Source organism: Sciurus vulgaris (assembly GCF_902686455.1).
Source record: "Sciurus vulgaris genome assembly, chromosome: 4".
NCBI classification, from domain to species: Eukaryota; Metazoa; Chordata; class Mammalia; order Rodentia; family Sciuridae; genus Sciurus; species Sciurus vulgaris.
Window position 1 is genome coordinate 54,847,021 of NC_136464.1, and position 265,884 is coordinate 55,112,904.

The following is a 265,884-nucleotide window of genomic DNA, read 5'->3' on the forward strand; positions in this document are numbered from 1 at the left end:
CTGATTTTAGGGACTTTTTCTGCCATAAGGAAAAAGGGCGATGACCGCTCTTGCTGCTTGGAGCTGAGAGGGGGCAATGTGGGGTGGGGCAAGCAGTAAAAAGTTCATTTCTAGGGGTAAAAGTCTTGTTCTATGAAAGAAACAAAAAACCATGAGTACAAAATAAATAGCATCTAGAACATGTCAATGAATATCATGAAGCTGATAGAAATCAATAATCTCTTACCAGGAGGTGGAAGACCTGAGATGTCGTTCACATTAAAAGGCCTAACAAAGTCTAACAAGACTGGAGAGGATAAGGCCTTAATTGTAAATCTTAACACTGTCAGAGTTATCAGGAATGTAAACACAACATTTAGTTAAGTTACTTACTGTCATCTGAATTTTGTAAAATATCTTTTTATTGGCATGATCTCTTTGTTTAGTAGAGATCCCTTTACTTTTGTTACTTAGGGTTAGAGAATCATACTAGCAAACATTGATTAAGTCTACCCGTATCAGAGGTTAGAAAGATCTGTAGGCTTTAAACTGACTAAAAACTTATAACTCTGGAAGTTTCTCTTGATAGTTATCAGGTATTTTTGTCTAAGAATATTTTTTGCTACCTCTAGTTTTACTTAAAATGTCCAGGAATGACAGTGTTTTGGTTTTAACTGTTTTGCTAGATGTTTAAGACCAAGCTAGTCGAATTGACCTTGTTTCTACCTGTTGTTAAGAGTCAGCTAACTTCCCACAGGGGTCACTCTTGGGGAACTTGAGAGCAGCTTCTTAGCTCCTTTAGTGCCATTCACCTGGTAGGGTCTCATTGATGAGGTGGCTTCCTTTGGAAGCATTAGGGATGGCTCCCTTTCCCAAGGACCCTCCTCTGCAGCAGGTGCACTGATTGGCTTTTCATCCTCTAGTGGTCTCATCAGTCTCCCTGATCAGAAGGTTGTGTGGCCCAGAGTTGCAAAGCTCCTTAGAGAAGTCCTCTTGTTCCTTGGGTTCAGGCTGACTCTGAGAGCAAGAGCCAAATACTGATTTTTTGGCCCATTTATTTTAATCTCAATCTTTAAGTTTTGATCTTAAACATCCAGCAAGTCAGTTTCACCAGTCATACAGTAAGAGTACTGGGTTTTAACTTTAATGTCTATGACTTTATAGTTATTTGACTGATTATCTCAAATTAATTTAGATTGTTCTTGAAGCAGTACCTCTGTAAAACATTAATCAGTCAACAGTTACAGAGTTTACAAGGAAAATACAAAATGAAATTAACAACAGTAAAAACATATTTAGTTGTGTAATAGCTATCTTAAATTTTGGCTAAGCTATATATTATATTCCCTGTTTGAGATCACAGTAATTTTATAACAAAAAATCAATCTCTAGAGTATAACTTATGAGCTGAAGTCTCAGTTTTTTGGAGCCATTGTAACATGTAGTAAGGTAGGAAGCAGAGCCTTATCTCAGGTAAGGCGGGGCTCTTCATAAATCTTAGGTAAAGAAGTCTAGTTCTGAAGCTGATCTTTATCTTTTTTTAAAATATCATTTTATAAAGTTTACATATATTGTTTATTAAGTTTATATAAATGTTACTTAATACAGTATGATATTACACCTAAAATATGAATCAAAGAAAGCTGAGAGAGCTTTTAGCTTTCCTTTTGTGTAGTAAAGTGGCAAAAATGTTTTCCTGTTTCATGATATTAACTTTTAAATAGATCAGACTCTCGTTTCCTTTTAGAAATACATTTACATTTTTATCCCAGTGCAGAAGGTAACATAAGGTTCAGGTCCAGTTACAGAACACTAAATGATATAGATGAATCCCCAATAAAATTTCTTATTTTGATAAGTTTAAAATTACCATTACAACTTTAGGTTGGAGAACACCAACTTGATAAAATGTTCTTTTAAATCTTTTAAAGACTTGTATACCTGGAAGATACGAACACATTTAATAATAGAATCATAATTCAGTACATTAATATTTGACCTTAGGAAAAAACTTTGAATAGTTTCAACTGTTGTGTTACTTATATATACACATAAACCTTTTAAAATTTAACCTTAATTTACACATTTTTAATCTCTTAATTAGACCCTCGTGCTATTTACTTAGATGTATTACAGCTTTATTTTATCACATAGACATTTTTACCTAGAAACATTTTTTACTAAATATAGTTTTATATCTTAAACCTTGTAATGTTTTAATCTATTGATACCCTTTTTAAAATTTATATTCTGAAACAACCCTTATAAATTTCTGAATTCAGATAAATTACTCCATTTTAATCCAATGAAATACTTTGTTACTTACAGAACTCTATTTAAATACAGTTGAAACTTTTGGACCCTTTATATAGAATAATATCTGTTAAGACTTTTAGTAACCATGTTTTCAGTGATAACACAAAGTAAATTTAAACCCTTTTTTTATTTACCAATTTATGAAAACAGCAAACATGTTTTAAGTATGTTACCCTGTGGAATTTAAGGAGTTAAGAGTACTTGATGTTATATTTAACAGTTAGCATTTTAACTTTTTAAACCAATCAGATGTCTCTTACAAACACATCCATGATCAATCCCATATATGTTAAATCTAATTTAGTTATTTTTTTTTAAACCAAGATATCAGAGAACTGTATTGAGCCATATCAGTCATTTCTTTCCTGCTGAAGAAAAACCTAGAAAAAATGGATATTAGACATTTTATAAAATTAACATTTTATTTATTTTTCAACCACCTGGAAACAAAACTGTGTTAGACATATTTTTGTTTACCCAATTTAAAAAAACTTTTAAATCATGTAAATCAAAAGTATTTGGATCCATTTTTTAAAATTTTAATTTATGAGCTCGTATGTCAATTTTGGTACCAAATATATGTAGACATGACAATACACCAGTGTACATATACATAAAATAAACAGATGGACAAAGATCTTATAGCTTCTTTTTTAAAACCCTTTAGATTGAGAGTTAACTCTTGTAAACTGGCCTCTGAATGAAATAGAGCATTAAGAAAACTTTATAATTGGATAAAATAGGTCTGATAAAAAATTAACTTAGGCACACCAGATCGAAATTATGAACTCAAAAAATAGAATTTTTAAAAGTCTTTGGCCTCCATCCTGATGTGGTCCTTCTCGTCAGAGATGAAAAGGAATTAAGAGAATATAGACAAAGGTTATGCCCTATCCCTCCCTGAAGGAGTTTCCCGAAGAGACAGCAAGGAGCTGCTTCCATTGGTCTCCTTGGGAGAGCCCTCTCAGGTTGGGGTCTTGTTCTAAACCAGTTTTTCTGGTCTCCTGGATAGCAGCCATCAAAATTTTAGCCTGGCATTTTCGTGGACCAAATTCAATAGTTGGAAGTTCCTGTTGGCAGAAGTTTACATTTTAATGTAAGCTTCAGCAAACATGGTTAAAAACCCTTTTAACCATTTCCCCCCCAAATTTAACTATAAAACATTTGATCAAGATGTTCAGGCTGCCCAAAGACAATTTGGTGGTCCCCTCAGGGAGCCATCTGACCTTGAAAGTTGGTCATCCTCTCTCACAGAATTTAGAGAGAGAAAAGACATCGCAGCGGGTTCCGTAGTCGCTGGCTCTCTTCTGGAATTCCTGGAAATTAGTTAACATGCACTGGAGGGGAATCCATGACTGACGTGAGGGAGACTGACCCACGCTTACACTTAAGGACAACAAAAAAACAGAAAAGGACAAACAAACAGAACAGATAAAACACCAAAGACACGGACAAGTGGCACTCCAGATTCCAGACCAGAGGAACTGAGCAACGTCTTGCCCGCCCCGGACTCGGGAAGTAATGCTGCGTCCAGCCTTCCTCAGAGTCCCCAGATGCGGATCCTCCAGAAACAGACTTACAGGTCCCCCAGGGGTGCAGAAACAGGTGACTCTCTCGGAGAATTTAGTTCAGTCCTGGGGTGGGGCTCCACAGACCGTGCAGCCTGGGGCTGAGGAACGTCTCAGAGGCCTTCCCCTAGGAGCAATGCTGTGGCCTCTCCCCTCCACAGGAGTTCCCAGGTCAGTGGTGACTGGTGGTTGCCCACCAGGCATGGAGGATCTCGATGGGGCCTCCAAATGTTATGGGGTGCAATTTAAGAACAGACTGATCACCACTGAGAAGTCCAAATTTGAGAGTCTTTATTAAGCCGGCTGGCTGTCTCACACAATGCCCTGAAAAATGACTATTGGGAGAACAGCCCCGACCACAGGGTTGTAGGGGTTCTTATACCAAAAATCACATTAATCATAAGTGTCTGTTGCTATGATTTGAAATTACACATTAACATCATGAGATCATCAACAGAGGGGGAAGTGGGTCAAAATGACCCTTACCTAGGTACAAACTAAAGAATGGTTACTAACATCCACACAATCACTGTTTACATGGTACATTGTTTAGGAGCAATAAGGATCAAAAGAGAGCAATTCTTTACTACATAGGAGTTGCCATTGTATATTATTAAATATGTCACACCAAGTAACTGATGATGGGCACAGAGGTGGGGTGTTCCCATGGGAGAAGCTTATTTCCTACATACTATGGAGTCTCAGAGCAAAATGGAGTTCATGTAGTCATTTCCCTTAGAGTCTGGCTTATAACATTCTCATAGAGTCAGATCTGTCAGCCTATCACAGTGGGCAGCTTTAAACTAAAGAAGAGGATTTTTTAAAAAATTTTAATGCTTCTCAATTAATTTAAGGATATGCATACTTTTGTAATAAAAATGTTTAAGATTATAAGTTAAAAGTTAAAATAGGGAAAAAATTAATAATAATCATTTTACTTTTTATTCTTTGTGGTACTGGAGATTAAACCCAGGGCCTCAGATGTACTAGGCAAATGCTCTACTACCGAGTAAACAGCAAGTATTTTACAGGAAGATTTAGGTGATGCACATAGAAGACTAAAAATCTATTAAAACAAGTATACTAAATTTACTATTTCTCCCTTGTTTAACTCTGATTCATCCAGATAACTGGCCCAATTAGTCGATTTTTTAAAACTTCCAGAATGAAATTTTAGTGGCAAATGTGAAAAATTCCTGAATTGGGACTAGGAAACTTTTGGGCTGTTTGAAAATTCTACTGCTTTTCAACTAACTTAAAAAATCAACTACAATTGTAAAAGAAAACTACTATCTGATTCTAATAATAAAATTGGAAATAAAATGATTAAAAATAATTAAAATAATGATGAATGTTCTCTTCCACTTTAGAATGAAGTGTAAGAGAACTGGGGAACCCTTAACTTTTTTCTTTATAGAAACAAATTTTCAGAAAAATTGCAGTAATATGAATAATACAATAGTCTGAATATAACTTATTCAGATTCACCTTTAACATTTTAATGCATTTGCTTTGTCATTCTCTTCCTTTCTCTTTTGATTTTTTTTAATTTGTTTTGTAACTGGGGATTGAACCTAGGGCACTTTATCGCTGAGATACATCTCCAGTCCTTTTTATCTTCATGTTTAAATTTTTTAAATAATTTTATTGCTGTAGATGGACAAAATACTTTTATTTTATTTATTTTTATATGATGTTGAGGCACAAACCCAACGCCTCACACGCACAAGACAAGTGCACTACTACTGAGCTACAATTTCAGTCCCCTTTTTAGTATTTTGATACAGGGTCTCACTAAGTTACACAGGCTGCAGTCCTCCTGCCTCAGGCTTCTAAATTGCTGGGATTATAGTTATGCACCCTATGCCTGTGCTGGAGCAGGCCCCAAATCGCTATAATTGTTTCCCTTAGGGAGACTTCCGGCCAGTTATGTTACGTTTTTAGTATGTAACCAAGGTCATGAGTTGGCTATGTTATGGTCAGTGTGTAGTCAAGGTCAGAAACACTCCGATTCAGTGTATATACTCAAGGTCATACAACATTTGATTGTGAGCATGTGCTCACTTATGTAACCTATAGGCAGTGCGCCTTTGATGTACTACATATAAAAAGGCCCGTGGAAAAGATTGGGGAAAAATTAAAAACTGTTGGGGGCTAACTGGAACTGGCTGGGGGCTCTAAAGCTGAAGCTGGAGACTGGAGGCTGTGGCCACCTCTGAATAATGCATGTCTACTATCCTAACTGTATCTTACATCTTCTTCAACCTGCAGGAATCCCAAATCTGTTTCCTGGGTCTGATGCCCCGCCCTCAACCAAATAGCCTTAGATGTTTTATTTATTTCTGCTTACCCTTTTGAGAGCAGGTTTCATACATCATGCCCCTTTACCTCTTCATACTTAGTGTTAATTTACTGGGGAAAAAGATGTTCCTTTCATATAATCACTATTCAGTCATCAACTGTAGGAGCTCTTTTTATCTAATCTGTGATCGCTTTTCCAGTTTTGTCAATTGTTCAATTTAATCTTTCTGAGTATATCTCCCTTTGGCATGGGTTTCATTTCAGAATCATAAAGATGTTAGTTATCAAGTCCCCTTAGTTCTTCAGCCTTTTTTTTCTTTCATGAAAATATCCTGCTTCTCATAAAACTTTGTCCCTCTCTGATTTAATATCCATTGATGATGTTTGCTCAATCTTTCCTATGATTGTTGCAAAATGGTGATTTTCTAACTCCACCACTCTCTTTGAACTTACCAGCGGGAATTTTACTTTAAGGAAAATAGCATTTCCCTTTCCCCCCTTGATAACTTTCTCACTTTAGTATATTCTCACTTATTGATCCTTACTTTACTCAGTGGGTTATAATTCATAGATATTCTTATTTCTTATAACTCAATTATCCCAGATTTAGTCAGTGAGAAGTCCTTCAGGCCGGTTCCTTTTGACATGCTTCCTTTTTATTTCCTGGGTGCAGCCTTACTTTCTGGCACAAGATGTTTCAGGTCCTCTTGTAGCGATCTTACTTCTTAAACCAGTCATTCCTCCATGAAGTCCTGGTTAATTTTTGTGGAGAAATGTACATAGAAATCAAAATCTGAGAGGGGAATTCTTTAATTTTGAAGTTAGTTTCAATCACAAAAATTTTTAAAATCAACATTTATATATGATTTAGCAGTTTTCTCCATTTCCTTTGTGATAAAATGAAAGGAAATATTTAAGTTTGAGGTTTTTCTGGGGTTGGTGGTAGTGTTATTTACTTGAATATAATTAATTGTGGTCATAACTATTAGAAATGAATATTTTCTTCAACAGCAACCTTGGATCCTGTGTCTAGATAACTACTGGAATATAAATAACTTTTTTTTTGAGGGAGTGTGTACCAGGGATTGAACCCAGGGTGTTTAACAACTGAGTCACATCCCTAGCCCTTTTTTACATTTTATTTGGAGACATGGTCTTGTTGAGTTGCTTAGGGCTTTGCCAAGATGCTGAGTTTGGATTTGAACTTGTGATCCTCCTGCCTCAGCCTCCTGAGCTGCTGGGATTATAGATGTGCCACTGCATCTAGCCTAATAATATCTTCATAAAAAAATTGTGGGCTGTGGATGTAGCTCAGTTGTAGAGTACTTGTGTAACATGACCAAGGCCTATAGTTCCAACTCCAGCATGACAAAACAAAAAGATATTCTTGATGGAAGATTGTGTAGGTTTTTTGTTTGTTTGTTTGTTTTCTGTACCAGGGATTGAACCCAGGGGCACTTAACCACTGAGTCACACCCCCGGTCCTTTTTATATTTTCTACTTAGAGACAGGGTCTTGCTATATTGCTTAGGGTTTTGCTAAACTGCTGAGGCTGGCTTTGAATTTGTGGTCCTCCTGCCTCAGTCTCCCAAGTCACTGACCTTACAGGCATGAGCCACCATGCCTGGTGGTTGCATAGGTTTTGAAAGTTTATAATCTACAGAATCTTGAAGATAAGTATAAAGTATAATGAAACATGGGACATCTTGTTGAATTCATTTTAAAGAAATTGAATCAAAGCTTTATGAAATTATACTTCATGTAATCAGATGCCTGTTGCAAAAGAGATTTTACTTTTTACAGTAATGTGATTATTGGGAACTGCTGTGTAGCTAACATCTCATAGTATTATTTTTATGTATGTGATAGAGAGAAATCAACTAGAAAATGTTTGAAATAAGTACATTGATTTCTGTTTTAACTGAATGAAATAAAAATACTGTTTCTTGATATCACAGCTCTTTCAACTCAAACAGTTTTCAAATACTGAAGATGAAATTAATACTGGTGGCAAAGACCAAATCCATTTCTTTGTTGCACATATGGTATTTAGTATTTACTCCCAATCCCATCATTGCATGGAAATCACCTGGGACTTAAAAATCCAGATTTCTGCACACCACCCTTGTTCACTGAAACAGTATATCTCATGATCCAGGAATCTATTTAAAAATTTTCCCCAGATAATTCTGAGGCATTTGATCATGAAACTGGTTTGGGAGTTATTAGACTTGGCAGAAAAATACGTTTATTCTTGATGGTAGTCTCCTTACATAGTCATCACACTGTATCTGTGGGTTCCACTTCTGCAGATTCAACCAACCAAGGATCATAAATATTTATAAAAAATTGTGTCTGGGGCTGGGGTTGTGGCTCAGTGGTGGAATGCTTGCCTAGCATGTGTGAGACACTGAGTTTGCTCCTCAGCACCACAGATAAATAAAGGTCCATCAGCAACTAAAAAAATTTTTTAAAAAATTGTCTGTACTGAACATACACACTTTTTTGTCATTATTCCCTAAACAATACAGTATAACAATTATTTATATAGTATTTACATTGTACTAAGTATTTTGGAGATGTTTAAGGCATCTGGGAGGATATTCATCTTATAATAAAATCTGTAGTATTACTTCATGAATATAATAATATATGGATATAATCCATATTTTCTGGATCCCTCTAAGGAATACTGAGAGAAGACCACATACAAGTTGCCCAAGGGCAGGAACTGAGCTCATAAATTTTAACAAATCCAGTACCTGTTATATGAATAGTAGGCACTGAATATGTATTTGTGAAGAGAATTTTGACTTCAATTTTTATTGGTCACCAAAGGAGTCCTATTAGTTGGTTCAGAGGATACAAATCCTAGTTAGTTACATTATACACCCACATGTGAGAAAAACACATTGCGCACAGACTGAAAGACAATACTGAAATAGTGAGTTCGCTAATTTCTAATGTAGAATGTGGTTGTGTTCAAGTCATGACTGAATTCTGCTATCTTCTATGTTCTTGAGTAATGAAGAATACGAACATTTTATGAGATTGGTCTAATCTATAAATTATCTGTTTTGTTTTGCTTTCCCCTAAATGTCCTAAATTACAATAGTAGCTAACATTTGTATAGTTTAAAAAGTGACTCTGAAATTGTGGTTGGAGAACTCCGAGGGAGAGGGTCTCTGAAACCCTTTCTGGTGATCTGAAAGGTCAAGCCTGTTCTAATAAAGCACTGTTATTTGTGTTTATCACTCTCATTTCATCTTGCGAATAATGTGTAAGCGTGCAGCAATTAAAGCAGAAGAGACAATTAACTATATTCTATTAAGCCAGTCATTAAAGAAAGTTGTAAGAGGGTAAAACCATGCTTTTTAAAAAGTTATTTTTCATAAAAATGTTATATCAACATATAACCGACTATTTTAAAATGATCAAACATTAATAATTTTTATTTTAATTTTGAACAGGGTAAATTATAACACATAAACAAAAGTTATTTGGAGTCCTCAATAATTTTTTTTTTTTTTTGGTACTAGGAATTGAACCCAAGGGTGCCACATCCCCAGCCCTTTTTAATTTTTTATCTTGAGACAGGGTCTTACTAAGTAGCTTAGAGCTTTGCTAAATTGCTGTTGCTGGTCTTGAACTTGCAATCCTACTGCCTCAGCTTCTGGAGCTGCTGGGATTACAGGCCTACACTACAACGCATGGCAAGTTCTCAATTTTTAGGAGTGTAAAGACATTCTTGAGAATTTGAGAACTAGTGATTTGTTTTTACATGCTATTTAATAATTAGTTCAACTGGTTACTTAAGTAGTGCCTAAAATTAGTATTGAATTTCACCAATTCTTAAAAATTGCCTTTGTTCAACTTATATTCATGATTTAACTTTCTTTTTTCCTTGCTCTGAGAAAGTTAATTTGGTTACTACTTAAGGTTTCATGAGTCTCCAAAGTGTTCTATAGTAATTTGTGACACAACTTGAAATTCCCATCATCAGCGTTATTGGACATGCTACCTGAGAAGGATATGGTGTGTCTATTAATATATAGGAAGGACTTTATCAGATTTTTCACTTAACAGAGAACAGGTTCTAGATGGAAAGAGACTCAAAGCAAATCACCAAAGATTGTTAACTCCTGTGGAGGGTATATCTAGGGGACAACAGATTGAAGAATACTGAGTCCAGACCTTGGAGTCCTTCAGAACATGGGTGCCTAGTCACAGCACTTAGAGCATTCACTAGGGATCTTAGCTTGCTTCCCCACTTGCAAATGAATAAAAATAGTATCTATGCCTCAGGCTGGTGGTAAACCAACTTTGGGCTGTAGTTGAAGGCCTAGCGCAATGCCATGAACAGGTAAATCGTTCTTAGGTTACTAGGGAGGGAGGGATCTTTGAGGAGAAATGAAGAAAATATGATTTTGCCTACTTTACAAATGAAAACCAGTGATAGTTTTGTCTGTCATCCTCTGTTTCTAGGGTTGTTGCCTTTTCTTTTTCTCTCATCTTTCTTCCTTTCTCCTACTACATTGGGCTCAATGGTTGGTTTTTCTACAGCTCTGCAAAACAGAACAAATTTTTATTGATTTATTTATTTTGGAAACTTAAAGTTCTATGGTAGGATCATAATATTTTCATTTTATTTCCATAGCACAAGAGAGGATTGTTCCTCGTCCCATTTCTAATAGAAACACTTTCTTAGAGAGAAAAACATGTTATTAGAAGAGTAGGGGCTAAATTCTGTAATAAAATTAGTTTGCAAATAAAACACTTGAACAACTCATACAGTAAAGGAAGTGGCGAGGAAATTTCTAAATTCAATAGAAGCTTCAAGATCATGAAATAGGGCACATTTTACCTGAACCTTAAAGGCAGTTCGAAAGAACCAATTTCCACCTCCCTGTGGTCCAGTTTTGTTTTTGTTTTTTTCATGGACTCCTTTTTGCCCACCCAACGCGAAAACGGAAACTCACAACTCACTCCTTATCAGACTCCTAGGCCCCTTGCTGAGGGGAAAACCAGAAGAAATGATCGAGAGCTTCTGGGCGGCCGCGGCCTTCCCGCCTAAAAGATGAGTGGGCGGGGCCCGAGGGCGGGGCGGGGCGAGTTGCTCCCCCGGCCTCTCCTCTCCCCGCCCCTTTCCCGTGTTTTCCCCGCCCACTCATTTCGCCGAGATCCCGACAGGCCCAGCGGCTAAGGGAGTCACGTGAGTGTGGGCGTTGGAGGGAGCGGCTTGTCTCGACTGCTTCTGGGTCTCTATGGTTGCCAGAGGTGGGCGGCTTTGACCCTGGAGCTGCTAAAGCTCGAGCGTGGACAGGTGAGTGCAGGACTCTGAAGAGGGTAAGGAGACACAGCTGTTTAAGGAAGGCGAAGAGGGTAGCCGAACAGCTTTTAGGGACCCGGGCTTCGGGGCCAGCCTTTGGGCTCGGGCGACTTAGGCGGGATAGGTTTCTCGATGCGCTCAGCTCAGGGTGCTGAAAGGAGTCCTTAGTCCTGCCTGCTTCCCCTGCTTCACTTTCCTTCATCCCACCCGGTCCTTTATCGCTGTCCCTGGAGAACTTCTCCCGGTGTCGGTTCCCACACGCAGGCTTCACTTGGGTGTCGGCGCCCCTCTTAGCGGCGCCCAGTAGGCACAGGTAGCCTTGACCGGTTCTCCTGGAATTTGTGGATGTGGTCGGAAGTGGGTGCGGGAGTTTACACTTGGATCTCTGATAGGGAAATATATTAATCACTGAGTCGAAAAAAGAAGTGGAAAGTCATCGTCGCCTTAAGGGAAGAAAACAAAGTATAGTGCTTCTCGCTGTCCAGTTTATCTTTTGCAGCGCCTTTGAGATCTCATTCCGTCTGTGCCCATCTCTGCCCGCCCCCACCCCAGAGCGCTCCAGTGTCTCTCGTTTCCTTCTCACCATCCCATCCTGGTACACCGTACGATTTTTTTTTTTTTTTCTTAAAAAACTATACATTATTTAAAAATTTAAAAAATGAAGTACAGCCTTAATCCATCTCTCACATTTAATAATTTCCATTCTAAATATTTCCATTTAAAAATGGTAGACAATTCAAACGATGTTTTGAGAACGAGCCGGGTGTTACTGACACACTGTGTTGAGACAGGAGCTTCGGACGGACTGTTCTTTAAGTTGTCATCTCTGTAATCTTTACCTCTCATTTAGATATCTGAAACATTGTTAATAGAAGTAGAATAAACATTTTATATCTAAGAGATTTAAATACTCTCCCTGTGATATCTTGGAAAACCCACATTTTCTTCCAGTTCTTTTTGTTTTGTTTTAGTTGTACATGGACGTAATACCTTTATTCATGTGGTGCTGAGGATGGAACCCAGTGCCTCACACATGCTAGGCAAGTGCTCTACCACTGAGCCACTGCCCCAGCCCTCTTTCAGTTCTTTCATAAATAGATGTTTCTATCACGCTTTTTCAGTGGCTTCTTTGATACACTTTTGTTATGTCAAAGCTTCCCTTTGGGTCAAGTGTGGAAGTGATCTAGCAGTTTTAGGCGTTTGCATAAGGTTAAACAGGTTTGGAGTTGATAACTGTAGGAGAGTTTAGGTCTTTGAACCATATGTCAAATTAACCAACCTGCTGGCTGTCTGTGGACAAGGTAATGAGTGTAGAAGAATGCCTTATCCTAAAAATTTCAGAACTTTCTACTACTTGTCTCTGAGAAGTTGTGGCCTCCGGCTTATGTTTGTTCCCACTCTTGATAAATCTTTTATTATCTTTTCCATTTAGAGGATCTCACTCTGCCCACCTCTTTATGTCAAGAAAGTGTTATTGACACCTGAGTGTCCTTACTGAGGATCATAAAACGCCAAATAATATTAACAAAAAGTGAAGATGGCTTCTGTGCCTGGGGAAAATGGGAAAAAGTGATAGAAGCTAACAAAAGCCTTTTTAGCTGTCTTCCTGTATACTCTTTTTTCCTTTTCCTTTTTTTTTTTTTTTTTTTTTTTTTTTTTTTTTAATATAGTTGTTCACTCTGTTGCCCAGGCTGGTCTCCAGCTGTTGGGCTCAAGTGATCCTCTGCCTCAGCCTCCCAAGTAAGACGGATTACTAATGCCTACCACTTCTCCCAGCTTTGTTGAGTGGATTTTTTATATTCCCAAAGGGTTTGTCGTGTGACTCATTTTCCTTTATTTAAGAAAAAACTTAACGGTATGTGATTACTCTCATAATTTGATATTATGTTAAATAATTGTAACAGATACTTAACTGACCAGCTTCTTCAGGTCTTACAGTATTTAGAATTATAGTACTGCAATAATTACGTAGCAAACTGGCAAATACATAATATATTTAAAGTTACAAAACCTGAATATCCCAGAGCAAAGGTACTAGCCCTGTAATGACAATAAATATTTGCAGCAGTGTAATTGGTAAAACCTTATTTAAACGTAATTTTTCAACTTTTAAACTTCAAAGTTAGTTTCACTTCTTGAGCAATTTTTACAGTAGCTGTAGCACTTGCTAAATATTAATGATTGTTCCATACAGAGTTGTTTAATATATTCCTTTTTAACATGAGAGCCATTTTTATTAGTGCATCTTAAGTATACAGAATAATGAGTTTCATTGTGGCACGTTTGTACATGCAACTAACATTCTTTGAGTAGGTGTCCCATGAGAGGGTGGGATACAGGGACTTCACTGTCATGGTGGCTGAAATTAGTCACAAATTTAAAATTCTTTCATTCTTTTTTGAAGTACTAGTTTATTTTTAATTGACTCAGTAATTTTACATATTTATGGGGTACATTGTGATACTTCAGTACACATGTACTTATAAAGTAATATTGGCATCTGATGAAAAATCATAGAAAATTGCAAAAAATAAAATGAAAATAGTTAATAATTTCAAAAACAAATAATTATTGCTAATTTTTGGTGGATTTCCTTCCAGTGTGTTTTAATGCATGTGTGTGTGCATGTGTCTTTTTTCAAATATTTGATATGATGAGCTATGTGACATTTCTATCCTCCACTTAACCTTTCATTAAATCTGGACTAATTTCCCTAATGTCAAAAATTCTTTGAGACTATTATTTTAATAATTCAAATTCTACACCTTAGACTTCCTTATTCTCCCTTTGTAAAAGACTTAATGTTTTCAAATGTTCTCTAGTATAAACATAGTTCAGGATACCTTTGCATAGATAAGCTTATTAGTTTAAATCATATAATAATTTTTAAGGTTCTTGGCAAATGTTACTGAGTTGATTTCTAAGATGCTCTATGCATTGATGAAATGTGACTTATTCATGTCAATGTGCTTTTGCCACAACTTATTTTTATTATTGCTATTAATATTTTAATTTGTCAATTTGATAGGTATGAAGGGGACCTGACTGCTTCTGTTTGCTTTATTTCAGAATATTTTTATTTTCTATTGCCTGATTATATTTCCTCCATAGTAAAATTTTTCTTAATGTAAAAAACAAAACCAAAAGAAAAAAAATTCTTTGATTATATCCCCCCCTCCTCCACTGTTCTCCCCTTCTCTTTCCCAGATCTACTTCCTGTCCTCTAATGGTTTCCCTGGGAACAAATTTTATTATTATTATTATTATTATTATTATTATTTGGTGCTGGGGATTGAACCTAGGGGTGCTCTGCCACTGAACTATATCCCTATCCTTTTTTAAGTTTGAGCCAGGGTCTTGCTAACTTGTTCAGGGCCTCACTGTGTTGCTGAGGCTGTCCTGGAACTCATGATCCTCTTGTTCCAGCCTCCCAAGTCCCTGGGATTGTAGGTGTGCACCACTGCACCTGGCTCAGTGAACCAGGTTTTAAAAAAAGGTTTACCACTCACAACCCTCCACTCCTGTTGAAAATGAAAGTTGCTTTATTTTGTGCCAAAGGGGGGAAAAATATTGTTCTTTCTAGGTACATGTTTTATTTGTTCTGGTAAATTATGAGAAAATTGTTAAAGCTCCCCCTGACCTCTAGAATTGTACCCAGGGGCACTTAACCACTAAGCCACATCCACATCCCCAACCCTTTTTATTTTGAGACAGGGTCTTGCTAATTTGCTTAGAGCCTTGCTGAATTGCTTCGGCTGTCTTTGAATTTTCAATCCTCCTGCCTCACTCCTGAGCTGGTGGGGTTACAGGTGTGTGCCACAGTGTGGCTGTTAATGCTTTTAAGCCATTAATTATAAATATCTGATCATATTTGAGAAGAAAACAGAGGAACGGTGTGCTTTAAGTGTTTTATTTTTCCTATCATAAAAACAAAGTTTGATAAACCTGTCGTGGTTCGTGCGTGCAATCACAGCAACTCAGGAGGCTGAGGCAGGAGAACCTGAATTTGAAGTCAACCTCAGCAATTTAGTGAGACCCTGTCTGAAAATAAAATATAAAAAGAGCTGGGGAGGTAGATCAGTGGTTGAGTGCCCCTGGGTTCAGTACCCAGAACCAAAATAAATAAATGAATAATGTGTGCTTATATTTGAAAAATGAAAACATTATAGAAAATATAACATTTAAACATTGATCTTTTTCCTTAGTAGCAGATCCCTAGTTCCCTTTGTATATTTGGGGATCAAGGTGGAAAAGTAGTTGAGACTGTGGAGTCAGGCTCCCTGAGAAAGATAGTAGTAATAGCACTGGGCTTATACCCTGCAATCTTAGGAACCACAGAAGAAAGAGAACTTACTTTTCTCTGCTGTTCTAGCAAACTGCTGTCTGGTAGTCTTATTGGACCGACTTGTGTCTTCTCACTCATCCTAGAGAGGCCAGTTGGTGTGGCCAGGTGGTATAATGCTTTGTGTGACCAGGTTTCAATTTTATTTCTACTGTGGATTAGGAAAATAGGGAACATAGTTTTAAATCACATCACATGAATTAGAATTGGGGAATATTTCGTTCCCAAGGGTAGATTGAGGTGTTATTTCCCAGAGAAGGAGAATGGTTGCTGGATAGGTAAAAATGAGAGGTATTTGTATTTGGTTTTGTGTGTGTGTGTGTGTGTGTGTGTGTGTGTGTGTGTGTTTTCTCTGTACTGGGGATTGAATTCAGAGTTTTATGCATAATAGGCAAGTGCTGTAGCACTGAGCTACATCCTCATTCCTTTTATTTTTTATTTTGAGACAAAGTCTGATTAAATTGCCCAGGCTGGCCTCTAACTTGCATTTCTCCTGCCTCAGCTTGTTTTACACTTGTATTTAGCTTGTATTTGTATTTTTAAGAGAACCTGCTTTCCTTTTGCAGTTGTATCTATAGTTTGTGCAATGATTTTTTTCCTTTTTAAAATGCCTATGAAGGTCCATAGACCTTGAAATTTCAATGCTTCCAGTGTATATTTGTATTGTTATTATATGTATAGGATCCTTGCAATTTAAATTTTTCTCCTGTGGATATTTATTGTCATCACATGTCTAGTACCTTTGCTGTGGAGTAGTCAGTTTTATAACTTTAAATATATTGTATATTTGACCAGTTGGTAAAATTGATTATTGGGTTTTTTTGTTTTTGGTGCTGGGTGATGAACCCAAGGACTAGTGCGTGCTAAGCACACTTTCTATCACTGAACTACAACCTTAGTTCCATGAATATTGATATTTTTATTACAGTGAGTAAATTTGACTGAGGTACCATGGTTAATGAACAGTAAATATAAATATTTTTGTAGAAACCACTTCATTTTGAGCATTATAATAAAAATCACTGTGCTGACAGTAATTGTCATTACGGGGTATTAACTTTAAAACCATAGTTAATGTTAATGTTAATGTCTGTTTTTTATCATTATGCATTCTTCTGATGGTTCATTGTATTTTAAGAGAAAATATAATTAAAGTAATATTGTTTCCTCCACTGTATTTTTGATGGGAAGAAATGTCAGCATCTCTATATTCAGTGGACATTTGAACTTTAATTGCTAACATTGGCAGCACAGTCTTCAGTTTAGATAGATATATATTCTAAAACATAACTCCATTACTTCTTATATTTATTTTTTATTTATTTTGTCTTTATTTTTGTTGGTTTTTTTATTTTGTTATTTCTTTTTCTATCACTTTTTAACATTGAGGAAGATACTTAATCTCTGTGAATTTGAGGTTGCTCCATTTGCAAAATGGAAATGATGACTGTTTCATAGGGGTCTTGTGAACATTAAGTTAATTTTGTGTACACCAAGTGTCTGGGATGTAGAGGTTCTCCTTAAATGTTTTTGTTAGTAATAACAGAAATAATGCATTAGTAATTTTATTTTCCCAATAAACATTCCCAATTTCAGAATGTTTAGCACCAGTCTTGTTTTGTACTGGCGATTGGGGCCTTATGAATGTTAGGAAAGTACTCTAACCCTGAGCTCCATCTCCTGAGCTCCATCCTCACCCCCCAGTCTTTTTTTTTTTTTTTTTTTTTTTTTTCACTTTTAAGAAATAAAGGTAGTACTTCACTCTCCTACTAATAGGATTGAGTCAGTATTCTGCAATTTGGCATATAAAGAAGTCAGAATGTGTTTGGTGAACAAATGAGTAGACAAAATATTTCATCTGCTTTAAGTAGAATAAGGATACAGTCTAATAGATTAAGTCTGTACTCTGTAACCTTTATCGCTCTTTGGCATTGAGAGAACTTACTGGATAGATTTAGGAAATTCTGTCTCCATATTCTACCACACATTTACAACATGTATCTTAACAGGTACTGGGGCACTGGAGGGAGAGATGAAAAGTAAATTTCATTTTCCGGGGAACTTACAGTCTAGTGGAGGAAACAGATCAATTGATAATTAAATTTAAGCCAGTTTAAATTTTTAAAAAATTGTTTCAATTCACTAGATTTGTTTCTGGTACTCAGTAGTCACATATGGCTACTGACTATAGCATAGATGTAAGATATATTTTCTGTCATTGTAGCATATTCTATTTGACAGCTGTTGTAGAACATTATAAATGAATTTGCATTCTCTAGATCAAGGCAATAGTAAATTTGTATTTCAGCCATATTTGGAAATCATATTTTTAAAAATTGTCCAGTTAGGTGGGACATGGTGATGCATACCCAAAGTCCTTGCACTTAGGAGGCTGAGATAGGAATATTCCTTGAGCCTAGGAATTTGAGGCCTATTGGCAACAAAGTGGGGCCCCCACCTCAGAAACCAAACAAAACAAATTATCAGATGGATTCTATTGTAATGCATTTCAAATAAGAAGTATTGTTAATTTTCTCAATTTTCAGCTATTTCCTGTGTGAAATAGTGAAAAAAGCAGATAAAAATAAGGGACACTAGTGAACACCTCTCGTCCCAACTACTCAGAAGGCTGAGTCAGGAAGATCACAAAATTTGAGCCCAGCTGGGTAACTTAGTGAGATCCTGTCTTAAAATAAAATAAATGATAGGGGTGTGGCTTAGCATCCTGGATCCTGGGTTCAATCCCCCGTACTGTCCAAAACAACAATAAAACCAACCAGAGGAAAGCAGAGGTTTTCTAGACATTGGACATCATACAAAAAGGAGAATGATGCCGGAGAGTTGAGAAACAAACAAGATGAGCTTTGTGATTGCTCTGGCTTGCTGCCTAGAAGAGTGTATCAGCTGCAGAGCAGGAAGGGAGAACCCAGGCAAAGCATGATGGTTTCCCTTAATTGAGGGTGTCTGCTGACTATGTAGTCTCTGAAGGATGTTTGCCTTCGTAGGTATGGTAAATTAGCTATAAACTAAATGCTACTCTGGCCTCGTCTGTAAAGCAAGATCCAAGGGTCAAACTGTCTCCAGGTAACTTAATCATGTCCCAGAAGAAAGCTCAATTATAGTTATAGGAAGACAGAAATGTCCAGCATACAAGGTTAAATTCACATTGCCTGGCATCCAATCAGAAATTACTAGGTGTACAAAGAAGCAGGAAAATATGACATAATGAGGGAAAAAAAAAACAAATTATGAAGTGACAAAGAAGATAAGATTAGTGGAAATGGGCATTAAATAGTTATAGAACATAATAAAATTTACCCACACTCATTAGAATGATTGTTTTTTAAAACAGTGTATTGCATATGCGTAGGTAACCAGGAAAAAGATTAAACATGCTAAGTAGAGACAGAGAAGGTATGAAAAGACCCACACTGGATTTACTGAGATGGAAACTATAGTATTTGTGATGAAAAGTATATTTGATGGAATTAATGGCAGATTAGATATTAGAGAAGAAAACCTAAACCAAGGCTCAAGAAGTATACAAAATACTCTTTGCAGAATTCTAACCAAATCACTTAAACTTTCATGGAACCTTTAGCTGTAACTTTTTATTTTTGATTTTTGGTACCAGGGATTAAACCAAGGGACACTCAACAACTAATTACAACCCCAGTCCTTTTTTTTTCTGGCCACTAAGAGATGATTTTTTAAAAAAAACTTTATTTTTTAGGGTTTTTTTTTTTATTAAAATCTTTTTAATTTTTACAGACTGCATTTTGATTCATTGTACACAAATGGGGTACAACTTTTCATTTCTTTGGTTGTACACAATGTAGATTCACACCATTCATGTAATCATAAATATACATAGGGTAATACTGTCTGTTTCATTCTATCATCTTTCTGTCCCCCACCCCCTCCCACCCCATTTTCTTATATACCATCTAAAGTTCCTTCATTCTTCTCTCCCCCCCACCACCCCCCGTCATTATATATCGTCATCCACTTATCAGAGAAAACATTTGGCTTTCAGTTTATTGGGCTTGGCCCATTTCACTTAGCATGATATTTTCCAACTTCATCCATTTACCAGCAAATGCCATAATTTTATTCTTCTTTATGGCAGAATAATATTCCAGTTTCTTTATCCATTCATCAATAGAAAGGCATCTAGGTTGGTTCCACAATCTAGCTATTGTGAATTGAGCTTCTATGAACATTGATGTGGCTGCATCACTGTAGTATGCTGAAAGTCATTTGGATATAAACTGAGGAGTGGGACAGCTGGGTCAAATGGTGGGTCCATTCCAAGTTTTCTGAGGAATCTCCACACTGCTTTCCAGAGTGGCTGCACCAATTTGCAACTCCACCAGCAATGTATGAGTGTGCCTTTTTCCCCATGTCCATGCCAACACTTATTATTGCTTCTTGATAATAGCTGTTCTAATTGGAGTTAGATGAAATCTTAGGGTGGTTTTAATTTGCATTTCTCTAATTACTAGGGGCAATGAGCACTTTTTCATATATTTGTTGATCACCTGTATATTTTCTTTGTGAAGTATCTGCCCAGTTCCTTAGCCCACTTATTGACTGGGTTCTTTGTATTTTTGGTGTAAAATTTTTTAAGTTCTTCATAAACTTTGGCGATGAGTGCTCTGTCTGAAGTGTGTGTGGAAAAGATTTTCTCCCACTCTGTAGGCTCTCTTTTCACATTATTGATTGTTTCCTGTGTTGAGAAAAAGCTTTTTAGTTTAGATCTATCCCATTTATTGATTCTTGCATTTATTTCTTGCGCTGTGGGGGTCTTGTTAAGGAAGTCTAGTCCCCAGCCCTTTTTGTATTTTATTTAGAGACAGGATTTCTCTGAATTGCTCAGAGCCTCCCTAAATTGTTGAGCTGGCTTGAATTTGCAGTCCTCCTGTCTCCGCCTCCAAGCCGCTGGTATTACAGGTGGGCACCACCACACCCAGTCTATATGTAACTTCTTACTTGCAGAAAGTAAAAGAAACAGAGAAACAATTTTAACTTTACTATAAGGAAGCAATCAGACAAATCCGGAATTCGAGAAAGACTATAGTGTAATCGCCCTCTTCTCTGCAGAACTTAGGGTTGTACTGTTCTTGTGCAACATATAATGCCACTGAATTGTATGCTTAAATGTGGTTAAAATGAGCTGGACATGGTGGTGCATGCCTGTAATCCCAGTGATTTGATTGGCCTAGGCAAGATGATCACAGGTTTGAGCCAACATTGGCAATTTAGCAAGACCCTGTTTTAAAACAAAAAATAAAAGAAAGGATTGGGGATGTAGCTCAGCATTCCTGGGTTCAATCCCCAGTACTGCATGCATATGCAAAGTAGTTAAAATGGTAAATTTTATGCATATTTTACCATAATTTAAAACTTTACCTGTTAAATAATTAATGTACAACGGCATTAAGTACATTCATGCTATCATATAACTATCATTGCCAATAATTTCCAGAAATTTCTTTTTCCCAAACTGAAACTCCAAACTGATTAAACACTAACTCCCCACTTCCCTCTTCTTCCAACCTCTGACAACCTCCAATCTACTTTCTTTCTGTATGATTTGACTACACTTAAGTACTTCATATAAAGGAAACCACACAGTATTTATATTTTTTGTTACTGGCTTTTTTCACTTAGTATAATGTCTTCAGAGTTCATCCATTTTGTAACATAGGCCAGAATTTCCTTCTTTTTAAAGGCTGAATAATATTTAACACACACACACCACATACCACATTTCGCTTATCCCTTTGTTCGTTGAGTTGCCTTTACCTTTTAGCCATTGTAAATAATGCTGCTTTGAGCATGGCTGGTTATGTATCTTTTCTAGTCCCTGTGTTTAATTCCTTTGAATATAAGTGAAATTGGTAGATCATATTGTAGCTGTGTGTTTAATTTTTTTTTTTTTGAGAAATTGCCATACTTTTTCCATAGTGACTGCACCATTGTACATTCCCAGTAGCAATATACAGAGTTTCAGTTTCTCCTCATTCTTGTCAGTGCCTTTTGTTTTTAATAGTAGTTCTTATGGATTGGGTCAATTTATGTTAGATATATTTTAACATACAAAACCCCCTAAGGTTGTGAGGGAAGGTAGAGAAAGGTTGTATATGGAGCAACTGTTACAGATTAAGAGGGACAAAACCAAAGATAATACACAATATTTGTGTAGATTCTGATTTGAAAAATCAGCAGTACACTTTGGGGAGTTTGAATATATCCTGGCATTAGAAGCTTTTAGAAAATTATTGTTAATTTGAATATGTTTGTTAATAGTTCTGCTGTCATACAGGAAAATATAAAAATACTTAGGGACAAGTGGTGTGATATCTGTAACTTACTTTAAAAGGATTCAACATAAAAAGAAGCTTAATAGAGAAATAACTGAAGCAAATAGGTGAAATGTTAATTTGATAATGTGCATTTGGTGTTCATAATAATATTTGTAATTTGTTTAGAAGTTTTAAATTATTTAGCAGTTTTTAAAAATTTGATCATTACCACTGCTAGTTTCTTCTTTTTATAATTTATCTATGGATTTTGTTTTCCTTTTTTTTTTTTTTTTTTTTTTTTTGCGGTGCTGGGGATCGAACCCAGGACCCTGTGCTTGTAAGGCAAGCACTTTACCAACTGAGCTATCTCCCCAGCCCTGATTTTTTAAATTTGTATGTGCATGCGTATTACTGAGTATTGAGCCTAGGGGTGTTCTGCTTCTGGGCTACATCCCAGCTGTTTTTGTTTTGTTTTTTTAATTTTTATTTTGAAACAGGCTCCCACTAAATTGTTCAGACTGGCTTCAAACTTTCCATTCTCCTTACAAAGTTGCCCAAATTACTGGGATTATAGGTGTATACCACCATACCTAGTTTTCTATTCTTTGTATTTAGTTAGATTGCATTTTTTTTTTTTTTTTTTTCAGTGCTGGGGATTGAACCCAGGGCCTTGTGCTTGCAAGGCAAGCACTCTGCCAACTGAGCTATCTCCCCAGCCCTAGATTGCATTTTAAGAAGTGAGTTTTGAGTCAACTTGACCAGTAGAGTGTAGTCTTCATGTGTATCTCAGGTTTTGAAGAAGCAATTTAACTGTCAAAGCTTTGGCAGGACTCCCACTCTTTTAGCCTAGAGGTTTTAATTTCATGCTCTATAGAAAAATGTTTCTAACTCATTAATAATTTCTTTACTGACTGCATATTTTCTTTAGACTCAGATTAAAGTCTCTGGTGAACTCCTGAGTACTATGTATTCTATATTAAGATTAATGAAGTGTTATTATTTTTTGGTTAAGAAGGTAGATGGCAGAATCTTTAGTGTTATTGTGTGAAGTCTGGGATTCTAGCACAAGAAATTAAACATTCTAACTTTATTACTATGGACTGTGGTTTGTAAATTTGTTTAAGCCTATTTACTAGTTGCTTTTCCTAATTAAGCATATCCAAATTTATTTCTGTAGCATAGAATGATAGAACACAATCAAATAAGAAGTTACTAGATGTGGTTTCTCTTTCCCACTTTTCCACTTACCTAGCTTTGTGTTCCTTTCTTCCCCCCTTCTGTGATCTTTGTTTTTTATTAGTGCATTCTAATATACAGAATAATGGCTGAGTGCTTTGACACATGTCTGTAATCCTAGCAACTCTGGAGGCCAAGGTAGGAGAATTGCAAGTTTGAGGCCAGCCCAGGCAACTCTGTGAGAGCCTGTTTCAAAATAAAAAGGACTGGAAGTGTAACTAGTACTACAATTCCTAGTATTGCAAAATAAATAAATACATACACACACACACACACACACACAGGATAATAGGTTTCATCATGCTATATTTGTTGTTGTTTGTTTGATTTTGATCATACTGGGGCTTGAACCCAGTTTCTACCACTGAGTTACATACCTAGCCCAACTTTATCTCTTGGCGAAGTTGCCCAAAATATCATCCTCTCTGACCTGTTTATTTTCATGTTGATATTTTGAAACTTTGAAAATCTCTTTCAGCTCTAGTATACCCTTTTTTCCTTTATATTTTAATCAATGTTTGAAAGTATTTGGGGCACACCATGTACTGAATTCTTTTGACAAAAGTGTTTGGGTTTCTTTTCTTTGTTTTTTTGTTTTTGTTTTTGTTTTTTTAAATTAAAACAATAAACTTTTGTCTTCTTAACCCGGCAACTTCTTTTTTTGTGGCAACGAAAATTTTTCTTTGTGCTGAGAAATATATTTATTATAATTCTTTCTTTGAGTAGTAAAATAGAAAAATTTAAACAGCATGTTGTACTAGATATTCTGTACTTGCCCCACTATATTCTCTCAATTTTCTCTACTTGGCTTTATACCACCATGAGTCCCCCTCCTTTTTTTTTTTCTTTTAGTACTTTTAGTTGTAGGTGGATACAGTACCTTTTTAAAATTTATTTCTATGTGGTGCTAAGGATCAAACCTAGTGCCTCACACATGCTAGGCAAGTGCTCTACCACTGAGCCAAATCCCAGCCCACAAACTCTTTTCCTTCCTTTCTCTATGTCCAGTAGAGTTTGACCAGGAGAGAAGGTGGGAAGAGAGCGAAGTCTGGATATTTATTTACCTGACTCCCTCTTGTTTGGTTGATAATATTTGTATTCCTCTGCTGAAGGTCACATAATGCTTGTCAGGTGGTCCTCTCCGGAAACTATAGCTGTGATTGAGTTTTAATTAACTACACTTTCCCTGACCCATTCAAGCATAGTGACTTCCCACTGGTATTATGTCCAGGGTGCTTCGCTGTCTACTGTTGGTTTTTATTCTGCCAATATCTTTTTTAAAACAGCCCTGTTATTAAATTCTAATTACACTACTTTTGGGCAATTTCTGCCCAATCAATTACTGTATTTCTCATAATAAGTTTTTAGACTAGATTGGATAATCTTTTTTTTTTTTAATTGTAGGTAGACACAAGACATTTATTTATTTATTTATTTATTTATTTATTTATTTTATGTGGTGTTGAGGATTGAACCCAGGGCCTCACATGTGCTAGGCGTTCACTCTACCACTGAGCCACAACTTCAACCCCTGGATTTTCTTTTTTAAATTGCAGTAGAGTGTGCATAATGTAAAATTTATCATCTTGACCACTTAAGTATACAATTCTGTAGCTTTAGTAGTTATTCACCAACCATCGCCACTATCCATTCTTAGAACTTTTTCATCATTCCTAGTAGAACCTCTACCCTTTAAACAGTAACTTCTCATGACCCCTCCTCTTAGTCCTTGGTAATAATAATACTTTCTGTTTCCATGAATTTGACTATTTTAGTTACCTCACATAAGTGGAATCATATAATTGTCCTTTTGTATCTGACTTCACTTAGAATCATGTTCTCAGGGTTCATCCATGTTGTAGCATGTCACAGTTTCCTTCCTTTTTAAGGCTTGATAATATTGTTTTATGTACATGCCACATTTTGTTTATCCATTCTCTTGTTGGTGGATACTTGGGCTGTAACCACTTTTTGGCTGTTGTAATGCTGCTATGAAAATTGATGTACAATTGTCCATTTGAGTCCCTGCTTTTAGTTCTTTTAGGTATGTACCTAGAAGTGGAATTGTAGGATCATATAGTAATTCTATATTCTACTTTTTGTTTTCATTTTTTGTGGCTCCAAGAATTGAACCCAGAGCCTTGTGCATGCGACCGCCTCCTGGCTCTTTTTATTTTGAAACAGTTTCTCACTAAGTTACCCAGGCTGTTCTTGAACTTGTGATCTTTCTGCCTCATCCTCTTAAGTAGCTGGGATTCCAGGTGTGTGCCACCATGTTTGGTTTATGTTCTAGTTCTTAAGGAGCTACCAAACTGTTTTTCACAGTGGTGTACAGTTTAACATTCCCTCCAGCAGTGCTTTATATTTTAATGCATGTTCCCCATTTCCCTTGTCTGGAAACTGAAAATAGTGCAAATTAGAAAGGATTCACAGGAGTACTTAAAAAGTAAAAAGTATAGAGTTCTTACAAATGCAAGGTGGCATTCTTATTGAGTATTGATTTCTTCATTCTGTCTTTACATGTCATTTTTGTACTATAGTAGGATTTGGAGCTTTTAATTGAATTAGATAGCCCATAGGGTATTATAACTCTGTGATCACTAAGCTACATTCCCAGCAGACCGCCCCCCCCAACACACACACCTTTTTAAAAATTAGACAGGGCCTCACTAAGTTGCCCATGCTGACCTCAAATTTACAATCATCCTGCCTCTCAGCCTCTCAAGTAGTTGGGATTTTAGGTGCGTACCACCACACCAGGCTGTAATGCATTATTATTGACCAATATTTTGTATTTTCCTTATTTCTTAAAAACTTATTCTGCCTAGGGTCTTTCTCAGTGTTTTGAAGTGCTTGGTTTTAGTGAGCGCTTTTGCTGTATGTTCCCATGTTAAAGCTTTATGGACACTATCACATTCCAGACATTCCAATGAGTGAATTACCTAATTAACAAATACAAATGAGGATATGGCTGTTGGTATGCATGGGCCATTTAGTTTTGTTGTTAAATGATTAGTTTAGCTCAGTCTAACTATTGGATGGTTGATTGTCATTATATATTGTATATATCATGTGGGACCACTTTTCTTCATGATTGTCTGCTGTTTATCAAACTCAAGCATTAAAAGTACACAAGTTTACCTGGTTTTTTGGTCTTCAGTTTCCTTATGAAATGAAGGAAACGAAACGAAGGTTCCTGTGTCACATAAAACTTATATTAATTATATAAGTTTAAATGCTTTTTTTCCTTATTAATTTCTCTTTTTATTATAGGGGACTTAGCCATGAACCTAGGATTGGTGAGGAAGAGGTATCTTTCTTCCTCCACATATATATGTATAAAAAGAGTCTATATAATCTGGGCATGGTGGCACATGCCTATAGTTCCAGTCAACTTTTTTACTGCTGTGGCCAAAAGACCTGACAAGAACAATTTTAAGGAGAAAAAGTTTATTTGGGGGCTCACTGTTTCAGAGGTCTTAGTCCATAGTTGGCCAACTCCATTCCCTGGGGACTGAGGTGAGTTGAAACATCATGGTGGAAGTGTGTGGTGGAGGAAAGCAGCTGGAGACATGGTACCAGGAAGCAGAGAGAGTACTCTGTTCAACAAGGGCACTATATAAACCCCAAGGGCACACCTACCAATGACCCATCTCCTCCAGCCATACCCTGCCTGCCTGTAGTTATCATTCAGTTAATCCCTATCAGGGGATAAATGCTCTGATTAGTTTAAGGCTTTCATAAACCCATCATTTCACCCCTAAACATGAGCTTTTGTGGGCTACCAATATCTAAACCATAACAATGAAATACACATCATATATTCATCTTCAGAAGTGAAACTGGAATAAAACCATCATCCTGGACCCAAAAGACCATTTCTTTAACCCCAGTAATATAATTCACTTGCATAAAAGTTGTCATTATTTTTGTTTTTACAAATGTAATCGTGTAATCACCAGAATAATCAAGGCGTAGAGTAGATCCTTTACCTCTAGAAAGTCCCTCATGCCCTTTCCTTAACCCCTGGCATTCATTGATCTTATTTTTTTGTTGCCTTTTCTTGTACACAACATAAATGGAATCAGAGTATATAGCCTGACTTTAAAACTGTTTTAAAATGATCAGCGAGTAAAATTGACTTATTTTTTTCTTTTGCTATACAGTTCCATTTATTTTAATACATGCATTTTAATAATTCAGGTTCTTCTTTCTACTATCATAGTTAGGATTCAGAAGAGTTTCTAAATAACTTCCTTATGTTATCTCTTTGTAGTCACACACTCCACCACCACTCTTCTTTGGCAATCACTTAAATATTCTCCATTATTGTAACTTTTTAAGAATGTGGGAACATGGAATCACACAGGTGTAACTTTTGAGACTGACTTTTAAAAAAATTTTTTTTTGGTTGTAGGTGGACACAATACCTTTATTTTATTTTTATGTGGTGCTAAGGATCGAACCCAGAGCCACCGTGCCCAATACGAAGTAGATTTAGAGTACAGAATTTCTGGAACCCTACACAAGGAGAGTTCACACCCATTCACAGGTTCTTTTCAATGCTCCTCAACCAGGAACTCACCAGTGAGATTGGGGATCATTTCACTGTGTGTAAGTGTGCTGAAATATGATGTTACACACCATAAGTATATGTAATTTTAGAAAAGATTGAGGGAAGAGAAGGAAACAAAGCTTTTCTAAAGGAGTCAGCCCATGGGAGGGGAACATCCACCACAATGAGAAAAACAATGAGCTCTTTTCAGAGCTTTCCCTTAAATAACAAAAACCTTAAGTCACTCAGGAAAGATAGAAAACTGTCATCTCAGAGAAAGATGAAGATCCTTTGAGATTAGAAGACAAAAGAAAAATAAATCTTCTACCCCTGGGGGAGAGGCAGGAAGCCCAGATCATCAGAAATCTACATTGCAGGGAGAGGGAGGGCCACTGAGAAAGTGCCATCACCAGAATCAGTGATACGGTGTCCCTGCTAAAAATGAGACTGTACCAGGACAACCCAAAACCCTTCCCACTCCTTACTACCAGGCTAGTATATGCCAAGTAATAAGCACTCAGAGGGAAAATGACATATCACATATAGAGAAATGATTAGATTCAGGACAAAATATGACTGTAGGAGACCAGAATGTCACTTCAAAATATGCCCTTTTGTCATAAGGATTATTTTGAAGAAAAAAGAAACAACAAAAAACCATAGACATACAAGAAGTTCTGAAAATTAAACCTTTAGAAATTTACATTTTGAAAGGAAATCTCCATTTATTAGGGATGCACCAGGAAAACAAAGATGGCTAATTCATTGGAGACTGTTATCAGTGGAGAAAGCATCCAGGGTAAAGTCTGCACTAAACTTTACCCTTGTGTTTTTCCTGACCGTTCCCCCCAGCCTTTGCTTGTTTGTATTTCAGGTGCTGGGAATTGAACCCAGGGCCTCAGCCCTGACTGTCCCATCTTCACTGGATATCTCCCCACAACATTCCTCCTTCTTTGTTCTCCTGAAATCTAAGGCAAATCTTTGAGATTTGCTTTAGAGATTTACTCATCTTTGGGTTATTTACCATGTATACAGGGGTATACATGTTATTAAACTTTTATTTGCTTTTCTGTTGTTCAATCCAAGAATTCTTGAAAGGTAGAGAAAATTATTTTCTTCCCCTAGAGGAACAAAAATTAAAATTATAGCAAAATTCTAAGAATTGATGAAACTCTGTTGCTCTTTCTTTATTTCTGAATTTCCAGGTTTCCCTCCTATGTGGTAATTCGATCTGAAGAACCTTAAACATTTTTTGTTTTCCTTTTTAAAGGACAGGTCCCTGGACAAAGAATTCTCCTAGAATATCATATTTTGACACCGAAGATATTATATAAACCCTAGGAAGTTGTTTTTTTTTTTTTTTTTTTTCCTTCCTTTTTCTATTTAGTAGGCAGTTGACCTAGTTAGGTTCAAGCTGCAAATTCTGACCTACCTTTTATGGATTGTAGATTCAGTGTCAGTTGTTTTTTAATCACAATTAAATTGCTTATTAGAAAAATCATATACAGCTTTACTGAGATAGAATTCACCAAAAGTATATCTCACTAATTTTTAGTAGATTCACAGAGGTGTGTAACCAATCACCAGAATCAATTTTAGAACATTTTCATTACCTCAAAAAGAAACCTAGAACTCATTAGCACTTACTACTCATTTTCTGTTAATTTAACACCTGCCTACCCTATGTAACCATTAATCCACTTTCTGACTGTAAATCTGCCTGTTCTCTACATGTCCAATTTTCTATTTTAAAAAGATTACTCTGACTACTGTAGAGAATGAAAACAAGGAGACCACTTAGGAAGCAATTGCAAGAATCTAAACTTGATTGGATTGTGGTATGGACTTGTTTGTTAAAGTGGAAATAGAGGTTTCTGGATTGACATGCCTATTTGAAAGAGACCCCGAAGTGTTTTCTGATAGATTCTGCTTGAGAGTTTAGGCAGGAAGAAACTCCTAATTTTGGGCTTGAATAACTAGATTGCTGTATGATTTAATGAGATGCATGGAACAGGTATGGATTGATAAAAATCGAAATTTCTGTTTCGGGCTAAGCTAAATTTGAGACTATTGTTGAATATGGAGTTATATATATGTTTAGTTCTGTGTGGAAAGCACAAGTTGGAGATATCTTTTTGGGAATTATTAGCATGTAAATGGCATTTGAAACCGTAGGATATGAGGAGATTGTCTAGGATGAGAGGGTAAAAAGGGAAGATTATAATTCCTGGGACAGTTCTGGGGCATTCTAACATTTGGAGGGTACTCAGGAAAGAATTCCAGAGAAATAGGTATAAAATCAAGAGAATGTAGTTTCATAGCAAGCATATGTAAAAAGTATAATCATGCCTCTCTTAGCTACGCGGATACATTCTGAGATATATGTCATTTGCAATTGTGTGAACACCATAGTATATACTTAAACAAACTAAGAGCTGTGATTTTGTTAAGCCAAGTAGTTTTATGGAAATGGAACTGTTACCATAGTCAATCTCTTTAAAGGCAGAAGGGACCTCTCTCCAACCTTCCAGGCTCTTGACCATGATGTGGAAAATAATTTAAGGATTAGTCAGGTTTTAGCAGAGAAAAGAAGAGCTTTATCAGAAAGTAAAAGGCAAAGATATGCATTGTCAGAATAGAATGTGGGCCGTCTAAGAGTGACATGTTCCTGTCAAGGCTTAAAATTCTACTAGAGTACATAATTAGGTAGAACATATATGATCCAAAGGGGCTATACTTGGGAATTGGAAAATAATGAGCAAAATAGTGTTTCCCCTTTAGGTGGTCTCTTCTGATATGTAGGCTTCATCTTACAACAACATCTCCTATATTGGGGAGATTGATCAGATGATAGAGTCACAGAGTCATGGCTTAGTCAAATGTTGGCTTCTGGCTTCATGAAGTTAATGGTCTTTTTCTACTGAGTTCTTGTTCCTGCTTTGCTTCATTCCTGAAAACGTACAGGGAACTGGAAAGTTACAAAATACTTATGGATTGTTTAAGGCATTCATACATTTTCATTCTTTTTTGTTCCTTAAGCCTCTTTGTCTGACTTGTGAGTAGTTCACAAGCCACCCATTCCACATTCCAACAGGACCATTTTTCTTTTAGAGACTCAGTTTTCTTTCTGTATCTCTAAATATCTCAGAATCACCCTTATGTACCTGGTCAGTCCTTGACCAAATGTTGTTATGCTGTGCATGACTGCATATTGAGGATGAAGGAGTAACTGTTTTTTCATTCTGCTTAAAAGCAGGTAAGGTCAGGATGGAAAACTGACCAGGACCTGGCAATATGAAAATTACTGTGTTTACACCAAGAGTAGATTCAGTAAATTAATGAGGCTGGAAATCTCACTGGAGCTTGTTAAAGAGAATAAAATGTGAAGAGAAACAACTCTCTACCACTGGGGTTGTGGCTCAGCGGTAGAGCACTTGCTTAGCACATGAGAGGCCCTGGGTTCGATCCTCAGCACCACATAAAAAAAATAAAAATAAAGGTATTGTGTCCACCTACAACTAAAAAAATTTTAAAAATATGTATATACACATATATATATATACATACATGCATATATATAAGTTGATATATGGTATTAAAAATCTACAACAACAAAGCAGTGTGGAGATTCCTTAGAAAACCTGGAATGGACCCACCATTTCACCCAGCTATCCCACTCCTTGGCCTATACCCAAAGGATTTAAAATCAGCATACTACATTGATACCACATCAATGTTCATAGCTGCTCAATTCACAATAGCCAGATTGTGGAACCAACCTAGATGTCCTTCAGTTGATGAATGGATAAAGAAACTGTGGTATATATATACAATGGAATATTACTCAGCCATAAAGAATGATAAAATTATGGCATTTGCAGGCAAATGGAGAATTTGCAGGAAATTGGAGAATATCATGCCAAGTGAGATAAGCCAATCTCAAAAAACCAAAGGACGAATGGTATCGCTAATAAGTGGATGATGACACATAATGGGGGGAGGGAGGGGTTAGTGTTAGAGTTAGAGTTAGGGTTAAGGAGGGGGGCAAGAATGGAGGAAGGAAGGACTGTATAGAGGGAAAAGAGGGGTGGGAGGGGTGGGGGGAAGGGAAAAAATAACAGAATGAATCAAACAACATTACCCTATGTAAATTTATGATTACACAAATGGTATACCTTTATGCCATGTACAGAGAAACAACATGAATCCCATTTGTTTACAATTTAAAAAAATTTTTTTTTAGTTGTTGATGGATTTTTATTTATTTACATGTGGTGCCAAGAATTGAACCCAGTGCCTCACACATGCTAGGCAAGCACTCTTCCACTGAACCACAACCCCAGTCCTCAAAAGATATAAATTTTGACATAATCCAATTTGTTAATTTTTTTCTTATTGTTTGTTCTTTTTTTTTTTTTTTTTTTCATTTGTTCTTGTGTCATAGTCAAGGAATACCTGACAAGAGTGAGTTTACTGTTTTTCTTCTGGAAATTTTAAAATGTTAGGTATTACATTTATGTCTGTGTTCCATTTCAAGTAAATTTTTATATGTAGTGTGTGGCCAGGGTCAAGATTCATTATTTGCACATGACTATCCAATTGCTTTTACCTGTGTTGAATGAATAAGTGTTCAATTTTGAGGTCTTTTTCAGCATCTTTGGAGATAATCATGGTTCTCTTCTTAGACCTGTTAATGTGATATGTTATTAACAATGTTCTTATTTTGAAGAATATTCCTGAAAAAAATCCCATTGTGTTAATTAGTTTTAAAATTTTGATGTTAGATTCTGTTTGCAGATATTTTATTTCATATCTTTGCATTAATATTCATGATTGACTTTGTTACATAATTCTTCTCTTTTTCTACTGTGTTTATCAGGGTATGGTGTTAATATTATATTTGCTTTATAGAAGGAATTATGAAGGTCTTTTTTCAGGCGCTTTTAGTTGTATTTCTTCTTTAAAGATTTGTTTGAATTGACTGTGAAACCATAAGGACTTTGTACTTTTTCTTAATGGGGTAATTCTGTAATGACTGTTTATTTTTTCTATGAAAATTTTTCTAGGTTTTTTTTAAACTCTAATGAGGTTAAATTTGTTCATCTTTGTTTTTTCAGGTAATTTCCTTTCATTTGCCTTTTAAATTTTATTTGCATAGAGATATGCAAGGTAGTGTTGGTGATATTTATTTATTTATGAATGAGATGGGGGTCTTATTCTATTGCCCAGCCTGGCTTTGAACTCCTTGGGCTCAAGTGCCTGCCTTAGCCTCCCAAGTAGTTGGAACTAAAAGCGCATGCCACCCATGACTCTTATGGAATTTAAATTTTCTTCTCTTTCAGAGGGTATTCTTCATTCATATGTCTGTGTTGTCTACCCCTCCCTGATAATAGTAGCCTCTCTGAAAGTGTAGCAAGTCTCTTTTCCTAATAAGCAAAGTCTCTCTTCCTCTAAGCTCTAAGCAAAGCCTGTCTTCCTCTATAACTTCCTCTAAAAGCAAGTAAGCCTCTCTCTCTCTATAAACTAATGAACAAGCAAGAAAGTAGCGCACTAAAGAAAAAGATAATAGAAGTAGCTCAATTTCCAGTCCACCTCCAATAAATACCTGTGCAATTGTTGCTGCAGGCGGTAACAAATTACCGCGAGATTGTTGCCGCCAGCGGCGACACTTAATATGTTAAATTAAGCTTACTGCTTTTGTCTTCTTGACCTCATTTATTTCAGCTTTTATCTTCATATTCCTTTCCTTACACCATTTCTTGGTTCTTTCATTGTTCCTTTTTTCTTTTCTCTTTTTTTCCATTTTCTTTTAAGCATGGAATTAAATTCATTAATGTTTAGTATTATTTCAGTTTTACTGTTTCAAGTATTAAGTTCTGTGTATTTTTCTCTGATCATTGCTTCACATGTATTCAGTGGATTCTGATAATTGTCTTCATTACCATTTTAAATATAAATTCTTAAATTTTAGTTTATGTTTCTCCTTTTTCTGTAGTATTGTTAATAGTTGCCCTTTTTATTTCTAGGTGGTGTGGTAGAACACTTTTGTTGTTAATTTCTGGTTTTATTTTATTGTTTTCAGAAAGTGTTGTTTGTAGTTATTTCCTGTGTCCTACTATTTACTCTGTTTTTGTTAATATTCCATGAACACTTGAAAAAGGGTGCATTTTGTATTATCAGGTTTATAGTCATAGGGTATACCTTACCGATTATATTGTTCAGATTTTCTTCCTTAAAAATCGCAACTTTTTAAAGATAGCCTTTTCAAATCACATGTACTTTAAGTATCAGATCCCTTCCTTTGTAGCCTTTGCTCTGATCTATCCACACATACCTTAGAAAATATCAGTCAACAAATTGACTTCATGTTTTGGTTTGGTAATAAAGATCAAGGTTAATATTCTGGGAGAATAAGGTTTAGGAAATCCCATGTGAATAATTAAATGCTGGTTAGCATTAAGTATCCAGTTAGATTGAGCCTATGTTAAGAGTTGTTTAGCTGGGCATGGTGGCACATGCTGTCATCCCAGCAACTTGGAAGGCTGAGGCAGGAGGATTCTGAGTTAGAAGCCAGACTTGACAATTTAGCAAGGCCCTCAGCATCTTAGACCCTGTCTCAAAATAAAAAATAAAAATGCCTGCACGGGTTCAAGCCCTATTAACCTACCCCTGCAAAAAATTATTTGAACAAACATTTTAAATGAAAATTTGTGTTATGAACTAAAATTTTGCTAAACTGCCAATTTTACTACAAAGTATAGCAATGTGATCAGGAAATGTTTGAAGCTTAGGGCTTGAAATTAAAATGTATCTTAATTTTAGATGGAAAATGAACATAAGCCACTGATGTTTGGGAGAGGTAGAAAGCAAAACATGGATTTCTATCAATGCTTCTAGACTTATTCCTCTTCTGTTTCATTTCCATGTAACCTCTGTCTTATACAATCATTACTTTCTTGATGTTAATTTCCTTTGGAGCAGTGTTTAAAATTTCCTTATTTGATACTTGAGGGTTTTTTTTTTTTTTTAATCCCGTATTTTTCTAATGACTCTGAAGTACATTAAAAATATTTTCTAGGTTGGGGTTGTGGCCCAGTGGCAGAGCACTTGCCTAGCATGTGTGAGGCACTGGGTCCCATTCTCAGCACCACATATAAATAAATAAAATAAAGGTCCATTGATGATTAAAAAATTATCAATCATAAAATCTCTAGCTGTCTAATTTCTAAGACGAGTTGAAAAATTGCATTGGAGATCATGTTGATGGGAATTTTAGGTATTGAATGCATACTCATGATCTCAACATATTAGTACCTTCTGGAGGTTTCAGAAAACTTCTAGTGGTCATGATTGTTTTTGTAATTTTCTGGATGCTTGGTTTGTTTTTGTTTTAAATAGACTGCTTCTTTGTTTGATTTATATTTGCTGTTCCATCTTCTCACTTTATCTGTGTAGTTATTTGGAAGGGGAAATTGTCACTCTTTAGTTCTTCCTTTGTCAGACATAGTTCTAAATTTTATTGCAGCAAAAAGGCTCTGTGGTGTGTGTGTGTGTGTGTGTGTGTGTGTGTGTGTGTGTGTGTGTGTGTGTTTGTTTTAAGACAGTGAACCAAGCCAGGTGCGGTGGTACACACCTGTAATCCCAGTGGCTTGGGAAGCTGAGGCATGAAGATTGCAAGTTCAAAGCCAGCCTCAGCAAAAGCAGAGAGCTAAGCAACTCAGTGAGACCCTGTCTCTAAATAAAATACAAAATGGGGCTGGGGGTGTGGCTCAGTGGTTGAGTGCCCCTGAGTTCAATCCCTGGTACCCCACTCCCCCCAAAAATAAAAAGAGAAAAGACAAAGTGAACCGTGGAGGTACTTGATGGATAAAGAACTATTTCAGAGAGTATTGGAAGGTGAAGTGTGCCTTAGAATGTTGACCTAATTTTCAGTAGCATCCTCTTCTAGCAAGAATATGTGCAGAAGTTCTCTATCAGACCTAACATTTCTGTGAGGTGATTCATGTTTCTACAAGTATTGTTTTATACTGTTAGAGACTTTTATGACTTAAATTAACTTTACATTCTCATCCAGATAATTTAAAACAGCTCTTTCTCTGCTGTTGGAAAATACTTCTGAGAAGAGGCACAGCTGAAGTGTGAGCTTTCCTCATTTATTCCGTCAGTATTGTCACTGTGAGGTATGAAAATGCATCTTTTCTTGATGTGAACATTAATCTCTACTATATTTTGGCAGTCATTCTGGTGTCTTCAATGCAGAACTTTCAATCTGATTCATTTTGTCTGAAAGAAATATATGAAGATATTTTAAATATTATTTGGCATGATTAAAGTCTGATATAGTGTTGCATTTTGAGCATCATCATCACTGTGCAGTATATTTATGGTAACTTATTATTCTTCAGATAATTTCATGAGTGCATTATCATCTAGTGATAAAATGAAAGTGGCATCTAGAATAATGCATGCAGCCAAATTCTTTAGTAAAGAATGCTTATCTTGGGCTGGGGTTTGTAACTCAGTGGTGGAGTGTTTGCCTAGCACATGTGAGACACTGTGTTCGATCCTCAGCACCACATAAAAATAAATGAATTAAATAAAGGTATTGTGTCCACCTATAACTAGAAATTTTTTTTAAAAAAGAATGCCTTTTTTTTTTTTTCTACCATATATAATTAAATCTTCTTTCTGGAAGACTTTCTTGAGATCTTTTCACTTCCCAACCTAATGTAATTGAATCCCTGTTAATATGTTCTTGTAACTTTTGCATTTTTTCCTCCCTTATGTGATGGTTATTTTAATAGTTTTTTTTTTTTTTTCTTTATCTCCACTGCCAAATTAGTATTTGGAGGCAGAGACTATGTCTTGCTTGTCTTCGTGCCTCTTGTAGTGTCCTCATAATAGTTTACTCATTATATAGTTAATGACCTGAATGAAAGAATGGCACTTGTACATTTTATTTTAATTAATTAATTAATTAATTAATTTTGCAGTACTGGGAAATGAACCCAGGGGTGATCTGCCACTCAGCTATGTCTCTGGTCCTTTTTATTTTTTATTTTGAAACCATCTTAGGAAGTTGGCAGAGTTGGCTTTGAACTTGGAATCCTCTTCCTTTAGTCTTCTGAGTAACTTGGATTACAAGGGTACATCATTGCACCTAGCACGTTCTTTTTATTTTGTATTTTGAGAAAGGATCCCCCTAATTTGCCCAGGCTGGCCTCTACTTTGCAATCCTTCTGCCTTAGCCCCCTGAGCAGCTACAATTATAGGTATGTGCCACATTGCCTGGCTTTATGAGGTCATTTTATATATACCTGCCAATTTCAAAGGAAACTGCAAATCTGAAGATATGAGGTATGTTTTAAGCTTAAAATATCCCCAGTGTCAGTTGGTGCATTTCAAGTTATATCCCCAACAGTAATAATAAGTAATACTGTTCAATTATAGTAGAGTATACATAAAAAGCTTAGGTTCTCCTTCTAGCTCTACTATTGGCCAGATGTGTGACCAGTAGATTTCTTATTCTTTCTGTAATGGTATTGTGGAAGATGCAGGGCCTTAGTGGTACCTATTTCTAAACCTTTTCTGGTTATGATAGTTTATATCAGAGAAACAAAATGTAAACCTATTTTGTATGTTTTGGAGGAACTGTCCTAAAAGATTATTGTCAACACCCTAAAGCAAATTAGTTGGGGGCAGTGAAACATGCCTGTACTCCCAGCTACTTGAAAGACTGAGGCAGGGAGGTTGGCAAGTTTGAGGCCAGCCTGTGCAACTTGGCAGGATCCTGTCTCAAAATAAAAAATAAAAAGGACTGGGGACATAACTCAGTGACAGAGTGTGCTCAGTTGAATCCCCAGTACAACAAAAAATAAATTCTAAAAAGAAAAGATTTCATAAAAAAGGTACCATAATAGTGGTACAGAATATTAATTGTATAGGAATTCAGAGAAAAAAATCAAAAGTGGTAATGATTTTATATATAACATATAATTATATATACATATAAATATATCGTTTTATGGATGAGGTGGGATTTCAACTCAGCCTTAAGAAAGACTGTTCCTAGGAATAGTATAGAAAAAAAAAGTTTGTTATGTTAAATTTGTTTGTTATGACTAAGTTAGACAACTAGAAACAGTTGTAAAACCAAGCCAGAAACTTGACTATACTAATTTCCAGATTAATAGCCTGTTATATAGTTATATTTAAAATTATTTAGCATTATTCATCTTGCCATATTTCTATTTAAGTCAACAAAGATTTGAATATGTTTAATTGCCTGAAGTATTAAACATTTGAATATGTTTGATGCCTGAAATATATATTTGTGCCTTTCTACAGTACTCATATGTCAGCCTTCTTGCAGTCACAAAGCCTTGTTTAGTGTGCTGGATAGATATGTAAACTGATTATGAAATAATTTATGAAATTACTAGTTAAAATAACTCTTGTAGTCTGCACAAGGAATAACTAGGCTTACTAATCAAAAACTCCTTAATCTGCTCTTATAAGTTTCATAAATCTTGAATATAGCCATAGCAGAAATACATTTTTTTTCTGTCATTTATTCTTCCTAGGTTCATGGCAACTATTGTCTTTATAGGACACACATGTTTGGGAGGTAACACATACCCTCTATGAAGAAGCAGCATTGCAAATATCAGCAAAAGAAATGCACTTGTTTATATTTGGTGTACTACCCTGTGTGTATTTAATAAGTTGTTCTAGGTTGCAACTTTAGGAAAAAACTGTTAAGAAAAAGTGCATCAGTTTGTGTTATGGGAAACACCAAGGTAATTATGTCATGATATGTAAAATGAATTGGGTACTGTAATTTTTAGCAATAGAGGTTGGCACTTTGTTTACCATTATATTTCCTTTACCTTTTCAGATGTCTTTTTTTTTTTCTGTTGTCAAAGGTAAATGTGGCAAAATAATCATGTAATTTTATTTTTTGTTGTGTGTGAAGATGAAATACTTGTGGGATATTTTTGAGAAGTTTTTTGCTATTTACAGTAAATCGTTCTTTTTCCGTAATGTAATGAATGGATAATCTATTTTGAAATACAATCAGCTATTAGAAAACAAAATTTTATATGGAAAAAATTTTCCCTTTTAGCAGTAGTATTGCTTATTCACTTAATCAGATTCATTTGGAAAAGAATTGAAATGGTTTAAGTTGGAAACGTTTTAAACTTTTCTGTCAGGTAGTGTGGGGTTGTTTAATAAAAATAACATTCCACTAAAAGATGGCATGGAGATAGAATAGTGAGTATTACATCATACTTAAAAATATTATTTTATATCTAAAACAAATCTAGATGAAAAGAATGCCCCCCCCTTTTTTTTTGCAGGGGAGAAAAGATGTAACCTCAAGAAGGGTAATAGAATGGAACAAAATGTAGTAAATAATAGCTTAATATTTTAATAGCGCTCAAAATAACAGTGGTCAACTTTTGAAAAATAATGATCATCAAACTCACTTATAGAGAATATATAAATTAATTTAGATGTAATTTTTGACCTTATATAAATGAAAATGATGAATAATATCTCATACAGGAACAGGAATGTTCATACACTGCCAGCTTAACAGGTTAAAAAAATAGCACCTCAGGATAGTTGTAATTTGCTTTCTCCTATAATGAGTAAGATTAAGTATCTTTTCAGAGTTTTTAGAGCCCTTTATACTTCTTTTTCAGCTTTTTTTATGTTTAGCCGAGTCTTCTGTTGGTTTGTTAAGAGATGTTTTAATATTTTATGTTTATCACTTTTTAGTATTTAGATACCATTATGTTATTATATCATTGTTTAACTTTTTATAGTTGGTCATTTGATCTCCTTTTAGAATGTGGTTAGTTATTCTGCCAATGGTAGTTACTAAAAGTTTTTTCTAAGCTGGTCACAGTGGTGAATGCCTGTAATCTCAGTGACTCAGGAGGCTGAGTCAGGAGGATCACAAGATTGAGGCCAGCCTCAGCAACTTAGGACTTGTTTCAAAATAAAAAGAGAATAAGAGCTGTTGATGTAGCTCAGTGGCAGTCAAAAATTCTCAGATCTGTTATTGGTTTTTGTACTAAGTAGCTTTGAGTAAACCATAACCTTACTCAGACATTACTTTCTTTACTTATATTGAATTAAGTTATTTCCAGTTCTGTGCACCTTTAAAATGTACTAAAAACGGTGAATGCATTAGACTTAAAAGTCTTAATGTGATGGATAATGAAAAACAGCAATGACGTAATGTTACAGGTTTCTAACAGTCTTGATCCAGCAGTTTCTTATTGGTTAGACAATGCTTTTCTTTGATAACAAAATTACCTTTCAGTTTTTCCCTTGACATTTCTTGGTTAGAAATACCTCTTCATCTTTTTTCAGTTCACATCAAAGATATTTCTGAAGAGGCATGCCTTTTTTAGCAGTGGGGCAGCAAGGTGTTAGGAAAGAAAAACGTACTGCTTGTACATTTTTACCTCATCATTAAATGTGCATGTTAATCTTCATTACTTTATAACGACTGTGAATTGGCCTATTCAGTTTTCCAGACTCAGTTGGAAAGCTGATATCCTTAAATCTGTTTGTCATCAAAACTTAACACACTAACTAGTCCTGCTTTTTTTTTTTTCTCCACAGAGCTAGGGATTAAATTATAATAGAGCCTCTATTCAGTGAAGTTTTATTTACTTGACATCTATGAAAATTCCACTAGAGAAGATGATTAGATACATCTTTTGATGTATACTTTGGGGAATGAGATTAAAACCAAGCAGTGAAATGAAGTATAGATACCAGCATTTCAATTATAATATCAAAATTTAAGTGGAATGTTAGTAAAACAGAATTTGTGAAGTCTGAAACCCCATAGAGCCATAACACAGAAATGGGTTTTCAAAACTAATAATTTTGAATATATAATATTAAATCCCTCTCCCTGTGAAACAGATTGTTTTGCTATAGTCTTTTTCACCATCAAAAGAACCCCACAGTGTTTTTCATGACAGCATTAAAGCAGTAAAAGGAATCTAAACTCATGTAGGCAATTCTTCAATTGGAACAATGGGTGAATTTTCTCCCAAGGAAGGGAGATGAGCTTTCCTTTGTGTACAGCTGTTTAGTACTATGATTTGAGACTAGATTTAGGTAACTGGATTCCTAGTCTGTTTCAATTGCTCCCATACTGTTTAGTGTTGCCCTTACTTTTTAATCTCTTTTAAAATCTTCCTTGTATATTCCATAGCTCCTATGAAGTTAGATATTAGTTCATGTTAAATAGCGGTATTTATTTTCTCTTTGGAAATTTTTTGTTCAATTCTATTTTTGATTTCTTTACTATCCTTATCTAGGCACACATCATCTAATATCTAGGTTATTAGTTGCCTTCTGACTGTGTTTACCATTTCATAGCTTTCTGCCTTTGGTTCTTTGCAGTTTATTCCCTACACTGCTGGTGGATTGGTTATTTTATTTTATTTTTCAGTGCTGCGCATTAAACTCAGGGCCTCACACCACTGAGCTACACCTCTAATCCCTACATTGATATTCTTTTTAAAAGATATTTTAGTTGTAGATGAACACAATATCTTTATTCATTCTTTTATGTGGAGATACTTTTAGTTGTAGATGAACACAGTATCTTTATTCATTTTTTTTATGTGGCGTTGAGGATCAAACCCAGTGCCTCACATGTGCTTTACCACTGAACTACAGCCCTAGTCCTAATATTCTTTTTTAAATATTTTTTTTTTAGTTGTCAATGGACCTTTATTTATATGTGGTGCTGAGACTCGAACCCAGTGCCTCAAGCATGGTAGGCAAGTGCTCCACTGCTGAGCCACAACTCCAGCCCCCCAATATTCTTTAAATAGTGTTTTGCTGTGTTATTTTCCTGTTTAAGAGCTTGAGTGTCTTCCTATTAGATATGTGATAAAAAAATTTTTCAGTTTGGCATTCAAAGGATCTTCTCTAGTGATCGGGCTTACCTATTTGATCATATGTCCATATCTGATCAGATTTTGTAAACTTTCAGCCTCACATACTACTTTGTTTATTCCAGCTTTTGAATTGGGTTATGTTTTCACAATGAAAACCTCCAAGTGCCTTTTTCTTTCTGTTGTTGGTGATGAATAATGTTTCCTCCAGACATGTATGTTTTAGTTGTGCTCATTTTTGCTGTAGCCAAAAGCAGTGCTATTTATGTGAATGCATGTGTGGATTTGGGAAAAGTTAATTTAAAAATGAACCAGGCAACATGCCCGTAATCCCAGCGACTGGGGAGGCAGAGGTAGGAGGATTGAAAGTTCAAAGCCAACCTTAGCAACTTAGTGAGACCCTAAGCAACTTTGGGAGACCCTGTCTCACAATTAAAAATGAAAGGGCTGGAAATGTGACACAGGGGTTAAGTACCCAGGGTTAAATCTCCAGTGTGGTGGGGGGGAAAGAAGTGAAAAAAATTAGTAAATCAGAAGTCAGATAGGAAGAAAATATAAGGAACAGCCAGCCTCCTTGGTGCTGGATTTTACCAGAGTTTGTGAAATGAAGTGAGATTATTTCTGGGATTGGGGAGGAATGTAAGAATTATATCACAGAGGCCCACACCTGTAATCCCTGTAATTCAGAAGGCTGAGTCAGGAGAATCACAAATTTGAGGCCCATCTGGGCAATTCAGCAAGAGCTTTCAAAATATTTAAAAGGCTAGGAATATAGCTCAGTGGTTAAGTGCTTCTGGATTCAATCCTCAGCACCCCCTCCAACTCTATTGCAAAAGCTTAAATCATAGTAAATAGGAAAAAAATTAATCATTTTTCCACTTTCTTTTTGAGGGCAACTTTGAAATTGAACTAGGTTGGATGATGGTGACTAGGAGCAAGATTTAATTAAGAGGTAATAGATATAGGTACCAAGGAGGAGTCAGTAACCAGATCATTGATAATCAGAAACAGCTAAGTAGTTAAGCCTGACTTGAATCTTAATAAAAGACATAGTTTTCTTAGCAAATTAGGGACTGAGAAGTACATAAATGGCCGTACATGTGTATTTGGACCCAGACCTTTTTCATGTGAAAATAAAATAGTTAAACAGATAATAAGTACCTGTGTTATGGTTTGGATATGACGTGGCCCTCAAAAGCTCACATGTGAGACAATGCAAGAAGGTTCAGAGGAGAAATGATTGGTTTGTGAGAGCCTTAAACTAATCAGAAATTAGTCCCTGATGGAATTGACTGAGAGGTAATTGGAGTGGGGTGTGGCTGGAGGAAGTGGTTAATTGGGGGCGTGGCTATGGAGTGTATATTTTGCATGTGGAGAGTGGAGTCTCTGTTTTCTGATCATCGTTGGAGCTGTTTCCCTCTGCCACACTCTTACGCCGTGTTGTTCCTGTCTCACCTGGAGCCTGGAGGAATGGAACTGGCTGTCTGTGGATTGAAACTCTGAAACAGCCCTCAGATGAACTTTTCCTCCTCAGCAATTGTTCTGATGGAGTGCTTTAATCAGAGTAGCAAAATAGTTGACTAAAACAACCTATAATGTAATAAGCCCTGTGCTTGACTATGTGTTTACAAAGAAGAAAAAAATTAGTTTTAAGGAAGTTCAAAGACAAGTATGAGGGCTGGGGATATAGCTCAGTTGGTAGAGTGCTTGCCTTGCAAGCACAAGGCCCTGGGTTCATCCCCAGCACCACCAAAAAAAAAAAAGAAAAAAAAAAAGGCAAATGTGAGAGAAAAACTTATGTCTGAACAAATATTTTGTCAGGAAGATAGATACCAAGGTGATTTAAAATAGGAAGCAATACACTACTACTGTACTTTGAGAAAAATGAAAGTGTGGGAGGTCATAGATACTTTGTATAGTTTGAATAAATTATTTCTACAAAAAGATTATGGAACCAGAAAAAAAAAAAAAAATGCCCCTTTCTTCTTTAGTCTACCTGGTGGAATATAAGAATGAAAGACCATACTGTAGCCTCAAGGTAATTGTCTAGGGGAAAAAAAAATCATTTTCCATTAACTCTCTGGATGATCCTAAGGCTTTGGGGGAGTACTCCTGATGTTTATGTCACTTGATCACGTTTTATATACTATTCTAGGGGTTGGGTGGGAGAGCACTTACGTAGCACATGCGAGGTCCTGGGTTTGATCCCTAGCACCGCAAATGAAGAAAATCTTGCTGGAAGTGGTGGTGGCCTGCTCCTGCAGTTCCACACTTTCCCAATAGGAAAAAAGTCTGCCTATGAGATGGTGGATGGGAGAGTAAATGTTTATTGAATAATAGGAACTAATGCAGACTTTTTTTAATGATGAAAAAAGTGGATATTGTGAATTAGTCAGCTGTATTCATTTTAGATGATCCCAATTTTGTTGGCAACATCCAAAGCAACATATTCAGGAGCCAGCTGAATATATGCCTTTGTGCCATCACAGTGTTGGTCTTGGCCACATCAGTATCATAGAACTTCTGCCACTCGTTGACCTTGACATCCACAGTAAGCACAAGTTGTAATATCTTCTGTCTTCTTCTTGAAAGACCCACTAGTCAGGGAGAACAGGAGGATGGCATAGTAATCAAGCTTGAGTGCTTCTCCTAGAGGTGTTCCTCAGAGAACATCTGGGCTGCCTCAGAGGATGTGGCGTCTTGGGCTGCCAAAAGGCAGCTGACCTGTGGATTTGTGTTTGTATGTGGCCATGGACAGCACTGCCTTCTTGGCCTTTAAAACCCTTGATTTGTCTTTGTCTTTGGAAGGGGTAGGAGCTTCCTTCACTTAAAAATTTTTTTTAAAAAAATTTGTTGTTCTTTACAGCACCAAAAGTAGTAGAAGACAGGAAATTGTTAAACTCAGAGCTGAAATCAATGAAATTGAAACAAAAGAAACAATACAAAAAATTGACAAAATAAATAGTTGGTTCTTCGAAAAAATAAACAAAATTGATAAACCTTTAGCCACACTAACAAAGAGAAGACGAGAGAAAACCCAAATCACTAAAATTCGGAATGAACAAGGAAATATCACTACAGACAGGATGGAAATACAAAACATAATTAGAAGCTATTTTGAAAATCTATACTCCAACAAAATAGAAAATTTCGAATACATCAACAGGTTTCTAGAGACATATGAATTGCCTAAACTGAATGAGGAGGACATAAACAATTTAAATAGACCAATTTCAAGTACTGAAATAGAAGAAGTCATCAAAAGCCTACCAACAAAGAAAAGTCCGGGACCAGATGGGTTCTCAGCCGAGTTCTACAAAACCTTTAAGGAAGAGCTCATTCCAATACTTCTCAAAGTATTCCATAAAATAGAAGAGGAGGGAACCCTCCCAAACTCATTCTATGAAGCCAATATCACACTGATACCTAAACCAGACAGAGACTCATCAAGGAAAGAAAATTTCAGACCAATATCCTTAATGAACATCGACGCAAAAATTCTCAACAAAATTTTAGCAAATCGCATACAAAAACATATTAAAAAGATAGTGCACCATGATCAAGTGGGTTTCATCCCAGGGATGCAAGGTTGGTTCAACATCAGGAAATCAATAAACGTAATTCACCATATTAATAGACTTAAAGTCAAGAATCACATGATTATTTCAATAGATGCAGAAAAAGCATTTGATAAAATACAGCACCCCTTCATGCTCAAAACACTAGAAAAAATAGGGATTGTGGGAACATTCCTTAATATTGTAAAGGCCATTTATGCTAAGCCCATGGCTAATATCATTCTAAATGGTGAAAAACTGAAAGCATTCCCCCTAAAAACTGGAACAAGGCAGGGATGCCCTCTTTCACCACTTCTATTCAACATCGTTCTTGAGACTCTGGCCAGAGCAATTAGACAAACCAAAGAAATTAAAGGGATACGAATTGGAAAAGAAGAACTCAAACTATCCCTGTTCGCTGATGACATGATTATATATTTAGAGGAACCTGGAAATTCCGCCAGAAAACTCTTAGAACTCATAAGTGATTTCAGTAAAGTAGCAGGTTACAAGATCAATGCCCATAAATCCAACGCATTTTTATACATAAGTGATGAATCTTCAGAAAGAGAAATTAGGAAAACTACCCCATTCACAATAGCCTCGAAAAAAATAAAATACTTGGGAATCAATCTCACAAAAGAGGTGAAAGACCTCTACAATGAGAACTATACAACACTAAAGAAAGAAATTAAAGAACACCTTAGAAGATGGAAAGATCTTCCATGTTCTTGGATAGGAAGAATTAATATTGTCAAAATGGCCATACTACCTAAAGTGCTATACAAATTCAGTGCAATTCCAATTAAAATCCCAATGACGTACCTTACAGAAATAGAGCAGGCAATTATGAAATTCATCTGGAAGAATAAGAAACCCAGAATAGCTAAAGCAATCCTTAGCAGGAAGAGTGAAACAGGGGGTATTGCAATACCAGATCTTCAACTCTACTACAAAGCAATAGTAACAAAAACGGCATGGTATTGGTACCAAAATAGAAAGGTAGATCAATGGTACAGAATAGAGGACACGGACACAAACCCAAATAAATACAATTTTCTCATACTAGACAAAGGTGCCAAAAATATGCAATGGAGAAAAGATAGCCTCTTCAACAAATGGTGCTGGGAGAATTGGAAATCCATATGCAACAGAATGAAACTAAACCCATATCTCTCACCATGCACGAAACTAAACTCAAAATGGATTAAGGACCTCGGAATCAGACCAGAGACCCTGCAGATTATAGAAGAAAAAGTAGGCCCAAATCTTCATCTTGTTGGTCTAGGACCAGACTTCCTTAACAGGACTCCCATAGCACAAGAAATAAAAGCTAGAATCAACCACTGGGATAGATTCAAACTAAAAAGCTTTCTCTCAGCAAAGGAAACTATCAGCAACGCGAAGAAAGAGCCTACAGAGTGGGAGAAAATCTTTGCCAATCATACTTCAGATAGAGCACTAATCTCCAGAATCTATAAAGAACTCAAAAAACTCTACTCCAAGAATTCAAACAGTCCAGTCAACAAATGGGCTAAGGAAATGAATAGACACTTCACAGAAGAAGATCTACAAGCAATCAACAAACATATGGAAAAATGTTCAACATCTCTAGTAATAAGAGAAATGCAAATCAAAACCACCCTAAGGTTCCATCTCACCCCAATTAGAATGGCGATTATCAAGAATACGAGCAACAACAGGTGTTGGCGAGGATGTGGGGAGAAAGGTACACTCATACACTGCTGGTGGGGCTGCAAATTAGTGCAGCCGCTATGGAAAGCAGTGTGGAGATTCCTTAGAAAACTTGGAATGGAACCACCATTTGACCCAGCTATCCCACTCCTTGGCCTATACCCAAAGGACTTAAAATCTGCATACTACAGAAATACAGCCACATCAATGTTCATAGCTGCTCAATTCACAATAGCCAGATTGTGGAACCAACCTAGATGCCCTTCAATTGATGAGTGGATAAAGAAACTGTGGTATATATATACTATGGAATATTACTCAGCCATAAAGAATGATAAAATTATGACATTTGCAGGCAAATGGATGAAATTGGAGAATATCATGCTAAGTGAGATAAGCCAATCTCAAAAAGCCAAAGGACGAATGATATCGCTAATAAGTGGAGGTTGACACACAATGGGGGGGAGGGAAGGGTTAGAGTTTCGGTTAGGGAGGGGGGCAAGTATGGAGGAAGGAACTACTGTATAGAGGGTAAAGAGGGGTGGGAGGGGTGGGGGGAAGGGGAAAAAATAACAGAATGAATCAAACAACATTGCTCTATGTAAATTTATGATTACACAAATGGTATGCCTTTACGCCATGTACAAACAGAGAAACAACATGTATCCCATTTGTTTACAATAAAAAAAAAAAAAAAAAAAAAAATTTGTTGTTCTTTGATATACATGCCAGTAGAGTGTATTTTGACAAACACATATAACTTACTCTAAGTAGGACCCCATTCTTGTGGTTGTACATGATGTGGAGTTTTACTAGTTGTATATTCATACATGAACATAGGAAAATTATGTCAGATTCATTCTACTGTCTTTCCTATTCCCATTTCCCTCCCTCCCTTGACTTTTGTTGCCATCTTGGGGAAACATCTCAGTTGTTTCTGATATAAAACAAAATACTAAAGGATTTTTTCTTTTACTGAAATTTTAAATATGAAATGAAAGAATCTGGTGGAGGAGGGCTTCCAAAGGCCTGGAAATGAGAAAGATTTAATTAAAAATTCCTTTTAACAAAAGCAATATCAGCATTATAAAAGTAAAGTTCATTAAAAACTGGGACTCTGGAGCCAGTCCATTTTAGATTCAAATTGTGGATCCACCGCTTCCTAGCTACATACTTTCAAGCATTCTTTGTGGCTGCTTGCTCCTGTGGCATGCAAGCACTAGTGGAACATTCAGTGAGAGTTTTAGTGGCATCATTTCCATGTGCAGTTTTCCAGTGATTACGTATTGTAGCATCTCCCCATGGCTTCCCCCAAACCCAAAAGGAACCTTCCCAACACATCCTGCTGACATGAGTTCTCCCAGTAGGTCTTGTTCCAGTATCATAGAGAGTAACTTTCTAGTGAATTCTGTTGGCCCGGTGTCTTAGTAAATTTCTCAAACATCCATGATTGTGTCCTCTCCACAAGATGATGATCTCACCCTTGGTAGGAGTGGCCCTTTTGCAGAGTTATTTTTTTTCTTGGTTCTGTGTGTCAGCCCTAAAAGTAGGGGCTGCTTACTTTCTCTGCTCCTGAGAAGTTAATCTCCTATTATAATTAACAGTGTTTTATATTAAACTTTTCACTGTCAAATTATTGTATGATTTCTGCCTTCTAATTATACTTTGATATTTGGGTTTTTTTTCCTGTAAGATTGGCCTGAAGATTAACCAGATAATACATGCAAAGTGTTTAGAATAGTGTCTACCATAGAATAAGTACTTAACCACTGTTTTTTGGTGTGTTGATACTATCATTATCATCTACTAAGAGCAACATTTCTACTTTTTGTTTATAGGATGTTTCGTCTTAACTCACTTTCTGCATTGGCAGAACTGGCTGTGGGGTCCCGATGGTATCATGGAGCATCACAGCCCACACAGACAAGGCGAAGACTAATGATGGTGGCTTTCCTGGGAGCATCTGCAGTAACTGCAAGTACTGGTCTCTTGTGGAAAAGGTAAATGATATTCGACTATCTTGTTCCTACATGAACTTTTATTTTTCCACATGTCTCTGTTAGCAGAATGAAGTTAATTTCTGAATTAACTTTATATCAAAAGTTATTGCCCAAATCATTTGGCATTAATAGTATTTGTCTATGAAATAAGATGTTTTAAAGAATGGAGCCATAAAGACATGGCAGTGAGGAATGGGGTTGTGGCTCAGTGGTACAGCGCTTGCCTAGCATGTGGAGGCATTGGGTTCAGTCCTCAACACCACATAAAAATAAAAACAAATAAAATAAATGTCCATTGGCAACTAAATATGTTAAAAAAAGAGACATGCAATAAACAGAAAACATAATGCTTTCAGATCTGTTTGTCTCCCGTGCCGAACATGTTTCATAATGGTGTAGGGATGTCAGAAGTTGCTGTAGAAAATGAATGCTTTCAGAGCCTTCAAAATCTAGTGACCATATGAAATTAATAATGAACCTCAGTATTTGTGTCACCTGATACATTTCCTTTCTAGTTATTGAAACTTCACTGGAGGAAAGAGAAAATATAGTACAGTTTTCTCTTAAAATATATAGGTACTATTTTTCTGTCTCTACCAACTCCTGTTTTTTATCTTTTATCCACTTTACCCTGTCTTAAAGTTGCTATAATTATGATTAGCTTCCTCAAAAAGATTACATTTTATTATTTTTTATTAACTCTATTGAATGAAAATGTATGCTTTCTCAAAAAGATTTCATTTTTATTATTTTTTATTAACTCTGTTGAATGAAAATGTATACAATAAAATCTACTCATTTTAGATACACAGTTCAGTAATGTGTGAGTGTGGTACTAAGGATAAACTCAGGGTCTCATACATGCTAAGGAAGCACTCTTACCATTGAGCTACATCCCCAGTCCTTTTTTTGAGAGAGTTTTGCTATGTTGCCCAGACTACCCTTGAACTTAATATTCTTCTGCTTTAGCCTCCTAAGAACTGAGATAACAGGTGTGTACCACCATGTCTAGCCAGTTAAATAAATTTTCTTTTAAAGTTAGAGACAGGGTCTTAGTAAGTTGCTTAGGACCTCACTAAGTTGCTGAGACTGGCTTTGAACTCACAGTCCTCCTACCTCAGCCTTCCAAACCACTGGGATTATAGGTGTGCACCACCACACCAGGCTCAGTTCAGTAATTTTTGACAAATGCATACACTTGTGTAACTACCCCCAAATCAGGATATAAAACATTTCTAGGGATTGGGGATGTAGTTCAGTGGTAGAGTGCTTGTTTTAGCATGCACAAGGCCCTGGGTTTCATCCCTAGCAACACACACGTACTCTCAAATACAAAGAAAACATTTCTATTAACCCATAACTTCCTCTCATGCCTTTTCCTAGTCTCACACTATGCACGATTTTAAGTAACTTCTTATCTGATTTTTATAGATCAGTTCTGCATTTCTAGAACTTAATATGGGTAAAATCATAAAAAAATGTATCTTTTGGGTCTGACTTCTTTCACTTAACCTAATGTTTTTGAAATTTATCCATATGTATCAGAAATTTGAATCTTCATTATAATTGAACACTGTTTCTTTGTGCTACCACTTGTTATCCATTTACCAGTTGAAGGCTGTTTGGGTTGTTTCCAGCATTTTGCTCTCATTAGTAAAATAGTATTGAAACTCATTTATAAGTCTTCATTTCTTTTAATTAAATACTTATGAGTCAAATTGCTAGGTCATATGGCAAATATATATTGAACTTCATTCAAAACTGCTGTTGGTTTGGTACTTTTATACACTGCTTACCAGCAATTCATGAGAAAAATTTGTTCACCAGCCTTTGGTGTTATCTGTCTTTTAACCCTTCTAGAGAGAGAATGTTGTAGCAATTCATCATGGTTTGAATTTATTTTCCCCAGTGGCTAATGATGCTGAGCATCTTTTCTTGGAATTACTCGTCATTTCTGTTGTCCTCTTTTGTAAAGTGTCTTTTTAAATTGCCCACTAAAAAATTAAATGGTTTTCCTTTTTATTGAGCTCTAAAATCTTTATATAGTTTGGACACTATGCTTGGCAGATAGGTATTTATTATAAACATGTTCTTATAGTGAATGGTTTGCATTTTCATTTCCTTCATGATGACTTTCAAAGAGCAGAAGCTTTTAATTTTAACTAAGACCAGTTTATAATTATTTTCTTATGTGGTTCGTTCTTTTTGTTTCCTGTCTAGAAAATCTTTGCTTGTCCCCAGCTATGAAGACTTTCTTCTGTGTTTCCTGAGTTTTATAGTTTTAGCTTTCATGTTTAGATCAACTTCTATTTTGTGTTTGGTGTGTTCGGTGAGGTAGAGATTAAGGGTGTTTTGGTTTTTTTTTTTTTTTTTTTTTCCCTCTTTTTCACATAAAGCATATCTAGTTATTCTCACATTTATTGGAAGAACATCCTCTTACCACTGGATTATGTTGGTCCTTTTATGGCCAAATAATATTCCACTGTATTTATAATCATATTTTATTTACCCATTTATATGTTGATGGATGTGTTGCTTCTACTTTTGATCTTTTAATAATACTTTCATGAACATTCATGTGCAAGTTTTTTGGGGAAATATGTTTTATTTTTCATGGGTATATACCTAGCTGGATCAAGGTAACCCTGTGTTTAACTTTTTTTTTTTTTTTTTGTGTGGTGCTGGGGATAGAAACCAGGACTTTGTGCTTGACAGGCAAGCACTCTACCAACTGAGCTATCTCCCCAGCCCTGTTTAACATTTTGAGGAACTACCAATCTGTTTTTCATTGCCATCAATTGTGTGTGTGTGTGTGTGTGTGTGTGTGTGCGTGCACACACACACACACACACACACACACACACACATGCATGCCATGCTTAGTTTTCCTTATCTGTATAATTGGATAATAAAATCTGTCTCACAGTGATAAAGATTAAATGAGTTATTATTTCTTAAATGCTTAGAATAGTGCCTGATACACCACTTTGTGATATACATGTCTTTTGTAGAAAGGGTTTGGCACTTAATAACCTAACAATGTATGTTACTATTATTGAATGTAAATGAGGGTGGGTGATGTTAAGGAAAGGAGACTGTTGGCAGAAATGACTAGCTTTCCAAAAATTTTGGAGCCAAGATATAAAATATTTTCTGTACTGCTAGAGTTGAGATACTTTTTTTAAGGAGGCACTTTTTTATTGTTTATTTTTTTTCAAGAGTTGAGATTTTAATCTCTAGGTAGTTGTGACCCAAGAGGTTTTGAAGCGATAGATGATAGCCAAGTTTTAAGAGAGATCCCATAGCAACAACAGTGGGAATAGCTAAAGTGGGGAGAAACTACTGAATGACCCTAATACCAATTGGAAATAATGCCGTGTCTACAGGATCCTTAGAAGGGAGTTGAATGGGTTTTAGAAAATTTCCTAGATAAAATTCACAGGAAGACATACAGACTGATGGACAAAGAAGAGAAAGTAGTGAAGTAAAGAGGAGGAAAGTAGAAGCAGGAAATGCATTTTTGCCTTTTAACTGTCATAAATGGCAAACATTTTGAAATTTCTTCAGGGATGCTTTCTTATAGTGGAAATATAGGGCCCTGTGCAGGTAATGCATTTAGAATTGCCTTTCATCCTACTTTAGTAAAGAAGATGACAAACTGCTTGAAGAAGTTGGGAAATTTTTTGATGGTTTCAATGTTGAAAAGTTCATGCTCTTCCCCTTTCTCTCACCCTGATTTTGTGCTAAATGCTGATGAACAGATTGTTTTATTTTTCCTAATTTGTGTTTTTGAAAAAGTTTTTGAAATACTGCCTCCAGAAAAAAAAAAAGTAGTTTGTAATGTTACATAAAGGAAACAAATTCATGTTTTTGTTAGTACAGTATTTGTAATTTCTGATTTTAAAATATCCCAAAGCAAAACATGTGCATGTTGACAATGTATTGCCAGTATTAGAACTTTTCTAATACCTATGTCTTTGTTACAGATTGTAACTTTATAAATGTTTCAAAATCATAAATATATCTAGTGCCAACATTTTATTACTGTAAGATTGTTAGTCTTGTGCCTCTGTTATGCCATATAGATACTAAGGGTAGGAATTATTTTTTTCCCTAAGAAGTTAGATTCAAAGTTCTTTTTTTAAAAGAGTACTATATCGGAACTAGGGTTGTTGCTCAATGGTAGAACGCTTGCCTCGCATGTGTGAGGCACTGGGTTTGATTCTTAGCACCTCATATAAATAAAATAAAGGTCCACTGACAACTAAAAAAAAAAATTTAAATAAATAAAAATAAAAGTGTACCATGTAATTTTTTACTTTTTAAACTTATAATTTAAATTACAAAAGAGCAAGATGTTTGATCTAAAAATGTCTAATGTACAGTAAAGAATAAAAATCTCCCATCTTCAATCCTGTTATTTAACAATAAATATGTATTTTGTGTGTGTTGATATAGACAGCTTCAAATATATGGTTGAATAACCAAGCATACAGTTTGGAATGTTTGCATGCAACAAATGAATGTGTTCTAGGTTAGACAATTTAAAGATGTGTCATGAATTGGCATAAATATGATTGTTGGAAATCATATCAGTACTTTTAGTGAAGCCACATGTTCTACATTTTTGCTTTGTTTTTACTCAATCTCTAAAAAGATACTTTGACGTAGTTAGGATTCAGGGTTTGGAGTCTGAATATCTGGGTTCGAACCCTCACTGTATGAAGTTGGGTAAACTATTATCTGAGAGTTTTGGAATTTCTTGTTTCTAAAGTGAATGTTTTAATACTTCAAAAAGCTAATACTGTTGATAATTTGTATGTGTGCTCTCTTTACTGTGCAAAGAAATTTATCTAACTTTTTAAGGATCAAGTTTTTTGATTCATTGATCTTTCTCTATTTAATGTTGTTTATAGTGGGTTTTACTCAATTTTTAGTACTTTGAGGTAGAGTATGACATCATTAAATAGAGAATTTTCTTCTTTTCTAATATAGGCATTTAATGCTACAAATTTTCCTCTAGAAATGCTTTAACTCTAGGGCCTAACTTTAATAAGTTGTGCTTGTTTTTACTCAATTTAAATTATTTCCTAGTTTCTCTTGTGGTCTTTATTTCATTAATTAGTTATTTAGCAAAAGACTTTTTGCTAAATTTTCAAATATTTGATGATTTCCCAAATGTCTGTTTTTTATTTATAGTTTAACTCAGTTGAATTCAGATAAATGGTTTATATGATTTCCTTTCTCTTAAATTTGAGATTTGTCTTATGTGTCCAAATGTTTTATATCTTGATGAATGTTCTGTGTGCATTTGAAACAAATGTGTTCTGCTATTAGGTGGAGTATACTATAAATGTAATTAGGTTAAGTTCATTAACAGTGTTCATGTTTTCTTTATTCTTACTGATTATCTAACTTGTTCTATCAATTACTGAGAGAAGAGGGTTGAAATCTTTAATTATAACTGTTGATTTGTCCATTTATCCTTTTAGTACTATAACTTTATCCCCACCCCCACCTCAACCCAAGTAAACAAAAGCAGTTGTGTGCTAGCTGAGAGAGATCATTTCAGGTACAATGGAAAATAAATAATAAAAACTGTTACATAGCCAAGTAAGAAGACCCTAAGTTTATTTTATTTTAAAATTTGATTCAGTCTGGTATTTTAACTTAATATGAAACATGAGCTGAATCTGTTCAGAGGGGCAAACTTTTGAAGGAAAGATGGCTTATATACCAAAATATGTAATCAAGATTAAACGATTTTGTTTAACAAAAATCATGTTTGATTATTTTCATCAGAATTATTCCTCATTATCTGTTTCAGCCCCATTATGATAATTGTGGGTCTCAACTTCACTGAATTGAGAAATGGAAAAGTAGCACTTCTGGTTGTGTGAAGGTATTTTCAGATAAGATTGGCATGTGGGTCAGTGAACCAAGTGGGGAAGACTTGTCCTCAGTGTGGTCAGGCACCAAACTTATGGAACAGAACAGAAGAAAGTAAAAAACTCTCTGGTTCTTTCTCCTTGAACTGGGTGCATTTTCTCCTGCTGTCACTCGAACCTCAGACTACAGGTTCTTACACCATTAGATTTTAGGACCTGCATTAGTGGCCCCTCAGAGGTTCTTTGGCCTTCAGCCTTGGACTGGAGGCTGTACTAGCATTCCCCCTGATCCTGAGGCTTCTAGCTTCTTAGTCTGAGCCATTGTTGCTGTCATCTGTTGTTCTCCTGTTGCAGTTGGTTATATGGAACTTTTCAGCTTCTGTTAATCGTATGAGCCAATTTTCTAGTAAGTAGTCATTTAAAAAAATTTTGTGTATATATAATTTTACTACTTCTATTGATTTTGATTCTCTGGAGGACTCTGACTCATACAATCCCTAATAAATTTTGGAACTTTATTCTGTTTCTGTAATTTTTTTGTAAGTAGAACAATTTCAAATTTTTCTTGCTTACTGGCTTGGTATAGAAGGAGGCTTTCCCTCAATATCAGTTGCTACTCAAAGAGTCTAGCACTCAAAGACTCTAGCACCAGTGCTATTAAAAATAACATGTTCAGTTTGCTCTGTTTCCTTTCTTTGAATCAAGAAAGACTCAAATGCATCTATCTAAAAGATGATCCCTTCATCCTTGTCTATCTTTTGGCTCCTGGACTTCAGCATTTCATCTTAATTCTTCTTGTAATGCAGTGTGACTTTTGGATTTTACTGCAGTTCTTCCCAAGATTTCTGGAAGTGAAAAGTCTACCACTATAGGGAGTGGCTTAAATTGTAGGGTTATGCAATAAATACTTCAGCAGTTTGTGATCTCCTTCTGACTTGAGAGAGCCTTATTCCACATGCTTTCTCTAATTTTGTGGATGAGAGAACTTATGAGCCTTCTAATATAGTTTTCATAAATTTTTACTTCACTTCTTTTGAAGCTCTGTTATTATGTATATTTCCGTTTAAGGTTGTTGTGTTTCCTTGAAGAATTGACCCAATTAGCATTATGAAATGTTTCATTTTGTTTCTGGTAATATTCTTTTTTCTGAAATCTACTTTGTCTCATATTAATCCAACCACTCCAGATTTCTTTTGATTTGGGCTTGTATGGTATATCTCATTTCTGTCTTTGTGTTTAAACTTTCTCAAAAACAGCTTAAAATGGGTCTTATTTTTTGGGTCTGTCTTTTACTTGAAGTATTTAGACCATTTTCATGTAATGTAATTAATGAAATGGTTTTGTTTAAATCTACCATCCTGGGTTTTGTTTTTTATTTGTTGCATCTACTCTTCATTTCTTTTGCTTAATTTTTTATGGCTAATGGATTTTAAGATATACCTCTTTTATTTTTTATTTATCTCTCCTTTTTTGGAAAAATCTTTTATTCATTTTATTTATTTGTTTATTTGTTTATTTATTTATTGAGACAGTGTCTCACTCTATTGCCTAGGCTGATTTTGAATTCATAGTCTTCTGCCTCAATCTCCTGAAAAACTGGGATTATAAGGGTACACCACTAGACCCAGTTTATTATTTCCATACATGTATACAGTATGCCCTTATCATTCTTTTTTCTTCTCCCCCCCTTATACCCTCTCCCTTGCTGCCCTTCCTTATGATTATTCTAAAGCAAGCTAGGCAAATACTTTCCATAGGGATCAAATAGTGAATGTTTTAGATGGCACAGTTTATAAAGTCTCTGTTGCCACAGCTATAATGGTGCAAAAGCAGCCAGAGACAACACAGAAATGAATGAGCCAGATGTGGTGGTGTGTGCCTGTAGTCAGCTCCTTAGAAGGCTAAGGCAGGAGAATGGTACATTCAAGGCCAGCCTGGGCAATTATTTCACAATAGCTAAGCTATGGAACCAACAAATGAGTGTACAAGAAAATGTGGTATATATACACACTGGAGTATCATTTAGCCACAAAGAAGAATGAAATTATGGCATTTGCTGGTAAATGGATGGAACTGGAGACTAGCCAGTCCCAAAAAAACAAAGGCCGAATGTTCTTTCTGATATGCAGTTGCTAACATACAATAAGGGAGTAGGGAGAATAGAAGTTTATTAGATAAGACAAAGGGTAATGGAGGGAATGCAGGGGGCATGGCAATAGGACAGAGAGTAGAATGAATCAGACATAACTTTCCTATGTTCATATATAAATAATACACCACCAGTATAACTCCATATCATGTAGAACCACAAGTCTGAAATCCTAATTAGAATAGGTTATACTCCATGTATGTATATGTCAAAATACACTCTACTGTCATGCATATCTAAAAACAACAAATTTTGAAAGTTACAACTTCCCATATATGTAAGCTCAATAATATAATTTTTATTTTCTTTCTGTGTTCCATTATCGTTGTAAATGTTATAACTGTATTTTCTATATACTTCATAGTACATTGTTGTTGTTGTTACTTTTGCTTTAAAGAGTGAGTTGTATCTTAAAGAAATTCTAAGAAGAGAAAAAATTTTCTTATATTTACCCACACGTTTCATTTCTGGTGCTCTTTGTTTCAGTCCAAGTGTTTTCCTCTGTTTCCTTCTTCCTTCCTCCCTCCTACACTTCTTCCCTCCCTTCCTTTTATTTATTTATTTTTTATTGTAAACACATGGGATACATGTTGTTTCTCTGTTTGTACATGGAGTAAAGGTGTACCATTTGTGTAATCATAAATTTACATAGGGTAATGTTGGATTCATTCTGTTACTTTTCCCTTCCCCCCCCTCCCACCCCTCTTTTCCCTCTATACAGTCCTTCCTTTCTCCATTCTTGCCCCCCTCCCTAACCCTAACTCTAACCCTAACACTAACCCCTCCCACCCCCCATTACGTGTCATCATCCACTTAACAGCGAGATCATTCGTCCTTTGGTTTTTTGGAATTGGCTTATGTCACTTAGCATGATATTCTCCAATTTCATCCATTTGCCTGCAAATGCCATAATTTTATCACTTTTTTTTTTTAGGACTTATCAATTTTATTTATTTTTTTCAAAGAAATGCATATTTTATATGCATTTATCTAATAGTTTTTTATTGTAAACAAATGGGATACATGTTGTTTCTGTTTGTACATGGAGTAACAGCATACCATTTGCATATTCATACATTTACATAGAGTAATGATGTTTGATTCATTCTATTATTTTTTTCCTTCCCCCCATCCCTCCCGCCTCTCTTTTCCCTCTATAAAATCCCTCCTTCCTCCATTCTTGCCCCCTCCCACCCCCATTATGTGTCATCATCCACTTATCAGTGAGATCATTCGTCTTTTGGTTTTTTGAGATTGGCTTATCTCACTTAGCATGATATTCTCCAATTTCATCCATTTGCCTGCAAATGCCATAATTTTATTATTCTTTATGGCTGAGTAACATTCCATTGTATATATATATATATACCACAGTTTCTTTATCCATTCATCAATTGAAGGGCATCTAGGTTGGTTCCATAGTCTGCCTATTTTGAATTGAGCAATTATGAACATTGATGTGGCTGGATCTCTGTAGTAGGCTGATTTTAAGACCTTTGGGTATAGGCCGAGGAGTGGGATAGCTGGGTCAAATGGTAGGTCCATTCCAAGTTTTCTAAGGAATCTCCACACTGCTTTCCAGAGTAGCTGCACTAATTTGCATCCCCACCAGCAATGTATGAGTGTACCTTTTTCCCCACATCCTCTCCAACACCTATTGTTGCTTGTATTCTTGATAATCACCATTCTAATTGGAGTGAGATGGAATCTTGGTGTAGTTTTGATTTGCATTTCTCTTATTACTAAAGATGGTGAACATTTTTTCATATGTTTGTTGATTGCTTGTAGATCTTCTTTGGTGAAGTGTCTGTTCATTTCCTTAGCCCATTTTTCGATTGGGTTATTTGTATTCTTGGTGTAGAGTTTTTTGAGTTCTTTATATATTCTGGAAATTAGCGCTCTATCTGAAGTATGAGTGGCAAAGATATTCTCCCACTCTGTAGGCTCTCTCTTCACATTGCTGATAGTTTCCTTCACTGAGAGAAAGCTATTTAGTTTGAATCTATCCCAGTGGTTGATTCTAGCTTTTATTTCTTGTGCTATGGGAGTCCTGTTGAGGAAGTCTGATCCTAAGCCAACAAGGTGAAGATTTGGACCTACTTTTTCTTCTATAAGATGCAGGGTCTCTGGTCTGATTCCGAGGTCCTTGATCCATTGTGAGTTGAGTTTTGTGCAGGGTGAGAAATAGGGATTTAGTTTGATTCTGTTGGATTTCCAATTTTCCCAGCACCATTTGTTGAAGAGGCTATCTTTTCTCCATTGCATATTTTTGGCACCTTTGTCTAGTATGAGAAAATTGTATTTATTTGGGTTTGTGTCCGTGTCCTCTATTCTGTACCATTGATCTACCTGTCTATTTTTGGTGCCAATACCATGCTTTTTTTTTTTTTACTATTGCTTTGTAGTATAGTTGAAGTTCTGGTATTGCAATACCCCTGTTTCATTCTTCCTGCTAAGGATTGCTTTAGCTATTCTGGGTTTCTTATTCTTCCAGATGAATTTCATGACTGCTTGCTCTATTTCTGTAAGGTACATCATTGGGATTTTAATCGGAATTGCATTGAATAGCACTTTTGGTAGTATGGCCATTTTGACAATATTAATTCTACCTATCCAAGAACATGGGAGATCTTTCCATCTTCTAAGGTCTTCCTTAATTTCTTTCTTCAATGTTTTGTAGTTTTCATCGTAGAGATCTTTTACCTCTTTGGTTAGATGGATGCCCAAGTATTTTATTTTTTTTTTTGGAGGCTATTGCAAATGCAGTTTTTTTCTCATTTGCCTTTCAGCTGTTTCATCGCTTACATATAAAAATGCTTTAGATTTATGTGTGTTGACTTTATAGCCTGCTGTTTTGCTGAATTCATTGATGAGGTCTAGAAGTTTTCTGGAGAAGGTTTTTGGATCCTCTAAATATAGAATCATGTCATCAGCAAATAGTGACAGCTTAAGTTCCTCTTTTCCTATTCGTATCCCTTTAATTTCTTTAGTCTGCCTAATTGCTCTGGCTAGAGTTTGGAGGACAGTGTTGAATAGAAATGGTGAAAGAAGACATCCCTGTCTTGTTCCTGTTTTTAAAGGGAATGGTTTCAGTTTTTCTCCATTAAGAATGATGTTGGCCATGGGCTTAGCATAAATAGCCTTTACAATGTTCAGGTATGTTCCTACTATCCCTATTTTTTCTAGTGTTTTGAGCATGAAAGGATGTTGTATTTTGTCAAACGCTTTTTCTGTGTCAATTGAAATAACCATATGATTCTTATCCTTAAGTCTATTGACATGATGGATTACGTTTATTGATTTACGAATGTTGAACCATCCTTGCATTCCAGGGATGAACCCCACTTGATCGTGGTGCACAATTTTCTTAATATGTTTTTGGATAACGGTTTGCCAATATTTTGTTAAGGATCTTTGCATCTATATTCATCAAGGATATTGGTCTAAAATTTTCCTTCCTTGATGTCTCTTTTCCTGGTTTGGGTATGATGGTGATATTAGCTTCATAGAATGAGTTCGGTAGGGTACCCTCCTTTTCTATTTCCTGGAATACTTTGAGAAGTATCGGAACGAGTTCTTCTTTGAAGGTCTTGTAGAACTCGGCTGAGAATCCGTCTGGTCCTGGGCTTTTCTTGGATGGTAGATTTTTAATGGCTTCTTCTATTTCATTGCTTGATATTGATCTGTTTAAATCGTGTATGTCCTCCTGGTTCAGTTTGGGAGGAGCATATGTCTCTAGAAATTTGTCAATGTCTTCAGTACTTTGTATTTTGTTGGAATACAGATTTTCAAAGTAGCTTCTCATTATGTTCTGTATCTCAGTGGTGTCTGTCGTGATATTTCCTTTTGCATCATGAATTTTAGTAATTTGAGTCTTCTCTTTCTCTTTGTTAGTGTGGCTAAAGACTTGTCTATTTTGTTCACTTTCTCAAAGAACCAACTTTTTGTTATGTCAATTTTTTGAATAGTTTCTTTTGTTTCAATTTTATTGATTTCAGCTCTGATTTTAATTATTTCCTGTCTTCTACTACTTTTGCTGTTATTCTGTTCTTCTTTTTCCAGGGCTTTGAGCTGTAATGTTAGGTCATTTAGTTGTTGACTTTTCATTCTTTTCTGGAATGCACTCCATGCAATGAATTTTCCTCTTAGTACCACTTTCATAGTGTCCCAGAGATTTTGATATGTTGTATCATCATTCTCATTGACGTCTAGGAATTTTTTAATCTCCTCCCTGATGTTTTTTGTTATCCATGTTTCATTCAATAGCATATTATTTAGTCGCCAAGTGTTGGAGTAATTTCCCTTTTTTATTTTGTCATTGATTTGTACTCTCAGTCCATTATGATCTGATAGAACACAAGGCAGTATCTCTATTTTTTTGCATTTCCTAAGGCTGTTTTGTTGCATAACATATGGTCCATTTTTGAGAAGGTCCCATGTGCTGCTGAGAAGAAAGTGTATCCGCTCGTTGATGGATGGAATATTCTATATATGTCTATTAAGTCTACGTTATTGATTGTGTTATTGAGTTCTATGGTTTCTTTGGTTGGATTTTGTTTGGAGGATCTATCTAGTGGTGACAGCGGTGCGTTAAAGTCGCCCTGAATTATTGTGTTGTGGTCTATGTGATTCTTGAAATTGAGAAGGATTTGTTTGATGTACAGGGATGCACCATTGTTTGGGGCATAAATATTTACTATCATTATGTCTTCCTGATTTATGGTTCCCTTAAGCAGTATGAAATGTCCTTCTTTATCCCTTCTGACTAACTTTGGCTTGAAGACCACTTTATCTGATATAAGGATGGAAACCCCCGCTTTTTTACTGAGTCCATGTGTGTGGTAGGTTTTTTCCCATTCTTTCACCTTTAGTCTGTGGATGTCTTTTTTCTATGAGATGAATCTCTTGCAGGCAGCATATTGTTGGGTCTTTCTTTTGAATCCATTCTGCCAGTCTATGTTTTTTAATTGATGAGTTCAGCCCATTAACGTTCAGGGTTATTATTTTGAAATAATTTGTATTCCCAGTCATTTGGCTTATTTTTGGTTTTTAAGTTGGCTTGGTTTCTCCTTTGAGTGCTTTTTCTTTAAGGTAGTTCCTCCCTTTGCTGACCTCCATTGTTGTTTTTCATTTCCTCCTCATGGAATATTTTGTTGAGAACATTCTGTAGCGCAGGCTTTTTATTTGTAAATTCTTTTAACTTTTGTTTATCATGGAAGGATTTTATTTCATCTTCAAATCTGAAGGTTAGTTTTGCTGGGTATAGAATTCTTGGTTGGCAACCATGTTCGTTCAGACCTTGAAATATGTTGATCCAGGCCCTTTTAATTTTAGAGTCTGGGTTGAGAAGTCAGCTACTATCCGTATTGGTCTCCCCCGATATGTAATCTGATGCTTTTCTTTTGCGGCCTTCAAAATCCTATATTTATTTTGAATGTTAGGCACTTTCATTATAATGTGTCTTGGTGTGGATCTGTTGTGATTTTGTGCATTTGGTGTTCTGTAAGCCTCTTGTATTTCATTTTCCATTTCATTCTTCAAGTTTGGGAAATTTTCTGATATTATTTCATTGAATAGGTTGTTCATTCCTTTGGTTTGTATCTCTGTGCCTTCCTCAATCCCAATAATTCTTAAATTTGGTCTTTTCATGATGTTCCATAGTTCTTGGAGATTCTGTTCATGATTTCTTACTATCTTTTCTGTTTGGGCAGCTTTATTTTCAGGATTATTTTGTCTTCGTTTCTGAGGTTCTGTCTTCCAAGTGGTCTAGTCTGTTGGTGATGCTTTCCATTGAGTTTTTTATGTGGTTTATTGTCTCCTTCATTTCAAGGATTTCCATTTGGTTTTGTTTTAGAATCTCTATATCTTTGTTAATGATCTTTTGCTTCCTGCAGGTGCTCTTTCAGCTTATTGGTATTATCATTCATTTCCTGCATCTGGTCTCTTATCTCATCCTTTGCTTCGCGAATCATCTTAATCATGTATAATCTGAAGTCCTTTTCTGACATTTCTTCTAACATACTGTCATTGGATTCTATTACTATAGAATCTAGATTTGTTTGGATCGTTTTCTTCCCTTGTTTTTTCATGTTGTTCATGTATCTTCCCCTCTGGCAGTGCAGATCTGGGGTATTGCAGATTTCCCCCTATAGGCTTATATTGGCCCTATAGGTTTCCAAAACCCTTTCTCTAAGGGGAGATCAATATTAGCAGTGCCCAAATCAGACACTATGCCATCCTAGACCAAATAGCCCCTATGAGGACAATAACAAAATTGTCATAATAAACAAAATGAGTTCAAATATTATCTTCGGTAAAACAAACAGGTTTGTAATAAGGTCTGCAGTTTCTAATGGAGGACAAAGAAGATGCAGAGGGATGTAGAATGTGGCTGTTAATGGGATCAGAAAAGAATATACAGAAGTTCTAGAAAATGGAAAGGGTGAGAGTGTAATCAAAAGAAATCAGATGTTAGCATGCAAAAAAGGGAGAAAGAGACTCTGAGGGAACAGGTAAACAAAAGGAAAATAGAGCAAGAAAAATAAAGAAATAAAAACTTAAATTTTTTTAAAAAGGAGAAAAAAAAATCTACTGTATAGCAGTCATATACTAATGAAACCTCCCAGTGTTCAGTAGCCTGATGCATGAGAGGTACCTGACAATGAGCTTCAAGCCTCCAGCAGGCATCAGGATGGGATTTGCCCCACCCAAAGATCGGAGCTACGGCTTCCAGGATTATCCAAGATGGCCGCTCTGGCTTCGAAATGTGTTGGCAAATGGGGAGCAGCAGCTCAGGGGTGGACGTGCTCAGCTGGAGGTCCTGGAGATGGGATGCAGTTGGTCCGGCAGGGGTCCTAGAGGTCCTGTGTGTTTGGTGTGGTTGTGGGATCCTGGAGGCCGGGTGCAATCAGTTGGTCTGGGGTCCCAGTGATAGGGCGCAGTCCTTTGGTCTGGGGGTCCTGGCAGTAGGGAGGAGTCAGACGATGTGAGGGCCCCAGAGGCAGCGAGTGATCGGATGGGCTGAGGGATCCTGGAGATGGGGCTCAGTCAGTCCAGCCAAGGGTCCTATGGGGCCTGGCTGTTGTCTCAAAATTGCGGCAGCCACGTGTAATCAAACCTTCAGGTACTGTGACAGTGAACTTCCAGGCAGCAGCAGGCAGCTGATCCTCCACTGGCGGTTGGTGATCAGTTTGCTGACTGTTGTCGGACGATTGGGAGGTGAACTTCAAGTGTTGGGTGATGGATAGGAGTAAGGCAGGCGATGGACCAATTTTATCATTCTTTATGGCTGAGTCATATTCCATTGTGTATATATACCACAGTTTCTTTATCCATTCATCAATTGAAGGACATCTAGGTTGGTTCCACATTCTGGCTATTGTAAATTGAGCAGCTATGAACATTGATGTGGCTGGATCTCTGTAGTATGCTAATTTTAAGTCCTTTGGGTATAGGCCAAGGAGTGGGATAGCTGGGTCAAATGGTGGCTCCATTCCAAGTTTTCTAAGGAATCTCCACACTGCTTTCCAGAGTGGCTGCACTAATTTGCATCCCCACCAGCAATGTATGAGTGTACCTTTCTCCGCACATCATCACCAACACCTATTGTTGCTTGTATTCTTGATAATCGCCATTCTAATTGGGATGAGATGGACTCTTAGGGTGGTTTTGATTTGCATTTCTCTCATTAGTAGAGATGTTGAACGTTTTTTTCATATGTTTGTTGATTGCTTGTAGATCTTCTTCTGTGAAGTGTCTGTTCATTTCCTTAGCCCATTTTTCGATTGGGTTATTCATATTCTTGGTGTAGAGTTTTTTGAGTTCTTTATATATTCTGGAGATTAGTGCTCTATCTGAAGTATGATTGGCAAAGATTTTCTCCCACTCTGTAGGCTCTTTCTTCACATTGCTGATAGTTTCCTTTGCTGAGAGAAAGCTTTTTAGTTTGAATCTATCCCAGTTATTGATTCTTGCTTTTATTTCTTGTGCTATGGGAGTCCTGTTGAGGAAGTCTGATCCTAAGCCAACAAGGTGAAGGTTTGAACCTACTTTTTCTTCTATAAGATGCAGGGTCTCTGGTTTGCTTCCAAGGTCCTAATCCATTTTGAGTTGAGTTTCGTGCAGGGTGAGAGATAAGGATTTAGTTTCATTCTGTTGCATATGGATTTCCAATTTTCCTAGCACCATTTGTTGAAGAGGCTATCTTTTCTCCATTGCATATTTTTGGCACCTTTGTCTAGTATGAGAAAATTGTATTTATTTGGTTTTGTGTCCATGTCCTCTATTCTGTACCATTGATCTACCTGTCTATTTTGGTGCCAATATCATGCTGTTTTTGTTACTATTGCTGTGTAGTATAGTTGAAGTTCTGACATTGCGATACCCCCTGTTTCATTCTTCCCTCTAAGGATTGCTTTAGCTATTCTGGGTTTCTTATTCTGCCAGATGAATTTCATGATTGCTTGCTCTATTTGTGTAAGTTATGTCATGGGATTTTAATTGGAATTGCATTGAATCTGTATAGCACTTTTGGTAGTATGGCCATTTTGACAATATTAATTCTGCCTATCCAACAACATGGGAGATCTTTCCATCTTCTAAGGTGTTCTTTAATTTCCTTCTTTAGTGTTCTGTAGTTCTCATTGTAGAGGTCTTTCACCTCTTTTGTTAGATTGATTCCCAAGTATTTTATTTTTTTCAACGCTATTGTGAATGGGGTAGTTTTCCTAATTTTTCTTTCCAAAGAGTCATAACTTATGTATAAAAATGCATTAGATTTATGAGCATTGATCTTATGTCCTGCTCTTTACTGTTTTCACTTATGAGTTCTAAAAGTTTTCTGGTGGAATTTCCTGGTTCCTCTAAGTATATAATCATATCATCAGCAAATAGGGATAGTTTGAGTTCTTCTTTTCCTATTGGTATCCCTTTAATTTCTTTGGTTTGTCTAATTGCTCTGGCTAGAGTTTCAAGGATGATATTCAATAGAAGTGGTGAAAGGGGGCATCTCTGCCTTGTTCCAGTTTTTAGAGGGAATGCTTTCAGTTTTTCACCATTTAGAATGATAATAGCCATGGGCTTAGCCATAGATAGCCTGTACAATGTTAAGGAGTGTTCCCACTATCCCTATTTTTTCTAGTGTTTTGAGCATGAAGGGGTGCTGTATTTTATCGAATTCTTTTTCTGCATCTATTGAAATAATCCTGTGATTCTTGACTTTAAGTCTTTTGATATGGTAAATTACATTTATTGATTTCCAGATGTTGAACCAACCTTGCATCCCTGGGATGAAACCCACTTGATCATGGTGCACTATCTTTTTAATATGTTTTTGTATGCGATTTGCTAAAATTTTGTTGAGAATTTTTGCATCAATGTTCATTAAGGATATTGGTCTGAAATTTTCTTTCCTCGATGTGTCTCTGTCTGGTTTAGGTATCAGGGTGATATTGGCTTCATAGAATGAGTTTGGGAGGGTTCCCTCCTCTTCTATTTTATGGAATACTTTGAGAAGTATTGGAATGAGCTCTTCTTTAAAGGTTTTGTAGAACTCGGCTGAGAACCCATCTGGTCCCAGACTTTTCTTTTTTGGTAGGCTTTTGATGACTTCTTCTATTTCAGTACTTGAAATTGGTCTATTTAAATTGTTTATGTCCTCCTCGTTCGGTTTAGGCAATTCATATGTCTCTAGAAACCTGTTGATGTCGTCGAGGTTTTCTGTTTCGATGGAGTATAGATTTTCAAAATAGCTTCTAATTATGTTTTGTATTTCACTCGTGTCTGTTGTGATATTTCCTTGTTCATTCCGAATTTTAGTAATTTGAGTTTTCTCCCTTTTTCTCTTTGTTAGCGTGGCTAAGGGTTTATCAATTTTGTTTATTTTTTCAAAGAACCAACTATTTATTTTGTTAATTCAGTGCCTGCATTTGCTCTTTCATCTCATCATTCAGTGAGTGCATTTGCTCTTTCATCTCATCGTTTGCTTCCCTGATCATTTTAATTATTTACATTCTGAAGTCCCTTTCTGTCATTTCTTCTGCCATGCTGTCATTGGATTTTATTGATGTAACATCTAGATTTGTTTGGGGCATTTTTTCCCCTTGTTTTCTCATATTGTTCAGGTATCAGTGGACTGCTGAGATAGTGCAGATTTTCTCTATTGACTTATAATGTCCCTGAAGATTTCTAGTATATCCCCTCTTAGCCTTCAGTAGGCTGAAGTCTTGGAGGAAGTTGATAATGCGGTGCTCCACGAGGAAGCTGCCTCTCTAGGGGTGGTGGCCTTCAGGTGGGGCATATTCCCTGCTAGTGGGCAGAGGTGCCTCCACTTGTTGACCAATGGTCATCCAAAGGGGAACTAGGCTGCGGGCTGAGGCAAGGCCTGTTTGGGCCTGTGTCTCTGGTTTTACTGTCCTTGTGGGAAAACCTCACCCGGCAGAGAAGACTCACCCGGTGGGAAGGTCTCAGTGGTCAGTTTCCCTCCTAGAGGTTCCACTCAATCCACAACTACTACCTGGGCTGGGCAGCCTTCCTCTGCAACGTTCCCAGGGGCCCGGACCTACCTCCTGGGCCTGGGAGTCTCACCGTTCGCAGACGAGTCTCCTTAGGCTGCCTCTCCTCAGAGAAGCTGCCCGCAGTCCTGGAACCTTTGTTCCGCCCCTCAGCTTGTCTCTGTGTGGCTCTTCCTCCATGAAGCCTCCTAGGTCCTGGGACCGTGCTCTGCACCTAATCGCCTGGCTATGCGGCCCCTCCTCTGAGCAGCCACCTGGAGCCCCGTACAGTCGCTCCGAATCCCAGCGACCCACCATACGCCTCTTCCTCCCGGCAGCCACCCTGAGTTTCAGTGCAGTCGCTACGAGTCCAAGAAACTCACTGCCTTCCCCCCCAACAGCCGCCCTTAGCCCTGGTGCAGTCCCTCCGAGTCCAAGTGACCCGCCACGTTCCTTCTCCTCCTCCAGGCAGTCGCCTGGAGTTGAGGAGCAGTTGCTCTGAGTCCAAGTGACCCGCCGTACGCCGCCTCCTCCTCTGGGCAGCTGCCCGGAGCCCCTGTGGGTTGCTCCGAGTCCAAGCATTGTGCTGAGTGGCCTCCTCTCCAGTGCTCCCAGTTGTCCGAGTTCACTGCTCCAGCAGGGGGAGGGGTGTCTCGTTGGGCAACTCTACTTCACAATGTTCCCTGCGTTCCGGGACTACCACCCCATCTGGGACGCCTCCCAAACGGGAGAGACTCACCTGGCCACTTTGAGTTGGTCCCACGTCTCTCAATATCTCCTCTTCTTAAATCCTGAGTCCTAGAGCAACATGAAATGCAGCCACCCTCTAGTCCACCATCTTGAAAACCCCCTCCCTTCCTTTTTTTGCATTTGTTTACACCTTATTTTTTATGGTAGATTGTATTTATTTATAATAGTAGAATTCACTGATACATGTTCATACATGCACAAATATAACAATATAATTTGTCAGTTTCGTTCTCCATTTCCTCCTCTTTCTTCTTTGCCTCCCTCTGGTTCCCTTCCCCTTTTCTACTGGTCTCCCTTGTATTTTCATGAGGTGCCACCCCACCTTCCCCCTCTTTTTTTTCTCTCTAGCTTCTATATATGAAACACAAGACCCTTGATCTTCTGAGTTTGACTTATTACATTTAACATAATGGTCATAAACTCTATTCATTTTTCTACAAACGATGTAATTTTGTTCTTTTTTAAAAAGTTTTCGTTGTAGATGGATACATATCTTTATTTTATTAATTACAGTGCCTCACACCTGCCAAGCAAGTACTCTACCACTGAGCTGCAGCCCCAGCCCCTATAGTTTCATTCTTTATGGCTGGATAAAACTGTACTGTGTATTTATGTATTCATCCACTGATGGACAGCTAGGCTGGTTCCATAATTTGGCTATTATAAATTTGCTGTTTATAAACATGGATGTACATATATTGCTATAGTATGTTGACTTTAATTCTTTAGGATACACACTGAGGGAATGGTATAGCTGGGTCATATGATGGATCCACTTCTAGAGTTGTGAGGAACCTCCATACTGATTTCCATAGTGGTTGTACTAATCTGTTTTCTCCACCTCCCTTCCATATAGCTTATTCCTGTAGCTTACTTCTGTAGTGCAGTATAGTACCTGTGCTGTGACTATGACTGTTAATGCTTTTATATTTCTATTTTAGTATGACTTTGCTTAAAAAAAAAATTGATGCTGGCATGCTGTAAGAAGTTGTTTTGATATATGGTGGGAACTTTCCACAGCTTTATGTCATAAATCAATAGAAAATAAAGATTCACAAATAAATCATAAACAATATAGTGAAGTGTAATCATGTTTCACAGTGTTTGCAGGAAGCTGATTAAAATAAATCACACCTTCATGGTTTTTTTGTTTGTTTTTTTAGTACTGGGGATTGAACTCAGGGGCCCTTGACCACTGAGCCACATCCCCAGCTCTATTTTGTATTTTTTATTTAGAGACAGGGTCTCACTGAGTTGCTTAGTACCTTGCTTTTGCTGAGGCTGGTTTTGAACTCGTGATCCTCCTGCCTCAGCCTCCTGAGACACTAGGATTACAGGCATGCACCGACTGCACCCAGCTCCCACCTTCATTCTTAGATTATTTTACTTGAAATAGTTTGTAAATTGGAATCTAGCTTGTGCAGTCACAAGTGTAAATTTACTGACTTTAGTGTACTAATTTATTAAATCAGTTTTGCTTGCTTACAAATAGCTAGCTTTTCTGAAAATATCTGTTAAAACGTATAGGAAAGGCCTTTATTGAATCTAAAAGTGCCTAAAGATAAAATATATCATGTTATAATCAAAATTAATTATAACACTTCAGGCTGGTTTTGAGTAAAAGCAGTTTCTGATCTTTGACCTCTATATCAATTCAGCTTTCTAAACTTTTAGAGATAATCTTTCTGAAGCTGAAAAGTTATTTTTATATTTCAAAGCTCTTTTGGCAATCAGTGATTGATTTATCATGCAAGGAAATGAGATCTCACCATCGAAGAACAAGGACATGGAGACACAGGTTACCATCTTTCTGTAGGAACAGCGGATATCAACCAGGGCCAATGGGGTTTCATTGATGGAACCCATCTTCCTTCTAGTCCAGTCCTAAGTTGCTCTCAGTTGAAAAGGAGCAGACTGAAGATTTGCCTTCTGCAAGCTGAACGCCTTCTTGGAGATTGGGAAATATCCCCTGCACTGGGTGGCAGCTCTGGCCTTTCTGCTGACTCTGCCCCATGAATTCAGGGCTGAGATCTTTATGCAGTTCACCTCCCTAAATTTCTGTCTAGTGTCTTCCTCATCCTGAAGTACTTCCTTTAGTATTTCTAGGAATGTTTGCTGGTGAAGGATTCTGTCAGCTTTTGTCTGAACATATCTTTATTTGCTTTTGCTTTTGAAGGATATTTTTACTAGATACAGAATTTTAGGTTGACCCCTTCTTTTTGTCACTTAAGTTGTCATCAACTTTTTCTTTCAGTTTTGTTTCCTCATTATATTCAAGTACTATATTTTTTATTATGTTAGAATATACATTACATATAATTTATCATTTTAACTATGTCTGTCTCAGTGACATTAAGTACGTTCGCGTTGCTGTGTAGCCATTACAACTATCCATGTCCTGGTTTTTTTTTTTTTTTTTTTTAATAATCCCAAATTGAAACTCTGTACCCATGAAACAATAATTCTTTAGTCCCTCTCCCTGCTGGTATTCTATGTTCTGTCTATTCTAGGTATCTGTGTTGTATTCAACTACTCTAGGTACCTATCTATGTAACGTCTATTCAATATTTATTCTTTTTTTGTCTGTTTTATTTCGTTTAGCATGTTTTCACAGTTTAGCCATGGTTATAGCATGTGAGAAGATTTTCTTCCTTATCGTATTCCATTGTATGTGCGTGCCACATTTTGTTTATCCATTCATCTGGCCAGAAGCAAAGGCTTTCTTTTTATACACCATTGCATTTTATCAGTTCTGTAATACTTATTTTATTTTTTTATCAGTATAGCAGTGACTTCAACTATTGGGAATAATTCTGGGGGTGAAAATGACTCTTGTAAGCATTCATTCCTAAGGTGGGAAGAATTGCATGGGTAACATTAACTTTCAGGGTGGCTTGGACATTAGATTGTAAGTTTTTCAGAAGATATTATTAAGACTGGTTAATTAACTGAAGTGATTAAAGCCATTGCGATTAGGAGATTCTATTATACTAGATTATTTTTTTTTTTTTTTTTTTTTTTTTTTTTTTTTTTTTTTTTTTGTGCTACTGGGGATTGAACTCAGGGCCTTGTGCTTGCAAGGCAAGCACCCTACCAGCTGAGGTATCTCCCCAGCCCCAGATGATTTTTAAATTTTTTATTTGTTCTTATTAGTTATACATGACAGTAGAATGCATGTATGTATTTTGATAAAGCATACATATATGGAGTATAATTTCTCATTTTCCAGATGATTTTTAATAGCCATTGCCTCCCAACTTTTTGGTAGAATTTAAATTTTCTTTAGAAGGCATTTAATGAATCACTCATTCCAAGAAGTTTTTCTTTACCCTCTTTTCTGTCCCTACATGTTCCTTTATTGGTTTACTTGTCTGTTTTCTCTGACAGTAAACTTCTTGAGGACAAAGACAGTCTTATAACTTTAGCAAATAGTGTAGCTCTTAATCTCTTGAAGGATAAATTGAATGAGTGCATCTCTTGCCTCCATGTATAAATAGCTTGGTTCTCTGCTTTAATGGCCTATCCATCAACTTTTAGTTACAGGAGTCTCTTCAGAGGGAAATAAAACAGTTATATGACCCAGCATCACTTGGTCAAGGTTGAAAAGAAATTTAAAGTTCAAAAGGTTGCCTTAGAACCATGTTTGAAAGAAGCTTAAGTAAATGTGGTAGTTTATTGTGACTTCTTAAAAATTTGCTTCTCTTTAGCCTTTGGCTAAATTTTTAAAAATCAATGATTGTTTTTGCTTGGGAATTCAAATAATCCTTTGTCTTTGTTAGTGTTTAGAAAATATTATTTGGAAGTAAATAAAATAAGAATTGTTAATTTAAACCTTCTCTGAATAATACAGTAAGAATTTTCTTCTGTTCCAGTACTTTATTCCCAGTTTACTGTTCTTCACCTCCCTTTCTGGTCTTCATACTGAGGACTTAAATTGGTATTCCTTAATCAGTCACTCACATTGCCTGCTTTCTTTGTGTAAAGCACTGGGCAACTAAAAAGAAAAAGATAGCTAGTCTCTTATTAATGATGTTATCTGTTAGGGTGAACCATATCAAATTGCTGATACTTGACAATTTTTGATTTGTAAAACCAGTGTCTTTCGATTTCACCTAATAGTTGAAGAGCAAGATAGAGTCTAAAAAAACATAAGTAACTATATATAACACTAGTTTATATGTTATTCAAACATTAAGAAGAGTATGAGTTTGAAGGAATAAAGGCATCATTACCTTGGCTAAGGTTGTCTGGAAAAGCTTTATAAGCTATGATGGTGGTTTTTGTTTGCTGTTGATGATTGAATGAATCTGGAAAACCCAGCAGATCTTCATATAGAATTGTGTGTGCGTGTGTGTGTGTGTGTGTGTGAGAGAGAGAGAGAGAGAGAGAGAGAGAGAGAGAGAGAGGGAGGGAGGGAAGGAATACATGCTTTTCATTCTTGTGGGTTTCTGTTTCTTCTTTATTTATGTACTTTTATAATTATAGTAAGAGACAGATTAACATAAAATATACCATCACAGAACCATTTTTAAGTGTGTACTTTGATTATAAGTTTGTTCATTGTGAAACAGGTCTCTAGAACCTGTTTTTCATCTTGCAAAAAGTAAACATTGTACTCATTAAAAAATCTTTCCTGGGGCTGGGGCTGGGGCTCAGTGGTAGAGTACCCACCTAGCATGAGTGAGGCCCTGGGTTCAATACTCAGCACTACATAAAAATAAAATAAAGGTATTGTATCCACCTACAACTAAAAAAAAAAAAGTGTATATATATATATATATATATATATATATAAAATGTTTAAAAAAAAAAAACTTTCCTATTCTCCCTCAGCCCCTGTAACCACCATTCTACTTTCCATTTCTATGAATTTAACTACTCTAAGTAACTCTTATAAAAGTGGATGTACATTGTCTTTTTGTTTTTCTTTTTAAGACTGAATAATAGTCCATTACACACACACACACACATTTTATTTATCCATTCATCTAGTAGTAGACAGTTGGGTTGTTGCCATGTTTTAACTACTCTGAGTAGTGCTGCTGTGAACCGGGGTGTACAAATATTGCTTGAGATCCTGCTTTTGGTTGTTTTGGATATATAACCAGAAATAGAATTGCTGGGTCGTGTGGTAGCTCTACTGTTAGTTTCTTGAGTCTCTTCTTCATATAGAATTTTTGACAAATTTCATTGCTGTTATTCCTGCTGAATTGTATCTGTGAGTGCCTGTTGTGCTAATAAACAGACCTTCATGATTAATCTGGATTTCTCTTTTGCACATTCAGGGCCCATGCAGAATCTCCATCATTTGTAAACAACTTAAAGAATGACGTTGGTGATAAAGGAAAGAATAAAGATGAAGGGGAAGTTGGTAACCATGAAAAAAAGTCTGCTGATAATTGTCTTGAGCCTTATCCAGAAGACAAAAAGAAGAAACGGTCTGGATTCAGAGACAGAAAAGTATGAAACAAAATCTTATAAGTTAATTAGATCCTTATCTTAAAGTAATGTAGTTTTATTGTATATTTTAAATGGTTTATATTCACTTCTGAGCTATTTACCTCTTTACTATTTTCCATATGTTCTAAGCCAAAGGTACTTATGAATGTGAAGTTAAAGGAGTAATAAGGATAGTATATCCTTCCTTAGTTCTTTCAATTAAACTACCTAAAGTGATTCTTGCTTTCTGTTCAGTGCGTATCTTATCATATGTTCTTTGTAGTATTTCTGATTTATGATATCAAGTTGTAAAGGGAGAATAAATTCTCTTTAGAAAAATAACTTCCAAAAATCAAGTAACTTTGAGGATGGCATAAACTTCAAATTGCTGTCAAGATTTTGTGTAATTAACACAACCTACTATTATATAGCTTTTCCCCCCCAAAATTTCAGTTCCATTATAATAATACCTATGATATTAGGCATTTGAGTTCAGCATACACTCTTGATGAACAATCAGTAAGATGAATTTCTGAGACATTTAGCTTAAAATTCAGGTAGTTGGCTTCAGTTGTTGAACTATAGCTACTAATATGACAAGAATAATCTTGGGTTATTTCTTTCCTGTGTTACATGTATTTGCAAGAATATCCTTGGGGAAATTTAGAGCTTCTTTTCTAATTTTTTTTCATTTAGATAAAATTATTTAATATGTCTTGTCAATTCCCACCAATTTTGGGGGTGTTGGGAAGTGCTGGTGATTAAAAACCCAGGGCCTTACTAATGCTAGGCAAGCATTTTATCACTAAGCTATGCCTCTAGCCCCCAAAGCCATTTCTGATTGAGGTGAATTTGAACAAGTGATTCTTGGTTTCTGAATCTTCTCAGTGCTTTATGTTATCATATATACTCTTTGTAATACTTTTTATTTCAACTTTACTGCTTTCCTATAAAGATAAATTTATGTATTCTTTTGCCCTGAGTGAATTCAAAGAAAGCTCAACTCGACCTTGTGCTAGCAGTTTCATTTACAGCCATACTTTACGTTTTACAAAGCAGAGTTAAAATAACTCAGATTTTTTTTTTTTCATTTTATGACAAAGGCAGGCAGGAAGACAACCGGCTCAATGGGATCCACATCATGTACAGTAACTTGGGTCCTTGTTCTCTATCAAGGTGGTAATAGTGTTAACCCCTGCTCAAAGGACAGGCCTTCTCTTAGTGGGAACATCTGCCCTTCCAGCAGCTCTTTTTATCAGTCCAGGCCAATATTTTCTGCTCTTTCTCTTACTTTGCCTTTGGTCTGTATCTGTGGGCCTGCTTAAACTGCTGGGTACCTGTTTGGCAGTGCAAGACCTGGGTGACCTGGTTAATTTTAGGAGCAACTTTCAGCTAAGTATAGAGGAGGGCCCCTTGCTGTTGTAGTCAGATGGAATGGGACCATTTGACAAAGCAAATGTGGTCCATTTTGGATATCCTGACCTGTGCCAAAATTGTTAGGCCCTTTCTTAAAGGATTTTCCACCTTCTTGGCCTTCTACTTCTTCATAACAGCCCTCGCTTCTTCCCCTTGGCCTTCTTTCCTTTGGACATCTTGAACAGCTAGAAAACAGACTTTTCATTATTACAGTTTTATCACCCAAATGTTCATCCTTGAACTTACAAAGTAATCTTGCCTTTCTTTAAAAAAAATATATATATTTATTTTTTTAGTTGCAGATGGGACACAAGCCTTTATTTATTATTTTTATGTGGTGCTGAGGATCAAACCCAGTGCCTCATGCATGCTAGGCAAGCACTCTACCACTGAGCCATAACCCCAACCAAGCGCATTTTGTTTTGATGGTATGTCTTTTACATGTCTTTTAATTCTCTTAATCTACAAGTGAACTGAGCATGTTGGTGCACACCTGTAATCCCAGTGAATCAGAGGCTGAGGCAGGTGGATTGCAAGTTTGAGGCTAGCCTCAGCAATTAATCAAGGCTCCAGGCAACTTAGTGAGACCTCTTAAAATAAAAAAGGGTTGCAGGTGTAGCTCAGTTTTAACGCTGAGTTCAATAAAAATCTCCAAGTGACAGAATCCAGATCATTTAACCTATAAAATTCCCTGAGGTCTAGATTTTACTGATGCTTATTACTTCATTTCAGCGTGTTGCTCTATTCTCTGTTGTACGTGAGTATTAGTAATTAGATTTTGCAGCTCAGTCAGACACGTTTGATACATGTAGCAATATCAGCAGATTTTGCAGCTCAGTCAGACACATTTTATACATGTAGCAATATCAGTGGTGATTTTTTTTTTAATCAGGAGACAACTAATATCTCATTAGTTTTCATTTTGTGATATTAGCAGCTATTGATGTTTAATGTTAGATCTGTTAATTCATTGTGGTTACAAATGGTGATATTCTAATGTTATCAAATATTTTTCATATATTAATTGAAATATTTTTCTAAAAAGACTGTCCATGTGGGGGGGTGGGGTTGTAGCTCAGTGGTAGAGCACTTGACTGGCATGTGTGAGGCACTGGGTTCAGTTCTCAGCACCACATGTAAGTAAGTAAAATAAAGATCCAGCCTTTCTGCACAGAACCAAGCTTCAAGTCCCTGAACCAGGGCGGCAAGTTCCTGTCTGCGGGTTGCTTCAGGGACCAGGACATGGCAGCCAGGGACTTCCCCAAGCAGCCCGCAGCCCGGCCCCATCCGGCGGGAAGCGCCTTTCCAGGCTAGCTTCTCGGAGCAGACTGCCCAGTGAGAGCCTCTACACAGAGCCAGCCACAAGTCCCCAAGCCAGCGGTGACCTCCGGCCCACAAGCAGCCTTTGGGACCAGGGCAAGGCAGCCAGAGACCTCTCCAGGCGGACCTGCCCCCTGCCCTCCCCCCCACCCCCCCACCACAGTCTTTTTCCACGGGGCGATCCAAGATGGCGGACTAGAGGGTGACTGCATCTCCAGTCGCTCCAGAACACAGGATTCGAGAAGGGGAGGCATTGAGAGACTCGGACTAAAACAGAGCCACAGGGTGAGACTCCCCCACCCAGTGAAGCGCTGCCTGGGTGGCAGGCCCAGATTCGGGTGGCTTACTAGAGTAGGGCAGGGCAGCTAGAGTCTTCCCCAGGCAGCTGTGTGCACTTCGGCCGTGGGCTTCTCCCACAGGGCCAGATTCTCCAGCATCTCGGAGCAGGCCCCCCAGTGAGAGCCTTTCTGCACAGAACCAAGCTTCAAGTCCCTGAACCAGGGTGGTGAGTTCCTGCCTGCAGGTTGCTTCAGGGACCAGGACAGGGCAGCCAGGGTCTTCCACAAGCAGCCCGCAGCCCGGCCCCATCCCGCGGGAAGCGCCTTTCCAGGCTAGCTTCTCGGAGCAGGCCCCCCAGTGAGAGCCTTTCCACACAGAGCCAGCTCCAAGTCCTGGAACCAGTAGCGGGCTAGGGGCAGCTTTCCTTGGAAGCACTGCATTATCAAGTTACTCCAAGACTTCAGGCTACTGAAGGCAGGAAGGTGAGACACTGGAAATCTACAGGGACACTATAAACCAATGGAAGAATTCTGCAATATCACAAAGTCCCACTGACATCTGACCAATATGAGAAAACAAGGGAAGAAAATGTCCCAAACAAACCTAGATACTACATCAATAAAACCCAATGACAGCACAGCAGAAGAAATGTCAGAAAGGGAGTTTAGAATGTACATAATTAAAACAATCAGGGAAGCAAACGAGGAGATGAAAGAACAAATGCAGGCATTAAATGATCGCACCAATCAACAGTTAAAGGAGCAAATACGGGAAACAAGATATCATTTCAATAAAGAGTTAGAGATATTGAAGAAAAACCAAACAGAAATCCTTGAAATGAAGGAAACAATAAACCAAGTTAAAAACTCCATAGAAAGCATACCCAATAGGATAGAACACCTGGAAGACAGAACCTCACATATTGAAGACAAAATATTTACTCTTGAAAACAAGGTTGACCAAACAGAAAAGATGGTAAGAAATCTTGAACAGAATCTACAAGAATTATGGGATATCATGAAAAGGCCAAATTTAAGAATTATTGGGATTGAGGAAGGCTTAGAGAAACAAACCAAAGGAATGAACAATCTATTCAATGAAGTAATATCAGAAAATTTCCCAGATCTGAAGAATTAAATGGAAAACCAAGTACAGGAGGCTTATAGGACTCCAAATATACAAAATTACAACAGACCCACACCAAGGCACATTATTATGAAGATACCTAACATACAAAATAAAGACAGAATTTTAAAGGCCGCGAGAGAAAAGAATCAAATTACATTCAGGGGGAAACCAATAAGAATATCAGCAGGTTTTTCAATCCAGACCCTAAAAGCTAGAAGGGCCTGGAACAACATTTTGCAAGCCCTGAAAGAAAATGGATGCCAACCAAGAATCTTATACCCAGCAAAACTTACTTTCAGATTTGACGATGAAATAAGATCCTTCCATGATAAACAAAAGCTAAAGGAATTTACAAAAAGAAAGCCAGCATTGCAGAACATTCTCAGCAAAATATTCCATGAGGAAGAGAAGAAAAACAACAATGCAAATCAGCAACGGGAGGAACTAGTCTAAAGGAATAGCCAAATAAAGGGGAAACCAAATCATGTCAAAAAAACAAAAATGAGTCAAATGACTGGGAATACAAATCATATCACAATAATAACCCTGAATGTTAATGGCCTGAACTCATCAATCAAAAGACATAGACTGGCAGAATGGATTAAAAAGAAAAATCCAACAGTTTGCTGCCTGCAAGAGACTCATCTCATAGAAAGAGATACCATAGACTAAGGTGAAAGGATGGGAAAAAACATACCATGCACACGGACACAGCAAAAAAGCTGGAGTATCCATCCTCATTTCAGATAATGTGGACTTTAAGCCAAAACTAGTCAGAAGGGATAAAGAAGGACATTACATACTGCTTAAGGGAAGCATAAATCAGCAAGACATAACAATCATAAATATCTATGCCCCGAACATTGGCTCATCCATGTACATCAAACAAATCCTTCTCAATTCCAGAAATCAAATAGACCACAACACAATAATACTAGGTGATTTTAACACACCTCTCTCACCACTGGATAGATCGTCCAAACAAAACTTGAATAAAGAAACCATAGATCTCAATAACAAAATCAACAATTTAGACTTAACCGACTTATATAGAATATACCATCCAACAAAGAAAGAATACACTTTCTTCTCAGCAGCACATGGATCCTTCTCTAAAATAGACCATGTCTTATGCCACAAAGCTACTGTTAGCAAATACAAGAAGATAGAGATACTACCTTGTACTCTATCAGATCATAATGGATTGAAATTAGAAATAAATGACAGAATAAAAAACAGAAACTTCTCCAATAACTGGAGATTAAATAATTCACTATTATATGGTGAATGGATAACAGAAGACATCAGGAGGGAAATAAAAACATTCTTAGAAGTAAACGAGAACAAAGACACATCATATCAAAATCTCTGGGACACTGTGAAAGCAGTACTTAGAGGAAGATTTATTTCATGGGGCGCATTCAACAAAAGAAGTAGAAATCAACAAATAAACAACTTAACACTACAGCTCAAAACCCTAGAAAAAGAAGAGCAGACTAACACCAAAAGTACTAGAAGACAGGAAATAGTTAAAATCAGAGCCGAAATCAACGAAATTGAAACAAAAGAAACAATTGGAAAAATTAACAAAATAAATAGTTGGTTCTTTGAAAAAATAAACAAAATTGATAAACCCTTAGCCACACTAACAAAGAGAAAGAGGGAGAAAACTCAAATTACTAAAATTCAGAATGAACAAGGAAATATCACAACAGACACGAGTGAAATACAAAACATAATTAGAAGCTATTTTGAAAATCTATACTCCCAACAGAACAGAAAACCTTGAAGACATCAAGAAGTTTCTAGAGACATATGAATTACCTAAACTGAACGAGGAGGACATACACAACTTAAATAAATCAATTTCAAGCAATGAAATAGAAGAGGTCATCAAAAGCCTACCAACAAAGAAAAGTCCGGGACCAGATGGGTTCTCAGCCGAGTTCTACAAAACCTTTAAAGAAGAGCTCATTCCAATACTTCTCAAAGTATTCCATAAAATAGAAGAGGAGGGAACCCTCCCAAACTCATTCTATGAAGCCAATATCACCCTGATACCTAAACCAGACAGAGACACATCGAGGAAAGAAAATTTCAGACCAATATCCTTAATGAATATCGATGCAAAAATTCTCAACAAAATTTTAGCAAATCGCATACAAAAATATATTAAAAAGATAGTGCACCATGATCAAGTGGGTTTCATCCCAGGGATGCAAGGTTGGTTCAACATCTGGAAATCAATAAATGTCATTCACCATATCAACAGACTAAAAGTTAAGAATCACATGATTATTTCAATAGATGCAGAAAAAGCATTCGATAAAATACAGCATCCCTTCATGCTCAAAACACTAGAGAAAATTGGGGTAGTGGGAACATTCCTTAACATTGTAAAGGCCATCTACGCTAAGACCATGGCCAATATCATTCTAAATGGTGAAAAACTGAAAGCATTCCCCCTAAAAACTGGAACAAGGCAGGGATGCCCTCTTTCACCACTTCTATTCAATATTGTTCTTGAGACTCTAGCCAGAGCAATTAGACAAACCAAAGAAATTAAAGGGATACGAATTGGAAAAGAGGAACTCAAACTATCCCTGTTCGCTGATGACATGATTATATATTTAGAGGAACCTGGAAATTCCACCAGAAAACTCTTAGAACTCATAAATGAATTCAGTAAAGTAGCAGGTTACAAGATCAATGCTCATAAATCCAATGCATTCTTATACATAAGTGATGAATCTTCAGAAAGAGAAATTAGGAAAACTACCCCATTCACAATAGCATCGAAAAAAATAAAATACTTGGGAATCAATCTAACAAAAGAGGTGAAAGACCTCTACAATGAGAACTACAGAACAATTAAGAAAGAAATTAAAGAAAACCTTAGGAGATGGAAAGATCTCTCATGTTCTTGGATAGGCAGAATAAATATTGTCAAAATGGTCATACTACCAAAAGTGCTATACAGATTCAATGCAATTCCAATTAAAATCCCAATGATGTACCTTACAGAAATAGAGCAAGCAATTATGAAATTCATCTGGAAGAATAAGAAACCCAGAATAGCTAAAGCAATCCTCAGTAGAAAGAGCGAAGCAGGGGGTATCGCAATACTAGATCTTCTACTCTATTACAAAGCAATAGTAACAAAAACAGCATGGTATTGGTACCAAAATAGGTAGATCAATGGTACAGAATAGAGGACATGGACACAAAACCAAATAAATACAATTTTCTCATTCTAGACAAAGGGGCCAAAAATATGCAATGGAGAAAAGATAGCCTCTTCAACAAATGGTGCTGGGAAAACTGGAAATCCATATGCAACAGAATGAAACTAAATCCCTATCTCTCACCCTGCACGAAACTCAACTCAAAATGGATTAGGACCTTGGAAGCAAATGAGAGACCCTGCATCTTATAGAAGAAAAAGGAGGTTCAAACCTTCAACTTGTTGGCTTAGGATCAGACTTCCTTAACAGGACTCCCATAGCACAAGAAATAAAAGCTAGAATCAACCACTGGGATAGATTCGAACTAAAAAGCTTTCTCTCAGCAAAGAAAACTATCAGTAATGTGAACAGAGAGCCTACAGAGTGGGAGAATATCTTTGCCACTCATACTTCAGATAGAGCGCTAATTTCCACAATCTATAAAGAACTCAAAAACTCTACACCAAGAATACAAACAATCCAATCAACAAATGGGCTAAGGAAATGAACAGACACTTCATAGAAGAAGATGTATAAGCAATCAACATATATATGAAAAAATGTTCACCATCTTTAATAATAAGAGAAATGCAAATCAAAACTACCCTAAGATTTCATCTCACACCAATTAGAATGGCGATTATCAAGAACACAAGCAACAATAGGTGTTGGCGAGGATGTGGGGAAAAAGGTACACTCATACATTGCTGGTGGGGTTGCAAATTAGTGCAGCCACTCTGGAAAGCAGTGTGGAGATTCCTCAGAAAGCTTGGAATGGAACCGCCATTTGACCCAGCTATCCCACTCCTTGGCTTATACCCAAAGGACTTAAAATTAGCATACTACAGAGATACAGCCACATCAATGTTCATAGCTGCTCAATTCCCTATAGCCAGATTGTGGAACCAACCTGGATGCCCTTCAGTTGATGAATGGATAAAGAAAATGTGGCATATATATACAATGGAATATTGCTCAGCCATGAAGAATGATAAAATCATGGCATTTGCAGGCAAATGGATGAAATTGGAGGATATCATGCTAAGTGAGATAAGCCAATCTCAAAAAACTAAAGGACGAATGATCTCGCTGATAAGCGGATGAGGACATATAAGGGGGGGTAGGAGGGATTAGTGTTAGGGTTAGGGTTAGTTTTAGGGTTAGGGATAAGTTGGGTGGTAAGAATGGAGTAAGGAAGGACTGTATAGAGGGAAAAGAGGGGTGGTAGGGGTGGGGATGAAGGGAAAAAATAACAGAATGAATCAAACAATATTGCCCTATGTAAATTTATGATTTTCAATTAAAATTAAAAAATAAAGATCCATTGACAACTACAAAATATTTTTTAAAAAAACTGTCCATCACCTATTGTTTGGTTGTAATTACTATCTGGCTACTCTTGAATATAGTTCATATAAAAAAATAATGCCCAAATTTTGATCTAAGTTGGGCAATTTTATTAAAGATGTGTGTCTTGATATAATGATACTCAAGAAAATTTGGTAAATGATTGAAAGAACTATCATGATTCCCTTATCTTTTCTCTAGATCGAATGTTCCAAAATCCCTCAATAGTTTACTTTTGGTTCTAAGCCTTTGTTATTTCATTTTACATGCTGTATTCTGAAATATTTTTTTTATATTTTTTTAGTTGTAGATGGACATAGTACCTCTATCTTATTTATTTATTTTTTATGTGGTGCTGAGGATCGAACCCAGTGTCTCATATATACTAGGTGTTCACTCAACTGCTGAGCCACAACCCAAGCTCCTGTATCGTGAAATGTTTATTAGTTTTAGTATTCCATCTAACTTAGTCACTTAAAGGAGGCAGCTCCACATAACTTGATATGAAACAATCTCCAAGATAAAACGCTAAGTACACACCAACACATACACACATACACACACTGTATAGTATGTCTATACTTCATTTTACCAGTATGGGAGTACATTAGATCTCTTACTTTCTTTGACCTATTTTTTTAAAATAAAACTTACAACCATTGGTTTATATTAATGATATAGCAAAATGTGCATGTAATAGCACAAATTGTGATCAAATTAATAATTTTCAACAACATAATTTAGTGACTTTTATAATAAGGAATCTGGATTGTTCAATTTTAAGATCCTTAACTTACATGTTATCTTTCTACCTTGTATATGATTGACTTAATATTTTAGTTCACAAAGTCCTCTTTGGCAATAGTTACAGCTTATATAACATAAAACATTTCAGACTTTCTCCTTGTTATTTTTGCTGTTCAGAGGAAGAAATATGAATGGCCTAGAGAAAGGTATTTCTTCTGTAGTCAGTATTACCAGCATATAGTTGTAGTTTAATATAAAATGCTTTTTATATGACATGTGACTAAGTCCTTAAACTTCTAAGGAGTTGAAAAGTTCCTTATTGTTTGCCAGTGTTCAGTCTTTTGATAAAGTCTTCTCTGAAATCTATTCAGATTTTAATGCAGGTTAGCAGTGAGCAGGCTGGCGTTGTGACTCAGTGGTGGAGCACTTGCCTGGCATATATGAGGCACTGGGTTTGATTTTCAGCACTACATATAAACAAGTAAATAAAATAAAGGTCCATCAACAACTAAAAAATATATTTTAAAAAGCACTGAATTTTTGTGACATTTAGTTATAAATTAGCAGTCTTGCCTCAATTGCTAAAAGGACATCTGGTAGTGATATTGAAACAATTGTTAAACAGTTACTCCCAGTGACCCCAAAGTGACATCTAATCAGGGCTGATCTGTACAGAACTTGCTGTGTTGATGTGACAAATTACAGAACATTAATGTTTTTATTAATATTAGTGAATTGATGGGTTTTTTAGGTTTTATTGCCTTGATACATTCTGTACCCCATGTATAAAATAGTATTATTTTTGGCCACCTCAGCGTTCAAAATTCACCAAAGTAGTATGTGATTCAGTATAGTATTTTATATGCTCCATGCTTAGAATAGGGGCTTGTATGCCACATAAGGGAACGAAATATCATCGTAACATGACACACTGTTAGTTAAATGTATGACATATTTGATTTAAAAAAAAAATTTAGTTGTAGATGAACACAATACCTTTATTTTATTTATTTATTTTTTATGTGGTGCTGAGGATCGAACCCAGTGCCTCACACTTGCTAGGCAAGCGCTTTACCACTGAGCTACAACCCCAGCCCTGACATACTTGATTTTGTTGCCAAATATTTGCTTGTGTGCATCCCAACTCTATTCCTTTCTAAATAACACTGTATGATCACTAGCGGTTTGCTTAATCTTGTAGTAAAAAGTAAAGCCTCTTGTTTCCGACCTGTTAAAATTTTGAGTTTCCATGATATGTGATTTTATTTTTCTATGCCATCATTTAATGTACTTTGTCTCTTAAGGCCTGATAATTATTCACAGCCATGAACTTTCAAGTCTGTTTTCTTTTAGAATTCAGGAAATTACATAAAAGTTAGAACAGTAAACTCAATCCCTTTTTCAAAAACTTGGTATTTAAGAACCTGTAGAAGAGCACATCTGGTGTTAGAAGAACTGGTAGGCTCCTGAGTGGTGAGTTAAGAAGAGCAGAGGCTGTGTCACACAGATTCTAGAACCATGAACATATTTGATCAGATCAAGTTTTGTGCACTTTAAAAATTTTCACATATAACCCCCTCGACACAGAAGCACTTGAAGAAGGTCGATGCCAGTTTTGCTCTTTGTATGTTTCTGGCATCTGCAGGAGCCTGTGTCCATGTGGTCACTCATTTCATTCAGGCTGGTCTGCTCTCTGCCTTGGGCTCCCTGGGGTTAATGATATGACTGATGGCAACACCTCATAGCCGTGAAACTGAGCAGAAAAGACTGGGACTTCTTGCCGGATTTGCTTTCCTTATGACTTGGCCTGGGCCCTGCTCTGGAGTTGTGCATTGCTGTCAATCCTAGCATCCTTCCCACTGCTTTCATGGGCACAGCAATGATCTTCACCTGCTTTACCCTGAGTGCACTGTGCCAGGCGCCAAAGCTACCTCTTCCTGGGAGGTATCTTGATGTCAGCCATGAGCCTGATGCTCTTGTCTTCCTTGGGGAATCTTTTCTTTGGATCCATTTGGCTCTTCCAGGCAAACCTTATTTGGAACTGGTGGTCATGTGTGGCTTTGTCCTTTTTGATATTCAATTCATTATTGAAAAGACTGAAAATGGCGATAAGGATTATATCTGGCACTACATTGATCTCTTCTTAGATTTCATTACTCTCTTCAGAAAACTCATGATGATCCTGGCTATGAATGAGAAGGACAAAAAGAAAGAGAAGAAGTGAAATGACCATCCAGCTTTTCCTACTTTGACTTCCTCTCCCTCCACCCCTCCTGTCCTTTTTGCACACATTACAGGTGGCATGTTCTGTGATAATAAAAAGCGTCAGAAAAAAAAAAGAAACTATAGACTATCATATATATGGCGTTGTACCATATTACCTTTTGAATTCTTACGGTGTTTTAAATTTTTGCTAGTTTTCAATTATTTAAAAAATTAAACAATTCTTGAAAAAAAGTTCTAAACAAAAGTTACATGAGCATGGCTTCAACTGGGTTATGAATGATATGTTACAAGAAAAATTTTAAAAATTTCAAATCAGGCTTATTTGTAATATAAAAAAATCCCATTGCAGAAAGAGAAGTAACAAAAGTTTCCCCAAAATAAGATATGTATGAAAATTAATGAGCATTAAATATGAGAGTATACGAATATTGCTTAAATATAGTAACACTTTATATTTCTAATTTTAGGTGATGGAATATGAAAATAGGATTCGAGCCTACTCCACACCAGACAAAATCTTCCGATATTTTGCCACCTTGAAAGTAATCAATGAGCCTGGTGAAGCAGAAGTGTTCATGACTCCACAAGATTTTGTGCGATCCATAACACCCAATGAAAAACAGCCAGAACGTAAGATGCTACAGTGAAAAATAAGATTGTGATACTTATTTTGTTATAGGATATTTTGCATCTGTGTTGCACAAAATTTTATAGTTCCATGACATAATTATGTTCACTGTGAAATTATTGAATGTCAGGTATTGTACTGGACTTTAGAAGTACAAAACAGGGGAGCCTATAGTTCAGTCTGGTAAGGAGTAGGAACTAAGGAGATTGTGCCTTTCTGGCTGAAATTTATTACCTGTAATGAGAACGTCCCTGAGGTCAGTGTAATATACATGTGACTACTATTAATTTATTTTTTAGTGAGGGAAATAAAGACAGCAATAGGTAATTTCAAGAATTTGTAGAAGAATATTATATAGAAGTCCTGTGGCAGTAGAAAGAAGAGCCACTTAGCTCAATGTGGAAGTTTGGAGGATGCTCTTTAGAGAAATTTTGTAGGTTTGAATAAAAGACAAGTAAACAATAGGGGAAAGGATGTCTTATTTAGAGGAAACAATCTGAATAAAGAAGGTGTGTGGAAAGAAAATAAAAATTTAAGAATGTATCTGGGAGACACTGTAGGAAAAAGGATCAAGTAGGTTGCTTCTACTGAAACAAACAGTAAGCTGGAAAACAGACAAAAATCAACATTTTTGGAATTCTGCCAGCTAATTAGTATATAATCGGGGGAGTTGTCACTGAGGAAAGAACCTGCTAAATTTTAGTGACAAAGCTTTGTGGCATTTTTGCCTCCCATCCTATTTCTCAGTTCATCAGCAGCCATAGGAACAGCAATTCTGTTCCCAGTGTGGCTTAACTTTGGGAGGAAGGGAGGTGAGCAATACAAGTTGTTCTCAAAAAGTTTTGATTATACATTTTGACTTGTTCAGAAGTTCCCTGAGATACTAACTAGCACAAAAGCTTGCCCTTTGTTTCTCTCATCCAGGACTTCAGTGGCTTCCTATTAAAGATATGCAGTATTCTGCCCATAGCCAACTATGCCAAGCAGCATATATACTAAACATCCTGGAAAGGATGAACTTTTGAAGGGTTATATGCTGAAGAATTTGGAGTTCAGCATGCATGCTCTGGTACAGAAGTAATTGGAAAAGATTTTAGTGGGTTTGTGTCTTTTACTTATATTTGACTCGATGCAAGGAAAAGGTAAAATTCAAGTCAGAGTTATAGGTAGCCTAACTAAATGTTACACCTGAGCTAAGAGCCAGTCGGCAAATACTGGTTGAGATTTTTTTTTTTTGTTTTCCATTCTTTTTTGCTACAGTATTTAAGGAAATCTTTATAAGTCCACCTTCCCACTTCTTAGATAATAGAACAGAAACTGCAGAATGATATATTACAAAGAATACTGTCTTTATAAGAATACTTTGGAAAAGTCACTATAAAGACTTCATGATTGGAGTCTTCAACAAGTAACACACCAAACTGTGGAGAATGGAGAGACCCTGGTTTCCAGAGTTATCTCAGTATAATGTTCAAAATACACACATCATATCAATAAAGAAGAAAGTTTGACCCATTAACAGGAACAAAATAACTTGACAGAAACCATCCTTGAGGAAGCCCAGGTAGGACACCATGCTGTGTACCAGCACATGTACAGTAGGAGTTCCAGGAGGAGAAATTCTGATATTTCCAAATAAACAGTTAGTTGCTAATAGAGCTCACCTACTAAAAATGCTTAAAAAATATTACAGGGAGTACTTTAGGTTGAAGTAAAAGGACATTAGACAGTAAAAACCAAAAAAAGAAATAAAACATATTAAACACCAGTAAAGGTAACTTCATAGGTAAATATAAAAGCCAGTGCAGGTTAAGCATCCCGAATCTAAAATCTCCAAAATGCTCCAAAATGTTTTGAGTGCCAACATCATGTCACAAGTAGAAAATTCCAAATTTGACCTTGTATGGTGGGTTACAGTCAAAACACAGATGTACTACAAATGTCATATAAAATTACCTTCAGGCTCTGTGTACAAGGTGTATATGAAACATAAATATATTTGATGCTCATACTGTACTCTCTTCTCCATTGTGTTGAGTGATCAATTCTGATATAAAAACTACTTGGATTCTCAGGCCCAGGGGAATGGAACTCAGTTTGTCTATAGTGATAATCAGCTCATAACACACCCAGCAGTTTACTTTTCTTTCTCCTCTGTTTTACTTTTCCTAGTCCTTCCACATGATTCCCTGCCTTTTAAAAACTAGACTCTGTTATTGTGAAAGAACAGAGGTCATTTGTATTACAGAATTTCCCATGTTCTGGATTTTACTTATCATATTCTTGTGGTAGTGTTGAACATTCCCTCTATCCTTTGTATTTCACCCATGTAGAAAATACATTGAGAGCATCTGAAAAGGAAGCTACCAAAGTGATAACTCTCTAGATGTTGACATAAGAAAGTATTTTATTATTCTTTGTATGTTCCTTTATTTTCTAATAGACTTCACATATATTAATTCTACAAGTGTTGCTGGGTACAGTGGCACACGACTGTAATCCCAGTGGCTTTGGAGGCTGAGGCAGGTGGATCAAGAGTTCAAAGCCAGCCTCAGCAAAAATGAGGTACTAAGCAACTCAGTGAGACCCTGTCTCTAAATAAAATACAGAATAAGGCTGGGGATGTGGCTCAGTGATTGAGTGCCCCTGAGTTCAATCCCTGGTACCCAAAAAATAAAAATAAAAATAAATAATTCTACAAGTGTTGGTTGACTAACCATCTGCTATGGATTCCAGGATGCAGTAATTAATTCTTGGTGTCATAGAGTAACCAGTCTTTTAAAATAAACATTAAACTTTAGGTTTAGATTCTTTAAATTTATTTCAGGGCCTTGTTTTGTGAGATGTGGAAGAGAGTTAAGTAGAGAAAAGAATTGGAAGATATTTCCTGGTTTTTATGATAGTAAAATATTTTTGTTTCTATAAAAATCAACTGTTTAGATAAAATCTCATTTGTATCAGTAACTTTTAAAGACGAATGTGTTTCTGTTGAGACAATGAAAAAAAGACATTTTAGACAGACCACTAAAGTTAATTTATCATAAGGAGTATTATTTTTATCCCTTTAGAAATCATTATGTATTATGCATGTCTTCAATATATTCTTGCATTTTGTTTGTTTGACTGTTTTTGTGGTGTTAGGAATTAAACCTAGGGCTTGTGCATGCTTGGCAAGTGCTTTACACTAAGCTGCATCCCCAGTTGCATTTTGTAATTGTAATTGTTGCTAAATATCTCAGATGCCAAGTACATTTTTCTTTTTCATAAAAAGCCAGAATAAGAAATAATTTCTTCTTCTAAGGTTATAATCATGAGGGAAAATTCTGATACATTAAAATGAAATTCAGAGTTGGAGTTGTAACTGAGGCAAGTGGGGTTGTCACACTTACCTGGCGTGTGCAACGCACTGGGTTCGATTCTCAGCACCACATATAAATAAGTAAAATAAAGGTTCATTGACAACTAAAAAATATTTTTAAAAATGAAATTCATTGAAAAATTGATTTTCTTTTCATTTGTTTATGACCTGGAATTCTCACAAATGTTGATGTAGCAGAAGTAAAGTATATTATTCTTACGAGTTGAAATAAAGAACAGTGAGTCTATAGGTTTTTTTATGGTTCGTATTTCTATCATATGGCTGGACTGTAGCCAACAGCTCATATTTCAATTTTGTTTTGTCATGACTTCACACATACTGTATCCTAGGATACCCATGAGATCTAAATTTGTAAGTTTTAGTTTTAGAACTGTTCAAAAATAATTATGAAGCACAGACTACATGAAGCCCTAAAATTAAGCTGTTTTGAAATGAGTATAGAGCTGATGAATTTTAGTGAAATGTTGAGTGAGAATACTTCTGTACTGAATATAAAAAAAATTGAGTAGCCATAGTTAAGCAGGAAGCACATTGAAAGGGAAATTTTTTTCTGTGACTTGAACGCATTTCATTTCTCTTTCCTTAAAGTCTATATGACATCACCATCCCTGAGGGTAGTGAATTGGGTGGTTGCTTGAAGCGCTAGGTTTTGAGTGACTCTGGCTGTTGTTTTTGTAACCAGTTCTGCATAGCTAGGCAAATGTGACCCATAAACCTGAAGTCTTGTAACCTGTGGCATGGGGAGAGATTTAAATGTTCCTTATAGAAAACTTGAGCTTTGGTCAGAGCAAAGTGTACCCTATTGTAAAAAGGATCCTTGTTTCTCTTTGCTCACCTCCAACTGCCAGATCCTATGCATCTTCTTTATGAGAGATGAAAAAGAGTAACAGATCTTACTGTGATTTAGTTATCCTGTACCCTATAGTCTCCCTAGGATGATCCTTAATGACTTTAATGATTTTCTTACCTAGAGTACTTTTAGTTAGTGACACATTATTTTACACTTGATTACATAGTACAATAAATATATTTTAAAACATTTTTGCAGTAATATTTTCTCCACTTATCTACTATGTGTTGTACTTTTGTTTTTACTCCCCTGGAGAATTTACTTTCCCTGCAGTAAGAGATAACTAACTACAACCACCTGCTGTTTCTATATGGCCCATGGCACAGAATGGTTGGTACATTTTTAAATGAATCACAAGAATATTTTGTGACACCTGAAAATTATATGAAATTTAAATTTCAGTGTTTGCAAGAAATTTTATAAACATAGCCATGGTCACTTATTTATGTATGCCAACTTTTGAGCTATAATAACTGAGTTCAGTAGTTGCAACATAGACCAAATGTGGCCCATAAACCTGAAATATTTACTTTCCATCCTTTTGCAGAAAAATTGGATAACTTCTGGTGTAGAGTTAACAATGAACTGTATTTATATAGACTATGGTATTCTTTTTCCAAAAATTAATGTGTCATGTCATCTTGAGCTTCTAGAACAAAAGTTCTGAAGTCTAAGCACATTGAAAACAGTTTTGACTTGCCAGGCACTGTGGTTCATACCTGTAGTTCCAATTGCTCAGGAGGTCGAGGCAGGAGGATCTTTAATTCCAGGCCAGCCTGGGCAATTTAGTGAAACCCTGTTTCAAAATTTAAAAAAAAAAAAAAAAAAAAAAAGGTCAGGGTATGGCTCAATGGTAGAGCACCCCAGGGTTCAATCTCTAGTACTGCAAAAATAAAACAAACAGAAATAGTGCTAACTTTTAAATTCATGGCATCAGACACCAGCTGATATACCCTTGGAGAACAGCAGGCTTTATCTTAAAAGACCAAACAGTAAATATCTAAGGCTTGGCAGGCCAAAAGGCAAAATGGTAAACACATCTTAGCTATTGGAAAAAAAAGAAAAAGTAGATTGCCTGGATTTGACCTAAGGACAATAGTTCGTCAACTCCTGTTCCATATACTTGTAAGGAAGATTGAATGAAATAATAATGTATGTCAAGAACAGTATCTAAAATAAAGCAAGTGCTCCTATTACTTTTGTATTTGGATTACACTGCTGATACAAATGACTTCAAACATTTGATGAAAATGAGCCCCTGGGGGGAAATCATATAAGTTGAAGTCAAACAGGAAGATCACACTAAATTACTCCTTGGTTCTGTTCTATCTATAGAAATAACTGATCAGTCATCAAAGTTTTATCTAAAGAAAAGTACTAGACTTAAATTTCTGATAGCCAGTGTGGCCTGGATTCATCAACCATCATAATTTTCTTGATCTTTGTATACCCATTCAGAGTATTAAACTACACCCAAAAGTTAAATATATATGAGATGTTGCTGAAATCTGAAACTGAGCCATCGTTGATTATATGAAGATTAACTCTTGAAAAGGCTAAGAAATGAATGGTTATAGACTATAAATTTTATTTAAAACAAGTTAAAATTTTTGTATAAAAACAAACATGTTTTAACACTTAAGACTAAGATATACCCTTAGTCATCTGAATATCTTATTATTTGATACATTATAATTTAATTGTGTAGAACATGTTCCATAACAAAGATATTTTATATGAGCCACAGAAAAGGGGCCTCATCCAATTATGAAATGCCTTGGGGTTTATCATTCATTAATTATATATTCTGAATTCATTGAACAGCTATGTACAACAGTTGGAGTTTTGTTTAATGTTTTGAATAAAACTGAAATGGTTTAATTTGCTGAATATGTCTGGAAAGACCTCTTTCTGCCATGTAGTTGCCGCAGCATGAACCGGATTCACATTTAGGTAGAAGTGGCATGTTCACTGATTTAAGTTGCTCAGTTGTTTTCTCATTAAAATGGTTTATTTTAATTACTGGGATGGCTTGAGTTCAAGTGGTTTTAATTGTCTAAGCAGATCACAGAAGGTAGAGATTTGAAATGAGGAAGGCATAATATTTTGAAAGAGGGAATGGGGGAGACCATTATGTCAGCATGTTGCTCATGTCCTTTTTAAAAAATTGTCATAAGCACATAAAATTTACCATTTTAACCATTTTTAAGTGTACAAGTAGTTTTAACTAAAAACATATGCTTTATGAACAATTTTTCTTCCCTTTTTGCTTTCCCTCTTCTATCTTTCTATATAGAGCTGGAACCAGCTTTAAATTGGACTTTTATTGAATTTTTTTCCAAAATATACAAGGAGTAAAACACAATAGAAAATACTCTTGTAGCCATTATTCAAGTTTTCTCTGCTATGTTCCAGATAGATGCTCTGCCCTGTTACCCTGGGTCCCAGATTACATACCATGTGCAGTAGAGCTACAGACAATCTGTGAATAGTTGTGAATATCAGTTGTATAAATTTGTATAAATATGCCATATTTATTCATGTTCTTGTAGATGGAAGTTGAACTTGTTTCTAATTTTATCAGTAAGCTGTTGCTATACAATAACAACAAAATTTCAGTGACATAAAAGCATTTATTTGGCTCATGAATCAGCATGACATTAACTGTGCTTTTTTGATCTCAGCTGTCTTTGCTCTGTAGAATGCTAGAGGTTCACAGATGTAGGCTGGGTAGCTTTGCTTCATGGTTTTGTTAGCAGATATGTCAAATTTGCTCTGTATGTTTTATCATTTTTTTAAGACCACAAGTCTGACCAGGATTTGTCCTCGTAGGGGTGGCAGAGAAGCAAGAAAACAAACCAACTTGAGAAAACCCATTTTAGGGTGCTTGTATCCAAACTGCTAACATTGCAGTGGCCAGGGCAAGTCACATAACAAGGCCTTAAGTCAACATGGAGGTTACTGGAAAGGAAGTGAATATTCAAAGATAATAGTCAAATCTATTATGCCTATTTTCCCTATGATAAACCATACAGTAATGAGCCTTCTATAAGTCTTCTTGTATACTTGATAAAAGTTATTTTCAAAATACACCCAGAAATGAACTTGCTGGCCCCTAGGGAACTTTCCTTTTCACATTTGCCAGACGTCAAATTTTTTTCTAGAAGTACATATAATAATTTCTATTCTTTCCCAGAATATATGAGAGTTTCATTCTCTGCCTTCCTGTCAGCACTTAATACTGTCAGACTTAAATGTTTAGCAGACTGATGGGAATAAATTATTATATTTTTATGGTTTTATTTCACATTTTACTAGCAACAAGTGAGGCTTATCATTTCTGCATGTTATTGACTACTCACATTATCATTTCTATGAATTGCCTGTTTGTATTCTCTCCTCATTTTTTATTTGATTTTCTTTTTGATTAGTAAAAATATTTTATATATTCTCTTGGAATCTGTTACTTGCATTGCAGATATATTTTACTCTGGAAATTTTTTATTTTATGGTAATTTTTACTTACAAAAATTGTCAGTATTAGTACTTTCATGTATATCTGTCTTCTCCTTGATGGTTTATACTATCTCTTTTTAACTGCTTTATTGAATTATAATTAACATAAAATAAACATCACATATTTACAAATGGATGAATTTTTATATATTACACATACACATTAAAGTGAAACTATCACCACAACCAATATAATTAACGAATTTTCCCTACTTGTGAATGGGAAAAGGCACTGTATGATATTAAACCTCTTCTTCATTCCCATTTGTAATTCTTCTTTTCCTCTCTTCCCTGCTCTTCAAGTCTCAGGCATTCACTGATCTGCTTTCTCTTTTCTATAGCTTCACTGATTGTCAGTTTACTTTCTCTATGAACTGTTGGGAGAAGACTGTTAATTTCTACTTAAATTGTGCATTTGTCTACTTATCCTTTCAGTTCCATCAGTTTTTTGGTTTGTGTATTTTGAAACTTTCTTATTAGGTATATCATGTTTAGAACTACTACATTGTTTGGTAGATTACACATGCTAAACAAGTACTCTACCACTGAGCTACACCCCCAGCCCTTTTAAAATTTTATTTTGAGACAGTGTCTCCCTAGTTTGCCCAGGCTGGCCTCAAACATGCAGTCCAGCTGCCTCAGCCTCTCAAGAAGCTGAGATTACTGGAATGTGCTTTCATGCCCACTCTTTTAACATCTTTTAAAAAATAGCTGTTAGAAAAACTTAAATTATACTTGATTTATATTTATTATTGATCTTATGTTTCTATTGGACAGTGCTGCTCCAGTTATAAGCATTATCACCCTTTTTTGAGAAATCTAATTCTAGTCTAATACTTATTTCTTTTAAAAGTATCTAGGAAGTTTCTTTTCCTGAAATCCTATTGAGAGTTTCCTTTTTTTGGTGAGGGGTGGTACTGGGAATTCAGCCCAGGGGTGTTTTACCACTGAGCTCCATTCACATCTCTTTTTATTTTTTATTTTAAGACAGCTCTCACTAAATTGTGTAGGGCCTAAGTTGCTGAGGCTGGCCTCAAAACTTGCGATCCTCCTACCTTAGCCTTCTGAGCCTCCGAGATTACAGGCATGCACCATTATGCCTGGCTCACAGAGTTATCCTTACTATTCTAAAATTTCACAAGTGTCCACTGAATGTAGGTAGGTTTTTGTTCATTCTGCTTAGAACCCTTGGTAAAGTATTAGCTTGTGTCTCTGCAGTTCTGAGAGCGTTTCTGCTAATATTTTATAAATTATTCCATTTATGAAGTGGGAAAAGGTCCTGTAGGATATAATTTTCTCATATTTTCTACTTTCCGTCCTGCTTTTTGTCAGTAGTCTAGGAAGTTACCTTATCCTCCTCTTTTGACAGTATATTCAAAAAATAGGGTGATATCAGCAGAATTGTAACTCTTTCTTGATCTGTTTTATAATAGAAGCTTATTTTGTCTTTTTTACTAATATCTTCTGAATATCTCTGAAGTTTTGAATTTGAATTATTTTAAAATTTCCTTCTGTTTCCTAAATTATCTGTTTCTTTTATAATCATTGGTTCATTTTCTTCAGGGCAGGCTTCTAGAAGATGAAGCGCATTTCCTGTAAGGAGAATGTGTAACCAAATTTGTGAAGTAGAAATGCAAAAATCTGCTGGGAGCAGTGGTATTGGTTGTAACACTGTGAACACTATTCATATCTAAACTAGCATGAATATGATGAAATATGAAAGAAAAGAACTGAGTATACAAGAAAATAATTATACTTGGGAACTGATTACTTTCAAAACTCCTATGAAGTACCCTTTTATTGAACTAACCATGCTCCCTTTTAATATTAATTATCATATCCATATGTCTTTCTAACAATTAGAACTCTTCAAGGAAGGGACTGTATGTTACTCATTCATTCTTTTGTAGCAGTTATTGATCTAGTATTGTTCCAAATGTGGGGAATAAAGCATTGTGTAAAGACAAAAACATACCTGTCCTTCAAACACTTTTAACGTATTTACTTATGTCTTTCACAGTGCTCAGAATTCAAACCTACGTATTCCTTATTCCCCCTAATTCCCTGTATTAAGATGGTTTATTGGTGTCTGTTGATCTTTGTTGCGAAAGTTCTTTTGGTATTGAACTCTTTCTTTAAATTGATGCAGAAATATTATACATTCTGATTAAACAATATCCTTCACCTTAATTATAGGTAATGTAATAGAAACAACATCACCCTTGGAGGAGTCAGGAATTCTGATTTGACTCTATTGTTAAATAAGTTTGCACATGCAACTTTTACACTGTCTCACTTTTCTGATATGTAAAATAAAAGGTTGGTATGTTTTAGCACTTTTGAATCTGGAAGTGGGACAGAATATTCATTCTCATGGCCTTTGAGTAAATGTTGTAGCTAAATTGTCTAGTACATTTAATTGAGTTCTTGGAAATGAAACTGAGATTTGTCCTTTTATATGTTTCAGTTGAGTTATAATCAGTGGCTTTTTTTTTTTTTTTTTCTTTTTCAGACTTGGGCCTCGATCAATATATAATAAAACGCTTTGATGGAAAGGTGAGCAAATTGTGACACTTTGATATGTATGCTGTTGTTTACCAAGAAGATTTTCAAGTTCCTCTAGAATCATGTGTGAGAGATCCCTGAATACCTGGTTATTTTATCAGAAAGCATGTTTAAGTTAGCAGGTCTGTACCTTCAAATGCTTCTACAGAAAGAATCAAGCAGTAGGTTCTTTTCTATTTTTCCATGTGAGGTAACTCTTCATGGGTTGGCTGCCCTATATATTAAGGGGCTAATTCAGAGTTTGTTGACTTTTAAATATTAACTCAGTCGTCATCATAAACATTAATAGGCAACTCCACACAAGGATGCTCACACAATGATGAAATCATTTGATGCATTTCTCAGAATGTAGCTCCATCATTAATTGATGTACAATTGTACGTACATGGAAATGAAAAAACAGTCTGGATTACAAATAGCAGCTGCCTCTGAGCAAGGGGAGGAAGCTGATATAACTGGAGATGGGAATGCCAACAAAGGGGACCAGCCTCCTGCAAGGTCAGAGCAGAAGTGGGTGCTGAAAGCCCCAGTGCTTCAGCAGTCTTCCATAGCCATCCAGCTTCTCTAGTTTCATCTCCTCACCTCTCAGCCATCCCTACCCACCACTACTAAAGTATACTTCCAGGAGGGCCCCATCCTAAGCCCTTTGCTCCACAGACATCTATCCAGCCTGGCATTCACCCTGGGCAGCAACCAGAATATACTAGACAGATGTCTGCCTGAGGTGCAGAACTAGGACAGAGGTCAGCCATCTTCTAATCAGAGGGTTATACCTCTGGGAGTACAGGAAGACATTTTAGGAACTAGTGGGCAAAGACAGTTTTAAAAGGAATTCATTTCCAGACCCTCAACTTGAATGGGTTAGACTTGGGGTTGAGTTATAAGGAGGTCAGAGCAGAGGTCATACATGTGACTTCAGGTATGTTCACTTTCCTGGGGTGATACAGTCTCTGGGACTTGGGGGCAGGAAGAGATGGATTAAAAAAAAAAAAAAAAGCCATTATTAGCCAGGCACATGATTTACGCCTGTAATCTCAACTGGAGGCTGGAAGTGGGGTGGAGGGTTGCAAGTTCAAGGCCAACCTTGGCAGTTTAGCAAGACCCTGTCTTGAAATAATAAATAAATAAATAAATAAATGAATGAATGAGTAAATAAATAAATAAATAGGATTGGGAGATAGCTTAGCAATAGAATGCCCCTGATTTCAATCCCCAGAAGATAGATAAATATTTAGCCCCCCAATGTTACATTTGTATTTCTTACAACACACCTAATTTGACCTTCCTTAAACTTTCTGATAGTATATAGCAATTATTCTAACTATAAAATTCTGAAGGTCCTTATAGTACTTGAGTAGTAATTATAAGGAATATTCCAAATTTTCATGTTTGCTTATATTTACTTTCAATTATTTTATACCTGAATAAATTTTACATTATTCTTAGGTATAGAAAGGTTCAGTTTTTTAATCTCATAAAGTAGTCAGTTAAATATGTTTTTCCCTTCCAGGGTAAATTTTCCAAAGAGAAAAAGAAAGCCCTACCCAGGGTCACACAAAAAAGTAAACTGTCGCTTTTAAAGAGGTGGAAGAAAGCACTTCAGAAAGGAGGAGGAACCAGGCGTGGCCTTACAAATCCTAAAAGAAAAGAAATGAGAAGGAAAATCATGGAGTGGATGGCAAAGGCAGGATCACAAAAGAGGGTCTAGATGGGTGGAGTCAGGGTTAGTAAAAACTAATTTTGCAGGGATGTGCCATTTATTTTATCTTTAATGTAGAACTCCAAACCCCGGTAAGGGAAGCATAAATGTTTAGCTCTTTTGCACAAGTGCAAAGAATAAGTGGCTGTAAAGATTGGAGAAATCTTAGCTAAGGCTACCTAACTCAAAAGTGTCTTTCCCATTGAGTGGCACAGTGCCTAAAATGCCTCCATTGTGGTATCTTCTTATTAGCCTGTTTTGTTCAGTTGTCCCAGGTATGGACATCTATAAAAACATAAATATAGTATATAATATATAATTTTATGGCATAGTTATATAATTAATTATATATTCATTAAATTATGTATTTATATTCTGGATTATAATTTCCAATCTATTTCAATGTACCTGTGTCAGTTTTATTGTAATATTCACAGAACTGAAAACTTGGGACTTAATAAGTTAAAGTCACATATTAATGATCAAAAAGAAAGGGCACTGAACTAGATATTAGGAGACCTAGGTTGAATCCCGATTGTTCTTATGGACAGCCACATCTTTTCTTTGATTCTTGGTGCTTCTGCTTTGTGTACAATAAAGTACCATATTCATGTGAGAGGTTACTGCAGATACTGACATCAGGGTCTGATTTCAGAGTCTCCAGCAGGTCTTTTCTCTGCCCTACCTGCCTTTGTGTCCCTCAGAGTCCAGCATAGGCCTGTCTACCAATAGATGTTGGATAACTCGCAAAAAATCAACTAGTCTGCCATGTTTCTTGAATGCATGACTCATTAAGTCAATAGTAAAACAAAGTCAATTTAACAAATAACTTTTTTAGCCACCGAAGGAATACAGAGTAGCGTGAGAATTTTTTATTCTTTGCATTTGCCTATGTAAACCTGAATACATGTAAAGAAGTTGAAAGTGTACAAGTTAAACAACAGATTGGCAGGCTATGAGGGGAATTTTCATTCCTAGAGAATTCCCAAATATGAAATCCTTAATGATAACTCATGTTGCATATGTGTTCTTTAATTTTTTTTTCCTGTTGTAGTCCAGTAACTACTTAATTCACTTGATGTTAAACATTTGCAGCTTTTGGCCGGGTGTGGTGGTGCACACCTGTAATCCCAGATGCTCAGGAGGCTGAGGCAGGAAGGTTGCAAGTGCAAAGCCGGCCTCAACAAAAGCAAGGCACTAAGCAACTCAGTGAGACCCTGTTTCTAAATAAAATACAAAATAGGGCTGGGGGTGTGGCTTGGGGCACTTGGCCACTGAGCCTGAGTTCAATCCCCCCTCAAATTGCAGCTTTTGGCATGACTGATGAATATCATGTTTTTTTCAACTGTGTTAATTGATAAGTTCTACTTTTCTTGCCATTTAAATTTTATAATTTCCACTGATTTTTTTTATAAAATTGCAAAAGTAAAATGTAATAAAGCATTAAAAATATTTGAGTACTACCTTGCTGTGGAAACAAAAATGGTAGTGCTTCTGTGTTTGGAAGGCAGACTTTACAGGTTCTGGTTGCAAATGTTTATTTTATTTGTTCACTGAAGAATAAAATTCTGAAATTGGAGTAAAACAGGCAAGATTTAGGAATAGCTATTTGAAAGTGTGACTTGTATAAAAGTCAGGCATATGAAATTTCTCTTTATGGTACCAGAATAACAGGTTCTGAATAAGAAAAGAGAAATGGGAGACTCACATTTGGAAGTGTAGAAGTCAGCTAGTGACCCTGAGCCAGCTTGCTCATTGCCTACCAATCAGTGAACAATCCAGAGTTCCTTTTCAGCCACCTTACAATATGCACGTTAAATCTTTTGCCAGGTTATTCATTAAATTCCTTTATTCATTTCCATCAAACACATTCTTGAGGTGGTATTGTAAAGGATAGACTTCTTAAATGGATTTTTTACTGAATTTACCTCTGATTTCCATCTTTACAAATTATTTTATTTATTTCATGTGAAATTACAGAAAGTAGTTTCTATCATACTTTAAAATATAAAGATGAGTACAAAATTCATTCAGCATTTGATCAGTTTAGAAGTTTTTCCAGGGCTTTTTGTTATGTATGAACTCCTTTATTTGATGGTTATGATAAAGGTCAATGCTTGAATTCAGCCATTGCTTATGACTTTTTTTGTTCTCTCAATTAGAAAATATTAGTTCTTAAATAGCACCTTCTAGAATACATACATCCTACAACACGTTCCTCCTGAAAATGCCGGGTTTGTATGGTAATTATTGTAAATTTTGTGTATTATGGGCTGGGGTTGTGGCTTAGTGGTGGAGCCCTTGCATAGCATGTATGAGGTACTGGGTTCAATTCTTAGCACCACATATAAATAAATGAATAAAATAAAGGTCTATCAACAAACATCTAAAAATTTAAAAAAAGAAAATTTGTGCATTATGGCCAGAAACATAGTTAGAAAGCTAAATGCCCTGGAAGAATTTCCTTTTAGACTTGCTTTGATTTTGAAATGTGCAAATGTCTTTTCCTTTTCCTTCTCCTCCTATGGAACTTGGATGAGAATCTTCCAGAGCCCATTACTATCTTACGTTAATGAACATTTATTCTTTACTCTAAGGATATTAACAATTTCCTTTGTAAAAAAGTAAAACCTACATTATCACTGGCACTTAAATCATCTATTGCATTTTAGAACTTTCTAACATAGACCTTTTGTCTAAAGAAAGATAACAGCTACAGGTACCATTGTTTTAAGACTGTTTTGTCACCTAATGGTACAATTTTTAAAAATTATTAAGTCTAGGTTTAAACATTTTTAAAACTTCAAAGCTTGAGAGAGTTCATATTTTTTCTTAGAATATTTGAAAATCATTATAGTATTCCTTCCCCCCTAGCACTGGGGATTGAACCCAGGACCTCCCACATGCTAAAAAAGTGTTCTACCACTAACTGCACCTCTAGTCCTAAAAATCATTATGAATAGCTTATTGATGCTATTTTTGAGATTGTAGTGCAAAATATAGTCTGGCATTTGTTTTAATGTAATATATCATGAATTTTTAAAAATGCACCCCATAATATCCACAGTCTATGTACAATTTGTTAACACAGTTATTTCATGTGCTTTAGATTAGTTTTTAAATGAAAACTGTTAGTTTTTCTTCATTTAATTTTTTTAATATCTACTAATTGGCCCATAAAACAAAGCAATTATTTCTAAGTGGAGAAAAAATTTTACATTATTTTCAAATATTTATTTCATTTGATCATTTAGTTGCTGTCTTTTATTGATATGGCTTATTTCAAGTGGTTTATATCCTTTATTTTCCCATTTTCTCTTACTTTTTTCATTCATCAAACCAAATATAAAAATTATGTTTTGTATTTTCTACTTTTATTACATCTAATAGCAACTTAATCTAAATGAAACACCACCATATTTTCTTTAAAAACCACAGTAGAAAACTGTGTGGTTCAGATAAAATTGTTTCTTAAATAGAGAATACCAGTTATAGAGCCTTGATGTAATCATCTTATGTTTTCTAAAAATTAATTTCACATTCTATTTTAAGTATATTTATAACAAATTGCCCATTGAAACTAATTGTCCATTATTATCATTCCACCATATTTCTTTCTTTCTGGTTTGGTGCTGGGGATTGGGATTGAACCAAGGTCCTCAGGCATGCTAAACATGTTCTCTATCACAAACACCTCCCCACCCTTAATGTTCTTTATGAAATATTGATAAATGAACTTAGAAATATTCCTTTGGGGATAAATTTTTGGTTCCTTTAAGGATAATATGAGCATTTTTTTCCTATAATATAATAATACTATTAGTGCTTTGTTTGAACTGTGATTATTTACTTCACATCACAGATAAACTAAGATTCTGGAATAAGGTCAAGTATAGTATTTCTCCTTGAAAAGTAAGTTATTAAAGAATTTCTTGTCTTCTAAGAGTGAAGTGTATCAAAGATCCAGGAAATGTAAGTGAGCAAATGTGGGAACTGAAAGTCGCATGGGGCAGAGTTTGACGAATCTCCACATTTAGTTGAACTGCTTAAATTTTGGTCTGATTTAGGTAGTTTATAATGCAGATAAGATAGGTAATTCTGCATTGTTAAATAGCCATGTCCCGTCCGTACCCCCATTATTCTCTCTTGCCTTTGAGGGACTTGAAACCAGACAAGTACAAATTCTTATTGAGTTAATATATTTATTCAGGTTTTTTAGTTGCTCAATATGAATATATAGATAGAATTTTATTGTTTTTGCTTGTGATTCAAGTTTTCATTTGCCCTATCAATTCCATCTTTAAAGCAGGGTATATCACTTATTTTTTCTTTTTTTTCTAGTAAAAGAGAAATCCTTGCTTTAAAAAAAATAAAGCAGATTCTAAGAGATTACATATATTCATTCCTTGAAGCCAAAAGTTCCTCACGAATATTTCATATTCACATGTTTTTTGGGAGATGTTGATTTAGTACTTTTTAAACCCTTCCCAATAGCCAAGTGCAGTTGGCACATGCCTGTACTCCCAGGAACTAGGAAGCCTGAGACAGGAGGATCATGAGTTCGAGGCCAGCCTTGTCTTGTAGCTCAGTGGTGGAGTGCCCCTGGATTCAATACTCAATATAAATCAATCAGCCAGTCAATTAATTGATTGTCAATGGTTTATTTTTCCAGCTTAAAGTGAAATCTGTAAATGGAAAATGCTTGACTCTTTACCTCAGGAGGGAATTAACACCAATATTAATAATATGAAAAAGAAAATAGTGGAAGCCTGGCTCCAAAGTCTACCCTCCTAAGTACTAAGTTAACACCACTTCTCATATATCTAAGCTATTTGTCTTTATGACCTGTTTTGCAAATTTAAAAAATTCTCTTATTTAAGTAGTTCCTTTTTTTTTTTTTTTTTTTTTTTTTTTTTTTTTTTTTTTTGCAGTATTGGGGATCGAACACAGGGCCTTGTACTTGCAAGGCAAGCACTCTACCGACTGAGCTATCTCCCCAGCCTTTTAAGTAGTTCTTGTATTTGTACTGCCTTATGTGATGCTGTTTGCTAAAAAACAAAAGACACCCTTGATAATTTCACTTTATTTTCAATGAGTTGTTGAAATTGTCTGTTTTTATCTTAATTTTTAATTTTTTTTCATTTTTTGAGATGGAGTTTTGCTGTGTTGCCTAGACTGGTCTGAACCTTGGGTGCTGAAGTGATTGTCCTGCCTCAGCGGCCTGTGTAACTGGTACTCTAGGTGTGTACCAGCACACCCAGCTCCCAATTTTTTTCTGTTTTGGTAAAGTACAGATGGAAACCCATAATAAATGAAAAGCATAACATGTCATTTTAAAGAAAGAAATAAGAGATATACATATTTTAATACCTGAATTTAGAGATAAGAATGTCAACTTCTCTGTTATTTGTTCCATTATTTTTTCACATACCATGAGCCTCAACTGGTGTTTTGAAAAGTGCTGTGCTATTTTAATTGAAGCCATCACTCTTTTTGTTTATTTATTTGATAGTGCTGGGGATTCAAGCATGTTAGGCAAGCAGTCTGCCACTGAGCTACATCCTCACCCAAAAGCCTTCACTCTTCAAGTGAGCAGTGCCTTCTATACTTGAAAAATGGGATCTCTGCTGATTGTAAGCAGACAAATAGAAAATGTCATGTTCCTGTTGTAAACAAGACCACATATTTACTCTTTCAGATACATTAAACATGGTGCTGCTCATTATAGTCAGTCTTTATGGGAGCAAAAGTTTAGAATATAATGAGATTACCATAGTAAATTTGGGTCTGATTCAACATTTCGGTAAGTTCTTTGAGCTGGGAGTGTAACTCAGTGGTAGAGCTCATGCTTAGCACTGAGGTCCTGAGTTCAGTCCCCAACAGAAAAAAATTAGTCCTTCAACAGCCTACTGGAATTTTATGTTTTACTATTAATCATAGATTTTCCCATTTTCTTTCTCACCCAGTTCTTTGAAGTACTTTTAAAACATTTTCTCAGTTTTCTCTCTTCTGACAAATTAACAACTTTAGTTCTTTTTTCCACACAGTAGCCCCAAAATCTAGCTTTGGCATCTGGAATATTTTCCAAGGCATTTCATTTTGAGCATCTCAGTATTTGACAGCCATGTGTGAATGATTAGTAGATATTATAAAGCATGCTGAATTGGGTGTGAAAAATACAACCTTGTGCATTGCTGTAGTACTTATTGTTTAGTAGAGCAGTATGAAAAGTGTGGACTTTAGATAATCATGTATTCATTCAAATATGGGCCTTCCTGCATAGCTGATGAGTAATCTTGGGCAAGAAAGAGACCAGTTAACCTTTGAATGTCAGTTACACCTTGTAAAATTGGGACAGTATGTAAAGCATCTAGCTCTACAAATTGTAGCTGTTTTGTATGATTTTGAACCCTTTACTCACTTTATGAAAGGAATTATCTGCTAACATGTGAACTGTCTTCTTTCTTGGTTTATATGAAATGCTACAGAACATCATACCCAATGCACAATTGTTCTCTTCCTGGTTTTTTCCTTCCAATTTCAATCAGCTATAAAAATCTCTTTGTGCTATGTCCGTAGTGACTGATTTGCCTGCTTAAACAGCTAGTCCATTAACCAAAGAGAGACCTCTGGTTTGATTTCTTGTATCTGAGCTGTCCTGTGTTCACAGCAATTCATCTCACTCACATGTTATAAAATCCTTTGGGTCTCTGTCACGTCAATACCAGCTGATGACTTGTAAATTGATAAAAGCATCTATTTTTCTTTGTCAAGAACTTAATAAGGCTACTAAGCTTGGTTTGAAAATTATGGTAAGTTCTGGGAAAATTTTATTTCATAGCCAGTGGAATTATTTATTGAAAAAATTCTTTAAAACCATGTGCTATTTGAAGATATATTGGAGTGGTACTCTACTAAATTAGCTAAGCTAAACTGTTCTCTCAAATGCCAGCCTCCATGATGACTGGTCTTTTTTTACCTTGTAGATAGTAGTTATTTAAAACATCATAATTTTGGAGGATACCTGTTTCTAAGTAGTAATTCTGATTTCATTCAAATTTGGTTTATATGGGTGGCAAAGCAATTAGTTTGTCATGAGGTGAAAAAAAATTAACATCCATGAAATGTGAGACACCTTATAGAAAACTTAGGGTTCTTTTTATAGAAATGGGAAGCTTTTCTACAACAATATGTTTCTTATTGGAAAGGTTAGTAATTGAGTTGTTGCAGTAATTTGTTTTATTATGCCTAACTAGTAATATCTACAACATTTTTGTTTTCCTCGTTTTTATTTCCAGGTGTTCAGCAATATTTGTATAGATTTTAATTGCTCTTTTATATGTTATGATTTGTGATATATACATATATGTTTGATTTGGGAGTATTTATTCATATAATTAAACAATGTTAATTTTTTTTCTTTTTCTCATCTTCTGATCAGGATTTCTGGCAGGTACTGACTCAGCAGCATGTGCTTTAAATTAATTAATGCTCCAGAATCCATAGTAATGCTTCAGAGATAAAGGTTTAGTGCATGCCCATGTCCTTCCCCTGCTCCTTTCAGATGATTCCGTTCCTGTCGCTTTAAATTAACATACTTTAATATGACAATTCAAATGCTGCACAAGTCCTTGAGAATATAGTACCCAGCATAATTTAAAGGGAAAGCTTTACACAAGGTGAAGGTGTGTTTCTCGACAAAAGGTCTCACTCACAAAAGGTCGAGAAACATTACTTTTAGTGACTGTATTGTTTCAGGAATTCATTAATTGGAGCATTTACATAGTCTTATTTGGGATGTTGTATTCCTACTTGAAATGTAATAGCAATTAAAGACAACAGTAACAAGTTAAAAATTGATAGATTTTTTTTCTTTTGAAATTTCTTACATAGTAAATGCAGATAAGCAGTTGCTTCGTTGCACTTTGCTCAGTAAAGTGACTTAAGAGGAAACACATGGGATATTTAGAAAGACAATTATTTTGCTCTTTTGAGTTAATCAGTGACTTTAACTTGGAAAAGCCAGCAAACACATGGAGAAAATGATAGAAAGAATCATATTGGTAGGCTGGCAAAGGAGATTTTCAAAGATACTACAAACAAGTTCTTTTTAAATCAATCTTCAGAGGCTTGGGCTCTTTAATTGTAGTTTATAAATTATTAAAGTTTATTCATTAAAGAAATTACCCTTTCATTTTTATTGGTTAGCAGTCTTTTAAAATTTTTTTAAATTTAATTTAATTTAATTTTTTTGGTACCAGGGATTGAATCCAGAGGCACTTAACCACTGAGCCACATTCCTGGCCTGTTTTTTATTTTTTATTTTATTTTGAGACAGGGTCTCATTGCTTAGGGTCTTCTAAGTTGCTGAGGCTGGCTTTGGATTTATGATCCTCCTTTCTCAGTCTCCTGAGCCACTGGGACTACAGGCATGTGCCACTCTGCCTGGCTGGTTGGCCGTCTTAATAAAAACGTAAATTAAATTGAATTATAAACCTCTTTGGGCTCAAATAAGGATATAACTAAGACCACAGGTGCTCTTTCTTTTTATAGTAAACTTTTTCAATGCTCTATTTTTAGTACTTCCAATGCCAAGTCCCCAGACCAGTCATCCTGTTATTGGTGCAATGCCTTTTAACTCTATTCTGAAACAAACTAGCAAATACCTTAAAAATTATGTCAAAATAATTTATTGATTTCACTATCAATGTTTCTAATCCTGTGAAGACTATTTTAGAACGCTATGTTATAAACATTATACTGAGTGCTGAGGAGAGTTAAATCAGATGAGATACTAACACCTGTCACTGAGGATAGCCCCTTCCAACTTTCTAATTATGGTAGGACAATTTGTAGAAGTCAGCTTTTAAAAACTCACTTTTCTTTAGTGATTGTATGGATTAAGACTGGAAGATTTAAAGTAACTTGCTTCAGAGCGGAGTCATACTAGAGAGGAATAGAGAAGAGAGATGGTAATTGTTAAGTGCTTGAAAGTCTGAAATCTGCATTGAGTAATCAACTACCGTAGATGATAAAGCACCAGTCTTTTTTAAGCTTTCACTATTGAAGGTAATGTTCTTAAAGTTGATGAATGATTGAAATTCAAGTTTTATGGTGTTTGCTTCAGTAGCACATACACTAAAACTGGATACAGAGAAGATCAGCATAGTCCCTTGCAAGGAGGACAAACATTCATGAAGCACTTATATTTTTGTATCATCAGTCTTTTCCTATACCTGTTACAGTTTTTACAGTCATTTAATAAAAAGTAACCTAAGGGGCTGTACATACAGCTCAGTGGTTGGGCATTTGCCTAGCATTTGGAAGGCCCTGAGTTCAATCCTCAGCACCTGTAGTCCCACATACTTGGGAGACTGAAGCAGAAGGATCACTTGAACCCACAAATTCTAGACCAGTCTTTGCAATATAGTGAGACTGCCTTAAAAAGAGAGAGAGAAAAGAAATCAATACATAGAATGCTGGGTTTGGTGGCACACACACGTAATCCCAGCTACTCAGGAGGCTGAGGCAGGAGGATTGAAAGTTTGAGGTGAGCCTCAGCAACTTAGCGAGAACCAGTCCCAAAATCAAAAGGACTGGAATGTAGCTCAATGGTAGAGTACCCCAGCTTTCAGTCTCCAGTACACTAAAAAAAAATTAAATAAAAATAATAAACTTAAGTGATTAAGTTTGAGATATTTTTAAAAATCAGATTCTGTATTCTTAAGGGTATCTTGTGAATATTTTTTTTCTTGGAATGGTGAGGGAATCTGTATGGGGTTCTGTAAATATCACTCATTCTAGTGACACTAGTGTGAATTGTTTAACCTCCCAAAGGCCAATAAACCTTATAGAAGAGGCCTCTCTTGCTTGCTTCCTTGCAGAGATTTGTTCTTTGCATGCCAAGTTTCTGTTGCCTGTGGAAAGGCCAGAATCAAAGGCCTGATAGCATAGAGTGCTGTTCTTCAGATGCATCTGATTAATGGTTTCAAATACTTACTGTATTGCTGTGAGGAGTATCAATGTCTCTTTCCAGTCTCTCAAGTTCCACCATGTATTTGATTATTTACGCTGACTAAAGAAATGATAATATATTAAGTACTCCAAAAGAAGATGTCATATCTTGGTTGATAGATTCCTATTAAGATGTCTTTAAGTACATTTTTATTTTAGATTATGTTTGAGTTTGAGTTCAGCTGAACCCATTTAATTTATCATTGTTGATTTGAAAGCATAACATTTCAAACACCTTCCTGTTTAGCTTTTTCATCATAAAACAATATTTGAAATTGACTTTGACAAAATAGAACTTTATTCCAGACCTACTTGATTTTTCATATTACTTTAACAGAAACACTAGTAGTAAGTTTTAAGATTACACAGATAAATTTCTAAAAACTACTCTGAACAAGTAGCTTCTTTTTTGGCAAAACAGGTTTTCAACTTAGTGTAAACATTTGTTGATGATCTTTAGTTGTTGAGAATGTGTGAGAAATATTCTTGCTTTGTGTATTTGTCTTTGGCATGATGCATTTTCAGAAATTGGAAACTTGAATAAAAAGTTTTTCCATTTACAGATTAATATATACTAAGAGTATAAATGACCACTATGTTCTTGAGGTGATGAATATTTCAAAAAAGATTTAAAAGTACATTGAAGGTAATTTGAATAAAGGAAGGCATTATAAAAATATTATATACCTAACAATCATTGGCTCAGACTTTCCTCTTAAAGATAGCAGGTACAAGTTATGCCCCAAGGTTAGTGTTTTACAAGTGAACTAAGTTTTGCTTCAAAATATTCAGCCCTCATTGATATTTTCAGAAGTTGAAAACAAGACAGATATCCTGTTTGTTTCTGTGGGGTTGATACAGTGTAACATGTGGTTCATGGCTTGGGCTGTGGAGTCAAACCGTGGACTATCTTTCTACTTTATAATATCATCACTAGAGTTACTTATTTAACTTCCCTAAACATGAATTTTCTTATCTGTGACCTCTCCGATAATAGGATCACTTGCCTCATAGAGTTACAATGAGGAATTAGAGAATTCAAGTGTAAAAGTTCTTAGCATAGTGTCTGGCATAGAATCTGCAAAGTATAATTCTTAAATTCTTGACATATCTTTAATGGTCAGAGGTATTCAAAGAATACCTTTAAATGTTTGATTTCAAAATTAATTTAAAATTTTTTCATCCAAAGAGTTTCCTGAGAGATGATAGTTACTAGAACAATGTAAATTGAGTGTGTAAACAGTGATCCTCAGTGAACCTCTTTTTTTTTTCTTGTAATATTTTTTCCCAATGGAAGAAAGTGAAATTACTATATTGTTTTGTTTTTAAAACTTGTACTTGAGATCATTTTTATATTAAGTGATGGGGAAGCCTTTTATAACCCTTGTGACTAAAACCAAGGCTGCTGCTGAGCTATTAATGTTCTTTTTAGTACTGATCTATTTGACCAAAGTTCAAAGTTAATTTCTTAGATTTAGATAGCAGATAATCAATAATGATGAAACATGGATTCTCACACTTAGAGCTTATCTGAAGCAAGTATATAGGCATAACAAGGTAGAACATAATAGAATTGATTTTTCTCCTAGAGTTTTGATAATACCTCATCAGATACTGTATATTAAAATAAATTGTTTCAAGCTGGTGTGGTGGCATATGCCTATAATCCCAGCAACTCAGGAAGGTGAGGAAGGAGAATAGAGAATTCAAAGCCAGCCTGAGCAACTTAGTGAGACCCTGCCTCAAAATAAAAAATAAGAAGACTGGGGATATACCTCAGTGGTCAATCCCCAGTACCTAAATGAATAAATATTGAACAAATAAATCCTTTCAATAAAGATGTGTCATTTCCTCAAAGTTAATGTCATTCTAGTGTTTTTTTAAAATTTTTATTATCGCTTTAATCAAATCATCTGACAATTTTAATTTTTAAGCATCTTCATTTTTATCATTTCCTCTGAAGCCATCTAGTTAGTGAAATAAGAAAACATTTGCATTCTAGATATTTGGAATTGTTCTCAGAGCTCAGGTGGTTAGAATTGGGACTGAAAAGAGAATTGCTTTCTGGCAGAGTGAAGTTTACACTATCTTAAGCATTCATCTTCCTCAGTTTATTGCACAGTAATTTATGTTTGCCTCAAATACAGTATACCTTTGAAAGTCTTGGAAGAAAGTCTTAAGTCAGAAGGGGAAACCATAAACTACTCAGTTAAAAGTATTTCAATTTCATTTTTATCTGACATATACCCAAATTTTGCATTCCTATAAGTTCATGTATGGGATGGGTAACAAGAAAAACATATTTTAGCTGTGCAAAATTTTGTTTGGGAGTAATATGATTGCTTAAGATTGATATCTTACCAAGGCTTTGGCATCTATATGCACCAATAAGATAATGAAGTATGAGCAATAATTGCATGGGAAAATTGCTGAATTTTCTCTTCCTAACACTCTCCCCTTTCCTGGTTAACCCCAGCCTTAGGTAGAAATACTGCTTTGGAATTTGGAAATGGTATGCCAAAATTGCATTTTCCAGAAGCAGCATATTATTATCATTAATTTGTTTTAGAAGTACAACCTCAGATATTACTTGAGAGATTTGAAATGTATTTCAGCAATATAGACAAATGTTAATATTAAAATAATTAGTAATAAATGTTAATGTTAAGCTAATATGAAGATTTTAGCTTCATAAATGGTGGCATCTTAATTCAGTAGTAAAGCTGTGCTCTTTACCAGATTTTCTATACACCAGAGATAATTTGAGTCTAGATAACATATAAGCACTTATTTGGCAAACATAGTCCATCAACTTATATTAGATTGAAATGTTTATTTCTAACTATAGAACTTGAAGAGTGGGTCTTAACTAGAAGAAATGATATTAAATTCTAGATATATTTTTTTCTCTTTGGCTTCATCTAGTTGAGTTCGAGAAGGCAAAATTATTGTCCCTATTTTGATCAACCCTGTAACTAGCTAGATTCATTATTTGAGCACATGTAGTACTTCTGAGTTGGAATCTTATCAGAAAATCCAAGTTTTAGCCTTTATTAGAAGGGTATAAATGGTATTTACCTATGGGGAAAACTGATCTAAAATTTAGCCCAACATTAAGGATTTATGTCATGTCAAGGGGCATGTTACTGACACTTTCAATTTGCAAAATTGAACATTAATAAGACTTGTGTAAGAAAAACTAACCAAAACTTTATCTTTTAGTCTTGATTTGCCCCTCGTGCCACCTGCAACTTCAGCCGTAGATTTATAAGTCAGAAACCAACATGTGGGTACTTCAGCACAAAGTCATCCAGTAAACAATTCAGGTTTTAGACTCACTGAACTGTAGCATTTACACTGATATGGAGGATGATTTACTATGTAGTAAACTTACTCCCTGAGTCTGCTTATTAAAAAAGAATTCAGGATACAGTATAATTGAGCTCAGTACCAGACCCCTTATGAGGGTATATATCTATTTGCCTTTACTTGAGATTGGTCATTTGAATGTCTGTAGCTACGTTTTAAATTTTGAATTAAGACTAGGTTGTAAGTGAATGAGAAAATAGTTGTATTTTGTTCATGTAAGTCAGTGAGTTCATTGTTTTGGTGAAATATTTTGCATAATTTTGTTCTCCAGAATAAAATAATATTTCTTAATAAATTGAACAAAAATGCTATTCTGATATTTGACCTGCATTCTGCTTTCACATCCTTAATTTCAGAAATTCAAGTAATTGGAATAGAATTTCATATGAAATGTCTGTGGTGCATGAAGTAATGTAATGCTTTGTAACTTATCTATACTTAGAATCTCTTTTTAAAATACTCAGTTCTGGGACTGGGGTTGTTGCACAGTGGTAGCATGCTTGTCTAGCATGTGTGGACCCTGGGTTCCATCCTTAGCACCACATAAAAAATAAAATAAAGGTATTATGTCCACCTACAATTAAAATACACACACAGAGAGATATACACACACACACAAATATTTAAAAAAATAAAATAGTTCTGTTTAATTTTCACCGTATATTTTCAAGTATTATAAGAATCTTTTTAATTTTTTATTCTTTTTAGTTATACATGACAGTGGAATGTATTTTGACATATCATACATACATGGAGTATCACTTCCTATTCTTGGTTGAACATGATGAGTGTCATTGGTTTATATTCATATATGAACATAGTAAAGTTATGTCTGATTCATTCTACTATCTTTTCCATTCCCACCCACTGCCCTCAATCCAATCTAGTGAACCTCCACTCTTCTTTCCCCACCACCTATTATGAGAGAGCATCTACATATCAGAGATAACATTCAGCCTTTCCTTTTGGGGGATTGGCTTATTTCACTTACCATGATCTTTTCCAATTCCATCCACTTACCAGCAAATGCCATAATTTTATTCTTCTTTACAACTGGTAATAGTCCATTGTATATATACATATCACATTTTCTTTATCCATTCATCTGTTAAAGGGCACCTAGGTTGGTTCCATAGCTTAGCTATTGTGAATTGAGCTGCTATGAACATTGTTGTGGCCATGTCACTATAGTATCCTGATAAGTATTTTGGGTATATATCAAGGTGTGGGATAATTGGGTCAAAGGTGGTTCCACTTCAAGTTTTCTGAGGAATCTCCATATTGCTTTCCAGAGTAATTCACCAGTTTGCAGTCCCATCAGCAGTGTATGAGTGTATTACAAGAATCTTAACTCAGAAACTTAAGAATGAAATAAGTTTCTCATAGGCCCTTACCAAAAAATGTTTTTAACTGAATTGATACCATAAGACATTATCTAATCTCACATCATATGCTCTTATAATTGATTTGAAATGTATTCTATTTCTTTGGACCTTTATACACAAAATTTTCTTTCTTGAAGTGTGTTATATTCTATATTTTATGTTTACTATTTGTATTAAACTTATTAATATTGAATTAAATGCAAATCCATAGGTTCGATTGTCTTAGTAAAACTTGCATATTAATATAAATGTTTATTGATAGTAAAAATATAAATAACTTACCTGAGGCAGTGAGAGAAAATGAACATTATTAACAGTCTGATAAGGAACATTATGTTTTCCTTAGAATATGCCTCCATTTAGCACCTGAAGTATATAAATAGTATTTGCTTAGGAGAAAAAAATGGCTTAAAATTTAGCTCAACTTTAAACATTTTTCAAAAGATTAAGCAAAGCAGCATTTTACTGGCATTTTTAATTTGCAAAATTGGACACTGATAAGATTTTTTGAATAAGAAAAGCTAACCCAAACCACCTTTTTACTGGCCTTTATTCAGTCATGATTTTCCATTTTTACTATACTTTTGGGCTTTTAAAAAGTCATTCAATTTCATTGGAGCAAATTATGTTATATGCATTTATGAATATGTCAGAACAAACCCCACAATCTTGTGTAATTATAATGCACTAATTTTTAAAAAAGAAATGCAAATTAAGACCTTCCTGAAATATTTCTCTCACTAAGCAGATTTATGAAAAAATAAGACCACACTGCAAAGCAATCGGTAACCAGACCCTGTCATACATTGGATGGGTGCAACCCTTAATTGACTGCCACATGTTAAATGTAGTAATATTAAAAGAAGCAAGTGAAATAAAATGTTTACATTTGGGGAATCTGAGTGAAGAACCTAAGGTGACTCTGTACTATTACAACTTTTCTGTATCAAAATACAAAAAATTAAAGGAGGAAAAAAAAGTCATTCATTTCAAACTCATATGACTATTTTTATAGCTTCCCATTAGTATCATAGCTAAAGTAGATTCAGGTCTTCAATAGAAGAAAACCACCTAAGCAGCAACCATAGTCTAACAATGAATTTAATAAGTCATTTCCTCCCAAATTTTGACCTTGATGCTCCTTTCTCTTTTAAATAATTTAAGAGATCAGACTTGATAAGTTTTATGATAATTTTGTATCTGTGATCAACATGTTAGGAATTTTAGAATTTTTGGAGTTTTGGATACTCATAAATCTACTTACAAATTCTTAGGACTGATAAATGTATAATCTTAAATGAACCACTCCTTAACAAGTGGATGCCTGAGAAAACATACAAATGACTTCTCTCCCTCTGTCCTTCTCCTACCCCAGCTCCAGAAATGGAAAATCGATATAAACCTTTACTAAAGAGTTGCAAGATTCTCATTCATAGCACTTCACAAAGCATGAGTAATTTGTAAATCCTCTTTAAGCTTCTTTTTCATTTTTAAGGAGCTTCTGCAAAACTCATTCTCTGTTATCTCCCTTTCCCCTACTTTTCTGGACTTTTTTTTTTTTTTTTTTTCCAGATATCTTTTCTGACTTTTCTTGTAGAGCAATTTAACCTTCTTTTTGTCATTCCTGCTCCCTAAAGGTCATTCATTATAGTAGAGGTTTCACGCCTATCTACACAAACAAAAATCTTCCCTCCTCTAGGGAACAGAAGGTGTTAAGCACGGATGTGGGGGGTTCTCCTGCCACATCCCGCATGGGTGAGGAAGAGTTTTCTGTCAGAGGATGGTGCCGGCTATTGATTAATTACCAAGAACTTTATCTAATCAAATAAACACAAGAGCCAATAATCTTTTCAAATAGAAGGGGGTGTGGCGAATTGGGCCATGCCAAGATCTGGCCTCCAACAAGATGAAGAAGCCCACCTTCACCTTTATTTATAGTCCCACACAGGTAAAGGGGCCTGGACCAGAAGGGGCTTCTTCTGTGAGGAACAGGATGGAGTGGAGTTAGGGAAGCCATTAGCTTTGAAAATTAGCATTTCCTCAGATGGTGAGCCAACTCTGCACAGGGCCACCTACCCCTGGCTGTCTGAAACAGTCTCTCATGACTGCTAGTTCCTGGGAGTAAGACCTCTATACCCCATGGTTCAACCAAGCCTGATTCTGCTAATCATGGATGGTTCCCCACACGTGGACATGTTCTGTTTAATGTGGTAATGGCAAGGATGCCTTCCTGCAAGAAAGGCACTTGAACCAGATTAGCACTCTGAGGTGTTATAGATCCTGTGGAGAAATGTTCTGATAGTAATTCATTATTCATAATCAATATACTATTGAAGGTGTGATTAGTGAATTTTTACTATCTTGGTAGACTTTAAAGTTGTCCTCTTGGTGAGGTGAATGATGCTTAGTCCCTCAGGCTGCCTTTTTAGCCTTTCAAGTGATTCCATGTTTATTTTTTCTTTGGAAGACATTCATATACTCTGCTAGGAATCAGAGGACCTTTAAAAGGAAAATGGCCTACTAAAAGCAGAAAATAACATAAAAGAGTAATCTGGACTTATACAACCAATTGATTTTTAACAAAGGTGCCCAAATAATTCATTGGGAAAGGATTCTCAAGAAGTGGTTGAGGAACACCTGTATATCCATTTTTTAGAAAATGACCCTAACTCCTCCCTTGTCTCGCTATATATAGAATTTACTTAAAATGTATCATAGACATAAATTGTGTATGTGTGACTAGATTTCTAAGAGAAAATATTGGCAAAAATTGTTTTAGCATGCAGAAAACAATCACAAATTTTTTGATAAATTTAGACTTCATGAAAATTAAAAACTTTTGATTGTCAAAATACAAATTACAAGCCATAGACTGGCAAAAAATATTTTTAATACATTTACTTTTTTTTCCCGTTGCTTAGTAACAATGAATAAATCCATAGCTTAGTATGTTAAATTGATAATAGTCATTTCTTATTTCTCATGCTTGTAAATCAGAAATTAGAGAGCAATTTGGGTAGATGGTTCTGGCTCAGGCTGTTTCATGAGGTTGTAGTCAGATGTTGCTTGGGGCTTTGGTAATCTACCTAGACTGAGAATGAGGATTTGTTTCCAAGGTGGCTCACTCAAATATCTAGTAAGGTAGTACCGCCTGTTGAATGGCCTCAGGTCTTCTCCCTGTAGTCCTTTCCACAAGCCAGTTTAAGGGTAATGTTCAGATGGAAAACTGGCTTCCCTTAAACAAAGCAAGGTGCCTTTTATACCATTTATTACCAAGCTTCAGAAGTCACATATACAAACCAACCCAGATTCAATATAGGAGGATGTGGATACCAGGAGACAGAATTCACTGGAGTCGTCTTGGAATCTGGTTGCCACACTGACAGAGGTTTCATATTTGGAATATATGATGATCTGCTGAATGTTAGTAATAAAATAATGAACAGCCCAATTAAAAAGATGGGTGAAAATCATCACTGGGGAAAAGGCAGACTTTTAAACAAATGATGCTGAATGAGCTTAGATCCTTATCCTGAACAAAAGTCAAGTCAGAATGGATTAAAGACCTAGGAATTAGATCAGAAACTAAGCATTCCTAAAAGAAACATAAGATCAACACTCCAGCATATAGGTGTAGGCAATGACTTCCTCAGTAGTACTGCTAAAACTCAGGAAATAGTACTAACAATTAACAATGGATGGCATCAAATTAAAAAGCTTCTGCACATCGAAATAATGTGAAGAGAGAACCTACAGAAGGAGAAAACCTTTACTAGCTACTCTTCTGACAGAAAATTAATATCCAGAATATATAAAGAACTTAAAAAAATAAGCAAATGAAGTAAAGAGGCAGTTCTCAAAAGAAGAAATACAGATGACCAACAAGTATATGAAAAGGGGTTAGACATTTTTAATAATTATGGAAATGCAAATAAAAAATACACTAGATTTCATCTCACTATTGTTAGAATGGCAACCATCAAGAATACAAACTAATAAAAGCTGAAGCAGATGTGGAGAAAAAGGAACACTTTTACCTTTGGTGGGATGGTAAGTTAGTACAACCACTATGAAACTCAGTATAGAAGTTCCTCAAAAGACTAGGAGTGGAACTACCATATGACCCACCGTATGATACCATTCCTCAGTATTTATCCTAAAGAATTAGCATACTATAGCAATACATGCAGGCCCATGTTTTATAACAGCACAATTCACAATAGGCAAACTCTGGAACTAGCCTAGGTGTCCCTCAATGGATGAGTGGATAAAGAAAATATGATACTCAAAATGGAGTTTTATTCAGCCATAAAGAAGAATGAAATTATGTCATTCCATGTGGATAGAACTTGAGAACATTGTTGAGTGAAATAAGCCAAATTCAAAAAGTTAAGAGTCGTATGTCTCCTTTAATGTGGAAGCTAGAGAGGGGGGAAAAAAAGAGGGTTCCCAGATCTTATGAAAATCAAAGGACGATCAGAGTAGAGGAAAGGAACTAGTGGGGGAAATAATGGTGAATTATATTGGGGAAATATTTATCACGTGCATGTACAGAAATGTAACAACCAATACCATTAGTAGGTCTATTATAATGCACCTATAAAAAATGGGTGAAAAATACAGTCACCAATAAACAAAAATTAAAAGTATTCAACAACATTGGTCACTGGGGAAATATGCAATAAACTATAATGAAATATCACCATATACCCACTTGAATGACTAGTAAAGAGTTTGACAGCACAAATGTTAGCAGTGATTTGGAGCACCTGGGACTCTCATGCATTGATGGTGCAAGTGAAAAAGGTACAACATCCTGAGGAAATGCATAATATTCAAAAATTGCAAAAAGACCAAATGTTTGTCAGTGAGGAGCAAATAACTTGTACTTATGTATATTTGCATCTTACATGGTATTGTACAAAAAATTATTGCAATAGCTAATATTTTTATTATATTACTGAGCAGTATAAAATACTACTTAACAATAAGATTGAAGTACTGATTATTACAGTATGGATGAATCTCCCAAACACTATGTTGAGCCAAAGAAGCTGAACACCAAGGTATATACTCGTGATTCCATTTATATGAAGTTCTGAAATAATCCATGGCTAAAAACAAAACATTTAGGGGGCATAAAGGAACCACCAGCAGTGATTAAAACATTCTGTATCTTGATAAGGATATAGATCTATATAGAGATGTATTTCAGAATTCTTGTACATTAACTTGTACAAGAATTAACTTGTATTATGCCACATACAAATTTTATTTATGATGGTAACATCCTGAACTCTAGATTAAATGTTTGTTTGCTGCATAAATATTATAGTGGAGTTATTTTTTTGTGTATTCTAAACTTGAGCAAACAAGTAAATATACTGAAGACAATGGGGAACCAGCATTCTCATCGTTGGACAGGAGAGAACAAGGGGTAAGATTAAATAATACCCTAGAGTGGAACTGTGTATCAATATGAATTCATGGTTTGTGATAGCTAGATGTGAATCCAGTCACGAGGAGACATCAGCCTTTTTCAAAATGAGGAATATTCTGCAGTATAACACACCAGAACTTTTTATATTGTGAAGATCAAGAAGTACAAAGGGAGCAAAAATGGCAGAGTAGGGAACTCTAAAACTACATCTCTCCATCGAGCTGGTGATTAAACTAACAAAAAATGTCAGTCAACTGTTTCAATCTTAGAAATCTAATCAAAGTCTTAAAACAACCAGAGGGATATTTAAAGAATAAGCTTCTTCAGTCTGATGGCAGCCATATAGATAGATAGTGGCCCATATTTCTGACGTAGCTTGTTCATGCCAGAAAGAGCAGTACAGATTTTGTTCTTGGAATGCTGTGAATGTGGGCTTTGACCTGTCTGGTGGCTCCCTAAGGAAACAGCCATGGTGCTTATCTTTGTTTTGCCTGCCTGAGAGCTTTTTCGGAGCTGAAGCACCTTTGTCCAAACCATTTAAAGGTAAATATACTAGCTGTGTAGCAGCATGTTATAAGTAATATATGAGCTAACAGCCTTGGAGGTAAAGGCTGTGTAAAGGAGATGCCCGGGAGAACAGGGCTTTGAAATGTTATACTGTATACTGCAGAAATGGGAAGGCACCGAGGAGCTGAAATGGGCTCAGTGGTGGAGTAGTGGCCTAGCATGTACCCTGAGGTCAAACTCACAACTAGGGGGCGGGCAAAAAGGCCCAGGTGTGAATGCTCAGAAGAAATCCTAGTAGACCCTATGCACTCACGTGTGGCTGTTTTGTAGGCCCCATGCAAGCAGGAATCTAAGGCTAAGGCAAAATTGTAAACATTCTGGTCAAGGATTGAAGAAATTCCCAATAACCAAACTGCCAAGATCTGGAGAGTACATTTCCCCATTTGACTCCAGGCTGATCAATAACGTTAAGAGAACAGAGACTTGTGCATACCAAAGAATACAGTCTTTACAAAAAGAGTTTAGAAAAGTCACTAGAACAACTTCAACCCATAATAAACAGCAACGGTAAGAAAGGGGAAATCCGATTTCTGGAGTCACTAAATAATAACGTAATAAATGTCCAGTATTCATCAGGAAGTTATTCTTACATGAAAACAGTAAAGTATGGCACACAGGAAAATAAAAAAGGAAGTATCCTTGAGAAAGCAGACATACTATTCAGAGACTTTAATCAACCATCCTTAGTATAGTCAAATAGCCAGAAGAAACAAGGAGAATTCTGTATGAACTAAAAGAGAATATTGGTAAAGAATAGAAATTATTTTTTTAAAGGTACTAAATAAAAACTCTGGAACTTTAAAGTACAATAACTGAGGTGGAAAATTCCCTGGAGATGTGAAACCAGCAGATTTGAATAAGCAATGAAAAGTATAAGTGATCTTGAAAATTCATCAGTTGATATTATCCAACCTGAAGCTGAGAGAAGAAAGAATGAAGAACAGAGATTAAGACACATAAACTTGAAAATGGTTATAGTGGTAAATTTAAGTTGCATGCATTTTCCCCAAATTTTTTATTATAAAAAACTAATTGTGGTATAAAGATAGATATATACAATGGGATAAAAGTGAGAATCCAGAAATAACCCCATGTAATGGGTGGCTTTCTTCTTTTTCTTCCATTTTCCCCCATATTTTTATTGGTGCATTATAATTATATGTAATAGTGGGATTGATTGTTAACGTATTCGTTCATGCACGCAATTTAACAAATTGTTCCTCGATATTTCGCCTTTCCTCCCCTCCTTCCTCTCGAGGTCCCTTTCCTGCACTCTACTGGTCTTCCTTCAGGTATCATGAGATCTTCTCTCACACCTTTCTTTTCCTTTTTTCCTCTCTAATTTCCACATGAGAGAAAACATACCACCCTTGACTTTCTGATTTTGGCTTCTTTCACTTAACATATTGTTCTCAAGTTCCAGATGTATTGACTTTCTGTGACTGTACCAAGACCATTCAGTGGTAAAAGCATAGTCTTTTGTGGGTCCACTGGATATCCATGTATGAAAGAATGAAGTTGAATGCCTACCTCTTATATATAAAAGTAAAATGGATCAACAACCTAAAAAAAAAAAGTTAAAACTATAGAACTCTTAGAAAACAGGAGTAAAGGTTCATGACCTTGAGTTTAGTGATGGAACATTAGACAAAAGTTGAAAAACATGACAGTAAAAGAAAAAATAGTTAAATTAGACTTCACCAATATTAAACACTTTCAATCATAAGACATCTTGGTTTTCAAGAGAGTGAAAGTCAACACAAAGAATGGGAGAAAATATTTGCAAATCCCACATATGAGAAGGGTGTAATATCCAGAAATACCAAGATACAAGTCAACAGTAAAATGACAACCAATTCAAAAATAGGAGGAGGACTTGAATAGATGTTTCACGTGGGCATCAAGCTCATGAAAAGATGCTCAACCTCATTAGGTACAAGGGAGATGCAAATAAAAACCACTATGAGATATCATTTCACACCCATGAACATGGCTATAATTTTAAAATGAAAAAAATACCAGATGTTGGTAAGGATGTGGAGAAATTGAAACCCTCTTGTGTTGCTCAAGGGAATATAAATGGTGCAGCCTCAGAGGAAAATTGTTTGGCTAATCCTCACTTAATATATAGAGCTGCCATATGATAGAGCAGTTCACTCCTAGGTATATACTGAAAAGAATTGACAACAGATATTCAAAAAGTTACTTTTATAAATAGCCAAAAGGTAGAAATAACCTAAATGTGCTACAACATTTGAATGGTTAAACAAATTGTGGTATGTGCATAAAATGGAATATTATTTGGTAGTAAAAAGGAATTAGTACTGATTCATGCTAAAACATGGGTGAACTTAGCCCTAAGTGTTAGAAGCCAAACACATATTGTATGGCTAAATAGTTAAAATGGTGACTTCTATGTGACTTTTACCACAATTATACATAATAAACCTCAAAAGGAAAATATAATTATAAGGAAATGCTGTTTCAGATTAGTGGTGACTAAGCAGATATAACAACTAAATGCAGTTTATTTAATACATCTCGAACTGGGGGGATATGACTATAAAAGCAATAATTGGGGTAGTTTACTGAATGTGAAAATGGACTGGATTAGATATGTGTATATTTTGTTTCCTGGTTTTATTGAATTTTTGCTGTGGTGAAAACATCTTAACAGGAAATACATGTTGAAATATTTAAGTGTAAAAAAGCACAATGTCTCCAATTTATTTTCAAAGTGATAAAAAAAAGTGTATTTCTACATAATGATAAAGTGAATGGGGTAAAGTGTTGGTGAATCTGGGTAAAGAGTGTTTGCTAGTTCCTTATAGTAGTCTTTCAGCTTTTCTGTGAGTTTGAAATTATATCAAAATTTTAAATTACCAACAAGATTAGACTTGTCTTTAATATTCAGAGCAGCCCTGTGATCCAGGTATTGTTAGGAAAATAATGTTAGGTATGGATATTTGGCTCTTTAAAATTTTCTCAACTTGTAGCTCTGATGTATGATTTCTTTTGATTGATTATAGAAATCTCTTCATGACATTATTACATTATTAATTACTCAACTTCTATATGCATTTATTGTTCTGGCTAGTAATGGTTTACTTTGGGGGACCTATTCTCATTTTGTGTATTTTTTCCTATTCACATACTTTATTTTGCAGCATCTTGGGTAATATAAAAAATTCTTTTACTTTGAGAAATTTAAACATTAACTTACCAGTGAATGACTTTGCTGCCCTCATGTTCCTCCAGCAGCTCTTTTTGGTTTGAAATTTGTGTTTAATCTCTTGGTAGAAAATCAAGTGTGGTATAAGATCTAACCTTAATTAAAATATATTGGATTCTATGCTCATTTTTGTTGTCAGGTCAAAGGAGTAATCTGTAAATTCTGTCATGCAGGATCATATCTTCTGCCAGCCACAAAGGAAGTCAGAGAATCCTTTTCTTAAACAGCATCTGCCATCAAAACCTAGTACTGTTTTGTTGGTATTTACCTGTGGAGTTTTACCTTGTCCGTGGTGACCATTTCTTGTGAACAGGCATCTATCCAGTAGAGGCTATTTTGAATGAGTTTATTAAGAAGATCTTGCAAACTGATTTCATGATAATTCATGTGGTGCTTGTGTTGTTCAATTAGTTAACCAGTTTTCTTTCTTTTGTGGTGTATGATGGGATCTTCACTAGACAGAGGTAACCCATTGGGTAGTTATGTACCTGGATGCTGGTGTGGTGGTGCTCGTTGGTTTAGTTTTCATGATACTCCTTCTGAAGTTATGCCTGCAATGCTGCCTCGTCTTTTGTGCTTGCATGAGATTATTACTTTGATTGCGCTTTGTTGGTTTGAGTTCCTAAAATTTCTTCTTCTTTTTTTTTTTTGGTACTCTGAATAATTTCTTAAATATTCGTTGGTCCAGAACCTATGGAAATCTGTTCAAAGTGTAATTTATTTGGTGGATCCTTTTCAGTTTTTGAAAACATCTTCAGTTTCACCACTAAGTTTATGCTTTAAGAATTCAGAAAACATGATAGCTTTGGTTAAACACTCAGGAAGAGTCTATTTGCCAGATAGGTCATTACTGAAGCTAAGAATTCACTTTCTTTCTGATTTATAGATTGAATAAAAGGACTATATATATGTAAAGTAAAGGTTAAGCTTTAGGAGACAGTTTTATCAAGTAGCTGAAATTTATAAGCCTCCACTAAGGTAACAGTAAATATGATTAAATCAAATTTGTTCTAAACCTTGGTTTTCATGTCTAATCTGGCATAATATTTCAGATGTCATTTACTCAGGATACTACTGTATTCCAAAACTAAGATTCTTGCAGTCATAAAGTAAAAATTTAAAATTAATATTTCAGAAATTAGTTTTCTGAGCATTTGTATGGGTCTTGAAAATAGTTGCATACCTCTTCATTGCTGACCACTAGTAGTTTAGTTTTTCTTGGGCAGCTAGAACTAAGTTCCTTTTAGTTTGTTTGTTTTTCTTCCATGTTTTTGATTTTTTTGTGTGTGTACTATCTTTTATACCTCAATAAAAGAAGGTGGATTGTTTTTAAAACTAAAAAATCAATTCCGAAGTGGGTCTGTGTTTGTTCAATGACAGAGGTTTATAAAACTGAAAAATTATTTTCTAATAGTCATATTAACCCAGTGTTTAAATGATAAAGTCATCTTTTGTCTTGGAATTTTTATCATCTTAAAAACTGTAAAGGATCCACTGATTTTTAGTGACCCTCAGAGAAAATGCTTAGGATAAATAGTATAAAACCATGAGTTAAATGGTGTTTCATTTTTTTATTATTTAGGTTCTAATTCATTTATATCTTTTTTTTATCTTTTGGTGGGATCCATATATTTAATAGAAAATTTCCCAGGAACGAGAAAAATTTGCTGATGAAGGCAGTATATTTTACACCCTTGGAGAATGTGGACTCATATCCTTTTCAGATTACATTTTCCTTACAACTGTTCTTTCCAGTAAGTAAAAACTTTTCCTTTTATTTATTTATAGGGAACATACAGGTCTATAAAATGAGTTAAGTTAAATTACAAATCACATAAAATTTGTTTTGAATTGTTGGTAATTTGTGTATGGAGTCACCTGAAAGAAAAACTTAAAATATCCTGTAAAGTTTTTTTTTTAAAGACTCTAAAGTTACATCTACTTTTTAAAAATAATTTATTTTCATTTATTCTAATTAGTTATATATGACAGCAGAATGCATTTCGATTCTTTGTACACAAATGGAGCACAACTGTTCATTTTTCTGGTTGTACATAATGTAAAGTTATATCATTCGTGTAATTATACAAGTAATGATGTCAATCTCATTCCACCATCTTTCCCACTCCCCTGCTCCCTCACCTCCCTTTCTTCCCCTCTGCCCAATCCAGAGTTTCTCCTTTTATTCCCCACCCCCAATTTGGATCAGCATCCACATATCAGAGAAAACATTTGGCCTTTGGTTTTTTGGGATTGGCTTATCTCACTTAGCATGATAGTTTCCAACTCCATCCATTTACCTGCAAATGCCATAATTTTATTCTTCTTTATGGCTGAATAATATTCCATTGTGTATATATACCACAGTTTCTTTATCCGTTCATGTGTTAAAGGGCATCTAAGTTGGTTCCATAGCTTAGCTATTGTAAATTGAGCTGCTATAAACATTGATGTGACTGCATCACCACAGCATGCTGATTTTAAGTCCCTTGGGTATATGCTGAGGAGTGAGATAGCTGGGTCAAATGGTGGTTCCATTCCAAGTTTTCTAAGAAACCTCCATACTGTTTTCCAGAGTGGTTCCACTAATTTGCAGTTCCACCCGCAACGTATGAGTGTTCCTTTTTCCCCCACATTCTTGACAACATTTATTGTTACTTGTATTCTTCATCATTGCCATTCTAACTGGAGTGAGATGAAATCTTAAAGTACTTTTGATTTGCATTTCTCTAATTACTAGAGATTTTGAACATTTTTTCATATATTTGTTGATCAACTATATATCTTCTTCTGTGAAGTTTCTGTTCAGTTCCTTAGCCCATTTATTGACTGGGTTATTTGTCTTTTTGGTGTTAAGTTTTTTGAGTTCTTTGTATATCCTGGAGACTGGTGCTCTATCTGTTGTATGTGTGGTAAAGATTTTCTCCCACTCCATAGGCTCTTTCTTCACATTATTGTTTCCTTTGCTGAGAAGAAGCTTTTTAGTTTGAATCCATCCCACTTATTGATTCTTGATTTTATTTCTTGTGCTTTAGGAGTCTTGTTAAGGAAGTCAGACCCTAAGCCAACATGATGAAGATTTGGGCCTGCTTTTTCTTCTGTTAGGCACAGGGTCTCTCATCTAATTTGTAGGTCCTTGATCCATTTTAAGGAGTTGAGTTTTGTGCAGGGTGAGAGATAGGAATTTAATTTCATTTTACTGCATATGGATTTCCAGTTTTCCCAGCACCATTTGTTGAAGAGGCTATCTTTTCTCCAATGTATATTTTTGGCACCTCTGTCTAGTGTGAGATAACTATACTTACGTGGGTTTGTCTCCGTGTCATCTCTTGTGTACTGTTGGTCTACCTGTCCACTTTGGTGCCAATATCATCCTGTTTCTGTTACTATAGCTCTGTAGTATACTTTAGATCTAGTATTGTGATGCCTCCTGCTTCACTCTTCTTGCTAAGGATTGCTTTGGCTATTCTGGGTCTCTTATTTTTCCAAATGAATTTCATAATTTGTTTCTCTGTTTCCATGAGGAAAGGCATTGGGATTTTAATCAGAATTGCATTGAAACTGTATAACACTTTGGGTAGTGTGGCCATTTTGACAATATTAATTCTGCCTATCCAAGAACATGGGAGGTCTTTCCATTTTCTAAGGTCTTTCATTTCTTTCTTTAGTATTCTGTAGTTTTCATTGTAGAGGTCTTTCACCTCTTTTTTAAAATTGATTCCCAAGTTTTTTTGATTTTGAGACTATTGTGAATTGGGGTAGTTTTCCTAATTTCTCTTTCAGAGGATTCATCACTGATAGATAGAAATACATTAGATTTATGGGTGTGGATTTTATATCCTGCTACTTTGCTGAATTCATTCATTAATTCTAGAAGTTTTTTGGTGAATTTTTTTTTGGATCCTGTAAATAAAGAATCATGTCATCAGCAAATAGTGATAAATTGAGTTCTTTTCCTGTTCATATCTTTTTAATTTCTTTCATCTGTTTAATTGCTCTGGCTAGAGTTTCAAGGACTATGTTGAATAGAAGTGGTGAAAGAGGCATCCCTGTCTTGTTCCAGTTTTTAGATGGAATACTTTCAGTTTTTCTCCATTTAGAATAATGTTGGCCTTAGGCTTAGCATAGATAGCTTTTACAATGTTGAGCCCCATTTTTTCTAGTGTTTTGAACATGAAGGGGTGCTGTATTTTGTCAAATGCCTTTTCTGCATCTATTGAGAGCTACATCTTCTTTTAACTGTTTATAGTATATGTCAGTGCAGTTCCCCAAGTTCTTCAGCTAGAACAGTGCAAAGGATCACCCAGATGATGCAGGACTTTCATATTTCTTATTAGCTATTTTCATTCAAAGTTAATGGACTCAGTGGTATTCAAGAAATTACCATCAATTTTTTTATTTTGTATTTTTTTGGTACTGGGTATTGAGATCAGGGGCACTCAACCACTGAGCCACATCCCCAGCCCTATTTTGTATTTTATTTAGAGACAGGGTCTCACTGAGTTGCTTAGCGCCTTGCCATTACTGCAACCAGCTTTGAACTTGGGATCCTCCTGTCGCAGACTCCCAAGCCAATGGGATTACAGGCGTATGCCACCACACCCGACCAAGAAGTTACCATCGTTTTGAGTAATATGAACACTTTGACCTAATGGATTGAAATTGGGAACCTGAGTACTTTAGAAACATTACTATGTTGTCTAAAATAAACTACACATAGCAAATTTGTTTTCTTTCCCAATTAAATTTAGAAAGCTGCTTTTCTAAAGAAGACATGGTATTCTGTACAATTTTCTCCAATTAAATCGAGTTAACTCTTATTGAAATTTTTTGGAAGATTTACTTTTCTAAGTAGGAGTTTCTTGGATACACATCCAGAATAACAATGAATTTAGTAGAAATATTTTGTGTTTATAATAACTGGTAGGAATTTCTCTTCTTCTCCATACCTTATTTGCATAATGAGCCTTCCTTGGACAACCTAAACATTTAAACACTTTTTTATCCCATCTCATAACATACATTACACATAACACACCTCCTAAATGCTTTTCTTGCTTTATTTTTTTCGCCTTGGCACTTATTACTATTTAACCTTCTATGCAACTTATTTCTCTGTCTTATTTATTGTCCATTTTCCAATGTAAATGTAAATTGCATAATAGTGTTCACAGGTTTAAACAAACATTTACTATATGTAAAGTATTGTGGCAAGGGAACAGAACAAGAACATGAAATATATTGGGTTTTTTTCATCTCATCAAAAAAAAGTATTGCAAACTAAAAATTTGTGCTGGGGACATAGCTCAGTAATAGAGCCCTTATCTAGCATGCATGAGGCCCTGGGTTTAATCCCCAATACCACCCAAAAAGGAAAAAAAAAAAAAAGACTTGATTTTGCTGTTGATTTCCTAAATTGAGAATAGTCCTTCAGTCTGCAACTGGTACTAGTAGAATGAAGGAAATGTGTTTTTTAATTAATGTATTTCAAAACAAGCTTTGTTTCTTATGATAATTCAGAGTTCAAGTATTTGTATTCCCCAAGTTCTAATTCACAAATTCTGTTGTTTATACTTAATTTCTCTGATCAGCTTTAGTAGATGAACCTGAATAATTTTCAGCATGAGCATCTGTATTAAGTAAAATATTAAATATTCACTAGATAACTAGTCATTAACAAAATAAGTTTAGGTTCATTTTAGGCAAGATAAAATTAATAATTATTATTAAATAATTATTAATAATTATTATTAATTATTAATATTATTAATTAATATTAATAATTATTATTAAATAATTTCCAAAGAGCCTCTGATCCTTCAAGTAGGTTAATAAGAATTGAGTGAGAATATACATACATGGTTATTAATAGCTTTATTCTCTGGCACTAACCAACCATAACATTAGCTGATGATATTAAATCTTATAATAGAAGTCAGAGATTTTCCCTCATATCTAGGTATAGAAAAAGGCCATCAGGATTTATCTGGAATGATAAATATTATTTATTGATTTGGATCATTTTTACTAATGCTAAAATTCACTAGATTTTGATAATTTAACAATCTAGATCTTATCTATTGACAGTTATGAAGTATTTATTTTGTGTTCTTATCTTCATCTTTGTTCTAATTAAAATTAACCCATAAGCCAGTAACATGAAAACAATTTTTGATGGGGAGATAAGAAGGTAATAATAAAACATTTGTAAAAATTAATTGTTAAGCATCTTTCTTACTGTTTACTCTTAATCTTTGAAAAGCCACCAGAAAAATCAACAGCAAAAAATGCTATGGCATGTTCAATACCCAGAACTTTAAAATTTCAGGGTAGATCTAATGAAAACCAGGCATAATTCAGATGATTCTGACTTTGACTCCTTTAAATTTAGAGAATCTGTGGAGAAATTGAATTAGGTGTATTTTTACTATAGCTAGATTTGGTTTAAAAATTAAACCATGTCCTCATTGTACTGCATTTTTCTCACAAATATACAAACCTTTTGATAAATTATAAGGACATTCAAATGAAATTATATTTTATTTTTCTTGCCATACTGAAGTCAAGAGCAGACCACAAAGTGAATGTGACTTGGAAAGAATGGTGCTGACCAGTGCCATACCATCTGATGAAAATGAAGTTTTCAATTTGAGTGATCTGTTGCAAAATATGGGCAAGGCCTAATAGATATAAGGCAGTTTCAAATTGTTTTTACTGTTACATCAGAGTTGGGAAAGTTTTGGTTAAGCTATGATCTTCACATTTTTTTGTCTTAGAATTATCTGCCATTGCTACATTGAAATTATGACGAGTAAGACAAAATGAAAGGCCAGTATTTTCTTCAGTGTTGGTCTAACCTATAGGAGGTGCTCAGAATTTCAGAAACATTCATTTGCATGTTGTAATGCCAAAAGTATCTTGGCATATTCTTTACAAGTAACTTCCCTCTCTAATATAAGCTATTTTTTGTTTAATTCATTGACTTTATTATGATACAACCTCTGTTACAACAATAAAATAACACCTTTAAAAATACCAAGTATTTATAGATGATATGAAATTAATTTTGAACCAGATATATTTGAGAATAGTGTGCCATTTCAGTAGCCCCAGCTGATGCAGAAAGTTGAAGTATTTACATCTTTCCTCAACAACCACAGGATATTTAGTTCATATGAGCAAGAAATTACAGTTCTTCTGGATAGAAAGGAGACCTAGCCATCTATCCAACTACATAGCTTTGATCACAGTGTCAAATCTGCCTCAGTGTTCCTTTTTGCCATACATAGTTGCCTGTTCATTACCCTAAAGCACATTGAAGAAACTTGCCCTGATCCCAATCCCTTAGGACACTTGTAATTTCTGTTCCATCCTCCTCCATCCCTACCCTGTCCTGATTTTGTTCTGTTGCTGCTTGGGATAGCTTTGTAGGAATTTAGCTCTCAATGACTGATAACGCTTAAAGACCTTTGCCTATGATCTTTGAGTCCCATTTTTTTCAAATTGTTTGCCTCTTTGAAGCTGAACTGGAATCAGATACATTAGTCCTTCTATATAGCTGAATGTTTCCCTAAAACTCTCACCTTAATAGTCTTTGGGAACAAGGTTTTAAAATGCTTATTCACTGTGCTGTGTAATTTCAAGGATGCACAGAGAAAATCAAGGCAAGATATAGTGGTTGTCATTAAATGGTTTGCCTAATTACAGCCTGCTCTGGAAAGGATATCAAGCACAATGTATAATACATAGAAGTACTTCATATATATTTATTGGCTAATAAAAATCTAATAATTTTTCTGAACAGTTACTTAGTATACATACTAAAATTTTATATCTTTTCAAGTAATAGTTACTTTATATATTTAGTTATTCTCTCTATATAAATGCTAGGAAACTAAAATAGCTGAATATTTCTATTTGAAAACCAGATAGAAACACTAAATTGAACAACAAATAGTTTTGAGTGAATGCCAAACCAATCACATATAAAGAAGGTCCTACAAATTAGCATAGGTTAACTAACAAAAATCCAGTTTCTTTATTAAAGCAATTTCTTTGAGCATCATTTGATAAATTGCAACTTAGCATAGGCTGTTGTTTTTACTGATATTGATCACCTAGGCTGGAATGCAACCATATAGAATGAAAAGAAAGTCACGCAGATAGTAATTTTTTAGAACTCTGAAGTTAGGGAGGTCCTGTCACATAGGCATATGTAGTTTGGGCATAAAATAGTAATAAACTTGAAGAAATCGTATTGCAAATTGTAAAGCAGAACGTGACCTTAATGCAAGGGTACATCCCTGGCTTGCCTTTTAGAATCTGTCTCCCAGGAACTCTTGAGAAATCCAAGCTTTTTGACATCTTTGTTATTGAATACTCTTCCTGTAGCACAACAGTCAGGTAACAGGAAGACCAATTTAAATGAAAGCCTGTTTTCTGACAGCTCTCTGAAAGTCTTCTAGTAAGTGAGACTGAGATAAAGTTCATAATAGGCTATGAACTGTGAACTAGAAACATCAACTGTTTTGTTTTTTTCAGGCATATAATTATGTCTTTTTTTATTTAAACAAGAATCAAGGCTGAAGTCAGGTATGGTAGCACATGTCTATAATCCCAGCTACTCCAGAGGCTAAAGCAGGAGCATTGCAAGTTCAAGGCCAGCCTGGACTACTTGGCAAGATCCTGTCTCAAAATAAAAAAGACTGGAGATGCATCTCAGTGGTAAAGCACCCTTGGGTTCAAGCCCCAGTACTGTGGTGGAGAAATCAGGGATAAGACATATTTTCTATAGAAAATGTAAATAGAAGAATTGCTGTTGTTAGGATTAAGTCTTATACAGCTGAAGCCTTGGTGAAGAAATTACAAAAAAAATCTCTTAGTCTTTTTATGAGTTGTTTTTTGTTTTTTGTTTTTTGTTTTCTCATGATACACTAAACTTAGGGCTGTATACATGTTGGGCAGGGACTGTTCCACTAAGCTACACATCCAGCCATTTTATTTTATTTTATTTTAATTATTTCAGGTCTCACTAAGTTGCCCAGGCGAGTAGATGGAATTACAGACATGTGCCAGCACACCTAGTCTGACACTTTAAAACTCATGTTTTAATGTGCAGTGTTTCATATTATTTTAAAAATCTTGCCAGTTACCATTAAATAAATTAATCACACCAAGATGCAGTAAAGAATAAAGAACTCTTTCTCTTATGATTTTCAAATATAAACAAGACAATTGATATGAATTTTAAGTCTGTTCTGAGAATACATTAAATTTTTAAGTGTTTTTTCTTTATGTTTAGAATTTGGTAGAACAGAAACATGGGTCTTCTGACTAGAATGTCCCAATAAGTGCTGCTAGGAATGGCAACTTAATTGCCCCCCACCAATTTTAAGGAGGTCCTGGATATCATGTGACTGACTATAGACCAGTACATTTCAGGGCATGGGTTTGTCTGGAAGCTATCCCAAATATAGGCATTATGTCTGTACCATGCATGTTGGGCAGCTTTCCCCCAAATCTGCCCCAAGGTTAAACTTGCCTAGAGCTGAATTCAGTCCCCTAAACTACATATAAGGTGAAATCTTTCCTGAATTTTGATTATTCCCAGAGGTCAAAAGGACTCCAAGAAACTGAGGTAAAGATTAGGATCAGTTAACTCTTTGAGGAAGCAATTTGTTATACCTCCTATTTGACTACCACATTCATAGTGTGCCCTAAACCCTTTTATACCAGAATGAACTATTTGATTGACACTTAATTGATTCTGTAGCATTGGTGAAAGCATAATTTATTGGCACAACTTTTTTTGAATCTTGACAGATTCTATCAAACACCTTCATAATACTTACCTTTTGGCCCAGCAATTTCTTTTCTACAAGTTTAGGCTAATAAAATAACCAAGTGTATAATAATGTTGATGGGCTAAAGGTAAATTTGAAAGCACTCAAATATCAAACAGATGGCAGAACCAATTATAGTAAATCTATATAATGAAATCCAACATAATTCTTACTGTATGTAACACAGAGGTCTATTAGTAGAGAAACATGTTCATATATTGTTGAGTCAAAAACATACCTGTTATATGATTCCATTTTGGGAAAAATGTCTGAGTGTATATACACACTTGAACATACATACATATACATTTAACAAATTGTCTGAATATTCGTATTTCTAAACTGTTGGCAAATCCTATCAATTCTATCTGAAAGTGGTCCAGGACCTGATCATTTTTTACTGTACACACTGATTTTAGCGTACATACTGCCTTTATCCAAGACCTTCTCACATCTTACCTAGATTATTTCAATACCTTCCTAATTAGTAAGTGTTCTTAACCACAATGAAAAATGGTGACTGTTTTAAGTACTGCTAATTCACAGCAGTAGTGAAAGATGTTGGGAGTGACAAGCATAGTTTATTAAACTTCTGTTTTTTGAAACTTTTCCTTTTATAACATCTCATAAAATTTATTTTTAGTGGTTGCAAAGCCTATCTGTTAGTTGTGTTTTAGTTTATTGGCACTGTTGAATCCAGTAAGTCCATTTTATTGGTAAACAGTCCATTTTACTAGTATACAAAAATTTTTAAAAGGAAAAGATGTTAGATTCTTATGGCAAAAAAACTAAAAGACATAGAGTTGTGGATAAATGAATTTATGTACCTAGAATACCTTCATAGGCCAAATACTTTGGATATCTAATATGATATGTGGGACCAGATTAGATAAACTAGTTCTATGAGGCCTCTGACCATTCATTAACTTCAGCAGTCCTTTACTTACTCATCTTTCACAGAGTTTCTTTTAAGCTGGATAAATATGAATCCACGAGAGATGCCTCATGTTAAGAAAATGGTCTGAAATTTAGATTTAGGAATCACATAAGTTAAAGGGTAATTATTTTATCCATGGAATGAATCACTGTAGTACTTGCTCAAATGGATTGTTTTTTTTTTCTCCCAAGTCTAGACTAAATATAAAGTAATATTTAATTGTTTTTGGTTCTAATGAAAAGAAATTGTCTTATAGATTTAAGAGAATAATTATGTTGGTGCTTATTGTAAAAAACATAAATAATCCAGCTGGTTTCATCTCCAGAGAGGAAAACATTTGAAACAGAGCATTGTTTTATCCTAACAACATTATTCTTGCAGATGGGGTCATTTCTCTTCTTGCTGTATAAATTCATTCAGGAAACCCATCTTCAGCCTTTTATAGGACTAACCCTGTTCATAATTTTGTTTTGTGCATGGCTTGCTGGGCTTTCCAGTGATCGAATACTAGTCAGACACATGGGGTTTACTTCTTCCATGGGCTCTTTTCCCTAATGGGAGGAAGCCCTTAGATCTGGACTAAGACAAATTAAAGGGAAAAGACTGGTCCTTGGTGAAATGCAAAGTAGACTAAATTCTTTGCCTTCCAGGAAATTTTTCATCCAACGAAATTACTTTTTCCCCTTTGTTGTGCAGAAGGAACATGGACACACTGATACTATACAGTATAAAAGTAATCTAAAATAATGTCTAGTGAAGATAGGCATAAAAACAGCAAAATTCCTAGTCCTAGTCCTCTTGTCATTGAGCAGCAAAGTGTGCTTAGTTGGGTCATGCACAGCTGGAACAGATCATGAGAAGGGTGCCCTGTAACTCTCCCTGGAATTATGGGGATGGGAGGCATTCAGAGGCTGTGTAGCAGTGGGAGCTTCCTGGTTTATGCAGTGGTCTGCGTATAAAAAAGGCGCCTCTTATAAGCCAATCTCAAAAATCCAAAAGAGGAATGATCTCACTGATAAGCGGATGATGACACTTAATGGGGGGTGGGAGGGGGACAAGAATGGAGGAAGGAGGGACTGTATAGAGGGAAAAGAGAGGTGGGAGGGGTGGGGAGGAAGGAAAAAATAACGGAATGAATAAAACATCATTACTCTATGTAAATATATGAATATGCAAATGGTATGCTGTTACTCCATGTACAAACTGAAACAACATGTATCCCATTTGTTTACAATAAAAATAAATTAAAAAAAAAAAAAAAGCGCCTCTTGGCTCCTTAGGTAGAGGAGCCTCTTCTCTCATTCAGCTAATTCAGATCCACAGACAGCTTTTTGCTAAGCTATCAAAGGTCATCTATATTTGTCTCCTCTCACACTCCCCTCCAGATAGTTTCCCTAGCGATATTCTCTATTTGACATGAAAATCATGAGTCCAAATAGAAAAATTTGGACTAAAACTGATTTGTCTTTCCTTTAGTTCTTTCACTTAACATCTTGGTCGGCAAATAAGATACACATATGTTCAGAGACAAGAATACATTTAGAGCAGCTGCAGTCTAATGGAGGGGTAAGCATATGAAAATAATGATCAGTATATTTAAAAATTACATCTTAACCCCCATATGTAACTATTGTTCCCCTCAAAATACTTTTCCTCCCTCTTTCTGCTTTTTCCTCCCTGCGTACACACATCATTTAATAAAGGACTAAAAAGCAACTTTGTATACCAAGTCAGTATTCTTCAACTTCCAGAATTGTTCCAACCAATCATTGGTTTAATGAGGGTTTTTATGTTTTTTTAAATATATTTTTTTTGTTTTCTCAATAGATTTAAGAAAGAGGCTATCTCAGTTGTGTTTATTTACTCTACATCTTCCAAATATGACTGAAATTTCCCATTTATTTTCTTGTTCCTCAAACTAGTCACTTGAACCTGTCTTTTTATCTTGTTTGTAGTCATAGTGATAATCATTAACAATTTCTGCCTTTTTCCTATTAAAAACTTCACATTTAATTCAGATTATTAGAAAAAGGTTCAAGGAGGGGACTGGATGAAGGCTCTTCAAAATGTACCTGAAAGTAGAACTAGAAATGAGGGAAGGGGGCTGGTGGTAAAGTCACTGTTTTAGTGCTTTCTTAGCATGCAGGGAACCCTGGATTCAATCTCCAGGACTGTTAAGAAAGAAAAGGGAAAAAAAAGTTGAAGCTAGGTGCACCAGCACATGGCTGTAATCCCAGTGGCTCAGGAGGCTGAGGCAGGAGGATCAAGAGTTCAAAGCCAGCCTCAGCAATGGCAAGGCACTAAGCAACTCAGTGAGACCCTGTCTCTAAATAAAATACAAAATAGGGCTGGGGATGTGGCTCAGTGGTCAAGTGCCCCTAATTCAATAATTCAATCCCTGGTACCTCCCCCCCCCCCCCAAAAAAAAAAGAAATGGCCTCAGGCTGAGGAAAGAGAAGCACAAGTTCAAGGCCAGCCTTGGCAACTTGTTGAGACCCTGTCTCAAAATAAAAAATAAAAAGAGTGTGGGGTGTAGCTAAGTGGTAAAGCACCCCTGTGTTCAGTAACCATTACAAAAAAAATAAAAAAACATTTACAAATATCTTAGTCTTATGGGCCATAACTTCTCTGTTGCAACTATTTAATTGCTTTTATATCTGAAATGTAACCATAGAATTATATATAAACAAACAGTTAGCTAGTAAGTCTGTGTTTACTGACACTTGCTTCAGACTTGTTTTTGTTTCTTGAGAAATTTTATTAGGAATGGTATGTAGATTACCCAGTTTCAATGTCCTTGAATGTCTGAGAATATCTTCATTACTAATATAGGTAAATAATGATTTCATTCTTGTGAAATTCTTAGAATACAAATTATTCCCCTCAAAACTCTAGAACTTGCTCTGTGGTTTTCAAGTATGATGGAAAATTATGATATAATCCAATACTTTCCTCTTTCTGATAACTAATTATGTTTTTCTCCTGGATGTTTGATGATTGTTTTTTTCTTTATGTTTAGGATTTATCATTTTACCAGGGGAATTTTTTTCTATGTTAAAAGAGCAAAGCTAAGAAAAACTAGATGAGTACATTTGCATACCAGGAACTTTATTTCAAATTATTGTCTTATTTCCTCCCTAAGGAAATTTCCAGAGACTATAGTCTCAAAGTTAGCAATGAAAATGTCTGATCACTTTACCATTTCAAATTGCATATCACATGGGAAACCAGATTTTTAAAAATCATCTCCGCCCCCCCCCCCCCCCCCCCCGTACTGGGGAGTGAACTCGGAGATGCTGTACCACTGAGCTACATCCTTGGCCCTTTTCATTTTTAATTTTGAGGCGTGGTCTTGCTAAGTTGCTGAGGCTGGCTTTGAACTTGGGATTCTCCTGCCTCAGCCTCCAAGTAGCTTGAATTACAGGGTGTACCACAAGAAGACACTTTCAGTTATATAATTTGGTCCCTGTTTGATATAGTTTAATGAGAGTATATAGTCATACAGCTGCAAAATACACATTCAGGAAATAGTTTGATTAATTTACCTGTGTTTGAGTCACTCACTAAATAGTAAGAAACTGAAACTTGTGGCATAGTCAAGTTGTTATAGTGTTTTTAGTTGTAATTCTAGCACAACCCAAAGAGAGAAACTTAATTTAAATTTTATTTCATGACACAGTGTCTCCTGTAACCAATTATAATCTAGATGGGTGTTTTGTTTTACATTTTCTCTCTTTTTTTTCCCTGTGCCTTAAAGTTATCAAACAGCACCCAAAAAGACCTGATTGTAACCAGTCTTAGTGGCACATACCTATAAACCCAGCAACAAGGGAGGCTCAGGCAGGAGGAACACAAGTTTGAAGCTAGCCTCTACAACTTAGCAAGATCCTATCTACAAAATAAAAAAATAAAAATGGCTAGGAATGTGTCTTGGTGCTAAAGCACCCCTGGGTTTAATCTCCAGTACTGGGGGAAAAAAAAAAAAAAGACCCAATTATTAAAGGAAAGACAGTGGCAGGTTTTTCTGAGTAATATTTCAAGATTGATCAAGCTGTGAATCTAGAGTTAATTTAAACTCCTCACACCACCTTATGGCCACAAGTGAAAATATGAAAATTTATTTTTTAAGCTTAAACTAGATAAGGCTCCAGAGCAAAGCTTTCAGTGGTGAATGACTGCCTTAGATACAATGTAATCAGTGCTGAATGGATAAAACCCATAACTTCTGGAGCTGACTTGGGGAGCATAGAACCTCAATGCTACATTCTCTCCCTCCATTCTTCTCCACAAACCAAAATGCAACCAAACTCTTACATCAGGGTGACTGAGTGTGAAAAACAAGCAAGCAGGCCCAAACTATGGAAACTCCTGAACTTTCTCCTTCAGATGGGTCTGTAGAGTCAAGAACTGTCAGTAACAGCAGTTCACAGCCTGGTAGGCCCACTGCTACAGGCCACTGCAACTGTCAGCATCAGGGCCTCTCCGTGACATAAAACACTGTATGAACAGAATCCAGAAGCTTTACATCAGGTGGTAAAGGTGACATGAATGGCAACAGGACCATCTGGAATGTTCAGGGCTCAAAGCGAAAGGTGGGAGGGCCAGTTGGGAAAGAGGAAAGCAGAATCTGTGGCAGACTAGGCTCAAGGGAGCTCACACTATTGGTGAAATCCTTTAAGCATGAAGGTCCTTTCTCGCCTGTCAAGCAAAACCATAAGAAAGGGGACATTTCCTTTCTCTGTCTCCTTGTCTGCTGTATCAATCCAGATCTCTGGGCTGGAGCAGTTCAGCATGAAGACTAGGAGGTCTGTCTCTGTGTCTGTCACTGGACCCTCCTCAGCTCTGCTCCCACAGTTCCTTCAGATCCCTCACCATCCTTAAGCACCTGAGCCTGGGAACCTTATAGAACATACAGGTCATCTGCATCCTGTCCCAAGGGGAATTGCCTGGGGTCATGAGCATAAAGGTTTATTTGTATAATTAAGATAGTGGAGACTTCAACTCTTGAGTCTTCACATAAGAAAAGGGAGCCTCAAATATCTGGCTGTAGGAAATGTGATGAGTTGTTTCCTACTTTTTTTTTTTTCAAGCATCCCACCCAAAACTGTATGTCTTTCATCAGCTTCTGGGGAGAGATCTGAAAGTCCTCCAGCTCACCACAGTTTAGGAACACAAAGGTTGCAACTGGAGAACAGGCTCTTCCTTCTGGCAGACTTTCTTCCTTAACAATCAGTGGCAGAGAAGATATGAGCCCAGAGCACTGACTGGGCAGGGTGGTTTAGCCAGTTGTACTGGGTCATTTCTGGCCTTGGAAAAGATACCCATAAGTACAAGGTGTGGATCCAGTCAGGATCTGACAGCTTGCTGGTCAGTGGTAAGACTGCTTTGCAAGTAATGAACTCAGTCAATACATGGTGTCCAATCCATGTCTCCAAATGGGACTTGAGTACTAACCTTGAAATAATGAATCCATAATAGGTGACCTGAGCACTGGCACTGTGCACAGCAGGATGTGCAGCCATGGTCCAGCAATTAGCCTCGCCTGACTAGAAGTACTCAACTAGCCCCATCTGTTTCCCTGTAGTGACCTCCTTCACTTGACAACTATAGAATCAGAACACTAGGCAAGAGCGTGACTGTCCACCATGTCCATCCTCCTCAGAAGCTCCTGGACCAACACTTTCATGGCCTCCATCTCTTCCTTAGAGGCTGGCTCCTGGCTTCTAAGCAATATCAGTATAATATAATATATAATATATATTTTTTGAGAGCAGGTACTGCTTTATTGACAGTATAATTATAATTGCTATGGTTTGAATGTGAGGTGTCCCCCAAAATCTCACGGGTGAGACAATGTGAGAGGGTTCAGAGGGAAAATGATTAGGTTGTGAGAGCCTAAAACTGATCAGTAAATTAATCCCCAATGGGATTAACAGAGTGATAGGTGGAGGAAGGTCAGGTATGGCTGGAGGAAGTGGTGAATTAGAGGTGTGGCTATGGAGTACGTTTTTTATCTGGAGAGTGGAGTGTCCTTCTCTGCTTTTTGATCATTATGTGAGCTGCTTCCCTTTGCCACACTCTTCCGCCATGATGTTCTGCCTCACCTCGAGGCCCAAGGAATAGAACCTGCCTTCTATGGACTATGTCCTCTGAAACCATGAGCCTTCAAATAAACTTTTTCTCCTCTCCAGTTGTTCTGGTTGGATCCTTTAGTCACAGCAGTGAAAATGCTGACTAAAACAATAATGTATAGTTATAATATAGTATAAGTCCTGAATAACCATCTGGATGGTTTGGTTAATATCCTCTTTCAACTTCCTTTCTGCCTCAGGCCTCAGGGCAGGTGACCATTGGGATGAGGCATTCTTAGGTGTAGTTTATCTATAGCCCCTGCAGTGGTGTTGGAGCCCAAACTTCCTCTCAGCACCACTAGCAATGTAGACAGAAGGTACAGAAGCAAACCTTGACCAAAAGGTGACTGACAAAGAGCCAACCAACAAGATCCCCTAGCCACCAGCTTCTGGCCACTCAGCAAGTTATTGAGGCTACAGCTGGACCCAGCTGAGTTTAAGAATGAGGGCACTTTCTTTGCCTTCATGGCTGAAAGGACCTGGAGGCTCCCCCAGATGACTGCCCTCTTTCTGTTTTACTTCAGAATTAGGGAAGAGTACATGAACTGTGTCCTGGATATGAGTAAATCTGAAGCGCTGTTCAGAGAACCAGACAGGGTTCTAGGCCTTTGAAGTCCTACAAGCTCTGCAAAGCAAAGGCAGCAATCCTGCTTCTCCCACCAACAGATCCCTCCCACTGGCCACTTCCAGCAGAGATGCTGCTTTTGAAAGTTCAGAAAAGCCTAATAGATTATCAGAGTATCTATGAAATAGTTAGTACCAGGAATGAAATCAGATATCAACAGGCAATCTAGGTCAGTGAAAAGAAAATCAGTCTGCTATTGCTTGAGTGCTTAGGATATTTTCATTATTCTGCAGCTAAGTCATCTTAAGGAAATGCTGTACCACAACACATTGGACCATGGGAACTTTCTCCCAACTCTGTGTGAAGGAAAGAAAAATTTCCTCCAGATGCACGTAACTGTCATATCTTGAAGCATTCAGAAAAATTGAGGAAGGGACATTTTTAAAAATCAAATCTTAAAGGGTTTTCTCTCCCAACCCCTGACCTGAATGTTATGTAGAAAGCAGGACACGAGGACATTATATATTAATGCCAGTTCATTATTCTGCAAAAATGCAATCCTGTTCTAGAAAGCACATCATGTCCAGAGTTAACTAGGATATTACACTTAGAGAAGACATTGGCCATTTAAAGTGCCCCAGAGGGTAAAACACTTGCCTAGCATGTACTCGGTCCTGAGTTCAATCTCCAGTGCCAAATAAATAAGTAAATATATAAATATACCCCTAAGGAGGGCTGTTAGCATGTTGATCTGAAAGCAGATTCTGAGAAGACTTAGTCATAGAGACATGATAATAGTTTGTATTTATTCAGTGGGCCATCATATAGGGAACAAAACAAATGTGGTTTTTTTTCCCCCTCTTTAGAAAATTAGACTACAACAATTTGTAGGCACTACAAAGAGTAGGTTTAGGCTCTGCTTGTTTAATATCATCAACAGTCCTTAAGTCTCCAAAGTGGTGACTTATTTGTGAAATAATCAGAAGCTGTGTGATCACCCATATAAAATCAGTAGAAAGGTAAATCACCAAATGGAGGATCATAATCTAAAGTTTTTCCTAATGCAGAATTCTCCATTGCTACCTATTAATTACCTCATTTATCCAACAGGATATTTTAAAATAGGAGTGAATACAAGTAAGAATTTTTGGTTAAAGAATCAAACCAACAGAAAGAAAAACATAATCAGAACATAATCTGAATGTTTTTCAGAACGTAATCTATCCATTTTTTCATCATTCTGTCAGTACTTCCAAAAAGAATTTATAGCAGCAAATGACTCATTGTATTGTTGGAAGAGCAAGATTAGAGTTCTAGCCCTGTGCATTTTCTAGTAAAGGACAGCCAGTAAAACAGACTTGAAAGTTTCAGAACAATTTGTGTTGTTGCTGTCTGATTATTTGACTTACTACACATAGAAAAATATGCTCTTTTTTTTCTTATTACTAAAGCAAAGTAGAAAAATTGTGCTTCAGTAAAGTCCAGAGATATTGTTAGTGGTTGAATAATATAAAAAAGGACTCTTAACAGACCTAATGTAGCTCTGCATCCTAGTAGCAAAAATTATCATGTAAATTTTAATCATTTCCAAATTATGGTAAGACCATTGGAAATTGTGTGGAAAGTAGATTATTACTGTTTTTAGTAGGGGGAAGCCGCACTGTTCACTCTGTAAGAACCTCAGAATTCAGAAGGATTTCTCAGAACTTTTATGAGTTCACATAAACCAATGATACTCTCAACTTTCCAGAATAACTAGATTTAAAAATTATCCTGAAACCTACATTTAGAGGGAAACAAGGACACTTAACAAGAGAATTATCCAAAAGCATATTCTGTATAGTGTATTGCACTTCAGACAAGCTGGTTTTGGTCTTGTCTGTCTCATCTGCTTTGACGTGATCAGGAAGTGAAGAGTGAATATGTTAAGTGAGCACTTTCTGGAGGACCTTCCTTCACAGACTGGTGACACCTTAATGAGAATGTTCAAGGTTGCCATTCAACTTGCCTTAGCAGAGACCAGAGCACAGGAGACAGCTTCTAGACTGTCCTCACATTACATTAATAAGCATGTAAGAGTAGCTCCTCATACAGCACGCAATCTGAAAGAAGCAAAAAAGATAGAAATGTTGGGCAGTACAGGGTATGCTTTGTTCAGTAAAATTCATTTAACCTTAGCTATAGAAGGAGATATTAACTATGACTTGCTAGAATGACCAAGTAATTTAAATGATCAGGGCACATGCCTTGTAGAACTCACAGGACCCTAGACATAAAAGATTATGATAAGCTCAAATTTTACTTATTTTTGTTTTTGTTTTTGGTATTGGGGATTGAACCCAGGGGCATTTAACCACTGAGCCACATCCCCAGCCTTTTTTACTTTTTGAGACAGGATCTCTTGCTAAATTGCTGAAGCTGGCTTTGAACTTGTGATGCTCCTGCCTCAGCCTCTGGAGCTGCTGGGATTATAGGCCTGGGCCACCACACCCAGCTTACATCAAATTTTAAACACCCTGCATAACCTGTGTCATCGGTGGGCTTAAGATATGGGAATGCTGCTCTGATTCCTGTGTGGGAAACATTTTGACTTGGTTCTCAGTAATTTTTTTTTTTTTTTTCTGTTTCTGTTAACTTGAACTGTATGCCTCCTGGTGTTGTAATGCTATATCACTGCTTTTCCTTTTCCCTGCACCTTAAATGTTGCCTTCTTCCTGCACATTACCCTTTCCTAACCCCTCAGTTCTCTTTGGGTAACTTCATTTCACGTTATTCACAGCTTGCTATATATATGTCAGTAACTTCCAGCTTTATCCTCTTTCTTCTAACCTTCGATTCGTATTTCTTTCATATGCTGTGGACCCCTTGAATTCAGCATATCCCATCTGAACTATTATGTTTTTCAGACATTTTACCTCTATTTATTTCTTGGTAAATGACATGCAAGCTACCCAGGATCTCAGCCAGTTATGCTGTCATCCCTTTTCACTCTCAACCCATCACAGCTAACTAATCATTAGGTTATATAACTTCTGTCTTCTTAAGACATTTCAAATTTGTTTTGAAATTCCTCTTCATTACCACCACCACCATCATCTCAGTTCACATTTCAGTATTTACAAGAGCTTCTATAATCTCCACTGAAGCTGGCTTTTCTTTTGCAACTTACCCTTCACATGTACCAAGAGAAGTCCTTTATATAAAGGCCTCATTATGGCACTGTCCCATCTAAAATCTTCAGTGGCTTCATATTTTCTGCTGTTACTAGCTCAGGTATCTGCAGAGACTAGGCAAATAATATATGAGTGAAGTGAGCCAAGTGTCAGACTGGAGGAAAGAATAGGAGAGTATACACTGATAAAGAGATTCATATTTGGAATTTTGAAAGACATGACAAACCTATTTGAGAGTCTAATGTTGTCTATGGGTCTCCAATTAGTATGGCCAATTAATTAGTGAACATTATATGCTGTGCCTTTGATATCAATTATCTCCTTGCAAGGAACAACTTGAAACTCTCAGCTTTTGCAACCACTTACTCATGTTTTGTTGTTGTCTTTTTAAGTCAAAAAATGTCTACATCAAGAGTGTTTATTATGATAAGATTTCTGTATTCATATCACACAGAGGTCCTGAAGCATAATGAGATGTTTTTGTAGACTTTGCAGTCAGTGTTGTTCTAAGTTCTGTTCCCATTTTTTCCACATATTAGCTGCGTGATTTTGAGCCTTGAGCTTCACTTTCCCCCTGCTTAAAAAATAAAGAAATAAAAACTTCCAGGATTGAGAGTACAAAATCACATGATAGACAACTTGAAATTATCTAGCTCAATGCTTGGCACATAGTAACTTTTGATTAACAGGTTACATTTATAAAGGTAGGAAAAACATGAGAAGTGGCAATAAATAGACAAAAATTTAATTCTCTCAGCTATATCCTTCCTAGCAATTGTGGTTGTGGCCCAATGAAGAGCAAATCTGTTGGAAGTCAACAGGAAATAAAGCTGACAGACACGTTTCACTTAGGCAACCAAAACCCAGGAACTTACCAGCTTAGCTGGCTGGCTATATGAAAATGGAATTTAAATCCAGAAGATGCTATTGACAAATTCATGAGCAAGATAGTTTTATGGATGCTGTATAGTTATGCATAATGTACAAAGCTCATTCATCTTTTTTTTAGTCTACATCTTTACAGTTTTTAGTAAAAATAATATTAACTGAAAATTTAATTTAATGGTATTAAGATATATAGGGTATTCATTTTGGCTTATTCTCTAAAGCTATATAAACTGGAAGTACCAAAGTAAGGAAGTCAACAACTTAGTCCTGTTTACCAGAACATTTAGCATGGTAAAGGGAGGAAGACTGTTAAAGTTGTATTATTGCAGTATGTAAAGTATATTTATTTTACTTTGATTGATCCAGAACATTAAATAAGTATTGAAAAGTTTTCATCATTCATGTAATGGAAAGAAAATATGTTCTATCTTGTCAGGCTTTGCATGTTTGTATTTTGTGTTTTTAACTTCAGGTTAATTTTAACATTTAAAGATACTTTACTCAGTAATTTGTGTATACACTGACATGATTGAAATAGCTTACAGTATGTTGTTCTGCCCTATCACAGACTATAGTGGCAGTGAGTAAAGTACTATAAGAACTTGAAATTCCTGTTGTCCAAATAACATGTCCACAACTCCTGGTTGTACTTACAGTGGATAGACTAGAAAGAACAACAGAGGGGCTGGGACTATAGCTCAGTTGCTAGAGTGCTTGCCTTGAAAGCACAAGACCCTGGGTTCAATACCCCAGCTCTGGGAAAAAAAAAAAAAAAAAAAGGGAGAAAGTTAGCTTGTTTTAAAGGCAAAACAAAGACCTAGACTTTTCACCTTGTTGCTTTGCAGCAGTTTGTGTCACCCTAGACAGACTTTCTTGCACAAATAAATAAATTCTCAATTTAAGCAACTAAGCAATAACACCATACAGCTTCAGTAGTAGTAGAATATATGCGTAGCATGCCTGAAGATCTGATTTCAACTCCCAGCATCCAAAAGAAAAAAATTGGAAGATTGTACAGCTAAGAGGATGGTGTCTAAAAAGCAAAGATGAAATATTTAAGAAAAAGCTTTGAAACACAAAGATTAACAATTACTATCTTTACTGGGTGCAGTGATTCTTAGTTTTAAGGGGTTTTACTGGAAGGTTCATCTAGATAAACTCTGGTCAATCTCCTTTTTTTCCCCAGTACTGGGGATTGAACCCGGGGGCACTTAACCACTGAGCCATATCTCCAGCCCGTTTTTTTATTTATTTTATTTTATTAAGAGACAGGGTCTCACTGAGTTGCTTAGGGTCTTGCTAAGTTGCTGAGGCTGGCTTCAAACTTGTGATCCTCCTGCCTCAGCCTCACAAGCCTCTGTGTTACTTTCTGACATGGATATTATATTTCAGTGTTTAACCATTTATTTTTCTTAAATGATTTATTATTTTTTTATCAGTACCTTCTAAATATTTTTTCCTCCTTCTCTGCCTTCCTTTCTGCTTTTCTACTTGCAGCTCCTCAGAGAAATTTTGAAATTGCCTTCAAGATGTTTGACTTGAATGGAGATGGAGAAGTAGACATGGAGGAGTTTGAGCAGGCAAGTTATTCTGGGTAGCTCCTTGAAGTACATTATTATTTGGTACTGGGAATTGTAGTTCAGTGGTAGAGTACTAGCCTAGCATGTGCAAAGCCCTTGGTTTGATCCCCAGCACCACAAAAAAGAAAAAAAAAAAATAGACAATAAGTAATTAATATTTAAAACACGTTTTCATGTGCATTTGTCTTTTGGTTTTTGTTTTGTTTTGTTTTGTTGTTATTAATGAACATTAACTTTATTCATTTATTTATACATGGTGCTGAGAATCAAACCCAGTACCTCACACATGCTAGGCAAGCGCTGAGCCACAACCCCGGCCCTCATGTACATTAGGTTTAATAAAGAATTTAACAAAGTAATCTCAGCTTTAATTATTTTTTAAATCCAAAAGTAGTGATGGATTTATGTTTAAATCTGTATATTATGATTAAATGTCTAATCAAAATGGTAATAATGGCTGTTGTTTGTTGAATGAGTTTTCTTTGGAAAACTGTTTAGGAACACCTACATACTTTATCTCTCATCCTTACAGTAGTCCTGTAAGTATAAGAAATATTGTCCACTTTCTAAAGACATTACTGTTATCTACATGTATATTTGTTGAATTAGGTTTGTTTGAAATTAAATGACTAATGTTCCTACTCAAAACATTCATCAGATGCCTTCTATATGTACTTTTGTCTGAAACAAAAAATTCTCTAAATTCTTGAGTTTTATTAATGCTCTACCATTGAGCTATATTTCAAGCCCTTTTCAATTTTTATTTTGAGACAGTGTCTCTTCAAGTTGCTGAGGCTGGCCTCTGACTTGGAATCCCCCTGCCTCAGCCTCCAAAATTTCTGGGATTATAGTTGTGTGCCACTGCATGGGCCTATAGACTTGCTTTAAAAATTTATTTACATAGGTAAGCCGCTTTTGCTGGTTCCAAAATTAATCTTTCTCAAAGATTGAACGAATTTCCATTATCTTCTTAGCGTATTATTTCATATCACCTTTCTGTTTCATGTGTCATTGTAATAAGTGTTTTCTTGGATGTTCAGAATTTGCCAGGCACCGTGGCTCACACCTGTAATCTCAGCAACTTGGGAAGCTGAGGCGGGGGACCCCAGGTTCAAGGCTAGCCTCAGCAACTTAGCAAGACCCTGTCTCAAAATAAAAAATAATAATAATAATAAAAAGGGCTAGGGCTGTGACTCAGTGGTAGAGCACCCCTGGGTCCTAATCCCCAGTAGGAAAGAAGAAGGAATGGGAAGGAAAGGAGAAGGAAGAGGAGGAAAAGTCTCCTGAGATATGGAAGGTATAGTTGTAAAGTTTATGATGTCCTGTTTGTGCGAGTGAGCCCCCCAAAAACCAAATGCTCTTTTATGGAGGAAAATTTTTCTGAGAAATGTCCAAATTATTAAGGTGTCAGGCTGCCTGTGTTAGAATTCTGGTTCTGCTACTTGTTAGCCACTTGACATTGAACAAGTTATTTAACTCTCTGTGTCTCGATTTCCTCATCTACAAAAGAAAGATGATAATAGGAGTCACCTCACAAGATTGTTGTATACATTAAAAGTGGTTGAATGGTTCAGGCACATAGTAAACAAAATTGTTCTTTTCTATACTTTTCCACTTTCATAAAGTTTCTCTGGATGGGGATTTGATTCTGCTTTAGGTTCAGAGCATCATTCGCTCTCAAACCAGCATGGGTATGCGTCACAGAGATCGTCCTACTACTGGTAACACTCTCAAGTCTGGCTTATGTTCGGCACTCACAACCTATTTTTTTGGAGCTGATCTCAAGGGGAAACTGACCATCAAAAACTTCCTTGAATTTCAGCGTAAACTTCAGCATGATGTTTTGAAGCTAGAGGTAGGTATTTCTTGGACTTTAGGATAGATCCCTCCCATATCCATGTAGAGCCACTGGGTTAGGGGGGCCTGTATTATAGGTATTCTTTCAGTCTGTCTCCAGCTGATTGATTTGAACCTAATCAGTGAGCTACAGACCAACAGCCAATAGGAAAGTACGTATTCTTTGAAAATATCATGGAGTAATGTGGTTCTAGAACTGAAAATCAAAAAGTCTAAATCATTGTCTTTGGATACCCTGCTTGAGGAAAAAGGCACTGAGGGGTCAAAGGGAGTCTCACCCTGAGCATGTATCTCCAGTTTTGTTTATTCTGTGGAAGGCACCAGAAGGTAGAGATGGGGCGGGGATGATAAATAGATCTATGAAAGTTTGCAAAGGTAATTAACAGCTAGAACCACAGAGTATAGAATAAAAATATATGTGATCAAAGTTGCAAACTGTCTTACTGTGGTGATTTACAAGCTTACTTTTCCACTCAGAGTTTAAACAGTCATACTCTTCCGTTTCTAGGCACCACATTCTAAGGGCATTGCCATTATCTACATGTATAGTTGTTGAATTAGGTATGTTTGAGATTAAATGGCTAATGTTTCCACTGAAAATATTCATCAAATGCCATCGATATGTACTTTTGTCTGGAGACAAAATTCTCTAAATTCTTGAGTTTTATTAAAATTATATTACATTATTGTTTTTCAACCTTTTTTGAGCATATGCCTTACTTTAATAGTATTTGGAATTTCAAAACATTAAATACTATAACTAAAAGCACATGAAAATATGCTACTTCAGTTTTAAACATGTTTATACTTCATGTTTATACTTCTCTGCTCACTCACTACCCTCCCAAATTCTGATATACTATTCCATGTTTCCATGCACTTGATTCAGTTGAGACAGTTTGAAAAAATATTGCAAGTGAATTTCAATTATCCATAAGAATGCTATTTGATATTCATAATCTAGGAGAAAAGCAGGATGAATAATGTTAAAAATCAGATCAAACTTTGAAATATGCTTTTGTACTTTTTAAAATGATGTAATTAATATTCATAGAATTTACCTCAGAAAACAAAGTAATGGATTTCTGCAATTTATGCCAAGCTTCTGGTGGAGGCTCTTGAAACCCCTATAATAATTGGCAAGAACTGTACATATAGTAAAAGGTCAATAAATTTTTACCACACTGAAAAAGTGTTATAGCTTTCCTATTCAAACTCCCTTAGCACTGCTAGCACAAAGCACAAGGCCAAGTAAGCATTAGCAAAAGTGGCTAGTGTTTGAATTTCAGAAACTTTTCTCTCCTGCATTCAGAGATTTCAGCAGTAATTGAAGCAAAGTTATTGTCTAGTCAGCTCTCAGTTAACCAGAAATTTAATCATAATACCCTCCATTACAAGTTAGTTATATTTTGCTTTTTTTAGTTGTACATAAAATAAAACCACAGTATAATGTTTCTGGCTAATTATCTTGCCACCATAAACAGTTGCAGATGATGGAGTTCAAAATAGAACCTCACAGAATGGAGAATGATGCATTTAATGAAGATTGGTATTCTAGAACTTTATTTGTAAATGTTAAGGTTAGCACAGGTTGAGTATCCCTTATTGAAAATGTTTAGGACCAAACATATTTTAGATTTTGAATTTGTTTTTATTTATTTGTTATTTTTGCATTTGAGAATATTTGCATATGTAAATATTGAGATATCTAGGGGAAGGAACCCAGTCTACACAAGAAATTCGTATGTTTTATATCCATCTCATATACATGACCCGAAGGTAATTTTATACAGTTTTCTTAGTGCACCTGTGTTTTAACTACAGCTCATCAAATAAGATCAGGTGTGGAATTTTCCACTTGTGCTTATAAAAGCTTCAGATTTTGGAACACTCTGGATTTTTGATTTTTGGATTAGGGATGCTCAACATATTTTCATTCTAGGGAAAATGGATACTTCTTAGGCAGTGAATTTGATTTTGTTCACTGTTTTATATTGAATTTGGGATGTTTTATATATAAAATATACTAAAGATGATAAAACAAAACTACATTTATTACATATTTGTATTACGTTATGTAATACATATATATGCCTTGTGCTCACCTTTGTGATGTTTGCATTCTTAACAGGAATATTCCAATATACTTCTTAGAGTGTAGAAGAAAGAAGTAGGCCTCATCCAATAACTATTGTGTAAGAGTTGTATGTACTAGTGCCTGGGTCCCTACTATGCATACCCAGACTTGTCTTCTTTGGAAACATCAGTGTAATCTGGAAACATAAATTTTTAAAAAAATTATATAGTTACAGTTTAACACAGAATATGGATCCATAAAATGAGAGTAAAGCACAAAGTAAGAAGGTACTTTTAACAACTTTAAAGAACAATACATGGTCATCCTAGAACTGAGCAGGTGCCAGCCTGACCATAGCCTAACCTAGTACTCATTCCTGGAAGTACAAGTGGAACTCCAAAGACAGACTTGGGACTTTCATCCAAAGCTATAGAGAAGAAAGTCTACCTACATGTTGTGTAGATTGCCAGTGGGGCAAAAAATTATAAAGCAGATTAAGGACTTCATGCATATGTCCCTGCATATAACCCACACCCAAATGCAGAAGAAAAGAAACATAAAAGTAGTCCTATCTAAGATACTTATTCTAAAAAGCTCTCTTGCATTTGACATTGATTTAGGATTATTTATACACTTTGGGCCAAGATGTACCAAGATTGGTCCTGTTGACAAGTCAGCAGCTCCTCACGTGTGGTGACAGTAGACATTTTTGTGAAAGAACCCAATGTAACATATAGTAAATGTTCTACAAATGGTCATTAATACTGAATCCCTCTTTTCAATATAATGACACAGGTCCAGTGAGTAAGTGCCTCTGTTTTAAAATGTCTTATTAGCCCTCTTATTTAAAATGTCTTCAATCAGCACTGAGTCTTCCCAACTAGCTTTGTATTCCTTTGAAGAAGTGTGAATAGAAGAAAGAGCATCAGTTTTGGTGCTAATAAGGTCTTGGTTAAATTTTTGCCTCAATCACTTACTGGCTATGTGACATTTGATGCATTATTTTTTTCTCTCAGAGCCTCACTATTTCATAAAACTGCAATGGTTAAATTAGGAGATATTTTATCATGGGCTGAACTGTATCCCTCCAAAATACATATATTAAAACCCTAACCACTGGTATCTCAAAATATCACTGTTTGAGATAGGGCGTGATAGTTAAAAGGAGGACATTAGGTGGGCCCTAATCCAATCTCCCTGGTGTCTTTGTTAAGAAGAGACAATTCGGACCCTCAAAGAGAACAGGTGACAAGTGCATGGAAAGGCTGTCATGTGGAGAAGCACTCAGGAACCATTTGTAAGTCAAGAAAAAAGCCTCAGAGGAAACTAACCTTGCGGGCGCATAGTTCTTAGACTTACACCCTCTAGCACTGTGAGAAAACTAATTTCTGTTGTTTAAGCCACTGTGTGTGTTGAATTTTGCTATGGCAGCCCTGTCACATTAATGCACCATCTGGTATGTAATATACCTTTCCCCCTTTTTTTTTGGTATGCTCCCTCTGCCATGGCATTAGACATATAGTAGACACCTAAATAGGTCATGATTTTGAAAGTGTTTTCTGAATTAAAAAAAAAAAATCCGGAAATGGCAGCAATTTTCATTTTTATAAAACACTTTTAACTTCACTTTACAGAGTTTGAGTGGTTTATTCCTTCACTGAGTGTGAAATTTAATCTCATCCTCACAGCTAAGAGGAAAATGGGAATGATTAATAAGTGATCTTGTATCTTTTATATGAATTTTATAAGCTGTTGTTTTTATATCTTTACTTTTTTTTTTTTTTTTTTTTTTTTTTTTGCTGTGCTGGGGATCGAAACCAGGGCCTTGTGCTTGCAAGGCAAGCACTCTACCAACTGAGCTATCTCCCCAGCCCTCTCTTTACTATTTTTATTTCATTACTTATCTACTTTAAAATTTCAGATCAAGAAGATTTATTGTTCCATTTAGTGTTTCTTGTTCTCAGCAAGTAGCTTTGAGAGTGAAGAGAATGCTGTTTATCAAATATAATCCAGAGGCAACAAGGAAGAAGGAAGAGTCTGTTAACATTTATTGAGTGCCTACTATAATCCAGGCACTTTACATATCTTACATACCTTCTTCATTTTATCATCAATCCTATCATGTTTAATGGTATTGTACCCATGATCCAGATGTAGAAACTGAAGCTCAAAGAGGTGAAAGTCACAGAACAAGTATATGGTAGAGCCATGATTCCAACTCACATGTGTTCCACACTGCCTTTTAGATTGAACTATTTCTTCTCTTTATAGTTAGGAGCATTAAAACATTTTTTAAAATAAGCTAAGGATTCCCATGATTAAAAGTAATTAAGCAGCTAGTTTGGGTAACATCTTACAAACACAAAAGAACAGTATATTTTTTCTTGGTCATATGAGTGGCAAAGGAACTGGGAAAAGACAGACTATAGGTATCCAAGAAATTTGGTCTTCTTCTGTCCCTGAAGATCAAGCATTTTATTTTTTTGAGTCCCAAAAAAATCAGCCATAGAAACCTTCATCTCAGACTAAAAGTAAAAAACTTAGTTCAGATCATATTTGTCTTTTTCTACCAAATATGAGAACTCAAAATAACATGAACGTGAAGGAATGATTGAAGAATCCAAGACAAGGGACTGGGGGCTATAGCTCTGTGGTAGAGCACTTGCCTAGCATGTGTGAGGCCCTGGATTTGATACTCGGCACTGCATATAAATAAATAAATTAAATAAAGGTATTGTGTTCATGTACAACTAACAAAAATATTTTTTAAAAAATAATACAAGATTAATTTTTAAAACACTTGAGGTTAAGAATTCCATCTAAGTCTATGAAGAACTACTGAATTGAGTGCCTCGGAGACAGGTACCAAGTCTAATTCCAGTTAATATATTCATTGGTTTCTTTAAGATTATAGCAAGTAAGATGTCAATCAAAAATGAAAGATAATAGAAAGATTATGGTTAATTTTAATTTGCAGCAAGAAGGGGGAAAAGGAACTGTCATGTCAAAGGAAAGTAAAAACTAATTTATACCAAAAAAATCTAATTCTAGAATATACAACAAAGAAACTAAAAAATAAGTTGGGGTCCATAAGCTGACTGCATAACCAAATTGCCACATTTTAAGAAGGCATTAAGGATTAATTATCTGAAAGTAAATTATATATGATTCAAAGAATAATGATTGTCCTATATTCCCAGTCTTAAAAAAAAAAAATATTGAAGTTAACTGAATTTGTTCAATCAGGATGAACAATAAAAGGGAGCTATAAAGAACTGTGCTAATTTTTCTCATCTGTCAATAAGAGCAGAGCAAAAATAAGAGGGTCGATTTAATTCTTTACTTTTTTTGCGATGATGGGGATTGAACCCAGGGCCTCATGCATGCTAACCAGCTGCTTTACCAATGAGTTGCATCCACAGCCTAAGAAGGTTAATTTAAGTTAAATATTAAGGAGCTTTTTAAAAACTTGTAACTATAACTAGATGATTTCAAAGGGCCCAAGGAGATTCTAGAATCCCCTACTTTTTAAATTATCAAGTGGACATCTTTGTACCCATCTCCTTAAATTTAGTGCTGAAGCAGAATTAAATCTGCCTTGCCCTGATGTAGAGACCCACAGTAAAGAACAGACCTCAACTCCTGTGCTAACCAAAAGGTTATGGTAAAGGAGCCAAGAAGGCACAGAAGCCTTTTAACCAAATACCTGCTTGGAACTGGAACACTCTGGGAGTCCTCATAGCCCAGTTTTGTCATTTGTTTTCTGGGAAAAGGACTCCATTATGTGAACTCAGTGCTGAGAGTTCACTCAATTAATTAAATACAAGGAGTAAAACAGAATTTGCTTTTGTTTGATTCTTCTACTTTTGCCTCTACAAAGCAGAATGTAGACAGCAATAAATTTAGTTTCTTGTTCCATCCTAAGATGTTTTTAGCTAGAATTTTCCAGAAATTAATAGAAGGGTTTACTAAATGGTGCGTGTCTCTTTTAGGTATTTTTAACTTTAACAAACCAAGTATATGTTTAAAGGTTTTTTTAAAGAAAAAACCTATTAAGATAATAATAATAACCTTCACTGTAGTAAACTGCAACTTTTATATTTGATTACAAAAACAAATTGATTTTACTAGTACATTTTTTCCTATAAACTGCTTTGCCCTTATAAAACTGGTGGAGGAAATACCATAAACAGTTATTTTCCTAAATATAAAAAAGGGGAGAGAAAAAAAGGCATCAATTGCTTTTACCAGAAATTTAGATAGTTAAAATAGTATTACAAGTAATGGGGAAACAGGAAAATTAGAACTCTGATATAGCTACTCCCATTTCCCCCAGGAAACTCTTACCTCCTCAGCTGTGTCATTATTCCAAATATATGGAAAGTATTTTTAATTCTTACTTATTTAAAATAATCTATTTTTGTGCCTAAGTTTACTAAAAATTAAGAAAACAGATCAGTAACATGATCCATACAACCTTATAGTCTTTTTAAAGAACGGATCATTATTTTTATAAAAAATAAGTATGTACATATAAAGATAATAGAATAAGAATGTTATTTTCTTTTTTGAGATAGGCTCTTGCTATGTTGCACAGGTTGACCTTGAACTCCTAAGCTCAAGTGGTCCTTCTGACCTAATCTCTTGAGTAACTGGACTACAGGTGTGCCTAGTGTGGCCATGATTCTCAAGAGATCTTAGTGCTTCTGAATCTGGCCTTTCAGATTGATAATTAAAGTACATAAAACTGGGTAGGGATGATAATTTTCTTTGATTTTCAGATAACTTTGCAAATCCAAAGTCAATGACACACTAGTGATAACTTTGTAATACTTGGGAGTTTCCAGGATTTTCCTCTCATCAATTATCTTAATGTTACATTCTAAGTTCATTTTAAACTGGCCACAGGGAAAAAAAAAAACTTATAAATGAATCATGAGGATTTGATCTTTCTCTAGGGGAAACTTTTCCCCAGTCTATCAATCAAATATTCTTAGCAACCATTTTTTAGAACACAGGAGCTTTCAATGAATGAGCTCTGTGCCAGTTTTTTAATATTTATAGGTGGTTTATTTGGAATTCAGAATGCAGCGATAGTTGACTTTCTAGTCTCACATACAGCAGGATATATAGTTTTCAATAAAGTTAAAATGCAATACAGTAAAATGGAAAGTAATATAAAGGAAGATTATTGCAGATTTACAGACCAGTATTTAATCTGAACATATTATTGTACCTGCAGCAAATAGACACAGATGTGTAGCAGTCTCAAGCATTTGAACAAATTTGAGTACATACTGCATAATAAAAATACCAGCTAACATTTCTTGAGAATTTACTGTGAACCAGGTATAGTTCAGGTGCTAGATGTACATTGTTTCATTTTATCCCCAACACTACAAGAATGGTAGTTTCATTACCCACATTTAACAAACAAACTGAGGCACACAGAGGTTAAGTAATTTGCCCAAGTCACACATACTAAACATGGACTGGGACTTGATTCATCTCAGTCTGGCTCTTAACTACTAACTTACTAGGAACTGTGCTACATGGTCAAGATAACAAAGATGAACAAAACATTGCTGCGCCCCAGGAAACTTTTAACAGTAAGACAATGAACCAGAAATTCTTGCACAGTATTATACATAATGCACAGTGGTAGAGATACATGTGTAATACAGTGAAAGTATAAACTGGAACATATACACCAGTCTCTGAAGTAAAAGGACAGGGGACAACTCAGGGGCCTTGTCCCAGAAGTGGCATTATGTGAGTCAACCCCAACTATGAAATTCATTCTATCTAAAGAATAGTATGGCTAATTTTCATTTGTTCCTTGCTCCAGTGTAGAGAAGATGAGAATAGGCCAGGGAGCACTGAGAAACTCTGGGACTGAAGCCAGGAGAGAATGATAGAGAAAAATGACCCTTCTTATCAAGTTTGTCCTAGAGCAGGCTTGAATTGATGTATCCTTTAGGTATTCTCATGTTGGTAAAGGGACCCTGTGCCCTCAAAGTCAGCTCTACAGAAATCATTAAAAAAACAGATGAAAATTAGTGGGGAAATCAAAGAAAAGAAACTTTCTCTAGGTTTCTGTAAGACTTGGCTGGGCAAATAAGCAGAACTATAGGTCTCTCAATCAAACTCAGAATGAGGAAGTTTGTAAAAACTAATGTTGAGGGTATCTGAGTAGGTCTTTTTTATTTTTATCCCTCTTACAGCCATCTTTATCTGCATTTGCCTTTCAGAATTAGTCTTTAGATTTTCAAGGATTTTTAAAGAATAGCTTTAGCCTCTGGTCTGTTCTAGAGCTTTAGAGGAGCCTGGGGAGTCTAGACTGTGTGTTAGCAACCAGAGCCAGCTTGGCAATAATTTGTGAATAAATAATGCATTACATACTGCCTGTTGAGTTCACACTCTGAACAAATGCCACTTTAGAGGGTCATATATTACATCAGGTTATTATCTTCTGAATTCACTTAATGGCACAGAAATGATTATCCATTAAGTCTCTTTGATTTCTCATTGTTTATGTTATTGAATGGTTTTTCTCCCTCTCTACCCACACTTCCCTTATTTGTTTTACATCAGTCTACCACAGCATTAGCATGAATGTTTTTTCTTATTAAGGTTTGGACTAATGAAATAAGAACTACTTCGGTCATTTCTTAGCATGAGAGAGATCTGTGCAGAATAGAAGGAAAATCTGCATTCTAGGGGGAAAAATAGGCTCAAAGAAGGGAGGAAAGAAAACAAAAACAGAAGGCAGCAGCCAGGTCTGAAGTGCTTTGTATGTTACACTAGAGAGTGTAGACACTTGATCCTAAAACCTAGATAGAGAACCATTAAAAGGTTTAAAGAAGGAAGTAATACGCTCAGATTGGGGTATTTAGAACGATCACTCTAGCAACACTAGATCAGCAAAGAGGGAAAACCTATTAGATAGATATTGGGTTTGTACAAGGAGAAAATAGTAAGGTAGGCTTAGGGAAAAGGAGAGAGAAAGAGAGAGAGGGATTGGTTTGAGACATAGTAAATGAAAGGTTCTTCAAGATTTGGCAGTTGGTACGAGAGAGATGATGTCATTCACTGAGATAGAGAACATAGAAGAAGTGGGTTTTTAAAAAGAGTTCTGTTTGGGATGTTTTGAGTTTAAGGTATTTATGAGACGTCTCCTGGAAGCAGTTGGATATATGGATTTGGCATTCAGACTAGTAATACAATTGAAAATACAGATGTGGGATTACAGCATAAGGGTGTCTGTGGATGCAAAGTGGTAAGCTCACTCAATGACCATATTTACCTGAAGAAAAGAAAGCCCGGGACAGAATGTGGGCCTTGTATTTAATACTGTATAGAAGAGAGTAAGAGGAGCTTCTGGATGGGTGTCAGCCAGATCACCCTCGTGTCCAACTGGAGAGGTGTAACACAAGAAAAGGAACAAGGAAACTGATGGTACTGGCATGAGAGAAAGCTTTAAAGAGGCTATAGGAAGTATTTTCTGCTTCGATGTCACGTTCTTAAAGCAACCCTCACTGGACACTCTATTTAAAATCAATCCTTTCCTCTATCAAAAGGTTCATGAGACTGAACTGTCTGGTTTGTTCACCTTGGACAAGGTGAACCATGGACCATGTTTAACATAGAGTAGGTGCACAACAAATATTTGTTCAAAAGTATAATCAGTATACGATAATGTTATTTCTATTTTTAAATGGATCTGAATGCATTTTACCTCTGTGACCTTGGGATTCTTAATGGTTATATAGAATTGAGATAATCCCATCCTCACACATTGGTAAAGAGGTCTTCTCAGATAAGAAAGTACCCAGGGCAGTAGCTGACACATATCAGAGCATTTGCTCACTTGCTCATTCATGGTGGCCACTCATTTGTCATTTTGGTGTGGACTATTGCACTGGTCCACAGAGCGTCTTCCCAGAGACTGGTGGTATCTCCTGTGCTTCTCTCATTATTAGAAGAAGTGAAGGAGGAATCAGTGACCCGTACTTCCTGCCATCTCTGTCCATTCTTGATAGCTTTGCAGATTTGTAACTGCTAAAGTTTGAAAGACCTCTAGAAAATTGCCAACTTCACAGTCATTATGTTGATTAGATTTTTTTAATCCCAAGTTTCCCAAGTTTGAACAGAATCCAAATGAGGTATATTGAATTAAATGTGCTGGAAGGTATCAGTCAGAGGGATGTTTTGATAAAATATTTTTCAAATTTCCATGTAGCTGTATTATGGAGCATGATATCAGAAATAAAAGAAGAGCTAGGCATAATGGTGTGTGCCTGTGTTTCCATCTCCTGGGGAAGCTGAAGCAGGAGGATTGCTTGAGCCCAGGAGTTCAAGGCCAACCTGAGCACAAAGCAACATCTCTCTCTAAAGTAAATAATAAATACATAAGATATTAAGGAAGAAACTGAAGTTGTTTCCTTGAGTACAGGAGTAGAATTGGTTACTTTATTGAACATCACATATAGAATCATTAATGTAAGATGTTGCTCTTATCACTACTATGGATATTAATATGCTACTGTTCTTTTAGTAGTGAATGGCTTTCATTAATTTTCTGTGCTATTAAAGTTGGCCAGAAGCAAACCAAGAAGTTTTGGAGCCAGGTGCAGTGGCACATGCCTGTAATCCCAGTGGCTCAGGAGGTTGAGGCAGGAGGATCGAAAGTTCAAAGCCAGCCTAAACAACTTAGGCCCTAAGCAATTTAGCAAGAGAGACCTTGTCTCAAAATTTTTTAAAAAAATTGTAGAGGCCTGGGGTTTTGCTCAGTGATTAAGTCCCCCTTGATTCAATTTCTGGTAACCAAAAAAAGTAGTTTTGGAAGTATCACCATTATCTATTTGGTGATTTTGTGATAGTGGTGGTTATTTCTCTCTCTCTCTCTCTCTCTCTCTCTCTCTCTCTCTCTCTCATAAAATGCTGTGTGGGATAAATTAAAATTAGTAGGTTTAATTTAAAATTTAACAGCTCCTCCTATCCAAGGTAATGTGGCTGATGCTATGACTCCAGCTCTGATATTGATGTCACCACTAGTGGACATTGCTGTTCTGTCTCTAGTGGTTCTTCATGTAGAAAGCATGGCAATTTTTAACATCTTTTTCTCTGAAACTGGAGCACTACAACTCTGTATTAGTTAAATGTTACTGTTTAAGAAATTACTCTAGGGGCTGGGGTTGTAGCTCAGTGATCGAGTGTTTGCCTAGCACTCATGAGGTCCTGGGTTTGATCCTCAGCACCACATAAAGATAAATAAATAAAATAAAGGTATTGTGTCCATCTACAACTACAAAAAAAATCTTTTAAAAAGAAACTAAAACTTAATAACTTCAAACAAACATAATTTCTAATCTAGAAGCAACATTAGCTAGATTATTCTGTCTCTCCTAATCAAGAGATCAGCCAGAACTGCAGTTCACTCAAAACTTGGCTAAGCTAGAAGATCCTCTTCCAAGCTTGCTCACATGGCTCAAGGCAAGAGACTTCAGTTCTTCACTCTGTGGAGGTCTTTATCAGGCTCTTGTGACATAGCAGCTAACTTTTCTCAGAGCAGAGAAAGCGTGTGGCCCCCGTGAAGCACCTTCTCGTATAACCTAATCTCAGATGTGACATGTTTCACTACCTTCCCCAGGGTGTAAATGTGGCCTTAGGGGGGCTGTGCCAAGACCATTGTGTTGGCATCCTAGCTCCAGTACTGCTATCTCATGCACCTGTACCATCCCTCCCTTGCCCAATGGTTACTCTTTCTACCCAATGGTGGTTTTCATTTGGATGCGTCATTGCCTTTCTGTACTAGCTGGTACTGTTCAGGCTCACTGCTGTCCTCCCCCATGTTTCATTACCTTTGAATGGTGACTCTGCCTCCCCTTCCCTCCCAGAAGGAAGGGGACACTTGCTTCTTGGTAGGATTTTAGCACTATATGTCACTAGTTTCCCTTTGCATCATCAGACATACCCAGCTACATTTCTTAGGATCCAGACTTTCCAAGTGCTTGTTATAGTCCAGGCCCAGCCCCTTCCATCTTGAGAAATGGTCCTCCCAGGTAGCTTCTGAATTGACGAGGAAGGTTCCCTTAAATCCCCAGTGTTCCTGGTTCCCACCCTAGTGGGTAGAGGTTTAGTCACTATTATGCTGTACACCATGGTTTATTGCTGCTCTTAGTGTCAGCAAATTTGGGCATTTTAAACTAATGTCACTTTATGGTGTTTTAGTTTCTGTGCTTATAATTTATTCCCTCGATTTGAGGAAAATGTCAAGATCATTTTGAAATTTAGTATTCATTTGTGAAAGTACCTTGTAGTTTATTTTTTCTGTAATATTTTGTATCCAATTTGAGAAATTCCCACTGTGAACATTGACAGTGTATTTAAAAGCCAACAGATTCCTTTTTTACTTCAGATGTGATTGTACTCTCATGATATGTGGAATATGACAGAAAACACTTGAATAATTTATCTTTTAGTGACAGCTCTATGGAATTTTTTTATTTCTAATGAACCCTGAACTTTTAAGCAGAAACTAGTACTATTTGGTTATGCTCTTACCTATTTCCAGTTATTCCTTTAGATATAAACTCTTATCCATCTGGGATACTAACCAAGAAAATAGTAACAAAGTCTGTTGTCCATCGGGAATGCCCCTGTCCATTTACACTGAACTTGATTTTTCATGAAACTCCTAGCGTTCTTCATTGTGACAGTTTATATCAGGTCGAACTTGACTGAGACTAGTTCTTAAATTGGAATCTAAAGTAATGCTGGGATTTTCCAGTACTTGGGAAATTGTACTGGTTTGTCCCTAGTCTTACATTGACTCCAGGGAGCTCAAGCATGTTTTCTTGTTTTGTTTTGTTTATTTTTCCTTTCTCTACAGAGAAGAGAATTTGCCTCTACAACTTGTCTTAAAGGATACGGTGGTATATTCTTGTGCTATCTGTGGATCTAAATTAAGTTTTATGGTTAACTTTTAATACATATCTTTATGATCTGACAAGGTTATGATAGCTGGGGGAGCAATCTCTGGTTTTCCTCAATTGTGAGTATGTATAACCTCAAATGTGATGTTAAATGTGTTTTGCATTCAGTTTCTGTCAGAGCAATAGTAAATTGTGGAGCTGCTTGATTTGGTAAGTATACTAAGTCCATTTCTTTGAACATACAGTCATTAACTCATCAAAGCAAATCAGATTTTACATATACTTTGTCAACCATGCCCAGTAACCAACTCTGCCTGTTGAAATGTATTTAATTTCAAGCTGGCATAATGGGACATAGCCTTCTAGTCCCCTCTAATCCTGCTTTATAGAGGTCATCCAAAAAGACTCACCTTCCCAGCCAGGTTTTTCAGTAGTCACTGGGTCCATCTGTTAGAGATTCTGAGAGCATAGTAAAAATTATTTGATTTTAGTAAATGAATAGTTAGGCTATAATTAGTATATGTCAAACCAAAGTTACAAAATAGCTTCAAATATTTGAAATACCTGCCTCTGTCTGCCAGTGTTAGCTGGCAAATACATGACAGAAGAACATACGTTTTCCTCACTGTAACCATGGTGGCATAATTTTTGGTGTATTTAATTGGTTGACTCTGATGTAAAATACTGATTAACTTCCTCTCTGCCTTGAAACTGAAAACATTTGTGATATAATCTCAGCCTCTTGTCTCTGTGACCATCTTCTCTGGTATTGCAAGGCCATGGATAGCTTGTACACTCCCTAGGTAATTTGAGATTACTTATTGCCTGCTAGCTGCATGGGGAAGGTGGATATTTGAATTGTAGTAAAGTGATGGAATGAAGAATGACGAGTATTAGTATCTTCATCTGTGTTATGTCTAGCTCAAATACCCTGGAAAGCAGGGGACCTCTGCTATCTTTGAGAACTCCAAGAGATAATGGAAGCAATGTATTTAATAGCTGCCACTGCCCATGTTACCTTGTACTGGTTACTCACATGGATGTGTCAGCTGTTGCAAGTCTAGTAGGACTCCAAGAAGAGAAGACTTTAAAAACAATTTAAGGGCCAGTTGTGGTGGCTCTAATCCTGGCTTCTCGGGAGGTTGAGGCAGGAAGACACCAAGTTTGAGGCCAGCCTGGGCAACTTAGTGAGACCCTGTCTTAAAATAAATTTTTGTTTAAAAAAGGTTGGTAATCCCCACAACTTGGGAGGCTGAAGCAGGAGGATCCTAAGTTCAAAGTCAGCCTCAGCAATATAGCGAGGCCCTATGCACCTTAGTGAGACTGTGTCTCAAAATTAAAAATAACAAAAACAACAACAACAACAACAAAACGGTGAGAGTGGGCTGGGGATGTAGTTCAGTGTTAAAGTGCCCCTGGGTTCAAACCCTAGTGCCAAAAAGGGGTGGGGTGGAAGCTGAGTGCAGTGGTGCACACCTGTAATCCCAGCAACTCAGGAGGCTGAGGCAGGGAGAAGCGCAAGTTTGAGGCCAGCCTTGGCAACTTTATGTCTCAAAATAAAAAGGACTAGGGATGTAGTTCAGTAGTAGAACTTTTGTCCAATATGCATGAGACTGTGGTTTTAATCCCTAATACACACACACACACACACACACACACACACACACACACACACACACACGCATGCCACGAGGTTTCCAGGAAGTATGATTTCAAACACGGAAACATTTTGCTGCACGAGCAAGAGAAAGATCTGTGAGGCAGCAATGATTTTATCTGATTTTCTTTGAGTAAAGGCTTAGAGTTAGCAGTAAGAAAATGAAGCAACCACAGTCTTTGCAGGTAATTAGAATCACAATCTGAGATTCATACAGAAGCCGAAAAGAACCTATTACCTCCAGTCACACCCACTCCCACAATCACTGGCAGGACCTTCATGTCTGATCGCTTATTTCCACATCCACCACTTTTCTAGTCCAAGCTGAACTACTTCAGGTCCCTCCTAGTAGGTCTTAACAATAGCCCCTCTTGCCTCCCCCATTATTCTTAGAATGGAGGACTTCAATCCAAGGTCCATAAGCTTTGCATAACTTAACCTCTTCCTTCTCCAAGTTCATCTCATACCAATTATTCTTCCACCTAAGAGCCTTGCACCACTGTTGATTTGTCCGGAGTATCTTTCCCTCCTCGCCATCTTGTGTATTAGTGCAGACTAATAATTCCCTCTTCAAGGATATGTCCTTTCCATTTTCCAAGCATAGCTGTGGGTTTCTGTAAGCCAGGTTTGTGCTTTGTGACTCACCCTGATGCCCCCTACCTTGGTTAAATGGACCGGGAGTGGACACCTAATCTAGTTTGAACCAATCAGAATTCTCCAGAGCAAATTTGAAATTGGAACTAAGAACAGTTGGTCTCTTCTGGTTGTGATACTATAAAACATTAACTCTGAAGCTCCAGAGTAACTATCTTTTGTGCTCTGTGCAGCCCTAGGAAGCACAGCTTTTCTGTAAGAAAAGCTGACAGAGGACTAGGGCTATACCTCAGTTAGTAGAGTGCTTGCCTCTCATGAGCAAGGCCCTGGGTTCAATCCCCAGCACCCCCCAAAAAAAGGCTGACAGTCAGAATTAAAGCAGCTACACAGAAATGAGAGCCCTGCCTTCTTTCTCATCCTGCTTTTCAGTCCTTTCTCACCAATGATCTACTTTTATCTCCTGGAATTCTCATATTTCCTTTTTGTTAATGTTAGTTCATGTAGGTTTTTATTATGTGCAACCAAAAAGAAGCTTTAATGCAACTAGAAAAACTAAAAAGTGGTCACTGAACCTAGGTAGACTAGGTAACTTCAGGTGCCTTTCAAAATTTTTTAAAAATCTTAATTAGCTTGACAACATAAGAATTTTAAAAATTACAAAGACAAAGACAAAAATGCACTTCAGAGTGAGTGAGGAATTTAGCACTTGATGGTTTCTGTGGTACTCTGAACAACTTAATAGACCAACCAGGAATAGTTGAACCCAGAGTTAATCAATAGATTACAAATACACAAAAGAAATCCTGCACATTCTCTTTCTGGCTGTTTTTCACTATTGTTATCATAAAAGGACTTAATGACTTTTCTTACATTTTCCTATTTTCAGTGGGGTTGGGAATTTTTTTTTTTTTCCTTGATGAAAGACGAATGACTCCAATTCCATCTGACCCACTAGACACTTTGCTTTTTACCCACCTTTATTTGGACTATTTCTTCCTATTTTATGTATTAAAGCTTGAGTAAGCTACTTATTTCTCAGCTACAGAGTTCTAGTCTTTCTTGCATTTGCCTGTATGCTTTTCATTCAACTTAATCTGAATCCTAATTTCTGTATTTTGTGTTTCACTCTTTAGCTGTCCATTTTCTATTATAAAAAAATTGGTACTTTCCAATGAAACATTGAGTGTTGAAAAATATTAACTGTTTCCATAGTAACTGAGACTGGCCTCCTTACAATGGCTTCCTGAATGGCCACAATTAAATGGGTGATAAGATTAAACCACCTCTAGGTTATTGGAATAACTCAGTGATAGAGTGTCTTCTTTGCATGCAAGAGGCTCTAGGTTCAATCCCTAGCACAGTAAAACAAAAACAAAAAAAGATGACATCAATCAAAAAAGGGATCAGTCATATAGCAAGAAATGAGCTCAACTGAGGTTTGAGATCCAGAGACCAAATAGACTGTGTTGCTAATTTTACAGATAGTGTCCTCAAACTGGAGTTTTTTAGTGTAGGTAGAACAAGCAGATTAATATTTAGCTAAGTTTGCATGTGTAAAAACAGTTATAACAACTTTTATTGTTCTAATGTAATAGACCTGTATTTCTCTCTGTTAAACTATCCATCTTTTATAGAGCATTGAGTTGTCATGATGGATTCTTTGAACATGACCATTTTTCTAAAGGCGTAACAATTGATTTTTTCAAGTCTTAGATTTTTTTCATGTCTGAAATTATTCCTATAGAAAACTTCAAGCAGTAACTACTTTTAACGATGCAGAGTCCCTCTAGGTACAAACTAGCTGTTTAACTTACAATTTATTACCCAAATTTTCTTTTTTTTATTTATTGGAAACATACCTACATGATCTTACAGGCAGCCTCTAATCATGGGCTTGTTGAAACAATGTTATATGATTTTGTCATGGCTCTAATCATGCCAGTAATATATATCCATATAGAATAATTTTAAAATTAATTATTAATTAAATTATTAAATTTAAAATTACTACTGTGTTGTAGGCATTGTCCTATTAACTCTTCAAATCTCAGTCCCTCTATTTTGAAAGTTATCATGAAACTTAAATAAGAGTGAATAGGGGGACTGGAATTATGGCTTAGTGGTAAAATGCTTGCCTAGCATGTGTGAGGCACTGGGTTCAATTCTCAGCACCACATAAAAGTAAATAAATAAAATAAAGGTATTGTGCCCATCTACAACTAAAAAAAAAAAAAAAAAAAAAATATATATATATATATATATATATATATAAAAGAGTGAGTAGGAAACATTTTATGTTATTATCTCTCACCCTGTTACTTCGGGCCCCATATATAGTAAATTCAAGATTTACAAAGTTTATTCTTTTTTTGTGTGTGTGTGGCAGGGTTTGAACCCAGAGGTACTTAACCACTGAGCCACATCCCCAACCTTTTTTTTTTTTTTTTTTTTTTTGAGACGGGTGCCTAATTTATTTAGGGCCTTTACTAAGTTGCTGAGACTGGCTTTGAACTTGCCATCCTCCTGCCTCAACCTCTCATCCTGGAATTATAGGTGTGCGCTACTATACCTGAACTTAGAAATATTTTTATAAGAAAAGTGAGTTTATAATTCAACTTCCATGCCCAAATATAGTTCTGCTCTTGCCTGTCTATTTTTCTTCTCATAAATGTGCAAAATGTTCATGTGAAGAGTGGAAAGGAGAGAATTAAAAGAATTACTTTGTTGTAGTTTTTCTTTCCTCTCTCAATCTTATACTATGTTGCCTTTGTAGATGACAGATTTTTTTTCTCTTTAAATGAAACTGAAGTTAACAGAAGCAAGTGTCATTCCAAACTTCTTGTTATTTGTAGCTAACATTCAATTTTATTAATAACATTAATAGCAGTTAACATGTACTGAGTTCTTAGTATATACAAGGCTGTGTACATTTTATTGAGTCTAAAACAAAAACAATGGTAAGATACACCATTATTTTATCACTAAGACAAAAATTGCTGCTGAGTAAACTATAACAAAAGTGGAATAAAAATATTCAGTTACCATCTATTGAAGTACTTCTTTAAGCTTAGATTTTTTTTATTATGTGTTATTCTTGTACATCCATAAAAGAAAAATACAAGTGAGATAAATTAGTCATGTAGTTCAGTGGTAAAATGCTTGCCTAGCTTACCAAAAGAAAGAAGAACATTGGTAATATGGCATTTTTTAAAAGAATACTCCACTGCTCACTGTTATCTGGGATTTTCTTCCTAGTCACTGACACCCATTCTGCAGGCTTTGTCATGCTTCTACAAGCAATGACAAAGTCACAACTGCAGCCCAGCCAACAGCAATTGTAAGAAGCATATTTATGACTTTAGAGATGTCAAAATGTAGAAAATATGTAAGTAAATACACCTTAGAAAATGTGTTTCTAACTTAAATTTCACAGTAATCCCAAGAGGAAGGTTCTGTTATTATACCCATTTTAAAAATGGTGTAAGAAAGGCTTGGAAAGGTTAAATAGATTGCCCAGAAGTACACAGTTGGTGTGTGGTCAACTCAAGTCTGTCTGGCTGCAAACTCTACATTCTCCATTTATATTCCCCAAATAATTAACATCTTTAATATGGATGCAGAAAGAATATCCTAATCATTCCAGAGAGCCAAAACAGTGTATATTGCTACAGAAAGTATTTCCCAGAGATTCCCAAGCTAAAATTTTAGTGACTGAAGACTTAAAGGACTCCCACGAAGATCTTTAGCTGAGTATAGATCCTACAATTTAGATTTCTAATTTAGATGAGTGAGTCCCTCTGCATTTTGATCAAAAGATTCTCATTTTCCTAATGAGCTATAGTGACTCTAATGATTTTCATATATCTACCCCAGCTTGAATTTTATAAAAATTAATGACATGGTAAAGTTTTCTATTATCTAGTGACAGAAAACAGAACTTTACTGATGGATTTTTTCTTCCCTTGAATGAATAAATGTACCTGCCATTCCCACCTAATTTTTCATTCCAGAATGGTTTCAGACTTTTGAGTACAAATCATTCTGACCTACCAAGTCTGGCATTGCCTGTCTTGCCTGCCACCTCCTGTATGCTTGTTGATTTACTTAGATGCTTTTTGTTATTTCTTTTAGTCTTGTTAGATGTAAGATGAATACTATTGAGAAATTTTATTTATAACTGTACATAGCAAAAGAAAATGACACTTCATAGCAAGCAGAGCCCACAGTCATCTCCTTGGAACTTGAGGGTTTTTTCCCCCTGGCAATAAATATCAATACTAAAAAAGGGTGCAGTTTCTTCTTAGGTATTCAAGAGTGTGGGCTAGAAAGTGTATCTTATGTTCCTGTCAGACGATAAATAATTAGTTGGGAAATTTATAAATGAGACAGAGATTTGGCCAGTCAACCAAAATTATTCACTGAGCACATGCTATGCAGCCTTGTTCTCTGTCTGACACAGAATACAAACAAGCCATAGATTCTTCTTTTGAGAAGTATATAATGTTGTGAAAGGTAGAGACACTTAAAAAGATAAAGCATAATATAATACACAGCATATTCTTCTCATACGTTCAGACCTTACCTGCTGTAAGAGCTTAGAAAACTCAGGAAAGTTGAAGGTGTTTTGGAATAGTCAGCAGGGCCATAAAAAGAAGTTCAGAGGACAGGACTTGTACAAGTAGATGAAGGGGGACAACATCCCAGGCAGGGAAAATGACATGAATAAAAATGACCCTAGTGCTTAGCATAAAACAAGTCTCTCCCTAGAGTCACAAGTTATTCAATGTCCTGTCACAGTTGATGAAAGCCTCCTTTGGAACACAGATTGCATTCCAAATTGATTGGATTCTCCTTGCTGTAGAAGGCTTTTATGTTTGTATTTTGTTGCTATGAAAAAGTATTAGGCACAGCCTGGCACTGTGGTGTAGGCCTGTAATCCCAGTGACTCTGAAGGCTGCGGCTGGAGGATCACAAATATGAGGCCAGACTCAGCAATTTAGTAAGACCCTGTCTCAAAAATGAAAAGAAAAGAAAAAAGCATTAGGCACAGCTTAGAGGAATTTATATTGTATGCTTTAGTGAGGTGATGGCTAATTTGCATTATGCTGGAGCTCCCTGAAAACATAAACCCTCCTTGCTTATATTAGACAGATTTTGACGTTTTGATCATTTAGACTTCTGAGTTAGTTTTCTCCCTGTATCAATATGGGAGCAGGGGTAACGTTGCCTCCATCTCCATCTCCAATACTTTTTTTTTTTTTTTTTTTTTTTTTTTTTTGGTGGTGCTGGGGATCGAACCCAGGGCCTTGTGCATGCAAGGCAAGCACTCTACTGACTGAGCTATCTCCCCAACCCTCCAATACTTTTTAAAAAGTATTTGATTTGTAGTTTTTATCCTTCTTTTTTTTTTTTTTTTTTTTTTTTTTTTTTTTTTTTTTTTTGGTGCTGGAGATCAAACACAGGGCCTCACCCATGCTAAGCAAACACAATTGAACTACACTCCTAACCTTTATTTTCTCATTTTTATTTTTCTTAATCCAGTCATTCATTATGATGAGGAAGCAATTATGAGTCACCAAGCTCAATGTAAATTCTGCGTCTTAATTATTATTATTTCTTAACATCTTTTGTATCAGCTACTGCCTTCCAGTTTACCACACCTTTAGGAAATGTCATTACATCAAACCGGGTACTAGGGTTATTGAACAAGCTAAATCTCTGACATGAATGTTGACAAGCCGTCAGCAATGCTAGGGCATAGGGAGTGTGGAAACAGGTTGTGTTTTCACCTAGGGGTAGATCCCAGAGCACTCTCTACAGAAATGACGAGTCAGAGGAAAGCAAACCCATATTCAGGGTAAGAGAAAATAGCAGTTTGCTTTCCTACTGCAATTAGTCCTTGGTTCTTATCTCCTCAAATTGAAGCTTTTATGCTTTTTTCCCCTGTAGTCTTTCTGTTTCCAAAACTCCTGTGATCTCACATAAAAAGAAAAGTGTCCTTGAACTCTGAATAATGGTGAGCCTCTCAAATCTCACAGGAATACATAATGCAAGGCTAGAGGTTTTCATATTACTGAAAGCAGAACTTGTATATAATAAGATCTACTGCTTACTGAAAGAGTTATCTTAAAGGAAAAGTAGCTTTAAATCTTTAACAATATCATGTGAAAACATTTACTTCAAAGAGTGGAATATTAAAAAGCAGTTAATTTTGTCAGAGTTAAAGGCTTCATATTGATTAAGATCTTAAAGAAAATTAACCAATATATTTTATATGATTCAAAATGCCATTTGAGCTAATGTCTGGAAAGCACTTAAATAGGATCTGGCATGTAAATGCTGTGTCAGTGTGGTTACAGATGATGGACTATGGGTGATTTCTTAACCTAGGGAGTTTTTCTAAGTAAGTGTAATATCCCTTTTAGGGCTTATTTTCTTAGAAACTGAACTATTTTTTCTGGCTTCTTTTTGTAACCCTGTAGCTAATGATACACATTTAAACTGAGAAGAAGAAAGTTAACTGGACTGTGAATTTTTCTTGAGATTATTATTCCCTTTATAGACGGAATCTGATTAATTAGGCTTAAATGATCCCATTCTAATTTAAATTCCCAAACATTCAGAGTAGTTAAAAAATCAGCAAACTGGAGGACTTTTTAAAACAAACATAGCTGATGATCTGCCCTTGTGTTCTGAGGATTTAACTATTGCCACTGTTTGGTGGTGAGGAATATATGTTTACATAGTTTGGGGCTTTTTTGTTTGTTTGTTTTCTGGTGGTGGTGGTATTTTGGGATGTTACTGTTTTTGGTTTTGTTTAGTGCAATGTTGGGAATGAAACCTAGGACTGCATCATGCTAGGCACGTTCTCTACTACTGAGCTATGTTCCCAGTCTGTACATCTTAGTATTTTAAATTGTTTCCCTGTTTAAAATATAGGAACTTGCCAGGCACAGTGGTGGAGTGCACCTGCAATCCCAGAGACTCAGAAGGCTGAGGCAAAAGGATCACAAATGTGAGGCCAGCCTGGGCAACTCAGTGAGACCTTGTCTCAAAATAAAAAATAAAGAGAGCTGGGGATGTAGCTCAGTGGTAGAGCACCCCTGGGTTCAATCCCCGGTACCACAAAAAATAATAATAGTAAAAACTGTAGATCAGTATTTAATTACCTTCTTATCTAACCAGGAAGGAGTTCTTAGATATAAACCAGTGAAAGAAGATCTATACATCTGGTTATAATAAAGATTTTGAACTTCCATATGTAAAACAGATTTAAAAAAGATTAGAAGATGAGCAGACAAGGCAAAATGATTTGTAGCATTAACAAAGAGAAAATATTTTTAATTTTATAAGTTAAGATAAATATCAGCCTTCCTGTTTTTTAAAATAGGCAAATAACCTAAGCCAAAAATTCAGAGAAATATAAATGACCAATACACACGTTAGAGAAATGATCACTCTAGTTATCGAAGATAGCATAATTAAAATGAATTACTTTTTTTCCTGTCATAAAGTTGTTTTTAATTATCAAGCTTGATGTTATTAAGGGTACTAAGATTGTAAAGTGACACATCTTTCTGGAAGTTAATTTGGAAAAATGACATTAAGAGCATTAAAGAGATTATATCTACTATTTTTACATCCAGGAGATTATTAAAAAAATAAAAGATCTGACAATACCAAGTACTGGTAAAAATGTAAAGCAGCAAGAACTCTTTCTTATACATGACTGATAAAAATATTGATGTGATTGGCGAAGTGATTGAGTTTGATCTTGAAAAGCTAGCAGTTCTTCTAGATTGATACCCTAGACTCAGAACTCTTGTTCCCTTTTCACCAGGACACTTATGCAAGAATGTTCCTAGTAGGGCTGGGGTCGTAGTTCAGTGGTAGAGTGTGTGCTTAGCTTATGCAGAGCTCTGGGTTCAGTCTCCAGCACCACCAAGAAGAACATTCATGACAGCATTTTTTAAAATTTTATTTTAGTTTGTAAATGGACACAATACCTTTATTTCGTTTGTTTTTATGTGGTGCTGAAGATCAAACCCAGTGCCTCACACATGCTAGGCAAGTGCTTTACCACTAAGCTACCACCCCAGCCCTCATAACAGCATTTTTCTAATAGCAAGTATCTGATGATAATTCAGATATCCATATAGGGAAACTGATAAATAGTGGTATTTTCCAAACGATTGAAATCTGTAATAGAGTAAAAATGAAAGCAGCACAGTTAAGTGTGTCAGTATGGATGAATCATAAAAATATGCTGATTAAATAAAGCAAATTATAGAAGAATACATCTAGGATGCCATTTGTAAAAGAAAGCAAAAGTAGACAGTTAAAAGAAGGAAAAAAGTAAGAGAAAGCCAGGAGTAAGTTTAGTATGAAAAATAAAAAGTAGAGTAAAAATTCCTATTCTTATTAGAAGTGGACTACAGACTTGACTCTAAAGCTTTCCAATAACTGGTATTAAAAAAGAAACATGATTCATGATACCTTTAAAATAAGAATAAATCAACTACTCTGATACTGAGACCTGAAATTTCTCCCCAGATTATCCATGTGGGCAAGTTATTTAATTCTTTCTACTTAACATTACCTTTTCTATAAAATAGATTAATCATAGTACCTGTTATGTATTGTTCTGAGAATTATATAAGGTAAGTTCCTAGGACAGCACCTGACAGGTAATCTGTACTCGGGCACCTACTCATTAGCCATAAGAAATAGCATTCTCAAGACTGTCCTTACAGAAGTCAATATGGAGTAGATATTATTAAGGGATAAGTGGTAAAATATTCCCCCCCTCAGATAGGGAATGTTACCAACAATAGGCCAGAAGTGTTGTGAGTAAATGTTCTAGTGTTTTGTCTGTGTTGATTCAATACATATACACTGACCTCCTGTTATACCAAGTTTTCTGTCTGGTAACTATGGGACGAGTACAGGACTTACTAAGTTGGTGTCATGTACCATCCAACTCTAAGTAGTTTAATCCTGGAATCATTCATGTGTTGAATAATGAATAAAAGTTTTGTATGTACTTTTTCTACTCTTCAAATATGAAAGTGGTATTCTATAAGACTGAATAAAGACTGAGAAAAAGCAATTTTGAAAGGAAGGGGTGCAGTAATAGTAACTGAACTTAATAGTCATGGTAACAAAAACAGCTGAGGCTGTTACCTTCCTGAGAAGTAATAAAAATATTAATTGCAAAATAAGGGAAATATTAATTGCTACATTTTATGCATAATGACTAGATATCAAATCATGCTAATGTCTATACATATATTATCTCATTTAATCCATATGCAACAGTATTTCAAGATCACAAATATCTCTAAGGAAATTTTGAAGATTTGCAGGGGTGGGATGGGGGTAAGCAACTTGCCTGAAGTTACAGCCAGCAAGTATGGGTTCAAGCCAGAATTTGAACCCAAGCCTAAGCACATATTTTTAGTCACTTCAGTGTATTCATTCTTCCGTGGAATAAAACCAAAACTTATCAAACTTTGAAAACCTTTTTCTAGATCTGAAATATTTCCCCTAATACAGTCAGCAAATATATTGATTTTTTTATTATCAGTAATAAATTCATGCATCAGTTTTATTGTCTTCCTATTTGGGACTGTCAGACAGACAAGTTAACTTTTTCTGGGTCTTACCATATGATTGGGACTTATATCATTTAGTCAATTAATTTCATCACCAGTCTGAACTTTATTTAAAAACAGTTTTTTTTAGACAAGGTCTCAGTTTGTAGCTCACGTTAGTCTCAAACTTTTAGGCTCAAGTAATCCTCCTAAGTCAGCCTCTCAAATAGCTGGGACTTACAGGCATATGCCACCACACCCAGTTAAAACAGTTTTTTTAAATGGAAGCAATCTTTGGATTTCAAGTAAAAAAGTCTAGAGTTTAGGCTTGAAGTGTAGCTCAGTGGTAGAGTGCTTGTGTGGCATGCATATCAATCCCCTGTATCATAAAAAAAGAAAAGGAAAAGAAGCTAGTTTGATAGTCTTTAATCCCGTGGTCCAAGTCTCCAATGTTTGTTTTGGCCCTTGCTGAGGACACTGAACTATATCCAAATTGTCTAAGGCAAATTGTAGGCCATCTTCTTCAGCTCGCCAAGGCAACAATATTGGTTTTGACTGTGAAGAAGCCTCTTACATTTAAAGATCAAGAAAATTTAGGTTCCTGGCAATCTGGCTTAGGGATCTCTGATATACCCATCCAATTGCAGAAACACAGATTTCGATTCCAACTCTGAAATATGTACATCATGCTCACTGGGTTAGGTTTACAGTAGAGAGCATTGCCTAATCATTTTTCCTTTTGATGGATCAACATCAGTATCAACAGTATCAACAGTAGCATGGTTAAAATCTCAAAAGCCACATACTGTCAGAGTGAAAAACAGACATGTTCAGCTCAGTGGCCTGAGATCACTATGCAGTCTTGCATCATACAGGTCAGAATCTAGAAAAAGCCTGTCAAGAAATTTATCATTCTGAAATATTTGTATAAGGGAAGAATTTACTCTAGGAGATAGATGAAGTCTCCTGAAAGGTAATTGTATGAAAGAAAGAAGACATGATTGAAGTTCACAATTCTTTTTCCTTTTACTATTTTTTAACCTTAATTTTGGACTTTGTTCATCAGATGTTTTCTTTTCTTCCTGACTTCCCATCTTCCTCAGCTCATTTCATATAGATACGTGTAGACCATCTGTCCTTCCAAAAGGCTATTCCTTCTCTCAACAAGGGGCAGGGATGGGAATGGAGAGACATAGTGTGGATAGAAAGCCAGGAAAAATCTTACAGACAGTTTTTTGGCTTCTCTTTTCTGGCCCTTCTTTGCCTGCTCTGCAGCCCCCTGGGCATCAACAGGGAGACGACAGCTTGTATTCATTTGAGAAAGTGGCAGTGGCACAAAAGGGAAAGTGCTAGGTTGTTCAGCTTTCCTTTAAACACAAAAAAGGGACACAGATGGTGGGCGATGTGCTGGAATGCACACGTTCTGTGCCACAGGAGCAAATAGAATGGAAATTCTTAATTGTCATTGAAGTGGAACATAGGAGGTTCCAACATAAGTGGAACATATGTTTGGCTAAGGAAAATGCAAGCCAATGATTCAGATTGCTTCCAAATATACAACTAGAAGTTTTCTACATTGTGATAATTTTGTCATACCCTGTGTCCTTCTCCAAGGGCTCTCCCTTACCTTGGAGATTGATTGCATGCGAGTGTGCCCACAGGATTGTCAAGGCTTGTGTACTTGGCCCATAGGGCCATGTTATACCTAGCTTGCTGCCCTTGAAAATTTAATCCCAATGAAGGTCCTTGAGATATTACCTTCAGAAATCTCGGTAGGTCTTCAGTTAAAAAACGTTGAATTAATAGGACATTAGTTCATGTCTGTTCCCACACGCAGTTTTGTGGAGAGAAAAAAATTCCCATGGCTCCCTCCAGCCAGGTTGAGAAGCTCAGAAATAGGCTTGGCTATAGCTCAACGTTAGAGTTCTTGCCTAGTATGCACAAGACTCTGAGTTCAATCTGCACCACTGGAAAGAAAAAGAAAAAAAAAAAAAAAAAAACTCAGAAATAAGGCAGCCCTGCCTCAGAAGACCCTACAGATATAAACAGAGGTGCTGCCCAAAATCAAATTTTAGAGCTGAAGTAGTAAGTTTCAAAGTGAGCCATACTACATGGATGAACTGAATTTTATAGTTTTTAAGTCTTTCAGTTCCAACTTCATAATAACAGAATCCATTATCAAAAGCCAAGTCTGAATTTTCAAAAGAACAGTGCTAAAAATGCTAATTTAAACATCAGAATTGTTACTTGGGAATCTCTGCTGGAAATTGTCATTTTTTGCCTTTGAAATATAATAGAGGGGTATCTTTGTCCCTGTGGAGAATAAAGGCCTTTCTATGAGCCTTGAGCAAGCCGCAGCTACCGCCTATATTACAAACGAGAAACATTTCAACGTTAAATCTATCTTGTGGTATAAAGCTGAAAACTCATCTAGTGCAAACAGGGATGTCCCACATCTATGAAACCCTCCAGACAAGGGGAGAATGAAGGCCCTAAATTGTTAAAGCCTAGTCCCAAGATCAGGGGCCTCTGCTTTGTTTCAGAAGGAGTCCAAAGATGCACCCCCAGCTTTTACCCAGGTATCAGACTTCCCTGAAAATCTGATCTCAACATTGCAGAAACTGTCCATTTACAATATTTCGTCAGCCTTCCATTTTGTTTCAGGATGGCAAATTGAACTATAAATCAAACTTAAATTAAATCCTGAAAACTTTTAGTATTGTCAGAAATTAATCAGCTCTGTGGAAGTGATGGTGTGACAAACATGATATATTGAGTGTTTGAGCTGAAAGGGAGGCCTTCACTTAATATTGATGATGTTGATTTCTTTACAAATAGTTTTGCTTCTTACTTAAATGTGATTTAAAAGCCCCATGGCTGTCTTTGTTAATCTAAAACAGCTAGTGCTGTCCTACAAGTTGCATGGGTACTACTGCTTCCAAGCAGGAAACAGTATGGCATTGAGATAGTCTTTGGACCTAGCAGGACTGGGTTTGAATCCCAGCCATGTCACATGTAGCTGCACATTGCCTCAGTTTTCTCATCTGCAATGTGAAATTAATAATAGCTGTTTCATAGAACTATTGGTGATTAAATGAAAGAATGTATAGGTGAATTACCTGGCACATAGTGCATGCTCAGTAAATGGTGATATTATTAAGATACAGTTTTGTGCCGCCTTTATTGCTATAGTCTCATCAATGGGCAAGTAAGATGTGTATCGACTTACCAAATCAGCTAAGAAAATGAGAATTGAAAAAGAATTCACTTTTGACTGTTTACTTCTTTATTTCACGTTTCACGTGTAAATCTCATCTCCCTTCTAGATTCAGGTGAGGTTCCTGAGGACAGAAGCATAATTTTTTCCTTCTTTCCTGTACCCCATAATGATAAGTACAAGTGTTAAACAACTAGAAGACGTTGAGGAAATGCTTGTTGATGTGAACTTACCTAGTGACATCTCAGATCTATGTGTGCTCCTCTCATGAGAACAGATTAGGCTCTGCTGTGTAGAAGTCCAAAAGTTTCCCTGTGACTGCTATTTTCCAATAAAACCATGGAGAAATTTTGCCATCTTCAAATCATTTCTGTCTGATTATTGGACCATATCTAGTCATTTTATTATTTGTTTATAAGTATCATTAACATTGCAGCTGCAACTGAGATAGCTTTCTTGTCTCCACTTTAAATGAAAATTTTATTTTCTGATTATCATTTAGATTAGCTCGAGGTCTTTTATATTTAACATTTTCATCTGCATATTTAAATATATTTAAGAACTGGAGATGTAGCTTAATAGTAAAGTGCTTGCCTACCATGCCCAAGGCCCTGAATTCCATCCCCAGCACTGAAATAAATAAATATATATAATTCATTTATTTTTCAGCAGCTTTTGTGGCAAACAAGTCTGAAGAAAGCATCCTACATTTTATGTATTTTTTTTCCTGAGCTCTATTGATATCCTAACATTCAGTTAACCGTTTTAGGGAAAACTTGAAAATACATTACTTTTATCTGAAATCCTCAAAAATCTGAGTGTACAATAATATAGAATACATATTGAGGAACTGACTTAACTTTACATACATGTCACTGACCAAATTTGTAATAATTAGCTTTTAAGTTCTGAGAAGCAAGGACACAGATAATCTTAATTATTACTAATTATTACTTGTTACTAATAATGGCATTGGTTTGTATAGAGCTTTAAAATCGTGTTTATCCCCACTAGGATGTTCCTGACCTCTGGAAAGTATGAGAGACTGTTGAGTTCTACTTTATCCTTGAGAAAACTGAGGCCCAGGATAAGTCGGGCAACTTCCCTTAAGTCATAGTTAATGACAGTCTGAGCTAAAAACCTGAATCTTCTGTTTCTTAGTAGTTTTTTCAGTTCTTGCAAGCTTTATGCAACTATGTCCCGCTATCTTAACACAATTGATTATTCTACATTCCACATCAAAACACTCACCATTTGACTCCAAGAACATTCTTTCTGTTTCTCTCTCAGTTTGAGCGCCATGATCCTGTGGATGGGAGAATTACTGAGAGGCAATTTGGTGGCATGCTGTTGGCCTACAGTGGGGTGCAGTCCAAAAAGCTGACTGCCATGCAGAAGCAGCTCAAGAAGCATTTCAAAGAAGGAAAGGTAGGTCACTTTGACTGGAGAAAGAAAAGAGGCCATGGGAATACCTGGTTATTGCAAAGATAGCAACATAATAGTGAGAAGATGTCATGAACTAAGGATTACAACTAATTCATCTTTCATACCAAAGATCCAAAGGGAGGGAAGGAGAACCCAAATCTTATTCCCAGTCCCATGATTTCCCACTGGACAGTGATCACCATCTGGCCATGACCAGAAAACTGACCTGGCAATAAAAATGTTCCATGAGAGATTACCAAGGTAATGTGGTATGATAGACATGAAATTTCTTATCACTTTAAAAATTCAATAACAAGGGCTTGAGGTGTGGCTCAGTGGTAGAGTGCTTACCTAGCATGCACATGGTGGAGATCAATCCCCAGTACCACCAAAAAAAAAGAAGAAGAAGAAGAAGAAAGCGCAGCTAAATATTTATTCATTGAGCATAAGAAATAGTATAGCTAGTGCTTGTCCCAGTTTTCTTAGTCTTTTTGTCTTTGTGGAAGAAATCTTGCAAAGTAGCATTGCCTCAAGTTGGTGGAAAGCACTTCTTCTCAGCCAGATTTTTCCTTCTTGTTTTGGATGTTGAAAAACTGAAAGGATCCCTGAACCAGGCTGTGAACTACAACTGAGGACAGGACAGGCCCTGAGGGAAAGCACAAGCTCCTCCAAACTCAGTCCAGCCTGTTGCCACAGCAGGTATTCTTTTAGCTCTGGGTAAACTGATCATTAATGAAAAGTGAGATAGGAAAGTATCTCTCCCAGAGAGTTCTACACTACCTAGTACCTGGCTCATGTCTATAGGAAGTTTTGACTTCAGAAAATTGATTATTTTAAGTGTTCAGATGGATCTTTTAGTCCCTTGCTAAAAGCATAGTGTTTGCATTAGGAAACATTCCCTTTCTTCCAACCAGACTTATTTTCAAAGGTTGATCCACACATCGATTTGATCTTAATTATCTATTGTGATAGGCTAATTCATATTTTATTATGAACTTACATTTTAAAAAGCAATAAATTAGGTGTTGGAGATATCCTTGTAGAAAGAGTATTTTAGCTTTGGCAGGAGTTAATTTAAGACCTGAAGACCTTGCAAAAGAGTTCCAAAATGGAAGGACAAATTTTGTCAAATGATGAAAATCTGGAGTACTAAATTACTTCTGGCCAGAATTTCTAGCCTGTTTTAGAAAAGAGATTAAGATTGATTGTCCTCTTGTGTTGATTAGTTTGTGAACATAGCAATTGACTAAAATGAGAGTTAATGAAGGGCCTTTGCTCCTGAGGTTACCAGGCCATCTCTCTAGCTCCTGAGGTTACCAGGCCATCTCTCTAGGACTATTTCTCATTGAAGGGAAATCACCATCTGCTTTCTAATTGCTTATTTTATTCCATTTTGGATTTGTTAACATGAAAATATAAGTTTTCATTTAACTCACGTTAATCAGTTTCTGTATTGTATGGGATTCTATGTCACCATATCAAACCAGACTAAAAAGACTTAATATTCTAAATGGTGGTGCTCAATAAACATTTGCATGCAACTTTATGACCATGCAATGCTTCACAACCATTTCTCTCTCTCTTCCTCTCTCTCTCTCTCTCTCTCTCTCTCTCTCTCTCTCTGTTTCTCCCCCCCCCAACCCCCCCACCACCTTTCTGGGAATTGAACCCAAGGGCACTTTACTGCTGAGCTACATCCCCAGCCCTTTTTATTTTTTATTTTGACACAGGCTCTCACTAAGTTGCTGAGGCTGGCCTTGAACTTGCAATCCTCCTGCTTCAGCCTCCTAAGCCTCTGGGCTATCTAACTACCTTGTTAGATATCATTGTGCCTTTGAGAATACAGAGGCATAGAAAGAGAAATTAATAACAAACCATCCAGAGTCTTGACTAAAATACAGGGCTTCCTAATCCAGGTCTTGTCCTTTCCATAGCAACATGCTGTTTCTCCTAATCATATTCCTCCTCTTATGCAGTGCTTCTCAACAATAGGATCATCTGGGGATTTTGTAAGAAATGTGGTTGTCAGGACCTTCTTCAATCCTATTAAGTCAAAATCTCAGTGGGTAGTTCCAGGCATCTGTTTCTTAAAGGCTCCCCTAGTTTCATTTATCTTAACCTTTCTCTTCTTTCCTAACCCTCAAGGTCCTGCTCATACCAGAGAAAAGAGTTTATTTCAGAGTTTAATAGAATAAATTATTATCACCAGTTTTGTAGTGATGAGCATGCTGACTTCTAAGGACTTCTCCCCCCCCCCGCCCCTTTTTTTTTTTTGGGGGGGGGGGGGCAGGGGATTGAACCCAGGGCCTTGTGCTTGCAAGGCAAGCACTCTACCAACTGAGCTATATTCCCAGCCCCCAAGTACTTTCTTTCTTCCCATTTATCATAACAATCCTGCTTGGGAAATGAATCCTCATTTTTCAGATGAAAAGTTCTCAACCTTATTTGCCAGAAATCACACACTATCTGAAGAGGTATACAGGATACAAGACCAAGGACTGTCCATAATCATCCTACTAATGATTCTGTTTGTTGCCACTTCCTATTCTCTATGGTTTGAATAAGCACAAGGTTTTAGGGAAGTTAAAAACTGGTGTCAGCAGGCTCCAACCTAAAGCTCTTAGGGAGATAGTTAGAAAAGAAAGTTATGGAAGCAGATGGTGAAGGACCTTAAATCCTAGGCTAAGAAGTTTAAGAGTTTATTCAGTTACCCTGGGAAATCACTGAGATTTTGTGATCAGGAGAGATGAAGATATTAAGAAAATGATGTTTCAGAAAGATTAGATACTTGCAGAAATATGAGCAACAGAAATGGTATAATTTCCCCTGCTGCTAGGCCACAGTTGAAGAGAAGTCTAGTGTTTACAGTAGGGACATGCTTTAGGAAGCAGGAGATTGAACAAAGGTTAGATGATAAGATTGGTGGAGGTATGTTATATAAGGAGGAAGGAAGGAGACTATTTTATCTTTTCAGTGGGCCATAAAGGAAACTTGGGCAATTGCATTGACTCCTAGTGGATGGATTTGCTATAACTGATTTAAAAGACAGAGCCAGGGAATCATCTATTACAGCATGTCCTCCATGGCCTGTCAGCACTGGATAGATACCTAGCTTTACAGTTGACTTCACATGACCAAATTTTCCTTCCCCCTTTTCTCATCTATTCCAACTATATTTTAGTTTTTAAAACAACTTTATTGAGATATAATTTATATACCATAAAAGTCATCTATTTTAGGTGTACAGTTGAGTGGTTCTTAGCAAATGCAGAGTTACGCAGTCATCACTGCCATCCAGTTTCAGAACATTTCCATCACCCCAGAAAGATCCCTCATGCTAGTTTTCAGTCAGTCCTCATTTCTGTCCTAGCCTTAGGCAAACGGAAGTGAGCTTTCAACCTCTGTAGGTTTGCCTGTTATGGACATTTCATATAAATGCAGTCATGCAGTAATGTCGTCTTTTTCCATCTGGCTTCTTTTACTTAGCATAATGTTTCAAGGTTTATCCATGTTGATGTTTATACTAATAGTTTATCTTTTTATTGCTGAGTAGTAAATATAGATATATTGTGCATAGGTATACTACATTTTGTTAATCCATACCAGCTGGTGAACAATTGAATTGTTTCCATTGAAGGACTTTTGTGAATAATGCTGCTATGAACATTTACATACAATGCTTTGCCACTGAGCCACAACCCCAGCCCTATTTATGTTTAACTTTTTAAACTGCCAAACTGTTTTCAAAAATGATTCTACCATTTTACTTTTCCACCTGAATGTATGAAAATTCCAGTTTCTCCACATCCTCAGCAACACTTGTTATTGTCCCTTTTTTGGCGGGGGGAGGTGCAGGGGGTACCGGGGATTGAACTCAGGGGCACTCAGTCACTGAGCCACATCTCTAGCCCTGTTCTATATTTTATTTAGAGATAGGGTCTCACTGAGTTGCTTAGTACCTTGGCTGTTGCTGAGGCTGACTTTGAACTCATGATCCTCCTGCCTTAGCCTCCTGAGCCTTAGGGATCACAGGCATGTGCCGCTGCTCCTGGCTTGTCTCTCTTTTTCATTACCATCATTCTAATAGGTGTGGTATATCATTGTGGTTTTAATTTGCATTTTCCCAGTGACCAATGATGTTGAGAATCATTTCATGTCCTAATCAGCCATATCAGCCATTCATCTATCTTGTCTAGTAAAATATCTATTCAAAACTTTTTTTTCTCCTTTTTTGCCATGCTGGGGATAGAACTCTGGGCCTTGCCCTTGCTAGGTAAGTGCTCTACCACTGAGCTACACCCCTAGTCTCAAATCTTCTTTTAAATCAAGTTATTGGTCTTCTCATTAGGTTGTAAGAATTCTGTTTTTATTATTTTTAAAAATGTGTTCTAATCAGTTATACATGACAGTAGAATGTGTTTTAATACCTTGTACACAATGGAGCACAACTCCTCATTCCTCTGGCTGTACATGGTGCAAAGGCAATTAGTCATGTAATCATACTTGTATATAGGGTGATAATGTCCATCTCATTCCACCATTGTTCCCATCTCACACCCCTCCCCTCCCCTCACTCTCCTCTGTCCAATTCAAAGTTCCCCCGTTCTTCCCTACTCCCACAGCACACACACCAATTATGGAGCACCATCTAACCATCAAGGAAAACATTTGGCCTTTGGATTTGGGGGTTTGGCTTATTTTGCTTAGCGTGATATTCTAGGTATAAGTCTATAAAATGAGTGATTTGCAAATATTTTCTCCCAGTCTGTGATTTGTCTGTTTTCTCAGTATTTTGAAGCACAAATTTTTAAAATTTTGATGAAGTCTAATTTATCAATTTTTTTTCTTTTATGGATTGTACTGTAGGTGTGTTATGTAAGAGTTCTTGGTTCATTCAATATTGTGAAGATTTTCTCCTGTTTTCTTCTAAAATTTTGTCAACTGCTTTTAGTTTTGAAAGAGTTCACTTAACAACTTCTTAATGTTAAGTTCATTTTTATACAACTTAAAGAAGTGCCTCTACTATCTGCAAACTGCCATTAATCTCATCTTTTTAAATCACTAGAGCCCAGTTTCATCTAAGTCCATCTTTCCAAAGGTAGATAGATAATTATTTGTTGAGCAGTTGCCCACAGGAGAAGATAACTCTTTCATTGCTTATATCCCCTACCTTCCTCGTGTCAGTAAAAACCCTCTGTTGCCAAACCTAAGAGGATAGTTCCTTTTAACTACTATGTCTGCAGTTTACATCACCTGCCAGCAAATTATACATAAGCTATAGTAGCCTTGTAGTCTGAACAACCCAACTTGCAGCAAGCATGTCCTTTCAATTTTCATTTTAACATCCAAAAAGCTCACGTTATAGTCTTACCCTAGTTTTTTTTCTAATGGTCCTCTGGATTTTTACTAAAATAGTTACCAAGAAATAAGAATTTTGAAACTGGCATCATCTTTTCTTTAAGGAGGCCTATCTATTTAAATTATAAGCACCATAAAATCAAAGCCCATATCCAATGCAATTTTATTTCTCTCACTGTTCTTGGCATAGTGCTGAGTGGTTAGTAAATGCTCAATAAATATTTTTTATTATATCTATATAATAAAGTTCAAGTATTATATATTTAGATTTAATAGTGACATAATGTGATTTGTATTCCACTGTTTTTCTTAGTCATCAAATGATAGCCACTCAATTCAGATTGTTCTCTCTGTTCCCAAATAATTCTCAGCATAAGTAGTCTAGTCAGGAACTATAGTATTTAATGTTTCACAAAAAAAATGGCTAGCAAACATTAGAAGTTGTTTTTCAAAGTGAGAAATACTTCCTCTACCATGTCTTTTCTGTTTTAGGAATTTGGGGGCAGTGGGCACGGGGTACTGGGATTGAACCTAGAGGTATTTAATCACTGAGCCACATCCTCAGCCTTTGTTTTTTGTTTTTTTTTTTTTTTTTTGAGACAGGGTCTTGCTTAGTTGCTTAGGGCCACTCTAAATTACTGAGGCTAGCCTCAAACTTGTGATCCTCCTGCCTCAACCTCCTAGATTGCTGGGATTACAGGCATGCACCACCATGCCTGGTGAGTTATTGTTTAATGGGTAAGGAGTTCCCGTTTGGAAAGTTCCAGTTTCTGGAGATGGATGGTGGTGATGGCTGCCCACTACTGTGAATATACTTAATGCCACTGAATTGTACACTTAAAATGGTTTAAGTGGTAACTTTTGCTTATCTTAACACATACACAAGACATGCTAAACCTTCTTTACTATTCTTATTCAAGTATGGATTTATTTAGGGGATGACATAGAGGACAGAGTTATTAAAAGGATTTTTGAAGTTAAAAAGGCTAATATAAAATTCCTTAAACAGGCTGGGCATGGTGGCACACTCCTGTAATCCCAGTGATTCGGGAGGTTGAGGCAGGAGTTTCACAAGGTCAAGGCCAGCCTCAGCAATTTAGTGAGGCTCTAAGCAACTAAATGAGAACCTGTCTCAAAATAAAAAATATGAAGAGCCAGGCACAATGGTACACGCCTGTAATCCCAGCAGCTCAGGAGACTGAGGCAGGAAGATTAAGAGTTCAAAGCCAGCCCCAGCAAAATCAAGGTGCTAAGCAATTCAGTGAGACCCTGTCTCTAAATAAAATACAAAATAGGGCTGGCGATGTGGCTCAGTGGTTATGGGTTCAATTCCTGGTGCCAAAAAATAAAAACAATAACTCCCCATTCGCTGTCTCACCAGCCCCTAGCAACCACCATTCTACTTTCTGTCTCTATGAATTCTAGGTACTTCATGTAAGTATAACCATGGTATTTTACCCTTTGGTGACTGGCTTATTTCACTTGGCATAATGTCTTCAAGGCCCATCCACGTTGTAGCATGTGATACACACACACACACACAGGATGTTGTTTATCCGTTTATCACCAGTGGACACTTGGGTTGCTTTCATTTGTGTGCATATCTTTTGGTGGAGGGGAAAGGATAATGGTGCCGATGTACCCCTCTGTAAGCAGTGATGATTGTAGAACCTGTGCTCTAGTGACCTCCTCTGTGGGGTTCATTCTAGCCAAGTGCTTACATTGAGTACCATAATACAGCATCCATAAAAGCAGTGTGTCCTAGCTCTGGGCACTACACATCACAGTCAGGAAATGATCTCAAGGTATAAAATGTAGACCTTGCATTTCACTGTCAAAAATTGTGGCATTTGGTACATAGTAGGTACTCCATAAATATTTGAATGCATGAATACAGATGCACTATTGCCAGAGTGCGTACTATATAATTTCATTCATAAAGTTCAAAAGTAGATAAAATTAAACTGTTTCTGTTTAAGGATGCATAAATAGGTGGCATGCTATTTAGAGGGGGGAAAAAAGGTAAGGAAATGAATCTTCTAAAAGTCATAATAGGGTTGTACTGGGCATGCAAGATAGGGGTAGAACTTATGATTGGGAAGGGGCACTTTGTAGGGAGGGAAAGAGGCTTCCAGAATACTGACAACAATTGTCTTTTCCTTGACCTGAATGGAAATTCTTTGAGTGTTCATTTTACAACAATTTGTTAAGTTGTAATTTTGTATTTTATGCACTTTTCAATATGGTCATCATGTTTTACAATAATAATTTTAAGTTCTCTGATTCTCAGGATGAAAAATTATAAAAGTTCATGTAACATAATTGTATTTACCATATTTTAGCTCTCTATTTGATAAAATGAAAGATATAGCCATCCTAGTTTGGAGAGTACCAGGAAAGAACTATGGATTGTGTGCATTAAGGTTACCTTCTTACTGAGTTCCTGATGCGGTTTCCTGGCCTCTATGGTTTAGGGAAATGGAAATTCAAAGAGAAGCAGCATTAAGTAGAAGCTAGTCAACATCTGCCATCCATTAAAGACCTGAGGCTTCATTAAAAATGTCTTCAACATTCCCCAGTGTTTCCACTTCTTGGAACTGTTTTCATTTCCATCACAGCTTGGTATGTGAGAAATGAGGAAAAGGCAAATGGGACAGTTCTTCCTCCTGTAAAGGAACTCCCAGTAGCTATTTATACAACTACTTTCACCTGAGCCATCATAGAAAGGAGAATTAAGAGGCTGGGGATGTTGCTCAGTGGCAGAGCACCGGCCTACCATGTTCAATCCCCAGCACTACAAGGGGAAAAAAAAATAGAGTTAAGATGAGCAAACTTTGAACAGATTTTGAAAAGAATTATATTTCATTAGTAGCTTCTAAATTGAAATAATGAACAGCTTCCCCAGTGCTTGGGTTTTGCTAAATACTGAAATCATCCCTTATACATTGCTAACTTTGGTGATTCTTTAATTAGCTTAAGCCTCAGAAAGCTTAGCTGGCTTGCGAGCAACTATTCAAATGAAAGTCCTGGCTCTGATATTACTTCTTAAGATGTATAACAGATCAAGTGGCTACAGCCCACTTAGGAAGTGTCATAATAGATAGTGTGACTAACTGGAAAGCATAGTTAGAAATATTTTAATTAAAGATACCCAGCCAACACCGCAAGCAGCTTTATGTCACATTTTATGTGAGGGGAAGCAATTAGCTAGTTGACTTTTTTCAGGGTTAGAGTCTAAAATTTTGTTCCCCTATTATGTACAAATTTGACATTTCTTGACTAATAATTTATTCAGTCTCTGATGACATGAGCACAGATGTCTGCCTTAAAGCCATGAATAGCTGCCTAGCTTTCTGCTATGTGCTGCTTTTTACTTCAGGTCCTGTCTTACCTTGCTGTCTCTCCTTGTAGGGTCTGACGTTTCAAGAGGTGGAGAACTTCTTTACTTTCCTAAAGAATATTAATGATGTGGACACTGCATTGAGCTTTTACCATATGGCTGGAGCATCTCTTGATAAAGGTAATTAAACCCAAAAGTTTTCTCTTGAAAGTATAATTGTCGAATCTGCAATCTACTAGGTGACTGCCCCTCCTTAGCAATAAAATGCCAGATTTTCTTAACATTGTCTTTTGATTCATTTTGTTTTGTTGGCACTATATAAGCCTTGCATTTCACCTTGAGATGCCAAGCTCAGCAAATACATTTCATTGTGTGGAATGCTGTAGTCAGGGCAGATGCCCATCTTTAAATGATTAGCCTTGAAAATAGGCATTTAAGCAGAAGCACAATGCATGAAACTGCAGAACTTCTCTCATCTGAGCTGGAGTCACAGCATACATAATGAGAAGCTAAAGTCATTCTGCAATTCAGTTTATGTCTTTGATGAGAAGGAGTGATTGGTTTATTTCTTATATTAAAGATTCTAAAGATAAAATCATGACTCAAAATAGGACCCCCTGTTGGCTTATTTCATATAGATTCAGTTACAATTTATACAGGCAGTGTGAAAGAGTAGAGAAATTGAAATCACAATTTTTCCTTTTATATTTTATTGTGACATTTTTCAAACTTTCAGAGCAGTCAGGATAATTATTTAAAGAATATCCTTATATCCAGTTCGATTAACATTTTATTCTATTGGCTTGATCATGTATCCATGCATATCTTCATCCCTCTAGATATGCATCAGTCTTTTATTTTTTGATACAAAGTAGGTATAAGAATGCTTCACTCCTATTAACGCAGGTTCAGTGCTTGTTAAAATTCCTTCTTGCCCCTTCACAGTCAGTTCTGCCCTCACTTACCAAGAGGCAACCTTTATTCTATGTATTTTCCCACCATAGATTAATATTGCTTGTTCTAGAACGTCATACAGTATACACTCCTGCAATTTCTCTCAATGTTTTTAAGCTCCATCTATGTCATTGTACATATCAGTAGTTAAATCCTTTTTTTATGAGGGGTAGTAATCCATTAACCACAGTTCATCGTTCTTCTCTCTCTGGACACTTTGACTGTTCCTGTGTTTTTTTTTGTTTTGTTTTGTTTTGTTTTTTTGTTTTTTTGTTTTGCAGTGCTGGGGTTTGAACCCAGGGCCTTGTGCTTCCAAGGCAAGCACTCTACCAACTGAGCTACGCCCCCCGCCCATTCCCAGTTTTTGACGATATTCATTATATAAAGCTGTTTTGAGCATTCTTGCACAGGTTTTTTTGAGAACATGTATTTTCATTTGTCCTGGGTAAATACCTGCCTATAAGTGGAATTGCTGGGTACAAGGGCAGGTAACTATTTAGTCTGTATAAAATGAAAACATGGCTGTCTAGTTCACCTTCACCATTGATTGAAAAGGTGCTCCATTGGTTTTCTTTGACAGATTTCACAAAAATCAAATGACCATTTAAATGTGAATCTATGTCAGGACTCTATATTCTCCAACATTTATCCATGTGTCTCTCGGTACATCCACTTGATTACTGTAACTTTATAGAAAGTGTTGAGGTGTCTTGTAAACACTCTCAACCTCATTCTTCCTTTTCCAGATTGCTGTGGGTATTCTAGGTTCCTTTGTATTACCATATAAATTTAAAAATCAGCTGGTCACTTTCTGTGATATGAAAAGTTTTTAGTCTTTAGTTTTAGTTTTTAGTTTTTTAGTATTTTCTCAAATTTTATGTATACTGAAATGAATAGCTCAATGTATAGCTCAATGGTAGAGCACTTGCCTAGCATGCATGGAGGCCCTGGGTTTGATTCCCACCACCACAAAAATAAAAGAAAGAAAGAAAAGAACTTGTGTAAGATTCACGTTCTTTCTTTCTGAATTATTTGGTAGAATTCACCAGTGAAACTATCGGTGCCTAAAGTTTTTCTTCTGGGAAGGTTTTATCATTTAATTCTTTTTTTAAATATTCTTTTTAGTTATAGATGGACAAAATACCTTTATTTTATTTGTTTTTATGTGGTGCTGAGGATGGAATCCAGTTCCTCACATGCTCCAGGCAAGCCACCACTGAACTACAACCCTAGGCCCTTAATTCTTTAATAAATATGTAGGTCTTCAGAGTTTGTATTTTATCTTGTGTGAATGTTTCAAGTTGTGGTTTTGGGGTTTTTTGTTACTTGTTTGTTTGTTTGTTTGTTTGGTGTAGGGGTGGAGGGGAGGATACTTGAAATTGAACCTAGGGATGCTTTACCACTAACTGCATCCCCAGTCTTAGTGAGAAAGGGTCTCACTAAGTTGCTTTGGTCCTCACTAAGTTGCTAAGGCTCACCTCAAACTTGAGATCCTTCTGCTTCAACCTCCTGACTTGCTGGAATTACAGGGATGTACCACCGTGCCTGGATGTGTCTTTTTTGTTTGTTTGTTTTTGCAAAGCTGGGAATTTCCTTCCTTCTGCTTTATTTCAGCATGAATTATTTTGTTTTCCTTTTTATAGCTGTTTAAGATAGAACCTTAACCTACATTTTCTAAGATAAGCCTTAAAGGTATAAATTTCTCTCCCTCCTAAACACTGTTTTTATCTATATCCCACAAACTTGGATGTGTTTATATTTTTATCATCCTATTTAAAATATCTTCTGATTTTCCTTGTAATTTCTCTGGTGTACTCATGATTATCTAAAGGTATGTTAACTTGCAAATATTTGGGGGATTTTTTTCCCCAGATACATTGTAATTTAATTTCATTGTGGCCAGAGAACATATTCTGTAAAATTTCATTTCCTTAAGGTTTATTGAGATTTGTTTAATGGCTCAGAATATGGTCAGGTTTTTTTTTTTTTTTTTTTTTTTATTAAGAATGTTCTCCCTTTATCTTTCATGATACAGCTGCTGAAGTCTGTTTTGCCTGACATAATAGCATAATTACCTTAAGTGCAGATTGTTTGCATAATATATATTTTTCTATTTAAGTTCAGCCTATCTTTAAAGTATATCTCTTCTAGATGGCATATAGTTGGGTCTAGTGGCCTTTAGCACTTAATATTTTAGTGGCTTCTCCAGAAATTATATTATAACTTTTCATGGTTTACTTAGAGTTAATATTGGGAACCACTCCAAGTAAAATATAAGAATCCTGAAGTCTTACAGTTCTACTTATCACACTCTTTTATGCTGTAGCTGTCATTTATATTTTATCTGTGTATATTATAATCTCTAATACAATGTGAGGGCTTTTGCTTTCAACAGTTTTATATATATATATATATATATATATTTTTTTTTTTTTTTTTTTTTTTGGTGGTGCTAGGGATTGAACCCAGGGCCTTGTGCTTGCACGGCTAGCACTCTACCAACTGAGCTATCTCCCCACCCCAATAGTTATATTTTTAAGAAATTAAGAGAAAAGATTGTCTTTAATATTTATGCACGTATTTACCATTTTGAGTGCTTTTCATTTATTACTGAATATTCAAATTTTTAATCTGTTCTGAAGAAAGCCTGAAGAACTTTATCATTTGGGGCAGTGCAGATCTATTAGCAATAAATTCTCTTCATTTTTGGTTTATATGAATATGTCTTTATTTCAGCATTAGGTACTGAGTAAATATTTTTAAATCTCTCCAAAGCACTGACAGGTTTTTTAAGCATAGTCTTCCCTATTCAGCATTTTTAAATGAATTCCTTAAGATTTTCTGATAGAAGATCATGGCTTTTAATTATATGTGAAATCTAAAAGAAGTCCAGTTTGCCAGGCGCGGTGGCACACGCCTATAATCCCAGTGGCTCAGGAGGCTGAGGCAGGAGGATCATGAGTTCAAAGCCAGCCTCAGCAAAAGCGAGGTGCGACCCTGTCTCTAAATAAAATACAAAATATTTTGGGTTGTGGCTCAGTGGTTGAGTGCTCCTGAGTTCAATCCCCGGTACTACCCTCCCCCCACCAAAAAAAATGTCCCACTCACAAAAGCAATGTTAGAATGATGGTTGCCTGGGGCTTCAGGAGTGTTGTAAATGGGGAGACACTGATCAAAGGGTACAAAGTTTTAGTGATTCCGGATTAATTAATTGTAGAGAGCTAATGTATTAAATCATTACTAAAATTAGTAATATTGTATTATATACTTGGAGTTTACCAAGAGAGTCAATCTTAAGTGTTTCTTACCACATGTGTACACAAAAAGGTAAACATGTGAAGTGATGGAAATGTTCATTAGCTTGACTGGTAATTATTTCACAGTTTATACATATTAAAACATGTTGGAACTGGGGATATAGCTCAGTGGTACAGTACTTGCCTAGTATGCCTGAAGCCCTGAATTCAATCTGCAGTACTGCATAAAATCAAAATTACATTCTATACCTTAAATATAATTTTTATTTATTAATTATGCCTCTATGAAGCTGGAGAAAATTAAGATTATTCCATCCTCAGTATAATTTCACTTTGTACTTTCTAACCCAGATGGCTTTAATTTCATTTTATTGATTCACAAACATTTTTAAAATAGCATTTGTTTAAAATACTATCTCCTCTGAACATTGTAGAATCTTTTAGAGAAAAAAAGTGATGTGTAGATTAAGGGGGAGGCATTACCAGGTCCTTTCTCCACAATAGCCTGATTATGCTCTGTTTCACAAAACAGGATTAGACAGCATCTTCAGATTCAAAAATTTAAGAATTGAAGTCATCCATTTCTATTAAAATAGAATTAATAAGCTTTTCTTTACTTTTTATACTTTTTTTTTTTTTTTGGAAGAGCCCAACTAAAGCCAACAGCACTACTTTAAAGAACAGCTATATAGGATGAATCACTATTTGTGTTAAAATTATAGGGTGTACAAAATAGAATGATTCAGGGTAGTGGTAGCAAAGAGAAATGCAACCTAGTGATTAAAAAAAAAAAAAAAAAAGGGAAAGTGTTTCTGAATTAGGCCATTTACTGAAACATTTAGTTTCCACATACTCCTTATATACTCTGTGCCTCATTATCTTCACTAACAGAGGCAGTAGTGAAGGAGTGAAGTAGGTACAAATTGCAGAAATACCTGACATGCAAAAGTACATTTGGCTATGAGATATATGATGTTTTGCCATTTGCTTGGACTCCTTTTTAATCTGTCTAACACTGACTTCCCTGTGTGTATAACGATAGATATCTAGGGGAAGCTGGCTTGCTAAGTGAGAGGGAGAATCCGTGTGTATTTGTTTCCTAGGACTGCTATGACAGATGGCCACAAACTCAGGATTTACCTTTTTGTGTGTTTGTATGTGCGTGTGTGTGTGTGTGTGTGTGTGTGTAGTATTGAACCCAGAGCCTCTCACATGCTAGGCAAGTGCTCTACCACTGAGATACATCCCCAGCCACAAACTCAGTGACTTAAAATAATGCACATTTGTTTTCTCACAGTTCGTAGTTCTAAAGGCAGAAAATCTGAAATTAAGATGTGGCAGGGCCACACTCCCTCCAAGACTGTAAGGGAGCAACCTTCCTTGTCTCTTCCAAGTTTCGGCTGGCTCTAGATGTTCCTTGGCTTGCAGCTGCATGTCTCTAATCCCTGCTTCTCTCTTCATGGTTTCCCTTCTTCTTTAAAAGTCTTTCTTCTGTGTATCTTATAAGGACACTTGTCACTGGATTTAGAGCCCAGCTGGGTAATCCAGGATGATCTCATCTCAAAATCCTTAATTATATCTGCAAAGATTCTATTTCTGAACAAGTCATATCCACAGGTTCCAGGGGCTCAAATATATCCATCTCTTTGTGGGGGCTACCATTCAATCCAGTGTAACAACCAGGAATTTAAAATTACCCATAGAGGGCTGGTGAGATAGCTCAGTTGGTAGAGTGCTTGCCTTGCAAGCACAAGACCCTGGGTTCGATCCCCAGCACCGCAAAAAAAATAAATAAATAAATAAATAAATAAAATTACCCATAGATAGTCTACAAAAAAATGTGAATTTAATTTGCATGAAATATTTGTATGTATCTTGTTTAAAAAGCTTAAGTTTTTTAGAAACCTAATTATTACAAACTTTTTTTTGTAGTGCTGGTACTTGAACCGTATTGAGCCACATTGGTCTTCCTTTTATATTCCAAATTTACCAAGTGCATTCCCTCCTTAAGACCTTTGTTCTGGATGTTCCTTGTACCTCAAGTGTTCTTTCTCAAGTTCTACGTGTGTTTGGCTTCTTGTTAATTCAGGTCTTGCATAAATCACTTCCTCATAAAGACGTTCCCACTCCAAAGTAACTTTATCATCCTGTATCATAACATACTGTTTTTCTTTATCATAGCATTTATCACTCATATACTTATGTGTTTAATCTGTCCCTTATAAGAATGCTTATCTGTCTTGCTCATGGCAATATTCTGTTTGCCTGGAACATCCCCTAGGATATAGTAGGCACTAAAGAAATAAATGGTCAGTGAGTGAATGAGTGAACATGTTGATATCTTAAATGCTAATAACCCCCCCCCCATAGTAGATCCATAGAACAAACTCATGCTGTGAATCCATTGTGTCCTTCTTTAATCCCTCTCTTTAGACTTGACATCTATCTCACTTCTTCCATGTGAAATAGATGCTACTATCAGTGATGTTAACTGTTCATGTGCTGACTGTGCCTGGGAAGACAAGTGCGTGTTCAGTCCTTTCCAAGTCCTTTCCCTCTGCCAGATATGCTTCCTCCCAACCTCGAATGATGGGTGTTGAACTCAAGGGCGCCCTACCAGTGACCCACATCCTCAGCCCCTTTTATTTTTAAGACAGGGTTTCATTAAGTTACACAGGCTGGCCTTTAACTTATGATCCTCCTGCTTTACCCTCGAAAGTGACTGGAATTACAAGCATGCACCACCATGCCCAGCCCAGATGTGCCTTTTACAGGCTCTCCCTGAACTCTGCCCTAGTTCTTTGCTTTTAGGCCTCCCTGATTCTGATAGCCATACTAGTGTTTTGTCCACTGGTTTGAACTCCATATGAATTACAGGCATCTCTTTCTTTCTCCAAAGAAGTATAGAATTTGACTGCTGAGATGAATCTTAGGTGAGAGAAAGAAAAGTGTAGTGGTTATAGAATGCAGGCTCAGAACCAGGTGCAGTGGAGCACACTTGTAACCCCAGCTACTCAGGAGGCGGAGGCAGGAGGATTGCACTGTAGAGACTAGCTTGGGCAATAGAGCAAGACCTTGTTTCAAAATATTCTTTAAAAAGATTGGGGTGGTTACTTCAGTGGTATACACTTGCCTATTGAGATCTTGGGTTCAATTCCCAGGAATTGTCACAGGAAAAGAAAAAAAAAGAGAATGCAGGCTCTGAGATCACGTTACCTGGATTTAAGTCTTGGCTCCATCAGTCAGGTAGCTTTGGCATTTTCTGAATTTAGATTCTGTGTTTTTAAAATAAGGATAAAAATACCCACCTCTTAGAGTTGTGAGAATAAATCCATATAAAGAACTTAACCTTGTGCCCCTCGGTCAGTGAACATTTAATAAAAGTCAGCTGTTACCATTTAAGTTGATAACATAAACAAAACTAAGTATGGCTTCTCCAGTTATTCAGCAGCAGCTGTGCTAGGCACAGGGTTCTGCCCTCAAGAAACTCACAGTCTAATTGGGGGGGAAAGAGGGAGAAGTGTTCCGATTGGTGTGGTAAGTACTGATTAGCCATAGGAGGATCTAGAAACTGAGAAGTGGAGCCCTGGCACAAGGCAGGGGTGGAGACCGGAGTACTTTTTGTCTGGCTTCTGCTCTCAGTCTAGTTGCTCTCAGACTCAGCTGTCTTCATTTTTTCCCAAAAGGTTAAGACCTTCAAAAAATGGCACCTCTTTGAGGCTCTGGTACTGTCTTTTCCTTGACTAGTTGAGAGCTTATAAACCAGTCTTTAAACATAAGATAGCACAGAATATCCCAAACAGCATTATGAAGAACACCATCTACTGCAATGTGTTAATGGTTCTGTAGTTTTTAAAAGAAAAGAGTTCCTTGGTTCGAATAAGCTTGGAAAGTGCCAGAATTATACAGAATTTCTTCCTGCAGCAATACTCCCACAAGCTTTAAATATGCATTATTAATCTCCAAAAGAAGGATATAGTTTCCAAACTTGATTTGCTCTAAAATATTTTTAACACCTTCCCAAGTTAATGTTCCTCTGAACAATGAGAGATCCAGACAGGTAGCTGCTGCATGTTTACCATAATGGAGCATGATCCAGTCCCTAAAATTGGAAATTTCACTGAGGCAGTTTCTTAGTTCTGCATGGCCCCTGTGATAATGGCTTCTTAGTTAAGAAGGAATTGACCTTGGTGAATCCTGACCTCTTAAAGAGAGAACCTTTCTCCGTGAAATATTGTGTTTCCACTGTAGGTCATCTCTTTTGTTTAGCACTCAAGAGGAACCAATTCTATTGCTCATTCGTACACATACTAGGCATAAAATTAGATATATTACCTCTCACAGGCTGTCTAAATTATCTGTCTGCTAAAGAAGGTAATGGGAAATTGAACACGACTCTTTCCCCAACAGCTTCCTATGATGAAGTAGTTAAAAATTATTTGAGCTGGAGCTTGAGAGTGAGCTATGGCCTGTAAATCTCAGAGCATTCCTATTTCTGCCAAGAGAGTAAAAGGTTTCCAGGTACAGTAATGCCCCAGTGTAAAGCATCTCAGACTATTATAGATTCAGTAAACTTGTGGGTCTCGTTTTGTCCCCTGTGTACTTTGAACTAAATAAAACAAGTAAAGTCCTTGCCTTTGCTGTCCATGCCCCAGCATGATTCTGCTTAGGTTGGAATTTGTAATTTATAACTTAGCTGTCCTTAATTCTTTACATTCTATATGCACAGTTTACCTTGTTGTCTAATAAGCCAAAGAAATAAGCAATAGCAGAATGCTCTCTGAAACCCCAATGTTTGTTTGGGTTTTTTTTGTTTTGTTTTGTTTTGTTTTAAGTATCAGTCTCACTATTAAATGATTCCAGTTCTTTTCTCTCTGAGGTAACTTGGATCACATGGATGACTTCTAAGAACCTTTGTGGCTTTCCATTTCTTTGAATCTTATAATTTAATGAGTTAAACCTTTTTTTCCCCTAGTGCTGGGGGTCTAACCCAGGGCCTCATACATGCTAGGCAAGTGCTCTACACTGAACTACACCCCCATCCTAAAGTAAAAGCCTCAGTCTCTTGGCAGATAGGTTCCTGCAGCTGGTTGGAGGAGTCAGAAATTACTGATAGAGTAGCAGTTTTGAACACATGGCAAACTCCTATATTCTGGACATCCATCTTCAACAGACAAGCTGACACCCCTCCAGAGCACTAAGTATTATGTAACATTCGTCTTTAGAAGCCACTGCACATCTGGAACATAATAACTATCATTTTGAAGTAGCTTCCATGTACCCGCACAATGCTAAGCACTTTATATATAGTATCTCTCTTAATTCTTAAAACCTGAAAGGTTGGTGATATTATCCCTATTTTATGGTGTGTAAATAGAAAAGCAGTGGTAGAGCCAGGATTCAAGCTCAAGTCTCCTTAATCCCAAGTGTGTACATTTCCCACGCCATCATGTTGTCTCACAGTATGTTCCAAGATCCTGTTGGAGTTTGAAAATCTTTGCTGAAGCATGATCCAGGAGACAGTGCAGGTTCACCATTTTGAACTGTACTTCTCAGTATCCTAGAGAAGAAAGACACTAAGCTATTTCTCCCCAGTTGCCTTGGGCTAAGAGTTGACCATTGTTAGGGTAAGAAGGAATGTTTTGGAGACAGAGCCCTTCTCCTCAGTCTGGAATATGACATTTTCCCCTGGAGCTGTCCTGTTTGGGAGTATGTTCTCCAGCTCAGACCACCTCTGGCATCTGTAGTGCTTACCTCAAGTGACAGACCTTTGGAGTGGTTAATCTCACTTTATATTTCATGTGGGAATATCTTAATAGCCACATCTGTGTTCTTAACCTTTCTAACCTCAATACTTTTCCACTGAGAAGCCAAAACACAAAAGCCTAAAGTCACTTAAATGAAGTCATGCTTCAAGGAAAGTTGGTGTCTCTTTAAAGGATGCCAGAGTATCATTTAAAGGACGTATGTGTATGCTAAGCTGTTCATTTCTCAACATCAAAAAAACAGGATACAACAGCAAATATCTCAGCTTCTAATAATCCAGATGTTCGTCACCACCTCTACTCATAGTGTGTTGGTGGTTTATTACACTTAGACATTGCTCTAGAATCTAGCATTTATTGAGAGTTAACTATATGCCAGAAATTGTACTAAGCATAATTTTTAATTTTTTCATTGATGCATATTAACTATACAGAATGGTGGGTTTCATCGTGGCATATATGTTCACGCCCATGACATCATTTGATCAATTTCACAACCCGCTACTTCCCCTCGCCTTCCCTCTGCCCTCCCCCAATGCCATAATGGTTTCCCTACCCTAATAGTCTCCCTTCTACTTTCATGAGATCCCTTTTTTCCCCTTTTTTCTCTCTAGTTTCTTTATATGACACTCGCCTTTCTGAGACTGGTATAGTTCACTTAACATGAAGCTCTCCATCCAGTTCCATCCATTTACCTAAAAATGACATTATTTCATGATCTTTATGACTAAATAAAACTTCAATTTGTATATATGTCCCATTTTCTATATTCATTCATCTGTTGATGGCACAAAGGTTAGTTCCATAACTTGACTACTAGGAATTAATTATGCTGCTATAAACATGGGAATGCATGTATCTCTACAGTGTGCTATTTTCTAATTCTTTTGGATAAATTCTAAGGAGTGGTATAACTCGATCATACAGTAGTTCCATTTTTAGTTTTTTGAGGACCTCCATACTGATTTCCATAGTGACTATACTAACTTACCTTTTCACTGACATTGTATAAGTTTATTTTTCCCTGCACCATCACCAACATTTATTGTTATTTGTATTATTTAAGGTTCCCATTCTGATTAGAATAAGATGGACTTTCAATGTAGGTTTAATTTGCATTTCCCTGATGGTAAAAATTTTGGACATTTTTTCATATAATTGTTGGCCATTTGTATTTCTTTCAAGAATTGTAACTTAATTTATTTAGGTTTTTTGGGTTGTTTTTGATGTAGAAGGTTTGTTTGATTTGTTTGTTTGTTTGTTTTGGTGGGGGGTGGAATTACTGGGGATTGAACCCAAGGGTGCATTAGCACTGACTACATTCCCAGCCTGTTTTTTAATTTCGAGGCAGGGTCTCACTAAGTTACTGAGCATCTCACTAAGTTGCCCAGGCTGGCCTCATACTTGTGATTCTCCTGCGTCAGCCTCCCAAATTGCTGGAATTACAACAAGCATGTGCCACCATGCCCAGCTAAGTTTTAGTCTAATTCGTAGGTCTTTGATCCATTTTTTAGTTGACTTTTGTGCAGGGTCAGCAATAGGGATCTAGTTTCATAATCTTCTACATATGAATATCCAGTTCTCCCAGCACCATTTCTTTTCTCCTACATTTGTTTTTGACACTCTTGTGTTCTATTCTATTCTGTTGGTCTACGTGTCTGTTTTTATGCCAGTACCATGCTGCTTTTGCAGCCTGTAGTATAATTTAAAATCGGGTTTTGTGATACCTCCAGCGTTGGGGTTTTTTGTTTGGTTGTTTGGTTGGTTGGTTTTGTTTTTTTGGGGGGGTCAGAATTGCTTTGGCTACTCTGGGTCTATTGTTCTTCCATATAAATTGTAAGACTTTTTTTCTCATTCGGTGAAGAATCACTGGTATTTTGATGGGGATTGCTCTGGAGCTATAACTCCCTCTTGGTAACATGGTCTTTTTAACAGTATTAATTCTGCCTATCCATAAACATGGGAGGTGATAAGCATAAATTTTGGCTTTATGCTCAAACCTGAGGATGAATTCATACTACTCACTAGTGACCTTGAACAAATCCCTTAAGGTCTCAAAGTCTCCAGAATGGTGATATTACAATACTTGTTTCAGGGCTATTGCGAAAAATTAAGAAATAATACTATATGAATATATTAGATTGACATTGTAACTATACCCAGCCACCTATACTGGTTTTCAAGCGCTAGGTACTTTCTTCTGCCTACTTATATGGCAACTTCACAGAAAGTTACTTTAAAAAAAAAAGTGTCCAAGCGGGGTAGCACACACCTATAATCCTAGCAGTTTAGGAGGCTGAGGCAGGAGGATCACAAATTCAAGGCCAGCCTTAGCAAGACTCTAAGCACCTTGGAAAGACCCTGTCTCAAAATAAAAAATAAAAAGGGCTGAGGGTGTGATTCAGTGGTTAAGTACTCCTGGGTTCAGTCCCTGGTACCAAAAAAAAAAAAAAAAAAAAAAAAATGTGGAGGGGCCTGGAGTTGTGACCCAGAGGCAGAGTTCTTCTTAACATGCCAAAGGCCCTGGGTTCCATCCTCAACACCACAAAAATAAAATGTTTTAAAGCTCACCCTAGGGCCAGATAAGGCCTACTTTTGAGGAAATAGTATCTGCAGTCATTTTTTAGATTCTTACAACTTGGAAGTTCTAAGTTTGTAATTATCAATAAGGATTAAAGCTTTTATCTTCTCTTGTATTTCATCATTATGTAGATATGAACCATGTTTTCTACATCTTTGTGTCCTACTCACACCTAGGTGGTTCTTTCTATACAGTAGATGTTCAATGAAACAAACAAGTGAATTAATTTTAAACATGATCAGATCCCAGAAAGGATGGTGAACTGCTCTAATAGGAGCTTGGAGTGAGGGAGAGAATGGTGGGATTGTAGCACCTTCTCATGTCACTAACTTCCTGTGACACCTTGAACAAGTCACAACTTCCCTAATCTTTTTTTGTTGTTGTTCTAAACAAACGGGATACATGTTGTTTCTGTTTGTACATGGAGTAATCATAAATTCACATAGGGTATTGTTGTTTGATTCATTCTGCCATTTTTCCCTTCCCCCCCACCCCTCCCACCCCTCTTTTCCCTCTATACAGTCCTTCCTTCCTCCATTCTTGCCACCCTCCCTAACCCTAACCCTAACACTAACCCCTCCCACCCCCCATTATGTGTCATCATCCACTTATCAGAGAGATCATTTGTCCTTTGGTTTTTTGAGATTGGCTTATCTCACTTAGCATGATATTCTCCAATTTCATCCATTTGCCTGCAATTGCCATAATTTTATCATTCTTTATGGCTGAGTAATATTCCATTGTATATATATATATCACAGTTTCTTTATCCATTCATCAATTGAAGGACATCTAGGTTGGTTCCACAGTCTGGCTATTGTGAATTGAGCAGCTATGAACATTGATGTGGCTGTATCTCAGTAGTATGCTGATTTTAAATCTTTTGGGTATAGGCCAAGGAGTGGGATACCTGGGGTCAAATGGTGGTTCTATTCCAAGTTTTCTAAGGAATCTCCACACTGCTTTCCAGAGTGGCTGCACTAATTTGCAGCCCCACCAGCAATGTATGAGTGTACCTTTCTCCCCACATCCTTGCCAACACCTGTTGTTGCTTGTATTCTTGATAATCACCATTCTAATTGGGGTGAGATGGACTCTTAGGGTGGTTTTGATTTGCATTTCTCTTATTACTAGAGATGTGGAACATTTTTTCATATGTTTGTTGATTGCTTGTAGATCTTCTGTGAAGTGTCTGTTCATTTCCTTAGCCCATTTGTCCATTGGGTTATTTGTATTCTTGGTGTAGAGTTTTTTGAGTTCTTTATAGATTCTGGAGATTAGTGCTCTATCTGAAGTATGAGAGGCAAAGATATTCTCCCACTCTGTAGGCTCTCTCTTCGCATTGCTGATAGTTTCCTTTGCTGAGAGAAAGCTTTTTAGTTTGAATCTATCCCAGTTATTGATTCTTGCTTTTATTTCTTGTGCTATGGGAGTCCTGTTAAGGAAGTCTGGTCCTAAGCCGACATGTTGAAGATCTGGACCTACTTTTTCTTCTATAAGATGCAGGGTCTCTGGTTTGATTCTGAGGTTCTTAATCCATTTTGAGTTGAGTTTCGTGCACAGTGAGAGACATGGGTTTAGTTTCATTCTGTTGCATATGGATTTCCAATTTTCCCAGCACCATTTGTTAAAGAGGCTATCTTTTCTCCATTGCATATTTTTGGCACCTTTGTCTAGTATGAGAAAATTGTATTTATTTGGGTTTGTGTCCGTGCCCTCTATTCTGTACCATTGATCTACCTTTCTATTTTGGTGCCAATACCATGCTGTTTTTGTTACTATTGCTTTGTAGTATAGTTGAAATTCTGGTATTGCAATTCCCCCAGCTCCATTTTTCCTGCGAAGGATTGCTCTAGCTATTCTGAGTTTCTTATTCATCCAGATGAATTTCATGATTGCTTGCTCTATTTCTGTAAGGTATGTCATTGGAATTTTAATTGGAATTGCATTGAATCTGTATAGCACTTTTGGTAGTATGGCCATTTGACAATATTAATTCTGCCTATCGAAGAACATGGGAGATCTTTCCATATTCTAAGGTTTTCTTTAATTTCTTTCTTTAGTGTTCTTTAGTTCTTATTATAGAGGTCTTTCACCTCTTTTGTTAGACTGAGTCCCAAGTATTTTATTTTTTTCGAGGCTATTGTGAATGGGGTAGTTTTCCTAATTTTTCTTTCCAAAGAGTCATCACTTATGTATAAAAATGCATTAGATTTATGAGCATTGTTCTTATATCCTGCTACATTACTGAATTCACTTATGAGTTCTAAAAGTTTTCTGGTAGAATTTCCTGGTTCCTCTTAAGTATATAATCATATCATCAGCAAATAGGGATAGTTTGAGTTTTTCTTTTCCTGTTCATATCCCTTTAATTTCTTTGGTCTGTCTAATTGCTCTGGCTAGAGTTTCAAGGACAATGTTGAATAGAAGTGGTGAAAGGGGGCATCCCTGCCTTGTTCCAGTTTTTAGGGGGAATGCTTTCAGTTTTTCACCATTTAGAATGATATTAGCCATGGGCTTAGCACAGATAGCCTTTACAATGTTAAGGAATGTTTTTTTTTTTCTAGTGTTTTGAGCATGAAGGGGTGCTGTATTTTATCAAATGCTTTTTCTGCATCTATTGAAATAATCCTGTGATTCTTGACTTTAAGTCTGTTGATATGGTGAATGACATTTATTGATTTCCGGATGTTGAACCAACCTTGCATCCGTGGGATGAAACCCACTTGATCATGGTGCACTATCTTTTTAATATGTTTTTGTATGTGATTTGCTAAAATTTTGTTGAAGATTTTTGCATCAATGTTCATTAAGTATATTGGTCTGAAATTTTCTTTCCTCGATGTGTCTCTGTCTGGTTTAGATATCAGGGTAATATTGGCTTCATAGAATGAGTTTGGGAGGGTTCCCTCCTCTTCTATTTCATGGAATACTTTGAGAAGTATTGGAATGAGCTCTTCTGTAAAAGTTTCGTAGAACTTGGCTGAGAACCCATCTGGTCCTGGACTTTTCTTTGTTGGTAGGCTTTTGATGACCTCTTCTATTTCATTACTTGAAATTGATCTATTTAAATGTGTATGTCCTCCTCGTTCAGTTTAGGCAATTCATACGTCTCTAGAAACCTGTTGATGTGTTCGAAATTTTCTATTTTGTTTGAGTATAGATTTTCAAAATAGCTTCTAATTATGTTTTGTATTTCAGTCACGTCTGTTGTGATATTTCCTTGTTCATTCCGAATTTTAGTAATTTGGGTTTTCTCTCTTCTTCTCTTTGTTAGTGTGGCTAAGGGTTTATCAATTTTGTTTATTTTTTCAAAGAAGCAACTATTTATTTTGTCAATTTTTTTCTATTGTTTCTTTTGTTTCAATTTCATTGATTTCAGCTCTGATTTTTAACTATTTCCTGTCTTCTACTACTTTTGGTGTTGGTCTGTTCTTTTTCTAGGGTTTTGAGCTGTAGTGTTAGGTCGTTTATTTGTTGATTTTTTTCTTCTTTTATTGAATGTGCTCCATGAAATAAATTTTCCTCTAAGTACTGCTTTCATAGTGTCCCAGAGATTTTGATATTATATTTCTTTATTCTCATTTCTTTATTCTGAAAATTTTTTAATTTCCTTCCTGGTATCTTCTGTTCATCATATAATAGCATATTGTTTAATCTCCAGGTGTTGGAGTACTTTCTCTTTTTTACTCTGTCATTTATTTCTAATTTCAATCTATTATGATCTGATAGAATACAAGGTAGTGTCTCTATCTTCTTGTATTTGCTAACATTAGCTTTGTGGCATAAGACATGGTCTGTTTTAGAGAAGGATCCATGTGCTGCTGAGAAGAAAGTGTATTCGCTCTTGGTTGGATGGTATATTCTATAAATGTCCGTTAAGTCTAAATTATTGATTGTGTTATTGAGATCTATGGTTTCTTTGTTCAATTTTTGTTTGGAAGATCTGTCCAGTGGTGAGAGAGGCATGTTAAAATCACCTAGTATTATTGTGTTATGGCCTATTTGGTTTCTGAAATTGAGAAGGATTTGTTTGACATACATGGATGAGCCACTGTTTGGGGCATAGATATTTATGATCATTATGTCTTGCTGATTTATGCTTCCCTTAAGCAGTATGAAATGTCCTTCTTTATGCCTTCTGACTAGTTTTGGCTTGAAGTCCACATTATCTGAAATGAGGATGGATACCCCAGCTTTTTTGCTGAGTCCATGTGCATGGTATGTTTTTCCCCATCCTTTCACCTGTCGTCTGTGGGTATCTCTTTCTATGAGGTGAGTCTCTTGCAGGCAACATATTGTTGGATCTTTCTTTTTAATCCAATCTGCCAGTCTATATCTTTTGATTGATGAGTTCAGGTCATTAATATTCAGGATTATTATTGAGACATGATTTGTATTCCCGGTCATTTGGCTCATTTTTTTTGACACGACTTGGTTTCTCCTTTATTTGACAATTCCTTTAGGATAGTTCCTCCCTTTGCTGATTTGCATCTTTGTTTTTCATCTCTTCCTCATGGAATATTTTGCTGAGAATGTTCTGTAATGCTGGCTTTCTTTTTGTAAATTCTTTTAGCTTTTGTTTATTTCATCGTCAAATCTGAAGGTAAGTTTTGCTGGGTATAAGATTCTTGGTTGGCATCCATTTTCTTTCAGGGCTTGAAAAATGTCGTTCCAGGCCCTTCTAAGCTTTTAGGGTCTGGATTGAAAAATCTGCTGATATATGTATTGGTTTCCCCCTGAATGTAATTTGGTTCTTTTCTCTCACAGCATTTAAAACTCTGTCTTTATTTTGTATGTTATGTATTTTCATTATAATGTGCCTTGGTGTGGGTCTGTTGTAATTTTGTGTATTTGGAGTCCTATAAGCCTCTTGTACTTGATTTTCCATTTCATTCTTCAGATTTGGGAAATTTTCTGATATTATTTCATTGAATAGATTGTTCATTCCTTTGGTTTGTTTCTCTAAGCCTTCCTCAATCCCAATAATTCTTAAATTTGGCCTTTTCTTGACATCCAATGATTCTTGTAAATTCTGTTCATGGTTTCTTACCATCTTCTCTGTTTGGTCAACTTTGTTTTCAAGGTTAAATATTTTGTCTTCAATATCTGAGGTTCTGTCTTCCAGGTGTTCTATCCTATTGGTTATGCTTTCTATGGAGTGCTTAATTCTGTTTATTGTTTCCTTCATTTCAAGGATTTCTGTTTGTTTTTTTTTCAGTATCTCTAACTCTTTATTGAAATGATCTTTTGCTTCCTGTATTTCCTCTTTTAACTGTCGATTGGTGTGATCATTCAGTGCCTGCATTTGCTCTTTCATCTCATCATTCAATGCCTGCATTTGAAAAAAAAAAAAAAAAAGCCTGCATTTGCTCTTTCATCTCATCGTTTGCTTCCCTGATCATTTTAATTATGTACATTCTGAAGTCCCTTTCTGTCATTTCTTCTGCCATGCTGTCAGTAGATTTTATTGATGTAACATCTAGATTTGTTTGGGGTATTTTCTTCCTTTGTTTTCTCATATAGTTCAGGTATCAGTGGATAGCTGAGATATTGCAGATTTCCTCTATTGACTTATAGTGTCCCTGAAGATTTCTAGTATATCCCCTCTTAGCCTTCAGTAGCCTGAAGTCTTGGAGGAAGTTGATAGTGTGGTGCTCCACAAAGAAGCTGCCTCTCTAGAGGTGGTGGCCTTCAGGTGGGGTATATTCCCTGCTAGTGGGCAGAGGTGCCTCCACTTGTTGACCAATGGTCATCCAAAGGGGAATAGGCTGCGGGCTGAGGCAAGGCCTGTGTCTCTGGTTTTACTGTCCTTGTGGGAAAACCTCACCTGGCAGGGAAGACTCACCCGGTGGGGAGGTCTCGCTGGTCAGTTCCCCTCCTAGAGGTTCCCCTCAATCCACAACTACTACCTGGGCTGGGCAGCCTTCCTCTGCAACGTTCCCAGGGGCCCGGACCTACCTCCTGGGCCTGGGAGCCTCACCCTTCGCAGACGAGTCTTCTTAGGCTGCCTCTCCTCAGAGAAGCTGCCCGCAGTCCTGGAACCTTTACTCCGCCCCTCAGCTTGTCTCTGTGCGGCTCTTCCACCATGAAGCCTCCTAGGTCCTGGGACCATGCTCTGTACCTAATCGCCTGGCTGTGCGGCCCCTCCTCTGAGCAGCCACCTGGAGCCCCATGCACTCACTCTGAGTCCAAGTGACCCGCCGCATGCCTCCTCCTCTGGGCAGCCGCCCAGAGCCCCAGTGGGTTGCTCCGAGTCCCAGCGCTGTGCTGAGCAGCCTCCTGTATGATGCTCCCAGTTCTCTGAGTTCACTGCTCCAGCGGGGGAAGGGATGTCTTATTGGGCAACTCTACTTCACAAAGTTCCCTGCGTTCCGGGACTACCGCCCCACCCGGGATGCCTCCCCAACAGGAGAGACTCACCCAGCCACTTTGAGTTGGTCCCAAGTCTCTCAATATCTCCTCTTTTTGAATCCTGAGTCCTGGAGCAACATGAAATGCAGCCACCCTCTAGTCCGCCATCTTGAAACCCCCCTAATCTTCTAATGGGGGTTATATTAAATATCTCCAAGAGGGGCTGGGGTTGTGGCTCAGTGGTAGAGCACTTGCCTAGCATGTGTGAGGCACTGGGTTTGATTCTCGGCACTACATATAAATAAATGAATAAAAATAAAGGTCTATCAAAATCTAAAAAGAAATTTTAAAAAATCTCCAAGGGTTCATCTAGATTTTCACTTCTGTAACTTAACAAAGTCAACATTTTACTGAATGTAGTAATGTTTTAAGGGATATGTTGTAGTTTGAAGTTATGTTCAAATCTATGAAAATAAACTAACCTGTAATTATCCAGATATATTTGAAGTCAGAGCAAAAGCTATTAAATTCCCAAAAGAAAGATGGCAGTTTTAATTTATATTCTCACTAGGAAACTTAAAACTTAGACCTTGTCTTGTGCCTCTCTTAGATCCAAGTTGTACAGTTCAGAATTTAGTTTCAGAAGAGTGTACTTGCACCTAAAAAATAAGGACAGCTCTGTATACAGTATGGCTTGAGCCCCAAAAGGACATTCCCAACCATAAACATAAACACTGGCCAGCTCTGTTGGCTTTCTATTGTACCACTCCCGTTATCTCAGAGTAAGTCAAGACTTTGGACGCAGCACCACTGGGCTCTCTGCTCAGGGTCTTAACAAGGCTGATCAAGATGGCATTAAGACTGCATTTTCATCTGGAGTTCAGGGTCTTCCAAGCTCATCCAGGTTGGTGGCATGATTCAGTTCCTTTCAGTGGTTGGATTGGGGTCTCCTTTTCCTTGTTGGTTGTTGGCTGTCCACAGGCCACAACAGGTCCTCATCGTGTGGCCTTCTCACAGCATGGCAGCACACTTCTTCAAAGCCAGCAGGAGGCTCCTCTCCCCAGCCTGCTAACGTGGGTTCTTACATAACATAATTATGGGAGTGACGCCATCACCTCTTCTACATAAAGCAACTTAAGTACCAGAGTGATATTCTGTCACATTCACAGACCCTGCCCACACTTGAGGGGAGGGAATTATACAGGCTGTATGGACCACAAGGTGGGAATATGGGGGGCCACCCCAGAATTCTGTCGACCACACCAGCCATAATTCCAGAAATCCCCACTTTTTAATTTTATTCTTTGAGGGCTTCTGAAGATAAGGACATTTTAACAATTTAAGCTCTTTTGCAATGTTATCTAAAAATAATAACATGGCAGTCATAAAGTTTTCAACTGGAAGGGAGCTTAGAAATCATTTTGTTTAAACTTGTAATTACTTTATTGTTTTTAACCTACATGAGGGAAAATGACTTGCTCACATCACAGATCATATGACAAAAGTAGAGCAGAAATTCAGGTTCAGTAACTTCCACATAGTGTTCTCTTTAGAACATGGTGCCCACGCTGCTGGAAGAACCTAGAGTAACATGAAGGAGACTGGAATCTTTAATGTGATGGCAGAAATAGAGGGAAACAAGAATCCTTCTGTTCAAAATAAGAATCCCCCAGACAGCCAAGACTGAGAGCATGAAGGCAGGAGGTGGGAATACCTCAGAGATGTGTGGGGAAGAGATGATGAAAGGAAAAGATTCTGTTTTATGAATTCTTTAAAAATTGGTGGGAGGCAGGCCCCTACGCTTCAGTTCATCGTTGCATTTTATAAAAACATTTATATGTGAAGAGGAGTGATGGCCAGGATTCCATTCATTTAAAACAAAGCCATCAGTTTTTAAAGTGATATTATTCATGATGTAGGCAAGGAGGCTGAAAATCTGAAATAAATGTTTGCTTTATGAGGCATTTTTTCTACAGAGACCTGGTTCATTTTCCCAAATTTGAAGTCACTTAGCATTCTAAAGGTTGATTCTGGCTTAATTATATCACTTTGAATATATTACAGTTTAGTAAAATTATATAAGCACCCCAAAGAGTTGGACTGTATTTGGTACACCAACATGTCTGTGGGAAAGGAAAAGGGTGAAGAATACTTGGTTTTCTGTCCCTATATTTCTAGAGGAACTGGCGATACTGTTTGCCTCTGGACAACAAAGTGATGTGGGGGATAAGGTTGGAATGGAGACTTCTACCTTTTTATATTATTTGAATCTGAAACAGGTGAATGTATTGCCTAATCAAAAATAATTTTCTGAAAGTTAAGAGAATGGATACTTAAAGATTGAGAAAGAGAAAAGCAAATTAGGTTAGTATGGTAAGTTGGTCTCTCCTGATAAGAACTTGCTTATTATCAAAGTTCACTTGCAATACAGGTGCCTCTACTCAGGCACAGTCCCCTTTGCATCTGCTGTTTAAGCTCCCAAGTTGGGCTTTAGTGCTCTTCTTTTCTTCTCATACCTTATTCAAACAGACACTCTTCCAAAACCACCCTACATCACACTAATCTAGAACAGTCTGTCTTTTTACTTCTTTAGAATTCAAATCCAAAGTGTATCTCCTACTAAATCTATAATATTACATACTAAACCATTTGTATGTGCTAATAAATCAGATATTTCTCATGCATTTCTCAGTCTCAGTGGAATATACTAAATTGGGCTTGTTCTCTCATGTGTCACCCAAAATTATTGACTATCCTTTGGTATTGTAGAAATACTTGCCCAAAGCCAGATGTAGTGATGCACTTGTAGTCCCAGTACTACAAGTACTGGGATGCTGAGATGGGAGGATCACTTGATCCCAGGAGTTCGAGACCAGCCTGAGCAACTTAGCAAGACCCTATCCCCTCCACCCACCCACCCCAGAGAAAAAGGAGGAGAAACTCTTTTCCCTTTGCAAACAAGATGTAATAAGGATTTTTAATGAAGCTCAATATAATACTGAATGATAGAATAAATCTCACTGCTAAACTAGATTTACCAAATTAAGCATGTAAGCCCACTGAAGCAATCATTTGGGATGATGAAGCTTTGAGGTTCAGAAAACTTGACTACAAGTTTTCTCTGGTGTGTGCCATAAATTAGAAGCCAGGACTGGCAGTACCACCTCTGATGGGCAGGCAGTCTGAGCACACAGAGGAAACGAACCTGCCTGGGATTCAAAAGGACCATGCAGAAAAAGGGATTGTGTCATTATCAGTACCATTGCTTTTTTTTTTTTTTTTTTTTTCACGGAGAGTGGTACAAGGCAAACCTTTACTTCTGGCAGAAGGGCATGCTACCAGAACCTGGCTAGCAAGTGCCACCCTTGCTCTGGCTCCTTAAATTGCTGGTTCTCCTAAGTGCTGTCCTTTCTTCTCATCTCACTCCAAAATCAGGTTAAAATGCATGTGTCATATTTGCCAAAGTATCTTAGAAGAAGATACAAAGAAAAGACCAATGCTCTTCACGGAAAAATCCTCCCCCATGTTCCAGTCAAAGCTATCTAGAAACTAAGACATCTATCACAAGCCTTCCAGGGCTGAGGCAGAATGTCTCCCCTTACTTCACCTCTGCAGTCACAAGCTGGCTTTTGATTTTCTCTGCTGTAGTCCATTGAGGCAGGAATAATCACATGGCCACACAGCTAGAGCCTGTCAACCCAACATGTTGGATCACTTTTCCAGACAACTTTATGCTGGGGAGAGACAGGCACTCCTGAGTGGTCACACTGTACCAAGCTGTACCTATGCATCAGAGGCAGCTTTGGGGAAAAGCTCCTGGGGCCACATTTATTATATGTGCTTTTCATTGGGTCGCTGCTTAAATTGTCTCTGAAATTGTCAGTACGAGTTCCCAAGGGAATGCTGGTGTCTGCATTTATGGAGTGTTCAGATCTGTGGCCAGTCTCGAATGCTGGCCCCTCTCAACTCCCAGCTATTCAGTTATTCATCTTTGACCAAAAGCACTGAGTAGTCCCCAATTTGGCTTTTCTTTCATCTGAACTCTTTCTCTTTAGGGTGGTGGACAGACTCATGGAGGAATTGGTGTTGTCCATATAAGGGATTGAGTGGACCCAGTGTGAATAGGGAATGCATATTGGACTTAATTCTAGACCCATCTCCATTACCTATCGCTTTGTGACCTTGGGCATCTTATTAACAACTCTGGATTTCTCTGAGTTCTCTTTGGTTCTAAGATTCTCTGATTCCAAGTGGACATATGAGCTCCTGTCCCTCCAGAACTCTCTTGCTCAACTATTGTGGTGACTAGTTATATGTAACATAGTTTCTGATATATCACACAAGCACAGGTTTCTTTCTACTGTTTGAATTATACAGTCATGGATCATACCGGAGAGTAAATTGGGGACCTGGCACAACTCAGATTCTGCATGAGCTTTTCAGAAAACCAGGTGGTGCTGGCCACAGTGGCCCATTCCTATAATCCCAGGTAATCAGGAGGCTTACAAGTGTGAGTCCATCCCGGGCAACTTGGTGAGACATTGTCTCAAAGTGAAAAATAAAAAGGGCTGGGGATGTAGCTTAGCGGTAGAATACTCCTGGGTTCAATCCCCAGTACCACAAAAAAAAAAAAAAAAGCCAGTGCTGGGTGTGGTGGCACATGCCTTTAATCCCAGTGGCTTAGGAAGCTGAGGCAGGAGGATTGAAAGTTCAAAGCCAGCCTCAGCATCTTAGCAAGACCCTGTCTCTATATAAAATATAAAAAAGTTGGGGATGTGGCTCAGTGGTTAAGCACCTATGGGTTCAATCCCCTAGTACAAAAAAAAAAAAAAAGCCAGATGGTACCAGAATTTTGAGTGCCAAATGAGCCTGCTTCTACAAACCCTGCCCCTTAATCCCAATCTAATAGAAATCACCAAATCTCATGCCATGCCTATTGTTCAGGCACCTGGGCATATTTATACAAGAAGAATACATAGTCTTTGGAAACCTAGGATTTCTCTTTTTCACCGTGCCTTCATTCTCCGTGTGGACATCTTTCATATTAGGAACTAGACTCCCAACCATCAGTTAGCTACATTCTGTAGGAAAAACAGTGCTTCCTCTGCTCTGACACCACAATAATCAATGCAGAAGACTCTTGTGACCTCAGACTGTGAGGATTTCTCCCCACCAGAAAGTAAGCAACCCGTTTTATAGCAGACAGCAGCTAATTTAATTCTGATGCTGTCCATCTAGAGATAGCATCAGATGCCACAGGTTGAGGGCTCAGACTTCCAGGACTGTCCCCTGCTTTCAGATGTCAGTTGCAAGCCCCAGATGTGTTTTACCTATGCTTTTACCTACCAGTTTTACCTACCAGTTTTACCTACCAGTTATAAATCAGAGTTCCCACATCCATCTCTTCAGGGCTAATTTTGTAAGAGCAGCTCACAGGACCTGGGGAAACATGTTTACTGCTTTATCAGAAAGGATATTTCAAATGATACAGATGAAGAGATGTACAGGAGAGGCCTGGGAGAAGGAGCACAGAGCTGCCATGACCTTTCTAGGGGTGCCACCCTCCATGAACCTGCCCATGTTCTGCAATTGGAAATGCTTTGAACCCTGGGCTTCGGGGATTTTTAACTTCATTGCATCAGCATGACTGATTGAATAATGGCTCATTGGTGATCACCTCAACCTTCAGCCCTCTCTCCTCTCCAGAGGTTGGAGAGTGGAGCGGAAAGTTCCCAACCTCCTAATTAGGCCTTGATCTTTCCTGTGACCAACTGTACCATGCTGAAGCCACCTAGGGGCTGTCAACCACCAGTCATCTCATTACTATACAAAAAGATACACCACTTTGGAGATTCCAAGACTTTTCAGAGTTTTCTGCCAGGAAATGGGGAAGAATACCAAATATGTAATTCACAGTATCACAGCCACGAGTAGGGAAGGCCAAAAATTCCAAGACCTACAACCGGTCTGCACGGGGAAGTTAAGATCTGAGGAAGGGATTGTTCTGCTTGCTGTGATTTAATTATGGCTTTGTGATTCAGAGATGTTGGAAGCAGTATGAATGAGCCAATTCTCAGGACCAGCTGTCAAGCACTTGCCTTGTAATCTGCTGTCGTCCCACTTGTCCCAAGTGCTCCCAGTTTGACAGCTCACCAGCTAGCTAGTTTGTTTCCTCCTGCCGATTCACACCCTGGGGGCCTATCCAAGGATCTTGGACTGTGAAAGGGCACCCCAGCTGGGCTGTTCCCTGGCCAGTTCCATCCTGTGGTTTGAGTCACAGTGACTTGGCAGCCCTGGTTTTTCCTCCTAGAGGACAAAGGACACCAGCGCCCTCTCTGTCTGAGATGGAACATCACCTGTAGCTGTTCTGTGAAGACAGGTCGTTTGTAATGAGGCGTTCTTGCTGCAGCCTCCAGAGGTCCCTGTTCTACAGCCACTTAATGCCACTTTAATGAATTTTTCACTAAATACTATCAAGTGCTTTCACGGATATCCTTGAATATTATTTAATAGCTTATTTATAGGAATGAGCTCCATGTTTGTGAGGAGGAGTCTTGCAGTGCCGTGCCAGCACCATTAGGCACTCTGCCCTGAGAGGTGGAGAAGTGGCTAGGAGAAAAAGAAGGTCGCTGCTGGTTACGGCAGCTAAACATGTGAGGCTGATCCAGATGTGGTGGCACCTGTAATCCCAGTGACTCAGGAGGCTGAGGCAGGATAATCACAAGTTCAAGGCCAGCCTGGGCATTAGTGAGACCTTATCTCAAAATAAAATAAAAAAGGACTGGGGGTGTAGTTCATGAAGGTGTTCCTGGTTTAAAACTCCAATACCACCAAAAGAAAAAAAGTGAGAGGTGAGACATGCAGAAAGAGAAATGGTTAACAAAAAGCACTTGTCCAGCACAGAACCGGTTCTGATCCCCCTCTCAGGGCACATTTGTGTGGCAGTGGAGCGTGATTCAGCTGGGGACTCAGTTTGAAGTCACTGAGCAGTCTTCTGAGGTGAACTAAGTTTCCTTAGTTGATCTTTCCACTGAGAAGTGTAATGACCAGCTGTCATCATTTTAACTCTCTGAACAATTGCTATTCTCATCTATTTGCTTTCTGATGTCTCTAGGCAGTGCAGTTAGCAAGGATCATTTCTTCCTGAGCCAAATCAAGTATCTAGAATTGCAGAGCTAAATTTCTAAACCTTAGATCTCTGTGGTCTTGTTGATTCCCCAGCATACATCTCATGAAAATCCATCGTAGTCTCTGCCACCTGTCTTTTAGTTCCAGGGCTACGAACTCTTCCTACACTTTAACCTGCATCAGCAGAGGAATGGTGAACCCAAAGCTACAGAAAGAGGAAACGAGCTCCTCCTGCCCTCCTGAACAGCCAAGTGTCCTTTTCTCTGCCATTTGCCAGTACAAGATCTTCAGCTCTTTCTGGATACCTCCACCACGTCCTCACCCTCACACTCCGGAAAACACAGTAAACTCTTCTCTGTGTTACTAAGCCACCCCAGCAGTTATCTTGTGGCATTCCTTATTTGAATATAAGAAAATTAAATCTTAAGAGATCAAAGTGACTCCACCAGGGTCACATAGCAAGTTGGCAGTGGAACCAGGCCTTGCTCCTCCCCGTTGCTCTGCTGACCCTGGGGGCACTGTGGTGAATGTATGGAGGTGATGGATGTGAAGAGAGAGAGAAATGCAGAAAAAAGGCAAGACAGGCTGGCAATGGGAACCAAAATTATAGGAATGAAATAAGCAAAGAAGGCACCCTGACCTCATTTAGGTTCATATTGCTTCTGGATTAGTGTAATCTGATGCTTATAGAGAGCACTTCATTGCTAGTTGACTGAAAGAAATCAGTCCTTTTCTTTCTGGCAAGCATTACTTCACTTAAGAATATGTCTGGGACTGGGGCTGTAGCTCAGTGGTAGACTGCTTGCCTAGCATAAGGTTCGATCCTTAGCACCACATAAAAATTGTGTCCATCTACAACTGTAAAAAAAAAAATGTTTTTAAAGAGTATGTCTGTAAGGCTGGGAGTGTAGCTTAGTGGTGGAAAGCTTCCGTAGCATGTGCAAAACCCTAAGTTCCATCCCCAGCACTACAGGAAAGACAGAAAAGGAATGTGTCTGTAAGCAAGAACATCATTTGTATGTGTAGCTAGACCAAGTTTGAGGATAATGAGAGAGAAGACAGTGGAAATTACCTAGTTCTTCCAGACTTGTGTTTCATGAGAACCCCATTCTTGCATGATTGCTAGTATTTTAACAGTAAATGTCAAAGAAAAAATATAAAGAGAAAAGAGATTTTCTACCCAAGCCAAAAAAAAAAAAAAGTTGTGTGTATTTTTTTAAGCTGCATACTGATCTAGTGAGACAGGGGCCACTGCTTCCCCCAAGAGGCACTGTTGGAATTCGACAGTGACTGATGCAGAGCCAGTAGGGAAGAGGGACCTAGTAGGGCAAGGAGCTCACTCTGCTGTCTGTTAGGAACCGAAGTGTGAAGCTTTCTCATGCTCATATTGCAGATCAGCCTCCTTGTTCCCGCCTCCCCTTCCTCTTGCTGCCTGGTTACGTACTTGACTTTTTGCTGTCATGTTTTTTTCCAGTAGGAGGGAAATGCAAGGAGACTATTACAATATCAGGTGTTGCTTTAAAAAACTCTTCTGATGATAATTTATTAGAAAAGTTGCCATGGCCTGCTCTAGGCTATCAGAATCCCATCTCTAAATATTAATGTGAATTTTCACTTTTTTTTCAAGTTGATGTTTAGGTGATGTATATAATAGCATTTTTAAACATACAAGTCAATGGCATTCATCACATTCACAGTGTCATACAACCGTCACCACTACTTCCAAAATGTTTCCATCATCCCAAACAAAATCTGTGCCCGCTAAGCACAGTTTAACCCCTCTAACCTCCTTAGCCCCTGGTAATCTACTTTCTGTCTCTGTGAATTTAATATCAGGCATTCTTAATTTACCTCCTAAAGTGCAGGAGCAGTAGAAAATAATAGAACCTGAGGTGAAAAGGGAGTTATGGGTTAAAAGGCAAATTCTCATTTCTTTAAATATGACTTAAATACAATCAAAATTTTTTGACTGAGCAGTTTATCAGAGAAGCAAAACGGAAGTCCCTCTGCTGTGCTAATTCAACATCTTTCCTCTTTCAGTGACCATGCAACAGGTGGCCAGGACAGTGGCTAAAGTGGAACTCTCAGACCATGTGTGCGATGTGGTGTTTGCACTCTTTGACTGTGATGGTGAGTGGGGTTCTCTGGAGTCAGGAGCAGTGAGCGTCACTGCCCTCTGGACATTGTGAACCCATACCTCTTAGCTCACCCCTCAGTGTCATCAGATCAAGAAATATAACCCCTGGCCCTGAGTTGTATTTTCCATGACTTCCTATAATTCCAGTTTGCCTGCAGGCCTCAATTTATGACCATCGGATCTTAAACAGGGAGCACATTTTCAAGATTGCTTGAATCTGCTTTCCTGGATTGCACTCCTAATAAATGTAATTTTCTTAACAAAAAAAGAGCCACAAACCTGTAATCCCAGCTACTCAGGCTTGTGAAGGATTGAAAATTCAAGGCCAGCCTCAGCCTTAGCAAGACCCTGTCTCAAAATAAAAATAAAAAGGGCCTGGGATATAGTTCAGTGGTAGAGGACCCCTGAGTTAAGTACCACACACACACACACACACACACACACACAAATACAAATGAAAACAAAAATATTAGACCCAACTTGCTACATGGTAGATAAGGAGCACTCAAATATTTCAGTGTCTCTAGAAAGAAGATGGTACAGACAGACATTCCACACAGAATATGGTATATGTCAGGTCCCGTGCCAGGTGTTGAGAATAAAGAGAAACAGAGGAAGAATATCTAGGCCTGCTGTGGGCAGTGCAAACACAGATCAGTAAAGTGTCCCCTGAGTGAAATCACAAAGGATGAACAGGAATTGGCCAGGTAGAGAAGAGTGAGATGCAGAAGCATTCCAGCTGGAGAATTACCCTGAGCAAAGACAGAGGCAAGAATACAGACCCCGGGGACCTGTCTCCTGCCTGCCTCTTGAGTCTACTTGCCATCCCCCTCCTCTGTCCAGCAGTATCTCACTACTGTGGTCCTCCGGCAGCCACACTGCTTCCCCTGTGCCCTGTAGTCCTCTGTTTACTTCACAATAGCATTTACCACACAGTTGATGTTTATTTGTCTCTCCTACAACTTGGGAGTATTTCAAGGGGACAAACACCAGCTTATTACCTGGCAGATAAAAGCTCCTTCAGCTTTTGTCACACTACACTAAACTGTCACTGAATTGTAGTAGGAAACATCAAGGAAGGAGCAAACTAGTTCATCCTAAGCCCCGAGAACTGAGTTTGGCTGTGGGATGCACTGGGCTTTGGAACCCACATGTTATGTGAATGGTGGAATTTTCTCAGTGGCTTTGTTCCAAGGCCTCCACTCTGACTGTTGTGTTTGCTTCTTCCTCTAGGCAATGGGGAGCTGAGCAATAAGGAATTTGTTTCCATCATGAAGCAGAGGCTGATGAGAGGCCTGGAGAAGCCCAAGGACATGGGCTTCACCCGTCTTATGCAGGCCATGTGGAAATGTGCACAGGAAACTGCCTGGGACTTCGCTTTGCCCAAATAGTAACCCAGAACCACAAGAGGGGCCACCTTCTGCACCCCAAGCACCCTGGGCCCCTGGAGCCAAGCCTCAACATAGCCCTTCGTGCTGCTGCTTCTGGGAGTAGTGCTCCCTCCCTCCTGCAAGTGACCTCAGGATGCGGCCAGCTTCCTCTCCTCGCCCTCCTCTGTCCCAGTATTCTTCTAGGCTCTGAGTCTTTCCAGTGATTATTCCTGTCAGTTCTCAGAAACATGAACAAGTCTTAAAGGCTCAGACCTCAGCTTCTTCAGCAGTACCCATACAAGCACCCTGTGGATAAAGAAAGCAGGGAACCATCCACACACCTGCCAACCCTGGGAAGCATCCAGTTCTTGATTTTTGCTGTGGGATTATATTAGCAAGAACATTTGTAGTTCTTCCTCCTGTTGGTGTTTTTAAGATGCAGGTTAAGAAAAATCTCTGGCAGGCAAAAGGAAGTCTGTGATGCATGATAATGAAGATGACCTAGGCATCCTGAGCTGGCACGTAGCCCAGGCCAAAGGAAGGATCTGTGTCAGACAGAGTGGCTCTGAGACCTGTCCAGGAAGTCCATGTGCTGAGTGGCAGCACAGCAGGATTCTGAATTTAAAGTAATTGCTTTATGACACTCTCCACTCCCTCCTTTTCCTCTCAGGATCCCTAAGATGCCTCCACCATGACTCCTTGCTTTATGAATAGCAGGATCGAGTTCCTGTTCCCTGTAAGCCATCTCCCCTCCAGGATGGGCCTCCAAAGCCAGGGCCTGCTCCAAAGCCTGTCTGCCCTCTGTCTTAAACACTCATAAAATATCACCTTAATTATAACAGTTTGCAATAACCACCCCCAACATATCCTGTCTCCTTTCTTCTAAGATCCTCTGGGCCCTTTTCGTTTTTCATTTCCACTAGTCAGATCCCACTAGCAACAGATCTGCTTTCTTCCTACCAGAGTCTCATACAAGGCAACTTGAGGCACAAACAAAAAGCAAGGATGTCCCAGCCCAGTTTGGCTACCGTTTCATTTTGAGCCAAAGCCCTTGATTATTCATCCTCCATAATGAAAAACTGAGAGAGGGTGGTGGAGCTTGTGAGGAGTCATCTGATATGGTGGCCCTATGTTTTAAGATCCGTAGCAACCAGTGTTGTATGATGAACCCAACTCCGCCACTCAGTGTGGCGTTGAGCAAATCATTTCCCCTCTATTCCCTCATCTGTTAAATGATAGGTAGGCTAAACTAAATGTGCTCTAAGGTTCCTTCAGAGTTGGAAAGCCTCTGCTTCAGCTCTCCAGAATTATCACAGCCCCCAGGTAGTGCTTCCTAAATGGCCGACCCAATAGAATCGCCACACCAGAAGCCCAGTGCTCTGGCTCTGAGTGTAGGCGGTGAGTGCCCACCAGCCAGCGCAGGGTAGAGGCTTCCGTCTGTACCTGTGACTCCACAAGGAATTACCGGGCCTGGCACTTGGCCCAGAATAATTTAGCAGCCTCGTTTCTAACATCCTTTCTGGGAGATTAGATTCTTTCTCCAAGGAGTCTGCTGTTCTCCTGCCTCATCTGTCTTCCACCTTCGCCTCTCATGGGCTGTCCCTGGTGTCCACACTTAAGCTTCACCTTGCTCATTGCCCTGGGCCTGAGGCATCAGCAAAATACGAGCATTTCTTAAAATTTGTCCCAGAATCTCAAAATCACTTTCCCCCATCCTCCCTTCTCCAGTCTGAAAGGGAAGCCCTATTCACAGCTTCCATGGGACACTCGTTCTCCTACCAGAAGAGACCTGCTGCTTGGTCTGGGTGCTCTGAAGCTGAAAGCCAAAGCATGGCAGGCAAAGTAAAGGTCTTACCTGCAACATCTCGAGAACCAGGGTCAAGGGCATCACCTATTGGGTGTATGCAATTCCAGCTGAATCCATCACTCCTAAGATTGCCTGAGGAAGAGATGGGGTAGCCAGGAAGAGGTGAAAACCACACGGGTTAAATATGCAGGGGAACTGGGCACAGTGATGTACACTTGTAATCCTAGCAATTTAGGAGACTGAGGCAGGAGGATCCCCCAAGTTGAAGTCCAGCCTCAGCAATTTAGCAAGACCCTATCTCAAAAAATAAGAGGCTGGGGACGTAGCTCACTGATAAAGTGCCCCTAGGTTCTTTGATTTCCCAGAACCAAAACAAAACAAAAGCACAGGGAGAGGCATAAGCTAAGTACCCAAAAGTCAGTGCTCCACGGAAGCTCTTAGGCAAGGTGGCATGCGGCACACTCAGGAGCATTTGGGGACACACAAAGCTGATTTTGTGCTTTTTATTCAAATTGTTTTTTATACTTATTTAAAATGAACTTTCCCCTCCTCCAAGACTTAGTTCAAGCTGTCCCCTCCTTGAAGAAGCCCTCCTTGGTTCTGTCATTTTTGTGAGATTGTCACCCACAAAGTACAGATCCAAATAACTCTTGGATAGAATGATACTCAGTGCCTCAAATTCCTCTCACCCACAGGCATCTTTGACTTGAGTTGAAGTTGCTGTTCACCTCTCTAGAAAACAAAGCTCAGTCCAGGTCTGTCTGGAAGGCTTCAGGAGGGAAGCAACTCAGCAAGGACCCAGTCTGCTGGGCCTCCTCGTCCTTGGGCCCAGCATCCACCAAGACAAGCGGAGAGAATATGCAAGATTGCTACTAAGAAAAGAGAGGCTTAAGGATGTGCGTGGTCTTTAAAATAATTATCTTAATAGCCTTTAGTGCCCTGGTTTTAGCTCTAGTTGAAACATATATACCCTGGAATTGTTTGGGACTCTTATGAAAAAGGAGAGGTCCAGGCAATAAGTGGACTTGCAGACAAGGAAGATTGTTGGGAGCTGGGAGCCAGCTCCATGGCTCCGGCACTTCTGCAAGCCAGTGCAGCCCACGCCTGTGGGTGTCTGGGCTCCACAGCAACTCAAAGGAAAGAAAGCGAGCAAAGTGGTTTAGTTTACAGGCTTCAAGTGCCACCTGCTGGCAAGAAGGCTCAGTGCAGGGACTCACTGGACCACGGGGAAGGGAGGCTTAGATTTTTTTGTTTGTTTTTTTGTGTGTGTGGTACTGGGGATTGAATCTAGGAGCACTCTACCACTGAGCCCCTTTTTATGTTGATTTTGATAAAAGGTCTCCCTAAGTTGCCCAGGCCGACCTCGAACTTGCTATTCTGCCTTAGCCTCCCCAGTAGCTGGGATTACAGGCTTGCACCACCACATCTAGCTAGTAATTCATACTCTTGGTGAATTATTTTCATCATCCTTGATGTGAAGTTTAGGTTTGCTTTGTGGTTGTTTTAATGGGTAAAGACTCACATGGTTCCAAAATGATACTTACATTAAAAAGGTATATACACTGAAATCTCATTCTCATGGTTGCATGGTATTCCATTTAGAGGGCGGCTCAGTGGATCTGGAAGAAAAACCAACTCAAACTCACTTTCTCCTACTATACTTTCACAAAACAGAAAACTTCTGTTCCTCAAAAGACACTGGGGATTTCTCCCACCAGCAGTGGAAGCCATCAGTTCTGCAGAGGATACCAGCTGGGTGTCCTCTAATTCAGTTCAGTTCCAACATTATCTACCTGGAGATGATGTCAGATGCCAGAGGCTTAGGGCTCAACAAGACAGTCCCCTACCCTTCAAATGCCAATCAGAAGTCCCAGATTGTTCTACCTGTGTTTCTATGACCCACCCTGGAAAAGAGAAATTCTAGTCTCTGGCTTGCCTTTGGGAAGGAGTTATAAGGCTGGAACCATGGGGGAGGCCTTGTGGGGGATATCACACCATTACATAGCATAGTCGTTTGTTGTTGTTGTTGTTGTTGTTGTTTTCTTCCCCCAGTACTGAGAATTGAACCCAGGGGCATTCTACTGCTGAGCCATGTCCCCAGTTCTTTTAATTTTTTTTTTTTTTTTTTTTTTGAGACAGAGTCTCAGTCAGCTGGCCTCAAACTTGCCATCCTCCTATCTCAGCCTCCTGAGTTGGAATTATAGATGGGTACCACCACATCTGGTTTGTTTTGTTTTTTATGAGATATTCTGGGCAATTTCTGTTCTTGCAGTCACACAACCCAGGAACCACTACCGCTTGAGAGAAAGTAGAACACCCAGGTCCATGCAGGGCCCAGACTTATACCCCACGTCCACAGGTGACACATGCACCATCCCCTTTCTTCCACTGTCTTCTAGCATATACCATTATTTAATATAAGGGTGTTGAGGGAAATATTTCGGAGCCTGGAGTTTTCTGAAAAGAGGCCTTAGTGGTGGGTCACATTTGGAAGCAGCAGTGGGCACTGAGGAGCTAGTGAGCATTGGAGCAAAGGACATGAAATGGGGGATGTTCCACTGCCTTGACAATTCTGCCCAAAGCTGCAGAAGGAACATATCCCCCTGGCTAGCCCAGGGCAGGCATGCATAAAAGTTTTGGGGGAGAAAAATCTGCCTCTACGGTTCACTGATTATACTGGTTCACAAGTCTTGAGCCCTGTGAGGTGTCAGGCCCTGTGCTGAGGAGCTCCCTCGTTTTAGCTGGACACGGGGTGTAACAGACACACAAGCAAAGGACACGGACTGCACGGAGCAGTGAAGGTGAGCGTCCTTGGCAGGTCGGGCTTAAATGCTATGGGAACTGAAAACTGGGCATGTTTCTGGAGAAGGCCCTTTCTTTTTTCTTTCTTGCACTGGGGATTAAACCCAAGGACGCCTAATCAGTGAGCCACATCCTCAGCCCCTGTTTATATTTTTATTTAGAGACAGGGTCTCGCTAAGTTGCTGAGGCTGGCTTTGAACTTATCATCCTCCTGCCTCAGCCTCCCAAGTCACTGAGATTACAGGCACGTGCCACAGTGCGCGGCTGGCGAAGGCCCTTTCACACCTTGGCTCAGCTGTCAGCTCCTGCTGAAAGCCTTCCAATCATGCACACACAACTAATAACTCCCGCTTCTAGCCGCCTAGAGTTTACACACAATCCCATCGTTGTACTTACCACACTGTCCTGTTATTCTTTTAATTCCTATCTCCCCTATTAGACTGAGCTTGAGATCTAGAAGCTGTCTGATTCTGTCCTTGTTTGTGGTGTGTCTCTGAATCCCTAAAGTTCTGCACAGGGTCTGGCTTCCAGTATAGACATATGTACTATTAAATTAATCCTCTCTCACAGAGAATTTAAGCTGAGCCCTAGAGAATGAGTTGGATTTGAACAGATGGAAAAGATAATTAAGGAGGACAGGAAGACAGGGGTGAGGTGAGATGCATCTTGGCAGAGATGGGGAAAGTACTGTGGGGGAGAGAAGCACATTACCATGAGACTGTGAATTCTAAGTATCCCCAGAGGACAGAAATCTGAAGGCTGATGGTCACCTACTACAAGGGTGTGTTCAGGCTTAGGGGCAAAATGAAGAGATACTGAGATTCTTTGTTAAGATTCACTTTTCCAATGCATTCTAGATATCTGTGAAGGTGGAAACTAAGGACTTACTAAGCTTCCTCCTCCCACAAATGCTATGATTCCAGATGACCAGGATAGAAGTTGCCAGTTTTCCCCTTACATCAAAGTCATGATATCTTGATTTCAACAACCATTAGAAGAAAGTATGATTTCAGGTCACCCCTGGCATACCAGCTTCATTTTTAAACAAAATCTACAGAACAAGCCAGACATGGTGGCACACCCCTGAAATCCAAGTTACTAAGGAGGCTGAGGTGGCTTCCCACCTCACAAGTTGGAGGTCAGCATGGGCAACTTAGCGAACCCATGTCTTAAAATAAAAATGTTGAAAAGGGCTGGGGGTAGTGTAGTGGTAGAGCACCCCTGGGTTCAATCCCTAGTACCGGAGAGTGGGAGGTAAAAAATCTACTGACTGAGGCCCAGAAGCAACTCAGGTTATAAGCCCAGCAGAGGAAGGAAGAAGAATGGAAAAGAATGTACACAATGGGGACTGGGGTTGTGGCTCAGTGGTAGAGCACCTGCCTAGCATGTATGAGGCACTGGGTTCAATTCTCAGCACCACATTAAAAAAATAAAGAATGTACACAACACTCCCACACTCAGCCACTGCTGATTACAGACCCCTGCCCAACTAAGCCAAAGAACTGACTACAGATTTGAAATTTAAACAAGACTTTCCTGCTTTATATGCTTTGCAGGGAAAGTGGGGAGGGCTCACCAGCCAGAAGCTGTGTAATCACAATCTAGTTCCTTAACACACTGAAATTACAGACTTCTTTTTTCCACTTGAGTACCCTCTTCACAGACTGAAGTACTTTGTGATCAACAGAAGTGGGCCTCATGGCACTCAGTAGAAAATAGAAGAGGGGACCTCATGATACTCAGCAGGAAAGGACAGGATGGACTCTATAATCCTAGGTCAACAAACCTCAAAGAGGCTGTTTGAAAGGGGTCCCAGTATTTATCCATTAACACATTAGGGACCTATCAATTTATAGAGACCTTAGCTTTCTGTCTGTAAGAACTGGGCTGTCTTTTTAAGGAGAGGTGTATTTCTTTATCACCAGGAGTCATAAGAGTTTGCAATCTTGAAATGTTTGCTTCAGTTGGCTTCTGAGATAACTCACATTCTTACTCCACAAGTCACTTTTTCACGTTCTCATTTCCTGCAGTCTCCTGTTCCAGACCTCTAAATACTGGGGTGTTACAGGGCTCAGAAATTGGACTCAACTTTTCCCTATCCTGATTCACTTCCTTGATGCATCTAGTCCTATAGCTTTAAACTATATTTCTAGCTTCACAACTCACCCACTCTTCTTGTGGTACTGGGGACCAAAACCAGGACCTCATATATGTTAAGCATGGAAGGGTTTTACCACTGGGCTTCACTCCAGACCCTAAATTTTTACTCCCACAACCCCATCACTGGGAATGGAACCCAGAGTCTTACGCATGCTCTCAACTACAGAGCTACACCCTCAGCCCTACAACTTTTCTCCTAAACTATACATATGTACAAGTTTTCTTTGGTCGGGGGAGGCACCAGGGATTGACCTCAGGGATGCTTAACCACTGAGCCATATTCCTAGTCCATTTTATTTTTTAAATTTTGAGACAGGGTCTCACTAGATTGCTTACAGTTTTGTTAAATTGCTGAGGCTGGCTTTGAACCTGTGATCCTCTACCTCAGACTCCCAAGTCACTGGGATTACAAGCATGGACCACCATACCTGGCTTACAACTTCTAATCTACATGTCCACTTGATTCTAAAAGGCATCACGAATTTAACATGCCCTAAATCAAATATACATTATTCTTCCTAACAAACTACTCCTTTCATAGTCTGCCCTGTTTCCCCAGTCTTAGTACACGGAAATCAGTTCTTCCAGTTCCTCAAGCCAAAAATGCTGGAATGATTTTTGAGTCCTCTCTTTCTCTCACATTCTATATCTACTGCATCAGCAAAAATCATTTCGATTGTGTCTTCAAAATTTATCTAGAATTTGATGACTTCTCACCACTTCCACCATCATACTTAACCAAGTTCCCATTAATTCTCCTCTGGATTATAATAGTAGCCTTCTCATTCTCATCTGGCTTATTGTAGTAGCCTCTTGACAAATCCTCTGTGAAAAGTCCACTTAATGTAAGGGCTAAGAAATGACCAATGGATTTGGCAATGTGGAGACCACTGGTAACCTTGACAACATTGCTTTCACTGGAGTGCTAGCCTGGAAAGAACTGGATCCTGATAGATGTGGATTCCACTCTGTAGTGGCCTCCCTTATGCTCCCTGTAGTGTTATTCTCTTTCTTGACCCTGGAATAAGTCACCATGAAAATTTCCATTTGCAAGCTTTTGCATCTGCTTGTTACTTCTGCCTGGACCACCTTCCTCTAGATAAACACATCTACCTGTTTCTCCTGGATTCAGATACTTGTGAAAAAGAGCTTCTGAGATTTCTTTTATCAAGCTATTTAAAATAAGATTCCTTACCCTCTATTTTCCTTCTTGGTGTTTTATCACTATCTGAATGTATCTGTTTACTAGATGTCTTCCCATTCCCTACACATTCTAGAATGTAAGCTCCATGAGGGCAGGGCCTTTGTTTAGTTCGCCATTGTATCCCCATCATATAACCGTGCCTGACAAATTGTGGATACTCAGTAAATATTTATTCGTCTCATACGCATAGAGTTTCCACCAACAACGTGCAAGCACACTAAACATTAAGACCTCTGGAACAACACCTCTAGGGCTATAGCATGCGCCGTTTACACCTAAAACAAACGTCCCTCTCTTAGATGACATACGGTAGCCCTTCGCCCTCGCTCGACTCTCACTCAAATCTTCGGAAAGGAGGGGCGGAGGGTTTATGTCATCATTCTGCGCCGGCCTGCCCCGCGACGCGCCGGCGGCTGGCGCAGCCCTTCGCTCGCCGGGCCTCCCCCTCCCTGGTTCCGCGCTCTGGTTCCGCCATGGAATCCAACAAGGATGAAGCCGAGCGCTGTATCAGCATCGCCCTCAAGGCCATCCAGAGCAACCAGCCCGATCGGGCACTCCGCTTCCTGGAGAAGGCGCAGCGGCTGTACCCGACACCCCGAGTTCGCGGTGAGTGTGAGGTGCTGGAGAGGCAGAGGGGGACATTAGAACTGATGGGGGGAATACGGGAACGGACCGACGGGAGCAGTTGGTGGAGGGGGAGGGGTGGCGAGGCGCGGCTACGCCTGCGCAGTGAGGCGCGCAGTGGCTGCTGGGAGCTGTAGTCTTTCCGGCTCGCGCTTCTGCGGGATGCTGGACTCCAGAAGACAGAGGCGATCGGGACTTCACCTTTCGGGGTGCTTGCGGGTCCGTCTGAGATATGAGGTTTCCTAGTGTGAGATGGCACTGGCAGTGCTAGCGAAGGGAACTCACCTGGCAGCGAAATCGAACTACTTTTCCCAAGGGGCCGTTCGGTGGCTCAAGGCCAGTTACCGGCCTGGGAAATAACATAGTTCAGGAAAATAAACATAACTGCTGAGAAAGGGAATGGGATCTGGAGAGCGGAAGACTTCCTCTCTCCGGGCGCCCTGGAAAGGCGCCTACATACCTTCACTCCCTCCCATGTCTCCAGTCAAGGGCCAGCGACCACCTTCCGAAACAGAGCCTGCCTGTTACCACCCACTCCACTCCACCTCGCGGGGCCTGCCCCGAGGCCCAGCTCCTCTCTGCCTCTTGCAGCCTCTTCACCCGCCGATGAGATTTGGGGTGGATGACTTGTTGGAGATGCTAGCCTCAGCCACCTCACAACCCACCTTCACTCCCAGCAGGCCAGCATGGCCGGTCATATGGACTGCCAAGGCTGCTAAGCGGCCCAGGACTGGGAATACTAAGGTTGTCTCTACTTCTCGCCACCTCCTGTTACCCAGGAGCCGCTTCCACTTCTGTTTCTTTAAGTTTTCATAGAGGTTTTTCATAATACAAACTGGAAAGTAGAAAGGCCTGGGGTTTTGTGCCTGTGAATACCAGTTGGTAAACTATCCAGTGTGTAACTGGCACTCAGAATTAGAAGACCTATCGTGACTGCTACTGTAGGACCTCTCTGAGCTTGGGCTTCCTCTCCTAGAAGATTAGAGAATTAGCTGAGATAATGTGAATACTACCTATAGAGTACTACCTATAGAGCTTTTCAGTGTAGAAAGTTCTTCCACTTGTGTTTTTGCCACTGGAACCTCTCCGCTGTCAGGCAGAGCGAGATCATTATCTTTGTTCTGTAGATAAGGAAACATCCCAGAGGTGAGGGACTTGCTTAAGATTACAGCAGCTAGAAATTGAAAAGCTGTGCAACTCTGTAGATGTTAATTAAAGGAATGGAATGAAATTGAAGGAGCAGCATTTAGCCTCAGCTTCCCTGCCTGCATTGCGAATTAAAGAAAGAGGAAGGCTGGCAGAAGAGACAGCCAGAAGCTCCTGAACTTTCCTCCCTTCTGGCTTTCTAGGTTGATCTTTGGTCTGTTTGCTTCCTCTTGGAGAGGGCTTCAAGTCTATTTGCCAGGACTCCTGAGGTAACCTGCTCAAGGAGCTTCCCTGTGAAATAAGTTACTCTCTATAAGTGGAGCATGTTGGGGCAGAATCCCAGCTGTCAGAATTCTTTGCACTGCTGCTGGGGGCTCAGGAGCAGGCAATTAAGAGAGGATGTTAAAAACAGGGCCAGTGGGGCATGTCAGCAGCAGGTTTCCTGTGCCAGTTCAGGAGCTCCGATGAGTGTCCTTCCTGGGGCTCAGGTGCTGGAATTTGCTCAGGCACAAGTCACCTGCTACATATTTGTGTTGTTTGTGCTCTTCTAGAAAGAGTATATGCCTTGTGAATCTGCATAACCTTCACTTTGTACCACCTGCAGCCATGCACTGAGTTAGCAAAGACCTGGGGTTAGTTTAGGCTGGCAGTGAGGAAATCCTAGTTAAAAAATATTAGGTGGTTGTTTGTATTGGATGTTTGAGTTTAAGCTCATTCCAAATATTCATTCAGTATAACAGGTTTTTGTCGAGGATCTTTTTGTTTTATTTGTGAAGTCCTGTGCTTGGTGCCAAGTGGACAAACTTACAGAAAAATAATTTTTTTCAAGGCAAAAGATAATAGCTCTGTCTTGACAAAAATTAAGCATGGCATTAGATGCTGAGGACTTAAGAATGGTTATGAAAACCAGGCACAATGGCACATACCTGTAATCCCAGTGACTCAGGAGGCTGAGGCAGAAGGATCGCAAGTTCAAAACCAGCCTCAGCAACTTAGTGAAGCCCTGAGCAGCTTAGTGAGATCCTGTCTCAAAATAAAAAATAAAACAGAGCAGGGTGTGACTTAATAGTTAGCACCCCTGGGTTTAATCCCTGGTACCAAAAAAAAAAAAAAAAAGAATAGTCATGAAAAATCCAGTCCCTGCAGTCCAAGGGCTCACAGTTTGGTGTAGAGGACAGTCTCCTGAACATTAAATTATAAGCACTGTAGTGAGTGCTGTGGCAAGGGCATACAAATACTGTTAACTGACAGGGGAACAGGGGAACAAACAGCTTTACGGAATAAGACAGGCAGCATTTGAATTCCTTTTTTTTTTTTTTTTTGCAGTGCTGGGGATTGAACTCAGGGGCCTTGTGCTTGAGAGGCAAGCACTCTACCGACTGAGCTATCTCCCCAGCCTTTGAACTGCATTTTGAAAGAAGGTTTATATCTGGGGAACTTGGGGTAAGGCGTGTTGGCAAGAGTCATGGAGGCCAAAAGTTGCAAGAGGTTTGGGGAAGAAAATGGGACATAGCAAGATTCAGAGGCAGTGGAGGTTGTATTTGTATATGAGAAGATGTAGTTTAGAAGGTAAAATGGAACCAGATTGTAGAACTCCTTTTCACCAGGCCAAGATATTTTCACCTCATTTTGTAGTTAGTGAGGAAACCATTGAAGTTTTTGTTGTGGTTGGTATTTTTGATTGTTTATTTTATGGGGGAGTATACCACAGCTGGACTTGGGATGTAGCTCAGTGCTGGAGAAGTATTCTACCTTTGAGTTACACCCCCAGCTGCGCCATTGAAGTTTTTGATGACAGGAATAAGGGTAAGGTACTGTTCTTAAGAGAGAACTGCATAAAGGGTTATGAGAGGGAAGAAAGCCAAAGAAAACTGATTGGGAAGCAATGGCTTTGATTAGGTTAGAAGATCTGAAGGCCTGAAATAAGGCAGTATGGGTAAGGATAAGGTCATTAGAGAAGCCATGGCAAACCTTCGTATGAGAGAGAGGTCCTGAGGAGAATTAGATGGAATGCTGGGAACCAAAATTGAAACCTGAGTGACTAGGGAGAAACCCAAGCTGAAGAAAGAGGTGAGAGAAGGGGAGGTGCCAGTGGGATATCACAAAGGAGCCATCATCTTGGTTCCGGATGAAACTCTGGTATCACCAGTTTGATGGAGCACATTGCTGAGGTCACTGAGGGAAAGGGTAGAACATGGAGAAGCAGTTACTTCATGCCCAGTCGGGGCTGCACCTGCCTTTAGCCAGTAAGCTATAGAGTAAGATGGAGCAACCACAGGAGGAGGCCGTCCTGGGAGAGGACACACCGTAGTCATTGAGAGGGTGTCAAAGAAGTGGTGAGCAGTGCTGTCAGAGCTGCTGTGGGAAAAGGTCAAGTTGAGAAACGGGAAGGATCGAGAGCATGAGTAGAGGCTGGTCTTAAAGAAGTAGGGCAGATGGAGGGATCAGTGTGGAAGGGAGACTCAGCACCTTGAAGGGTAAAGGGACCTCACAGAGTTGGCTTTCTCAGTGAAGAGGATTTGAGGGGACTTAACTCCTGCTGTGGGAGGTGGGAGAGGGAGGCACTAAGGACTGGACAGTTGCATTGTTCACCACTAGCCAGGCCATAAGATAGGAGGTCACGGAGCAGGGGTGATAGAGCCAGTTACTCCTCCTCTGGGAGTTTCTATCTAGCATCTGGCTGCCTGGTTAAATTGGCTTTGCTTGCGGCTTAACAAATATAATGGAAGGTCCCAAGTTTTCCAGGGTATTTTTGAAAACATCTGTAGGCCTCAGTTTCCCCTGCATACAAAGGGAAAGTCGATGTGGATAATCTGATAATCTCTACGGGTCCCTGCAGCTCAGGTCGCCTGAGATTCTATGAAATAGCCAACTCTGGGGTTCCAGCCAAGTCAGGAAGACCAGCTCACCAAGACTGGAGGATGGGTTGCTGAGGGATTTGGGAATTCAGGTCAAGGTGTGAGAGAATTGTACTACTGCTGAGATCCAGGGTGGGCTTGTCATTTACATCAGTCAGCCTTCACCAGATCCCGTGCACTCAGCCCTTCCCTTCGCTTTATTCTACTGAATATTATCTTCTCCTCAGAGAAGCCCTATGAGGGCAGGCCTTGTGTCTTCACTGAGGAATTAGACAACTTGGCAAAGTCACACAGCTGAATAGCAAAGGACCCAGATCTGTCGTAACCAGTCCCAAGCTCCTTCCCCACTCTCACCTCTTTCTGACTCACCTTGAGCACTGTAGATGCATGGATCTGGAAACTCAGCTACTTACCTCAATGAACAGGTAACGCTGAGTATTTGCCAGGTGTCATGGTGACCCTTGCGCATGCCTCTGCTCTTTTACTCTGAGCCTTGTGAGAAAGGTATAACTCTGCCTGGAGAAGCCAAGTTAACTTGTCCAGGATGACCCTGCTAGTGAGTGACAGAGCCAGATCTGATCCAGCCAGGCATTCTGACTCTCCAGCCTGATTTGAGAAGGGCCAGCCTCTGGTAGCTTTGGCTGTAGACACCCTCCCACCTCCACCTCAGCTGCCACCTCTCCCACCCAGCTTTATCATCTTCCTCTGGTGTCCCATGGTTTTACTGGGAAGGGGCAGAGCCAGGGTTAATGTTAAGCTGTCTCGTCTCTTAACTCTGTGACATTTCCTATCAGCCACTGTGTTGATGTTACAGTGAGTCGGAGTGAGAAAGCCACTTCTCAGAGGCCTGGCAGAGGGGGTGTTCAGGCCACAGGAGAGACCTGCTTGCCATCAGCCAAAAATATTTAGTTTCCAACTCAAGTGGGAACCTCCTGCATGGGCTGGAGCACATCCATTCCCCTTTAGGCTTTCTGCAGTGTAGGGAAGTTAGAGTGGCTGGCTCCAGGTAACTGCCTGAAACCATTTTCTAGTATCTTCCTGAGAGGTGCTGGAGAGAGCCCATCCCATCTCTGACTGATGTCCCTGGATGTCATTGTGCTTGGATGGCTGGTTTGTGTTGCCAGACTCATGTCAGACTCACTCTGGACCATTGAAACTTCTAGAGAAACCAAAATAAGAAACTTCTGTAAAAGCTCTAGGAGACCAGCAAATCACTCTTCCCTCTGTCCCATCTGGACTGGCATCCCTTCATCTGTTAGTTTCTCCCTTCACCATCCCCTGGCAGGGAGCCTGGTATCTGGGACAGCCTGACATCTTGTGGCACAGAGCCTGCTGAGTGCTGAGACTTAGCTCTCTAAGCCTTGCTGCTGCCCCAACCTGTGGGTCCCCTCCCCCATCTGACCAGCCTGCTCTCATGGCCAGTGAATCAGCCCAGGTCATGATGTTAGTAGCTACTGCTTTTGCACTTAACTCTGTGCCAGTCTCTGCGTACACTTTATCTTTTTTCCACTTCATTCACCTTAGGCGGAAGCTGAGGTTCAGACAGAACTCTGAGATCAGCCAGGGTCACACAGCTAGTAAGTGGCAGAGCCACAAGTTGAATCAGGACCTTTCCCTGTAGGTGGAATGCCTTTGCTAGAGGTGGCACCCCATCAGACACGTGATCCAGGATAGCTGAAGAGCGGGGATCCTGGGGTTTACATGCACCTTTGCCACTTAGCTTAGATTCTTCCTACAGTGGGGTGCCAGTAGGTAGTATGACCTACCTTCTGAGGCTGTTGTGACAATTAAATGAGCTACTATATGTAGAGCACTCTGGCAGCACCAGACATCCAGTGAGCACTCAGTGATAAAAGGGATTTTTAGTATTGCTCCTCTCTTGAGCACCTTCTCAGGGTCCGCTGTGGGAGCCCCCAGTCCCCCACGCTGCCGTGCAGTGGCAGCGGCTCAGTACACAGTGAGCCGTGCTCTGAGGCCCAGGTGCATTGTAGTAGAGGGCATCTGACACCCAGCACACGCCGTCAGCCCGGCAACACCTGGAAGGAAGCAGGGCCCCAGTCTGGACTGCACCCCCAGCCTTCCTCAGCACAGAAGTGTCCCTGTGTCCTGATGCATCCAGGGTCCTGGTTTCCTAGGAGCCTGTTAAAGGCTTCGGATTTACTACCCAGGACACTGTGGCCTGACATGACTGGGGGTTTCTGAGAACTGGCTTTGTGACATAATAAATGGATATGGGGAACTTTCGTCAGAAATTTGGGACCCTCCTCATTGAGTCAGCAGGAACCAAGGACTTGGAGCTGCATAACCATGACCCTGTCTGAGGTTAACAGTAAATCCCCTGTATAGACCCCCAAACATGGAGTGGACATTTGACAAAGCCAGCCATTTGAGAAAGCAAGTCAGGAACACAGGTATTTTTCCTGCATTTCGCATTCCTATCCCTCTGAGCAAACTTACTTCGCCGCCCCCCTCCCCCCCTTCACTGCTAAGTGATGGTCTCCAGGAATTGGCCTTCCTACCCGGTCCCAATGAATCAGACAGGTCTGCTAAGTAGTGTCCCCACTGCAGAAGCCTCACCTTCTTGGCACTCAAAAGAATATGTCTGTTGGCAGACTGCTTTGGGATTTAAAAAACCTGAAGGGCTAATGGTTTTGGGTTTTTTTGGTGAGTTAAAAATTACCTAGGACTGGGGATGCAGCTCAAGGTAAAGTACTTGCCTCACTTGCATGGGAGGCCCTGAGCTCAGTCCCCAACACTGCAGAAAATAAACTTATGTAAATCAAAGTGTCCTATATTCTGTTATTACAACTGTACCCTTAAAAAGAGTTAAGATGATAAATTTGGGAGCTGGGGTTGTGCCTCAGCGGTAGAGTGCTCCCCTAGCACACGTGAAGCCCTGGGTTCGATCCTCAGCACTGCATAAAAATAAAATAAAGGTATTGTTTCCACCTACAACTAAAGTACATACACACACACAAAGGATAATTTTTTTAAAAAATTTTTAGTTGTAGATGGACACAATATCTTTATTTTATTTATTTTTTTATGTGGTGCTGAGGATTGAACCCAGTGCCTCACATGTGTGAGGCAAGTGCTCTACCACTGAGCCACACCCCAGCCCAAGATGATAAATTTTATGTTTTTTACCACAGTAGGAAAAAATAAAAAACTCTTATCATATCTTAAACTAAAAGGAAATAAGACTTATGAATCTAAACCAGAAACCTGACTGGGAGGTGGTTCATGCCTGTAATCCCAGTAATTCCTGAGGCCTAGGCAGGAGGATTGCAATTGGAGGACAGTCTCAGTAACTTAGTATGACCCTGACTCGAAATAAAAGGACTGGGAAGTAGCTCAGTGTTAAAGTGCCCCTTGGTTCCATCCCAGTACCATGCAGCCAATCAGTCAATCAAGCCAGGAGCCTTGCACAGTGGCACAATCTGTAATCCCACCTACTCAGGAGCCTGAGGCAAAAGAATCACAAATTCAAGACCTGTCTCAAAATTAAGAAAAAAAAAAAAAAATTTAAGGGCTGAATATTCAGCTCAATGATAGAGCGCTTGTCCACCGTGTGCGGGGCCCTGGGTTCAATCTCCAGTACCATCCACACACACACACACACACACACCACACACACACACACACACACACACACACACACACACACACACACAAACCCAGAAACATTAAAACAGTTTATAATTCTGATGTACTATGTTAATAATTAATGACATTAAATAGCCTATTTAAAAAAATACTAGGAAACATTAAAATTAACTTTCAACTTAGTTTTGTACTGATGGTATTAATTTAATATTAAAGCATTTTAGAGACCAAGGATAAAAATAGAAAACAACAGAGGGTAGTGCAAAGGACTGAATATTTTTGATATTCAAAATGTGGTACAGTGCAGAGAGACAAGTATATAGGCTGGGTGTGGTGATGCACTTCTATAATCCCAGTGACTCAGGAGACTGAGGCAGGAGGATAGCCAGTTTGAGGCCAGCCTTAGCACTTTAGCAAGATCCTGAGAAGCTTAGTGAGACCCTGCCAGGGATATAAGCACCTCTAGATTTAATCCCTAGTACTCCCCTCCCAAAAAAGTATACAGAATTGAATGAGTTTAGTAAGAAAAAGTGTGCATTAAAGAACAAGTGCAGAGAAAAACCGAGAAATACATTGAAAGAAATAGAGTTAAATGAACTCCTAAACCAAATATTGAAGGGTTTATTGATAATGCTCAGTGTTTTATTTTTTTTCTTTTTTTTTTTTTTTTTTTTTTTTTTTTTGTTTTTCAGTACTGGGGCTTAAAACCAGGGCTGCTGAACTACATTCCTCAGCTCTTTATTTTATTTTGAGACAGGGTCTCTGTAAGTTGCCAAGGCCAGCCTCAAACTTTGATCCTGCTGCCTCAGCGTCCCAAGTACCTTTGATTACAGGCCACTGTGTCTGACCCAAGTATTTGTTTTAGAAAGACTATCAGAATATCAAAATTTCTGCTTACATTTATTAAGAAAAGGAATATAAGCTGGGTCCCTATAACTCTAATGATTCAGGAGGCTGAGGCAGGAGGATCCTAAGTTTGAGGCCAGCATGAGTAACTTAGGGAGACCCTGTCTAAAAATGAAGTAAAAACAGAAAGACTGGGGTTGTTACTCAGTGCTAGAGTGCCTATAGAAAGGCATGTTGGAGGCCCTGGGTTCAATCCCTAGTACTACAGAAAAAAAGAGGAGATGTGTAAATGCACACACAGAATATCTGAAAAATAAGGCAAGTCAGATTTATCTGTGAATTATGTAGATTTCATTGTTAGTTTTATTAATGAAATCAATACTGTTCATGTGAGGGCTGGGGAAATGGTGTGGTGTAGAGTATGTGCCTGGCATGTGTGAAGCCTGGTCTTGGTCCCCAGCACCACCAAAAAGAAAATATATATACAAAAACATTAACGCTCTCTATGTATTCCTATTCCTGAGGACTGCAGGCACCCCCAGGCCAGGGAAGGGAAAGAGTGAGTAGCTTTGCTGGGAGAGCAGGCAGTTGGGATGCGGGGCCTCATCTCTCTCCCGAGCCAAGGCAGGCTACAGCCCTGCTGAGCAGGAGCCCTCAATGGTTTCTTTTCCTTGCACAGCTCTGATCGAGTCCCTGAACCAAAAACCACAGTCTGCCAGTGACCAACCCCAACCCACAGAAGCAACCCAAACGACCCACAGGAAAGCAGGGGGGACTGACGCCCCCTCGGCCAACGGTGAAGCTGGAGGAGGAGAGAGCAGCAAAGGCTACACTGCAGAGCAGGTGGCGGCTGTGAGAAGGTAGAGGCCTGGGCGCCAGCCTGCGGTACTGGGGACACCTCGAGAAGGCTTCCTCCAGCCACCCCTCACTTCTGCCCGGGGCCTGGGAGGGGCCTGGAGGATGGAGGAGGTCCAGCCTTATTTCCAACAAGGCCCTAGAATGTCTGGAAGCCAGGGCCCCACTGTCTGCCCCTCACCAAGACAGCCCACAGCAGAGGCTGGAAATGCTGTCACCTTCCCCTGCCACTGGTCAGGCAGGCCTGGGTCTCTCTACACAGCTGTTTGTCACACAGAGATGACGAAGCCTGGTCTCACCCTCCAGATTCTCCCCAACCCACACCCCCATCCCCAACAAAGGCCTTCTCAGACTAGATCCTGTGGGGGTAGAGTGAAGGCAGGAAGCAGAGTTATGCCTCCAAGGGGCAGGCTCTGCACAGAGCAGCTCACTGCCAGGCCAGAAACCACTCAGCAAGCCGCCAGCCCTCGCTCTCCCCACCAGGTTGCCTCAGGTGGGGTCATGCACCCACCTCCTGGCAAGCTTTGGGACAGGGGTTCAGCATGTGTGTGACCAAGCATGACTGTAGTTTACCATAAACCAGGCAAAGGTTTAAGCAAACAAGCCTAATAATCCTGAGTGATAGAGACTAATATATGAGGAATTGGGAGTGCTCAGAGAAAGCCAAGAACCAGGGAACCTTCAGGGGCCCAGAGAGTAAGAATTGACAGGAGAGAAATAGGGTTTCTTCAGTGCCACTTCCTGGGGTAAATGGGCCCTTGCCATTTCTGGCCTTTATGTTCCCACTCCAGAATTCTAATTGCCAGGAGAGAGTACAGTTGGCTGAGCTCAGGACATGCCTGCCCTGGGATGACAGACAATGACAATCCTTCCAAGGGTGCCTCCAGCAAGGGAGTTGTTAGCAGATGGATGCTGGCCTGACCAAAAACAGCAGCTGCCCCTCCTAAGTCCTAAGTGTATTCTTGGTGTTTCCAGAGGGCCCTGCCCAGCTCCCCATCCCAGCTGGAACTCCCTTGTCCCTGAAATCAGACGGCTGACCCAGAGGAACTACTGACCATGCCCTGCTTCCCTCCCGGGGAGGGGCGCTCAGATTTGTTTGCATTGCTGCCTGTTCGCCTCCCACCTTACCTCATGGCTCTGAGCCACACAGGGCACTCACTACCGCGCTCTTCTCCCTCCCCCAGGGTTAAGCAGTGTAAGGATTATTATGAGATCCTGGGGGTGAGCCGAGGAGCCTCTGATGAGGACCTGAAGAAGGCCTACCGCAAGTTGGCCCTCAAATTCCACCCCGACAAGAACCATGCGCCTGGTGCCACTGAAGCCTTCAAAGGTGAGCCAGCCCTGGTATCCTGGTGTTTTGGTATTTGTTCTCCTGTCTTTGGAATACAGGGCCAAGACAGCATTCCCAGGAAGAGGGGGGCAGAATGAAGTGGTCTCGGCTTCCTTCACAAGCTCAGGAGCGGCTGCCTGTGGTTGCAGTAGCCAGCTCTAGCCGTGTAGTCTTTCAGAACTCAAATAGTTACGCTCTGCCTCCCCTTTGTCATCCCACATTTTGCAGGGTGGGGAACTGAGGTGAGAGAGTTCTAGTAGTTTCTCCAAGATTACACATTGACTGAGGTAGGAGAACCTCCTACAGTAACAGTTTCCCTGTGCTGAGAGGCAGGGCAGCCCCACATCAGGGCCTCCAGCTTGGTGACCTCAGTACCATCAACCACGGCCAACTCCACACACACACGTCCTGAGGGCCTCCATGGGGGCATGACAGCCTCTCTTTCCTCAGAGCCCATTGAATTCCAGAGTGGGTGTGTCACTTCTGGCCAGAATCATAAGCTGCCCTTTATTCATTTAGATTTTCACTTAACCTATGAAGCACACGTGTGCGCTGACTCCAGGCCAGCCCTGTGTTGAACATCATTCCCCTGATGTTCCTTCTCTCGTTCCCACCTTGGTCTCCCTCTGGGGAACGTGATGACCAGCCTCAACCGGAACTGTGCTGTCAGTACTGGGGCCAAACCAGGCTTGGTGGTGCACTCCTGTAATCGCAGCAACTCTGGAGACTGAAGCAGGAAGAATGCAAGTTCGAGACCAGCCTCAACAACTTAACAAGGCCCTAAGCAATTCAATGAGACCTTGTCTCAAAAGAAAAAAGGACTGGGGATGTGGCTTGGCAGTTAAGTGCCCCTGGGTTCAATTCCTGGTACAGAAGAGAAGACAAAGTAATTACTGGGCCATCTCCCAGGGCCTGTCCCAGAGGAAGGAGGAGAGTGGGAGTTGGGAGGCAAGGTACCATGGGTAATGTCTCTCTGGCCCTGAGTGCTCCTGCAGCCTGCCCAGTCGGGGACTGAGAGGCCAGATCTGGTGCTGGTGCCTTGTCAGATGGTAGGAGGGGAGAGAGGAAGACTCCACCCTCCTCCTTCCCAGGGGTTGCAGGCTGTGAAGCAGATGCAGCTGTGGCCAGTGTTCTTAGCAACTGAGCAGTTATGTGAGGAGGAAGAGGAGGATGAGGCAGTGGCAGAGGCTGGGGAGGGCCCAGAGTTGTGGGTCTAGCGAGCATAGGCTTCTCACCCAGGGAACTCTGCTAAGGAGGCCTCAGGGCCAGGAAGGAAACAGTAGCTGGAGTCTGGACCCCAGGGAGCAAGGGCCAACCCCTCTGCCACACCACCAATGGCAGAGGAGTCTCAACCAGACCCCAAGGATTTGGCCCTTCCCAGCAGTCCCCACTGCTTTCCAGTTTACAAGGACTTCCTGTGTCTGTTTGGTCTGTGTCACATTATGACTTCAAAAATACATTACCACCACAAAGGGATGCCCTGCCCCTTGGGCACCTCAGGAGAGAAGGAGGAGGAGAGGGACTTTGGTAGATTCATAAGGTCAGTGAGAATCCTAATTAGAGTAAGTTATACTCCATGTATGTATAATATGTCAAAACACACTCTACCGTCATGTATATCTAAAAAGAACAAATGGGGGAAAAAATGAGGGGCTGGGGCTTAGGGATGGAGCTCTCGCCTAGCACATGTGAGGCCCTGGGTTTCACCCTCAGCACCACATAAAAATAAAATAAAGGTACTGTGTCCACCTACAACTAAAAAACAAATATAAAAAATAATAATAAGGTCAGTGCAAAAGCTTGAAGCAAGAAACTTGGCTTTGACTCCTGGCTGAGTTCTCAGAGTTGCCTAAACCTGGGCAAGTCGCTTCACTTCCCTGAGCCTCCGTTTTCTCATTGGTAAAATTAGGCAGGGTCACTATTCAGTCATTGAGACGACACCCGTGGAGGACCTAGCTCCACCAGTGTCTCAAGGCGGAAAGCCAGGAGTCCAAGTGTTCACCCTCCAGGCAGTCCAGCCTGCCCAGACTCGCAGGGGTCTTCTCCCACACCCCTTCCCACCAGTGCCCGACTGGCAGACTTCCTGCAGCCCCACGACTGTTCTCTTAAGCGAGCACCGGGTTGCGCGGCTCCCCCCCACACGCACCTCCACGCCGGCCGGCCTGTTCCCTCTGCAGCCATTGGCACGGCATACGCGGTACTCAGCAACCCGGAGAAGAGGAAGCAGTACGACCAGTTTGGCGATGATAAGAACCAAGCAGCCCGACACGGCCACGGGCATGGGGACTTCCACCGTGGCTTTGAGGCTGACATCTCCCCTGAAGACCTCTTCAACATGTTCTTTGGTGGTGGCTTCCCTTCTAGTAAGTTCCCTTCCCTTCCCACAGCCAGGTCTCCCTGGGAGTGATGGCGGGAGGCTGGATCCACCCCTCCCTTTTCCAGCAGCCCCAGCTTCTGACTCAGTTCCTCTGACCTCAGGTAACGTCCATGTGTACAGCAATGGCCGCATGCGCTACACCTACCAGCAGAGGCAGGACCGCAGGGAGAACCAGGGTGATGTGAGTGACCAGGGGCCGGGAGACAGGAGGCTCCCACCCCAGGGCATGGGGCCTGGAGGATGGAGTTAACCGCCCACACTGGCCATTCCGGGAGTGTGGGGACACTGTGGAGTGCCCCACAATGCTCAGCTAAGGAGCCATCTCGGCACCTCTTGCTATTCTGCTGAGGGAAACCAGAGGGAGCCACACTCCACATTGCCCACCGGAGTGGCGATTTGATAGCCTCCCTTGGGGAGTGTAATGCAGAAACTTCTCCCCCTGCAGACAGGATCAAGTGTGTATAGCTTTTGTGCAGTCCATTTGTTCATAAGGCCAAAGTAACATTTTCCAAGGAATGGAGAGCTAAACTTTGAAAGAGAATTATAATGGAAGCCAACATAGGTGCTTTTCAGCACTCTCAAAATGTTCATAAAAACTAAGTGTAATCCCAGCTATGCCAGAGCCTGGGGCAGGAGGATTGCAAGTCGAAGGCCAGCCTCAGAAGCTTAGTGAGGCCCTGACCACTTAGCAAGGCCTTGTCTCAGAGTTAAAAAGGGCTGGGAATGTGACTCAGTTGTAAATTACCCCTGGGCTAAATCCCCAGTACCTGCCCCCTTCCCCCGCCAAAAAAAAAAAAAAAATGAAAGAAAAATTTCAGAAAACAGTACATGGTGAAGTCTCCCCCAGTGCTGCCTCCAAGAAGAGGAGTGGAGGCAGCCCCTTGTGCTGATTTGTTGGAATTCTCTCACAAGCCCTCGCATGTTACCTTGCTCCCTCTGATGGCTGTTTTGTTTTTATCTGGGAAAGCTGGCAGGTGGAGGAGCTTCTGTATTTGGGACCTTTGGAAGGGAGGAGGAGAATATGGTGTCATAACCCCCCAGGGTTCATTGTGTTAGAGGAGCTCGTAGTGATTGTAGCCAACAGTGTAATGGTTGACTCTTCCCTCCAGGGCGGGCTAGGGGTCTTCGTTCAGCTGATGCCCATCCTCATCCTGATCCTCGTGTCAGCTCTCAGCCAGCTCATGGTCTCCAGTCCACCCTACAGTCTGAGCCCAAGACCGTGAGTACTGGATTCAGGCTAGGGCAATAGGCACACAGGGGCTTTGGGGGTCTCAACCCTCACTAGGGGCCTTCTTCCCATCCTGATGAGAACCAGCAAGTTCTCTGTCATAACACGCACACACACACACACACACACACACACACAAATGGTTCAGAATCAAGAAAATAGACTGTCTCTGTTGAGCTGAGCTTCTTAATTTTTTTAGGCTCATAGCCCCCTAAGAAAATGCTGTGAAAGCTGAGCATGGTGACCCAAACCTGTAATCCCCACGACTCAGGAGGCTAAGGCAGTAGGATCCCAAGTTCAAGGCCAGACTCAGCAACTTGGCTAGACTTTCAGCAATGTAGTGAGATCTTGCCTCAAATTTAAAAAAAAAAAAAAAGGATTGGGGATGTAGTACAGTGGTAAAGCACCCCTGCGTTCTATCCCTAATACCAAAAAAGGAAAATGCAACAAAAGCTTCAGAACCTTTCCATCAGTGCACACATGCATTTTTACATGTGATTTCAGAGGGTTTGTGGCTCCTTCCTCCCCCATCTTATCTGCTGACCCTGAAATAACCTCTGCTCTTAAATTCTGGTTGCGGCCCTAATGACCATGGAAAGGACAGGCACCCTAGATTCAGAGGAAGGGTGTCTTCGAACCCCATCTTGTCTACTAAGAAGCTGTGAACCTGGGTGCATGACCATGGTTTCCTCATCCATAAAATGGGAATAACGTCCACCCACTTGTGAAAATTAATGAGTAATACATATCAAATACCTGGCTCACTAGAAATGCTTAATGTTTTTGAATGAACACTTGTTCTAGTGAGCTTGGTGAGTTAGTTGACCTTTTAAGATGCCAGCTCCCCTCTTTATTCTCAGTGCCTGGCCCAGTGTCTCATACATAGTGGACGCTTAGCTTCTGTTCCTTGAAGCCCTCTGCTCCTACCCAGAGCCTCCCTCTGGCCTGAAGGCAGGGGTTGCAGGCTCCATCACAGCCAGCAGAGGGCGATATTTGCCCAGTGAACCCATAGCAGCTGGCTCAGGCTCTAGGTGGCCAGATGCCAGCCCTTATCCTGCAGCTGGAAAGACGAGAGGCTTCTGTGGGGTAAGCAGGGGCTGTCCTCCCTGCAGCCTATGGAGCGCATGATTGGAGCTGGAAGGATACAACTCCTTGGAACCTTTCCTATCATACCTTGTTCCTGTGAGTTTTTGTTTATTTGTTTTGGTACTGGGAATTGAGCCTTGTGCCTCTCACACATTAAGCACACATTCTACCACTGTGCACTACCCCTGTCCCTGATATTTTTGTCCCTAAGAATCTTAACCTTAGACGGGCAGCTCCTGTAGAGGCAGGCAGACCCTGGGCATGGGTGAGCAGGTAGATGGGAAAGTGGAAGCCTAGGAGGCAGAGCCCCCACTACTTCTCAAGTTCCCAACTTCCCAGATCAGGGCTTCTCAGAAAGGGCTTTCCCCAAAGGCCACAGGTCAGTGGCGTGTTTAGAGGAAAAGCTTGCCATGTGCTGGGTGTATGTGTGGCAGGGACACTGTCTTTGCTGGAGACCTTGTTTGGGGGAGCATATGAGTTCTTGTTACAGAGTGGAAGGGAATCAGCTACTCCTGTGGCTGGGTGGTACCTCACAAATAGGCTTCATCATCCCTTGAGCTGCCCTGGGCCTGTCCCCTAGATCCACTTTGTTCTGGTGTATTTCTGGCCAGGTCAGTGGGCCATGTCCACAGGCGAGTCACAGAACACCTGAGCGTCGTCTACTATGTGGCAGACACCTTCTCTGAGGAGTACACAGGCTCCAGCCTCAAAACAGTTGAACGGAATGTGGAAGATGATTATATCGCCAACCTCCGAAATAACTGTTGGAAAGAAAAGCAGCAAAGTGAGTGTGTGTGATTGTGTGTGAGTGTGTGTGTGTGTGTGTGCGCGCGCGCGCGCTATCTGGGAGGGTGGCCAAGGACAAAGCTTGAGAGTGGGGAAAGGGGTAAAACCCTACTCACCCATCTTCGTGGGCCTGGGCACCTGGTACTACCCTGTGCCAAGACCTGGATTCCACTCGTGTGTTCCCCTGGGGCTGAGAGCCCAGGCCACCTAGTGATTTTCACTGGGTTCTTATAAATCACTGCAATCAGCTTGTCATTCTGGCTGCCAGGGATGTGTATGTAGAAACAGATTAGAGATCTCCTGACCTCCCACTGATTGTGCACCCAGATCTATCTGTGGGACCCTGGGGAAATCTGACCAGGTTAACAGGCTTTCACCTTGAGTGGCCTCACCCATGTTCTAAGGGAAGGGGTTTCTATCATCACTCTCCAAGGGGGGATCAGAGTCTGTTCCTCTAGGGTCTTCCCCCAGGGGAAGCTAGCTCTGCCTAAGCTGGGCCTGTACCAACCTTCCCCCAACAGGCCCAGGCAGGCCTTCTGGCAGACTCCAGCAGGTACTGGGTGCACCCTAACCCTTCCCCATTGCCTTGCAGAGGAAGGCTTGCTATACCGGGCCCGCTACTTTGGTGACACAGATATGTACCACAGAGCACAGAAGATGGGAACCCCGAGCTGCAGCCGGCTGTCAGAGGTGCAGGCCTCCCTGCATGGATAGTCCTGGGCCAGCCACATCACCCAGGTCCAAGTATGAGCCAGGGCTGCCTCTGCCTTGCAACTCCTGGCAGCTCTGGCCTTGGTCATGAGGCAGAGGAGGTGGGGAGGGAGGAAGCCTGGTGATGATGGCAAAGACCCTTGTCCCCAACCTGACCTCCATATCCCAGAGACAGGACAGCTCTGGGCCCAGCTTGCAAGCTGAGGTCTTTTTCAACCGTCCAGTCTTTCTCCACCCAACCCCACTCCCTTCTCTCATTTGGGGGCTGCGTGGTGGAGCCAATGCTATTGCTCCTTTGTCCATTCCAACCATCACCCCGACTCTTTCCCAAGCACAGCTGGCTATTGCCTGTGCCCTGGTATTCAGGGCACCCAATAGTACAGGACCCAGGACAGCCCCACACCCATTGCTTGCCTGAGGCCAGGAAGAACCATGTAGTGGGTGGGCCTAGAACCCTCCCTAAGATGAGTGGGCAGCCTCATAGTGGGCAGGAGGGGCCTGTGCGCCCTGACCACGCCCCACTCCAGTGGGATTTGAGGCCCTTTCTCTCCAATGCTACTGCACCTGGCAGCCTGGAAGCCACAGGCATCCGGCCCCGCCCAGGCATCTTGCCTGTGGTCTGAGGAAGGGAACAGAAGGTCATGAGTTCATGGTCAAATGCATCCACTCAGTACAGAAGGGGTGGGGAGAAAATGAAAGTTGCTGGTAGTAGGCAGCACCTCCTCCACCTCTGCACTTGGGTGGTGGGCTTTGTTCCCAGCGCCCCGGAACAGACAGCTTGTACCAGGCCCGGAGAAATGCGGGCAGAGCCGAAGACTCTTCTCAGTACTGGGACCTTGCTTGTCCCCTCCTTTACCTGTGTCCCCTCCACACAGATTCAGCTGTAGACTCTATTTTGTGGCCATTTGCTAGTGACTCCAGGAGTGTAGCCCACTGCAGCGGGGGCTGAGCCAGGCAGGGGCACTGCAAAGGGTGGGCTGCTTATTTGCAGGGGCTGAGGTAACTGTTAACCAGCTGACTGTTAACCACTCTCCTCCCCAGACTATGAAATCCCTGGAGAACTTTTGGTGACACGCACTGAGCCAAGGTGATGGACTGTGTATTTAAGGAAAGACATACAAAGAAAAAATTAAAATGGAATTGGAGGCCGAACGCTGCACAACTGCCCTCTCTCTCACCCAGTAAATGCAGAAAGCTCTTAGGACAGACAGAAAACCTGCCAGGGGCTGCTTCCTTCCCTCCCAGGGCTGGCAGAGGCTCTGCATCAGCTCGCTCCTAGGATACAGAAACCATGGCAACGAAAGTAGAATGTAAAACTTGCAGCAAATGTCTGTGGGAAGGACTGGGGGAGGGGGCGCCTAACTGCCTCTCCTCCCCCTCCCAGGAGCCACCACCAGTCACCTCACAGGAGAAGCCAGGCAGAGGCATTAGCCAAGAATAGAGAGGAAGAAAGAAGGAAAAAACTCCATAGAATGTAACTTACAGATGCATGTATATGTATATATATCTATTTATATGTAAATAGGCATATATACAGATATATATATATATATATATATATATATATATATATATATATATATATACACACACACACACACACACATAGAGAGTCTACTTTTAAACTATGCAGGGATTGAGTTAAGTTGTCAGATGATTTCTTCTGTGTTTCAGAAAACGAGGCCTTTTGGGGAAGGCAGCCTGGTCTTTCAAAAGCTAGATATTAGACACAGCTGACAGCATAAGGAAAGTTGGGTCATAATGCTTTTAATGTCCCCTGCCCCCCAGCCCCAGCCTGTTTTAGATGGCAGCAGTAATCATGATGGTATAAATCCATAGAAATCTTCTGAAGGTCACCAGGTTTTCGGTTAAGCTGGAGAGGAACAGGCTGTGGGGAAGAAGGTACCCCTAAGGGCGGGTACCAGGTCAGTATTGACCCATGGTAGAGGCCCAGACAGCCTGCTGGGGTGAGGCCACCCACCCCTGCCTTTGGCCAGCTCAGGTGGGTCTTTGTCCTTGTGCCCGGGAGCCCCTCAGCCAGTCCCCTGCCCATAGAACTGCAGGGCTTAGAGAGCGGCCAGGTTCTCCCAACTACTTCCCCACCTGGGTCCCTACATGGGTTTTGCCTTATAGGTGCCACAGGGCACAGCTCCATCGTTGCCACTGGTTTTTTCCTAAGTCGTGCACCAAGAACTCCAGAAGACTCTTCCTCCAAGAGTCAGCCCAGGACCCCAGGGCAGCAGCCTTGACTCGTGAAGAAAAGTCAGTGCCTGTGGGCACCTCTGTCTTCACCCTCTGTGGACGTGGCTGTACCAGGCTTCCTCTTGCACACTGGATGAAGGACACACCTGAACCAGAATGTTTTTCTTACCCTCCCCCTTCATATGAGGATTTTTCTCAAAACAGTTGCTGCCAGAGGAAGGAGGGAGGTTTTATTTATTTCCACATTTATACTGGGCCTTTTGGAATTGCCGTTTTTCCCGAGCTTTCCTGTGGCGGTGGGCATGGTGTTGCGCCTGCCATCTTCCAAAGCCTTACTTCCCCAAGCTGCCAGCCATGAGGTGGCAACTGCCCTCCCCGAGTTTATCTTGGCTCCTTTTTTAAAAGTACCCCCACAAATAGGATTCCTGCTGGGAAAGGAAGTTTGGTAAGGAAATGTCAAATCTGGTTTTTAAACAAGTTCGCACCCTGCAATGAAGTGGCCACCCGGCCCAGAGAGATCATAAGAACTGGACGCAGGCCAGAGTGCCCCACCCGAGGTGGCCTTGGTGCTCTGCCCCCACCACCCCGACCGTCTGGTCTTGGTAGCTGTACCTAGACGGGCTGAGCCATGTGCAATAAGAACAGATCCTAAAGGATCCCCTGAGAAGCTGTATTTCTTGAATTAGAATTCTGAAATTGTACATCTATAAATATATGTTTATTATGTGATTGGCCGTGGTGGGTCTGCGTGGAATAAGGGGGCTGAGGTGGGGGGAACAGGCCCCTGTTGCTACTGGTAACTGTCCAGCCCATGCAACACAGGAGTTCTTGGTGACAAATCTGACTCTCCCTCTCACCCCTGGCCCAGGCTGACAGCCACTTGGGTCACAAATGCTGTTCCAGGACTGGCTCCATCTAGGCAAAGGGTAAGGGACTCAGCTAACTGTTGGGGTGCAGACCCTGGGGTACCTGACCGGTCCTGGGTGGGCACCTGGGTCTTGACCCCCACCCTCTGCTTTTCCCCCTTTCCCCACCCCCCACCCCTCCAGTTCTCTCTGGCCAACTGCAAACCTGAGCAAAACCCCCCAGTCTCCCCTCTCCCCAGCCCACTCGGATCCAGAACATGGGCAAAGTTCCCCAAGTTTTCTCAGCCATCCTGAGGAGGTTGGAAAAGTTAAAACTGAGGCAGCCCGAGTAGGCTCCCTGTGAGTGAGTCGCAGATCTGCCCCGGCCTCCCGGAGACGGCCGGCTGCCCTGACTGGCGGACCCAGGCCCCTCCCGCTGCTGCACCAGCCAAAGACGGGCGGGCTGCCCGGTGGTGCCACCGCAGCCTGGGAGCTCATTGGCTGTCCCCACCCGGGGTCACCGCAGCCTGCCCTGGCCTGCTAGCTGCCACTTGTTAACTACAGCTGACAGAGGCATTGCCAGGGCCACCCCCACGCACCCACCCATCCCCTGCCCTCACTGGGCAGCTTAGTGAGCCAGAAGGGGTGGGACACTGCAGCAAAAAGAGGCTTTGACAAGTGTGTCCTACCCACTGTCAGGTGGCAAAACAAGCCACAGAGCCAGCCAGGCTCCAGGGAGGCTCTAGGGGCCTGCCAGTTCATCTTGTCCCTTCCCACTCAGGTTTAGGGAAAGAGCTGCTCCCAGGGACGCGGAGCATGCACCTGACTTGGCCGGTGCCCGACAGGCCCGACAGGTGCGCCACGCTGACCGTTGACAGTGTCAGTTCTAGAGCAGTCAGAATGCCACCAGACCCATATCAAGTGATGTGAGTACGCCCACTTCCCGAGCAGGAAATTGAGGCTTGGGGGAGCGAAGATGACCCCAAGCATCTTAAGAAGCTGCGCATGTCCTGAGGATCTGTGTAGCAAATGACCATTCTCTCCCAAGTGGAGTGGGTGGGGGACTGCACCCCAAAGGGTGGACAAGGGCGAAAAGGCCACAGGAGAGTGGGCATTAGCCTGGGGGTGTGCTGTCCGTTCAGGCAGATGTCCCTCCTATCAATGACAGGTGTCCATCCTGCTCTACAGGGCAGCATCCCTGGGTCACCCCTGGAGGCAGCAGAGCAGATCCCCATTGTTGGGGCCAAGCAGCCCTCCCAGAGCCAGGAGTTGGAGTTGTGCCTGTGGAAGTGAGGTCTGACTGCCACACCTGTCCCCCCCACCCCCCAGTCCCTAGGGAGGGCAGGACAGCCCAGCTGCCCTGGCTCCATCCTGCTCAGCCATTTCCTCGGTGAACTTGAGCATGTCACTTAACCTCCCTCTACTTCAGTGTCTCATCTGCAAAAAATGGCCAACCTCCTGGTGTGGCTGTGAGAGTCAGCCTTCCATAAAGCACTTACACAGTCGAGTGCAGTCAGCTCTTTTCAAGTGTTACTTGCCGACAAAGATTAGGGTGTCGAGACCCATCCCAGGGGCTGGGGCCTCAGCTCACTGGCAGAGTGCCGCCTAGCATGTGTGAGGCACTGGGTTCCATCCTTAGCGTCACATAAAAATAAACATAAAACAAAGGCATGCTGTCCATCTACAACTACAGGAAAACTTAGAAAAAGACCCATTCCAGGCTATGAGACCACAAAGGTGGCAGAGGAGCCCTGCCTTATGGATGTGGAGCAGGAGAAATGGGACAGACTTCAGGGAACAGAAGACAGGTGGCACCTGGGGGTGTGTGGCAGTGCCAGGGCTCTGGCTGGGGGCTCTGGTTAAAGAAGCGTTGGTGGAGGAGGAGGCCCCTGCAGTGCTGGGGCTGAGGGCAGTCAGCCAGGGGACAGTGTGAACAGAGGCCTGGAGGTGGGGGAGGAGGGAGGGTGTGTGGGAACAACGAAATAAAAGGAGACACCCCAGCTCGCTGACCCCTGGCTGTCTCCTGTCCACTCTCATTCATTCCAGAAGCATCTCCGAGCTGTCCCTGCCCCCAGGGAGGCCATAGGGGAAGGGGAGGGAGTGGAGCAAACTGAACTGTCACTCCCTACAGACCCTCATCAATGGATCTTCCCCCAAGGACAAGGCCAGGCCTTGTCACTTCCACAGCCATCTGGGTAGGAAATAAAGGGCAGGAGAGGAGGCTGTCTGGGATTCCCGGACCAAGCAGCCCTCCCAGAGCCCCAGGAGTTGGAGTTGTGCCTGTGGAAGTGAGGTCCGACTGCCACACCTGTCCCCCGCCACCCCCCAGTCCCTAGGGAGGGCAGGACAGCCTGTCGCAGCTCAGACTGCCTGGCCTTTTCTCTGGGAGGCCAGAAGGCAGTTCCCAGTGGAGTGGTAAAGGACTCAGGTGGCAGCCACTACCTTACCTGGATTTTCTCATCTTCCCGATGGACGCAGATGAGGAGGCCCAAGAGCCAGGTGCCTGAGCCACACAGGATGCCGGCAGTCTCTTTACAGGTGGGGCTGTCATGCCCGAGAAAAGCCTGCTCAGGCAGCCCACTGCCCCTGCTGACACAGCCACCCAAAATGCCCCCGACGTGTGACCCCTATGAGGTCCCTTCCTGGCTACACGTAGTCTTCAGAGCCTCCTGCTTTGACTCCTCTCCCTTCTCCCCCCCCCCCCCCCCCCACCAAGCTCCTCCACCAGCATGCTTGGGCCCAGTGCTGTAACTAAGTCCTGTGGCCTTGGGGCCAGCCCTCTGGGCCTCTCACAGGCGAGTCTGGAGGTGTTTGTGCAGTTCACCACGACTTCCCCTCTGGAGAGGCCGAGGGTCAGTCTCATTCAGGGTTGCAGCCCAGGGCCTGGGCACAGTGGGGCCTCCAGGAAGGAGGCTGAGGAAGGAACAAGGGAAAGACAGAAGGGGCCTCTGGGCACCAACACGCTTGTCTGGATGGCCACTGGTGGCTGTCCCTGCTTTTCTCAGCCTCAACGACTCCTCCGCAAGTGTTGCCCTGAAGGCCGTTTCGCATTCATCAGCCTGTGCACTGGACCAGACCCAAGAGGGCTCATTCAGACCTAGTCCATCAGACCAAGGTGTACCTGTCAGGGTCGAGGGGACAGCTGGACGGTGGTGGGAGGTAACCAGTGTCATGGGACAAGCACCAAGTGGGACCTTTTCCTTTTCCCCACCTCCTGGCGGAAGCGGAGTTGTACCCAAAGTGTCTCACAACTCCTGTTGCAGGTGCCCTGACAGGGACACCACCCCGTCATCCCAGCATCTCGGGAGGCTGAGGCAGGAGGATCGTGAATTCAAAGCCAGCCTCCACAACTTAGCAAGGCTTGGAGCTGCTTAGCAAGACCCTGTCTCAAAATAAAAAATAAAAAGGGCTGGGGATGTGGCTCAGCAGTTGAGCGCCCCTCGGTTCAATCCCCAGGACCTAACAGCAAACAAGCAAAGGAGAAAGCAAGCACGGGTACCCCAGGGGCCAGTGTGAGAGGCTCGAGCAGTGGTCACGGCAGGGGTCGCAGAGAGGGCAGCGGAGGAAGCCGCCTCTAGCATTCAGTCCTGTGCCAGGCGGCACCACCCTCCCTGTGTGGAGTCAGACACAGTTCTGCCCCCGGTTGCCCCAGTGCTGCCCTGGCTGCAAGCCTCAGGGTCACCTCCAGCAGGCTTTGCCACCTACTGGCTGCCAACCCATGGCCAGGCATACTAAGAATGGCATCCTGGACACCAAATTCTGCTGCCAGTCATATGCATCGGATAACCCCCATCGCCAGTGCAAGTACCACACAGGCGACAATTGTGCACACGGTGCTCAAGCTGCAGACTCAGGCCATGTTTGGCTGCTGCCGGTGCTCAGGCCTGGCACAGACCTCGTCTCCCCTGGTCGCTTCTTGGCACTACTGAAGCACTGAGCACAAGGAATGGATATCAGGGTTCCACCCTCATCCATAATAGAAAGCACTTTTCACTTTTATTATTTTATTTTATTTTTTTATTTTATAATAATCGTTATCTTCATCCCACAGACCTCAGGGTTCAGTCATTAAGGCTCAGTCCGTCAACCACCTGAGTTTATGTTTCTAGGCTGCCCACATTCTGGGCCACTAGCCTGGCCTAGGTCAACCCTGGGGTCTGTCCAGACCTCGCCTCATCCCAGGACGCAGGACCTGAGCTCAGCCTGTGCCCGTCACACACTGCCCGCTGGGAGTTCACGTGGTGGGGTGGAAGCCCAGCCCGTAGGATCGAGTTGCGAGATGTGTGACCTACATCTGCCAATATTATTAGCTCTGGAGCCCAGCAGGGCAGCCTGGCTGGAACACAATTCGAGGAACTGTTGACTTGGCTTTGTTTCCAGTCCAGTAGCTGGGAAGGACTCATGGAGGTGGCAGCAGGGCCCACTGGCTCCTCCCAGCCCCAACGCCTGTCATCATGAGAACCAGAGAGGTTTGCTTGTTCCTCCAGGGTGCTGGTGATGTCAGGGCAGGCGCAATGTCCTCCTGTGGCCTTTGTGCAACCCTGGGTCAGCTGCCTGGCTGCTGGCTTCCTCCTGTACCCATTTCTGCTGCCCTAACTTCAGAGACCAGGTCTCCCCTCCTCCCTTGTCCTCCAGCCAACATCCCCCAACCCCCAGCCCTGTCCTGCCCCAGGCCGGCTAAAGCCGAGATGGTGGGGGAGTAGGTAGCCCATTCCTCACTCCTCTTTCAACAGTGGGGGGGTGGGGTGCCAGCACCCTGGGGAGACGCCAGGGAAACCAGGACCTCAGCCAGACACCCCAGAAAGGGCCCAGGCCTCCTGACAAGGTGCCCAGCTCTGTGCCCACAGGCAGCAGGGAAACATTGAGCCAGTCTCCCAAGATTCCCGAACCTCTTCCCTCATCTGTTAAATAGGAATCTCACACCTGTCCTGCAGGTGGCCAGGGGATGAGATGACTCTGAGGAAGTCCTCCCCAAGCCTGGAAAAACCCTGCAAGGTTAGCTGTTGCTTAGAGTGTTTTGGTCCTATGATTGCCCTGAGAAGGGACAGGAGGCTGATGGCCTCATGGAACTTTGCATAATGAGGGTTGGGACAGATCTCCGTGTCAGCAGGAACTAGGCATTAAAGCATGTGAAGATTTCAGCATTGGACAAACAGTCCCAGAAAGTGCTGGGCTTGGGATCTATGACTGGGCTGCAGGGAAACAAAGACCAGAACAGCTTTGCCCTCAAGCTCTGAAGGCACAAGTTATAGAGCATTTTGGATGCAGACCCTGTCTGAGAGCCCAGGGCCCCAGGGCTGGGGCCAGAGTGGTGGTGCAGTTAGAATTCTGGTGAAGAGCAATTCCAGAGGCTGAGGCAGGAGGATCACAATGTGAGGCCAGGCTGGGCAACTCAGCAAGACCCTGTCTCAAAATAAAATAAAAGGGGCTAAAGCCAGGTACAGTGGTGCATACCTATAATCCCATCCACCTGGGAGGCTGAGGCAGGAGGACTGCAAGTCCGAGGCCAGCCTCAGCAACTTAACGAGGTCCTGAGAAACTTAGTGAGACCCTTTCTCAAACAAAAAATAAAAAAGACTGGGGATGTAGCTCAGTGGTAAAGCGCCCCGGGTTCAACCTCCAGGACCCCTGCCCCACCAAAAAAAAAAAAGGGGGGGGGGCTGGGGAAAATGAGGGCAATTCAGTGGTCTAGTGCCCCTGGGCTCAATATCCAGTACTGCAGAAAATAAATAAATAAAATCAAATAAAAACCGAGGACCTAACCTACCCCTTCAATTTTACCCATGAAAAAACTGAGGCCAGGAGAGGATACGCCATTGGCCAGGGTCACCTGTCTTGGTCGTGTCAGGGTTGCTGCCTGAGCCCAGACCTCTGGGCCATGTGAATGGGACAAAGGCAAAGAGATGAGGCATTTTCACAAAGTCTGGGCCACAGCCCAGCTTCCCTGACACCCCAGAAGGTGAGCCTCAGGGCCAGGAGCCTTGATGTCCAGAGGAGGCGGCCCAGGATGGACAGGAGGGCAGAGGTGTCCGTCATCCCCTCCCCCAACTGGAAGAGCTCTGTGAGGTCAGCCAGTGAGCCTCTCCCACCCCAGCCTCCCAGCTCCCCCCTGCCCCAGGCACTCTCGGGGCCCTCATTCCAAGCGCCCCAGGCAGGCAGGCAGGGGCCCCCTTCTCATTTCAGAGCCGGGACACCAAGGCACCAAGTGAGACACCAAGGCACCAGGCGAAAGGAGGCCTGGGACGGAGCCTCCTGATGGGAACCCGCGTCACACTCCCTGCTGTTCCCTGGAGCCTCTCCCCAGCCCCACCGGGTGCAAGGACAGGGAGCAGTCCTCCTGCCCCAGCCCCAGCCCAGCCTCTGCCTCCCCTTCCATCCAGCCTGGGTCAGACAGGCCTCTCTCTCCCCCTGGCTTAGCAAGGACGGTGTTTGCCCTGTCCAAAGTGGCTTCCTGGGTCTCCCAGCTACCCCAGAGCTCTGAGCCTTCCCCAAGCCCTGGGCCAGTCCCACCCTGGTGGAGGTGAAGAGAGCAATCCCCTGAGCACAGTAGAGACCCAGGCCAGGGACCTAGCACTCGGTCCTCCAGCCCTGACTAGCTGAGACTGGGTCAGGAAACCAAAACAGGATCAAGCCCCACCAGGCCTGCCTTTTCTGTGGTATACAAGGCACAGCTTGGCACCAGGGTGACCAACTGTCCTGGCTTGCCCAGGACTCTTCCTGGTTAGCACTAAGAGTCTCAGGGCCCCAGAAACACCTCAGTTTGGACAAATTGGGACAGCTGACCACCCCACAGGGGACCCATGTATCCAGGTTTGTCACATTTTCCCATCCCCCACTGAACAAGGTCTTTCTTCTCTCCGTCACCCTGATCTCTATGAGGCTACTGGGTAGGACCAGTCAGTCCCGTGCTCTGCCTGACCCCCTTCAGGCTGGGCTGGAACTTGCCACAGGCCCACCGCAAGGCCAACTGCTAAGGAGGAGACCCCGTCCTTCCCTAGGTCCTGTGAGAGCAATGGCAGAGGGAGCCCAAGAAGGTCACGGTGGCCTGAACCTCCAGTCTGACCCGACTTCATCTTCCGGCAGAGGCAGCCATTCTGAGGCGATCCCAGGTGGGGCGACCCCAGGGCTGGAGCCAGGGAGAGCCTGCCTGGGGCCCACAGAGGCTGCCTCTACCTGTCTGGGTTGGAAGTGAGTCATTTCCTCCCTCAGCTGGTAGGAGGCTGGGAAGGGAGGGGAGAGCATCTAAAAATAGCAAGCCCCAATGGTGGAAGATGCCCAAAGAGCTTCTCCTTGAGCAGGGGAGAGCCAGTTTCCATCAAACCCATACCAGACCCCTGCACCCCTGCAGACACCAAGAGGACAGTGGCCCTGAGGCCCCTGCCCTTCCCCTTCCCAGGCTCAGCATGGGGGGGCCAAGGCGTGGACACGGCCTCTGGAAGGCAGAGACCCAGGGAGCCGTGCAGAGTGGGAGAGGAGTGTGTAGAGAGGAGGCCCCAGCAGCCAGGGCCTGGGGAGGCGGAGGGTGCGTGATTCAGACCACTTGGACTGGCCAGGGCTGGCACCCGCTGGGCCTTCCCTCCCACAGCGTCTCCACAGTGCCACGTTCCCTCCCCACCCACACACACAGACACAGGGAGACACACAGCCCTCACGCTCAGCTGGCCGCCTGAGTCATTTCCCTCCTAATAGGACTCACCCCCTGCTACGTGGGCCTCCTCTTCCCTGGCCACGGCCGAGTCTGAGGCCCGGTGTGCTCAAGTCACACCCTGGAAGACAAGGAAGCGATGCTCATGACTCTCCCTGACCCTGGGGACCTGACATCTCAAGAGGCCCACTCAGGAGAGGGCAGGACGACACCCGAGGCAGAAACAAGAGGCAAGCAAGGCCCAGGGGTGGGACCATCTGGAGTCAGGCAGACCTGGGTTCAAATTCAGACACTGCCACTTTGGGTCCATGTGACCCGAGTTATTTGACTCCCCGACCCCCGCATCCACCGCAGCTGTTTCCTCATCACATGTGAAACACAAAATAGTGCATTTGACATCCTCAAGCAAATAGCTCTTTCCATCAACACTGTGGTGTAAGCGAGAAGCCTTGGCCGGGGGCCTCTGAAGGGGTCCTTTCTATCTCAAGGAACTAGACATCACTACCTGCCTCTCCTGGGACGGGGAAGGGCGAGGCAGGGGTGCACTGTGCGGGGTGAGCATGGTCGCTGTTAGGAGCACTGCTTCTCCAGCTGCTTCACCCTGGCGACTGCCTTCTAGAGTAGACATCACACCCCCACTTTCCACATGGAAAAATGGAAGCCCAAAGGTAACCCGCCAACATCACAGCTAGCGTGTGGCCAAAACCAGACTTGTGCATTGCAGGGTGCAGGCAGGGTGTGTTATGTCCAGGGTGTGCTGACCTCTGTGTCTTTCAGTCCCGGGACACCATGCTGAGTCACTGTAGAAGGTGCCTTCCTTGGGTCCTATCCCCTCTCCCTCACTGGTCCCCCAGCCCCCGGGACGCCTCCCAGACACAGAACACGCTGCGCTGTCTCGGGTGACCACCTTCAGTTCATGAACAGCCTCCACTGAACAGAACTGAGGCAGACAGACCTAAGGGGTTTCAAACCTGTTTGTGGTCATGGAGCCCGGAGGTAGCAGAGCCTGGACGGAGCCCCAGCCTCCAAGCCGAGGTTCTCGCCCCTACTCTGTCCTTGGGGAGAGGGAATGGGGCTTCTGGCCCTTTCCCTGAACCATCCTGATTTGCATGAGCTGGGTTACACAGAAAAACCCAAACCTTGCATCAGACAGAGGGCCGGCTCCAGGAAGAGTCTCTAGGCTTCCCCGCCGTTATCTGACTCATCCTCCTCCAGGCCCAGGAGACCGCAGAGAGACAAGCCTCTGGTCCCTGTGGCACAGATCGGAGCAGGAAAGAACTTCCTCTAATGGGTGGGGGACCAGAGCTGGCAGTCCCAGACTGGGCAGGCCACAGGGGTAGCTGGAAGGACCTGGAACGTGTTCCTGGGGTGCCACACACAGAGATTCAGTGAAGTAGTCTTTAATGCCTTGCCTTGGGCATAAATACTGAGAGATCTGGGTCGAACGGATGAATGAGTGAGTGAATGGTGCAGGCCTCAATGAAGAGGCCAGACAGGTCAGCGCACAGACGGTGAATATGATGTAGGGAGGGGGAACATGCCAGAAACCCACTCCCCAGGCAGACTTTCTCAGCCGGCAGGCCTGGTAGTTCACAGTTCCCCTTCTATCACTTATTGGCCAAATCCCAGTGATTGCTGGGGTTTAACACTTTATAGCCACTATCTTATTTAGTCCTTCCAACAACCCAATGATACTTCATCATTCCCTTTTGACAGATAGGTTATCTGAGGCTCAGAGAAGTTAAGCAACCTCTCTGAGGATACACAGCTTAGCCCTTGCTCCAACAGGCATGAGACAGCAGATCCAGGGGCTGTCTTAGAACTGCTCTCCAAACAAGTGGGACCAATGGGCCCTCCGCACGTGCAGCTCCCACGTGGGGCTGCCCAGGTGTGTCTGAAGGTTGGCACCAGATCCTCGCATGTCTGTCAGTGTAGTGCGGGGGTGTAGGGACAGGAGCGGAACAGAACAATGATGGCCCCAGGGGAATAATGGGCCAGAGTGCCTGGGCTGCAGCAGGCGGGGGGCGGTGTTTGTAGCGGTGCCCTCCCGAGAAACCAGCCACCGGAGAGGGTTGGGGGAGGGGTCACTGCTGCAGGCACGTCCCGGCGCTGGCCCTGCCCCACCCAGCGCTCGGGACCCGCGGGGCTGCACGTTGCAGGCGATTGCCCCATCGGACCGCATCCGCTGTCCTTGTCCTTCCAGCGCGTCGGGCACATCCTGCGCCCTGCGGGTCGGGGACACCCGGGTTGTCCGGGCCGGTCCCCCGCCAGCTCCTCAAGCCGAGACCCGGCCAGACTGAGTCCCCAATGGCACATTAACCCGGCGGCGGCCAGGACCCTGTCCCAGACACCTTTCATGGCTGCCCTTTGCTCCGTCTGGTCTGAGCAGACAAATGGGGGAAATTGAGCAAGACCGCCCAGCAAGGCAGGAAACTTCTGTTCGCTTTGTTGCTCATGAGTTTGCAGCGACTTTGGGGTCGGGGGAGGGGACAGGACTCCTGGGGGAATTTCTGGAGTGATGGAGGCTGGGCACTCTGGCCAAGCAGCGCCCTCCGGGAAGGTCTGACTCTCTCCCAGGCCCAGCCCAGTGATTGGCACGAGTACTTGCCCCACAAATTCTTGTTAAAATGTATTTCCCCACCCTCCTCCTGCTGAAGTAGCTGCCAGAAAGAACCTTCAGGTGAAAGCGGTGGGTTTAGGGCTGGAGCTGAAGGCTGACATTTGCGGTCTTGAGTTTCTTCTGCTTTTGATGTGGGTTTGCTGTTTCACTTGGGCAAATCTCTTGACCTCTCTGGGCAGCACTTCTGTGGGGAATAGTCACAAGGCACCCTGCCTGTCCCTAAGATCAGAGACACCATACAGGTTCTGAACTCCCAGCAGGCAGAAGGAAGAATCTTCTTCCACATGAAGCTGAGATTCCTTCCTGATCTTAATATTCCTCCATGCCTTTCCAGGCTGCAGCCTCAGTACCGCTATGTCATTCTCTTTGCGCCACCATTGTGCATCCCCAGCACTGCACTGATATTTTCAAACTGTGTGACATGAACAGTTAGTTCCCTATCGTCTACAGAATCAAGTCCAAAGTATGTGATCCTCTAATCCCAGAGGCTCGGGAGGCTGAGGCAGAAGGATCAAAGCCAGCAACTTAGTGAGGCCTTAAGCAACTCAGTGAGACCCTGTCTCAAAATAAAATACAAAATAGGGCTGGGGATGTGGCTCAGTGGTCAAGTGCCTGAGTTCAATCCCTAGTACCCCCATGCCAAAGAAAAAGATAAAAAGGACTGGACTTAATCTTCAGTACTACTTAATAAATAAACAAATAAAGGGGCTGGGGTGGAGCTTAATAGTAGTGTGCTTGCCCAGCATGCACAGGGCCCTGGGTTTAATCCCTAGCGCTATAATAAATTAATAAATAAGAAGATAGGGCATGTATATACAGATAAAAGCATAGGTATGTCTGTAAACCTCAGAAAAAGTCAAGACAGTCTGCACCAAACTAATTAGCCCTCAGGGAGAAAGAGAGAGAGAGAGAGAAAGGAAGAAAAATCAAGAAAAAAGAAAAGGAAGGAAAAAGGCTAACTATCCCTGAGTAGGTACCGGCGTTCCCAGGGCTCATTGCTCCTGTAAGTCTTGTTTAAAGACTGCCTACTCGAGAGCTGGTCTCTGCCCCTGCCCTGTGCGGGTGCGCTGGACACTCTGGGCCAGGCCTGATGCGTCTTCCTCAGCCTCCAGCCGGGAGGTCATGAGCATGAACAGGCCGGGACAGTGGCAGCCGTGCTGAGTGTGTCCACAGTGCAGGCAGAAGCAGAGGGGGTGAGGGCGATGAGAGTGGAGGACCGACACCAGGCAGCCTCTCTTTACCTGCCAGGTGACGTGGCTGCAGGTGGACTTGAGCTATCAGCAGAGCCAAAATGTGACAGGAAGCCTGGCTTAGTGCAAGGCTCACCTCCGGGCTGGGGACCCGGCCTTGGTTATGGGAGGCTCTTGCGGGGAGCTTTCCACTGCCCGGGCGGGGCCTGGGAGCATGAAAGGGCCAAGGCCACTTGCTGCAAGCAGAGGGCCTCTTGCCCACCTGACCACTGTCTGTCTCACAACGGCTCCCAGGAGACCTGGAACAATATACTGCAGACCAACTGGGCCAGGGAAGAGGAAGGAAGAGCGGCCCAGGGCTCAGGGTCAGATGTCTGCACTTCTGCTCCCCAGGGCGCCTCTTATTATGCTGTCAGGAAGCAGAAATGAGTGGGAACCTTTGCCCTCCTTTTAAGTAGCCCATCTCAGCCTGCCCTCGCCTCTCTGCCCCTCAGAATGTGTTTCCTCTGTCTGGAAAACCAAGGGATGGGGAGACGCACCGTTCCAAAGTCACCCCATTTCCAGTGCTTGCAGGTCCACACCTACCAGCTTGTGGCCCTGGACACGCTTTCCTCCTCTGTGCCCGATAGATCTGTGAACGCACAGAAAGTGTTCAGAAGGGGTCCTAAAATGGGGCAATTACATCTGCTCTCTGCACGTGTTGGCTGCTTTTCTTGTGGCTTGGATAACAACACTTACTTCATCAAGCTACTGTGAGGTTTAAATTAGATAATGCATGTCAAGTGTTGGGTTATATTACGTGTTCACTTGTCTTATTAAATGGAAATGAACACATAGATCTTGGTCCATGAGATGCTGAGGGATCAACATAGTGGCTGTTGGGTGGCTTCCTGGAGATGGAGGGCAGGCCTTCCGTGGCCCAGGGAAGCATGTTGGTTGGTTTGCTGATTTTATAGAACTGCATGCTGCTAGTCAGGCACCGTGGCACACACCTGTAACCCCAGCACTCCAGAGGCTAAGGCAGGAGGATCACAAGTTCAAAGGCAGCCTCAGCAATTTAGTGAGGCCTTAAGCGACTTAGAGACACCCTGTCTCTAAATAAAAAATAAAAAAGACTGGGGATGTGGCTCAGTGGTTTAGTGCCCCTGGGTTCAATCTCTGGTACCAAAAAAAAAGGAACTGAAGAACTGCATGTGGCTGAGCTCTCGGCTAGTCAAGAGCCTGCTCCTTGAAGCCTGTCTAAACCAGCTCCGTGTGGACTGACTTTCCCAACACACTATCCTGGCAGCTGTCAAAGACCCAGAGCACCGGGCAAAGTGTCAGGCCTGCTGCAAAATACGCTGGAACTTTATCTGACCCCTGGCTTCTGTCCCAACCAGAAATACATTGGCTGGAACTAGCAGCCGAGCGGGGGCTGGAGGAGGAAGGCGGCCTCAGGTCACTGACTACATACTCCCTCTTTTTTATTTGTATAATTGTACTCATTAATGCTGTTCCTCGTTATGAAACGTTTTCAAGACCCAAAGGTTTAATCACGAGCCCTGGATTTGCAGAGAAGGGAAAGAGGAACTTTCCCCCCAGACTCAGGCAAGTGTGCTGTGGAGATTCCCTCTCTTTCCTCTGTGTTGGTTTGCAGTAGGCTTTCGGGAGCCTGGGACAATCTTCTGGGCAGTGGTTCCCGACTCTCCAGAAGGAGTCTTGACAATGTGGCAGCGACTGCCACACCAGACCGGTATTCAGCCAGCAGTTCTCAGTCTGGGCAACCCCGCTGGTCAAGGGCAAGCCCCCACTCCCTGTTTGACAGTGGCAGGGAGGTCCCTGGCCAGTCTCAACAGGCCTTCCTGCAGGTACTTCTCCAAGGCCATTGTCTTAGAATAAAAGGAATTCCAGGGGCACCCCACCCCTATCGTGCATTGAAAAGAGCTTGTGTCCTGGATCTTAGCAGCGAAAATACAAAAACAGGACTGGGGAAGGTAGAGTGATGGGCAGGAGGCTCTGGGCTGACCCCCAGCTCCGTAAAAATAAATAACTAAGAAACTACAAACGGAAGGAAACAGAGTAAGAGGAACACTCAATGTGGTATGGCTTGGAAGAGCCTCAGACACTAGGTCATGTGTGTGTGTGTGTGTGTTTTGCTGGGGATTGAACCCAGGGCCTTGTGCATGCGAGGCAAGCACTCTACCAACTGGGCTATAATCTCCAGCCCCTGGGTTATAGTTTTAAGAACTCCAAAACTTCCCATTACACAGGTAAGAATGTCAAGACCCAAAGCCTTGAGGATTTAGAATTCATTAGATGAAAAAAAAAAAAAAAAAAAAAAAAATCAGACTGGTCAGCATGCTGGGTTCCATCCACAGTGCTGCCAGGAAAAGAAAAAACTTATTTTGGTCAATTTGAGTGTGGATGGGATAGGAGATGATATTCTAGAGCTATTGTTAGTTGTTAGTTTTCAAAGAATTATAAAGTGATCACCTAGAACAGTCTGTTCCTAGGAAATTCATGCTGAAGTACTTGACTTTTTTTTTTTTTTTTTTTTTTTTTTTGGCACTAGGGGTTGAACCCAGAGGCACTTAACCACTGAGCCACATCCCCAGCTCTTTTTTAGATCTTTGATTTTTTAACTTTTCTTTTTAGTTATACATGACAGTGGAATGTATTTTGACACATCATGCATACATGGAGTATAACTTCTCATTCTTGTGGTTGTAAATGATGTGAAGTTACACTAGTCGTGTATTCATATATGAACATAAGAAAGTTATGTCTGATTCATTCTACTGTCTTTCCGAATTCCATCCTCCCTCCCTTTCCTTCATACCCCTTGGTCTAATCCAGTGAACTTTTATTCTTCCTTTCCCACTGCTTATTGTGAGTCCACATCTGCATATCAGACAGAACATTTGGTCTGTGGTTTTTTGAAATTGGTTTATTTCACTTAGCATAATATTCTCCAGTTCCATAATTTCATTCTTCTTTGTGGCTGAGTAATATTCCATTTTATATATATATATAAAATATACATTTTGTGTAATATATATATAAAATCACATTTTCTTTATCTGTTCACCTGTTGAAGGGCATCTAGCTTGGTTCCATAGCTTAGTTATTGTGAATTGAGCAGCTATGAACATTGATGTGGCTGTATCTCTGTAATATGCTGATTTTAAGTCCTTTGGATATAGGCCAAGGAGTGGGTTAACTGGGTCAAATGGTGGTTCCATTCCAAATTTTCTGAGGAATCTCCATACTGCTTTCCAGAGTAGCTGCACCAATTTGCAGTCCCTTCAGCAATGCATGAGTGTGCCTTTTCCCCCACATCCTTGCCAACATTTATCATTACTTATATTCTTGATAATTGCCATTCTGACTGGAGTGTGATGAAATCTCAGTGTAGTTTTAATTTGCATTTCTCTAATTGCTAGAGATATGGAACATTTTTTCGTATATTTGTTGACTGATCCTGTTTCTTATTCTGTGAAGTGTCTGTTCAGTTCCTTTGCCCATTTATTAATTGCGTTATTTGGTTTTATGGTATTGTTTTTTGAGCTCTTTGTATATCCCTATCTGAGGTGCAGGTGGCAAAGATTTTCTCCCATTTTGTAGGCTTTCTCTTCATGTTCGCTGTAAAGAAGTTTTTTAGTTTGATACCAACCCATTTATTGATCCTTGATTTTACTTCTTGCACTTTAGAAGTCTTGTTGAGGAATTAGGATCCCAAGCTGGAGTGTTGGACCTACTTGTTCTTCTAGTCCAAGGTCTTCCAACCCTTTTTTGTATTTTATTTGGAGACAGAGCCTCCAAGTTGCTTAGGGCCTTGCTAAGTTGCTGAGGCTGGCTTTGAACTTGTGATCCTCCTGCCTCAGCTTCCTGAGTCGCTGGGATTACAGTTGCGCCCGCCAGTATTTGACTTCTTTCCAAATGCCCACTAAGAATATGTGAACCAGAGAGAGGAATGTGGTGAAAGGTCAGATAGATGATTCCAGGTGTCGTGATGCCTTTCTTGTAAGTTCCCTATATGTTTGCAAACTTTCCCAATAATACACCCGGGGAAGATACTTAAACAATAAATTCTTTGGGCTGGCGTGTGGCTCAGTGGTGGAACACTGCCCAGCTTGCAGGAAACCCTGGGTTCTATCCCCAGCACCATAAAAACAAATAAATAAAAATAAACAAGATAGTCAAGTGCAAAACCAGACAATACAGGCTCTACTAATCTAGCCGACTCTCCCCTCCACTTAAGGATAGAAATAGTAGACTGCAGAGTTGAATCAACCCAAGAGAACCACTCTTAGAGTTTATTAATTTCTTGTCTGTAAACAATGCTGATCATTAAAAATCCTTTTAGATCCTGGCCAGGAGAGGACTCATGTTGGAAACTGAGAGGTTCCAACCCTTTCAGCTGCTTGGCATCAAACTTAACACAAGTAAAAAAACATTGTGGGGCACAGTGGTGCATGCCGGGGCAGGAGGATCTCCAGAAACCTGTCTCAAAGGAAAATGAAAATGACTCGGGATGTGGCCAGTGAAGTAGAGTCCTTGCTGAGCATGTGCAAGGCCTTGGGTTGGATCTGAAGAAGAATAGAAAGAGGAAGAGGAAGAAAATAGTTTGAAGACCTACTATGAGGAAAACCCTGAAAACTCACAAAATTCTGTCCCCCAATCTGATAATACAAGGCAGCCACAATTTTTTTGTGGTCATTATGAATTGAGTTTTGTCCCCCACAAAACCTCATAGATTGAACTCCAATCCTCAGCACCCTAGGAGGTGACATTTGGAAACAGCATCATTGCAGATGTAATGCAATGTACATCTTAAGATGTAACCTTCAGATGAGGTTCGTAGGTAGACCCTAATCCAATATGACTGGTGTCCTCATAAAAGGGGGAAATTTGGACAGAGAGGGAGAGAACACTCACAGGGAAAACCCCACGTGTGGGAAAAAAAAAAAAAAAAGAGGCAGAGATCTGGGTGATGCTTCAAGAAAGCCAAATGATGTCGGAGACGGGCAGCAAACCACCAGAGCCACGCCAAAGGCATAGATTCTCTTCCGCAGACCTTGGACAAAACCAGTCCTGCTGACACCTTGACCTTGGATTTCTAGCCTCTGGAAGTCCAAGAGACAATAAATTTCTGTGGTTTAAGCCAGGCAGCTTGGCAGTAATTTGTTATAACAATCCTAGAGAATGACTATGGTGGTAAATATATATACAATACAAAATGCACTATTTAACCTTTTCTTTTGGGCCTCAAGGGTTGAACCCAGGGTACTGAGCTACCTCTCTAGCCTTCTTATTTTTTATTTTGAGACAGGGTCTCACTGAGGCTGGCCCTAAACTTGTGATGGTCCTGCCTCAGCCCCCTAAGTCTTTGGGATTACAGATGTGCATGGTTTAGTGACAGTAAGTGAATCCACATTGTTTTGCCACCTTTTAAAAGTTTTTCTTTGGAGCAAAACCCAAGACTATGGGAAGGTTGGAAGACCTACCTCTGCGTCTTCTTCTGCTCAGCTGAGTGGCCTGTTTGGTCACCTGTGGGGCAGACAGCTTCCTGTTCTGATGCTGTCACTGCCCATGTGTGGAGAACTTAAGAGTAGCGGTCACAGCTTACGACTTACTGAGCAACTACTGTGTTCCAGGACCATGCTTTGGGCTTTACATGGATTATATCTTTTATAATAACTTTATCAGGGAGGATAACTAGTCCCATTTTATAGATAAGAAATTGAACTTCAAAGAGTTTAACTGACTTGCTCACTTTTGGCAACCAGGGATTTGAATGCAGGCTTTCACACTGCACCATACTGCCTATTAGATCTTTTGGTCTTGAAGAAAATAAAAATCATGAAGTGCTGATTGGATTGAAATCATTTGCATTTGTGCCTAATCAGCCAACTGCCCTAGACACCCCCTTGCATGTATCACATGGCCAGCCCCCCATCCCTCACTCCGCGTTCCACAGAGGGTCTCTGAAGAATCTGATTCCAGATTCAAACTTAGCTTTCCAGGTCATTCTGAAAGTGTATTTGGGAAGGCAGAAGATCAAACTTATTTGACTTGACAGCTTATTAACATATTTTATAAGTTTGGGGAATTTAGAGGCAGGGTAGGTGGGTCCCCACGTGTACTCTTGGTCACAGTCCCAAAGGCGAGGGGGAGTCAACTTACCATGGTTTCCTTGAGCCAACAGATAGATCTCCAGTGGGATCGAGTGGTGGCCAGGGCTTGGAAATCCTTCTATGATGGAAAAGGAAGAAACCACAACTCTCAGCACAGACCAGGACCTTCCTGCCCATTTCACAGAGTCGCATGGAGCGTCAGGAGGTAGGAGCTCAGGGAAATGGCAGGACGTGGTGCTCAGCCCTCCCTGGCACCTGCTGCTAGGTAACAGCCCACTCTTTCACTCCAACCAGACTTCTCCCAGTCTTCAAATCACACTGGTTTTCTGTCCCTGCTGTAGCTACCTCTCTGTTTCCCAGAATAGAAAAGACTAGCGCTGTTTTGCTGGCCTGGGAGGAGAAAAGTTGAAGAGACAACATAGAAAGGCCTACTGCCAGGCAAGGTCCTGGAAGGGGACTGGGTATCGGGGCAGGAGCCTTGTCCTGTGAGGGGAAGCCAGGGAGCAGGAGGAGGTTAGCCTTCACCACCGCAGGGGGCTCCTGCAGGAAAGAGCCCCTGTGCCTGAGGGCAGGGTGGTCACAAGAGCAGGTGGACAGCTTGGCCAGGCCCCAGGTGTTGCTGAGATGGACAGTGCGGCCCCTTGGTGGGACTGTAGCTCCCTAACCCAGTCAGTCCGGAAACACTGACCCAGCCATTGACCCAGGAGAGCAGGGAAGCTGGGAAGTGGCTGCAAGTGCCGGAGTTCAGCTGTTGCCTTTCTTCCACAACACAGCTGTGGCCGGAGCGGCAGAATTCCCAGACCCCATGGCAATGTCTCCCCTGGGCCCTTTACCGCGGGTCTGCCGGTTGTTATACCCATTGCACTGACAGGTAATATGCCTGACTCAAACTGAGGAGGTGAGGCAACGCTGACAGCCAGGTGACCACAGGGAAACCTACGTGCAGATTCCAGAGCAGACGCTCCAGCGCTCACAGCCGCCTTTAGAGCTCCAGCGACTGAGCCTGCGCTGGGTGCCTGCTCTGTCACCTAAGCCTCGGACCCTGTGGGAAAAGCTCTCAGAGAGGCTATAAAGCCCTGATGGAGGCTACAGGTAATTACCCTCTGGAGGTAATTATTATCCCTGTTCTACAGTGAGGCAGCTAATGCCCAGAGAGGTCAAGTTGATTGCCCAAGGTCATACAGTAGCCAGGGATGGCCCCTGCCCAGGTCAGAGGGAAGGGCGTGTGCTGGCCTGGTAACAAGTGGGTGCGTCCGCCGTAAGCACGCAAGTGCATTCAGGAAACCACTGAGGACACGCGTGTGCTGGAGAAAGAGCCTAGGCCGCAGGGACAGCTGTGCTGGCAGGGTCTGCTGAGACTGCGTGTGAGCACAGCTTTGACAGCGGCAAACAGTGCGTGGGAGTGTGTTGACGGCAGGGGGTGGGGTGGCAGCGCTGTCTCCATGTGTGTTTCTGCTGGCAGCAGAATGTTCTGGTTTATGTTGATAAACAACAGTTTGAGCAAGTGAGAGGCTGGAGCAGGGACAAAAGAGAAGGGGTCTGCCCAGGCGGGTGAGGGTGGGAGGAAGGAGCAAGCCTGGGGTAAAAGTGGACATTCTACAGCTCCCAGGAAGAGGGGCAGCGGTGGCAGCAGCTGTTGTTTTCTCAGCTGACCTCACAGGGTGCGCACACTGGGTGTGGAGCCCTCTGCAAACCACCTGATGCCCATAAACATGAAAACAGGAGCGGGGACACGCTGTGAGGAAGAGAGTGTCTTTCCCAGGGTGTGAGGCCCATGCTCAATCAACAACGGAAGCCAGGGCGCACACACCAGGATTCCTCAAAAGTCAGCTCCTTGGAAGGTGGCAGCCTAGAGCAGCCCGTGGGGCTCATGATTGTAACCTGAGCCCCGGCAACTGGCCCTGCTCCTGGTGGACGGCATCTGAACCTGGGTGTCACCCCCTCAGAGGCTTCTGGGGCTCAGCCCCATCCCTCAGCCCCAGGCCCTCCCATCTTGCTCCCCTCGGGCTGCCCCTCTTTGTAAACTGCACCCTCTGCCACCTCCTCCGCCCTGTGTGTTTCTCACCTCCTCCTGGAAGTCCTCCAGAGCTCCCTGAGAGGGCCTCAAAACTGTGTCCTCCAGATGCCCACTGCCCTTGTTGTCACTCGATGCACTTATTGTTCAAGATGCTCTTGAAACCGGCACATGACATCTGCTGACTGAATGTCGATGGCTTCGTGACTGAACATCCTACCCTCTGAAATCCTTGCTGGGGACTTGGTGGCTGTCCTTCCCTTCCTGCCCTTTGCAGGGATGGAGGGAGGAAGCTGGGCCAAGCTGAAGGAGGAGGTTGGCGAGGCTCTTCCCTGTGCTGCTGCCAACAGCGACAGCGTCTGCTTCCCTACCCAGGGCCTGGCCCTGGCTTTGAGTTCCCTCCTTGGGCTGCATCCTGGCCCTTCTTGTCCAGTGGACTTGCAGCTCCTGCTCACCGCCAAGGCCAGGGCCAGAGAACACATCCCCAGGGAGAGTGGCCTCTCTCATCTTCTTTGGCTGGTCAGGACTGGTCAGAAAGAAGCTCAGCAAAACAATCCCTGCTGAGCCTGGCTTCTCTTGTGCACCCAAACGCCACTATTCCTGCCCTCGATTTTTCTTTTCCTTTTCCTCTTCCTCTTTCTTTTTCTCTTTCCCTTTCCCTTTTTCTTTCTTTTTCTCTTTCTTTCTTTTCTTTCTTTTTGGTACTGCAGAACTGAACACAGGGCCTAACACATGATAGGCAAGCACTCTTCCTGAGCAACATCCCCAGTCTTTTTTTTTTTTCATTTTGAGACAGGGTCTTGCTAAAATGCCCAGGCTGACCTTGAACTTGGGATCCTTCAGTCTCAGACTCCTGTGGCCTTTTTTATATTTCAACGAGGCTAACCTTACCGTCCCACATGGCACTAGCTACCTCTGTGTTTCAGTTTAAGCAATGTCACAAGAGCCCTTCCCCATAACATCTTCCCACTGGCCTAGCTGGGGGATCCAAAGTTGCTCTGTTCACGAGGTGTTTATAAAGACAGAATTGGCATACACGTAAAAATGGCTACGATGGTAAATTTTATGCTACCTATAGTCTATCACAAAAAAATATTGAGACAGATGTACAAAAGGAAAAAAAAAACACAGATTCTCTAGATAATAGAATTTGGAGTGATTTTTGCTTTCATTTTTACCCATCTTTTATTATTTGAGTTTGTTTTGCAGGGCTGGGGATCAAACCCAGGGCCTCAAGCATGGTAGGCAAGTACTTGACCACTAAGCCACTCCCCCCGCCCTCTTATCTGTATTTTTTTGGAACAAATGAAAAGTATCTTTGTAGAGTCAAAAAGGGAAACAATGCTCTGTTTTGAGAAATAAGCACTTCGACTTTAAAGAAAAAATTAAAATTCACTCCCCAGAGACCCAACAACTTAAGTGAGCATGTGCTGACCTTCCCAGCTCAGGAAATGTTGAATCCCTTGGAGATTGTGGAAGAAAGAGTCCCTGGCCAGTTAGCCAAGCAACCCCAAGTGATGCTCCAGGGAGCAACGTTCTGGGACCCCAGCCTTGGGGACCTGGGAGGTGGGGAGCTGAGCTGCATCTGCAGCTGTACCTGTTCCCACTACAAACTCCCAGGGCCAGGGGCTAAGACATGGTTACCCCATTCCTTTAAGTTGGAGCCTCCACATGCCTTTCTTTGCTTAATAGATGCTCTGGGGAAAGGATGGCCACCTTGATGGCAGGGTGTACTAATCTTCAGGGCTAGAGGAAGCCTCAGAGGTCATTCAGTCCATTCCCCTGCCTCCAGGCGAGACTGAAACAATTCCAGCTGGGCAAGCCTTTATCTTGTTTTGAGGACTTCGGAAGCTGAACACTCCACACCCTTCCTCAGACACTCATTCTGATGTCTAAACATTTCTTGCCAGGAAGTCCTTCCTCAGGTCTAATCCTAACTCCCTATGCTATGGGTTTCCATCCTGTGGTTCTTGAGGGTCTGTTGGAGGTAGGGAAATGCTGCTTTCCTCCCTCCTGTTATCCAATGTCAGGAGCCACCAAGACCTTGAATTAGAATTAAAGTCCTAATTCATTGTAGGCGAGACACTACCTTTTTTTTGGTACTGAAGATTGAACCCAGGGGTGTTTAACCATTAAGCCACATCCCCAGCCCCTTTTAAAAATATTTTATTTAGAGACAGGGTCTCACTGAGTTGCTCAGGGCCTCACTAGATTTGAACTTGTGATCCTCCTACCTCAGCCTCACAAGTTGCTGGGATTAAAGACGTGCACCACTGTGCCCAGTGAAGACACTACTTTTTTTTAGCTCGTTTCCTCCTCTTAAAATGAGACCAACGGATACCCATAGTGCAGGAACTGAGGATAGAATGAGACCATGAATGTGTAAGGCATAAAACCATACTTATGTGAGGCTCTTATTATTATTTTGCTTTTATTTATTTATTTATCTATCTATTTATTTATTTATTTTATTTTTGTAGTGCTGGGCATTGAACCCAGGACCTCACACATGCTAGGCAAGTTCTTGACACTAAGCTCCAGCCCAAGACCTCTCATTATTACTAATAAATAATACCAACAAGCTATCCTGGCTAAACCATTGCATAAGATGATTTCCAACATGGTGGTGCACAAGATAATTGTAAGTGCTCCAAGACCAAATATTTAAATTAAAATGTAATGCACATTGAGAAAAAATACAACATATCAAATCCAGGATTTCATCAGCATTAGTGCTTAGAACAAAGCTGTGTTTAAACTGACGATAACATTGTTTTAAAGAAAACATGGATTGAGTAACTAATACACAGGGCAGCACAAAGCTAGGACAGAAATCGGAAGGGTGGTTTGTGAAATTCCGCCTAAGTGGAACTGCCAAAGGGAAAGAAAGGGAGGCTAGCTCCCAAGAGTGGGCAAGAGTGGCTGAATCAGGGGAGGGACCA

The 265,884-nt window shown here is 39.2% G+C and overlaps 2 protein-coding genes and 1 pseudogene across 7 annotated transcripts; all 3 read left to right on the forward strand.

Annotated features, from left to right (window-relative positions):
• The first annotated feature begins 11,348 nt into the window (after positions 1–11,348).
• Positions 11,349–215,741, forward strand: MICU1 (mitochondrial calcium uptake 1). Of its 3 annotated transcripts, XM_079137085.1 has the most exons (14): positions 11,386–11,487; positions 36,009–36,114; positions 48,959–49,120; positions 73,683–73,857; positions 85,991–86,153; positions 96,409–96,452; positions 97,972–98,145; positions 123,807–123,921; positions 145,201–145,283; positions 146,941–147,138; positions 176,506–176,643; positions 185,410–185,518; positions 213,418–213,507; positions 214,748–215,741. In XM_079137085.1, the coding sequence occupies exons 3-14, from the start codon at positions 48,960–48,962 to the stop codon at positions 214,903–214,905; spliced, it is 1,608 nt and encodes a 535-aa protein (XP_078993211.1). In that variant the 5' UTR covers positions 11,386–11,487; positions 36,009–36,114; position 48,959; the 3' UTR covers positions 214,906–215,741. The 3 variants fall into 3 exon arrangements, with proteins under 3 accessions (XP_078993210.1, XP_078993212.1, XP_078993211.1); XM_079137084.1 differs by lacking the exon at positions 36,009–36,114 and having other exon boundaries at positions 11,349–11,487; XM_079137086.1 differs by lacking the exons at positions 36,009–36,114; positions 97,972–98,145 and having other exon boundaries at positions 11,349–11,487.
• On the forward strand, positions 84,807–85,658 carry LOC306659521 (bax inhibitor 1-like; annotated as a pseudogene). The gene has a single exon. The product of its transcript is annotated as a bax inhibitor 1-like (transcript).
• A 7,331-nt stretch (positions 215,742–223,072) lies between the features above and the next one.
• DNAJB12 (DnaJ heat shock protein family (Hsp40) member B12) lies at positions 223,073–241,525 on the forward strand. 3 transcript variants are annotated; one of them, XM_079137106.1, is made up of 9 exons: positions 223,073–223,463; positions 232,617–232,797; positions 233,977–234,122; positions 236,300–236,485; positions 236,601–236,680; positions 237,609–237,718; positions 239,425–239,597; positions 240,192–240,343; positions 241,352–241,525. In XM_079137106.1, exons 1-8 carry the CDS (start codon positions 223,157–223,159, stop codon positions 240,311–240,313), a joined length of 1,305 nt encoding a protein of 434 aa, XP_078993232.1. In that variant the 5' UTR covers positions 223,073–223,156; the 3' UTR covers positions 240,314–240,343; positions 241,352–241,525. The 3 variants fall into 3 exon arrangements, with proteins under 3 accessions (XP_078993232.1, XP_078993231.1, XP_078993233.1); XM_079137105.1 differs by having other exon boundaries at positions 223,074–223,463; positions 240,192–240,337; XM_079137107.1 differs by having other exon boundaries at positions 223,244–223,463; positions 240,192–240,289.
• Positions 241,526–265,884: the final 24,359 nt, after the last annotated feature.

What these genes read in the sequence shown, in the direction of transcription:
- DNAJB12 (XM_079137106.1), top strand. Translation starts at nt 223,157, where the DNA reads ATGACATACGGTAGCCCTTCGCCCTCGCTCGACTCTCACTCAAATCTT. An exon ending in CAGGTGGCGGCTGTGAGAAG is followed by an intron (nt 232,798 to 233,976) that starts GTAGAGGCCTGG and finishes TCCCTCCCCCAG; the next exon opens with GGTTAAGCAGTGTAAGGATT. An exon ending in GCAGGGAGAACCAGGGTGAT is followed by an intron (nt 236,681 to 237,608) that starts GTGAGTGACCAG and finishes TCTTCCCTCCAG; the next exon opens with GGCGGGCTAGGGGTCTTCGT.
- MICU1 (XM_079137084.1), top strand. Translation starts at nt 48,960, where the DNA reads ATGTTTCGTCTTAACTCACTTTCTGCATTGGCAGAACTGGCTGTGGGG. An exon ending in CTGGATTCAGAGACAGAAAA is followed by an intron (nt 73,858 to 85,990) that starts GTATGAAACAAA and finishes TTCTAATTTTAG; the next exon opens with GTGATGGAATATGAAAATAG. An exon ending in AGCATTTCAAAGAAGGAAAG is followed by an intron (nt 176,644 to 185,409) that starts GTAGGTCACTTT and finishes CTCTCCTTGTAG; the next exon opens with GGTCTGACGTTTCAAGAGGT.